This window comes from Danio rerio, chromosome 4 (assembly GCF_052040795.2).
Source record: "Danio rerio strain M-AB ecotype USA chromosome 4, GRCz13ab, whole genome shotgun sequence".
Classification (NCBI taxonomy): Eukaryota; Metazoa; Chordata; class Actinopteri; order Cypriniformes; family Danionidae; genus Danio; species Danio rerio.
The window spans coordinates 33,232,887-33,480,979 of record NC_141024.2 but is presented as its reverse complement, the minus strand read 5'-3'; the positions used below and the strand labels follow the sequence as shown (position 1 = coordinate 33,480,979).

Genomic DNA, 248,093 nt, shown 5'->3' with positions numbered 1-248,093 from the left:
AACTGGAGGATCCAAACTACACACTGGACAAACTCAAGTATGTGGAGCAGCACTGGCCTTGTGCTTTTACACTGAATGGCTTTAAAAAGACACTAGAAAGCTCTTTTGTGGTCAGCCTCAGTTTTCTGTGAGGGTTATGGGGTGAGGACAGACAGAAGATACAGCTTGTAGAGTATTCCAGTCATGTCTATGAAGAGCAAATCATTAAGTGTTAAATGAATCTCCTGTGTAAATGTTGGAGTGTATTGGCTCAGTTACAGTGACATTAAGCGGGACACACTGTACAGTTTCAGCATTTGAGCTGAGCAGAGAAACTTCTTCCTCCATTTCTGCTGAAGAATCCTACAATATCAGGTCAGGAATAGGGTTGGGGATTGAAGATGGATTCAGATTCTGGAATCAGACACTTGGATTAATGTTCAGACTCTTGTTCTAAAATCAACATCTGGATTCCTCTTCTCTGTGCACACATGTGTATTTTTCACTTGCTAATCTGTCAGGAACTTGGGCGCCGGCGAGCAGCTTTAATAATCTGAACATAGTTTAGAGATGGACTGCAACATGTGCTCAAAGGCTGCATGTGCTGAAGAACGATGGCAAAGCTAAGTGTGATCACTGTAATAAATGAATGTTGCAGCAGGGTGTCTCCATCAACATGAGCAGTATCTGCGCTCGCTTCACCAACAGCAGAGGAAAAGAACGCACTGTGTTACATTCATTGTGCATCCCGGCTCAACCAACAAGTGTTGTGTGTTTTAGCTCAAGAGTTTGGAGCGTGTAGCTGAGCAGCTCAGTGCTAGCTTTAGCTTATTAGCTGAAGGGGAAACTAAACAGCTCATTCTCTCCATCTGTGTGTGTTTACAGTCTGGATCATGGAGGAGAGAAGAGGATTACAGCAGGACTGCACAAATGTAGGACTACACACACACACACGCACGCGCAAGCACACGCACACACACACGCACACTCACACAAACACTCTCACACACAGGCATGCACGCACGCACACACACTCTCTCTCTCTCACACACACAGGCACGCATGTATGCATGCACACACACACACGCATGCACGCACACATGCACACAAACACCCACACACACACCCACACACACGCAAGCATGCACACTCACACACACACGCAAGCATGCACACACACACACACGCGCGCACTCACACAGACATACTCTCACACACACACACAAACATACTCTCTCACACACACACACACGCGCACACACACACACGCACACACATACACATGCACTCACACAAAACACACACACACACGCTCTCTCTCTCCGTCACACACACACACACGCTCTCTCCGTCACACACACACACACACACACACACACACACACACACACACAGAGCTGTGGTTATAAATGTGTGTGTTTTTGTGTTCAGATGTCTGTTTCCTCACTCTGGATCCAAACACAGCACACACTCAACTCATTCTGTCTGAGGAGAACAGAGAGGTGTCCCGAATGGGAGAGAATCAGCCGTATCCTGATCATCCAGACAGATTTGATGTCTGGTCTCAGGTGTTGTGCAGAGAGAGTGTGTGTGGACGCTGTTACTGGGAGATTGACTGGAGTGGAGATGGTGGTGTGTTTATATCAGTGTCATATAAGAGCATCAGGAGGAAGGGAGTAGGTGTTAAGTGTGCGTTTGGATATAATGCTCAGTCCTGGAGTTTGATCTGTGATTCCTCTAGTTTCATATTCAGTCACAATAACACACACACTGATCTCCCAGTGAAGCCGCTCAGCAGTAGAATAGGAGTGCTTGTGGATCACAGTGCAGGAACTCTGATCTTCTACAACATCTATAGAGACACAATGAGCCTCATCCACTCATTTCAGACCACATTCACTGAGCCGCTCTGCCCTGGGTTTAGGCCTAGTTCTGGAACATCAGTGAAACTGAGCTGAAGACTGACGAGAGATTTACCCAGAATCCTCTGCAGGAGCAGTCAGCAGCAGTGTGCTTGTGTGTGTGCACGTGTGTGTGTGTTTGCGCGTGAGAGAGAGAGAGAGTGTGTGTGTGTGTGTGTCAGTCTTCATCAGTGTCATCATTGATGTTGATGAAGTGTCCTCCAGGATGCTGCTGTGTTCAGATCAGCTCATTCTTGTCTACAGATTGATCTTCTTCATTGTTTCTCTGTTGTTTGAGCACAAATAATAAAAGTCAATGTCAAATCCACTGCTGATATTAGAATGTGATGATGAACATGGAAATGTCTGAATCCTGTCTGAATCTTTGTCAAATCTTGAGTCAACTGTAGAGAAATCCAGCAGCTCAATGAATAAAGGAGAAATGAAGTGTGACTTTGTTTCTGCTCTTCTGATCTTCTTCTTCTTCATGATTTGACTTGAACTTAACAATAAAAACACATTTATTCCAGTATTTATTGATCTGTTCATGTTAGTTGATGACAGTAAAGTTGTTCTCCGTTAGTTCTTGTTGACTCTCAGTGCAGTAACTGATGTTCACCAGCACAACTGTGGATTAATAATGCTTCAGAAAATGTCTGATCACTCTCATTCATTACGAGTCAGTAACTAGGATTTATAAATGCTCATATATTTTAATTTTAATCACATATATTAATTTATCCATTTTCCTTCTGCTTATTCCCCTTATTTATCAGGGGTAGCCAAAGTGGAATGAACTGCCAACTATTCCAGCACATGTTTTACATAGCGGATGCCTTTCCAGGTGCAACCTAGTACTGGGAAACACTCACGCATAGACCTTCAGGTAAATTTAAGTGAAGCTGAAGTCAAAACTATAATAAGAGTTTAAGGCAGGAACACTGGGATATAAATGACTCAGGAAGACATCTGTATACAATCCAACGGTGAATCTGTGAAGGAAGAGAAATAGGGAATAATCAGAGGGAGGAAATGGTCATAACCGATCTATGGATCCAAACTACACACTGGACAACATTGAATGGCTACACACACACAAAGCTATTTTTCTGAAATGCAGTTTTCTGTCAGGGTTATGGGGTTAAGATATGCAGAATATACAGCTTGTGGAGTATTACAGGCATTTTGTCTATGGAGAGTGTGTGAACCTGCAGAGAGCTAGCCAGTAGCTATCGCTGCAGCTCTCACATGGTCATGCACTGATGCTAAGCTAAGCATTTAGCCCTGAATAAGTCTGTAGTTTTTATTCATAATGGGTTTACAGAGGTCTTTAAATTTAATCTTCAATAAACCACATAAGGGAAATGATTAATAACAGTATAAAACTATCTACATACACTCTTAACAATTACATCAGAAATCACACTTCAATAATTGAATTATTTTGAGCTCAGTCTATTTAATACATATTTCATTTTAATAACATTTCTATAATAAAAACATTTTAAAAACAGCAAATGTACATGAATTAAATTTTATTAATCAGTTTTTCATTAAAATTAGATTAAAGTTTTGTTGTGCTCTTTGTGTAGTAAACTGTTAAGTAATCATTACATTTATACATGTTTATATATGTTTAATTAAATTTAATGGGAATCTGTGTGTTTACAGTCTGGATCATGGAGGAGAGAAGAGGATTAAAGCAGGACCAGACAAATGTATGTACACACAGACACACACAGTTATAGTGAGTGTTGTTGTGTTATAAATGCACTAAACTCATTCTGTCTGAGGAGAACAGAGAAGTAAAGTGTGTGTGGGTTTGATTGACTGGAGTGGAGATCATCTGTGTATATCAGTGTCATATAAGAGCATCAAGAGGTCATGAGACTTGGTTTGGATATAATGCTCAGTCTTGGAGTTTGTTTTGGTCGTCTTCCAGTTTCTTATTCATTCAGAATGATACGGAGACTCGTCTCCCTGTACAGCCACTAAGCAGGAGAATAGGAGTGTTTGTGGATCACAGTGCAGGAACTCTGATCTTCTACAACATCAGTGAAGACACAGTGAGCCTCATCCACTCAGTCCAGACCACATTCACTGAGCCGCTCTGCCCTGGGTTTACTGTTTATCGCGAATCATCAGTCAAACTGCTGAAGACTGAGAGACAGAAGAGAGATTTACCCATAACCCTCCGCAGGATCAGTCAGTAACAGTGAGATTTTCTGTGGACTCTTCTGTGTATGTGTGTGAGAGAGAGTGTATGTGTTCATATATAAAAGATATTTTTAAAAAAATCTGAATACTGTGTGAATCTTTGAAATACATAATCAACACCTTACAATTCTCAAATCAACTTCAGAGCATTAGTAAATGTATGACAATTATCACACAGTCAACCCCCCACCAGTCTCCTTGGTGGACAGGAGTTTGGCTAAAGGAATAAAATGGGTTGCCTTGTAGAACCCACCATCGTCAAAACAAAGTTAGTACCTCTCGATTGAGGTAAGCCAGAGACAAAACCAGGAGTCTGTGACCAGGGGCGAGAGGATATGGGAAAGGATTGTAACAGACAACTGGGCAGCTGATTAGAAGTTTTATTCTGGGCACATACTGCACAAGCCAACACAAACTGCTTGATGTCCTGGGTCATAGATGGCCACCAAAATCACTATTGAATAGTAGCCAGCGACATACAGACTCCAAGGTGACAGGCTACTTTGAACTCATGACCCTACTGAAGGACTTCTGGTCTTAACCTAACTGGCAAAAAGAAGCAACTACAGGAACCGCTCCAGAGCTTTCCATGAGTTGGGGATTTGCCGCTCGGCTACGGCCCTTACATTAATGTGATCAGCCCTGATGCCCTTCGTTGAGACTATATGCCCCAGGATCAAAACAGATTTGTTGTGGAACATATACTTATCTCCCTTGACATAAAGCTGGTTCTGCAGCAGCCACCACAGCACCTGCCAGACATGCTGAACGTTTACCTGTTTGGAAGGGGCAGAGATGAGGATATCATCAAGGTACACAAAGACAAATCTATTTACCATGTCCCTCAGCACATTGTTGACCAGTGGCTGAAAGACAGCTGGGGCATTAGTAAACCTGAAAGGTAAAACCTGGTATTCAATGTTTCGTGTGGGTATGTTGAATGCTGTCGTCCACTCATCCCCCTCATTTTTCCAGATTAAGGCATTGCAGAGGTTAAGTTTTGTGAAGATCTTGGGTCCCTGCAATAACACAAAGGCAGAAGATATCAAAAACACAGGGTACCTGTTCTTAACAATGAGGTAATTGAGACCTCTGTACAAGGACACAGAGAGCCACTTTATATCAAAGAAGAACCCAGTCCCAGCTGTAGAGGAAAAGGGGCGAATGAAGTCAGCTTCTATAGACTCTTGAATGTACTTGTCCATGTCCTCTCTATCAGGAATAGAAAGGAAATACCACCAACCTCTGGGCATAGAAGAGCCTTGGACTTTGGCACAATCATATGGTTGGTGGGGAGGCAAGAACATGGCCTGGGACTTGCTGAAGACCTGGCACAGATCATGGTACTCCGACAGGACTACAGAGAGATCTAAAGCTTCTAAAGATCTAAAGGACACGAGACAGCACCCTGACACATAGCAAAACAAGACTGACTCCAAGATAACACAGCCTGTTATCTATATGTTATATATTATCTATATAACAGATACCTGACCAGTGACCTCACGGTGATTGCCAGAGATAATTAAATTTGCAGATGGAGTGGAATGGTGATGGAGGTGATGGTAAGACCAATTAGGAAGCAGACACTGATAGGGGAAGAAAGAGAGATTGCAGGAATGCCACAGGACACGGCAGTGGTACTGTTCATAAAGTTGCCCCTGCTTCAGAGTAAATCAGGCCACAAACAAGAATGGGTGACATCTCTGAGCTGGAGTGAGGCTATCAGCGAGGTACAATGTGTGGGGGTATCAGAACAAGGAAAGGTGCCCACCAGGATCCCCTGGACTACTGGTGAGTTGGGCTTTTAAAGGAGATCCCACATTACAGACACAAGCCCCTAGCCAGAAAACAGCCTAGATGCTGTTTCTCCTGGGTAGTTAGTTGCAGTTGTCCATGCAGCATCAGTTCCTGGTCAGAATTTGGTGGTGGAGTGTGGAGAAAACTTGAGACACCCTCATCAGACTTCCAGGAAGGGCAAGTTGCTTGCTGAAGTTGACTGCGATGAAGGCGACCCTCAACCCAAAATCAACCAGGGCATCAAAAAAGTTATGGGCAGGCCCTGCCTTTAAAGGGGGTGATCGTGAACGCCACTCTGGATTCCTCAGTGATGTAAGGATGTGGCTGGAGAGCAAAAACAAGGAAACACTGGCAGAGGAAGGAATAACAGGAGCTGGGATCCTCAACATAGGCTAGTGGGCTGTTTGTATGAGGCTCAGGTTCAGGGTGGAGAGGAATGGCTGCCTGCCTGACGTCTCTAACATTAGGCTGACGCTGCTGGACTTGAACGTTGAGTTCAGTTACAGGTTGTTTAGAGAGATCAGCAGGAGGAGAAACTAAACCAAACTAGGACATTTGGAGTCTAGATAAATGACAAGACACAAGAAAACAATACAACTCTTAAGAGTTCTTTTTTGGTTTTGATTTTTGAGTATATGTTGGGTTGTAAATGAGCAGATGTTATTAATGCATATGTAACACTTTCCTGAGAAAGGCTTTGAATATGGACCAGTGAAATCAGAAGCCTAGATTCGTCTGCATAGAACCAGGGTGTCACAACAATAATGAACCACTCACACAACGAATAAGGTTTTTAACTGATTGTATTGTCTTGTATTCAAGTGTTAAATCTCAATTTATCAACAAATAAATCATAAGAAACAAAAAATAAAATTTGTCACAGGGTACAAAAATATTCAATATCAAATAATAAAATAATGTTTCACAAATGTTTCTCTTTTGATTTCAGGTTTCAAATCCAGAATTTACTCAACAGGTAAGTATATTTTAGGTAAGTATAACCACCTTTACTCAATACTATTGATGTAATATAACTAAAATAATCCTATGTTTTCACAGGTTTCACTTTCAACTTTTTTCAATTTCTCAGAAAAAATAAAAATAAACTTCACTCTTTATCAGTAAAACAAATTTCCCTTGTAAGTAAAGAATTCAATCTTGATGAAATAAAATATTAAAGAAGTTATTTTCTGAATTAATTTCTCAATTTTGTGTATGTATTCTACTTCTCTAATCTGTGCCTTTAAAAAAAAACGAATAAACAAACCCAAACCTATTACCACTTGGTATATCAACAATAAATGAAATAACGAACCAATAAAACAGTTCACTTGTAATCACTTCACAGTTCCCTCTTTTCTTTCAATAAATTCAGTTTCTTAAAAGTCTTTTCTTTTCCTGCAAAAAAACAGTCAGTATGTGTATATTCACCTTTTTAGTGAATATAAAATATCTCAAGGAGCAACAACGAAATGTCTGTCACTCAGTTTCTCCTCTGTGAGTGAATCCTTTTCCCAAAAGAAATCATTGAACGACTGTGTGTGCTTGTAGTTCAGTTTCCTACCGTCCTGATCGGCAACAAGTATCAGTTTCACACAATGACAATTTGAAGTTCGGTTCGTATGGCAGGAGTTAGAACGAATCCAGAATCCAATAAGCTCCAATCCCAATCCAGCATCAAATCAACAGATCACACAGGAGCACAACGATGGCACCAATCCAGGTAAAGGAGGAAAAATAAAACAAACAAACAACAACAAAAAAAACCTGACCTTGAAAACAAGGTCACAAAATCATCATTAATATAAATTTCATAACACACGTGGTATCTATTACAGCATCAAAATAGGAATTACATTTCACATATAAAACCATATTCACATTTTCTTATAATATCATTAAGAATTAAATGAACTTATAATACATATTCACTTACATTTGACTTAGAATGAGCACTATTTCTAATACATTTACATTTATTAACTAATAAATGAAACAAAAGTTAACTCACCAAAACCAGATGAACTTTTAATCTTTTTAATGCGAAGAAATTCTTCACTCAATCCTTTTGCTTATTCTCTTTTTCAGCATTTAACTTTAATCGCGTTTCCTTTCAGACGATCTCCTAATGGAGCTAGTTACACATTAGCCAGGCTGCTTGTAATCAGCTCCGTCACGATCATTAACTAATTAAACTATATTTAACTCACATAAACGGTTTCTTCTAGCATCACTTCCTTCTATATTGTCTTTAGACACATATAATTCAACATTAAATCAAAAAATCTCTTACTTTCCAGTTCAATACAACTTAATGTAGAGAGAGAATCTAAATCTGCGTCTGCTCTCGTCTGCTCCGCCGATGCGAGTGCACGCGAAATCTACCCGCGTCAGTGATCGGAACCGGAAAGACGTCACATGATATTCTAAACTCTTTTAGATCGCTTTTACAGGTAAAAAAATATTTTAATGTATTCTAATTGGCTATAAAGGTAATTTGCAAAACAGAGAGAGAAAAACTATAAGTTCAGCATATTTAATTAATTAATTTAATCCTGTTTCTGTTGGTAACCTGGGTTACACCCTCCCCCTTTGATCTTATGCACGTCCTCGGGCATGCATTTGGCTGTGTTGTCAGCACTGACATGGGATCACCTGGTACCAAGACACACTCATCACAGAATACTTCTGACTGTTCTTCGGACTGAGCAAAAGCATTACTTAATCCTTGCAATAAGGACTGAACTACTGAAATTAGGGGATTACCTATTTGAGGATAGTGAAACATTTTTGGGGGTCTGATTTGTCTTGAGGAGCGTCTAAGGCCCTCATCCTGTGGTTTCTCCTCATTCTCAAGGATCAGTTCAGTTCTGGCCTCATTTTCCTCATCCTGAACATCTCTCAGTTCTTCAACAGAATTCAACAATTCATCCTCTTCAGACACTACTACAGTGTCAGCTACTTGATGTTCTCCAGGTCCATCATTTGTACAATCAAATCTCGCTTCATTCTGCACAGGTAAGTTCTCATTTACTTCACACATCTGCTCATTTTCATCAATAATCTCAAGCTTTTTTTCTTTCAGGTAATCAACGTTTATCTGGCTGGTCTCTAATACTTCAATCTCCTCTGCAACTGGAGGGTTTTCAGACTTTAGAAAAGAGCTTTCAGGTAGAATGTAACGTGTAACAACTTCCAATGATTCTCTGGGCATGAAGTGATATGAAGACTCATTCTCAGAACTTTCCTCATCGTCTAGATTTTCTGTCTCATCAACATGCCTTGTGGCAGACTGTGACCTCGTTCGACATTTTTTATGCACTTTAGGTGAGTTAGACGCGTCTGCTTCAGCAGGTAAGAATCCGCAAGGTAAGAGCAAATCACGGTGAAGAGTACGAACAGGACTATTCTTCCCTTCAGGACAGACAGTATACACAGGGACATCTTGTGCTTTCTTTATCACTATGTAAACATTGGATTCCCATTTGTCTGCCAGTTTCTGTTTACCTCTTAACCGGACATTTCTGACTAAGACTCTATCACCTACTTCCAAGTTGGAGGCAATCACATTTTTGTCAAATCTCTTTTTATTTCGTTCTGCTACTCTATTGCTGTTTTCCAAAGCCAATTTGTAACTTTCTTCAAGTTTTTGCTTTAAAGAGGTTACATATTTGGAATGAGATTGATATGACTCATCATTCAAAATCCCAAAAGCAATGTCTAGAGGCAAACGAGGCTGCCTTCCAAACATCAGCTCATAAGGTGAGTAACCTGTAACATCATTTTTGGTGCAGTTATATGCGTGCACTAATGGTTTCACGTACTCCCTCCAATGAGCTTTTTGTTTGTTCTCTAGGGTACCCAGCATCTGCAGTAGAGTTCTATTAAAACGCTCGACTGGGTTTCCCCTCGGGTGATATGGCGTTGTTCTTACTTTTCGAATGCAGGCAATCTTGCACAATTCCTGTATGATACACGACTCAAAATCTGGTCCCTGGTCGCTATGTAGCTTTTCAGGGAAACCATAATGCACTAAAAAGTGTTCCCAAAGGCACTTAGCAACTGTCTGGGCCTTCTGATTTCGAGTGGGTATGGCGATGGCATATTTCGTAAAGTGGTCTGTTATTACTAAAATGTCCTTTGTATTGCTATTGTCAGGTTCTACAGATAGAAAATCCATACAGACCAACTCTAAAGGTCTGGTGGTTCGAATGTTTACCAATGGAGCTGCTTTCTGAACTGGAGATTTTCTTCTGACACAGCGTTCACATGTCCTAATTTTTGTCTCCACAGAGTTGGCCATCCGTGGCCAATAAAATCGTGAGCGTAGGAGGTCGAGAGTCCTCTCAACTCCTAAGTGGCCCATATCATCATGCAAACAGGTAAGAACCATTTCTCTGAGATTGCTAGGCAATGCCAACTGTCTCTGCACTTTCCCATGATCCATACGGTTTCTATATAGCAACCCATTTCTCATTTCAAGCTTTTTCCATTCTTTGAGCCACAATACCATATCTGATGGTCTTCCTTTCAGACTGGGTGTTCCATTGTCAGACTCAAGACACTCAATAATCTCTCTTATCTCAGGGTCTTCTCTTTGTTTGCGCATCAAGTCATTCTCAGACAATGCAGAAATTGCAGGCAACCCATGTTCTGACTCATTCATAAATGCTTGGGGTAAAGCTTCGGTAGACACACCTAAAGATTCAACCAAGGCTACAGAAGATGGCTGGTAAGCTTGATGTCTTTCGCAAATGGCTTTGATCACCTCTGGAAGCATAACCTGCTGTACATGTCTGGCATCACTAAGATGGTTTAATGCAAACTGCTTTATGCGTTCCTGTTCTTTCTGAGTCTCTAAATCGTCAACAAGCTGAACATTTGGCTTTCGAGACAATCCGTCAGCGTCCTGATTTTGGGCACCTGCCCCATACTGGATTTTGAAGTTGAAAGTAGACAGACTAGACAACCACCTGTAACTAGTAGCGTCAAGCTTCGCTGAACTTAGGACATAAGTTAAGGGGTTGCTGTCTGTTACTACGGTGAATTCGCTTCCATATAGGTAGTCACTAAACTTAGTGGTGACTGCCCACTTCAAAGCTAGAAACTCCAGTTTGTGAGCTGGATACTTGGCTTCACTGCGAGTCAAACCACGACTGGCGTATGCGATGACCCTTAGGTGCCCCTCCTGCTCCTGATACAATGCAGCACCGAGCCCGATGGTACTAGCATCAGTGTGCAACAGGTAAGGTAACTTAGGATTAGCATAGCCTAAAACGGGCGCAGTTGTCAATCTTTCAATGATCGTCTCAAATGCATTTTGACATTCACTGGTCCATCTTTCCCCTATAGGCTCTTTTGGGTTGAGGTAGACTCGATTGGCCTGTTTACACACAGCTTTTCTCCTCACTGGAGGATATCCAGCCGTGAGATCATTCAGTGGTCTAACAATTTTCGAGAAGTCCTGTACAAATCTTCGGTAATAACCGGCAAATCCTAAAAAGGATTTCAACTCTCGTAAATTTTGTGGTTTTGGCCAGGTTTTTACAGCGTCAATTTTACTTGGATCAGTACTCACACCACTTTGGGACACAACATGACCAAGATACCGCACTGAAGTTTGAAAGAACTTGCACTTGTCAGGGGAAAGTTTTAAACCATACTCTTTTAACCGATTGAGAACTTGCATTAGACGACGTTCATGCTCCTCGAGAGAATCTGAGAATATGATTAAGTCATCAATGAAAACTAGAACTTCACTCCGGTTTAAACTTCCCATACACCGCTCCATTAGGCGCTGAAAAGTACTAGGCGCATTTGTTATCCCCTGGGGCATCCTGTTAAATTCCCAGAACCCCAGGGGACACACAAAGGCGGTCTTTTCCTTATCTCGCTCATCCATTTCTATCTGGTAGTATCCTGATTTCAGGTCGAGAACAGTGAACCATTTGGACCCTGAAAGCACAGAAAATGCTTCCTCAAGATTTGGAAGAGCATAGGCGTCCTTAATGGTCTGTGTGTTCAACTTCCTGAAATCGATACAAAGCCGAACAGAGTTATCTTTTTTTCTCACAACAACTATTGGAGAAGCGAATGGAGATTCAGACTCTCTTATTATACCGGCATCCAACAAGTCTTGCAAGTGCTTTCTAACTGCGCTGATATCATGGGGATGTATTGGTCTAGGTCTATGTTTGAAAGGTGTTTCATCACTGAGTCTGATACGATGTTTCACCTTGTCTGTATGGCCATAGTCCATATCATGCAGGGCAAATACTTCTGGCATGGCATTTAGCAAATCAGATATCCTTTTTTTTCCATTCTGTTGGCAAAGGTGAGTCACTACAATCAAAATCAATCTGTTTTTTATTTGATTCATCAACAGGAATGGTCTTCTGAGGAATCTCCATCACATGTTGAACAGAATACATTTCAGCTAGCACAGTCTTAGGTGAAATTGAAATGTCAGTTTGAGTTTCATTCCCTACTAGCACAGGAACACAAAATGAACGTTTGCTGGGCAGATGGTGCAATCCACTGGCTATAACAAGTCCACCTGGTAAGTTTGACACTTGAGATGGTCCAATGACTGCTAGGTTTTCAGAGAAAGAACTGTTCAGCCGAACTAGTCCATTAACTACTGTTGTTCCACCAGCAGGCACCGTTTTAGCTTGGTCAACCTCTAGAGTCACACTTCCCAGAGTTTCTGCAGACCTCTGCTTATGCCTTGAATTTAGAATGTTAAGCACAGCACGATACCCATTAAAAGCTGGCTTGGGCTTGACATTTCTTTCTAGAACATGAACATCATATAAGGCATCAAGAGAGTTTGTGCCTATTAATATTTGTCGCACTCCAACCAAATCAGGAATTACCAAAGCCAAAGTGTTGATTTCTGTTTCCACACCTAAGAATTCTTCTGGGAATGTTAAAAGTTAGCTCCACATACCCCAGATAAGGAACAGATCCTCCATTGGCTCCTTCCACTTGTAACAGAGCATTCAATGGCTTCACAGGTAAGTGTGCTAGGTACGTCTTGTGGAATGATGACGGAATCGTGGTCACTTGCGATCCCGTATCAAGTAGGCAATTCACCTGTATGCCCTGAACGTACAACTGGGCAGTGCACTTTGTCCCAATCAATCCTCTTGGCAATGTTCCTGATGTTACGTTCTTAGAGCGATCACACTGTTTAGGGCTTTTAAACTCAGTCCCAATCTCTGCATGCCCTACTCCAGAGATTGCCTGAAGTTTAACTGCTGTGGCTTCACTTGGTTCTGCAAATCCCATTGAGATTGTTTCTCTCTCAGTAGTCGTCGCTTTCTATCTACTTGAGATGGATTTGGGTCATTCTCACAATTTATTACAACATGGCCATCTTCACCACAGCGAAAACAGTATCCAGCACAAGGATGATCTAGACTGGTTCTGTTCGTTTGGGGCTGTGTAAACCTCGATACACTCTGTTGAGTTGTCTCAAACCTTTTCCTAGAACTTGGTAGTGATTGTGCTTGACTGCTTTGTGCTTCCATATTTAACATTTGACCCTTTAAGTCTGCTACTTGTTTTCTTAATTCAGCGAGTTCTTTAGCACTTGAATCAATGTGGAAGGTTCTTTTAGGTACGGCTGACTCCATAGCCTGGACCTGAGCTCTCAACTCATTTAACTCAGCTTTCAGTGATGAGAATTCTAAAGTGTCCTGACATTTAGCCTGTCCTTTTTTGGATGATGAAGTCTTCAGCAGAGCAGGTTGTGTGTTTAACTCTGTTTCCACTTTACAATGTGCACCTCCTCCTACTTCAGTAGCATGAGCAGACAGTTGATGTACAATAGCTTTTGACTTAAAGAAGCTTGGACTGGACTTGTTTGTTCCTAAATGGCTTCGCATGCGCTCATCTTTGGAAGCTTGTTTATCCTCCTCAGCTCTAATAGCAACCACTAGTTCAGCAAATGAAGGAGGGTTGGTCTTTCTTTGCTCAAGATGCAAATTAACCAGCAACTGGTTGTCCCAACATCCTCTAATGAACTGCTTTAACAAGCTGCGGTCACGTTCAGCTTCTGAAATGCCTCCTCTTCGCACCGTTGCATTCAGCATCACTTGCAACCTATGCAGATAACTTGATGGTCGCTCTCCTTGGTTCTGTAAGAGAGTCATGAATTTTGCGAGCAATTCATCGCCATCTTCAACTGACCCATAAACTGACTCCAGTAAATCTAAATAAACTGTTGGAAGTGCTTGGGGATTAACATGCTTCACAACATCTGAGGCAGGTGGCAAAAGACTATCCAAAATTTTTCTGGTGCGTGACAAATCAGAAATTGATGGGTCATCAAGCAAGAATCCAACACTTGCCCTCCAAGTATCAAAATCAGGTTCATTTGGCGGTCTAGGAGTTTTCCCAGAAAATGACCTCAAGCGCACTGGTATCTGCTGAGTAGATACAGGATCAGACGTTCTTACAAGATGTTCTACCACTACTCGCTGTATGTTAGGGGGGTTTATTACGTCTATGGGCAATGCAGTATAAGTAAGTGCTGCATTTGCCTCATATGTCATTGTCAAATTTGGATTTTTAGGTTGTTGTGGTTCACTAGACAAAGAAACCTTATCTGACAACGGGGGTACAGTGGTCTCTTTGCCTACATTTTGTGATTGAGATTTTGGGTGACGATCCTGAGGATTAATCAAATTTGAACAATCATTTTCAATGTCTGATGTGGAAGAGAATTCAGCAAGGGAGCTAGCAGCATTAAGTTTCTTTAGCTCCTCCTGAATAACTTCTTGAAAGGGTTTCCCACTAAGTCTAGCCTGGTTATGAAACTCAGAGGCTGGGTTATCAATAAGCAGGGTTCGTTTGATGCTACCATAACGTGTCAACCATGCTTCAAGATCTTTATCGGATTCGGATAACGTTAGACCGCTCACTAAAGCGGCATCAGAAACGCTTACATTCTCATGTTTCACAATATCCATGGTTATTGTCAGTAGAACTATTCGCTGTTCTATCACACAGAGAAGTCACTATTGTTGTATGACACTCTAAATTCTCCTGGCTGGCTCGCCAAGTTTTTGTAACACTTTCCTGAGAAAGGCTTTGAATATGGACCAGTGAAATCAGAAGCCTAGATTCGTCTGCAGAGAACCAGGGTGTCACAACAATAATGAACCACTCACACAACGAATAAGGTTTTTAACTGATTGTATTGTCTTGTATTCAAGTGTTAAATCTCAATTTATCAACAAATAAATCATAAGAAACAAAAATAAAATTTGTCACAAGGTACAAAAATATTCAATATCAAATAATAAAATAATGTTTCACAAATGTTTCTCTTTTGATTTCAGGTTTCAAATCCAGAATTTACTCAACAGGTAAGTATATTTTAGGTAAGTATAACCACCTTTACTCAATACTATTGATGTAATATAACTAAAATAATCCTATGTTTTCACAGGTTTCACTTTCAACTTTTTTCAATTTCTCAGAAAAAAAAAATAAACTTCACTCTTTATCAGTAAAACAAATTTCCCTTGTAAGTAAAGAATTCAATCTTGATGAAATAAAATATTAAAGAAGTTATTTTCTGAATTAATTTCTCAATTTTGTGTATGTATTCTACTTCTCTAATCTGTGCCTTTAAAAAAAAACGAATAAACAAACCCAAACCTATTACCACTTGGTATATCAACAATAAATGAAATAACGAACCAATAAAACAGTTCACTTGTAATCACTTCACAGTTCCCTCTTTTCTTTCAATAAATTCAGTTTCTTAAAAGTCTTTTCTTTTCCTGCAAAAAAACAGTCAGTATGTGTATATTCACCTTTTTAGTGAATATAAAATATCTCAAGGAGCAACAACGAAATGTCTGTCACTCAGTTTCTCCTCTGTGAGTGAATCCTTTTCCCAAAAGAAATCATTGAACGACTGTGTGTGCTTGTAGTTCAGTTTCCTACCGTCCTGATCGGCAACAAGTATCAGTTTCACACAATGACAATTTGAAGTTCGGTTCGTATGGCTCGCCAGTCCCAACCCCTTTAGCGAACACAGGAGTTAGAACGAATCCAGAATCCAATAAGCTCCAATCCCAATCCAGCATCAAATCAACAGATCACACAGGAGCACAACGATGGCACCAATCCAGGTAAAGGAGGAAAAATAAAACAAACAAACAACAAAAAAAAAAACCTGACCTTGAAAACAAGGTCACAAAATCATCATTAATATAAATTTCATAACACACGTGGTATCTATTACAGCATCAAAATAGGAATTACATTTCACATATAAAACCATATTCACATTTTCTTATAATATCATTAAGAATTAAATGAACTTATAATACATATTCACTTACATTTGACTTAGAATGAGCACTATTTCTAATACATTTACATTTATTAACTAATAAATGAAACAAAAGTTAACTCACCAAAACCAGATGAACTTTTAATCTTTTTAATGCGAAGAAATTCTTCACTCAATCCTTTTGCTTATTCTCTTTTTCAGCATTAAACTTTAATCGCGTTTCCTTTCAGACGATCTCCTAATGGAGCTAGTTACACATTAGCCAGGCTGCTTGTAATCAGCTCCGTCACGATCATTAACTAATTAAACTATATTTAACTCACATAAACGGTTTCTTCTAGCATCACTTCCTTCTATATTGTCTTTAGACACATATAATTCAACATTAAATCAAAAAATCTCTTATTTTCCAGTTCAATACAACTTAATGTAGAGAGAGAATCTAAATCTGCGTCTGCTCTCGTCTGCTCCGCCGATGCGAGTGCGCGCGAAATCTACCCGCGTCAGTGACTCTTTTAGATCGCTTTTACAGGTTAAAAAATATTTTAATGTATTCTAATTGGCTATAAAGGTAATTTGCAAAACAGAAAGAGAAAAACTATAAGTTCAGCATATTTAATTAATTAATTTAATCCTGTTTCTGTTGGTAACCTGGGTTACACATACCTGCCAACATTTCTGTTTTTCCTGGGAGTCTCTCGTATTTGAGAACCGTCTCCCGGAAAACTCCTGGAATTTCAGGAGTTTTGATGTGAAATTTTTATTTGTTTAGAATTGGTTTAAAATCTGTCATTTAAATACATTTCGACATGCATTTTCAAATAACTTCTATAATGTAGAGATCAAAACAGTTTTCAATTTTAGACGTAATCCCAAACTCTTATAAAAAGTCCCTAATATTTTCAGCACGTAAACTGACAAAGTATATTTCAACACACATTTCAACAATGATTAAACTCCTGTGACTTCCTCTGACAACAACATATTTAGTCATTTTTAACTGTTTTTTTTAGTGTAGTGATAATAAATGCTTTATCTTAACTATGGTTTTTTACTCTTCTGCTGATAGTTTGTCAAAGCCCTGGTTGTGGCATACATCTCATTAAATTATGACACTATTGGAAACTTGATTTCAGTAATTCAATTAAAAGGTGAAACTGGTATATTGGATTGATTTATCACAGAGACTGATTTATTTCAAGTGTTTATTTCTTTCCATTCTGATGATGCTTACAGCTAATGAAACCCCACAATTCAGAATCTCAAAACATTTTACTATATGATGGCCAATTACTTTTTTTTAAAGGGATTTTCACACAGAAATGTTAGACTGCTAAACATTATGAATATGCTTGGTCTGGGCTGTTTTTGCCTGAATTACTCCATCAGTGTTTACAATACTCCACAGATCCTTTATGAGTTTTCTGGCCAATCCAGTACAGGGATATCATGGTTCTTAAGGCAGGTATTAGCACATTTGGTGGTGAGGGCAAATGTCAAGACCTACTGGACTGTCAAATCAGCATCTCCATGAATCTGTCAGCAGAGGGAGCCATGAAGTCAATAGTATCTGACTGCAGACTAGCATATGCACCTGACACACCCAGTCTCAGACATAATGCACTCAATGGAGCTGGTGACGTCAATGTGAGGGGTATGGATGCTCCCCAAACCACCACTGACTGTGAAAACTGAACACTGGACCATACAAAACTTTCATTCTGTTCCCGTACTTTCTACTCCCAGACCTTGATTTCAAAAGAAATGCCAAATTATACTTTCATTTTATGAGGACTTTGGCCTATTGGTCCTTTTTGTCTTTAGCCCATATAAGACACCTCTAACACGGTCTCATGTTTTCCTCTATTGTAAGTAACACCTGGCGAATCTAGTGTTGAGCTCAGAGTGCATACTATTAATAATTCACTATATGGACACTGAAGGTTTATTCTCACTACATTATGTTGTACTAGCTGGAGCTTCCTAAAATGGGAAAAAAAAATATTATATAATATCATAGTATCTATACCAATAACACCCCTCAGATTCTTTATGCTGTATTCTCAACATGCCATTTGACCATGACAATATTTAAACCTTTCCTCATAGTTGTCCTGAAGCCACAGATAAACATTCATTCTTGTCTGAAGGCAAATTTGGAAATCTTTATTGAATTCTCATAGTAGGAGAAAAAAATAATGTAGAATTCAATGGTAAAAGGTGTCGAGCTTTCTTCTAAGTAAGGTCTTTTGTGTTTAGCAGAAGAAAGACAAACCGGTTTGGAACTCAAGAAGGGTGAGTATATTATGACTTTTTTCACTTTGGGCTGAGCTATCTCTTTCAGTATTGTTCAGAGACCTCTCGGATTTCATTTCAAATAAAAATTGTTATCTTCTTGAAAACTTGTGCTCAGAGAAACTGCTCAAATATTGTCTGTTCTAGTGGCGTGTTCTCCCAAGGACACGCCTACAGTCGGGAGAATCCCATGAATATTAATGTCAACACCACTCGGTGGAACCAATAACATTTCAGGATATACCTGTAGGAGCGCACAGGTGTGTTTTAGTGAACTGAAGAGTCAAAGAGCTCAAATTCTGTTCCTGCTGCACAAGAGCGTATGTACTTCAGCATGTAAGTTTAATACTTATACCATTACGCTTGTTAGTGTTTGGTAAAGACCATCCTGTAAACAGGAAAAAAAATCCAAAATGCTGATGTTCTTTAAACAAACTGGATTTAACCCATAACTGTGTAATGATATCTCAGTATATTGTCATCTCCAGGTGATGGTCAGCGGCTGATTGTTTCCCTTAAAGCTCTGCTAATGTCTGCATTGGTGTTTTAGCTGCAGTATAGCAGAGGAGCGAGTAAAGGACTCTCTCTCAGAGAAACACAGGTATTGACTCTGTTTTTACACCATTATTTCTACACTTTCTCTGAAGAACAAAGACTAACAACAATGCACTTATTTGTGTTGCTATTGCCTGATCAAATGATGGACGAAGCTTCAGGAAATGTTTTAAGAGTGTTTCGATGTGCATGTGATGCTTTTAATGCGCACACCTCTTCATATGACATAATCACGCCACCGCTAACCCGACCCCTCACAGTGACGTCACTACCTCCACTGAGTGCAGTCTCAGCTTGCTCATGCAAGGCTGTATCCAGATACTATTGAATGTGTTGAGATCAATGTAGGTTATAAACAGCTTGGTCTGGTGTCATATTTACCAGAGCTGAATATACTTAATGTGTCAAGTTATAAGTCCTGTACAACATCAGAATTAACCGTAGAACAGTTTCAGCAGACCTGATCAGACAGACCTTCAGTCAACTATTAGTTTGTGCTGAATTAAACTGAACAAACTCATATTTGGCTGATAAACTCTTAAAGGAGACTGAAGTTTGCCCATAGTTAATTTCTCTGGTGTGTTTGTGTGTTCAGTGTGAGATCAGGATCATGTGTGTCCAGCCCTCTGAAGAGTGACTGGTCTAAAGAGGATCCACCAGAGTTCAGTGAGGAAACACCATCACCTGCCCAAAGGTATTTTGTGTTTTATATGCACTTCAAAGTATGTTGAAATTGTTTTATGCTATTGGACAGCTAATGATTAAACTGATGGAATGTGAATTGTCAGGACTCCTGTTAGGTTGTAAGTACATTTAAGACTTGTTTCAGTTGTTGTGTATGGTTTGAGGACTTGTTTTCAGCTGTTTGTGTAAAGTTGTAGGACATTTAAACTTGCTTTCAGTTGTGTATAATACTAGAAGTGTTTAGCCACTGTTTCCTTGGTTACTATAAGAGCTTGTGTAGCGAACGCAGACGCGGTTTCGCGTCGTTCGCCTCAGTTTCGGCCTTTGTTTTGACTTGGGAGGCGTGTCCAAACGCCAGGTAACCACTATATAGTGAGCACGCTAGCATTAGTCGGCAGGAGAAGCACTTTAGCATCTAGACCAGCAGCCTGTAAGTACATTTAAGACTTGTTTCAGTTGTTGTGTATGGTTTGAGGACTTGTTTTCAGCTGTTTGTGTAAAGTTGTAGGACATTTAAACTTGCTTTCAGTTGTGTATAATACTAGAAGTGTTTAGCCACTGTTTCCTTGGTTACTATAAGAGCTTGTGTAGCGAACGCAGACGCGGTTTTGCGTCGTCCACCTCAGTTTCGGCCCTTGTTTTGACTCTCGAGGCGTGTCCAGCTGAATTCAATCAGCTAGTGCTTTGGGGTTATATAAACAACTAGTTAACCGCGGCAGCGGTCGCGGCAGCCTCGTGTGAAGACCGCCTCGTGTGAAGACCGACGAGTGTAAAGACCATCGACTCTACCTGCGCGACTCCACCGAGCAAAGACACCGACAAAGCACTTGAGTACTTTACTTTCTTTTTTTTTAACTTTATCTTTTGTTGTCAGTGCACTTTTATTATGTGTTTTCTAATTCCTGTTGTTACTAACACTCGCAAAACACGGGAGGTACGCTGCAGGCGTAATCCTCACAACCTTCGTTCTATACATGTATCTACTATTTCACAACACTCTCTCTGTGGGCCTCTGGAATTGTCAATCAGCTGTTAACAAGGCAGATTTTATTACCTCCATAGCTACATATTCTGACTATAATCTCATGGCTCTAACTGAGACCTGGTTGAGGCCGGAGGACACTGCTACACATGCTACTCTTTCTGCTAATTTCTCTTTTTCCCACACTCCTCGTCAGACAGGGAGAGGGGGTGGGACTGGACTACTAATTTCCAAAGAATGGAAATTTACTCTGAGACCGTCCCTGCCAACAATCAGCTCCTTTGAATTCCATGCAGTCACCATTATCCACCCCTTCTACATAAATGTGGTTGTCATCTACCGCCCACCAGGTAAATTAGGTCACTTCTTAGATGAACTGGATGTTCTTCTCTCATCTTTTTCTAATTTTGACACTCCCTTGTTGGTGGTAGGTGACTTCAACATTTACGTTGACAAACCGCAAGCTGCAGACTTTCAGACTCTGCTTGCCTCTTTTGACCTAAAAAGAGCACCTACTTCTGCTACCCACGAATCAGGTAATCAGCTAGACCTTATTTACACACGACACTGCTTCACTGATCAAACAATAGTAACTCCACTACAAATATCAGATCATTTCCTTCTGTCTCTCAACATCCACATTACTCCTGAGCCGCCACACACTCCAACACTGGTTACCTTTCGCAGAAACCTACGATCTCTCTCACCCAATAGACTATCCACTATTGTTTCAGACTCTCTTCCTCCATCTCGTAAACTCACTGCACTTGATTCGAACATTGCCACTAATACACTCTGCTCCACACTAGCATCATGTCTAGACCGATTATGTCCTCTTGCATCCAGGCCAGCCCCTGCCAGTCCTCCTGCACCCTGGCTCTCGGATGCTCTCCGTGAGCATCGCTCAAAACTTCGGGCTGCAGAGAGAATTTGGCGGAAAACTAAAAATCCTGCACAGCTCTTACCATACCAAACTCTTCTGTCCTCTTTCTCAGCTGAGGTTACTTCTGCAAAGCAGACATATTACCGTCTGAAAATCAACAATGCCACTAATCCTCGCCTACTTTTTAAAACATTTTCCTCCCTCCTCTATCCTCCTCCTCCACCCGCATCCTCCACACTTACTACTGATGACTTTGCTACATTCTTTTGCACCAAAACTGCAAAAATCAGTGCTCAATTTGCTGCACCTACAACAAACACGCAAGATACAACACCAACACCACACACACTAACCTCTTTTTCTCAGCTCTCTGAGTCTGAGGTGTCCAAACTCGTGCTATCTAGCCATGCAACCACCTGTCCACTCGATCCCATTCCCTCTCATCTCTTGCAAGCCATCTCTCCTGCAGTCATACCAACACTGACTCACATAATTAACACATCTCTTGACTCTGGTTTATTCCCCACTTCATTTAAGCAGGCTAGGGTAACCCCACTGCTAAAGAAACCCAACCTGGACCATACGCTACTTGAAAACTACAGACCAGTATCCCTGCTTCCATTCATGGCCAAGATTCTGGAGAAAGTAGTGTTCAATCAAGTTCTGGACTTTCTTACTCAAAACAATCTCATGGACAACAAGCAATCCGGCTTTAAGAAAGGCCACTCAACTGAGACTGCCCTGCTCTCTGTCGTGGAGGATCTCAGACTAGCTAAAGCAGACTCTAAATCATCAGTCCTCATTTTGCTGGACTTGTCAGCTGCTTTTGACACTGTCAACCACCAGATCCTGCTATCTACGCTCGAGTCACTGGGCGTTGCGGGCACTGTTATACAATGGTTCACATCTTACCTCTCTGACAGGTCATTCAGGGTGTCTTGGAGGGGAGAGGTGTCCAACCTCAAGCATCTAAACACTGGGGTACCTCAAGGCTCTGTTCTTGGGCCACTTCTCTTTTCCATCTACACATCATCTCTAGGACCAGTCATCCAGAGACATGGATTCTCCTACCACTGCTATGCTGATGATACCCAGCTATACCTCTCTTTTCATCCTTATGATCCCTCGGTTCCAGCTCGTATCTCAGCCTGCCTGTTGGATATTTCACACTGGGTGAAAGATCATCATCTTCAGCTGAACCTCGCAAAAACGAAAATGCTTGTAGTTTCTGCCAACTCGACTCTACACCATAACTTTTCAATCCAGATGGATGGGGCAACCATTACTGCATCCAAAATGGTGAAAAGCCTTGGAGTAACTATTGATGACCAACTAAACTTCTCTGACCACATTTCTAGAACTGCTCGATCGTGCAGATTCGCACTCTATAACATCAGAACGATCCGACCCCTCTTATCTGAACATGCAGCTCAACTCCTTGTTCAAGCTCTTGTTCTCTCCAAACTGGATTACTGCAACTCTCTACTAGCTGGGCTTCCAGCTAACTCTATCAAGCCTCTTCAACTGCTCCAGAATGCAGCAGCACGAGTTGTCTTCAATGAACCTAAACGAGCACATGTCACTCCGCTGCTAGTCCGTTTGCACTGGCTGCCAGTTGCTGCTCGCATCAAATTCAAAGCTCTGATGTTTGCCTACAAAGTGACCTCTGGCCTTGCTCCTTCTTATCTGCTCTCACTTCTGCAGATCTATGTGCCCTCCAGAAACTTGCGTTCTGTGAATGAACGTCGCCTCGTGGTTCCATCCCAAAGAGGGAAGAAATCACTTTCGCTCACGCTCACGCTCAATCTGCCCAGTTGGTGGAATGAACTCCCTAACTGCATCAGAACAGCAGAGTCACTCGCTTCTTTCAAGAAACGACTAAAAACTCAACTATTTAGTCTCCACTTCACTTCCTAATCTGCAATTGCCTCTTTGAATATCACACTAACTGTACAAAAAAAAATAAAAAATACTAATACTACTAATACTTCCCTTCTTAGACTTTACAGACCAGAAACTTGCCTATAGCACTTATTCATTGTTGCTCTTAGTTGTGTAAATTGCTTCCTTGTCCTTATTTGTAAGTCGCTTTGGATAAAAGTGTCTGCTAAATGACTAAATGTAAATGTAAATGGTTTTGTTTTGGCATTGTTTTGCCTCAACTACTGTGCTTTCTGACCCAGTATCGCCCCTTTGTATTCAGTTGATTCAGGGGTGTCTTGTGACATGCTCCTTTGTTCTGTTTCCTGCCTTGGTTCCCTCATTATCATGCACACCTATGTTGATTATTATTAGTGTGTATATATTTAGGTTTCTGTGTTTTCTCAGTCTAATTCCCTAACATTAACCCTCCACATTCATATAGCCAAGATCTACTTCCCGCAGGCCCAGAGTGATGGCTTCAGTCCCTGACTGCCTGCCAATCATGGCTTTAGTCACAAAACATGGCCCATGGCCATTGCCATCCTGGTTCCTTGCTCCACTGGTCCCAATCTGACTCCTTGCTCTGTAGGATCCTCTCATGATCCTTGCTCTGGCAATACAAGTCTAGATTCTAACTCTGTCTGCATTTCACAAGCTACCCAACCTTTTGGCCCCAGTCCAGCTCTTAGCCTTGTTGATGAGCCCTGTACCCAGCCACACACATCCCAGGCTTGCTTCCAGCCCAGTTTCCCCCCAGTCTGATGTATAATAATGTAATGTCAGAATTGTATAGTCTTTGCTTATGGTTTTCCTTTGTCGATTGCACTTGCCGAGGATTCCCTTTTGTGTGTGGTGACACAATGAAAATGTATAGTGAGAAGGATTATTTTACCTAAACTTCCTGCTTTGCTACTGTACGGACGTCTTTGCCTACTGCTCCGCTCTTTGTACTCTTGCTTTTATACCTTATACCCTAATTTTAACTTGAGCCTATCAGCACAGTGCTCAAAAACACGGCTTGAAGATCAGCATTTATTCTACAAACATTCTGGAATATAGCTTTACTAACAAGAGGGGAATTACCGTCTAAACAATCCTCCTGCTACCAGCTACCAGCTGCTTACATTCCGGAGACGGGAAAACACGGCTGTGAAAATGCCTCTGGATCGGATTTATTCAGATTCTCACTGCTGTACAAACTGCCACAAACTTCTACAAAGGATTGCAGTTCTTGAAACGAAGTTGCTTGCGATCCGACCAGAACTTCAGCTTCATTGTGGATCCTCTCAGCACACAGCTGGTGAGTCCCATAAATCTGTTCCTGCTACTGTTTTGAGCACAAAAAAACTGAATAAAACTGTTGAAAATGAGCATTGGCATAAACAAAGTGTGAGACCAAAGGGTACTCGCGGGGTCAGATCATACGCTGCAGCATTAGCGTCTTCTACCCCAAATACAGCTCGGACTCAAATACAGCTTCAGAACAGATATGAAGTTTTGAGTAATATGGGTGAAGAATCCCCAAATGCAATCAGACAGAGATTGCATGTTTTAGCAACTAATTCTGCATGGAACAGAGGATCAAGGCCGACTAGACAGCGGCATTCTGCTCTGATCACACCTGAGATAAGAACACTAGTAGTAGGAGATTCAATAATCAAGAATTTCAGGAGCAGATCTACAATGACATACTGCTTTCCTCATGCAACAGTTTTTGATGTAAATAAAGAACTTGAGGAAATTCTGAAAAAGCACAGTACTGCAAAACAGATTATCATCCATGTGGGGAAGAATGATATTCGGAAGGAACAGTCAGAACTGCTCAAGAAAGATTTCTGTGAGCTCTTGGAAACAGTTGAAAGATTGAAGGTTCAGCCGTTCATAAGTGGACCACTCCCTGCAAGAGGGACAAATATGTTTTCACAGCTTCTTGGTCTAAATGTATGGACTGAATTTCATTGACAACTTCAATCTCTTCTGGAACCAAAGACAACTGTTTACATCAGACAGCCTTCATCCAAACAAACTTGGTGCAAAGGTGCTAAAGGACAATATATTTTTCTCCCTCCATCATCCATCAGCTGTGTACGCCACTGAACTGAATTGCACTCACACACCTAGCAAATGTCCGGATGACCACAGGACCTCAAATCAGCTCCTGAGTGGACTTGTGGCTGACGAATCACCCAAGGACAGTGATAATGCTACGCTGCCAAAACACCCAATGTTGATAGAAACACTATCAGTTGCCCTCTGCTCAACACAGGCAGACTGTGACGCATCAGAACAGCATCAAGTCTCGTCACTCAAAAATGATCCTCAGGAAAACATATTTCTGCAGACAGAATCTCCAGATGCACAGCCTCTGTCACCGGACACGTTCTCATTGTCACAATGTTCACCATTCTTTGAATTTTCAAAAAAGATGGAGGAACTGGTGTATGCTGGAACTAAACTTTCACACTCCATTGCCGCAAGCCCCCAGTTATCAACCAAAAAGCAGCCTGCTCCACAATCACCTATGAGCCCACCTGGAAGAGCCCTCCGATTTTTGCCACACCGGCAGGGCCCAAACAACAATGCCCCATATTCAGCTGGTGAACACAAGAGCTCTCACTGATGTGTGTCGGGGGCCTGCTTAGATAACAGTGTCTTTATCAAATGTTTTCAGAACAAGCAGGAACCTAGTGTGTCTGTAGCTTTCTCTAAGCAGATATGTGTTGTGTTAAGTGACAGAAAAGCAAAGACTTCTTTTGGCCGTAAAGCAAATAATTCAAATCTAGTGTCTATTTGAATTATTTATATACCAACCATAAGCCTAAACCCCACCTCATGATAAACTTTTGTGTACCGTAAAGGTCTACGCCGAACACAACCATTAACATTACCTATTTGGAAAGCCTTGCATTGGAGCCCGGATAACTCAGTCGGTAGAGCATCAGACCTTTAATCAGGGTCCAGGGTTCAAGTCCCTGATTGGGCGTATAGGACTTTTTGTGGAGCCACAGCTTTTGCCGTTGAGCTATCGCTTGCTGAAATTTTCATCTAGATGCACAACATGTGTACTGGGCATGAGGACATGGCTGTACAGGCAGTGTTGTAGTCGTGGCCGAGTGGTTATGGCGATAGACTTGAAATCCATTGGGGTCTCCCTGCGCAGATTCGAATCCTGCCGACTACGTCCAGGCAGTGCGCAGGACTTAGTTTGCGACCTTCCATGATTGTTTGCAATTCCATTGTTTCTTGGGAAAAGGGATGTGCTAGAAGGGAAAAGCAAAACAGCAGCAGTTGCCAGCTAGCTGCCCTGTGGGTTTTCCATTTTTAAAGACATATGACAGAGAATGAATGTGCAGTGGCTTTCCCGTAGCTCGCCGTGATCGTATAGTGGTTAGTACTCTGCGTTGTGGCCGCAGCAACCCCGGTTCGAATCCGGGTCATGGCAGGTTTTTCAAGGTGACATTGGCGTTGCACTCTGTGTCGCCATCCTTAATCTCCAGCCTCCTTTTAGTGCAGGCTGTGCTACTGGAACGTCCTGAATGTTTCCTAAAGTGTGGAAGACTAGGGATTCGATATGAGCAACGCGACCTTTGATGCCAGCGTGCTGTGTGGATAAGCATTGATCTAGTCACACTTCTAAGGCATAGAAGGAATCTTTTCAATTGTTAAGTCTCCATTCATTGCCACAACAACAGAGAGAACTTCTGCAGTTGCTTTTGATCCATTTAATGTCTCCTACATGACATGGAGTCCTATCTATTGTGTTGTACTGATGTCTACACCTACAACAACCATAAACCCAACCTCACAGTAATCTGTTGTGTTTTAGCAAAATCTACACCAACCATAAGCCTAAACCCCACCTCACGGTAAACTTTTGTGTACCGTGAAGGTCTACGCCGAACACAACCATTAACAGTACCTATTTGGAAAGCCTTGCATTGGAGCCCGAATAACTCAGTCGGTAGAGCATCAGACCTTTAATCAGGGTCCAGGGTTCAAGTCCCTGATTGGGCGTATTGGACTTTTCGTGGAGCCACAGCTTTTGCCGTTGAGCTATCGCTTGCTGAAATTTTCATCTAGATGCACAACATGTGTACTGGGCATGAGGACATGGCTGTACAGGCAGTCTTGTAGTCGTGGCCGAGTGGTTAAGGCGATGGACTTGAAATCCATTGGGGTCTCCCTGCGCAGGTTCGAATCCTGCCGACTACGTCCAGGCAGTGAGCAGACCTTAGTTTGCGACCTTCCATGATTGTTTGCAATTCCATTGTTTCTTGGGAAAAGGGATGTGCTAGAAGGGAAAAGCAAAACGGCAGCAGATGCCAGCTAGCTGCCCTGTGGGCTTTCCATTTTTAAAGACATATGACAGAGAATGAATGAGCAGCGGCTTTCCCGTAGCTCGCCGTGATCGTATAGTGGTTAGTACTCTGCGTTGTGGCCGCAGCAACCCCGGTTCGAATCCGGGTCACGGCAGGTTTTTCAAGGTGACATTGGCGTTGCACTCTGTGTCGCCATCCTTAATCTCCAGCCTCCTTTTGGTGTAGGCTGTGCTACTGGAACGTCCTGAATGTTTCCTAAAGTGTGGAAGACTAGGGATTCGATATGAGCAACGCGACCTTTGATGCCAGCGTGCTGTGTGGATAAGCATTGATCAAGTCACGCTTCTAAGGCATGGAAGGAATCTTTTCAATTGCTAAGTCTCCATTCATTGCCACAACAACAGAGAGACCTTCTGCAGTTGCTTTTGATCCATTTAATGTCTCCTACATGACATGGAGTCCTATCTATTGTGTTGTACTGATGTCTACACCTACAACAACCATAAACCCAACCTCACAGTAATCTGTTGTGTTTTAGCAAAATCTACACCAACCATAAGCCTAAACCCCACCTCACGGTAAACTTTTGTGTACCGTAAAGGTCTACGCCGAACACAACCATTAACATTACCTATTTGGAAAGCCTTGCATTGGAGCCCGAATAACTCAGTCGGTAGAGCATCAGACCTTTAATCAGGGTCCAGGGTTCAAGTCCCTGATTGGGCGTATTGGACTTTTTGTGGAGCCACAGCTTTTGCCGTTGAGCTATCGCTTGCTGAAATTTTCATCTAGATGCACAACATGTGTACTGGGCATGAGGACATGGCTGTATAGGCAGTCTTGTAGTCGTGGCCGAGTGGTTAAGGCGATGGACTTGAAATCCATTGGGGTCTCCCTGCGCAGGTTCGAATCCTGCCGACTACGTCCAGGCAGTGCGCAGACCTTAGTTTGCGACCTTCCATGACTGTTTGCAATTCCATTGTTTCTTGGGAAAAGGGATGTGCTAGAAGGGAAAAGCAAAACGGCAGCAGACGCCAGCTAGCTGCCCTGGGGGCCTTCCATTTTTAAAGACATATGACAGAGAATGAATGTGCAGCGGCTATCCCGTAGCTCGCCGTGATCGTATAGTGGTTAGTACTCTGCGTTGTGGCCGCAGCAACCCCGGTTTGAATCCGGGTCACGGCAGGTTTTTCAAGGTGACATTGGCGTTGCACTCTGTGTCGCCATCCTTAATCTCCAGCCTCCTTTTGGTGTAGGCTGTGCTACTGGAACGTCCTGAATGTTTCCTAAAGTGTGGAAGACTAGGGATTCGATATGAGCAACGCGACCTTTGATGCCAGCGTGCTGTGTGGATAAGCATTGATCAAGTCACGCTTCTAAGGCATGGAAGGAATCTTTTCAATTGCTAAGTCTCCATTCATTGCCACAACAACAGAGAGACCTTCTGCAGTTGCTTTTGATCCATTTAATGTCTCCTACATGACATGGAGTCCTATCTATTGTGTTGTACTGATGTCTACACCTACAACAACCATAAACCCAACCTCACAGTAATCTGTTGTGTTTTAGCAAAATCTACACCAACCCTAAGCCTAAACCCCACCTCACGGTAAACTTTTGTGTACCGTAAAGGTCTACGCCGAACACAACCATTAACATTACCTATTTGGAAAGCCTTGCATTGGAGCCCGAATAACTCAGTCGGTAGAGCATCAGACCTTTAATCAGGGTCCAGGGTTCAAGTCCCTGATTGGGCGTATAGGACTTTTCGTGGAGCCACAGCTTTTGCCGTTGAGCTATCGCTTGCTGAAATTTTCATCTAGATGCACAACATGTGTACTGGGCATGAGGACATGGCTGTACAGGCAGTCTTGTAGTCGTGGCCGAGTGGTTAAGGCGATGGCCTTGAAATCCATTGGGGTCTCCCTGCGCAGGTTCGAATCCTGCCGACTACGTCCAGGCAGTGCGCAGACCTTAGTTTGCGACCTTCCATGATTGTTTGCAATTCCATTGTTTCTTGGGAAAAGGGATGTGCTAGAAGGGAAAAGCAAAACGGCAGCAGACGCCAGCTAGCTGCCCTGGGGGCCTTCCATTTTTAAAGACATATGACAGAGAATGAATGTGCAGCGGCTGTCCCGTAGCTTGCCGTGATCGTATAGTGGTTAGTACTCTGCGTTGTGGCCGCAGCAACCCCGGTTCGAATCCGGGTCATGGCAGGTTTTTCAAGGTGACATTGGCGTTGCACTCTGTGTCGCCATCCTTAATCTCCAGCCTCCTTTTGGTGTAGGCTGTGCTACTGGAACGTCCTGAATGTTTCCTAAAGTGTGGAAGACTAGGGATTCGATATGAGCAACGCGACCTTTGATGCCAGCGTGCTGTGTGGATAAGCATTGATCAAGTCACGCTTCTAAGGCATGGAAGGAATCTTTTCAATTGCTAAGTCTCTATTCATTGCCACAACAACAGAGAGACCTTCTGCAGTTGCTTTTGATCCATTTACTGTCTCCTACATGACATGGAGTCCTATCTATTGTGTTGTACTGATGTCTACACCTACAACAACCATAAACCCAACCTCACAGTAATCTGTTGTGTTTTAGCAAAATCTACACCAACCATGAGCCTAAACCCCACCTCACGGTAAACTTTTGTGTACCGTAAAGGTCTACGCCGAACACAACCATTAACATTACCTATTTGGAAAGCCTTGCATTGGAGCCCGAATAACTCAGTCGGTAGAGCATCAGACCTTTAATCAGGGTCCAGGTTTCAAGTCCCTGATTGGGCGTATAGGACTTTTCATGGAGCCACAGCTTTTGCCGTTGAGCTATCGCTTGCTGAAATTTTCATCTAGATGCACAACATGTGTACTGGGCATGAGGACATGGCTGTACAGGCAGTCTTGTAGTCGTGGCCGAGTGGTTAAGGCGATGGACTTGAAATCCATTGGGGTCTCCCTGCGCAGGTTCGAATCCTGCCGACTACGTCCAGGCAGTGCGCAGACCTTAGTTTGCGACCTTCCATGATTGTTTGCAATTCCATTGTTTCTTGGGAAAAGGGATGTGCTAGAATGGAAAAGCAAAACGGCAGCAGACGCCAGCTAGCTGCCCTGGGGGCCTTACATTTTTAAAGACATATGACAGAGAATGAATGTGCAGCGGCTGTCCCGTAGCTTGCCGTGATCGTATAGTGGTTAGTACTCTGCGTTGTGGCCGCAGCAACCCCGGTTCGAATCCGGGTCATGGCAGGTTTTTCAAGGTGACATTGGCGTTGCACTCTGTGTCGCCATCCTTAATCTCCAGCCTCCTTTTGGTGTAGGCTGTGCTACTGGAACGTCCTGAATGTTTCCTAAAGTGTGGAAGACTAGGGATTCGATATGAGCAACGCGACCTTTGATGCCAGCGTGCTGTGTGGATAAGCATTGATCAAGTCACGCTTCTAAGGCATGGAAGGAATCTTTTCAATTGCTAAGTCTCTATTCATTGCCACAACAACAGAGAGACCTTCTGCAGTTGCTTTTGATCCATTTACTGTCTCCTACATGACATGGAGTCCTATCTATTGTGTTGTACTGATGTCTACACCTACAACAACCATAAACCCAACCTCACAGTAATCTGTTGTGTTTTAGCAAAATCTACACCAACCATGAGCCTAAACCCCACCTCACGGTAAACTTTTGTGTACCGTAAAGGTCTACGCCGAACACAACCATTAACATTACCTATTTGGAAAGCCTTGCATTGGAGCCCGAATAACTCAGTCGGTAGAGCATCAGACCTTTAATCAGGGTCCAGGTTTCAAGTCCCTGATTGGGCGTATAGGACTTTTCATGGAGCCACAGCTTTTGCCGTTGAGCTATCGCTTGCTGAAATTTTCATCTAGATGCACAACATGTGTACTGGGCATGAGGACATGGCTGTACAGGCAGTCTTGTAGTCGTGGCCGAGTGGTTAAGGCGATGGACTTGAAATCCATTGGGGTCTCCCTGCGCAGGTTCGAATCCTGCCGACTACGTCCAGGCAGTGCGCAGACCTTAGTTTGCGACCTTCCATGATTGTTTGCAATTCCATTGTTTCTTGGGAAAAGGGATGTGCTAGAATGGAAAAGCAAAACGGCAGCAGACGCCAGCTAGCTGCCCTGGGGGCCTTACATTTTTAAAGACATATGACAGAGAATGAATGTGCAGCGGCTGTCCCGTAGCTTGCCGTGATCGTATAGTGGTTAGTACTCTGCGTTGTGGCCGCAGCAACCCCGGTTCGAATCCGGGTCATGGCAGGTTTTTCAAGGTGACATTGGCGTTGCACTCTGTGTCGCCATCCTTAATCTCCAGCCTCCTTTTGGTGTAGGCTGTGCTACTGGAACGTCCTGAATGTTTCCTAAAGTGTGGAAGACTAGGGATTCGATATGAGCAACGCGACCTTTGATGCCAGCGTGCTGTGTGGATAAGCATTGATCAAGTCACGCTTCTAAGGCATGGAAGGAATCTTTTCAATTGCTAAGTCTCTATTCATTGCCACAACAACAGAGAGACCTTCTGCAGTTGCTTTTGATCCATTTACTGTCTCCTACATGACATGGAGTCCTATCTATTGTGTTGTACTGATGTCTACACCTACAACAACCATAAACCCAACCTCACAGTAATCTGTTGTGTTTTAGCAAAATCTACACCAACCATGAGCCTAAACCCCACCTCACGGTAAACTTTTGTGTACCGTAAAGGTCTACGCCGAACACAACCATTAACATTACCTATTTGGAAAGCCTTGCATTGGAGCCCGAATAACTCAGTCGGTAGAGCATCAGACCTTTAATCAGGGTCCAGGTTTCAAGTCCCTGATTGGGCGTATAGGACTTTTCATGGAGCCACAGCTTTTGCCGTTGAGCTATCGCTTGCTGAAATTTTCATCTAGATGCACAACATGTGTACTGGGCATGAGGACATGGCTGTACAGGCAGTCTTGTAGTCGTGGCCGAGTGGTTAAGGCGATGGACTTGAAATCCATTGGGGTCTCCCTGCGCAGGTTCGAATCCTGCCGACTACGTCCAGGCAGTGCGCAGACCTTAGTTTGCGACCTTCCATGATTGTTTGCAATTCCATTGTTTCTTGGGAAAAGGGATGTGCTAGAATGGAAAAGCAAAACGGCAGCAGACGCCAGCTAGCTGCCCTGGGGGCCTTACATTTTTAAAGACATATGACAGAGAATGAATGTGCAGCGGCTATCCCGTAGCTCGCCGTGATCGTATAGTGGTTAGTACTCTGCGTTGTGGCCGCAGCAACCCCGGTTCGAATCCGGGTCACGGCAGGTTTTTCAAGGTGACATTGGCGTTGCACTCTGTGTCGCCATCCTTAATCTCCAGCCTCCTTTTGGTGTAGGCTGTGCTACTGGAACGTCCTGAATGTTTCCTAAAGTGTGGAAGACTAGGGATTCGATATGAGCAACGCGACCTTTGATGCCAGCGTGCTGTGTGGATAAGCATTGATCAAGTCACGCTTCTAAGGCATGGAAGGAATCTTTTCAATTGCTAAGTCTCCATTCATTGCCACAACAACAGAGAGACCTTCTGCAGTTGCTTTTGATCCATTTAATGTCTCCTACATGACATGGAGTCCTATCTATTGTGTTGTACTGATGTCTACACCTACAACAACCATAAACCCAACCTCACAGTAATCTGTTGTGTTTTAGCAAAATCTACACCAACCATAAGCCTAAACCCCACCTCACGGTAAACTTTTGTGTACCGTAAAGGTCTACGCCGAACACAACCATTAACAGTACCTATTTGGAAAGCCTTGCATTGGAGCCCGAATAACTCAGTCGGTAGAGCATCAGACCTTTAATCAGGGTCCAGGGTTCAAGTCCCTGATTGGGCGTATAGGACTTTTCGTGGAGCCACAGCTTTTGCCGTTGAGCTATCGCTTGCTGAAATTTTCATCTAGATGCACAACATGTGTACTGGGCATGAGGACATGGCTGTACAGGCAGTCTTGTAGTCGTGGCCGAGTGGTTAAGGCGATGGACTTGAAATCCATTGGGGTCTCACTGCGCAGGTTCGAATCCTGCCGACAACGTCCAGGCAGTGAGCAGACCTTAGTTTGCGATCTTCCATGATTGTTTGCAATTCCATTGTTTCTTTGGAAAAGGGATGTGCTAGAAGGGAAACGCAAAATGGCAGCAGATGCCAGCTAGCTGCCCTGTGGGCTTTCCATTTTTAAAGACATATGACAGAGAATGAATGTGCAGCGGCTATCCCGTAGCTCGCCGTGATCGTATAGTGGTTAGTACTCTGCGTTGTGGCCGCAGCAACCCCGGTTCGAATCCGGGTCACGGCAGGTTTTTCAAGGTGACATTGGCGTTGCACTCTGTGTCGCCATCCTTAATCTCCAGCCTCCTTTTAGTGCAGGCTGTGCTACTGGAACGTCCTGAATGTTTCCTAAAGTGTGGAAGACTAGGGATTTGATATGAGCAACGGGACCTTTGATGCCAGCGTGCTGTGTGGATAAGCACTGATCAAGTCACGCTTCTAAGGCATGGAAGGAATCTTTTCAATTGTTAAGTCTCCATTCATTGCCACAACAACAGAGAGACCTTCTGCAGTTGCTTTTGATCCATTTAATGTCTCCTACATGACATGGAGTCCTATCTATTGTGTTGTACTGATGTCTACACCTACAACAACCATAAACCCAACCTCACAGTAATCTGTTGTGTTTTAGCAAAATCTACACCAACCATAAGCCTAAACCCCACCTCACGGTAAACTTTTGTGTACCGTAAAAGTCTGCGCCGAACACAACCATTAACATTACCTACTTGTAAAACCTTGCATTGCAGCCCGGATAACTCAGTCGGTAGAGCATCAGACTTTTAATCAGAGGGTCCAGGGTTCAAGTCCCTGATTGGGCGTATAGGACTTTTCGTGGAGCCACAGCTTTTGCCGTTGAGCTATCGCTTGCTGAAAGTTTCATCTGGATGCACAACATGTGTACTGGGCATGAGGACATGGCTGTACAAGCAGCCTTGTAGTCGTGGCCAAGTGGTTAAGGCGATGGACTTGAAATCCATTGGGGTCTCCCTGCGCAGGTTCGAATCCTGCTGACTACGTCCAGCTAGTGTGCAGGACTTACTTTGCGATCTTCCATTATTGTTTGCAATTCCATTGTTTCTTGGGAAAAGGGATGTGCTGGAAGGGAAAGGCAAAACAGCAGCAGACGCCAGCTAGCTGCCCTGGGGGCCTTCCATTTTTAAAGACATATGACAGAGAATGAATGTGCAGCGGCTTTCCTGTAGCTCGCCGTAATCGTATAGTGGTTAGTACTCTGTGTTGTGGCCGCAGCAACCCCGGTCCGAATCCGAGTCACGGCAGGTTTTTCAAGGTGACAATGGCGTTGCACTCTGTGTCGCCATCCTTAATCTCCAGCCTCCTTTTAGTGCAGGCTGTGCTACTGGAACGTCCTGAATGTTTCCTAAAGTGTGGAAGACTAGGGATTCGATATGAGCAATGGGACCTTTGATGCCAGCATGCTGTGTAGATAAGCACTGATCAAGTCATGCTTCTAAGGCATGGAAGGAATCTTTTCAATTGTTAAGTCTCCATTCATTGCCACAACAACAGAGAGACCTTCTGCAGTTGCTTTTGATCCATTTAATGTCTCCTACATGACATGGAGTCCTATCTATTGTGTTGTACTGATGTCTACACCTACAACAACCATAAACCCAACCTCACAGTAATCTGTTGTGTTTTAGCAACATCTACACCAACCATAAGCCTAAACCCCACCTCACGGTAAACTTTTGTGTACCGTAAAGGTCTGCGCCGAACACAACCATTAACATTACCTACTTGTAAAGTCTTGCCTTGGAGCCCGGATAACTCAGTCGGTAGAGCATTAGACTTTTAATCTGAGGGTCCAGGGTTCAAGTCCCTGATTGGGCGTATAGGACTTTTCGTGGAGCCACAGCTTTTGCCGTTGAGCTATCGCTTGCTGAAAGTTTCATCTGGATGCACAGGCAGGCAGTGCGCAGGACTTAGTTTGCGACCTTCCATGATTGTTTGCAATTCTATTGTTTCTTGGGAAAAGGTGATGTGCTGGAAGGGAAAAGCAAAACGGTAGCATTTGCCTGCTAGCTGCCCTGGGGGCTTTCCATTTTTAAAGACATATGACGGAGAATGAACGTCCAGCGGCTTTCCCGTAGCTCGCCGTGATAGTATAGTGGTTAGTACTCTGCGTTGTGGCCATTTAATGGAAGTTGCCCAGCCAGCAACGATATGTCGGGCCCAGATGGACTAACTACGGGTTCCATGGGAACTGTGTGGGCATGGGCTTTGGCTGGGTGAAATCAGAAGGTCCCATGTACGTTTTCTAGAATGAGTCCCACATAGGAAGCTCATATGAGCTTATAACATGGGCGCCATAAGGGACAGGCATGGGCCAATTGGGCATGGGTTTGATCTGGGAACACATATATGGGTCCTACATGGAATATTTATGGGCCAAGTCGGCATGGGTTTGATCTGGGAACACAAATATGGGTCCTACATGGCATATTTATGGGCCAACTGAGCATGGGTTTGAACTGGGGACCCACATATGGGTCCTGATTGACATATTTATGGGCCAAGTGGGCATGGGTTTGAACTGGGAATGCATATATACGTCCTGCATGGCATATTTATGGGCCAAGTGGGCATGGGTTTGAACTGGGAATGGATATATGGGTCCTGCATGGCATATTTATGAGCCAAGTGGGCATAGGTTTGATCTGGGAACACATTTATGGGTGCTGCGTGGCCTAATTATGGGCCAACTGAGCATGGGTTTGAACTGGGAATGCATATATGGGCCCTGCATGGAATATTTATGGGCCAAGTGGGCATGGGTTTGAACTGGGAACACAAATATGGGTCCTACATGGCATATTTATGGGCCAACTGGGCATGGGTTTGAACTGGGAACGCACATATGGGTCCTGCATGACATATGTATGGGCCAACTGGGCATGGGTTTGAACTGGGAATGCATATATGGGTCCTGCATGGCATATTTATGGGCCAACTGGGCATGGGTTTGAACTGGGAATGCATATATGGGTCCTGCATGGCATATTTATGGGCCAAGTGGGCATGGGTTTGAACTGAGAACACAAATATGGGTCGTACATGGCATATTTATGAGCAAAGTGGCATTGGGTTTGAACTGGAAAAGCACTGGGGGAAGGGCTGCTCTTGGGCCCGTAAGGCCCTTGGCTCCACACCCTGCCTGTCCCAGGCGGCTGGCTGCATGGTGTTGTCAGCGGTTGCCATTTTCGGCCCGATGGGGCCTGCCCATGCAGCTGTGAGGGGCTCTTGCGGGGGGCTTTTTTCTTCCACCACCTGGGTGGAAGCATGTCCATCTCTGTGGTGTGGTGGTAGGGAACATGTGCCGTGGGGTTGCTGCTGCTGGCCAGGGTACTGGGTTTCCTGGCCTTCCTGGGATACGTACAGAAGTATAGAGTTATGACAGTCCCGTGTTTCATTTAAATTTTTTATAGCTGTTATGCATTGATTAATCATCATTCATTATTAGTGTTCTAATAAAGTTCAGGTTAGTTATAATGTGTTGATGGCCATCATTTCAATCTGTATGTCCTGGCGAGTGACGCTAGGGGACGATTAGTGAGCAATACGTGAGCCGCAGGAGGTTTCACGCATTCATGAAGAAGTCACACTGCCAGCACTGAAACATTGTTCACAGTATCTTCTCAATGTCTGTGTTTGTTCATATTACAGATTGTGCAGCGTGACAACAATAAAAACAATATTATGGTGCCACCAGAAATCTCCGCCTGTTCTGTGTGCAACATACTGTTACGCTTGCACTATCACACATAACTGAACACGCTTCACCCCTCATTTTCAGCATGGTGACACTATCACTGCGTCCCCTGGTAAACATGTAAAGGCAAGGCACGTTTATTTGTATAGCACAATTCATGATACAAAACAATTCAAAGTGCTTTACATAAAACATTACAAGCATTAAAGTGCAGAAAAAGCATTAAAAAGTAAAATAATAAAGAGCATAATTTCTGTGAGTGTAAACCGTGTACATTGATGGCTACTGTTATTTAGCTTTTCTTTTGCGTGTGTGTGTGTGTGCTATTGTCATGATCACCAGCAATCTAGTAGCTGAAGATCACATAGGACTACAAATCTGCTGGTAAATGGACTACAAGAACCAGTCATGCTTTACACACACATCTGGTTCCAGATCCTGAGTGATTTCATACACACAGCTGATGCTGCTCAAGTACTGATTACACACACATATATACAGCTCACTTTGAGACACTCATTTCTGAGTCTTGTTATCTGTTTAATGACATTATAACGTGGTTTCCTTTGTCTTGTTTTTCTGTGTTTTTGATCCTCGCCTTGTTTATTTGTTATTGTGTTTTCTGCAAGCCTTGTGACCATTTGCCTGTCTTTTGACTACAATTCTGGATTGCCCTTATACATCTGTTAGCCATTGTATTGACCACTGCTTGCCTGACCATTTTAATAAACCTGCATGTGGATCCGCATCTCTGTTGTCAGTGTCACATTCCTGGTTTCAGATATAAATCTGTGGACTCGTGCATGAGTGTACAAACTTTTTGTGCCATGTTTGTTGTTTACTGTATTATGAGTGTGTTTTGTGTTGTTTTTTTTGGAGTTTTTTTTAAATATATTTTTTAGTTTACGTGTAAGTTGTGACATTGCTTTATAAAAATAAGTTTTGTTGTTCAATTTAATATATTTCTTGGAGTCCAACACATCAAGTGTCTTGTGTTTATCTTCCTTTTAATTTTTTTCTTAGATTGTTTCCCTAAACCATTTGGCATGGTTGAGCTTAAATAGGCCTTTCATAAATTGCCCAGTTAGGAAAACATAGGTTGTTTACAGAGCCCACTTCAAGCCCATTTGGGCATCCACGGTTGAATCCTGGTGCAAGCCCACTTTAAACCCCTTTAGGCAGGTGGGGCCCAAATGGGTCTTTCATGAATTGCCCGGTTAAGACAGTCATAAGATTCTCAAAGATCCCACTTAAAACCCATCTAGGCATCCACGGCTGGCCACCATGTAGATCCCGGGTGGAAACCCACTTAAAACCCCTTTGGGCAGGTGGGGCCCAAATGGGTTTGGCATGAATAGCCCAGTTAGTACCATTACAGTTCCCACTTTTAGTACGTCTGGGCTTCCCCCGGCTGGCCCCAATGTGGTTCCCGGGTGCAAGCCCATAATGGGGCCCACATTTGATGCCCATGAAGCCCTCATTTGGGCCCCACATGTCATTGCTGGCTGGGACAGAGACAGAGATCAAGGCTGTCGTCATAGAGGCCAAGAAGGAGTTGTCCGAATTCTGTCACAGAGGACGTTTCTGGGAGTTTGGAAAAAATTGTGACATATTGGACTCTACTAATCCTCTTGCCAAGTTTGTAACTCTGTTATGCTTCTCTGATTTGATAAATCTGGCTTCAAATTAAACATCTGCACATATTTAGATATAAATATAAATTATTGCTTGTTGTTTTGACCTTATTTATGATCCTTGTTTTAGGATGATTGCGGAGATGCAGTCAAGGGGGTTGGTGATTAATAACTTACCTTCAGTCCTCCCAGAATCAGCTCGATCGACTACATCTTCTGTGCCTCAAAGCTCTGGAGGTGCAGAAAGTCCATTGTTGCCTCCAAATGAGCCCTTATCTGACAAGAGCTCTGGAGAGTACTACCAGAGGTACAGTTTCAAATCGGCATTCCCAGAAATTAAATGTACACTGTGGAAATGATTTCTCTTTAATATACAAAGTCATTTTGCTCACCTGCTTTTCTATTTCAGCACTGGTGGACCGATGTTTACCTCTTCCGTGAGGGTGGAAGTGGTCAAAAAAGGCTTATACAATAAGCACTCCATTGACCACTCCCTTCTAACAGGATTTAATAAATACCTTTACACTGATCTAGGATATAAAAACAGCAAACAAGTAGTAAGTTCATTAACCACTTATGCCTAGTTCAGACTGCGTGATTTTAGCCCCGATTTTGGCTCGCCGACAGGTTTTGAGAAATCGCCGACAAATGCCTGAAATCACAGGCAAATCGCTGCTCTTGCACGTGAGTGACAATCACACAGTATGAACTTTCAAAGACGCGATCTGAGAGAATCGCCGATGAGTCGCCGATGCCTGTGAGATATTTGGCATGCTAAATATCTGGAGCTGTCGGCAAGTTTTGACTGAAAATAACATCAGTGATCGCCTACAGTCAATGAGAGAGCAGCATTCACTTGTGCGTGCGTGTGTGTATACCTGCTGCAGGCCACCGGGAGGCTGGGAGAGAAGTTAAAAGCGCTCTTTTTCGGTTTATTTGGACCCACGAAATGGAGGAAAAACTAGTGGAGGTTTGACAGGTCTCAGGAGCAACTGTGTCTGTTTGACGTTTAATACAGAAAGAATTTAGTTTATTATCAACGTTGAGGAGAAATGGCTAATTCCCTTTAAAACCCAGGTGAGCAAAAATGTACATGTTCTTCCCCATTAAAGGCTTCTTTCTCATTATGTAGTTAATAACAAAAGATATACTAAGTGTTTTTGGCTGTGAGACGTAGTTTGGACGAAGTTGTCGGCGATTCTTCCTATAGTAAAGTCATGCAATGTGAAAGTCCCTGTCACCGATCCATCTTGCAGTGTAAACAAAGCAGCAACGAAGCGCAAGCCCAGATAGTCATGCAGTGTGAAAACATCTGTGACATGACTACTTTGAAAATCATGCAGTCTGAACTCGGCATTAAACTCTGCGTGCCCAGTACCAGGGACAAAATGACGTCATCAGGAGAATAACTATAGATTTAAGAGGTCTGCCCTCATCAATAACACCATATGACCTACTGGGTGAAAGCTTAGAATGTCTATTTTCAACTGATACACATCACTTTGATATTTGTTGTACTGTACCAAAATTATTTACACTTAATTTACACTATCTCAAGCCCCCCTATTTTGTACATTGTTCAGTATGCATATTTTTCACATCGCTAATATAAGACACAGATTGGCAAGTAATACATCAAATTAAAGCTCTTATTCCCAATAATAATAATCCATTGCTATTTTTATTGATTTACAATCACATATCCAACAGTCTTCGAATGAATCATCAAGTATAAACTCGTTTTTTGTAAACATACAAGAGAAATTATTGCTTATTTGCTCTGTGAGCTGCCGGAGATAGCACAGATAGGTAAACAAGTTACATCATCTTTTACCTTAGGTTGTCCTCTGCAAAATGAGTCTATTTTCAGCATTTCTGAGGAAGTGTGCATCAGTAAACCCCTGCTGTGTCTTGTAAGTGCCAAACGCAACAAATTAGGGTCAAGATATTCCAAAATTTGGGAAAATATGATAGCTTCAACCTATCCAGATGTGCTACATATAATTGAAGATGAGATTCTCGGCTTTACACTGATGTATCGCAAGCCTTGATCAGCCAATCAGTGACTGAGATATTGCATGACCAACGAGAAGAGAGGTGTCCAAAACAAGAGTGCGTAAAAGTCACAGGTCAGACGCACAATACCTCAGCATGCAGACTTGTTACAAATGGCTTCTAAAAAAGGAAACGAACCTCAAAAAAAGTTTTTTTTTGTTGGGGCAGAGGAAGTTTTGGAGGAATTAGATCGAGAGGATTCAGACTCTGAAAGCGACTCAAGTTTTGATTCGATAAGGGAAGCTGCTTTTGTTGATGGAAAGGATTATGATCTGGACAAGTAAATGTTTACCCAATCCAAATGTTTTTATATACATATTAATATATTATATACAATATATTTATTTGTATCATAATGTATTGTTCATGATCGCGCTTGCTAGATGCTTTTTTCCCTCTATCGCACACTGCGCCTCGTGCGCTGGCTATTGTTGTTGTTTGTGTTCGTCACAACTGAAATAGCGAGAAACGAGTGTCCAGATGTTTACTAGCTTATATTATATAAGCTAACACATGCATACACCTATGTTTGTTTGTGTTGCAGTCGTTGTTCATCAAATAAAGATGATAATGATGAATGGATTCCTTGAACGAGGGACAGGCAAACAAGCCCCTCAACTTCAACATGCACACCTCGGCCCAGCACAACTCCCACCACTTCCCCCACTGCAACCCCCACTACATCTGGGCAGAGAAGGCGCAGGGGCAGAGGTAGAGCTAGAGGCAGAGCTGGATCATCAGCACGGGGGAGTGGATCTCAGCAGGCTGCTGCTGCTGCTTCTGGTGAGGAAAGTTGGCATAATATATCAGAGGCAGATGAGGAACCAGCAGTAATAGCCTTTGCCCCAAAATGTACACCAGGGCCTCAGCTGGTCACTACGTCAAGCTACTCGCCACTTGAGCTTTCTCCACATCTGTCGTGGACACAAAAATAAGAAACACAAATGAACATGCTGCACAAAGGTCTAATGCTGGCAAAAAGTTCCTGTGGATACCGCTCACCGTCAAATACTTCATTTATATTGGAATTCTACTATACATGGGACTGAAAAAAAAATCAAAGACATTAGTAGACTACTGGGCAAGGTTGGACATTTACAGATTTCCCTTTCCACAATTTGCTCTCACGGGCTCGTTATCTGTCCATATCTTGGAACCTTAATCTGTCTAACCTAAAGGACGATGAAGCTAATCAACAAAAAAGGGAACCCCAGACTACGACAGACTCTGCAAAATAAAACCGCTGTGTACGGACATTGTTTCAGCATGCCAAACCAACTTTCATCCCCTCAAGCAGATGGCTGTTGATGAACGTATGGTTGCCTCTAAGGCCAGGATTAGTTTGAAGCAATATATGAAGGACAAGCTGACAAAGTGGGGATACAAACTATTTGTCCGTGCTGATTCAATTTGTGGATATACCTGGAACTTTTTTGCATATGAAGGAAAATCCACCTCTGTATCTGGAAAAGGCTTGAGCTATGAGTCGGTCAAACAACTTTTAGATTTCTCAATTCTAGGACAGGGATATCAGGTATTTACGGACAATTTTCATACCAGCCCAGCCCTCCTAAGTAATTTACTTTTGAAAAACACCCAGGCATGTGGAACCATACGCCAAAACAGACAAGGCTTTCCGAAAACTAAAATCAATGACCTAGGCAAAAAGGCTAAAAAAGGAGACATTTGGTGGATTAGGGATGGAAAGATACTGTTTGTGAAATGGATGGACACCAGGGAGGTCACCATGTGTTCAACAATTCACAAATCGTACAGTGAACCGACGGGTGAAGAATGATGAAGGTAACTGGAGAAGGGAACAGATTCCTGTTCCTACAGTGGTGCTGGAGTACAACAAATACATGGGTGGTGCTGACTACTCTGATGCAATGATTGGTTATTACAATATTCTCCATAAAACCAGAAAATGGTACAAGACCTTCTTCTTACATTTTATTGACATTGCTGTCGTAAACATTATTCACAGGGAGCTTTCAAATCTCCAAAACAAAACCCCTCTGACACAAAAAAAGTTCAGAGAAAATCTAATCATGGAAATGATCAAAGACACCATAGAGCAGTGGTTCCCAACCTGGGGTCCACAAGAGTTAACAAGGGGGGCGCAGGAGAGGATAAGTGTTGAGGTAGGAATAAAAATGCTCGATTTCGATTTCAAACAATTATAATAAAATTACCCCTTTCCAGTTGTACACGTGTTGCTCTTAAAAGCGCGGAAGAGCGCGTGCTTATGTGTGTGTGCAGCACGCACACTCAGTCAGAAGCATACGGCCGGTCAGCTTTCGCAAACTAAGACGAGCAGAGGAGCGCAGACATCTAAAGTCATCTTAACGCGAGCGCTTTAATGGTCAAATAGGTGTCAACGCGGTGTTTAGTGATTATTTATATTAACCCTCATTTGTGTAATAAACAAACGAGTTGAGGATCAAAAGACACGTGAAAGAGAAACCAAAGAGACAACGAGAAATATTCTTGCTGCCGCCTGTTTTTATGATTATTAATCAAACAACGAGAAAAATCCCTCACTAGTCTTGACTGAAGGACTGCTTTAGCAAAAGTGTTTTTCTTACAGTGAAGATGCTTAAAGCAAAGTTTGTTTAATATTTTTATTCTGTTGTATTTATTTCTCTTTCCTTTGCAGGGTGGAAAAAAACTGTATATATACACTTGAAGTCAGAATTATTAACCCTCCTGAATATTAGCAACCCTTTTCCTCCCAATTTCTGTTTCATGGAAAGAAGTTTTTTTTTAAACTTATTACTGAACATAATAGTTTTAATATCTCGTTTATAATTACTGATTTCTTTTATCTTTGCTATGATGACAGTACATAATATTTAACAAGATATTTTTCAAAATACAAGCATTCAGATTAAAGTGCAGTTCAAAGGCTTAATTAGGGTAATAAGGCAAGTCATGGTATAACAGTAGTTTCTTCAGCAGACAATCAAAAATATTTATTGCTTAAGGGGGCTAATAATATTGACCTTAAATTGGTTTCAAAATATTTAAACCTGCTTTTATTCTAGCTAAAATAAAAAAATAAGCCTAGAAGAAAAAATATTATAGGAAATACTGTTAAAATTCCTTGTTCTGTTAAACATAATTTGGGAAATATTTATAAAAAAATATTTCCCAGGAGCGCTTATAATTTTGACTTTAACGTGAATATGATTTTTCCCAAAATTAAGCAGCCCTACTATTATATATGTATTTTTAAGTACTAAATATATATATATATGTATATATATATATATATATATATATATATATATATATATACATACATACATACATACATATATATATATATATATATATATATATATATATATATATATATATATATATATATATATATATATATATATATAAAGAAAAAGGTTCGGAACCACTGCCATAGAGCCGTCCTCGGCAGCTGCACCACCCCAAACGTGCCTGCCTGGCTACCTTGGAACAGATGCCACAACTAACAGAAAACTCTGTGTGATATGTACACTGGAGGACAAGAAAGTCAAAACTCCAGTTTACTGTAAGAAGTGCAATGTTGCACTTTGTTTTGTGTTGACCAGGAACTGCTTCAAGCGCTGGCACATAGAGGGACACTCCAGCTAATTTATTTATTTATTTAAAAAAGTTTTTTTTTGCTCTCTTGTCCTGTAAACAAGGTTTCTTTTTTTGCCACAGAGTTTTTCCCCCTCCAAACAAGATTTTTTTGCCACTAAGGTTTTTAATTTTTTTTTTTTGAAGGAATATGTTTGCACAGTTATTTATTTATTTGTTATTATTCGAGCGCTGGCACACAAAGGGACATTCCAGCAAATTTTTTATTGTGTTTTTGTTCTGTAAAAACTTTTTTTTTTTTTTGCCATGGAGAAGTTTTTTCCCCTTCGAACAAGGTTTTGTTTTTGCCACAAAGGTGTTTTATTGTTTTTGAAGGATTATGTTTGCACAGTTTATTATTATTATTTACAAATTGACACTTTATTTTTACTAGTCATTTTTTGTTAGAATTTCAGGTAAATGTTTGTACATTGTATTACTTTTTAAAACTTTTTTATACCTTATTTTTTTAGAAATATTGATTGTTGCACTTTACATTTGCACAATATTTATATTATATTTATGGTGTGAAGATTGTTTGATAATTGAAAAATAAAAGGAAAAAAGTACTACTGTGTCATTTGCTTTTTTTGATATAGTGTTATGATTTTGATGTGTTTATCAAGAAGTAAAATTATGATATCTGTGATAATAAGCCTTTTAAAATCTTGCTTTTTTTCCTTTGACAGGTAAGAAACTTGGTGATTTGAATTACAGAAAAGTTGTGATTTCCCACCCTTCGGTTGAACAAACATAATTATTGCATACTACATGATAAAAACCAAATTCTTTTTTTTTAGTGTCTCCTGACAAATGCTGGTAACAATCAAAACAATCTGTAGTTTGATGGAGCATACAGGGCCTGAGTTATACACTTTCTAAATCAGGCTTTAGAACAAAAAACCAAAAGTGGTTTGTGCTAAGGTGGTTCAGCATAGGACAGACAACATGTATAATAATAATATTCATCACTTACAGCAGTTCTTTTTGTAATTTCAAAGGGTTTTTTGTAAAATGACATTGAGATATTGCATTTATTGTACTGTATGAGGGCATGGGGAGACTTCAAAAATAGGTAGGCAGAAATAAAGAAAAAAGTAATTTTTCCTCCTTGCAGTTGGAATAGAATAACTCCTACATACAATATTATAAAGAAAAAAAATTCCTGTGTTTGCTGACACCTGCTGGAAAGAAATAAGACTATTTTTAGGGTGCTGGATCACGCCTGAGTTACACATTTCCAAACTTCATTTTATAAAAAAAAAAAACGCCTTTTTTGTATGTTTATTATAACACAGACAATATATAAAACAATTGTTTTCAATTTTAACTGTATTTTATGAAATTTCAAAGGGTTTCCTTTAAAATTATACCAAACTTTTGTATTTACACCTCAGCAAGTGGGTATGGGAAGCTTTATAAATCGGAAGGCCAAATTCAGGCGGAATTACCCCAAATAGCCCCAGAGCTTAACTGGTTAAACAAGTGAAAGTATAAATGTAAAAACTTGTGTGTGGGTATTGTTTTATGCAGTACAGTTTATCTTAATGTGAAATGAGTCCTTTCAGGTGGAAACAGTGTCCAGGTTCTTGCATTACATGGACCCCACTGAGCCAAACTTGATGTTTGTTCGGCAGGTGGAGAAAGTGCGAGAGTACTTTAACATCTTGTCAGATACAAAGCTCTCAAAATGGACAGTGTTCAACTACTCGAAGAGTCTCAAGAGCTCAGTAATGTGGAACCACCACAAGCTTGCCATGTACATGTTAACTAATCATGTCAGCTGTGATGTGTTCTGACTGTAACAAACCCATTTTTGCTCTCTTTTCAAGGTTCATGAAATACATTATTACCTCCACGGACATTCACCACAACAATCCATCTCTGTTCCAGGACTGTGAGAGTTTTATGGATGCGCTGTATGGGATACAGAGTGGCATGTCCAAAAAAGTGAGCATGAAGGTCACAGCAAAAAAAATCTGAGTTTGGTTGTGGCAAAGAAATTTTGCCAAAGGTCTGCCTTGCTGTTTTGGTGGCTGCATTTAAAGATTTCCAGGCCGTGATATGCAAAATGCAGGGTCCAGGAGCCATCACAGGGGACTGTTTGACTAAAAATGAACGGCTGCTTGTCCTATACTACCTGGAAGCTGTTATCATGCTGAAGCTAGTCCAGCGGCCTGGAATTGTGACACACATGACTGTAAGTGTTTGTTTTTTCACTAAATTGTCTTCTTTGTTCTTATATGCTTCATCAATGTGCAAAACTGTCTGTTTGCAGGTTGAGGATTGGGAGGGGAGAAGCTGGATAGAGAATGGTGTCTGTGTTGCAGTGAAGGAACACAAAGTACCTTTGTCACACGAACAGGAACTTGTAAGTTTATATTGTCTTTTATATCATAACAGCAATAATTATGTTGTATCAAAGTCAGATTTATTTTTGACCTTTCTTTAACTAGTGGTTCGACTTGTACTTCAATGAGGTGCGGCCAGTAATGCTGCAAGAAAACCGCACCAGCGACGATGTGGCAGTTGATTCATTTTTTGTGTCAAGTAGTGGGAGATTGATTTATAATCCCTCCAATGACTTTAAAAGACTACATGACAAGTAAGCAACCTTACACCTGTCTTTAACTCTACATGTTCATCGTCCACTTTTTGCCTTCTTACGATGCCTTGTGTTTCAGATACAGTCTCCCCAGTGTGACGTGTAGCGATGCCCAGAGAGCATTTGAGGCAGCAGCACAAAACCTGTCAGAAGTGGAGAGAAATGTGGCAGCTGAAGGAAACTACATGAGGAGAGCATCTTCAGATCTATTTCTGGCTCTAAGTGTGCTAGATCAGCTCGCTGGGAAAACACCGTAAGCATCTAACAACTGAGATGATCCTTATTTGTAAATTTGCAACCCACAGCCTTGCCTTTCATTCCTTCAATATTTATTTTTTGTGATCTTATAGAAAAAGGTCCAGTAGAGCTTCCAGCTGTGAGACAAGGGTGGACAAACAGACGGCCTACAAAACTCTTGAGCAGTTCTGTCCAGTGACTCTGGAGGGGCCTCCTCCAAAAAGGGCACGCAGGACTGAGCTGTGTGGCTCAGAACATGAGAGGCACTGCTATGACTGCTGGCGTAGCGAGCAGCTCAAGCTGCGTGAACAGCATGCTCTCGGTGAGTATACAGATGATTAATGACACAAACAGGGGAATTGAGTGAGAATAGCTGAATACTGATGTGTTTTGTGTTTCTAGAACACTTTGCTGGACAGCAGCCACCAGAGTCCAAAATAAGCTGCTGGATGGACAAACAAGGGTGGACGTCAAATGTCCCACAGGCTGCAGTGGTTCTGAAGCAGTGGAAACCTGTTGCCAGGTTGGACTTGGTCATCGACAGCAGCTTTGTGAAAAAAATCATTTTGTCTCAACGCTGGAAAGGACTGACTGTCAGGCCCGTCCCTGACAAGAGCGATGGTGTTTTCACCAAAAGACCCTTTCAGATCGGGGAGGTTGTCTGTGAATACCATAGTGAGCTGGTTAGCCATGAGGATATGATGGCAATAGCTTCGACAAGCGGCATCAGAGCTGGCCATTTGTTTTTTTATGAGAACAAACAACATGAAGCCATGTGCATTGACGCACATGAAGAAAGTTGCCAGTGCCATCCGTCACTCCAGCAAAAGAGCCATTATCCGGCCCAGTCTGTATGTCCTTAATGATAGAGAAATCATTCTCTTCATTGCTACAAAAGACATTTTGAGTAATGAGGAGTTATTCTACGATTATGGCTCAAAGAGGAGATCTTTTGCTGGGAAAGGGCTGGAATTGGACTGGATGTAAAACAACATCTTTCCATCCCCCATACTCACTCACTTCTAACATGTCCATCTCCAAGTTTCCACCGGTGGCCATATTCTCTCCTCTCTCTCTGGACAACCATCACTGCTCTTCTCACCCTGGAGAACTCTTTCTGCACTGCCAAGCAACAACATTGCTCTCCAAATAGAGACTTGGTTGTAACAGGCTGAATTAGTGGGCCTTACAAACCATTCACCTTTACTTTCAGAGAATTGTATTTTCTCTTACTGACTTGTCTTTTGCTCTTTTTTTGCTCATAAGTTTTCTTTACGCAACAGTGAGAGTGTGAGTAGGCTACTCCATATTCTCTCCTCTCTGTCTGGATTCTGTACAACACATGTGGAATTACAGCCTGGTAAGTATGCTCAAACTGCGCTTAACCCTCCCTTACACCCATCTTTAAGTTTCAACCAAATTATTGTGCACTTTCTGGTTGTCGTCTTCTTTTTGTTTCAGATTACCAAGGGTTTTAAGGTCAGCAGACATGCACCTCACTGCTGAGAATTAACCTGGCATCTTAATTCTTCATTACCTATGTTGTCTCTATGTTGTTTGATTAATGTTCAGATTTTGTTCATTTGTTTGCACTTGTATGTACTGGAAGTTGTTTATTTTCTTTAGTGTTGTTATTACTTGATATTACTATTATATATACAGTCTTCTACTGTGCCGTTATTTCACATTCTTATTAAAAAGTTGCAGAAATGACCCAGAGTCACAAAGTTCTGTTTCAGTGGATTGATATTATGCTTTTTAAACTAATTTTTATTAAATAAAAGTAATAAAATAACTAAGACACAGTGTTTGGCATATATTTAACAAATCATTCCAATCATTTCATTTGAAAATGTGTAATACTTTAAAAGAAAAGAGAAATACACTTCATTATTTAAAACATATGAAGCTTTGGCAGATAAGTGCAACACTTTTTCCCCTTCACCTGAAAATGACATGATAGCTAAAAAAAATAAGGAAAAAAAAGGAAAATGACCGGGAAAAGTCATTTTCCTTTTTCCATGTGATCAGCCGAGACAAAAAAGAAGGAATCCACAAATATCCACAATATCCTGGAAAAAACACTGAAATAATGGTCTCTGTATGAGAGCTGCTCTTTGAAGAGAATAAGGCAGCTAGCCTAATTAAAAAAAGATAGTTACAGTCAAATACAATAATAATTTGTTTTAGCAAAGAGAAAAAAGTCAATCTATTTTGGACGGAATTCAATGTAAAATGTAAGACATTATTTATAAAGACAGACGGGCCTATAGAATTATTTTTGGAGTGTTTGAACATGAATGGCAGCTGTTGTTTTTGATCTAACAGCAGCAAAACTACATGCTGAACGCTGTGAGCTTGCGTCAGGATGATGATGATACATGAGCCAACTTTTATTTTTTTCCTTTTTCAAAACAAACAGAGCAATAAAAAATGGGTTACGTGTCAAAGATCAACAGGCTCCAAACATGTAAACAATAAAAGCACCACAATGAAATTAAAACAAGACTTTTCTTCTTAACCATTTACCCCAGTATGCAGAAATGTTATAGGCTTGTTATCTCAAGTTAAATGTCAGTACTTCTATGTCATACACCTCTTTAACAATATCATACCATTCGCCTACAGATGGAGGATCTTCCTTGAGCTATTTCTTTGTAATGGCCTTTTTGCTAGTTGTTAGTAGTGCGTTAAGAAGATACACATCATTTTTGGTATTTCTGCAGAGTAAATTCTCAGGTACATAGTTTTAAAATTACATTAATCCCATAATTAGATTTATCTCTATTTAAATCTTGTGTATAATATTACAGTTCCAAAATATTTTGAAATGATCTGCCAATACATTTTCACATTTTCTCCATCATTCACCATTTTTTGATCTCTAGTTTAAAAGTATTTTATTTTAGATGTCATAAAGAACCTGATTACATTTTCCAAATAAATACCCTCTATGAATTAATTGTGATCATCTGTGTTTCCCAAATAGTTAACCATTCCTCATTTGCTATTATTATATTGGCTTCTCCTTCCCATTTCTGTCTGATACACATCGTTGAGTGTTTCTATGTTAATGTCAGACAGGAATAAATTCTTGATACTAGTTTTTTTATTAATCTTTTTTTTTTGTAAGCATCTATAAATACCTGCACTACTGTTGTTTTTATGTCTTCTGAATCTCTTATGCTTTTATTGAAGTAGTGTCTAACTTGAAGGTAATGGAAAAAGTCTTGTTTATCCAAGTTATATATATATATATATTTGAAAGTTGTTGAAAACCTTCCAATTCAGAAAAAGTAGGCTTGGAAATATATTCATCCTTATTATCTATTCGATTGTATAGATCTAAGGGTTGAAGGAGCCATCTGTTCAAAAACTTTTTTATGGTTTCTGTAATGGGGAAGTATTTTATTTTATAGATATCTGATAGGTATGCAGGGATTTGAACTCCAACATATCTGATATGTTGTTATATCAGATGTAAGTTATGTACATGTTACTCATGTAAGGTATGATCACAGCATTCAAAAAGCATTGACATCAATTGTTCTTTGAATATTTTATACCATTCTGCAGAAAAGCCTTCTACGCCTGGTACTTTAGATGTTTTAAGTTTTGATATAGCGTTGCTTATTTCTTCTATAGTTTTTTTTTTTTTTTGAGCTATGGGTTTTATTTTGTATCGATCCAATTGATGGTAAATCTAATGTGTGTAAAAATGCTTGCATGTTTGCAAGTTCAATATTGTCTTTTGAGGTATATATTTCCTTATAGTATTTTTGAAAAGCCTGTTGCATTTTCTCCAATTTATGACATATCGTTTTAGTTTTGTAATCTTTTTAAATATCCTCCTCTCTGCCTGTTGTTTCTTTATTCTTCATGCCAGGAGCTTTTTGGACAAATTTCATAAAATTTTAAAATGTAAATTTTATTTGTACTTGCTCATCAAACATTTTATTGAGTTCTGCTTTAACTTCTTTAACCCTAACTCTATTATTAAAATATCTGGATCTTTCTTATTACCATATTTAGTCACTTATTCTTTAAGTTGTATATTTAGATTATTTATGTTATTCAGTTTTTTTTCCCTTGATCCCCACATTATAAGTTTACCTCGTGTAACAGCTTTAGCTGCGTTCCATATGATACTAGGTGACACCTCTGCATTATCATTATGTTTTAAATATTCTAATAGTTCTTTTTTAAAATATTCTACACATGTTAAATCATTCAAATAATTAGGGTTAAATCGCCAAAATGTCTTACTGGGTTTATTGTCCAGGTAAACTGTTAAATATACTACTGCATGGTCTGAGATGTCCCTTGTTCCTATTTTACAGTCTTTTATTTATATTGATCTGACCCAAAGATAAAAAATAAATAAATAATCAATTCTAGAATGAGAAATGTGGGTGGAAGAAAAGAAAGTATATTCTTTTTTAAGAGGGAATATGTCTCTCCATACATCTATCGAGCCTAATTATTTCATCAAATATCTTATTTGTCTAGTTTCTTGACTAATTTGCTTATTAGACGATGAGTCCAATTTTTGTACATTCCATTCTCCCCAACAGATCAAAATACCTGATGCCTTCTTGGCTATAACACTTAATATTTTTTTGAGAAATGCTTTGTCTTTTTCAGGTGGTCTATATATACTAACTAATGTAACTTTGTATTGGTCAATAGTTTCTTTAATTAGGTTATATCGCCCTTCTTTATCAGTAATCTTAGAAATTAATTGGAAGTTGATTTTATCTGAGATTAATGTCATTACTCCTCATTTACGACCATTATATATGAGGAAAAGAAAACCTTCCCATTTTATCTCATTTCTTATGTTCTGTACCAGAAAGATGTCTCTTGCCAGAATATTATCTGTTGGTTTTCTCTTTTAATTTTAGCCACAAGTTTGCTTCTTTTAATTGGATTTAGTAACCCATTAATATTCAAAGTAATTACTCTATATTTCTGTTTTTGCATATACTATAATCAGATGTTATTGGGAAGATCACAGTGACCGGAACATGAAAAACACAAACATGAATATCTTGAACAAAATAAAAAACATTATGAAAAAGATATCCAAACCTTAAAGTCTTAATAATTATTATAATTAAATAAATTCTTAATGTGAGAGAAAAGCCTTCCTTCTCTAAAAAGCCCTTCCTTGCTGTGCCTATTGCACTCCATGTTATTTAAATATGGTTTAGGTTATCATATATAATGTAAAAAGGAGGATTAATACCAGTGTGTATGGGAGCACTCTTTCTATGCTGCTACATGTGTTGACACCATACTGGAAACCATCCCATGTGTTTCTTAAGCTGCCCCAAATGAGTGAAACTCTGTAGACACTAGGGTTGGGTATCGTTTTTTTTTTTTTGATACCGGTGCTAAATTGATACTTTTAAAACGATACCGGTGCCAAAACGGTGCCTGAATTGACACTTTTTAGCCACAAAATGATGGTGGACGACTCTTCAAAAATATTTTATTTGACAAAATATTTTTTTTAAATCATTTCAATAGAACAATATAATTACAGTTTAAAGTAAATATCAATTCATATTGTATTACATTAATACATTTCCTTTGATCATTTGTTGGTTAGCATGAATTTAAGATTTGCATTATGAAATTACATTAGCTTACTATTAACCTGTGGGGGGCAGGCAGGGGCCATGTACTTTTAGGAGCACATTTTAACAAATATGTATATATATATATATATATATATATATATCACAAAATATTTAAAACATTATTCAAAGTCATTTGTTTTCATGCATCACTCTGCAGTCTTCATAAACTAGATAATTAAATAACTTAAACTCAAAATAATCTTCCTTGTTCATTTATTTGACAAGTAACATTGTATTGGTGTAGGAGAACACATTTCTAACATTCAAGTACATCAAGGCACATTGTTGCACCTCTCAACTTTAACAGGCCTACTGTTGAAGTCAATTTATTTTGTCCTAACATTCATTTAAAATAATGTTTCTGAAAACTTTTACAGTGTTTCCTAAAACATAATTATTCTGGAGTCATAATAAGTTGTATTTCTTATTGTTTACTTCATGAATAAAAGCCGTTTTAAATAAAAAAATAAAAATAAAAATAAGGTCAGTATCATTAGCTTCCTTAAGAAATATTTACTGTATATTTTTGATTTACACAACGAATCAGTTACAAAATAATTTGACTAATTATTTTAACTTTCGTAGTTAACTGATAAAGTTTAAATTACACTTTAATCTGAATAAAACACTATAAAATACTTAAAGGGACTTTGTTGAATACAACTGTCTTGCAAAATAACTAGTAAAATGTTCTGCACTGATTGTCAGCATAAAAAAGTAGCGTTAGATATTAGAAACGAGTAAGTTAAACTATTATGTTTAAAAATGTGTTGTAAATAAATCATGTGTTCAAGACGGAAATCAAAAATAAATGAAGTCAAAACTAAACAAGTTAAATATGACTTACATAAGCGTGACTGAAAACTACATTTGATCAATGTGTTACATCTGTTCTACATGTGTCATTAAGTTTGACATGTTTCCCCCTTACACGCACTTTTGTAAAGACAGTTGCTGTGTAAGAATTCTTGCTTGTAAAATATGCTTTAGAATGCTTAGTTTAAGCAAATTGGATGAATGTGATCACGTGTTGATCTGAAGAGTGTCGCTCTCGCTCACCGAAAACCACTGTCTCCAGGCTGAATGCGCTGTTCTCTGCGCGTTGCGTGCATCTGTTCCCTAGCGACAATAACAATTGCCTGATATTGCCTGTCCGTATTCCTCAAAGGTGTTTAGAATTAAATGTTTAGTGATGCTTTGACAACGCCTATATTTGCCTTTTTTCATGCACCACTCACGTCCATGCCGCAGCACCGAAACTAAGCACTAGGGCTGCTCGATTTTGGGAAAAATAATAATCACGATTATTTTGGTCATAATTGTAATCACGATTATTCCAAATGATTATAGTACTCCTGAGAATTTTTTTAAATAAATATTTCCTAAATTATGTTTAACAGAGCAAGGAATAACAGTATTTCCTCTAATATTTTTCTTCTGGAGAAAGGCTTATTTGTTTTGTTTTGGCAGGAATAAAAGCAAATTTAAATATTTTTCTTTTAATATCTTTTAAGGTCATTATTATTAGCCCCTTTAGGCAATATATATTTTTGATTGTCTGCAGAAGAAAGTACTGTTAAATAATGACTTGCCTAATTACCTTAATTAAGCTTTTGAATCACACTTTGAATTTGAATGTTTGTATTTAAAAAAATATCTACTAAAATATTATGAGCTGTCATCATAGCAAAGATAAATAAATTTGTTATTAGAAATTAATTATTAAAACTATTATGTTTAGAAAACTTCTTTCCATTAAACAGAAATTGGGGGGAAAAGGGTTGCTAAAATTCAGGAGGGCTAATAATTCTGACTTCAACTGCATATATTGTTTTCCTCCCTGCAAAGGAAAGAAAAACAAATACAATAAAATAAAAAATATGAAACAAACTGTGCTTTAAGCATCTTCACCGTAAGAAAAACACTTTAGCTAAAAAAGTCTTCAGTCAAGAGCAAAGAGGGATTTTCTCGTTGTTTTATTGATCATGATAAAACAGGCGCCAGCTGTGCTCTGTCACTTTAATGGTTTCACTTTCGCGTGTCTTTTGATCCTCCTCATCTTGTTTGTTTATTACAAAATGAAGGTTAATATGAATAATCACTAAACACCGCGTTTTGACACTTATTTGAACATTAAAGCGCTCACGTTAATGACTTTAGATGTGTGCACTCTCTGCTCGTCACAATGTGCGAATGAGACCAAGTGCAGACCTCATGCTTCTGACTGTCTGCGCGCTGCAGGCCGCACACACAAAAGCATGCTGTCTTTCGCGCTTTTAAGAGCAACAAGTGTAGACAACTGGACAGGGGGCGGTAAATAATGGAATAATCGTTTATCTCGATTAATGGTTTTTCATAATCGTTAGAAGCCATAATCGAAATCGGATTTTCGATTAATTGCACAGCCCTATTAAGCACCGAAATTCATACACTGATTTAATACCGGTTACCAAGGTACGGTTTCGGTACCCAATCCTAGTACACACTGATCATGTCTACAGTTTATCTCCAGTGTGAATCCTTTGATGTCTTTTCAGGGTTCCTGAGTGAGTAAACCTCTTACTGCACTGTGAACACTTGTACGGTTTTTCTCCAGTGTGAATCCTCTGGTGCCGTTTCAATTCTACAGCTGTAATAAAAGTCTTCTCACACTCCAAGCACATATGCTCTCTCACACCAGTGTGAATCTTCATGTGGTTTTTAAGGGATGATAATTGGCTAAAACTCTTCCCACACTGATTGCATGTGCATGGTTTCTCTTCAGTGTGGATCCTCAGGTGTAGATTAAGGGATGATGAGTGGCTGAAACTCTTTCCACACTGAGTGCAAGTGAATGGTTTTTCTCCGGTGTGGATCCTCAGGTGTTTTTTAACGTATGATGAATCGCAGAAACTCTTCCCACACTTAGTGCAAGTGAATGGTTTTTCTCCGGTGTGGATCCTCATGTGTCTATAAAGCGACGATGATTTGCTAAAACTCTTCCCACACTGAGGGCATGTTAATGGTTTCTCTCCGGTGTGAATCCTCATGTGTAGATTAAGGTATGATGAGTGGCTGAAACTCTTCCCACACTGAGTGCATGCGAATGGTTTTTCTCCAGTGTGGATCCTCATGTGAGTCTTTAGTTTGCTTTTGTTTGCCAAACTCTTTCCACACTGAGTGCAGGTAAAACAACTCTTGTCTCTCACTTTTACAATACCATCAGTCTTTAAATGAGTTTTGTCCTCAATTTTGACATGATGTTCCTCCTCTTTACTCTCCTCGTAGTCTTTAATTAGGTCTGAAATGAAAATAAGTTTACTTTTTAGTAAATCATTAAAACTTAGTGAAAAGGCACTAAAAACATTGGCTACACAAATCTTAATTTTGATGCACATTAAATGTAAAGATCATATTTAGATTGATCCTGTCATATTAATCTCCTGGTGTCCATTACACACGTACACATTTAAGTGGATTCTTTTTTGATTGATCCCAGATCATTTTTGGTCAAATTGATGAGACATAAATTTGAAAGCTGTAAATGGCCAGTTTTTATTTGTATATATTCGTAATCACAACAAAACAATTTGTTTTTGTAAAACTTGTAAAGCAGATAGGGAATGCTTTTTCATTCTGTGCCTGACTGGTAAACCTGTTAGAAAAAAACAGCTGAACATCTGAGAATATTTGCCTCAGACATATATGACACATGTATAATATCTGCATAAAGCTTTAAATCTGCACCTTTAAATGACAAATGTTCTAGAGGTAAGTAATCTGTATGTAACAAATGCAATGCAGAAATCTAACACTTAACTGTTTCAGACTCAACTGTTTTTATGAATAAAAGGAAGACAAAATACTGAACTACACAGCCTTGTGTGAAAAAAAAAATTCCCATTAGAAAAACTTTAATTTATCACACCGGCTTCAAGTTCTCTAGCCACACCCAGACCTGATTACTACCACACATGTTCGCAATCAAGAAATCACCTAAATAGGACCTGTCTGACAAAGTGAAGTTGACCAAAAAAAGCCTCAAAGCTAGACATCATGCCAAAATCTAAAGACCTTTAAACACAAATGAGAAAGAAAATACTTGTGTTACGAGTTAAAAAAAAAAGAGTGAGCTCAAATGCAAGTCTTTATTGAGAAGCGAGTCTTGGAAAAAGTCAAAGTAAACACCCGGTCGGGTGAGCGCTGAGGAAGTGCCGTAGGAAAAAACAACCAGACACTTACTCAATAGCGGTCTTACAAACATACAGGGTGAGTAACAAAATAATATACACACAAATGATCGATAACATACTGACAAACATGAAGGGGAATGATGTGGTATAACCAGGAAAAAAGGGAAACGAGAGCTCCTGTGACTGCGAATAAAACCAGATGACAAGAATTAATCTGTAAGACAGATCAAGAGAAGAGAGTAAAAGTTTAAGGTATCAAAGGAGGATGTCGCATCAAAGATTCAAGTGTTACCACTCAGTGGGTTATGTCACAAGACTCGCGTCAATTTATTGTGGCTTTGAGGCTCAATGGGATTCCAATTACTGGCCAAAGTTATATAAAATTACACTTTATTACAATATATATTTAGAATATAAATATATATAATGTATACTATATAATATTAAATTAAATTACATAAAACAATTAAAAGGACAAATTCTGGACCTTTTGGCCATGGGGGGTGGTTCGTTCGAACAACTCGAAACCCCCTGGCTACGGGCATGGCACAGTGATCTGTGTCGTTACAAGGGCTTTTCCCACAGCTGGTGGAGGAGAGTTCGGCTGGAGTTCACTGTAGTGCATACATTTTCATTGTTTTCACTGTAAAATCCTCACCGCGTGCGCAGGTTTAGGAGACATTTATGCAGAATGCATCTTTGCACCTAAAAACGCCAAACGCAGCACCAGGAACAGATTAAAACAGTTGTTATGTGATCTTAAAGTAAAAAAGCCTGCAATGCTTGCCCCGCCTTTGTGCTCTTCTTATTGGCTCACTGCTCTACAACTGAATGCAAATGATTGGTTAATATCAGCTGTCAATCACTCAGTCAATGCCTTCTGCCTTCAGATGATAGGAGCTACAACTGCGAAAATGTGAAGCGCTAAAGATGAGAAAATGAAAATAACAGACAGATTTACCTAAAGTTATTAATAATGGCGCATCTTATTAGTGATCATGTCCTGAATGTTAATCCACCATTTAAACTTTTCCAAGAGTGGATAAAAGACTTCCAGTGGCTTCAAGTTTGCAGGTAACAGTGTTTGGCACTGAATCTACACATTTAAGCGCAAGAGGTGCTGTATAATCCTTCATTTAATCCTCACGATGCTGTCAGCCCTGCAAGCAGCAGCTATATGTAACATTTAACACAGCTCATGAAAAGACTGTTATTGCTATGAAGATGACATGCAAATAATAAGTTTTATATCAATATAAATGTGGGACAGGGCGATGGATCGTGATGCCGGCTCAGCATCGTGAAGTTTGTCGGCCATCGGCGATGGACAATGGCATCTTAAAAAATAATACAATTGATCAGCTACACTCAACATCATCTTCTGAAGAGCTTCATAAGAAAATACTTATTCTGCAAGCGGAATGACTCCTTGAGGATCTCCACATAAGATCACGCCAGATTCATTATGAACATGGTGAATGAGCTGGCAGGTTATTGTGTTACCAACTGAAACAATCCTCAGCAGCTGGTGTTATAGCAGCAGTTAGTATAGATGATGGCAGTATTATTACTGAACAACAGGGTATTAGTGATCAATTTAAAAACTTCTATAAAACTCTTTAAAGCTCTGAGGTAAACTAAATTGAACATATTGAGAGCTTTTTTAATTATTTAGAATTACCATCCCTCTGTGATTCAGATCAGTTGACAAAAGAAGGAATTTTAACACCTTCTGAATTTGAAAATACAATAAAAAAAATTTAAAAAATCAGAAAAGCACCAGGCCCTGATGGCTTCCCGGCTGAGTTTTATAAGAAGTTTTCTGCAAAGTTAACACCCCTGTTGTGCAAGGTATTCACTAAAGCTCTTGTTTCGGAATCACTCCCCCCTTCATGACATCGGCTGTTATTACAGTACTTCTTCAAAAGGTTAAGGATCCACTTAAATGCGAATCTTATCGTCCGATCAGCTTACTCTGCTGTATAAAATCATGGCTAAAGTGCTGGCAATCAGAGTGGAGTCAGTCATGAGAAAGATAATTCGGGTACGGGTCACCTTTATCAGGCTTGCATTTCCACTACTAAGGGTACCCTTTTAGTGGGCGTGGTGTATGACAAAGTTTCAGTCGACGTCATTTTCGCTCGAGAAAATGTCTACAGTAAAGCTGCACAGGTCGTTCACATATCATATGAAAAGCACTTCTCACAAAACAGATGCTTTACACACAAATACTTGTGTATAAATGTTTATTACTAACTTTTCTATGAACATTGGTTGATTATAACTGCAGATCAATGACGGTGCGAAATAGCCTACTGTAACGTCTGTAATTATATAAAGTAAATAAATAAATGAAGATATAAGAACACATACAGCCCCTTACAGTCTCCGATATGTTACCAACTACAGAAGAACTACACAAAGCAGACATTTCATCCTTAATTAAGTTCAAAACAACACAAAGTATAGCTTACAGTCAGTGAAAACCTCTCATCTGTGTCTGTAATCTTCAGCAGCACATGAAGCCTCTTTTAGAGAGTCTATCCATCATTCCCAGCTCATTTTAGTCCAAAAGGTGATAATAAAGATTAAGACAAGGCAGTTTGTTCACGTTTGCTGAAGAAATAACGTGCTCCTTGGCTTCGCCTTTTTTCCGCACTCCACTCCCGCATTTGTCCTTTTCTTTCTAAATGTGTCACAGAATGTGTCCCGCGTTTGTCAGCTTCTCACAGGATCGGGTTTCCAAAGCTTGACAATAATCAAGCGCATGTTATTATTATTATCAGCTCAATAAGTTTGTTATTTCAGATAGAGACGCGCGGCGAGCACAAGGAAGAAAGCGAAACCACTCGGGCTTCAGACTAGCTCGTAAAAAACTATGCGGCACAGGGTAAATCTGCTCTTCTCCATGGCTTTGTGGCTGTTTATCAAGATGACGACAGGGTTTGTTTGAGCCCGGATCGACCATGGCTGCATATGTATATAATTCCGCTGTAATCTCTCGCTGTGTATTTCAAACATGGCGGGTCCTTTGTTTAGATTCTGGCTTTTTGTGTCTACGAATGACGTATCTCTGTCAACCAATAGCGTTCAGCTGCACGTCTACACAGCAAATTTTAGATAGTAGATTTAACTACCCTAGAGTTAAAATTAACACTCCCTCAGAGTTTATATGGGAACCACTATAAGTGTTAAAAATAACACTTTTGAAAGTGTTAACATTGTCAACACCAAGAGAGTGTTAATTAGCAAACTCTTATAGTGTAAAATATCTGTTAAATTTCCGAAAAAATACCAGCAGCTGTGGTTGCCAGAATCTTTCCGTGAAAAATGTGGAAGTTTTATATAACTGTATAAATTTACAAAAATTAACCATATTTCATGAACTAACACATTGTTTATTTTACAAAATCATAACTTAGTGCACAAAAATGTAAAGATTTTAGATGCAATAATGTTTTCATGTGTGATTGCAATTAGCAAACAGATTTTGACTGCATTAGTAACTACACAGTTACCTTTAAACAAAAGAAGATACAGCATAACATCAAATTTACTCAGTTCATCTTGGACTTGAACAGATACGCTATTATCCTCCACAATGGTGACACAAAAATCGTTTTGCTGTTTTTCTTTCTTTTTTTTTTCATTTTTAGATTTTACGGAAAAAAACCAGCAGCTGTGGTTGCCAGTAATCTGCTGTTTTTCACATTCATAAATTCAGTTTACAGAATATTTCTGTTAAAGCACATTCAACAGTCTGTATTTTTTATCGATCTCACACTGCAAATTTTAGATTTGGTAGATTTAACTATCTTAGAGTTAAAATTAACACTCCCTCAGTGTTTATATGGGAACCACTATAAGTGTTAAAATAACATTTTTGAAAGTGTTAAAATTTTTAACACCCAGAGTGTTAATTAGCAAACTCTTATTGTGTAAAATATCTGTTAAATGTATGTCAAAATACTGGCAGCAGTGGTTGCCAGTAATCTGCTGTTTTCAACATTTTACATTCGTAAATTCAGTTTCCAGAATATTTCTGTTAAAAACAAATCCCATTGTCTGTATTTTTCATTCAAACACACTTAAGCCTTAAATTCCACAGCAAAATCCTAACTAGTGTCCTCACTACAGAGGGCTGAACACTCAGACAGTGATGAAGTTAATGAGACAATTAAGTGTCTAATTAAAGGAGGATTGAGAATTATTGATGAACAACTGTTAACAGCAGAATCACTGAAGGACAGAAAAACACAAGCCAAAACCAAAGATGAAATCAACTGAGAAAAAAAAACTCTAAATAAAATAATAATCAATAAAAATAAAACAAATTACACAATAAAAAATGTTATTTTTCAACATCTTTAAAAAAAACTCATCAAATTAAACAACTTATCATGGAGCTTCACCTATTACTGACCTTTGACTTTATTTCTGTCATGTGAACAAAAGCTCTTAATAAAATTTCCGTTGTTCATTTGAAGTCACCATGATGGAGGACAGAGTCTGCTTTAGTCAGGCTCTTCAACTTCTAGCTATAAATGCCTTTTATTTTGGCTGTTATAGATAGTGTTAATTACACTATTTATACATATAGCATGGAAAGCTGAAGGAAAATTAAAGTGTTAGTTGGAAGAGATTATTAATGATATCATAGCCTTCCTTTCCTGCTTGTTTTTTAATTCAGTATCATATTAGTTATGTGTGAAAAATAAATAATATACATAAATGAAACCACTGAAGCTCCAATAATATAAAGTAAAATAAAAAACTAAATTTGCATAGAGAATGTTTGATCTATGGCAGAACTTAAAAACACACAGACATCAATAATTAGTCTTTGAATCTCAATAATGGTGACAAACAAAGAAAAAAAAATTAAGTAAAAAAAAAACACTACTGAAATATCACCTCCCAAAAACAACACAAAATAAAGGAAAAGAAAGAGATTGTAAGAACATAAAGCTGCATAATTTATTCATGCTGCAATGCATGCTGGGAGCTTTGTACTATGCTGGCACCCAGCATGCATTGCGGCATGAACCATGCAGCTTTTTTTTTTAGCAACCAAGGTTGAGGTTCATATCCTGATTCTTGATCCCTGTGTGTCATAAAGAACAAGCTGGAGCTTGAATGTTTAGTGTTTAGTGCATGACACTCTAATTATTAATTGAATGCTAATTGTTTGTTGAATCTTCTATGAAGAGCAGCAGACTGCCAGCAGTATTGTCCCATGCAGTTTTAATACAACTATATTTGCACATCTTTATGAATCAACTTTTTAAACACCTGAAATTATACCTATAACAATTAAGCATAAACAGTATAGTTTCTCTTGATCTTTCTTGCTATAGCTGACGAGTTTAGAAACACAGCAATAACAGTCAAAGAAACATTAGGCTATAAGAGTAAAGTTTCAAGAGCTCAAATAAGCAGCCTCTGATCTCTATGATGGTGAGGTCAAATGAAATATTTTTAATAAAAAAATATAAAACTCTGTTCATTGTCAAATATTCTTACAGAAATGAAGTCAAACTGTAATCAGTGAAGCTGCTTATACTTTTATTTAATGGAGTTGTTTAATCCTCTGTTTTAATTCAGTTGGTTTGGTGTGAGGTTGTGTCTGTAGTTTTATTTCTTCCTTCAATTTCTTATTCCTTCAGTGATTGTGCTTGTTAACAGCAGGTGTTCAACAGCAGGTGTCTGAATTCACTTATTTGTGGTCATTCACTCTGTCTAGTGGACTAAACTAATTGACCAATTTAAGGGCCAGGTGAATGAGGGTGTATGGTGAGATTTCAGACACTCTGATTAGTTTCTCAAATACAAGGGTTTTCTACAAAGGTAGATACTTTACTCTGTGTGACAAGGAGGCAAATCAGCTTCTAACGCCGAGAGGGTTATTTTACCTTTATCTAACTCTAGAATTTTAACACTTTACTCTGAATTACCACAACACTTGAAATTTAACACCAATGAATTTGCTGTGTAGGTCTGCCTTTTAGGGCCTACTCACACTATGCCATCCGTACCGTGCCCAGGCCCGTTTCCCGGATCGTTTGAGAAGTGTGAGTGCGCTGAATCGGGCTCAAGCACGGTTCACTTGGCCGGCCCTGGCCCGGTTGGAAGAGGTGGGCCTGAGCGCGGATCACTTGGCCTTTGGCACGGTACGCTTGTGTGTGAGGGCAAAACGTGCCAAACCCCAAAACTGAAAGGGAGATGTGACTTTTAAGGGGCTGTTTCATATGGATTTATTAATCATTCTTACTGTTCAGTGAACGCAAACTGCCGTAGTTTATTAAAGACGAGAACTCCTCACTGCACGACAGCTGCGCGCCTTCAGCAGACCTCCTCATTCCTGCAGCACGAGAGCTTTATGATTGTTTATGAGCGCCAAAAGTGGCGGATCTGTTCGGCGAAATATCTGACTGCGTGTCACCGCATCCCTAAGGACTGTTTGGCGAAATATCTGACTGCGTGTCACCGCATCCCTAAGGACTGTTTGGCGAAATATTTGACTGCATGTCACTGCATATCAAACGACTGAAAAGATATAACTAGAGAAATCTCCACTGTGCTGCTGAGAGAGCGCTTCTCACTGAACAGCGCAGCAGCAATGACGTAAGTGTGCCGAGGCCTGTTTGTGGTGTGAGTGCGGGCCGTCGGGGCAGAGGGGGGGACAAGCGTGCTTTGGCCCGGTTCGAGGCAACTGTACCTAGTGTGAGTACGGCCTTAGTGTTTGGGACCCTTTCGAAAGGGTTCCAAAAAAGTGGTACGGTACGGTTTGGTTCGGTTCGCCTTTTGACAGTGGAAACGGCCATAAAAGCGTACCAAACCGAACCACTCAGTGGAAACGGTCCATAAGAGCTTGATTAACATGGTAAACAATATAGAGACTTCTAAATGAATGAATGTGCGAATATAAAACCAACTTTACCTCTATATGACTGAGTTGGTGTTTGAGAATGAAAACCAACCTGTTTGTTCCTGCAGATCTTCCTGTTTGACTGTGAATGTTTCTTCAATCTTCACATCTTCACTCTCCTCTTTAATAAACGCCATCTTTATAACAGTGTGGAGATCAGTCACTTCAGCAGGATTTTTTTCTCTGTGTTTGGACACTTTATCCTGTTTAAACTGAACAAAACAATAAAAATGTCCTGTTTAAAATGAATAAAACAATGAACAGAAATAAAATATCTTCTATTCAACACTTTCTTCAACAGTTACAAAAAAAGAAATCAGGTATGTCCAAGCATAGAGGTAAAGTTGGTTTTATATTCGCACATTCAGACTTTTCTCTTAATAATATAATTTCATAAAAGTATTTGCAAACTCTAAATAGCAAAATCATATTAGCAGCCAATGACTATCAAAGTACAGCATTGTTCACAGTCCAATAAACAATGTTGTTTAGAAGTCATACTTGCATGCTAATTCAAATCGAATATTCAAAGTAACATGGTGAACAATATAGAGACTTATAAATGAACGAATGTGTAAATATAAAACCAACTTTACCTCTATAGTCAGAGCTATAGGGGGGCGCCAGAGTTCACAAGGGGGGCGCGGGAGAGGATAAGTGTTGAGGTAGAAAAAGGCATAAAAATGCTCCACTATTAAATAGGGCTGTACAATTAATCGACATTTCGATTTCAAACGATTATAAAAAAGCATTAATCAAGATAAACGATTATTGCATCATATACCGCCCACTTTCCAGTTGTACACGTGTTGCTCTTAAAAGCGCGAAAGACCGTGTGCTTTTGTGTGTGTGCAGCACGCACACGCAGCCAGAAGCATGCGGCCGTTCAGCATTCGCTCTCATTCGCACACTGAGACGAGCAGAGGAGCGCAGACATCTAAAGTCATCTTAACGTTAGCACTTTAATGGTCAAATAGGTGTCAAAATGCGGTGTTTAGTGATTATTTACCTTTATTAACCCTCATTTGTGTAATAAACAAACGAGTTGAGAATCAAAAGACGTGAACGAGAAACCATTAAAGAGAGAGCGAGAAATATTCCTGCTGCCGCCTGTTTTTATTATCATTAATCAAACATAACAAGAAATTCTTTCTCTGCTCTTGACTGAAGACTTTTGTAGCTAAAGTGTTTTTCTTAAAGTGAAGATGCTTAAAGCAAAGTTTGTTTCATATTTTTATTCTATCGTATTTATTTCTTTTTTCTTTGCAGGGTGGAAAATAACTGTATGTATACACTTGAAGTCAGAATTATTAGCCCTCATGAATATTAGCTAAATATTAACCTTTCCTGCCCAATTTCTGTTTCATGGAAAGAAGTTTTTTTTTAACTTATTTCTGAACATAATAGTTTTGATAACTCGTTTCTAATAACTGATTTCTTTTATCTTTGCTATGATGACAGCACATAATATTTTACTAGATATTTTTCAAAATACAAGCATTCCGATTAAAGTGCAGTTCAAAGGCTTAATTAGAGTAATAAGGCAAGTCATTGTATAACAGTATATTCTTCTGCTGACAATCAAATATATTTATATTGCTTAAGGGGGCTAATAATTTTGATCTTAAAATTTCAAAATCTCAAAATATTTAAACCTGCTTTTATTCTAGCTAAAATAAAACAAATAAGCCAAGAAGAAAAAAATACTATAGGAAATACTGTTAAAATTCCTTGTTCTGTTAAACATAATTTAGGAAAAATTTATTTTAAAAACATTCTCAGGAGCGCTAACAATTTTGACTTTAACTGATAATCGTTTTGAATAATCATGATTACAATTATGACCAAAATAATCGTGATTATGATTTTTCCCAAAATCGAGCAGCCCTACTATTATATATGTATTTTTAAGTACCAAAATAAATAAATAAATCAAAACACATGCTTAAAATTACAACATAATAGTAAAAATAATTAAAATAAATAACTTTAAAAAAATTTTTACATTTTATTCACTTGCGCAATGTGCTTGTCCAACTTCTTGTAAAGGCAAAGCAAAACAAAAATGGCAGAGAAAAGTAAATGCAGTGATTCTTCAGAGGCGAAGAAAAAGATTAGACAGTATGACAAAGCCTACCTAAATTTTGGTTTTATTGAAGGACAAGACAAGTTAAAACTGATTAATTTATATTTTCTATACATATTATATATTAATATTACACAAACACACACATACAATATATAATGTTTGTATATGTTCATAGGGGGGTCCCCAAAGAAAAAGGTTGGGAACCACTGCTATAAAGAATTAGCTGATTAAAACTAGTACTCCGTTTCTCATACATAGTTATGTATATTTAGAATGGAATGACATCATGCTATTAAATCAATTAAACCTTCATTATAACACCTATTACACACTGTTCCTGTTTATTTAGTTTATTCAAACAATAGCCCTCATTACTGTGAGTAAAATACTACATAGTATACAGTGTTCAAATAATGTTGTCACCAGCAGCATTATGCATTAACAGCATAATTTAGCATCAGATGAAAAAAGCCTAAAACTTTAATCAATCGCTTAATATAAGTGTAAACGCTTTAAAACAAACCTTTCTCCAGCTGAGTCCAGCGCAAGAGCGGCGCAGACTTATGACGTCACATCACGCCAAAATAAAAGTCTTCTTTTGTTTTGCTTTTTTTTTTGCTACTTGCTGTTGCAGTCATGACTTCTTGATACATTTCTCGCTCGTTTTCCACTTTCTCTCCCTCTCTCTCTCTCTCACACACACACACATTCAGTATTTGGAGTTGATCAAAACCTTTACTCTAAACATTTTTAAGACAATTTTAAAAAACTTGTTTAATTCTCTAAGACTAAGTGTGTAAAGCAGAAAATCTAACAAATAAAATGGGTGTTGTGAGCAGACACTTTAGACACATTCTAGAGACACAAACTTATATTAAATGCTGAAAATGGGTAAAATAGGTGCCCTTTAAGTATAAAAGTACCCATTACTACTTCATGTTTTAATTTCAGTAGCTTGGTCATTATCACTAAAAAGTGCCTTTGATGTCCCATGATTGAACCGTATTATATGGAAATAATGTGCAATAAAGAAACTCTGATGTTTTGATATAATTGTTAAACCTTTACGCACATGCAGGTAGAATTATTAGTGTTTTGAAATATGTTTTTGTACATTTTTGCGTCATTCTTTCATTGAATGGATGTGATTTTGCCATGTCCACACACTGCTTAGACAACTTCAGTGAGTTTAAATGTTGGTAAATTAGATTAAATTAAAAAGATTTTGAAATTTTCTCATTGTCTTTAATAGGTTGTTTAACAAAATCATTTTAACAACTTTTATTTTCATAATATTATATTAATCATTTTGCACGAGTCCTTGAAATTGCTGTTCACCCTGTCATGATGTGGTAAATGCCCCTTTAAGACCCCTCTGATGTACTCATTGGCATATCTCGTGCCCAGTTTGCTTTTCTTCAGAGGAGGTGAAAATGCTGTGCACACAGTAACTATCTACACTTATGTTTGCTTTTTTTCCTCATATTGTGTTTGAAACTGAATGTTGTCAAGATTAAAGAGCATATTGTAGGTTAGACACCCCAGTGAGACAATGTGTGTTTAAGAGTAAAGTAGGAACTAGATTTTCTTTAAAATATATGTTAAAGTTAATTATTAAGCCGTTTGAAGTCATTTTTAGTCACGGAAACTTATTTCTGCATCTGAAAAATCGCCAGACCGGAAGTGACATGGGATGAGGGAGTTCGCGCAAATAATACTATGAAGACAACTGATCGCGGTGCGCATTTGGATGCCGAGATAAGATTCTGAGAGACTCACACTAACGACAGACCACAGCCATACAATTATAAGCCTGTGGACAGACCAGCAGACAGAACAGCAGTCAGAGAAGTGCAATTTAACTCTATTGTGAGGCAGAACAGAGCAGGTTTATGGTGAGGCCAGTGTTGGCTTACAGAAGTTTGCATGAAAACGAAATCTTTTCTGGCAACAGCAAAGCTAAAATTAATCATCTATAAATATTAATACTTACCAGTAACAGAAACTAATGAGCATTTAACAGAGTTATGCCACATTGACCATATATATTAATAGTAGATAAGTAAACACAAATAACACAGATCATCTGGAATAATGCAGAAACATGTAAACAAGGTACTGAAAAATGTTTTATTACACAAAAGGTTTTCGGAGCTTTTGTATTACAATAAAAACAACATCAAATATTAAAACAATTAAAATAAGTTTTTAAATATGTGTCTTTTTGTCCTTTTTTTCATTGGGTATACTGTAAGATGATCAGTATTGGAACCCATTTAGCCAAAAATCCATAAAAAATACAAGTACGGTTGTTACTGTATAAAATATTTACAAATATTTGATCAACAGATCTGATCTGCAATTATGGTTAAATAAACTTCAACCCTAATTCAAGTTCAAATTCTAATTCAACTCAAGTTCAAGTTTTATTTATATAGCACAAAATCATAGAAAGTGTTAATACCAGCATTTTTACTCTTTATATATGTATAAGTATCTGTGCAAGTGTGTGTACATATACTGAAAGGAAAATATATCATCTGACCCATTTAAAAGTAAACCTAAAATAATTTTTAGGCCAACGTTTATGTGGGTGCCACACCATCATGTCTTTAATGTGTGTTAAATTGTGAATGCTGTGTAAAAAGATGCTGACAGCTTCATCCTTGTAAACCCGCTGGAAGGATCTAGAAAATAGAGCAAATGTAGTGCAAAGTTCTGCATTCTCGTCGAGCCTGTGAAGACCTCCAGGGCCGGCGTGTCCATGGCGGCGTCCGCGACACTACTCTCACCACCTGCGTCCTCAGTTGTGTCTGCGCATAGGGCGGCAGAATAGAGAGGCTGGCATCCGCCACACTACCCTCACCACCCGCGTCCTCAGTTATGTCCGCGACACCTCCTCAGTTATATCCGCGCATAGGGCGGCGTCCGAGACACCTCACTCACCACCCACGTCCTCAGTTATACATTTTAAAATTCACTGTATGATTTATAATATAACATAATACAGAAAACCCAGCCACATTTGCAGACCCCTGGATAGTGAACTGCAAACCATCTCACAAAACTTATACAGTAGACTGTACCGTGTACAGCTCTCATTTTCATCGAGCTGCATCTCCGACTGATCCAGGAGTGTTTTTCGCCGTTCGCGTCAGCTATAAGTCTTATCGGATTCATCCCATTTCACGAACCAAAATAGCGACAGGAAACTTGTGGACTTGATCTGTTGACAGGCTGGAGTTTGTGTAGTTCCCATAAACACAATAATATAGCATGATGATGATAAATTACGGCAAAACTAACAACCATTTCTGGTATTAGCTCCTTTGCTCCACTGTATACAGCGCGCGTCTGTCAGATAAGTCCCGCTTCTGATGTCACCGGGGTGGTTAGAAAAAAAAGCGGAAGTGGGAAAACAGACACATTTTTTTTTAAATTTGTGCCCTTGCACTTCATAAAACATTTTAATATGGTATTTTATGGTATTATAGAGTACTTTCACAAATGATTTTACCTTTTTTTGAAACAGTTTTTTAACCTACAATATGCTCTTTAATATACTTACGCGGTACTTTCCGTGTTGGGTCTGGTTGTTACCCCCTTATTACCCAAGCATTACAGTTTGTTCTCTTATTCCTACACGTACGTTCATTTTACTAATACCATACGTACACTAAAGTACACCGTTATTTCACTGTACTTACGCGATACTTTGCGGGTTGTAAAAGTAAGCATTACCAAAAAAACATATAAAGAGTTTAGTTACAAAACGAGATATATCCATTTTAAAAAATGTTGGTTATTTGACATTATTATTTAAGACACCAAACTTGTTCCTGGAGGGCCGGTGTCCTGCAGATTTTAGCTCCAACCTTAATCAAACACACCGAACAAGCTAATCAAGGTCTTGCTAGGTATACTTGAAACATCCAGGCAGGTGTGTTGAGGCAAGTTGGAGCTAAACCCTGCAGGGACACCGGCCCTCCAGGACCGAGATTGGTGACCCCTGATTTAAGACATCAACAGTAAAGTTCATTCACACTTTTTGTACATGAAACTATTACCTGAGCTTAGTGAACATAATATTTTCAAATCCATGATATTTTTTATTTAGTTTAGTTTAGTTTAGTTTTATGTAAATAGTTCATAAACAAGTCAAAAACCATGCCAAAATGCAACATATTTATCAAAACATTGTCAAACATTATATATACATCATAAATATATGGAATAATCTATACAAAGATTGAATAAAAATAATAAGATTCTGAGTTAGTTCTGGCTAGAATGTGCATTTTTTTTGCAAAACACTATATATCCACCTTATGCTATATTCTAAGAAAAGCTAAAGAATCATTGTTTTTTTGATAAGTAAGATTAAGTTATGTAAGTGAAGTTACATAATCGACTTGTAACTTGTTACAGAAAGAGTGGAGGGCGGCTCCATTTGTGTGACCGTAGCTTGAACTGCGGTCACACTAGAGTTTGAGCTTGTGAAATTCTGTCGTGCGGCGCTGCAAAAAGGGGCGGGATTAAACTCGATGATTAGACATTTAAAAAGCGAGCGATTGCTTAATGTTTTAAATTTCTGTCTACAGAGATCATGTTTTGATCCTCGATCAGTCTCACGCAGTAAAGTGATGCGATTTCGCAGGTCAGAGTTCACAAAGCTGATGCATTCGCATGAGTATAAATGGAAATCTATGGGAGGAAAAGCCCAGAGTGACCGCAGTTTAAGGCTTCATATTACATCAAGAATACATTGAATAAATGCACATTAGGTGTACTCATGTGCTTATAATCCACTGATAACACTGAGAAGTAACTTCCCTGATGAGCACGGTATAGGATGATTTGCAAGTTACCACAGCACATCATGGATCCTAATTTCCTAGCTGAGCTTAGGGCCTACCTTCTTTTGGGTGAATACCCCCCAAAAATGCTGATAAACACCAGCGATATTGCATAATTAGGAGAGCATCAAACTTCACTATGGCAGGTAAGGAAATTGGCATAACTTAAAGATAAATATAAGAACTGTCTGCAGTGTGTGCTGCATGTAAAATGATTGGACTATATTTAGCTGAGATACAACTATTACAATATAAAAGAGATTTCATATATGACGTGTAATTACAAATAAAACATCTCAATGGAAAACAATCTTTTCCTAATCTTTTTCTCCTAAAGAAAAGAATCTATAATTTTGATCTGTACAATGTATATTTTGCCCAACCTCTACAATATTTAGGTTTTGTGGCCCAGGGTCACATATATTTTATAAGAGCTGGGCTTAGATATATGTTTTTAAATATATATTTTCTGCACATGACGTTTTATATTACATCAGAAAAAGGGCTCTGATAAAGAGACAAAATGTAAAGTTGTGTGTAGCATAGAGAGGCTGACCAACCTTTCAAAGAATTTCATGCAAGCAACATTGGTGCACATTGTGGGCAACTTAAGACAAGAGATGCGATTTCTTAAAGATTTTACTAGCCTGGCATGTCAGAAGACATTGAGAAATGGGTAAGCTAATGCACTTTATGAATACTTCAGTTCAATGAATTTATGAAATCAAAAATTTATTATTATTTTAAACTTAATTCATATTATCATTGTTTGAGGTTTCACAGTGCACTGTTTGCCAAAAAAGCTAGAGAGATCTAAAACATGAACCAGATTATATTCCAATCAAGGTACTAAATCCATGTTTCTAACATTGGCTGTTTCTCAATATGCGTTCCTCAGCGGTCTTGCGTCCTCGTGTTCTCATGCAACGTCATCATCAGCTGCCTAAGTTCAGTTCCAATACTCAAGACCGCAAGTACAGAGGACGCGTGAAACTTCCCGGAGGTGATCTTGATATCGAGGATGCACTGATGCAGACTTGAGCACCGAACTCGCTCTGGAAGTCCCAGAAATCATTGCGACTGGAGGTGGGAAGCACTGCATTTTATTTAGATTTATTATTAAAGTTCAGAGATATCACTTATTTACCTCAGGAGTTTCCCTAAATGAAATGGTGAAAGTAAACATTACCATGGACATCTTAATAAAGGAATAAACACATTAAGGGTTGTTTGTTTGCTGAAATTCGTATTAAAATATGTTTTATTTATATTCTGCAGAGTATATTTATAATGTTTTTTTATGCAAAGTATATATTTTGAAGAGGGGAAAAACAATAAATCGTATGAGTGTTCTCTGCGTTCTTGGAATTGAGAAACACCATTGTTTAATTGCCAGGGTTTTTGTGCTTTCTTTGTCTCCCTCTTGTCGCTGTTTATTTGTGCGCAGTTACACCTGTTACCAATTCCCTTGTTTCTCTGTCCCCATTGCTCTCACCTGCTCTCCCTGATTATTTGGCTATTCTATCTCCCCTTCTCCCACGTTCTGTGCTTGATAATAGTTTGGTGTCAGTAAGCTTTCTAAGCTACTTGTCCTACCTGTATCCAAGTTTGTTGAATCTTGTGAACTTCGTCTCGTCGTGCTCTGTCTCTACCTGTTTGTTCCACTGTGCTTTGGCTCACCTCTACTCTGCCCACAGTCTGTGCTTGAGTAAAGCCAATCCATCCAATCTCCTGCCTGAGGTCTGTTCTATTATATTCAACTGTTTTGATGAGGAACCTTTGTGTTCGACCTGCCACCATCTACCAGGAGAAGGCCCTGTATTTTGACTGCCTGTGTTAAATCTGTTACAAATGAGTGACTCTTTCTCATGAACCCTAGAACAGGAGTTTTGTCTTCCTTTGGTTGAAATAAACTTTGTTGAATTTCTCCCTTGCTCCTTCAGAACACTGGCATTAAACTTTTGACAACAGTACAAATGTAAGATTTGTATTAAAGCGATATTTCACCCAAAATTGAACATTCTGCCATCTTTTATACACCCTTCACTTGCTTCAAACACATTTGCATTCCTTTATTCTGTTAAAGGAAGATATTTGGAAAAAACAAATAGCTGAAAACAAATGGTGAGGTAATTATCATTTTGGGTGAACTACCTTTGTAACATTTTGCATACATCTAACAAAATGTCTTATTACAGTCCAAATGTTAAAAATCAATGCTAACCTTCTGTTTTTGTTTGGTTTGACAGACCAAGGTTCTTTTTGAGCTTGTTGGAGTAGATTTGTTAGGGAAGCGGGTGAAAACGGACCAGCAAAATCAGTATATTTTAGTCATCATAGACTATAGCACAAAATGGGCTCAAGCATATCCGCTCAAAACCAAATGTGCAGCAGAAGTAGCACAATCCTCTCAAATTTATATATCAGCTTGAAGTCCCCAAACGGATCTTAACAGATCAAGGAATGGAGTGTCAACACTAAGCATTTGGATCCTTTGAAGGATCCAAATGTTGAAGTAAAAGTCAAAATTATTAGCCTTTTTTTTTTTTCCTCAAGGAATTTTTCTAAATATTTCATTCGTGTAGACTACAGAACAAACCACTCAGGGATGTAACATTGTGAGGGAGACAACACAGCTAAGTATAATCAAAAGGAAAATTTAACTCAGTTGAAATAATATAATCAAAATATCAGTATGTTCAGTGTGAAATGCAAGTGAACGAATGTGGTAAATGTTGTCAGAGATGGTGTATAGATGCGAAACAGCCTAATGCCCAAATTGGTGCGCAGCTCTGGCCAAGTGAATGGACAGCGGCCCCGACCAACTCTCTGCTGGGGTTTAAATAATGGTGCTGACCTGCATCAGGTGCGCTGAAAGCACGCCCCCAATCTAGAAATCAAATCAAACACACAGAAACACAAAACAACGCAGTCCTAACACTTGCCTAGTTAACTTAATTAACCTAGCTATGTCTTGGAATTGTATTTTAATATGAATACTAGTATCTTGTTAATTTTGTAAAATATGTGCTGTCATCATGGCAAAGATAAAATTATAAGTTTAATAATGACAATATTTCTGTATATTGGGGGGGGGGGGGGTAATAATTCAAGAGCTGATAATTCAGGAGGGCTAATAATTCTGATTCCATTTATTTTATTTTAAATGTACAGACACTTTGTGCAGTCAACAAAGATTACTAAACTAATAAACTGTTTATATACAACTTTAGGTCAACACTGAAGTCTGCCAGATACTTGGAATTAAGAGGAGTCTCTGTGCTCCATACCACCCTCAGACTAACGAGCTGGTGGAGAGGCTCAATGGTACAATTTAATGGCAACTAGTCAGTGGTACCAAGCTAGACACTATTTATTTATTTATTTTTTTCTATTTTTGTGGTAACAACAAGTAATGATACAAATTATATAAAACACCAGGAGAACAGCAAAGAGAAAAAGAGCAACAGACAAAGAAAATATGAAGAAAAAAAAAAAACATCTTCAGAGACAGGGGGAACAACTGAGGCAAAAGAGCAAAGGAGCAGCGTGCCAGAAGAGCAACGTGAAATTGAACTTTCAGAGACGGAGAGACAAGCAAGCAGTCTAGAAATACCAAGACAGAGACCAACAGAAAGTAAGAATTAGTTTTATCTACAAAAGTAAAAAGCTACTTATAGGATTTTTTTCAGAATTTATTGCTTGTCTATTAAAATATATTGTGTATTTAAACATTAGATGTAACTTCAGTTGTGTTTTTTATGTTTTTTCTCCAGGTAGGTGATCAGGTAGAGGCAGCAGAAGGAGTAGCATTAGGGCCATGGCTCTTATCAGACAAAGCAGAGACCACACCTGCCAGTCCACAAACTGGAGAGCTGGGGACTAATCAGAAAAGAAGAGGCAGGAGACGGGTTGCCAATCCTTCAAAATGGAAAGATTCTACCCGCAAGAAACTTAATCAGGAGGGCAAGGAACATGTCAACTTTACAAATAAAATGGCTTCAGCCAAACATGTGAGAACTTTGAAGAACTGTACTGTCGTGTAAATTCAAATGTGCAAAAAAGTTACCCCAGCTGTAGAGACATCACCAATAGTCCTGTGGGAGACACTTAAAGTAGTCATCAGAGGTGAAATTATATCTTACTCTATATCTGTTAATAAATCAAAACATGCTAAACTACAACAACTAATAGAATCAATAGAAAAATTAGATCAACAACTTTCTATATCACCCACTGAAGAACTACTTAAAAAGAGAGTGGAACTCAAAGCAGAATTTGATCAGTTGTTAATCGAAAAAACCCAACAAAACTTGCTTTGGACTAAAGGGAATTTTTATGAACACGGGGAAAAAGCAAGCCGTTTATTATCTCACCAGATAAAAATTCAGTCAGCTTCCAGGTTAATCCCACAAATTCGTAATGCCTCACAACATCTGACAGTTGATCCTAAAGAAATTAATGATACCTTTAAAAAATATTATACCGACTTATACACTTCAGATTTTTTTGGAGATACATCAGGTATGTCATCTTTTTTTAATAACCTGAATATCCAGACAATTAACCCAAATCAAAAAGAAATGCTAGAACAACCAATTGATCTACAAGAAATCTTAGATTCTATTAATGGTATGCAAAACGGCAAAAGCCCTGGCCCTGACGGCTATTCAGTGGAATTTTATAAAGCTTTTGCCCCTAAATTAGCTCCACTTCTTCTAAAAATGTTTGAAAATTCTTTAATTAATTCAGAGTTACCAAGGTCTCTTACAGAAGCATTTATTACACTTATTCTGAAGCCAGGAAAAGACCCACTTGACTGCAGCTCCTACAGGCCAATATCACTGCTAAATGTCGATGTTAAAATTCTTGCGAAATTATTGGCCTCCAGAATTGACACCATCATACCAGAAATTGTATCACCAGATCAAACAGGCTTCATAAGGGGTCGTCACTCATTTACTAATTTAAGAAGACTTCTTGGTATTCTGTATTCTCCTGCGTCCAGGGAGGCCCCAGAGGTGGTGGTGTCCCTGGACGCAGAGAAGGCGTTTGATAGAGTGGAGTGGCACTATTTATTTACAGTTTTAAAAAAATTCGGTTTTGGATCAAAATTTATAGCCTGGGTCCAATTGCTATATTCTAATCCCAAAGTATCTGTTATTACAAATAAAATACGTTCCCAATTTTTTCCAATATTTAGAGGAACAAGGCAGGGCTGTCCTTTAAGCCCTCTTCTTTTTGCATTAGCAATCGAACCACTTTCTATTATGCTTAGATCCTCGCAGTCTATCCAGGGAATTGATCGAATGGGGTCGGAACACAGGGTCTCTTTATATGCAGACGACCTGTTGTTATACATTTCACATCCAGTTGAAAACGTCCCAAAGATAGTAAAAAATTTATCTGATTTTGGTAGTTTTTTCAGGATATAAACTAAATCTTTCTAAAAGTGAATGCTTTCCAATCAATTCCCTTGCTTTACAAATTAATGTAACATCCCTTCCATTTAGGGTTTCTCAATCTGGATTTAAATATTTGGGAGTCCATATTACCCGCAGTTTTTCAGGTTTATATGCAAAAAATTTCTTACCACTATTAAGTAAAATTAAATTGGATCTTCAGAGATGGGACGCACTACAATTATCCTTAGCAGGCAGAGTGAACTGTATAAAAATGAATATCCTACCTCGATTCTTATACTTATTTCAATGCCTTCCAGTTTTTCTCCCAAAAGCTTTTTTCCATAAAATAAATACACCTATCTTATCATTCTTATGGAATGGGAAGAATCCCAGAACCAGTAAGGAGCTTCTTGAAAGACATAGATCCCAGGGAGGTTTAGCACTTCCTAATTTTATTAGTTACTACTGAGTTACTAACCTCCAAAAAATTGTTAGTTGGTATAATACCCCAGAGGTTGATTGGTGTAAAGCTGAAGCAAATACTTGTATTTCTACATCACTTTCTTCATTAATAACAATGAAGTTACCATTTTCTCCGTCTAATTATTCCTCAAGCCCCGTTGTATGCTCTACACTCAAGATATGGTCCCAGTTTAGACAGAAGCATAAACTGACCGATTTTTCTATGCTAAACCCTTTATGTAATAACCACTTGTTTCCTCCCGGTAAGCTAGATTTCACATATGTTCAATGGCAGAAGGCAGGCCTGGCTAGATGTTGTGACTTCTATATAGACAACACCTTCGCTAATTTTAGTGACCTCTCCAAAAAATTTCAATTGGCACATTCCAATCTATTTCGTTATTTCCAGGTCCGACACTTTGTCCAAGCTCAGAGCTCAACTTTTCCTGATTTACCACCAGCCTCAATGCTGGATAAAATTCTACAATCTCCTACTGCTCTTAAAGGTCAAATTGCAGCATTATACATGATTATCATGTCTCCAAATGATGCTTTAATTGACCGAATTAGAGGAAAGTGGGCAAACGACATTGGAACTGAAATCCCTGATAATATATGGGAAGAGGCTCTGAGTAGAGTAACTTCCTGCGCACGCCTCAATCTCATACAATTTAAAATTATTCATCGAGCCTACTACACAAAATGTAGACTCTCAAAAATATATCCTTCTATTGATGAGGTGTGTGATCGTTGTAGAAGTGAAAAGGCAGACTTTTTTCATATGTTCTGGGCTTGTCAAAAGTTGAGTGACTATTGGACACAAATATTTAAAACATTAAATGACGCCTTTAATTTAGAGATAAAACCTAGTGTTGAGTTAGCTATCTTCGGGGTACCAGAACACAATATATTGTTGACAAACAAGGAAAAAAATGTATTCGCCTTCGCTACTTTGTTAGCAAGGAGAAGAATACTACTTGAGTGGAAATCAGCAGCTTCACCTAAAGCTTCAATGTGGATGTGTGATCTGATTTTATATTTGAAATTAGAGAAAATTAAGTATTTAATGAAGGGATCAGTCCAAAAATTTTATGAGACATGGCAACCTATGATTACATGTTTTGGGAAAAGGAAGACTCTCTCCTTTAACTGATTTATATAAATAAATCTGTGCAAACAGGTTTAACTGTGATCACCAATATGGTTTAGTTTGAAATGTATGTAAAGGACCACTATAAATGTAACAGAATATTGATTTGTATTAACATGTACTGTAGGTAATTATTTATTTGAAAAATTTTTTTTTAAGTTTATTTATTTATTTTTATTAATTTACTATTATTATTATTATTATTATATATATAATTTTTTTATTTTTATTTATTTAATTATTTACTATTATTAACAATATTTTCAATTTTGCTATACTTTTATTTATTCCTGTTATAATTGTATTTTAATTTTATTTGTTTGCTAATTTATTTCGGCGGCAGTGTTCGAAAATGGGGGGAAAGTTACAACTTTAAATGTACAAAATGTTTTGTTAAAGCTTGAGAAAATCATCACAAATAAATGTTTAAAAAAAAAAAAAAGTTACCCCAGCTGAAACAGAGTTCAATGAATTGAGTCAAAACAGAAAATATGACTTTATAGCCATGACTACAGACTGCAACAAAACAAAAAGGCATACTTGTGATGAACCACAAAGAAAGCGTACCAACTCATTTAGGTACTATCTAAACTTAAGGGGTAAAAAAAGTGAGAGTCTGTAAGCTGTTTTATCTGGGCACTCTTGTCATTAGACAGAAACCAGTGTACACATGAAAAAAAATCTGAAAATGCCATAACCCGATCAAAGGGGGAAGCATCCAAAAAAAAAAAAAAAAAAAAAATGCATGGATGCAAATCAGAAAGAGGAAGTAAAGGCACACATCAGTTCATTTCCTGTTGTTGAGTCACATTACTGTCGTGCCAACACAGAAAGGCAATACCTTGAGCCAACACTCAATGTTTCAAGGATGTATGATCTCTACAGACTTAAATGCAGTAAGAATAGAAATACTCCTGTGAAAGAATCGTATTATTGATTAATATTTAACACAGAGTTTAACCTAAGCTTTCATGCCCCTAAAAAAGATCGATGTGATCAGTGTGAAGCATATGAGACCGCTGTAAAGCAAAACACCAAAGTGATGATTACAGACGAACAAAGCATATGGCTGGCAAGACAGCAATGCGTCAGGAGCGTACATGCACAGCCATATTGAAAAGGCAATGGCAATGTCTTAATTTTATTCACCGTTGTCTTTCTTGTGTGTTTTAATGAAGGTGAAAAGAAACAATCCATATGAAATAATACAGATGAAGAGTACTGATTTCTATGACTTTAAGGCATGTTCCAAACTGTTTCAGTATAAACTGATTCCATTCTCTGAGATGTCTCAGCTTGTGTTTGATCAGTGTCCATACGCTCTTCATTACACAAAGTCACATGCACAGTCTAAAGTTACAGTTGACCTAAGAGGTGCCAGGAGACAAATGAGAAGCCTGCCACCTACTTTCTTCTTACCCAAACCAAGGGTACTCCCCAAACAGAGCACCATTTCAGAGGCCAAGATGGTAGACATTAAGTCCATGTTCAAATTCATGCCACTAGCAGATAGACAGTATCATACTGCTGTGTTGAATAAATAAAAAGAATGCATTTTCAAAAAAGAAGATGAACCAGTTGAAGCACCTATTTACTAATCTTTGTGATGATAAACAAGTTTAAATGCATAATTCATGATCTTAAAAAATGAAAATATGTCTGATTTTGACAAATGTAATGATTTAAAAGGCTGTTTTGACATTGCGATGATTTTTTTTTTAAATTTACATTGTTGAAAAAAAAAACTTGTTAAAAAATGTTGAAACATACATTTAATTTATTAAACCTTGTTAAACAACTCATTTGCTCATTGTCTGTTTTCTTTAAAGTTTTTAAATTTGATATTAAGCCTTGAAGGACAAACAATTAATTTAATTCATGGGGTCTTAATTACAACAATACATATTACAATATTAATTATATAAAGTTAACGTCTGCACTGGACAATATTTTAGCATGTTTGATTGTATGTTTAATTTGAACAAGAATAAAATATTCATCCTAAAACTTAAATAAACATTATAGAAAGCAAAAATGTAACTTTCTCATACATCAACATACTGTTACAACACCATTTAAAAAAAAAATATATATATATAAGCAGACTGATTGTATTAATTATCTGCCAGATAGAACCTTATAATTCCAAGCGGAAAATGACTTTTTAGAATGAGAAGGTTCTATCTGCATTTGCCCTGTTTATTTTACCCAATTTGCAAAATGAAGAGAATTTTGATAATTTACATTTAGAGTACATTTAGGGTATCTGTCATGTTCATGTATGAAAGAGAATTGTAACACCCATATTGTTTGCTCTATAGAATGCAAAAACTTTGAAGCTCAATATCTCAAAATCCTTTAGAACGCAGATAGAACCTTATAATTCTAAGGTGAGGAATTACTCTCATATAAAAAAAAAACTGTTGAAGAGATGTTATTTTGTTTCTATTCATAGTTTAATTTATTTTAAACAGAACATTTTTATTGCTTTGTTATTTTTTACAGGATAAAATGTCCAAACGCAGAGAAAAACTATAAATAATAAGCCATGCCTCATGACTAAGAGTAAGTGGCAAAAAAAGTAAAAAAAAAAGACTTTTATTTTGGCGTGACTTGTGACGTCATAAGCCTGCGCCGCTCTCGCGCTGTGATTCAATTGCAGAAAGGTTTGTTTTAAAGCGTTTACCTATATATAAAGCGATTGATTAAAGTTTCAGTGTTTTCATTCAGTGGTAAATTATTTACCTTTTGACAATATTATTTTAACCCTTATTCGACGTAGTACTATTTACTAAAACTCACAGTAATGAGGTCTATCTTTTGAATAAAGATAGGATAAGCTTTTTGTTCCCGAGAGGAAATTTGTCTTGTGCAAAAAAGTGCTATAAGCAGACAATAAGATAAATAAAACAAGCACAACAATTAAGAACATACTTGAATAAAGTAAAAGTGTGGTATAAGTGTTTTAATGAAGGTTTAATTTATTAAATAGCATATTGTCATTCCATTCTATACATCACTATATATATATATATATATATATATATATATATATATATATATATATATATATATATATATATGAAATGGAGTACTAGTTTTAATCAGCTGATTTGTGGCTATTGTTTCTTGATCGGACAAATCTGATTTCTGTTTGTTAATGACTCTCATATAAAGAAACTGTTGAAGCAAGTATTGAAGAGAAGTTATTTTGTTTCTGTTCATTGTTTTATTCATTTTAAACAGAAAATTTTTTATTGTTTTGTTCATGTTAAACAGGATAAAGTGTCCAAACACAGAGAAAAACTCCTGCTGAAGTGACTGATCTCCACACTGTTATAAAGATGGCGTTTATTAAAGAGGAGAGTGAAGATGTGAAGATTGAAGAAACATTCACAGTCAAACAGGAAGATCTGCAGGAACAAACAGGTTGGTTTTCATTCTCAAAGACCAACTCAGTCATTTGATCCTCATTCAGATATACTTTAATAATAAGAATACTAAATTAAATCCATCTTGCAGCCCTGAGTGTGCTGCCTAGTTCTCCGAAATGCTCATAAGCACTCCTTGAAAGACAGGAATGAGTTTCTTTCTTGTTGCTTGTTCTCATCTCTTTGTCATTATTTTATGTATTATTAGTCTCCCATTTTCTCTACTTTCTTAAGGTTGTTGCTTTTCTTGTTCTCCTACTGTTTGTAAGGTGTCCTTGAGCACTAAAGAAATCCTTAGGCACTAATGTCATTTTAAAATTATTATTGAACAAATCCTTATATTTGCGTGTCACACAACACATACAAATTTATCAGGACTTACTGAAAATGGAAAGGATTGGAAGGACATTTGCTGTGCTCTATCATTAATAGGGAAAAGGAGACTCTTTGCTAGATTGACTTTGTATCCAAAAACATATCCAAATTTTGAAAATATTGAAAAAGGAATACATTTATCTGGAATTGACAGAAAAAGAAGATTATCCGCATATAGCAGGAACTTAGGTTCATGTCCCTCTCTGAAAATTCCTTTTAAGCCATCTGAGTTCCTTAATACAGTTGCAAGAGGTTTGATGGCAGTGTCAAAGAACAGAGGGTAGCCCTGTCTCGTTCTTCTAGAGAGTGGAAAGCCTTTAGAAATTATATTATTTGTTTGAATAATTGCTTGGGGCCTGGAATATAAAGCTTTAACCAAGGAACAGAATCCAGGATCAAAACCATTTTTTTAAGCGCTGTAAATAAATAGATCTACTCTATTCTATCAAATGCCTTATGGGCATCTAAGGAAATTAGGACCTCTGGATTGGTATTATTTTTTGGTGAATAAATAATATTTAAATAAGCGATGAAGGTTGTAAGATGTAAGAACTGTCTCACAACAATAAAACCAGTTTGATCTGGGTGAATTCTCTTTCCCATGACTGACTCCACTCTGATTCCCAGCACTTTAGCCAGGATCTTATAATCACTGAAGAGTAAGCTGATCTGACGATAAGATTCACAGTTAAGTGGATTCTTATTCTTTTTAAGAAGTACTGTTATAACAGCCGATCTCATGGAGGGGTGAGTGATTCCGAAACAAGAGCTTCAGCAAATACCTTGCACAACAGGGGTGTTAGCTTGGCAGTAAACTTATTATAAAACACATATGGGAAGCCATCGGGGCCTGGTGCTTTTCTGGTTTTTAATTTTTTGATAGCATTTTTAATTTTAGAAGGTCTTGTAGGTGATCAACCTACGTTTTAATATTGATCAGGGGTTTATTAGCTCATTTCAATGAATCGGATCCTAAAGATTGAATCAGATTAAAAGATTTACACTTTATCTACCATTTGTCCCGCAAATAGAAGACATCGTATCTTGCCAATCTTGTTAATATTATTTACGTGGCCAATGACAATAACATAACACAGTATTGGGTTAACTTTTAGCAAGGTAACAAGATCTACAGCTCGAGGCAATGACTTAGAGGCACATAAACAAGAACACAGTTCTTACAAAATGAGTACAAAGATTTATTGAGCTACACTACGATACATGAAACTAACTACGTAATAAGCAAACAACAAACAAACGCACACTCACATTCACACATACACACAGAGGCAGTTCAGAGGATGCAAAATAAGTTGACAATGTCCCAAATTAATTCTAATACTTCTTACAATATCTTAGAATAACACCTGAGAAACCACAAAAGCAGAGATATGGCTTATCTTTAACTGCTTAAGATCAATCTGCACAAGATCAGCAAGAGACTACATTAATTTGTGTTACTTGCGCCCTTTTTGCTGAAGTCGAATCTCCCTCGCCGGCTGGCCTTGGGGAAACACGGTGCTCCTGATTGGGTGGTGACTCGCTTCGATGATGTCTTTTGGAATCACACGCTTGTGAATGGCTGTTGTCCTGGGTTACCTAGGTGACGGACTGCTGAGAGTCGGTTTTGCGGAAATTCGTGCAGTTTCCTGAGTCCCGAAACTTAAGAGGTTTGCGTGGAAGTTCTCGGTGACCCAATCGCGTGGCAGCGCGGTGTCCGGGCAGGCGAGAGGGGGCAGAGAGCAAAAGCATGCGCAAGCTAGCTGATGCAAAAAGCGAAGTTTCTTTGTCGCAGGGCGTTTTTACTGACCTGGTCTGGTTCATCCCCATGGCACTGTCTGCCAATGAGCAGTTGCCATGAAGAGTGGGGCCACACCCCATACCGACGTAGGAAAGGTCAATAATTAACAGACTGCATGTAGATTTCACGTATAGAACTCTTGCAAGATTGTTATGGTAATGATAGAGTAATGGTAGTAGTGATGATGATAATAATAAAACTGTATATGTAAAAACTGAAAATAAATAAAACAAAAAGGGATTAAAGTTACTTATTAAGTGGAATTCGTCTGTTTACTGTCCCACACATAACACTGCAAAACCATTAGGAGCTTTTAATCCGTCTGTTCAATAACATACTTCTCAATATTTAATTTTTTTCTTTTTTCTGAGTTAGTAAAATGTTTGTTTGGCCAAGAAACAACAGCTGTAATAGTCAGTTCCTAATTATGTGCGGCATCATATAGAGCCGACTGAATAAAGAAGATGCCATCAATTGTATTTGAGCTTATTACCCTGGGGTTTTACCGTACTTTTCCACAAATTTCGCGGCTTTGGCTGGGTCAACGAACACCTCAGGCGCCACATCTCCATTCTGATGTATTTGCAACCTGGCCGGGTATCTCAGTCTGAACTTGACTCCTTTTTTACGTAGCGCTTGCATTACATCCTAAAAGGCATTCCGTTGAGACATGACCTCTGCTGTATAATCAGGAAAGATGAAAACCCTTTTGCCCTTATATTCCAGAGGTTGTAGTCTCCCGCGACGCAAAATCAATTCCTTCTCTTGGAAGTGGTGTATACGCGGCAGAATTGTGCGCGGTCTCTCACCCATGGCCGGTTTGGGCAGGAGAGACCGGTGCGCACGGTCCACTTTAACTGGGTTAGGAAAGTGTTCTTCCCCGAGGAGCTGTGGAATCAGCCGGGAGACAAAATCAGTGGGTTTACCTTCTTCCTCGTCCTCCTACGGAAATGTGTCGTCATGACCTGGCCTCCAGATCCATAACTTTGTCCCGCAGTTGCATATTTTGTTTGGATAGTTCAGAGACTTTAGTCTCTAAATCATGCAATCGCGTATCAAAGTCGCTCGCCGCAGTCTCTTGATTTGTCACACGGACCTGTAGTTCAGCCTGTGAAGCCACAAGTTTCTGGAAGTTGAGTTCAAAAGCAACGAAGCGATCGTTCACACCTCGCAAGATTGACTCAGACATCTCCTTACTTATTTCTTTACATAAAGCATAAGCGGTGTCTGGTAGTATTTCAGACTTTTCAGGTGAATTGTTAGCATTAGCTCCGGCGACGTCGTCGGCGACTTTTCCTTTGTGTGAGGCACTCGGTTTTTTCATTTTCTAGCTTTAGCAGGAGTTTGGGATGTAAAAAAAAGCGTGAACACAATTAAAAGTATTAAAGTCGAACAAAAACACGGTAATTTAATAACTTAATTGAGGCCATCTATCCACGAGACATGCGCACTAGTGCCCCCGCTCCTGTCCTTCTTTAACTCCTGTAATGTGGAGATTTGAGCAGCGAGACGTCTCCTCAAGACCTTCGATTCAGTCCCTCAGCAGAGCCAGCTCCTTTTACACAATACTAAACTCTTTTTCCAGGGTAGTAAGAGAGTCAGAGTATCCACCCAACACAGACTCCAGACCAGTCACTCGCTCTTACGCTGCTTCCACTCTGGCGTTAATGTGCTCCACATGATTGCGTAACTGTCCGAATCTGGTCAATTTAATTCCAAAGTTCATTTGACTGTGCAACGGCCTTTTCTTCAATTTAAGCAATCAAATTGGCCTTTAATCAATAGCTTGACGGCCCGCACTGTTATCACTTGCCGGGGCCGTCTATTTCTTAGATGCAGCTTGCTCATCGGGGTTACCATTAGCATAGAGGCTAGTAGCGGATTTTGCCTCTACAGATGCTTCTGCCTATATTCATCCTGATTCAAGTTGAATGACGCTCAGAACAGCTAGAATCAGACACTAAAACGCTTATTTTCCAGTATATGTAGGTTTAAGGTAATAGTATTTAGGATAAGAGCAATATTAAAAAACATTGTTTCACGTGAGGACCTCAACAGTTTGCGTCTTCACATGGTGCTGCTTTAACCGGAAGTCCAAAGCAAACAGTTTAACAATAATCACAATGAAGCAAAAAACCCTCAGCACATATAACTCAAATGAAAGTGAAAGGAAAAAATGCAAATGATTTCAGGCCAGCAGATTCGTCACATTTGAAAACGGGGAAAATAATAATGATAATAATAGGATGAGAAAAAACAAAACAAGATAAATAAAATGAAAATTTGGGCAAAAAAAAAAAAAAAAAACTTTCGCTTCTTACCCATGGAGTGAAGGGGTCAATGGAAATGAGAGGGGAATGGCGAATGTGGAGGTGTGGATGTGAAGGTTGAGGGCGTCTCAGTTGAGTCGCTGAGTCGACTACTGACCTCATGCCAGTGAGATAAATCGGTAAGATGATTTTATTCCGAACACACTGCACTGAAGTCTTTGGTGATGCACTCGTTCAGACATCACGAGCACTTCAGTGACAAGACACAGTGTTTCTCACAGCCAATCGTTAAGTTTACACTGCTCGTCTCGACCCAGTTTCTCTACTTGTTTCCCAGCACTGCAACATTTCAGTTAACTTCTCTTTCTTCTGCACACCACACAATGCTGCCCTCTTCAACTCTTCTCTTTCTTTATACTCTCACCCATTTTCTTTTTTGACGTCCTATGGGTGGAGACCAATTAAACAATGTTGACTTTAAGAGTTCATTGAGTTATTTTTTCTTTCTTTTTTTTATTTCAAAACATTTTCCTAGAATATGTCAAAAATAATATCAGTCTGTTTGCTAAAACACAGAGAAAGTTTTGAATCCAGAATGGATGAAAATGACCCAACAGCACACAAGGGGAAAGGTGCACATTTCAGCCTTTATGCAGATGCTGTACAGGTGTGTCTCATGTCTGTGTGGCAAATATTCAGCTGTTTGTTCAGCTCTTACCCCAGAACTTTTTTTTCTGATGCATTAACCAGTCAGGCACAGAATGAACAAGTATTCCCTGTCTGCTTTAAACATTTTAGAAAAACATTTTGTTGTAATTGTGAATATATATGAATAAAAAAAGGCCATTTACAGCTTTTACATCTGTGTCTTATCAATATGACCAAAATGACTTTTTATGATCAATTATGTAAAAAAACTCTGTATACTGGACTGACACAATTTCAATTTGCTATAACTTCTATGGTAAGCGGCTTTGACACAATTTACATTGTAAAAGCACTAGATAAGTAAAGATGAATTGTATCTGCTTAAATGTGTACACGTTAATGGACCAAACAAAATATGATCTGATTTATTTTACATTTAATGTGCATCAAAATTACAGTGTGTGTAGCCAATGTTTCCAGTGTCTTTTCACTTTTCAGCTTTTGATGAGAGTTTTTATGACTTATTGAAAACTAATGTTTTATTTCTTTCAGACCTAATTGAAGAGTATGAGGGGAGTAAAGAGGAGGAACATCATGTCAAAATTGAGGGAAAAACTCATTTACAGACTGATGGTATTTTAAAAAGAAGAGACAAGAATCGTTTCACCTGCACTCAGTGTGGGAAGAGGTTTGGCAGAAAAGGCATTCTTAAGATTCACATGATGATCCACACTGGAGAGAAACCATTCACATGCACTTGGTGTGGGAAGGGTTTCAGCCAATCATCAAACCATAATCGACATATGATGAGCCACACTGGAAAGAAACCATTCACATGCACTCAGTGTGGGAAGAGTTTCAGCCAATCATCACACCTTAATGTACACATGAGGATCCACACCGGAGAGAAACCATTCACATGCACTCTGTGTGGGAAGAGTTTCAGACAAACATCATCCCTTAATCTACACATGAGGATTCACACTGGACAGAAACCATTCACATGCACTCTGTGTAGGAAGAGTTTCAGCATATCATCATCCCTTAATCTACATGTGAGGGTCCACACTGGAGAGAAACCATTCACATGCACTCAGTGTGGAAAGAGTTTCAGACAAACATCATCCCTTAATCAACACATGAGGATCCACACTGGAGAGAAACCATTCACATGCACTCTGTGTGGGAAGAGTTTCAGCAGCCCATCAGACCTTTCTAAACACATGAGGACCCACACTGGAGAGAAACCCTTCACATGCAATCAGTGTAGGAAGAGTTTCAGCAACTCATCAGACCTTTATAGACACATAAAGACCCACAGTGGAGAGAAACCATTCACATGCACTCAGTGTGGAAAGAGTTTCAGACAAACATCATCCCTTAATCTTCACATGAGGATTCACACTGGAGAGAAACCATTTACATGCACTCAGTGTGGGAAGAGTTTCAGCCGCTCTTCACACTTTAACTACCACATGAAGACCCACACTGGAGAGAAACCATTCACATGCACTCAGTGTGGGAAGAGTTTCAGCCAATCATCAAACCTTAATAAACACATGAAGACCCACACTGGAGAGAAACCATTCACATGCACTCAGTGTGGGAAGAGTTTCAGCCAATCATCAAACCTTAATAAACACATGGTGAGCCACACCATTCAGAGTAATCATTCACTTGCACTTTAGCCACGGTAACACTGGACTTCTCTCCCCATAGACATCCATTCATACACACGCGAATGCGTCAAACCGGAAATGCAAGTTTGTGCGTCAAGTTTCGCAGTTCACTGCGTTGCAAAGTTTAAGCTTGGGGAACTCTGACCTGCGAAATCACTTTAAATGACTTTGTGAGACCAATAGAAAGAGAGAGAGATCATTAACATGCACTCAGTGTGAGAAGAGTTTCAACCGATTAGCAAAGCTTAATGAACACATGAAGATCGTCCAGGTTACGTACGTAACCAATGTTCCCCGAATAGGGAACGGAGACGTGTGTCTGTATAAACAGACTTTGGGAGTGCTTTAGATGACCAATCTCTTCTGAAGATAGAATAATGGGCCAATGAAATGCCAATTGAATTGGCGGAGTTTAGCTCCACAGCTGAAACTGATGAGCCAATTAGGGCTATATCAGTCAGCTGTGTGAGTTAGCTTGTCAGAATTTTGCCTGCTGAAGAGCCGATCACTCAGCTCTCAGCTGGAGACTCAGGTGTTGTGGCAGTGGAGACACACGTCTCCGTTACCTATTCGGGGAACGTGGGTTACGTACGTAACCTGGACGTTCTCCTTCATATGGGAACTTTGACGTGTGTCTGTATAAACAGACTTTGGGAGACTGTATGGAAAGCGCCACAGCAACCAAGCCCGTCACGCTTCTGATGTGCAGTTTGCCAAGCCAAAGCGTGAGCACACTGACATCACCAAGAGCGCAACCTTCCAACATCCCCTAGGCCCAACATATTACCATTACATGGGAATAAATGTTAAATCGGGGGTCGTAAGTGTGCTTTTACCTAGCTAATATAGACTAGGGGTTTTTGGGAAATACGACAGTACGTTGGCAAAGCGTCAGTTCCCGCAAGGGCAGGATGCGGCGGAGACCACCTGCTACCCAGAAGGGGAGACCTGATGGTAAAGAGGCTAGCCAGTTGTATTGGCACGCTCGTCCTTCGAACCCGAACCGGAGAAAAGGGCGGTGGTGTGGAAGAAAGGAGATGTGAAAAAATACGTCCTTTAGGTCTATAGCTGCAAACCAATCCTTTGGACGGACGCTCTGAATCAAGCGTTTCTGTGTGAGCATTCTTAAAGGCATTTTGTATAAATGACAGTTCAGTCTGCGCAGATTTAGGATTGGCCTTAACCCCCTGCTCTTTTTGAGCACGATGAAATATGGGCTGTTAAACCCGGACCTCATCTCGGCTGGAGGGACCTGTTCGATTGCATCCTTCGCCAGGAGGACAGCAATCTCCTTTCGCAAGACAGGGCGCTCTCGGGTATCACCCTCGTAAAAAGGACACCCATGAACTTGGGAGGGCGAATAGCGAACTGAATCGCATAGCCGAGTCTGACCGTCCGTATGAGCCACTGCAACGCGCTGAGCAGTGCTAACCAAGCCAGCAGAGCGCCGCTAATGGCACCATCGGAGTGCCAGCGGAGGGGCAGCTCGGTATGGGAGTGCTTATCCCGGGAAGCAGAGCGTCCCGAGGAAGAGCTGAAAATAAGAGAGTTTCTCTTACCTTCCTCCCTGGATCCCGCGGTGAGGCCGAAGTGAGAGAAAGGAGTCCGTTCTGCTGCACTCTGAGGGCCTGAGGCGAGGGGTCCCACGCTGCGAGCTGGAAGGCGAAGCGTCCCAGACTGGCAGTGCTCGGGTTTGCGCATCCGGAGAGAGAGGAAACTTCTCTTTTGGAAATTTGGTTGCCGCTGGCCCGAAGGCCGACAGCGATGAGTTTAGAGTCACTGAGGACTGATGTAATAATCCTGGGCCCCCCACCGAGGAAAGAGCAGGTCCCCTCTTCTCCGAATGGCCCGTCCTGGGAACGCTTTGCGGTCCATTTACCGGACTTAACGGCGCCCTGGGGCGGTGCCAACACAGTCCCGCGGGAGGCTTGGCATTGCCGCTTGGCCGGTGGAGCGGACAGCGAAAGCAGAGCGGATGTTGAAGCCGCGGGTGGACGCCTTCGGCAAGGAGCTGCCGCAGCGGAAGGGGCAGCGGGAGGAGCAGTTTTCTGAGCCCGCTGATCGATGGCTTCACCCATCGCCTTGGACTGCTCTTTCACCGTGGAGAATTCCTGGGTGAACTCCCCAACGGTGTCGCCGAACAGGCCAGCCTGGGATATGGGAGCGTTAAGAAAGCGAGCTTTGTCAACATCACTCATATAGCGTTGATAGGTGGCTATAGCGTGCAGTACGAACGTGTGCTCTCTTAGGAAATTCTGCTCTTTCAGATCACCCGCGAAACGCCAAGGGGACAGGAAACCCAGCTCGTCCACCGCTTACACGTCTTCTCCCACACTGGTGAAAGTAAGGCTTTCTTCAATGTTGGAAGTCAGCTCAGCAGAAGAGTTCTTCAGTCTCAGATCGGATCTGAAGCAACAATTCTGACGAGCTAACTCACACAGCCGACTGACATAACCTTAATTGTCTCAGTTTCAGCTGTGGAGCTAAGCTCCGCCAATTCAATTGGCATTTCATTGGCCCAATTTCATATCTTCAGAAATGATTGGTCGTCTAAAGCACTCCCAGAGTCTGTTTATACAGACACACTTCGAAGTTCCCATATGAAGGGGAACCACACTGGTGTTAAAGAGTATATGTTCTTTGTGTGTAAGAAGACTTTTATTACAGCTCCAAAAATGAAACTGCACCAGTCGATTCACACTGAAGAGACCGTACAAGTGTTCACACTGTGACAAGAGGTTTAATCGGTTAACTCTTCTGAAAACAGAAGCAGATTTACACTGGAAAGAAACTGTACAGATCTGATCAGTGTCTACAGAGTTTTGCTCATTAGGCGCAGCTTAAGACACACATGGACAAAAAGCTGCACACATGACATGAATGCAGCAAAACATTTTCTCAAGTGCACAGGATGTTTCATGTCTGAATAATGTTTGAAAAGGCTGAGTGATGCTATACTTTTTTCAACACTCCTACACTGCAGTAGGTGGGGTTGTTAATGTGTTGTGCTCCTCGCGTTTACCGTAAACAATGATGGCGGCTGAGAGAAGAACAGTTTCATAAACATCTGGCAAAAAGCACCTCTGCGGCTTAAAATCTCTTTGCAAGTGATTGTACAGGTGCGGATACATCTGTACTCTACTCTCCAGTGTATTCATGCAGCTAGAGTTAATTTGGATGATGTTCTCTGTCTGACTCCCTGAACGAGAAACAAATCACTGGGAAGACACTGCACATCAAAGGTGGAGCTCCAGGACTGTTAGTTTGCAGTATACCAGGGCCTCAAGTTTAGAAAGCCCATTCAATTGTCCTGTGTTGCATCTTTTATCAGTAAAGTTTCTTTACTTTTAGGATCAAGATTCTTTCTAGTTTACTACATTTAATTTTTGAGTAGAATACAAACTTGATGAATATTTTATGATTTAGGCAGAGCAACATGTTTTAAGTTTTACAATATTAATACACTCTGATGATTTCATGACTCCAAATAGAAGTATGTGGTAAATCCCGATTGGATGCCTGCAGTACTCATTAATGGGTATATAAAAGTTGTTATGCTAGCTACCCCAGGACACTGTGGCTACTCAGGAGTTCTCATGTCAAGACCTGCCATCTCATTGTCTCTTTAACCTTATGGTTTTGTTTTGCATTACTTGTATTATTATACTTATATAATGTAGTTAAAGTGTTGTTGTGATTATATCCTAAGTTGTTTATCTTCATTAGTATCCCTAGACATTTGTTGGTTGCTTTGATTGATTGTTCTATGAGTTACATTTTATAATAAATAATTTGCATTCAGGCTATTTTGTTGGCTCATCTCTCTTTTTTAAGGTGTGACTCAAACAAGCGGGTCATAACACTTTGTAAAATGTATCCGGTTTTATCCAAGATCTTGTCCTTTCAGTCATGACCATAGGTGAGAGTAGGAACCTAGATTGAGCGGTAAATTGAGAACATTGCCTTTCGTCTCAGCTCCTTCAACACAACAGAAAATCAAATTAACTGCATTACTGCTGCTGCACTGATCCATCTTTAAATCTCAAATTCCATTCCTCATGAAAAAAAAAAAAAAAACGCAGATACTTGAACTCCATTTGGGTTAAGGACTCTCCTCCAAACTGGAGATGGACACCTTTTTCCAGTCAAGCACCATGGTTTCTGACTTAGAGGTGCTGTTTCTTTCGCTGCCATGTCACACTCAGCAGAAACCATCCCACTGCATGCTGAAAGTCCATGTCCTATGAAGCCAAAAGGACAACGTTATCTGCAAATGTCAGAAACAGTCCTAGCCTGCACCTAGAATTCTGTAAGTAAATTATTATATTTTTTGAGATCAGCCTCAAAAATAGCACATTTACAAAATTAACTGAATAAATAGATGGATGGATAGACAATGAAGTGGTGGAAAGGGAAATAGGATGACTTGTTCAACCATAAACCAAGATGTCGCTCTCTCAGGAGGCAGGGACCAGTGTGCGAGATGTCTCAGACGGAAGGCGTAATAATGAAATAAATGCTCAGGAAGCCTCAACTATTTTTAATCAACTGGCTGTTGCAATGTACTCCTATGCAACCTAGAGTGCTTATTGTTTCAGAGAAATTAATTGACTAAATTATCAAACTGTTTTAAATATTGCAAAGAAATATTTACAGGGATGTAGTGAATTAGAAAAGTAACTTGAGGAAGGTAATTCATTTTGAATATGATAGTTCATCAAGTGTAATACCCTGTTGGCATCATTTATGTTGACTGATTTTTCTGTTACAAAATAGTTTTAATTTATATAACCACTCATTCATGATGGCTGAATTCATCAGGATAAACAATATGTGATTAAACACACTGCAAAAGATTTATGTTCGAGTAAAAGAGATTTATTTCTGTTTCAAGGTTTTACAAAAATGAATAAAGAACGCAAAACTTTTCGAGAGACTGCAAAAACTTAAAAATATATATTTTCCTCCCACCCATTTTTTTCTTTCACTATTTTTTTTCACTCAGCCAATTTTTTTCTCCTCCACTACATCCCTTCAGGGGTTCCGTACTATAGAACTTCTTAGTTATCTAAAGAGCTTCAAGTCAATTTAATTAATGGCCAACCTTTACTGTTTTTAAAAAAACTGAGAATCTAACTTTTCTATTTAAAAAAAAGGATCACTTTTATTCCATTTTTCTGAATAATCTCTCTATTTCTAATTATATTATCAAATATTTTCAATGAATTAAAGTCAGTTTGAATGAACAATTCAGTAACTAAGTAATTTTTTTCTGTAAATCATTTAATTTATCTTCTGAAATAAAGCGTTTAGTAAATCTCTTGCATTGATTTCCAAATCTCCACCTGTGTTTTGTGAACAGCAGTGTGTAGTAAATGAGTCTTTGATAAAAATGAAAGTTCAAAATAATAGCTTTATTTTGCATTACTTAAAACATTATAAATACATGTACAATGGTATAAAATCGTGCAATGTTATAAAAGCTATTACTTTAACCTTTATCTTTAATAATTGTAAGGATCATTGTTTGTGATTTTGTAATAATAACATCTGATCATAGAAACAGCAGCTCACCATGCTGAAAATACAGCTTTGGATCACAGGAATAAAAGACATTTGAAACGACAAATAATAAAGCAGTTTGTACTGGAGTCACTAAGACTGGCTGCCTAGTTATCCAGTCAGCAACACTAAGGCGTAAAGTACAGTGTGTTTTACCACATAATAATGTTATCCTGATGAATTCAGCCATCATGAATGAGCAATTATAAAAAGCAAAACTATTCTTTAACAGAAAGGTTGTTACATTTATCATATCAGTCAACCGAAATGGTGCTAACAGGGTATTACACTTGATGGAAATATCTTAACTGTTAAAACAACATTTTAACAGTATTTATTTTAAAATGAAAGTGAAACTGAAAGCAACACTTTTCCGCTACCGACATCAACCACCACATATATTTTAATTTCCCTTGATTCAGCCATGCCTCAGATATTCTCCAATGCATTTATGATCTTCTAAGACTGCGACAGTTATTTAAAATGATAATATTATTTCACATTTTAACAGTTTTTATTTATCTCTTAAGTTATCTTTAATTAATTAAGGATTCAGGATGTAGCTGATTGTTTAGGATAAATTCATTTTAAAGACTTTTCAATGTCATTTGCCAACAATATCTCCTATCAATAGCAATTCCTAACTTTTTGATTTAGTGGCTTGTACATAAATGTATAGGATCTCGTTCATACATTTTAGCACGATTCATTTGCTCATCCCTCAATGACGATTGAGTTTAGGGGTTAGGTTTGGTGCCTTCTTTTAAAAATCCTACATTTTCATAGATCTCAACTTGATATGAATTAGCCACTAAACTGTCAAAACATAAAATTTTTGTGTCTTGTGGGCTCAGGCTGCACCTGCAGAGTAGGACTAAACAGGAGCTTTAATCAGATTTAAAGTACAAATGTTTAATAAAAACAGGTGGCTTTGTTTAACATTTGGTTTAATTTATTGGACATGTGGGTCAAATATAGGAGTAGCATATTTTTGCACTTAAATTAAATCTTTTAATTATTATTATTTTTGCATTTGCTTTAGAATTACGGTTACATTGCCTAATGCTTTTAAATACATTTATTCACTTTCATTTCAGAGTTTAACATAATTTGAATTTATTTTGTTCTTGTGTTGATTTACAGTTACCAATGCATTGCTTATAGATTTCAGTTAGATTCATTTAATTTAATTCACGAGAACAATCCTCAAATGTACTTGCTTTTTAAATTTTAAAGTAAATTTGAATTATTAAACTTGTAAACTTTATTATAATTTAAGAATTAAGTAAATGCTGCTAAAAATAAGAATTAAATAATATAATTAAAATACTTATTCGATTTTATTTATACAACTACTTTAATTTAATCTATGCTTTAATCTTGTAGTAACAAATATATACAGTTGCACACAAGTCAGAATTATTAGCTCCTCTTTGAATTTTTTATTCGTCTTTAAATATTTTCCAAATGATGTTTAACAGAGCAAGGAAATTTTCACAGTATGTCTGATAATATTTTTTTTTTTTTTTTTCCGGAGAAAGTCTTATTTGTTTTATTTCGGCTAGAATAAAAGCAGTTTTAAATTTTAAAAGAAATTTTAGAGTCAAAACATTTTAAGGTCAAAATTATTAGCCCCTTTAAGCAATTTTTTTCCCAATAGTCTACAGAACAAACCATCATTATACAATAACTTGCCAAATTACCCTAACCTGCCTAGTTACCCTAATTAACTTAAGTTAAGCCTTTAACCCTTAAAGACCTAGAGCACAGGTGTCAAACTCAGTTCCAAAAGGGCCGCAGCTCTGCACAGTTTAGTTCCAACCCTAATTAAACACACCTGATCAAACTAATTGAGTCCTTCAGGCTTGTTTGAAACCTACAGGTAAACGTGTTGGAGCAGGTTTGGAACTAGGGCTTCGGCCCTCCAGGGATTGAGTTTGACACCCCTGACCTAGAGGTACTTTGTGGGCACCTGGTGGGGAAAATGTGTCAGTCCAGTGAGAAAGGGTTTACAAATCTGCAAGGCCTGTCTTCTGCTCTGCTGGCATAGTGATGAGGAAAATCAAGTGAAACCTAGTTTCTTTAACCAGGTCAAAGCAAGCAAGAAAAACTGTAGGTGTCCTCCAGGACCCTGCTGTGTTCAGATCAGCTTGTTCTTGTCTACAGATTGATAGTTTTTCATTGTTTCTCTGTTGTTTGAGCACAAATAATAAAAGTCAATGTCAAATCCACTGCTTATATTAGAATGTGATGATGAACATGGAAATGTCTGAATCCTGTCTGAATCCTGTCAAATATTGAATCGACTGTAGAAAAATCCAGCAGTTTATTAAATAAAGGAGGAATGAATTGTGATGTTTGTTTCTGCTCTTCTGATCTTCTTATTTGTGTGTGACAAAGAACACTGAGTTTTAATGTAAAGTCAAAAAAGATACTAAAAAAAATAAAATTTCAACTAAAGTTAATGTCTTATTTTCTCTTGATTTTTCATCTTTATTAACACTTGATGTGATTCTCCCTTGTATATTCGCTAATTTTGTATCTAACAGTAATATTCTGTACTAGTTTTAGCATCCTGATCATCTTAAGTTACTTGTTATATTATTTCCAGTACTGACTGATCTAACGTATGTGTTATTGTAAAGTGTCTTATTGAATATATGAACTAACACAGAGATCTCTAAGTCCCGTATTCATATAGAGATTTAAATTGTTATTTAAATTCCTATTTTTTAGGTCCAACACTTATTTGTTTTCTTCAGAGAGCTCTCGGATTTAATCTCAAATACCTATTTTACTTTCTCTAAATCTTTTCAACACACTTGCTCAAGGGGTTTGTGTGTTGTCTTGAGGACACGCCCATAGTCAGGAGAATTTCATGAGTATTCATGTCAGCGTCACTCTGTGGAGCCAATATTTCAGGATATACCTGTAGATCACACAGGTGTGTTTTAGTGAAGTGAAAGAGTCATAGAGCTCAGATTGTGTTACTGCTGCACAAGAGCGTCTGTATTCTGCATGTGAGTTTAATACTTCTACATTGCGCTTATTCGTAGAGATTATGAAGGGTTTTGTGCGTGCGTGTGTGTGTGTGTGTGATTTAATTGTCTGATCCTGAAGCTTAAAGCCTCAAACACGGTGTCTAAACACTGTGACTTAAACACACTGCCAAACAAAACTTCACTATTTAATCTCTTGATAGTGTTTGTATTCTTCTATATCAGACAATATCTATATCAGAAGACGAGACTTGATAATTTCAGATCATTCAGCACAAAAATAAACTTAAAACAGAGAGAGTCATGAAATCTAAAGTAAAGTTAAACCAGACCTTCCAGTTAAACAGGAAGAAAAACCTTATCAGAATCATGCAGAGGTTCCTTAAACAAACTGCATTTGGCCATTAACTTCCAGCTGAGTTTAGTACTAACTAAAATAAGTAAATAAACCTAAGATTATCTTGACAAACTTTATACAATATGCATGTATTATATCAAATGTGAACAGAAATATCCAGGGTTTGTCAGATCAGGTTAACACTGAGGACTCCAATAGAGTATATTTATCTGCTGTTGAATGACTGAAACTCAGTTTGTGAAGTGAGCATTGATTGCTATAAAGTGTGCTGTTCTTCATCTCAGTATATTGTCATCTCCAGGTGATGGTCAGCGGCTGATTGTTTCCTCAAAGCTCTGCTAATGTCTGCATTGGTGTTTTAGCTGCAGTATGGCAGAGGAGCGAGTAAAGGATCCTCTCTCAGAGAAACACAGGTATTGACTCTGTTTTTACACCATTATTTCAACACTTTCTCTGAAGAACAAAGACCAACAACAATGCACTTATTTGTGTTGCTATTGCCTGATCAAATGATGGACAAAGCTTCAGTTTTCACCTTCAGGAAATGTGTTTAGATCATTCTAGATTACAGACAGCTTGATCTGGTGTCATATTTACCAGAGCTGAATATGTGTCATGTGTGGGGTTTAAGGTCCTATACAACAACAGAATTAAAGCTGACCGCAGAACAGACCTTATCAGACAGACTTTCAGTCAACTATTCAGTTTGTGCTGAATTAAACTGAACAAACTCATATTTGTCTGATAAACTCTTGTAAAGGAGACTGAAGTTTCTCCTGCAGTTTATTCCTTTGGTGTGTTTGTGTCTTCAGTGTGAGATCAGGACCATGTGTGTCCAGCTCTGTGTCTCTGAATAGTGACTGGTCTAAAGATCATCCACCATACCTTACAGAGAAAACACCATCACCTGCCCAAAGGTATTTTGTGTTTTAAAGGATGTGTCATGCATGGCCTGTTTCAAACATTTTATGTAAACCAAACGTCCAGTAAAGAGAGTCATTCCTAAATGAATCAGTTGTTTGAATGAATCAAATGACTTTGGTGACTCATTAAAACATTAACAGACACCTACTGGCAGTTTTAGGCCCCGTTTACACTAGTGCGTTTTAGTTTTAAAACGGCGTTTTGGAATGAAAACGATCCGCGTCCACACTTGCGTTTTACCCAGCGTTTCTGAACTGCTCTACGTCCACACCAAAACGCTGAAAACGCACATCACGTGACCACACATACACTCTCGGGCTAGCGCTGCAGCATTTCTACCCAGATGAGAGCTCTGCAGTTGTTATAGGCTCCGTTTTGTTATAAATATCCACACAGTGAAGATGACGCACATGCTGCATGACGCCTCAACATTTCTGCTGTGTGTTAAGTTGCTAATATTAAAATAAAAATAGGCAGTTCCTTAAATCATGTTTACATTTTATTGTTGAGAAAGTGAAACATCGTAGCCTGGGTGATGTAAATGAAGTTATAAAGTATACTGTTCCCTTTGAAGATTTACCTGTGTCATCGGTATAGTCTGTTTTCCATTTCAAACTGAGAAGAAGAGACTATAGCCTTGATCAAACTTGCAAAGTCTGAACTTACAAGGAGAGGATGCGAGACTGAACTGTGTGTGTGGGCTAATATTGAGGAAATATTGCTTAATATTGAGGAAAAGCCCCAATCAGATAGGCGAACATCTGCAGCCCCGCCTCTGTTTTCAGATGTATTCGTCTTTCCCCATTCACACTGAGACGGAGCAGCAGTGTTTTAGAATGAAAACGGCCCCTCCAGCGTTTCCAAAACGCTCCGTTTTCGGCGCTCGAGAACTCTGGCGTAGTGTGGACGGATGGCGTAACCGTAGCAAAACTTGTGCATTTTAAAATGAAAACGTATTAGTGTAAACGGGGCCTTAGTGTCTTATTCACTGGATATTTCATTCAATAATAATATCATATTTCCATGTCAATTTAGGTTTTTCACCTTGAAATTTAAAAATAATTTAATCATATTAAACCCTTTATGAATTTCTATCAATTGTTGAACATAAAATATGATTTGAAAATATTTATTATCAAACTGGTACAAATATTTATTGATAATTTTGATTATGTACTGCGGTAAACCTGCCAGTGGTGTCAGCATCATGAAAAGGGTTCACTTACCAATGAGAGATGCAGCTTGTTGGGAGAGAACTATATAATAGACAGTTTTTAGGAAGACAGTCAGCAGGATAACAGCAAGACTCTTGCTGTATACTCCTCTCCCACGCAGACCCTTGACCGAAACCCCCTAAGCACAAATCCCGCACTTTCTACAATTGCAAATAGTTCCCTGCCAAACCACAGCGCGTGATCCCCAGGAAACAAGAGAGCAGAAGAACCCTCGAAATTGTGACCTGCAAAGGGCACTATGCGTCCAGTACAGAGACCTGCAGCTCTCTCATAGAAGGACAAGAAAATGTCTGCAAGAGGACAGGGTCTGCTAATTATCCCGGACCACTCCACAAGACCCAATGAAACACAAAGTCTAGGTCCCCTGGATTACAAGGAGACTTCCAGCAACACAAGACTAGGGCCACAGGCTGTAAGTAAAAACTCTTGAAGTGGTAGTCCCGAGTCCATCCAAGTCTCATGCCTCACCCAGCCTGTTACTCTGTAATCAACAATAGTGTCTTGTACTGGGTTGCTCGAGGGTTGGTGGTACCAAGTTCCCGGACTCAGGGGGTGGTGTCAGCCATACACACGTAGTCGAAAAAAGGGTAAGGAGCACCCTTCTACAACTCCAAGAGTAGTACTACTGGCCAGGACTGGAAGCGAAGTTATGACACTACTGCCATCAGGTTCCAGGTTGAAGATATACATCCCCTTGACCTTCCCCTAAACCACCAGTGCTGCTTTTCAACCACACTGGTAGGAACATAGTGAGGTATCCATCTCCCTTCTCTCCAACTCTTTGATTAGAATTGGAGCTAAACTTTGCAGAACAATGGCCGTGCAGGACTGAAGTTGCCCATTCTTGTTTTAGATGGTTTACACAGTCATGACTCTTGTTTGTGATTTTCCAATCTAATTTGATGTGACACAGCAGTGGTGGATCACGCAAGTGACAAATCTTACCACCACTCCCAACTGTCTCATTATTTGCATTGATCCTGCATTATTTTTAGTGTTTGTAAGATATATCTGTATTTGTTTGCCTTAAAATGTTTTGTTTCAGTAGTTTTATTTGTTAACAGTGTTGAATATGAGTTACCAGATGCAGGAGACAAAACTAACAGGACCCACAAGAGTTTTACAGGCAATCTCCTGTTGATCTTCCAGGTGGGACAAACTTAATTTGATTCACATTTTAATTAATATTAAAACAGACAAAATGGCTATTGAAAAAAAGATCCTGCTTCTGCAACATTTCATTTGTAAGAGTTATTTTTTATTTACTTATTTTCAAGAATGAAAATATATTTGTTAAGGAATAATTGAATTTGGTCTGTTGAATTATTAGAAAATAAGACCAGAGTGTCAATTATCCCACATATCTGACCAAGCAAGTTTGTGTTTAATCTCTCTAACTTCTTGCCATAGATTTAAATATGTCTTCTTGACAGAGTAAACCAATCAGTAACCCAAAACAGATCATCAAAAAATATGGAATCATTCTGTTTTAACAAAGGAATGGATGCAATAGCATATCATCTTTGTTTGTACATTACGCAGTGTGTCCTGACTTGAAAGTCTCTCAATGATCTGTTGTAGTTACTCCTCCATCAGTTGATCAGAAATTTAGCAAGGTACTGAACTGTGATTGCCAAAGATAGGGAAAGGAAAAGAACCAGACCTGGGACCTAGTAAGCGTGGGTCCTATTTTTACTTGTGACCATTAGCTCCCAAATAAGCAGGAACAGACACCAGAATGGTAAGAGAAAACTGAAAGGGGATGCAACTTATATGGGGCTGAAAATGTCACACGCCCAAGTTGCCTTCCAGTGCCAGTTTATGTCCCTTTGTCTTCAGGCAGGGTTTTACATGCAGTTTTCCATCCATACTCAAACACCTGAACAAGCTCATTAAGGTCTTATTAGGTATAATTGAAACTTGCAGGCAGGTGTGTTGAAGCAAGGTAGAGCAAACTCTGCAGGGACACTGGTGCTCCAGGAACGAGATTGGTGACCCGTGATCTACAGTCTATTGGCTGCATATGAACAGATGCAGCTATCTGTAAAACAAAGAGGAATGTGGCCATTTGGCCCATATAATTCAGAAATTGCCGTGGTAAATCATTTTTAATGGGTTTTATCATTTAGCAGTGGGAGAGGGCTGCTTAAAAGTTTGTGTAACGATGATTTCTTTCTCCTAACAAACTTAACTATAGCACAAAACTAGTCACAGATTAAAAACAGGTTAGACAAACATACTCTAGATTTGGACTATTCTTGGACATCCATTACAGTTTCACTCACTGTGCAAATTTAGCCATATGTTAGTTAGCCAATAATCTATGTTAAAATGCATATTAGACTTCTTTTCAACACAACAAAGTCTTGTTGGGATACTCTGGTTCCTACAGCTAGTATTCTGTTGTGTTTTGATGTGAATTTCATTGTATCTGAATTACATTTTTGGTTAAATATTGTTGTTCTCTTTTCTTCAATCATAGAATCTTGAGAGTAAAATTATCAGCTTTTTAAAGAATGAACTGGCAAAGTTTAAGAAAATCTTAAACAAAGAATACAGTCAAGATTTTTTAAAGAACTTTAATGAGAACAGAAGCAGTATCACAGAAGCAGCTCTTGATCTCACACTCTTCTTCCTGAGAGAGATGAAGCAAGATCAAGCTGCTGAGACTCTCGAGGGTAAGAGACTCATGGACATCTGTCACTTACAAATATAGCTGGAAAAGTCAAGACTAAATCTCTCTGTTTATTTGCTCCCGTGTTTAGATGAGCTGTTCTTCATCAATCAGCTTAAATGTAGCCTGAAGAAGAAATATCAAAGTGTGTTGGAGGGAAATGCTCAGCAAGGAGACTCCACACTTCTGAATAACATCTACACAGATCTCTATATCACTCAGGGTGTAAGTAAACAGGTCAACACTGAACATGAGATCAGACAGATTGAAGCTGCTTCCAGACGTCATCAGTCACTAGAGATGAAGATTGAATGCAAACATTTGTTTGAAGCACCTGAACAAGACAAGCAGATTAGAACTGTCCTGACAAAAGGAGTTGCTGGCATAGGGAAATCAGTCTCTGTGCAAAAGTTTGTTCTGGATTGGGCCGAAGGAAAAGAAAATCAAGACATAAACTTCATATTTCCTCTTCCATTCAGAGAGATGAACTTAAAGGAGAAAGAAAAACAAAGTTTAAAAGACCTCATAACTCAGTTTTTCATAGAGACTAAAGGACTGAACCTTACAAGAAGCACACGATTCAAAGTCCTGTTCATCCTTGATGGATTGGATGAATGTCGTCTTCCTCTGAACTTTGCTGGTAATGAGACGTGTCGTGATGTATCTTCAGCAGTCTCTTTGGATGTTCTCCTGACGAACCTCATCAAGGGAAATCTGCTTCCTTCTGCTCTCATCTGGATCACCAGCAGACCAGCAGCTGCCAGTAAGATTCCTGCTGACTGTATCGACCGGCTGACAGAGATACAAGGATTCAATGATGCCCAAAAGGAGGAGTACTTCAGAAAGAGACTCACAGACCCGAATCAGGCCAGAGAAATCATTGATCACATTAAACAGTCAAATAGTCTCTTTATTATGTGCCACATCCCAATCTTCTGCTGGATTTCAGCCACTGTTTTCCAGAATGTTTTGAAGGAGAACAGAAATACTGAACTGAAACACAGGGCTAATGTTGAAACACTGCAGGAATCTCCCAAGTGTCTGACACAGATGTACACACACTTTCTCCGTTTTCAGATCCAGCAGAGCAGGCGAAAGTATGATAGAGAAAACACACCAGATGTCTCCTGGGATCAAAACCTCATCCTTTCACTGGGGAAACTGGCCTTCCAACAGCTGGAAAGAAACAATGTGATCTTCTATGAGAGCGATCTAAAAGACTGTGGCATTGACGTCTATAAGGCCTCGGTGTACTCAGGCATGTGTACTCAGATCTTTAAGAAGGAGACAGGAATCATTCTTGGTACCATGTACTGCTTTCTTCACTTGAGCATTCAGGAGTTCATTGCTGCACTTTATGAGCATCTAATTCTAGACATCAACAAGAAACCTTTTCCTATTTTTAAGTTGAAAAGCAAAAATAAATGTCTGATTGATTTGCTAAAGGCTGCAGTTGACAAGGCTCTGGAAAGTGAGAATGGACATCTGGACCTTTACCTTCGCTTCCTTCTCGGTCTGTCACTCCAGTCCAATCGACAACTCTTACGAGGCCTGTTGACACAGCAGGATGACAGAGACAAGAGCAAAAAGAAAATAATTGCATACATCAAGCAGAAACTTGAAGGAAATCTGTCTCCAGAGAGATCCATCAATCTGTTCTACTGCCTGAATGAACTGAATGACCAAACTCTGCTGAAAGAGATTCAGTCTCACCTCAGTAGAGGAAGTCTGTCATCTGCTGATCTTTCACCTGCCCAGTGGTCTGCTCTGGTCTTTGTGTTGTTGACCTCAGAGAAGGAGCTGGAGGAGTTTGAGCTTCAGAAATTCCAGAGATCAGACGAGTGTCTCATTAGACTATCAGCAGTCATCAAAACCTCCAAAAGAGCTCAGTAAGTCTAAGTCATTCTTTCTTTCATCTAAGCTATAACCAATCAGTTCTTCAATGCAGTTTTTGAATCAGGGACAGCATAGATCACATTTAGCTGGGTTTTCAATGAGTAAAAGTATGTAAAGCTAAGATGAAAAGTTGTACTTACATAACTAAAACATACATGTTTTTTTTTGTCCTCCACACAGGCTACAGTGCTGTAATCTTACTTTTCGTTCTTGTGAGAGTTTGTCTTCAGCTCTACAATCCTCAACCTGTGTTCTGAAAGAGCTGGACCTGAGTGACAATGACCTGCAGGATTCAGGAGTGAAGCTTCTCTCTGATGGACTGAAGAGTCCAAACTGTAAACTGGAGATCCTGCGGTAAAAACTCAACAACAACTAAAGGATAGTTACATATTGTGTTACCGAATGTAGACGCCTGTTAAATCGATCGGCAGATGAAGAAACAAAACATTTACAGGGATATGACTTGATTTAAATGTTTTGGCAATTGTATACAACAACAACAAAAATACAAATTATATAAAAACAAACAGGGTTTAGGTCCTTGAAAAGCATTTTGACCTGCTTTGACCAGCTTATGACCTGTAAGTGACTAGCAGGAGTAAGTGATGCTTCTGTAACTTGCAGGGCCCTATGAACCTTGCAGTCAACAAAATATTTAGAGTAATTAAGTATTTTGAGTGTGTCAGCTGATTTCAGGGATTGATCAATAAGGAGAGGTAATCAGAATATGTGTTTTCAGGATATATTACTGGTGTTCACTTGAGCAGAAATATCAGTCAGCGTTTTCACAACCCAAAGAGATGTGTGATTGTCCAACTGTGCGACCATTGCTGTGTTTGTAGATTGTCTGGCTGTATGGTGACAGTGGAAGGCTGTGGTTTTCTGTCTTCTGCTCTGACTTCAAACCCCTCACACCTGAGAGAGCTGGATCTGAGCTACAACTATCCAGGAGATTCTGGAGTCAAGCTGCTCACTGAAAAACTGGAGGATTCAAACTACACACTGGATAAACTCAAGTACGTTAACCATTACTTCCCTTGTCATTATACACTTAGCACATCTTCAGTAAACTTAGAAGACGTGGTGTTGTGCTCCTGCATGTGTGCCTAATTTTAATAATAACTGCATCACCATGGTCACTTCACCACCTTCACCCCCGGAACCCTTTCCTGAACTGGTCAGTGCTCTCAAAATGTTCCATGTCTCAGCTTCAACTGCCTTTGTTATTCTGATGGCACTTCATATTCCTAAAGGATTCTCCACCATTCTACACCAGGATGCCTTTGTTCAAAGAACCATCCACATTTATCAATGCCTAGATGTCTGCCATGTACCAAAAGTTTTTTTTTTTTTGGGGGGGGTTTTATCATTAAGGAATGTTGTGCGATGTGTATGTTTACTGTGCAGTATCATGTCAGAATGAGGGATAGTGAAAGTGTCATGGATGAAGTCTGATCAGATACATGTTTCAAAGTTTTAAAAAATTTCTAAATGTAAGCTGACCTTTAGCCATCCCTGCCTTTCTCATCACAATCTTCATAAACTAGCCTATGTGTGTGTCATGATACAGTGATCAAGGCCTTGCAGTTTGCTGCATCAGTCACTAAATAAAGTACAACTCCCAGAATCTTAGCACTTACACACCAGTTTCTGATCCTCCCTGGAAGCTCAGGATTGTTATAAAGAAATCTCATTCACATACACTCTTTGCTGAGACTTGTTAGCTGTAAGCAGGGGTGCCGCTGGCTGTCATGGGCCCTCTGACAACCTTTCACGGATGAAACTGAAGAACGGGTTGGGGGGCTGGTGGTCAAGGTTGGTGTCACAGAAGGAAATGAAGAGCGGGCGGTGGGGTGGGGGGTGGGGGGGGGGGGTCAGATAGAAGTGAAGAAAGTGGGGGGAATGTAGGGTGTTTAGGCCCCTAACAATATCTCTGGGGGCCCCAAAACTGCATGGGCCTTTATAATCATCCTAAATCCCCCTTAGCAGTGCCCCTGGCTGTCAGTGAACAATTCTAAGAATGTTACCTGCCTTGTTTAGCCTGTTTTGACCTTTGTTATGTTGTTTAAGTTGTTTTGCTTCCTGTCCTGGCCATTTGCCTGTGACTTTGACTACGCTTTGGAGTAGAAAGTGCAAATACTTGAGCAAAAATGTAAAAGTAAAAGCTTGTCAGAAAAGTAAATAATGAAATACAAAACTGATACCAGAAAAATCAGCTTAAATACAGTAACAAAGTATTTGTACTTTGTTGGTTCCTTTATCTGTTGATAAGAATAATTCTGACTGCAGTTGCTGAAAATAAAGTGTGTTTAGTGTTTGTTTACTGACAGAATGTCAATCTGTGTGTATACAGTCTGGATCATGGAGGAGAAATGAGGATTACAGCTGGACCACACAAATGTATGCACGCACACGTACACACACACACACACACACACAGCTTTATTGAGTGTAATAAATGTGTCTCTTCTTGTGTTCAGATGCCCGTTTCCTCACACTGGATCTAAACACGGCAAACACTGAACTTAGTCTGTCTGAGGAGAACAGAGAGGTCAAGTGTGTGTGGGAGAATCAGTCGTATCCCGATCATCCAGACAGATTTGATCGTGTACTGCAGGTGTTGTGCGAAGAGAGTGTGTGTGAACGCTGTTACTGGGAGATTGACTGGACTGGAGATCATGGTGTGTGTATATCAGTGTCATATAAGAGCATCAGCAGGAAGGGAGGCAATGAGTGTTTGTTTGGACGTAACGCTCAGTCCTGGAGTTTGATCTGCTTTTCCACCAGCTTCTCATTCATACACAATAACATAAAGACTAATCTCTCAGTAAAGCCGCTCAGCAGTAGAATAGGAGTGTTTGTGGATCACAGTGCAGGAACTCTCATTTTCTACAACATCTATAGAAACACAATGAGCCTCATCCACTCAGTCCAGACCACATTCACTGAGCCGCTCTATCCTGGGTTTTGGGTTTATTCTGGATCATCTGTGAAACTGTGCTGAAGTCTACAAGACGGAAAAGAGATCAGACCACAGGTTTCGTCAGTAGCAGTGAGATGCTTTGGAGTCTCTTCTTCTCACACTATCCTCAAAAACTTCTGTCTCTGAGAGAACATTTGTATCAAAAATCCTCATGTGTGTCTGTGTAAGAGAGACAGATCATTTGAAATTACTTTTGTATTATATTGTTAATGTGATCAGTCTTGATTATAAATGCAGTCTAAATTTAATGATCACTGGAAACTGGAGATTCAGAAGATTACACTCTGAATTACCAAAATTAGTAGCAAATTATCCAAACAAATTAGTAGCAAATTATCCAAACAAATTAGTAGCAAATTATCCAAACAAACGCACACACACACACACACACATTCACACATACACACAGAGGAAGTTCAGAGGATGCAAAATGAGTTGACAACGTCCCAAATTAATTCTAATACTTCTTACAAGATCTTGGAATAACACCTGAGAAACCACAAAAGCAGAGATATGGCTTATGGAAGTGTGTCATTGCAGAGGACACATTCTGCAAACCACACACACACACACACACACACACTCTTAAGTTCAAACATTTGCAGAAATTGTCACCAGTGTTCTTATAACATACCTTCAAGCAAAACACTCCACATGATGTACTGTCCCTCTGTACTGGATGGTGTAGTGTTTCACATGTCCACTTTTCCACTGAACAACATTTGCCCTTCATGAATTTTCTATTTTAAATGGTGAAACTTTGAATTGAACAAAACCAATACTACAGCAGTACAATTGTGTGAGTATCAGTAGAAATTACATGCACAGAAATAAACAAGGGTCCAAAAAGATATGCTAAAATCAAACGTCAGGTAATGCCCCAAGTCAAACAACTGCAGTTCTACATTGGAGAAAATACTTTATAAATGATCAACATACGCGTCTCTTCAGTCACTGTGATTATTGGAAATTTTTTCCCCCCGTGGAATTATGTCAGCAGTGGTTATCGCAAAATTATAATTTTACAGAATAGGGCATGTCATCTATGTATACAGGTAATTTTATAGTAAACTTTTATTAGCACCATACATTTAGGGATGCTTTTTTTTTTTTTTTTTAAGATATGTACAACAAAAGAATGAGTGCCTATTTTAGAAGTGCGATCATGTAAAAGTTTATACAAAGACTTTCATTTGTTCAAATTGTAAAAAAATTTAAAAAAGCTACTGTACCTTGTGGATTGAAGGCACCTTGTAATTTTCCAAGGACTTGCCTTCAGCGGATCCAGGAGGAGTGTTTTTTTCTTTATGAGGAAAAATTACAACACGCAACAAACTGTTGAATTACAATAAAGACATGCCAGTATATTACTCTTTTGATGTTTTAAGTCTCACCATGAGAATCCAGTGATGACTTTCATTTATAATTCCCAAAATAATATCAAAGTTTCTTGGATCAATCTGCTACATAAACGGTTCATAATTTCCTGCACTTATATTTGTTGCCTTTATAACTAAAAGTATTTTTGTACCTTTAGCTTTGTCTTTTCATGTCTCCATATAGCAGACATCTCGAAGGAGTTTATGCAAAGGGCCTGCTGTTGGTGGTTTTGATTAAATCTTCTCACTAGAACGAAAAGGAATGCATTCACAATCTGGAAAAAGAATGTGTTGCCACATAACACCACAAGTAAACGTTTGCATCAAAGTTAGAAAGCATGTTAAACTATTGCATGTACGGTACCTCAATCTCTAGCTCCTGGTTTGGGGCAATTCTTGCATTATCCCAAAAAAAAAATTGTATGGCCTAATCTTTGAAAGCAGCACATGAGGACACTTTCCATTCCAGGCATCTTTAATGTCTGTACATAAAAAAAGTCAAATTAAACTGATTCATATGCATTTTTTACTAAAATAAATATAAAATTTTTAAATACATGTTACATACTTTTTTTTCTGAGAAACTTACAACTTTCAATTTGATCAAAGGATGTGGATGCACTGTTGGACATAGTGACAGAAAAGGCACTGGAAGCCGTGGAGGTGGTGGAGAGGGCAAAGAAGGCACTAGGGGCAGTGGAGGGATTGGTGGAAGAGGCAGAGAAGACACTGGGGGCGGTGGAGGCACTGGTAGAGGAGGCAGAGAAGACACTGAGGGTAGTGAAGGCACTGGTGGAGGAGGCAGAGAAGACACTGGGGGCGGTGGAGGCACTGGAAGAGGAGTCAGAGAAGACACTGAGGGTGGTGGAGGCACTGGTGGAGGAGTCAAAGAAAGCACTGGGGGCGGTGGAGGAGACAGAGAAGACACTGGAGGCGGTGAAGGCACTGGTGGAGGAAGCAGAAAATACATTGGGGCTGTGGAGGCACAAGTAGAGGAGGCACAGGTGGAGGGGCAAAGGAGGCGCTTGTGGAAGGGGCTGTGGAGGCACTGGTGGAGGAGGCAGAGAAGACACTGGGGGCGGTGAGAGTTGGGGCTTCCTTTTCAGTTGTATCTGATGAGAAATTCTTAGTCGCTCCTCTATATACAATTTAAGATGATCTGTGCTGACCTTGGGAAAAACTTTGCCAAAGCCATCCACAAGGTCAGCAGATTTTCCTTTAACTCTGACCACTGTAAAAGGACTAAGGAAGTCATAATCAAGCTTGCCTCCTTTACGCTGCTGGGACCGAATATTATGCCTCCACACTAGATCCCCAGTGCTGAACAACGTGCCATGGGTTTGACTCATTTTTTGTTTTTTGTTTTTTTGCTACTGCCTCCTCATTTTGCCTACGTTAAATCTGTATAATTTTTTCTTGTTGTTTTATCCCTGGAAATAGCTCCTCTTTTGCAATCAGTTCCTCCACTGCATAGTCAACCTAAAAAAAAAGGTAAAAGTCAATACACTTAAATAGTTCATCAAATCTTGACTAAGGAAGTGGTAGAAATTGCTAAGACATACAACATGGTTATATCAAACCTGGTAGTCCTCAGGGATTTCTGAAGAGTAGCGTGCCTCTCTGCCAAACATTAGGTAAAAAGGAGAGTGTTTGGTTGTGATTTGTTTTTGTTTTTTTGTCCGGATTCCAAACATCACGACATCCAAATACTGATCCCATGTGTTTGGCTCGCCTTTGATAAATTTTTCCAGGGCCCTAGGTTTTCAGAAATAATGTATTTACGGTTAACACACACAGGTTCCCTAATAATATTTAGCTGTAAAAGAAAAAAAAATTATATATATATCATAATTTCACATATTACCTTTGTATGGTACCATTCATTCTTTCCACCAGTCCATTAGTTTAGGGATAAGGTGCACACAAGCTCCTTTTAATCCCCAAAATTTGGCAGATATCATGGTTTATCTGCAAGTTCAGTTATAATTGAGTACAGAGTACTATTCATTAGGGGTAAAGAATGTAAAGTGCAATTATATCTACACATTCAAGAATATATTAAACATGTTTAAATGCTGTGCATAAAATAATTTTTTTTTGGTTAGTTAATTAATATGTACGTTCCAACATGATGTTGTTGTTAAAATAAAACATTACACTGGAATTTCATTTACAGTAACAAATAAAACATACTGCATTGACAAATTCTCTTCGTTGGTCCGTTAGAATTCGTTTTGGGGCCTGAAACTGATCATTTGACAATGCAATTTGTAACTGTCACAGAGGCGAGAAGACCCAAATGCAAGTAAAAAGGTTTATTAAATGAACACAAGAGCAGGTAGCTGAAAGGTGGATGGCAGGTGAGTAGCAAGAAGACAGTATCTTAATAAGTGCATGAGCTGGTCACTGAATACGGACAGCCTTCAACTAAGAAGATCAAAAGTCCAACGAAGACAACGGAGATGATTAAAAAGATCAACGGCATGAAAAACTCTTCTGCGCACTCACCACCAGCGAAAACATAGACGTGAGCCTGACAGGACACAGACAACAGTGAGAAAAACAAATTGACAAAGTGAAACAGGAACGCCAAACATATATAGGCGCAATAATGCACTGCACCTGTGATGCGCTGATTAATCAGCTGAGCGGTGCTAAGCACGGCAGGAGCCGGTGATAGCAATCACGTGACCGCCCAGCTGATGACATGTAAACACAACTGACAGACAAGCGACTCCAACACAGAAACAGAGACAAGCGCATACACACAATCACATGTACAAGCACTACGCATACACATAGACAATCACACATACGCAGACACATCATAAAAGAGCAGAAAGATCCACAATCGTGACAATACCCTCTCCCCTAGAAACGCCTCATGGCGTTCCCAGACGAGCCTACCTGGTGCTTGTAATCATCGATAAGGGAACGATCCAGTATGTCCCCAGCCAGAACCCAACTTCTCTCCTCAGGACCGTAACCTTCCCAGTCCACCAAGTACTGGAATCCTCGTCCCCTCTGTCTAGAGTCCAGAATGCGCTTAACCGTATAAGCAGTTTCCTCATCTACGAGACGCGGCGGGAGGGAAACTGGGGTATGTGGATTAATTGCCGTATGAAAATCTGCCTTTACTTTAGATACATGAAAAAGGGATGAATTCTCCTGTACGCTGGAGGTAATTAGAGGCAGATTGCCACAGGACTAATGATTTTAGTGACAATAAGTGTGGTTTATTCATAAACTAATTTTGAGAGGATCACGTGCTTATAATCAACACGGCTGGCTCCTTATTATTATTATTATTATTATATACAGCATTATAAATAACCTGAGTTTGTCACTCCAGTTATCTTCGTCTTGAAGAAGCTCAGTCCGCCTCGCTACAAGCAACAGCCTGACTAAGCAAGCAAGCAAGCTAACAAGCAAACAAACAACAAACGAACAAATCAACATCTTCAACACTCCTACAATACTATACAAACCAACAGAACAACCAGCTATCAACATGGAAAACAACGGCAACAATAACACCAACAACAACCAAGAAAACATCCATCAAAAACACCCCGCTCTATTTGAGACGCCCGCGGCGCTCCACTCTCACTCAGCCTCGGGAGGCAACATACTAGAAGTCGAAGCCTCTACCAGAAGCCGGAGGATGACTCGCTCCACTTCAGCCTGCACATAACAAACCGGATCCGTTTCTCCCGCAGCACAAAGACAACAAATAAGCTCACCTACCTCATCATATGCATCGGCCTCCTCCTTCATTCACCCGACGAAAAGAATCACAGTCAACAAACTCTGGAAACATCTTGCAGACCTCGGCATCCACGCTCCTTGTTCACTCAATAAACCGGAACTTCTGAAACTCTACTCCAACGCCACATCGGACTCTCACCCTTCCCATACATCACCTACAAGAGGAAACAATAGACAATCCAGCGATCGCCCCTATCCGTATCCAGCGCAAGGAAAGAGAAAGGAAAAAATCAAAACATGCACCTCGCCGTGCTCCCGCCAGACCATGCCCCCAGGAACCACAAGCACAACACATGACGTCACACCTCACCAACCAGACGAACTACAATCCCCAATCTGTTCCTCCTCAACCCTACTCTACCTCTCTTTCCTGGCCTCCAGCCCCCATCTCCAGTTCTTCTAATAACCCTAATTTCCCCTATACTTCAGCTACTCACTTCCTCCCTTCTAACACTGTTCCTCCAGCTCTTTCTCAACCTCAATCTTTTCCCCCCTCTCTCCAACCCCCCGCTTCATGCTCCATCACCTTTCAACCTGCTACTCATCCTTCCTGCTTCCCCTCTTCATCACTCCCCCCCGTACTTACAAACACAAACCCCACTCAGCAAATACCTACCCCCACACCAGTTTCTGCCTCACGCCCCCCTTTCACACTTTCTTCAGCCACGCCCCTTCCTCCACCTAACAACACCCTGGCAATGGAACCACCCCAAGTCTCCAATGCAGCACGAAACCAGATCCTGGCAATGGAACCACCCCAAGTCTCCAATGCAGCACGAAACCAGATCCTCTCAGGTCCCAAAATCCTCAAATCCTCCAGCTACACCCCTCGCCCCCCCCCCCCCCAACCATCACATTCCCCCTCTTCTCTTCTCTTCTTTCCATCCCCCTCCCAACCGTGACACCTGCCAAAACTTTAACATTGGCAGGTGTCACAAAAACCCAAGAAAATACTTACATATTTGCTCCTATTGTGGTGGCGCCCACGCCAAAATCGTCTGCTCTGTTTGGAAATCCCTCAATAAAAGATCAAAAAATTACCTGTCGACTCCAATTAATGTTCCTCACCTGGCTTATGAATTCTCACCCTGATACTAACTTTTCTGCTTTTCTCATTTCAGGTCTAACTCACGGATTCCACCCTGGCGTTTCAGCACTTCCTTCCTATAATCTCTTCTGTCCCTACCTACAATCAGCAAACACAGAACCAGAAACTGTCGATTTGCTGATTAAAAAAGAAATTGAAAACAAATTTATGATCGGGCCATTCTCTGCTCCTCCATTTAGCGTTTCACGTATCAGCCCAATTGGCATCGCTACACGGAAATTCTCAGATAAAAAAAAAGTCTAATCATTGATCTATCTGCCCAACATAACTCCGTCTTCCCTAGCATCAATAGCACCATTGAGCCAGATGAATTCTCACTCCACTATCACAACATAGATCAAGCTATCTCCCTCATCAAAATAGCCGGACGCAACGCATGGCTCGCTAAAGTCGACATCACATCCGCTTTCAAAATTATGCCTATTCACCCCGATTTCTGGCACCTATTTGGTATCCGATGGCGATCAAAATTTTACTTCTCAGTCCGACTTACCTGCGGGTGCAGAAGTAGCCCCAAAATTTTCGATACGCTCTCAGAAGCACTATGTTGGATTCTATCCAATAACTACGGCGTTCCGTATCTGATTCATCTCCTAGATGACTTCCTAATCATTTTCCCGCCGTCTTCACCGCCAGCTAAACACTTAGCGATCACCCAAAAGGTTTTCGCTGATCTCGGTATTCCTCTCGCTGAAGAGAAAACTTCCGGACCCAGCACTTCCATCGAATTTCTGGGTGTAAAATTAGACTCTAACAAATTCGAAGCATCCCTCCCCCAAGAGAAAAATCAATCGCATCATATCTCTTTCTCTAATCTTCTTAGAGAAACAAATATGTACCAAGCGCAAACTCCTATCTATCCTCGGGCACCTAAATTTCACCATGCGAATTATCCCCCTAGGCCGCCCGTTCATTTCTCACCTCCTCCAGCTCGCAGCTTCAGTTAACAGTTTAGAAGAATCCATTCTTCTTAACAAACCTAGTCGCGAAGAACTCAGCTTATGGATCTCATTCCTTAAGCAATGGAACGGCTGTTCCTTTTTCTATAGCGACCTAATCACATCCCCAGTCGACATCAGCCTATTTACAGATGCTGCCCCCTCAGTTGGTTTTGGAGGTTTTATTAAGGGCATTGGTTCGCCTCCCCATGGTCACCCCAACTGCTCAATATCCCTCAAAATCAATACTCATCAGCTCTCTTTGAACTATATCCCATAGTCGTCGCAGCCATCCTATGGGGTCATCAATGGTCTGCCTCTTGCATCCTCGTCCACTGCGATAATGAAGCCACCGTACAGTGCGTAAATAAAGGGCGTTCCCATTCCCCGCCTCTCATGCCTCTACTAAGACGCCTAGTATGGACATCAGCTAACAAACAATTTATCATGGTTGCTAAACATGTACCAGGGTGCAAAAATCAAATTGCTGACTCTCTCTCTCGTTTCTCTTTTCAGAAATTTCAAGAATTGGCGCCAGAAGCGGACCCCCATCCGACACCTGTCCCTCATTATTCAGAAATGATCTTGCCATAGATCGCCCTCTACATAACCTCTGACACATTTCTGTATCTCTCATCCTACAAGGAATAGCTCCCAGAACCCTCCAGTCATATCTCACAGCCTGGAATTCATTCAAACACTTCCATTCAGTATACAAAGCACCCTTCCCCGACTTTTCCCTTCTCTCAATTACCTCCTTCATATCCCACCTTCACATTTCAAAAAATATACAATCCAGCTCCATCAGAAGTTACCTAAGTGGGATCCAGTTTTTCCATAAATTAATTCACGGATCTCCCTCCAATGCCATACTCAATTCTCAAACTTCTCTCCTCATCAAAGGCATACAGAAAACCCACCCTCACCCCCTGATCCTAGGCTACCCATCACACTCAGCATTCTCACCAAATGCATCCACACACTACGGAAAGGGTACCAATCCATCAATACAGCTTGCACCCTCGATGCCATGTTTACCCTAGCATTTTTTGGCTTCCTTAGATGCTCAGAAATCACAACCAAATCCAAATTCAACCCCTCCATTTACCCTACCATCTCTGATTTGACTGCTTGACAAAGAAACTATTTCCTTCTTCGTCAAACAGAGCAAAACAGATCAAATTCGCAAGGGTCACCATATATACATATTTGACATACCATCCCCCACCCACCACTTCCAAACCCTCCTAGCATTCCTACAGTTTAGGAAACTCCAAGACCCCAACCCCCTGTCTCCACTTTTCACAGACGACTACAACCGCCCAGTAACCCGATTCTGGTTCCAAAAACACCTCAAAGAAATACTACGCCTATCAGGCTTCTCCCCCGACTCATTCTCAAGCCATTCTTTCAGAATGCCACTACAGCAGCCCACAACGGGCTCTCCCAAAGTCAGATCCAAGCCCTTGGTCGCTGGTCCTCAGATGCTTTCAATTCCTACATTCGATTCAGCCAACCACATCTCAAAGAAGCCCAGTCGTCTCTCACCAGACGACTTTCACCATCCTGAAATTACAGCAACTATCTGTCCCCCACAACCCCCCCACCTGCTTTCTACAGCCCTCATCCCAGCACAATATCCCCATAGCCCCAAGCTACCAGTAGGGAACCTTCTAAGTCTTTCACTTCCTTCTTGCGTCGAGTTTCTCCGCACCTCCCTTCTCTCCTTTCTAGCGTTGAGTTCCTCCGCACCTCCTTCTCTTCTTTCAAGCGTTGAATGCTTCCGCTCTTCTCTCCATCCCCTCCCTCTTTGAACCCCCCCCCAACATCCTTACTCCCTACCCCCTTTCCAGTGTCGAGTTTCTCCGCTACTTTTCTTTTTCAGCGTCGAGTTGTTCTGCTTCTATCCCTCCTTTCTAGCCTCAAGTCCTTCTGCTACTCTTACCTCTTCAGCTTAACTAACACATCTAAAGCCCGACTCCCCCAGAGTCAATCAATTACCCCCCCAATTATGTCCCTCAACAATTGACATTTTTCTTCTTTTCTAGCGTTGAGTTCCTCCGCATCTCATATCTTATTTTCTATACCGTTGAGTTTCTCCGCATCTCCTTCCCTTCCTTCCAGCGTCAAATGCCTCCGCTCTTTTCTCCATCCCCTCCCTCTCTCCCCCCAACATCTTTTACTCCCTACCCCTTTCCAGCGTCGAGTTTCTCCGCTTCTTTTCTTTTTCAGTGTCGAGTTGCTCCGCTACTATCACTTCCTTCTAGCATTGAGTATTCCGCTACTCTTTCCTATTCAGCCTAAGCTTCGACTCCCCCGGAGTCCTGCTCAGCCCACCTCCTATAGGAGTCTCCACCTCCCCCTCCCTATTTAGACTCCTGTAGGAGTATAATCCTTCTGCTCTAAATCCCACGGAGTCACCCCAAGAGCTACAACTCCCACGGAGTCCCCCACCCTCCCCTCTCTCTCCCACCCCGGCCAAATATGCATCTTTCCTGCCTTCTTGCGTTGAGTTCCTCCCCATCTCCTGTCCTATATTCCCTGGCGTTGAGTTCCTTTGCATCTCCTTTTCTTCCTTCCAGCGTAGAATGCTTCCGCTCTTTTCTCTCTCCCCTCTTATAACCCCTCTCCTCTCCCCACCCTTAACTCCCAATCCCCCTTCCAGCGTTGAGTTCCTCCGCTACTTTTCTTTCTTCAGCGTCGAGTTTCTCCGCTACTTTACTATATTCAGCGTCGAGTTCCTCCGCTACTCTTTCTATATTTCAAAGCATCACTCACCAATTTGACTCTCAAGGAGTTCCCACGCTCGGAGTCCCCGCTAAGCCCACCACCTACAGGAGTCTCCACCTCTCCCTCCCTTCCCAGACTCCTGTAGTAGTCCAATTCTACAGCTCTAACTCCCCCGGAGTTGACCACAGAGCTCTGATCCCCATAGATTTTCTTTTCTTTACCTTCTCAGCGTCGAGTTCCTCCGCATCTCATGCTCTCTCCTTCCCAGCGTTGAGTTCCTCCGCATCCTCTTTACTTCCTTCCAGCGTCGAATGCTTCTGCTCTTCTCTCCACCCCCTCTACAACCCCTCTCCCCTTCCCACTCCATAGCCCTCTTCCCAGCGTCAAGTTCCTCCGCTACTTTTTTTCTTTTAGCATTGAATTACTCCGCTTCTTAATATGTCTAGCATCAAACCTTTCTGCTACTCTCCTTCCTTCCATTAGGCACCCTCCCCAACCCTGCCTCCCCAAAACCGACTCCCACGGAGTCCCCAACCCTCCTAGAATCAGTTACAACTTCTCCCACAGTAACCTATCTCACTTCAACTGACATTAAGCAGCCTGATATGGCACTGACTTCTTGCTTTTGGGGGGCACTTCAATACGCGGCTGCTGTCCCGAGCGAAAAACATTTGCCTTTTGGGGAGTTTTCGAGACCTACCTGACCTCGAACTCCCCTCTCGCCCTTCTAACGGGAGGGAGTCCCCGGGCTCGAGGATTTTACGAGCTCAGGGCTCTCTCCCGGGACAGCATGCCAAATACGCTTTATAGATTATCAGCTAAGTGTGAACTCTTGAAAGGGGCCAATAAATTTAGGAGCTAGCTTATTAAAAACAGTGCGGAGAGGAATGTTCCTAAAAGAAAGCCACACTTTTTGACTGACAACGTAAACGGGAGGCTTAGACCGGTGTTGATCGTCTTTAGCCTTGGTGCGCGCCCCCACCTGGAGGAGAATTTGTCTGGCCCTGTTTCAAGTGCGTCGGCACCTCTGGACAAAGGCGTGAACGGAGGGCCCCTGTCAGAAACCATGACCGTCGGGAGGCCATAAATGCTAAAGAAGTGATTAATGACAGCAACCGCTGTCTCTCTGGCTGACGAGAATTTGAGCAGAGGGACAAAATGAGCAGCCTTCGAGAACTGGTCCACCACGGTTAAAACCACCATGTTACCGTTAGAGGATGGAAGACCAGTAACAAAATCTAGCGAGATGTGGGACCCGGGTCTCGAAGGCACTGACAGCGGTTAAAAGAGTCCAGCAGGTGGGCGATTGGAAGACTTAAAAACAGCACAGACAGAGCAAGCCAAAACAAAATTGCGCACATCACGAGCCATAGCTGGCCACCAGAATCGTTGTTTAACAACAAATAATGTGCGACTCACCCCTGAATGACAGGCTACTTTGGATGAATGACCCCATCGGATATCGTCGGACAGCAGATCCTCTGGCACGAAAAACCGACTCGGTGGGCATCTGATCGGGGGCGTTACCCCATCCGAGGCTGCGCAAACCCTCGACTCGATCTCCCAAGAAATGTTAGCAACAAAAACCCTCTGAGGGAGCACAGGATCGAGTGATGACGTACAATCTGAAGGATCAAAAAGATGGGATAAAGCATCAGGTTTGATGTTCTTAGAACCTGGTCTGTACGAGATTGTGAAATTAAATCGTCTGAAAAATGCCCACCGCGAACCTTCGCGATGCCTCTCTCCCTGAAGCCGCTCGATCAAAAACAGTCCCGGGTTCCTCCTAAAAAGCCTTGAAAGTGTTACAGCAAGGAAGCTTTTGATCCCACACAGTGGTCCCCCACTGTGCCGCCTTACCAGACAGCAGGTTAATTACAAACGCCACTTTACTCTCCTCGCTGAGAAAAGACGAGAGCTGTAGAGTAATATACAGGGAGAATTTGGCTATAAAAGACCGGCACAAGTGGGGTTCGCCAGAATAACTTTGTGGTGGAGGAAGTCACGGTTCAGTGGAACACAGATTTATATTAAAAACAGGACTTACTGGGTTAGTGGGCGGAGCTGGCAGAGTGGCATCGGCGCTGAATCCCAAATTTAATCTTTGGAATTGTGTAGTAAGTTCTGAGACCTGAATTACTAAAGCCCGAATGGCCTGGCTGCCCAAGTAGCAAAGAATTCTGGCCCAGATTTGGCATAAAGCTGGCACAGCAGGCATTCATCCGGCACTGGCATACAGCATGGGAGCCAAACATGGCCCGGGTTTGGCAGAGGGGGCCCCGTCTTTAAGGCGGCACACAAGATTTGGGCCAGATGAAAAACGTAGTATTTGGCCCAGATTTAAAAATTTGATAAGTGGGCCATGTGAGTTTGGCCAGTCTTGACCCACATTTAAAATACACTAAAATCATTTTTGAGTAAAGAAAAAAAATTCTACCAATCAGGTCACTTTGAGAAAAAGCGTGCCCATAGTGTGCCTAAAGCGCATCACTCCATGGGTTTATCAATTTTATTGCAATCGTGACACACCAACCTATCTGGCCCAGTTCAGGCCCAGTTATGAGTTATTAACTTGGCTGAGACTTGGCCCAGATATGGTCCGTGTTTGGCCCTTGTCTGGAAGCCAGATTTGGTCCAGTCATGTACCGTAATTCACTGCGGCATGTGGGCCAAGCAAAACCTGATTGTGTGGGCCAGAGCGGGGCCAGAGAAATTTTGCTATGTGGGTGGTGACCACCATCTGCTTATCTTGTTGATCCATACATGCAGAGCTGCGAGAGAGGAATTCTTGGATCTCGGATGCACTTGCTGGGTCCATTCTTTTTGGTCAGTTTGTTCTGTCACGGGAAGACAAGGAGACCCAATTGCAAGTAACAGTTTATTTTAGATAAACAAGAGCTGGTAGAACGAAGGCTGGTGGTAACAGGTGAGTGACACAATGGATCAGGTTGACACAATAAACAAAGCTGGAGCAGGTAACAGATGCAAGCAGCCGTCAACAGAGAAGATCAAAGTCCAATGAAGTCATCAACAGAGAGCATCAAAACTAAATAGGCAAAACTCATCAGCTCACTCACCACCAGCGTATCAATGTCGAGACCCTGACAGGACACGGAACATTGTGAGAACAACAAACTGACAAAGTGAAACAGGAACGCTGAACATTTATAGACGCAGTAAATGCGCTACACCTGTGATGCGCTGATTATCAGCTGAGCAGTGCTAAGCGACGGCATAAGCCGGAGACAGCGATCACGTGACTGCCCAGCTGATGAAATGTAAACAACAACTGACACGTGAATAAACATGACTCCCACACAGCCACAGAGACAAACGCAGCCACTCTAAGACATACACGCCCCACGTGCACACATAAACAATCACACATACGCAGACACATCTTAGAAGAGCAGACAGATCCACAACCGTGACATACATGTATTTAAAAACCACTGCCTTGAATCTTTCATCTCGGGAGGCTTTTTCAGTTCATTATATTTGCTTTTGTATAATGATATTATTATTAGCAATATTATTTATTATATCCATAGTTATATTTGTTTTTTAAAAAAACAAGCTTAGATTTGTCCACCTGTCAAGTTTTAGACCATATGGGGCACAGCAGGGGGCTGTTCCAGAAAACAGGTTATGTGACATACCCGGGTAAGTTTGAGAGTAAGTAGGTGGATAACCTCAGCTTTGGTTCCAAAATCGGAGGTAACTTCTGGGTATGTTAAGTTGCTATGTTCCAGAGTTTGTCTGTTTCAGAGTTCACTGAGCATTGCGTTCTCTTTTGATGAGAATATTTATGGATGTGGACGCACAGATACAAGTTTTTTCGTTGTGAGAGGGTTATAAGTGCATAGTTTTTTTAAACCAAATTTATAATGTTAATATATTTAACAAACCTTTTTGAAATCAAATGTGACGAACCGCGGGTCTGCGCTTACCATAAAAAACATTCAGTGCAGCTCTTTGTATTTGCGTCAGGGCATTTTAGGCAACTGTACAATGTGGCAGCATGACCACCTGTACAGTATGCCTGGCGGCTGGCACTGAACTGTTTTTTTTACACTTTTGTACAGTTACTTGGTCATAAATCACTGCGTATCATTACACAGTTGATTCAGAGCACGCAATAGTGTAGTGGACAGTGCGTTGTTAATGATCAACGGAGCTCACAGCGGAGCGAGTTCGAATCTAGTAGGAAAATATATCTATAATTTAAGATGTAGGACATCGTTCATATGTATACATTCATGCACATACACCTACATTTTTCAATATAATATTTTTTTCAGGGTTTCCAAATGCTTGTGTGCATTAATTGCAGCCAATTTTAAAGCTCCATCAGTCTCTAAAAGACACTGATAATATGAAATCTGTCTGTAGTATAAATGTGTAGGTAAAACTTAATTTTCTGTCCTCAATCTTTTGGTGTTTCAACTATTAAACTCATTACTGCTTCCACCTACCAGCTCATAAGTGATGACCCCACCTCATAACTATATGTTGAGGCTAAATGGCTGATTTTCAGGATGTAATGATTCAAGTGTATAATACAAATATAGTAAAAAAAAAAAAAAAAAAAACAAAGGAAATATTGCTGGGGGACAAAAGATACCCTTTTCTGCCTTATACGGTGACACCCTACCTGCAGCCTGACCCAGAGGAAATCTCAATGACCCAAGCTGACAAAAGAGATGGAAGAGTGCTGAGAAATGTAATTTGTCAAAAAACTATGTTTAATCAAATATTTTGGTCTGTTAATTTCTTAATTTCCTGAAATAAAATGAATGATTTTTTTACACTGCTTTGTACACGCACCTTTCAACGTGTAACATATTTTTTCATATACATTTCTCACCTTAAGGTGATGCTCATGTGACTTTATTTATATTTGAAGATGGACCTTATACAGCTACTTTAGAATTTAAATATATATATATAAGATTTTGTGATCCAAGAGTAATTTTCAAATATGGAAAAGTGCAGACAAATTCTTACACTGCTTCTTAGTTGAAGCATAAGGAACTTCGTCTGCATGCAAAATAAAAAGCATAAAAAGAACCTAAAGCTACCTGAAAACAATCACTTACAACAGTGACAGATTGTGTGGTTTAAGTCAAAAACTCAACCACTGATGAGTCTTTATTAAAGGACAAAGCAGCTCCTCTAACTGGTGGCCCACAGCAGATAGACAGGCCTCTTTCTATTCACCTTATTCTCAGCTGTCGAGCGGGCGCTGCCATTTGAATCTTTTTGTCTCGCGACTTCCGGTCACATTCACTTCCATTCATTTTTTGACGTTAACAACTGCTTGTTACGCTGCTTGATGTTGCAATTTAATATTTTCTTATTATATTATGCTACTTGGTCTGTGTAGTCATGCAAACCTTTGTTAAGCAAGTAGTTTGGCCATTTTCTGCCGTTTATTATTCCTAGTCATTTCTCCCATAGGCGACTGAATCGGAAGTTCTAAGACAATCGCGAAAACAGGCGCACTTCCGCATTTTGGATTAAGGTCAATTAGCTGAATGACAGAAAGAATATTCAAGAGTGTTAAATACAGAGCTCCAGTAATTAAATATTACCTTTTAGGAGAATGTTTCTGTGTTTAATGACTTTGGACAGAGTTCTAGCTACAGAAAGATTACAATTTCTATAAGCCTTATTAGTCAATACACATGGCCTTAAGAAATGAATGGCAAAAAAAATAAATGCATGAATGGTTACACAACATACTCAAAAGGATGTTAAAGAGAAGTTTAATTGTTCATTACAATGAATAAAATGGAGGGTGGCATGTGTAATTTAATCAACTAATAAACTTTCTTATTATTTTTTTTCTTTTCTTATCTATTTCTTATTCTATATTTCTTTCCTTCGTTGAAGCAGATGTGTAATCTCTGTGTTTAAAACCTCCAGCTTTGCCTCTGTAAAGTGCGTTGCCCTTTTTTTCTCACCGTGACTTTATATGGTGACTCGTAAATTCGGCGATCTACTGAAAATGCCTTTAGGTGTCGGCCGTGCTCGGGCATTAACCCGCGGTTAACTAACTCTTACCACCTGTTTTGGAACCAACATACTTGCGGTAAGCAGGTTTTGGGTAAATCAACCGAGAGTTCAGGGTTTAGCAGATGGTTAGCCCAGCTTTCTGGAATACCCCCCAGGTGTATTTGGAAATAACTCAAGTTTTTGAACACACTTCGTTATTATTGTTCGTTTATTCGTTTGCTGGAAATTAGAACTGAATTTAAAAAAAGTTTTGAAACAAATCTTTGCGCTTAACAAACAAAATGAATTATTTAATGGCTAATTTATGTCTGTGCGTAAAGGTTTCCCTACGAGAGCAAAAGGGAAAGTGAACTTACTTTACGTCATGTAAATGGCAAATGCGCTTATGGCGCGACACAGCTGGCTCTTAAAGGGAATGGGAGATGAGATCTAATTGGTTTATTCTCAAACCACACCTATGACTCATTAAGAAAATAAACTCAACCCTTTTAAACCATGCGCCACGGCGCAAAGCAGATTTTTCTGTCCTTGTATTAGCAAAAATACATTCTGACACGCCCTGAAAGCGTTTGCGCCCTGCATTTTGCGCTCTGCTCATGGACCGTCAAAATAGAGCCCTTCGTGTTCAGTTACAAAGAAGTTCCACAAGGGGGAGCTGTTGTAGTAAAAAGTGAGAGATGTAGAATAAAGAGAGGAAAAGTCAAGACTGAGAAAGCTGTGTGTGTGTGTATTTTCTGATTCATGCTAAGGATTTAAAAACAATAATAAAAAAACAAGTGGGTCTCATCCAGCAAAATGTATATATTTCTGCCTCTGCTGAACATATTGTCATTGCACATTATTTCTAAAACATCTACAGGTTTTTCTCTACCCAACAGATAGCAGAATTCTGTCTCTAACGCCTGAATTTATTTTAAAAAAACTATTTACATTTTAGATAATTTTTAAAAGTAGTATAAAATTTATATTATGAACTATTTTTTTTATAATTACACTTGATATCACCCTGACCCCAAACATCTCAGAAACCTGCAGACAGAAAACTGCAAAACTAAAAATGTTCCTTTAAGTGGGCAGGCCTTAATGCGGCATACCGAGCAATTGTGATACGTCAATCAAGGCACAAGCGATCAAGAAATCATTTAAGTTATGCAAGTATGACAGATGGCAGATTCAGAAGAAGAATAAATAAAATTAGAGACCAAATGAACACCCAGTTTAATCGACTTCTTAATGAAGACCCCCCAGAAGAGGAACAGACAAGTCTACTGGTATAGGTAAGCCCTGCGTAAGGTTGGATACATATTCTGGTAACACTAATAATATATATTTATATATATATATATATATATATATATATATATATATATATATATATATATATATATATATATAAATAAATCAGTATGTGTAGGGTATTTTATTAAAATCCTTTGAATTAATTTAAAAATTGAATAAGTTACAACGTTAAAGGTCATAGCCACGGAAAAAAAACCTATCCGTTTATGTCAAATTTGAACCTTCTCAAGGACATATTTTGCTTTAAGTATCTATTTTAATTTTAAATTTTTTTTTACAAACATAAAAAATTAGATAAAACCCAAAATGAATAACAGCTTTAAATTTTGTTCTCTGTGTGGGAATTATAGCCTATACGCCCTTCTGCGCTGATTTCTTATTACAAACTATGCCTCAAATTGTGCAGCAACCATAATTATGCTTCAGAATCCAACTATCGTTTGTCAATCACCTTAATGAACTCTGATGTTATGTTTGAATTAAATCCTATGAAATTTTGCTTCTTTAATTGTTATGTGAATGCATTTATTATCTAATTAAGATTGCCACTTATGCAGCACTATAACGCAATAGAAGTAACTTATTAAATTAATATCAGCATCTATTATTCATTTTAAATCACTCAATTTAGCTTTAAAAGATAGCTTTCTTTTTAGAGTCAAGGGGAAAAAAAATAAAAAATCTTAACCTCATCTAAAGCAAACTGGCATTTGATTTAAGTCAATATTGTAACAGACCAGACAGAAAACCTGGGGTCCATGCACGAAGACTTGCGTGGAAATCTTACTAAAACATTGTGTACGCACAAAGCTGTAAATGTGCGTACGCAAAAAAAAATTCAGATGTATGAAACACTGCGTACGCCGAATCTCACGCATATTCTTTTGTACATCCGAATGAACGTGTAACTGAGCGCAACATGCACGAGCACAAAACCCCTCCCTGGCTCCTCCCCTGTATGAATATGCTAATGACTCTACTTTGGCAAAACCAAGCGGCAACCTCCCGCTCTCTCTCAGGAAGCCAATACGGAAGTAACTAAAACTGCAATTCATCCGAAATTCCGCTAGTCCTGGCCGCTCCTGGCTCCAAAACAGAGCAAATTTCAATTGAGCCCACTGTTAGAATGGCCAACTTTACAGCAGAAAAAAGGTGTTTACAGCCTGGTACAAAAAAAGATTTTGGTTAATACAGCTAATATTACCCTTCATGACAACTGTGAGGGGGGTGAATTTTTTTATAACTCATCCGTTTCCTTTATATTAAGTTATATTAAGTTTGCATAATTAAGGGAGTGGCCACTTGAGTGACAGCTAGGTCTCGTTGGTCACCGTCACATCACCTCAGCTGAATCCTGCAGATTAGCCACTGAACTCGGCATATTTATCGTATTTCTGTGTTATTTTATGTGGCTTTACACAGTCAACTGCCTTTTGGACTTGTTTCCTACAATTATTAGATGGCACGGCATGCTGAGTGCACTTAATTGTGCTCACAAACCATTCACGTGGCCTCCGTTTCCCATGTGAGTAAAGTTACATACTTATATACCATCTTTATACATGTATTTGTTTTATTTAAGATAATTTATCGTTTATATTTAGAGCTGTAACGTTAATGCACTTCAGAATCTGTCAGATTGATTAGCTGTATACTCTAGAACAGTCATCTGAAGCGTTGTCATACAGTGTTATGCTGGATTTCATCAATAGTCTTACATTAACTAACACGTTCTATATCTGAAGTGTTTGGAAGTAATTCGTGTTTTCCTCCTGTTGAAAAACGTCATAAGAACAATGTTTAGTGGCTCAATGTATTACAGCAGTGTTTTTAAAAGTCTAAACACTTTATTGATATAGTATACAACCAAGCACAAGTGGTCAAAATACAAACGAGTCACAGGTGATAAAGTATTAAGCGTTCTCCCAAAGTAAAGTGTGTCTGAACCAGGTCCAAGCTAAATGCCAGCAGGTGTCTGTAGCTCCGCTCACTCTCCGCCTCTTTGCCCTTGTTTGGTATCCCGCCGTGGGTGTGATGACGTGCGAACAAAATGGTGACGGTTGGCTGCGCCTACTTGTGGCTTCTTTTGCGCTCTTTAGAAACCTATGGGTGACGTCACGCATACTACGTCCATATATTTTACAGTCTATGGGCAAAACCCAACGAAAAAGCAAAGGCAAAAGCAAGCAAGAAGAGAAACTTTGAACAGAATGTGAATTGGAGCTGCTGCTTTTGGATGTAGACCGGAGAAAAGCGGTGTTATTTGCAAGTTTGTTCTCCGGAATTAACAACAAAAGAAAAAAATTGAGTGGGAGAGTTTAGCTGATGCGGTTAACACAGTTGGGTCTGAACATCGCACTGAGTAAACTAGAAAAGAAATAGTGTGGTTTATATGTGTAAAATGTTGCAATACACTTAACAGTCTCAGTGGTGCAGCTCGTTTGACGTATGTCAACATGTTTTGACACATTCGAGCATGAACTCGGTTCGAATCCAGTGTCTGATGAACTCTTCTTTTTTCCCCCCGCTAATTATCAGATTTTGCCTACTATTTATCACGAGAAAGACAAGTAGGAATCATTAATAAGTTTGTGCATCATATTTTATTTGCACATTTATTGAATGGAAATGTTTCTGATTCACGCATGCAAATTCATCTTCAGATAGTGTCTTTATAGCAATGTGCGTGCAGTAGATAGCTCAGATTACATTGGGAAAACAGGCGACCGCTGCAAATTGTGCTTTAATGTTTAGCTGGTCAAATGTATGGTATGGAAACCTTATATACCTGCTAGATCAGGGGTCTCAAACTCGCGGCCCATGGGCCATTTGCGGCCCTCAGTGCAATATTTTGTGGCCCACGCCGACCGCTGTACACTGACAGAATCAGCGGAGCGGTGAGAGAGAGCGCTCCCCGCTCAGCTGATTCTATTCGTACACAGCGGTCACTGGCATTCCCAGCCCCTTTGTTTACAAGCCGCACCCCGCCCCTTTGTTAGACGCTGTGACAGGCGGGAAGTGTTAGGAGGGAACTCGTGCCGGCCAGAACCAAGGTAAGCTGTTCCCGCCCCTGCCTGCCACTTAGCTACCTATCTGCAGCCTGCCACCTACCTAGCTACAGCCTGCATCTTATATATATTATAGGTAGATACAGACTGGTACAGACTGATGTGACTGGAGTGGGGTGGGGGTGTTTTATTTATACATATATACGCCTTTTTTTTAGGTGAGGGAATGGAAGTTTTGAGTGAGTTCCCCCACTTTTTTCCCTAGGACTTGACCCCTGGCACAGCGGTCAGAAAAAGATTGAATTGAAGAGAGGCCAGCAGTCGGCAGGAGAGTTTGTGTGTGGGCCACACCTGGAATCAATTTGAATTAGAACAGACAGAGAAGAATTACATTTTATTACAGAATTAGATTTGGTCATACCCCCATCATGACTTCAAAGCCTGCAGTGAAGAGAAAGATTGATGACGAGCACAGATAATTTCAGGAAAAGTGGGAGACGCAGTATTTCTTTGTTGAGGGGCATCCCCACATATCTTGTTTGCACAGAGAAAGTTGCAGTGCACAAGGAATACAACTTGAAACGCCATTATTCAACTAAACATGCTGAGGAATGTGCAAAATATCAGGGGGATGAGAGAGCCAAGCGAGTTGCCAGTCTTAAAGCATGTCTACTGAGGCAACAAGATTTCTTCAAGAAATCAACCAAAGAGAATGTTGCATCAGTCGCAGCTAGTTACATGGTTAGTGAGATGATTGCTAAGGCAGGGAAACCAGTCACAGAAGGAGAGTTTGTTAAAAAATGCATGTTACAGGCTGCAAGTATTATCTGTCCGGAAAAGAAAGGTCAGTTTAGCAACCTCAGTCTTTCTGCCAACACTGTGGCAGAGCACATTTCTGACATGTCAAGTGACATTTATCATCAACTGTGTGAGAAAGCCAAATGTTTTGATGCATACTCAGTCGCTCTTGACGAGAGCACAGACATAACAGACACTGCTCAGCTCACAATTTATGTCCGTGGTGTTGATTGCAATTTTGAATTGACGGAGGAGCTGCTCACAATAATTCCAATGCATGGCCAGACCACCGCTAATGAGATATTTCGTCATCTGTGTGATACCCTTGAGTATGCAGGTTTGCCATGGAAGAGGTTTGTTGGAATAACAACCGACGGAGCGCCATCGATGATAGGGAGGAAAAATGGACTGGTGGCACTTGTTAAAAAAAAACTTCAAGAGGAGGGTGTAGAGGAGGCCATTGCTCTTCACTGCATTATCCATCAGCAGGCCCTTTGCAGCAAATGCCTGCCGTGTGACAATGTGATGTCTGTTGTTGTGAAATGCGTCAACCAAATCAGATCCAGGGGATTAAAGCACAGGAGTTTCCGTGCTTTTTTAGAAGAAATGGAGTCAGAATATGGAGATGTGCTCTATTTCACCGAGGTACGTTGGCTCAGCAGGGAAAATGTCCTAAAAACACCCCTCCCTGCCTCCTCCCCCGTATGTATATGCTAATGACTATGCTAATGGCAAAACCCAACGAAAAAGCAATGGCAAAAGCAAGCAAAAAGAGAAACTTTGAACAGAATGTGAATGTGAATTGGAGGTACTGCTTTCGGAGGTAGACCGGAGAAAAGCGGTGTTATTTGCAAGTTTGTTCTCCGGAATTAACAACAAAAGAAAAAAATAGAGTGGGAGAGTTTAGCTGATGCGGTTAACACAGTTGGGTCTGAACATCGCACTAAGTGAATTAAAAGAGAAATAATGTGGTTTATATCTGTAAAATGTTGCAGCACCCTTAACAGTCTCAGTGGCGCAGCTCATACGACACATGTGATCATGTATTGACACGTTCGAGCATGAACTCGGCTCAAATTCAGTGTCTGATGAACTCTTACTTCTTTTTTCCCCCCGCTACAAATCAGATTTTGCCAACTATTTATCACGAGAAAGACAAGTAGGAATCATCAATAAGTTTGTACATCATATTTTATTTGCACATTTAATGAATGGAAATGTTTCTGATTCACGCATGCAAATTTATCTTCAGATAGTGTCTTTATAGCAATGTGTGTGCAGTAGATTGCTCAGATTACATTGGGAAAACAGGCAATCGCTGCAAATTGTGCTTTAATGTTTAGCTGGTCAACTGTATGGTATGGAAACCTTATATACCTGCTAGATGAACCCGTCTCATACAGCTGCCATTGCAAGGCTCAGACACTTTGTAGAGAGGAATTTAACACAACTGCCTCTAGGAGTCGCCAATGGAAATAAAATGGACGCGCACAAAAAATGTGCGTACGCCAGCCAGAAAGCCGCCGTGAAGCTGCACACATTCCCACGTTCAGTTTATTGTTAGTAAATCCAAACGTGAGCGATTCTGAGCGTGAAACCTGGCGTACGCAAAGTTTTTGTGCGTACGCAGCGTTGATACATGAGGCCCCAGTTGCAGACGAGCACTTGAAGACTGGTAGAGCAAAGTGTAAGTAAGAGTAAACATAGTGATAGCACGCAGGACAGGACTTACTGACGTGTAGAACTCCACAAACTACAAGGTGAACCACAGAAGCAATAAAATAATTTGACACAGAAAAAGAGAACACAGAGGATTAAGTAGGGACGCTAATTGGCAACAAGTGGCGACAGGTGCTAATGCAATGATAGTTAATGGGGAGAACCTGCAGCTGCGAGACCAAAGGGCAATACAAAGTGAAAGAATTAACGAGATCAGACCTGACTCATTACAAATATTTGACATATTGATGTTATAATTGCTGTTAAACATTACAAAGAGGTTGGGCATGCTGCATGTTGCTTTTTCTAGCTCTGTAAAGTTTTTGTCACTACTGTCAGTCATTTGCAGAGTGCAGTGAGAAAAAAAATGTGAAAACTTATTGAATTTTCAATTGAGTTTCTGCACTAACCTGCTGCTACTTCTGGCACTAGCATTTTAAATGGCTGTTCATCTTTTTTACGCTTGAAAAACTAAATGAAATCTTAAGGAAATTTAACTGATTATATTTACATGATTACATCATGATCATTTACATTACAACATTGATGTTGTAAAAGGAACAGGTTGAAATTGAGAATAGACAATTAAAAAACTTTACTGGATGTTTATCTGTGGGTGAAAAGCAATAGCTGTGCAAATAGACCATTGTAACTCTCCCAAACACTGTAAGATAAAATGCATTTCCGGAATCTGACGTATTTCTTCCACTCTATTGATGTAAAACATCTGCAAAGGTTTGAGGTGCTATTGATAAAGTGCTATTAATGTTCCCAACTGACAGAGAGAATAACTGACTTAAATTCAATATTAGTTTGCAGCTTATCAATAATACAGCAGCATATGCAAGTGGTATAGAATGTGATGACTTATTTCCTCAAAGTTAATAATTGCAGGTTTACAAAACAGTGAACACAAACAATTTAATTAAAGTACAATAAAAATAAAAAATTACTTCTATTGAAGAATATAATGACAGAATAAGTAAACCATGTGAAATATTTATTTGGATGCTCTAGCATAGGAAGATAATTGATGGACTGTTCATTTATTCACTGTCCTTTTACAGGTGTGTCTTTTTTTTATGGGTTTTTCACCTTTTATCAGGATAGGATAGTGGAGGACAGACAGGAAAGTATTAGGACCAGAGAGAGGGAAGTGTCGGCATAGGACCTTAAGCTGGGAATCGAATTCGGGTCACCGTGAGTACCATGGTGCTATATATCGGTGCACTTAACCACTAGGCTATTAGCACCGACATAATTACTTTTTTTAGGTTTGAAATGTTTCGTAATTCAAGAGGTGGTGGATTGATGCGACAAAGAAGGGCCACCAAGGTGAGACCACAAAGACAACTTACATTTAAAGTCTCTTTGATAAAAAACCCAGCAATTCAGCATTATAGATCCCCTAGGGGTGAGTTCATATATACAAATACTATTAATAGATTTTTTTGTTGGCGACAAAGGGGAGTGGCCGATTGGCCCACACAACCATGGCGACGGAGGGCAGTAGCCGATTGGCCCGCACCACCACAACCATGGCCACAGAGGGCAGTGGCCTATTGGCTCACACAACCATGGCGACGGAGGGCAGCGACCGATTGGCCCACACACCCATGGCTACAGAGGGCAGTGGCTGATTAGCCCACACATCCATGGCAACAGAGGGCGGCAGTCGATTGGCCCGCACAACCATGGCGATGGAGGGCAGTAGCCGATTGGCCCACACCACCACAACCATGGCCACAGAGGGCAGTGGCCTATTGGCTCACACAACCATGGCGACGGAGGGCAGCGACCGATTGGCCCACACACCCATGGCTACAGAGGGCAGTGGCTGATTAGCCCACACATCCATGGCGACAGAGGGCGGCAGTCGATTGGCCCGCACAACGATGGCGATGGAGGACAGTAGCCGATTGGCCCACACCACCACAACCATGGCCACAGAGGGCAGTGGCCTATTGGCTCACACAACCATGTCGACGGAGGGCAGCGACCGATTGGCCCTCACACCCATGGCTACAGAGGGCAGTGGCTGATTAGCCCACACATCCATGGCGACAGAGGGCGGCAGTCGATTGGCCCGCAAAACCATGGCGATGGAGGGCAGTAGCCGATTGGCCCACACCACCACAACCATGGCCACAGAGGGCAGTGGCCTATTGGCTCACACAACCATGGCGACGGAGGGCAGCGACCGATTGGCCCACTCACCCATGGCTACAGAGGGCAGTGGCTGATTAGCCCACACATCCATGGCAACAGAGGGCGGCAGTCGATTGGCCCGCACAACCATGGCGACGGAGGGCAGCAGCCGACCAGTCCACACCACCACAACCATGGCCACAGCAATCCAAGTGTAAGTTCACTTCAGCCATCATGATCTAAAGACCAAGTTCACAATCATAAGTTTACTTTTTTTTCCATGTATTTTATGTCTTGCTAAAATTCAGAAGATGTTTATATGTCAGTAATAAATATTTTAAAAATGTAATCCCTAATTTGTCACACTTAGGGAGGACTTCTAAATGGACTCGTCAGAATCTGACATTAAAGGAGGGGCCATGGTCCTTCCAGTCAGGAGTAATATTGCAGATGTATGCATTTCATTCATTCACAGTACTAGTTGTCTTTTCAGTTTATTAGCAAGTATATGTTTTTGAATCACCCAAATGATTATTGTCATGCATATCATGCATTACAAAAGTCTTGTCGCCTATCCAAAAGGAACAACAAATAATAAATTTAATTCTAGTAGATCATTTGGTATCAAACGTGGCTTATCTGAAAGGTAAAGGCCTCTAGAATATGTTTATTTTACCACGATAAAATATGACCATACCATGATTTTGAATGATTTCTTTAGCACAGTAAGGTCTGATTCTGCTTAAACAATAGTCTTGTCACTGAACAGAAATAATGTACAGTATAGAATATAAAGTCATGGTGCAGTGAAAAAATTATTAATATTGTGTATGCCTCCATGAGCTTGGAGGACTGCATCCATACATCTCTGCAATGACTCAAATAACTTATTAATAAACTCATATGGATTGGCAAAGACGTTCTTGCAGGACTCCCAGAGTTCATCATTGATCATCAATGCTTCCTCCTTTATCTTACCCCAGACATGCTCAATAATGTTCATGTCTGGTGACTGGGCTGGGCAATCCTGGAGCAGCTTGACCTTCTTTGCTTTCAGGAACTTTGATGTGGAGGCTGAAGTATGAGAAGGAGAAAAGAAGAATTTGCCCTCTGTGATTTGTAACGTAATGGGCTGCACAGATACCTCAGGCTGTTGACGTTAATCATCCACTCTGCAGATCTCTCACAGGCCCCCATACTGAATGTGACTCCAAACCATGATTATTTCTTCACCAAACTTGACTGATTTCTATAAGAATCTTTGCTCTATGCGGGTTCCAGTAGGTCTTCAGCAGTATTTGTGATAATTGGGATGCAGTTCAACAGATGATTCATCTGAAAAATCTGCCTTCTGCCACTTTTACAAATGATCAACTAGAATTCAAGTTATTATGTGTTGCTTTTACAACTGGGATTGACAAGACTTTTGTCAGGTAGTGTATCATTCGTTCATTCATTCATTTTCTTGTTGGCTTAGTCCCTTTATTAATCCGGGGTAGCCACAGCAGAATGAACCGCCAACTTATCCAGCAAGTTTTTACGCAGCGGATGCCCTTCCGGCCGCAACCTATCTCTGGGAAACATCCACACACACACTCATACACTACAGACAATTTAGCCTACCCAATTCACCTGTACCGTATGTCTTTGGACTGTGGGGGAAAACGGAGCACCCAGAGGAAACCCACGCGAAGGCAGGGAGAACATGCAAACTCCACACAGAAACGCCATCTGAGCCGAGGTTCGCACCAGCGACCTTCTTGCTGTGAGGCGACAGCACTACCTACTGCGCCACTGCCTCACCTATAGTGTATCATATCATATGGTAATATTTTTTTTTCTTTCTATGTTCAGCTTTACAGAGAACTACCAGACATTTTAAAGAAGTTCCGTAAAGACAATTTGGACATACATACCAACATAACAGTGATAGCATGGCACAAACCCATTTTGAGTGCATGCATGGCCTTGTCAAGAGGCTATTTTGAGTGGCACAAACTTCCTAATATAAAGTTTGCAGGTGAAATGGCGGAGGATTATGGAGGTCCAAGAAGAGAGTTTTTCAGGTACATTAGAAGTGAAATGTGTGTAATATCTACAGTCCCCTTAAAAGTTTGTAAATGCCATATATAAGCTAGTCCTCCATGTTGTTACTTATAAATGCATTAAATAACATTAAAATGTTCATTACATGGCAGCAAAATGTTTTTTTGATGACAATGTAAACATGTCAGTAGGGGTTTCCAATTAGAATTTTTGCACCTTATATTAAGTATAAGGTATAAAATATTTAAATATTAATATGTATATATTATCAGCCTTTAACTAATGCAAAAAGAGACAACTGTTTCTATTTTAAATCTTAGACTGTGGAAACAAGGTAAATACATGAACATTTTTAAAAGTGTGCATGTCACGCTACAGAAACCTTGCAATAAACTGCTAGTACAATTTCTTATATTATTTCTTATATATTATATTATTTCAAACTACAAAAATGTCAATAAGTCACATTGCTAAACTATACAGTTGAATCTTCAACATCAGAAGTGGACAGAGCAGAGATTAACATACCACAACTGTAAATAAACGGAAAATACAAAATATGGAAAGTGATTATTAACAGATATGTTTTACAGTGCAGTCCAAAATATGGTGACATGATAAATAAATAATTAACCCTTAAAGACCTAGAGGTATTTTGTGGGCACCTAATGGGCCTATATTATTATTTTTTTAAAAAGCAGTTTTATTTTTATTTTAGCAGTCAGCCTCAAGTGTCATATATCATTTTAAACAGGAGAACCTGAAGTTTCAATCTGTATCATTTAAAGGTCCAGTCTAAAATATTTTTTGGTCCAAAAACATTAACAAAAACAAAAATATTCCAGAATTTTCCAGAAACGATTTTTAAAAAAAGTGGCATTTTCTAGTTATTTCAAACAAAACCTTATGAAGTTTGTTTTTCTTTCTTTAGAAATACATGCCATGATGTTTTATACTTCCAAAATAAATTTTGTCTACATCCACAATTCCCTGAGCAAGTTATAGCAATTTATTTCAATGTTATTCCAAGGCGTTTTTTTATGGGGGAAAAAAATGCATTTATTTACTGACAACGTATTTGCTCAAAAGTTCTGGGAATGAACTAAACAGAAAAAAATGTTAAAAAATAATAGAACAGTGGAGCAAATTTCACTTTTTCCAAATAATATATTTTCAGTTACTATAAACAACACCACTTACAATGAACAAATAAAAAAATAAGAAAATAATAAATAATGTGTCAAAGTCCAAATAAACATGGTGCAAATCCTCAGTAAAAAATAGATATAAATATTTACTATACTATAAATAGTTATATAACTAAACTAGATTCAATATGGAACATCTTTAGGTTTTATGTGCCAGCATGGATATGGTTGTCTGTGGATATGGATTTGGATTTGGTTGTCTGCAATGCAGACAAACAGCTGCACCTTCATTTGCGTCTTTTGAAAACAGCAAGAGCAGCAGTTCGTCTTTGCTGTGTCACTGTTTTGTCATCTTTCTGTGCTGCTGTGCATGCAAAAGTAGTTAGTATGAGAATTATTTCATGCAAAACTTTTTTTTTGCGTTTTATTTAGCCGCGCATAAATGTATGCCTATCTCTCATTCCGTGTTGTTCAAAAAGCTTGTTGGTCCAGAAACAAAAGCGAAACCTATGCTTATTGGTTGTGATATAGCGAGTTTGAACCAATCTGGGCATGGAGGAGGGTCAATGCATCAATGTATGATGTCTGGTTTGTCCTGAGACACAGTGACGAGCGTTTCTTTGTCAAATCAGCGTTGACAAATTTTGATGACGTAACCGCACTGATTCCGGAGCCTCTGAAAGTCCGCGAATGTAATGTGATACAACACTGGAAAGCTGAGATTCTCTTCTTTATGCCAATCTTTGAATTGTATGAATCGGATCAGCGGATCAAAAGTTATTAAACATTTAAGAGCAATACTTATTTTTAGCCGCGGGCGGCTGTCTCGGTCTTTAAGGGTTAATAAAATGTCTTAGCAGCATGTAAGTTTTTAAGTGTTTATATTGATAAGTTTCATAATAACATACAACTGTTTGCTTTTTTGCTTTTCCTTAGGCCAGACTTACACTAACTACAGTTGCCTCGAATCAGGCAAAAGCACGCTTGTCCCCCTACCGTCTCCCCCGACGGCCCGCACTTACACCACAAACGGGCCTCGGCAAGCTTACGTCATCGCTGCTGCGCTGTTCAGTAAGAAACGCTCTCACTCAGCAGCACAGTGGAGATTTCTCTAGTTATATCGTTTCAGTCATTTGTTATGCAGTGACATGCAGTCAAATATTTCGCCAAACAGTCCATAGGGATGCGTTGACACGCAGTCAGATATTTCGCCGAACAGATCTGCAACTTTTGGCGCTCATAAACAATCATAAAGCTCTCGTGCTGCAGGAATAAGGAGGTCTGCTGAAGGTGCGCAGCTGTCGTGCAGTGAGGAGTTTGCATCTTTAATAATCTACGTCAGTTTGCGTTCACTGAACAGTAAGAATGATTAATAAATCCATATGAAACAGCCCCTTAAAAGTCACGTCTCGCTTTCAATTTTTGGGCCAAGGCCCAAGTGAACCGCACTCAGGCCCACCTCTTTCAACCGAGCCAGGGCCGGCCAAGTGAACCGTGCTTGAGCCGAATTCAGAGCACTCACATTTCTCAAACGATCCGGGAAACGGGCCTGGGCACGGCATAGTGTGAGCAGGCCCTTAGACTCCTCATGATTGAGCTCCAAAGTACCATTAGAGTTTTTGAGGGCAAACCTGGCGAGCTGCTTTTTAGCTACAATCACAAGGCTCTAAAAGAAAATAAATATTACACAGCAGGAAGACTGCTGGCCTGGTCCATAATTCACAATGGATCAGGAATTAGATGCATAAACAAGGAGCTTTTCCTGAAAATGTGTGATTAGAAACCTAATCTTGCAACGTTTGATCTTGGAAATATCTTAGAAAGTGACAATGCAAAAAAATCTGACAAAGGTAACTAAATTAGACATAATGCCATCTAATCTATATGTGCCCATTTATGAATGTTTTCTGTTACTGTAGTAGTTAATATTTTCTTCATATGTTTATGAATGTAGGTTGTCAGAATCAGCACTGCAGAGGAGCTGAGAGAGCTTAAGAACTTTTTAGGAGACTGGATTTGTGACTGTGGGGTACCTAACACCTTTACAGCCTCACTGAGTGATCTGACCACGATTTATGGACAGTTATAGTAACACACTACATCTACCACAGGTAAACAATTATACATTTACTTTGACTTTTAGCTTCATGTCCAATTAGTGTACTGTGTTCTCTGTTGTTTGATAGTAGTGTCCATATTCAAAGAGTTCATGTTGTTGTGCTAAGTCATGCCATCAATTCATGGAATTAATATTTGATAAATACTTATTTTATCGAAGCAAGTATTTCATAGTATGTACTATCATTAAAAGCTTCTTGAACAATAAGCATTTTGTCATTTTTACAACTGTTTCTACATACAACAGTAAATTCGTCTTGAATTGAAGTATTGTTTGCTCCTTAACTTCATTTCATCATTTAATATTCAGTCATTATCAAATTGACTTGACAAACACTTTAGTAAAAAAACTGAACTTTACAATGATTCTGCAGATTCTGTTCCTTCAATGGTATTTGACCGAAAATGCAGAAATGAGTTTTAATCTCAAGAACCACCAATAAGAATAATTCCTTATGCTTCTACCTGTGCACTGACTCTCTACCTGACAAGAGGGGTGGCAGAAGAAAATTAATTTAAAGAACTGATGTTCACTGCAATACAGGGATTGTTAGATTTTGGGAAAGTTTAAGCATTTCGGTACCAATTTATGATGACTACACACTTATGTGTGTGTTTAAACTTTTCATATTTACTTTGATAATATGTGTTTTTGTGAGTAAGAAATGGTTAAAATTTGAATAGGTCAATTAACATTTGTGTCAACCAACCAAGGTATTATTCTGAGCCAAGTTGTGAATGAATTCTACTTACTGAATTCTACTATTTGTCTAATTTTATGAAAATTGTTAATGAAAATAGTACAATTCTCCCAGAGCTTAGTATCTAAAGTTATTTTTATAATTATGTTAGAAAATCATTCATTTCTTTGAAATATAATGTAAAGCAGAGATTTTAAAATTATGAATTTGCATGTAGTTTGTTAGATATATAATTGTTTTATTTAAGCATATTAATAACAGTTAGTACAAAGTACTATTTGTATAAATTGACATTTTAAACAATTATATTGTTCCACATGTGTAGGTTGTACAATGGATCCACCTTCAAAAGCTTCATTTATGGAAGTTGCGGGGTTTGTGTAAAATGTATCTCCTCTTATTGAACCAGGGAAAAATGACTCCAAATACTTTATGGCTGTGATATAGGAGGCTACGCAGAACAGCCGTCTTGTTGTTTTTGATAGTTGCTGGCACATTAAATTTGTTTGTGCAGAGAAGGACAAGTAAGTGGATTAATTAATAACACTTCTTCTGTTGAAGGTTTGTTTTAATATATATATATATATATATATATATATATATATATATATATATATATATATATATATATATATATATATATTTTTTTTTTTTTTTTTTATTGTTGTGTGATGGATAAACCAATTTTATTTGTATACAGTAGGTCTACTAACAACTCTAACCAACTACCAGTAATTACCTGTGGTCAGTTGTGTAACTTATTGTATTAGTTCTAATTGGTTATATAAAGGTTTACTAGATATTTTCAAGGTTCTAATATTCAGTTTAAAGTGACTTTTTTGTCTTCGTAGATGTCCAGTGCAGTTAAGTGGAGTCAAATCTAAGCAAGAAAAAGACAAGCGGAGGTTGTTTTCAATCATCGTTCCCAATTAACAATTGTGAAGGAACTTTCCTTTGCATTTAATTCAAACAAAATCAAAAAGCTTAAAATTGAAGAAGGGGTGTTCTGCAGTTTACTTAATTTGCAAAAAGGTGTCCGGTATGAAACTGATGACTTGGCATCCAAAATCTTAAGTAATGACCGACTTCATGTTCAGATGTGCCAAGCAATGATTGTGAGTGCATCATTTGTAAATGAGAAATCTGTTTTTGAGCAGTGTGCTCTGTCAGATGCATCACAGGCAGGTTGTGCCATGTTAATGGGTGATGAGTCAAGATCCTCAGTTCCAGCTTGTCTTTCTGAGAGTGAATTCAATATTGGTGCTAAGGATATTGATGAAATCGACATTTTTGATGAGGTCATTTTGTCTACTGCAGATGTGTAATTCTTTCTTTCAAGGTGTTTTTTTTTTCTTTCTCCTAATTCTGTTTTCTTTACATTTAAAACTTGCATGGAATGACTTTTCAATGACCTGTATTGATTTGCAACTTCTAATAAATGCAATAGTCTGGAACACTTATGACTTTGTTTTTGTATCATGTGATCTTAATTTGTTCTAAAGGTTTTTTTTTCACAATTGTGGAATTCATGCAATGTTATGCAACTACAATATTTTTAACAAACCATGTAAATTGTTATGTGACTGCTTGATTATTGGTTTATCATTTTATGTGGTGAATTGTCAAAAGACCTTTGTTAATATGTTAAGGGATTGGAGGGATAATGTCACAGCCAGTTACCACCATGGTGCACATTTACGTGATCACTTAATATTCGTCCAATGTAGATGGGATGATTGATGGTATGAGAAAGCAGAAAAAAAATATTAATGTAGAAATAAAAAAATGAGTAATGGTCTTGGGATTTATGTTTTTAATTTGTGTTACTTTTTATACACAAACAAGTAAAATAAATAAACAAAACATCTAAGATGTTAATTTGTACCACTATTTTAGAATCCATGCTGACTTTTCCATATTTGAACAAGTTGTTAGGTATTCTGCAAATATCCATCAATACAAACATATATGATGCAGTATATTGTATTACAATAGTCATAATTTCATGTTGTCATCGTCTCTGTCATGTTGGGTTTTGTATGAAAAAAGCCTGTTTTACCAAATGTTGTATTTTGTGAGCATAGTAGAATTTGTAATACTCTTAAATATTACAATTTAAAATGTTTTTTTTTTTCTTTTTAATATATTATAAAATGTGTTATGAGCTAAGGTGAAGTTTTAACATAAATCTAATTTTGCAAAAATACTAAAGAATCGAGAATTAAGGGGGAATCAAGGAACCCTTTAGTTTCTAGCTCCATTTTCAAGAACCACATATCCATAGGTTTCTATAAAATTGAAATGATTATACAAAATCAATTATTATTAAGATACATATTGTCTGGGATTTGTGTATATTCAAGCAATAGTATATAAATTTGTATATAAATTGTGTTTAACTAAAACACAATATGTATAATGCAGGGTGATATAAAAAGAATACCTTTGAAAATCGAGAGCTCTGCAAACAAGATTTGAGTTCTGAAAATGTGAAAAACTTTAAGTACTCTTTGCATTGATAAATTGCTCAAAGTTCCATTGTGTTTTTTTTTTTTTAATACTTATAAAAAAATGCAGCTTTTCAAACTTGTGGTATTCTTTTTGATCCACCATGTATTGGCTCAAGTTGGATGGATGGATGCCACATTTGTTTGAGTCTTTCCAAGAGGTAAGAGTGTGGTTCTTTCTTGTGTGCATACGTTCATTGTTTTAAATACACTACATTGACATATACAATTAGCTTTCATTATAGTTTATCTAATTGTCTATAATGTGATCATGTTTAATTATGCTTAATGTTTTGGAAAATTGGATTGATAATATATTAGTGTATGTTTTGGTTAACATTGGAATAGTTGAGTAAATAGTTTGTAATTATTTTTCTGTTTGTATGATAAATCTCAGATGCATATTTATAGACATGACAATTAAGATGCTGACACTTGTGTTCTGTGCATCTACAAGAACAAGGAGTAAACATTTAATTGATAAATTGGTTCTTAATTTGTTTGGAATGATTTACATCATCTGAGGTAGAGGTCTTAAACTTGATTCCTGGAGGGTCACATCTCTCCTCCTATCAAACAACGTGTTAAAAGGTGCGTTCGACATGAAGCACAGCTGCAGCTTGTGTCCTGTGATCAACGTGATTAGCCGAGCGCAGGCGGGGCGGATTTGAAAAAGTAGCCGTAAAGTCAGACACGAAGTTTGCTGCTTCAACATGGCAGTTTACGTAGCTTTTGCACGCTTTATTGCAGACGAACTGGAAGCTCTAAAATGTACCGTTATTGTAGTACGAAATAGAAAAAAAAATTAACTACAAAAGTGGATTTTATAAACAGTTTGTGCTTAGTACTTCAACATTTTATTGTAAATTTATCATTTCTGTTTATACAAATAAAAAATGACTGACCAAGTCCAAGTTTAAAAAATGTGAATCCTATTTATTAAAATAATTAATATTAAATTCATGTTTACCATTAATTAAAAGTCAATTACTCTCTGAAAACAAGACTATTTAATAACCCAAATAAACCAACCCAATTAAATTGTTTTTAGCTATCAAGCCCTACTTTAAGTTTATTATTACCTTGTTGTTTCTGCTAGTCTTAGCCTGACTAGCTATAGATCATTTCAATGTGGTTATGTCATTAGCCCATGAACATTTCCTGCTTGATATCAAACTATTTCTTAACTGTAACAAGAGCCAATTTAATCATAACTTAATGTTAAAACAGATTTCATTACATTATTTATCAACATGTGGCTCTATTTTTTATTCTCAGAAGCTATAGCAAATCAAAATGTAAAACAGGAAGTATGTTGAAACCAGTGTTTTTTTTTTTTTTACATCCCTCAAAATGGTCTATAGTTTCCAAAACCTCTGTAAAACCAGCCAGCTGACCAGCTAAACTATACCATATATATTTATTTCCCTCGGGGACATACAGTAATATGATAATATGAATGCTTACGTTATAGATCAGTTCCCAAAATACAAAATTTTGTGGAGGAAGTTGTTCCTCTGTACAGTCCATTAAAATTTTGCAGTCATTTTCAAACAACAAGTTGAGGTGTGTACTAGATTATATAAAATGATTTTGCCTTCAAGTGCTGTCATGGTGTCTTGATAACATTTTGTGACAGCCAGCATCACATCAGTGTGGGTCATACTGGAAGTTGGCATGATGCCAGAGCATTTCGTTCAACAGAGGTTGGTTAGTTCTTGAAGAAGATCCTTATTCTCTTGTTCCAGAGGGAATGCATATGATTGGAGATTCAGCATATCCTCTGTTGCCTCAACTTATGAGACCTTACCGAGACAATGGACACTTGGCTGCAAGGCAAAGACGCTTCAACAGAAAGCTGAATGCTGCACCTGTAGTCATTGAACAATCATTTGGCATTCTGAAGTCCAAGTTCAGGAGGCTCAGATTCCTGCAAATGCAAAGCATTTCGAACAGCAGTTCTGCAGTCTCAGCATGCTGCATTTTGCACAATGTTTGTTTACAAGAAATGACCGAAATGTTAATGATTGAGTAAATGAGTAAATGATTATTTTGATGATGAACCACATCTCCCAACCTTGAAGCATGTCATTGTAGAGACCTGATCTACAGCAACATCTAAGTATTTCTTTACAAAGACTTCTAATTTCGACAAACAGTAACTAGCACTTTTTTGCTGCCATTTATGAGATTTCATTTTGAACAATTTAATTAAATTGAATTGTAAATTTTTGTTAAAAATATATAAATTATGCTTTCTCTGTTTCTTACTTGTTGAAAACAAAAGGAAACTACACTAAAGTTGATAAATCTGAATGATGAAAGTGGTAAAAACATTCAGAGCCCATTGAAATGGATAGTCAATTGATTGGAATTAGTAACTATTGCCACAATACAGAGACTATACGAAACACCAGTTTCAGTGCAGAAATTAGTGTGGCATAACTTAAATTTACAACACACATACACACTTAGGCCCGGTTTCACAGACAGGGCTTAATATAAGCCAGGAGTAGGCCTTAATCAGTACTAGTTAATCTAGGGCATTTAAGTATCTTTCATGAACGTAGCTTAAAATAGGCTTAGTTAGTCAGAGACTACAGAGTCCTGGACTAACTTAAGTAAGCCTAAATGAGAACACCTGAGATAGGCCTGATAAGGTTGAGTATAAGCACATGCTGTTGGTCTGATGGTGTTCATTAAAACCTGAAATGGACTACAAACCAGTATTGTTGGTTGCAAAATTGACATAAAGCAATGGCAGAGGCAAAGAGGATCCGTTCAAAAAAACTTTAGTGAGTATGAAAAAACACTACTAAAACAAATTTTGACAAACTATCCAGTTGTTGAAAGTAAAACCCACACTACTGCTAGTGAACAAAAGAAAAGGAGTGCTTAGAATGCAATTTGCAAGGAATTCAATGCAAATGAAAATGTAACCACAAGAACAATACAACAAGTTCAGGTGAAATTTTTTTTTATTATCATTGCACATTTCTCATATTTATTTTTTTTGTCATAAGTTATAATGAATGATATTTGCCTGTAGACTCTGTGGAAGAACCTAAAACTGACTTTAAAAAGACAGAATGCAGAGATCCAGAAGACAGCGATTTATTACTGGTGGTGGACCACCAAATAAAGATAAAACTGATGAAGTGGATGACTTATTGAAAAACTATTTTTCTTTACATATTCATGAGTGAAAGGGTTTTATTTTTCATTTTCAACCAGTATTAATTAAGTGACTTTGCTGTACACTGTTTTAATTTTGTACAGAACATTGTCAAGGAAAAATAAGCCATAGTAAATGCATTCCATATTGACTTTCATCTTATCTAGCTAAAGTGCTGTAATGTGAATGCAGCTCTATGTGAAATTCCGCGTTGACCATTGGCTGCCTCAGCCACTGCCACATCTGCCTCATCGTAATCTTCCATTGGAAGATCAGGACAGCAGCATTGCTTCAGGTAGTTGTGCAGCACCGCTGTAGCAATGATGACCTTGCAGCATCTTCTTGGGCTGAAACGAAGTGTGTTGCATAAACATTGGAATCGATTTTTCCTAATTCCAAACATGCGTTCAACCATGTCGAACCTTTCCAACGTGCTACAAGGTTTGCAAACTCTAAATTTGATGTGCATACACCCTGAACATGGATTGAAAACCAGTTCTTACGGTTCATGTACTCCTCAGCATCAGGAGTTGATGGACACTTGATGGGAACATGACATCCATCTATACAACCAATGACACCTGGGAAGTGCCGATATTCATAAAATTGCACTTTGTATTTGGCTTGGTAAGCCGCATCAGAAAACTTTATGTAAAGACTCCTCAGTTCACAAATGGCTCTGCAGACTTTGTGAACAATTCTACACACAGTTGCTTCACTTACACCACATAAATGTCCCAGGGTCCCAGATGCCAAAAACCTCAATGTGAGCAAAACTTGGAGAGAACTGGGTAAAGGCCTTCCTCTCAGAGACAGACAGGAAAGTATATGTTCTAGTAAAGATATTATCTCCAATACATGTTGTTTGTACATGCGAAAGCGGTCTTGAAAAGCTGTGTCATCAAAGTAATTTAATGGATCACTCCTATCCAAAAGTACTCTTGCAGGCCTCTGCTGTGCACGTTGGTTTTCATTCAGATATTCCAAATATTCCATGCTCCCTCACAAACAGTGCTAAGCAGGAGTTAAACCTACCACCTTGAATGATTAATTTAAGCTGCCATTTAGTCATAGACTAGCATTAATCCTCCTTCTTGCAACCAGCTTTGTTTAATCCAGAATAGGCTTAATCTGTGACTATTTTAATCCATATCTGTGCAAGTCACTTTGAGTTAAGACAGCTCAAGTGGGCAGTTTAGTCTGGGACTATGCTTAAACCTTGTCTGTGAAACCGGGCCTTAGTGTTTTGACACCCATATTTCTGCTTATTAGGCAGGTTATCACTTATGATTTTAGCTTTGCATGCAACATTCAGTTGTTTTAATTCAAGCTTTGAGAAAAATATAACAAAGTGTTGTTCATACTTAAAACTAATATTTAAAAACAGCCACACAGAAACCACCAAGTGAATTTAAGTCACTTCAATAAAATAGACCCCCACCCCACTACTCTTTAAAAACAAAAACGCTGAATGGAGTTTCAAGACATTTATTGTGGCTTTTGCAGCAACCGAATAATCTGCTCTTGTTGCCTTCCAATTTTCTTTAGCTCATCTGCAATTGTTCCCAAGTTGACCAACATCTTTTTTTCAAAAGAACGTCTGCGCCTCTCTTTTAGTCGCCTTCATCTCTCCAGGTCGGGCTTTATGAGGGACTCCAGTACAGCAGTCCTTCTTTCTGCATGCTCTTCATAACGGTCAAAAAAAAAAAATGTGAGGCTTGTGATGATCTCTGCCTGCTGGACAGCAGATTGTTCCAGGAGGTATAGTTCCAATCCCAGAGGACCCAAAGCATGTCAAATGTAAAAAAATATATATATTTTTTAATCTAAACAAAAAAATAAAAATCATGTTTCTTGCTTAAACTTACTTTGTAGTACTCCTAGGTCTGCTTTCCATCCCCAGTTGCAAGGCAGCAGTCCTTAATCCTTTTGTATGTCGTTAACATGTTTGTTAGTTTTATTAGAATTTTACCACTGGATAACTTATACCCTTTTTGTGTAAATGCAGCTTGTAGTCTTTTATAGAAAGCAGATTTGTTGCGGAAATACAGCTGTTGATAGGCTTTTGTTTGGTCCAGTAGCAGAAGTGTCACTTTGTGTGTTATTTCTGTAAAAAAAAAAAAAAAAAAAAAAAAAAATAATAGCTCGTTTTAAACAGAGAGAAAGCAACATAAAAAGAGAAACTTAGTAAACATTATAATCGTTTTTAAATGAATTTATTTTTACCAGAAAACCCAATAATAACGATAACAAATGCTTACCCCACAACAAATGAATGAAATAATAAATCCCCAGAAAGAAACAAAAAAGAAAGACAAGAAAACAACCACAAAATCAAATGCTGGCTGGTCCACTAAAGCTGTGTCTTCCTTTCGCCTACTCGTTGGCATATTTATCCCCTCTCCAATTAATCCCGACATGGGAAACAGGTGCGTCCACCAATGGAGAGCTGGAACTCTGAACATGCACACTCGTATCAAAAGCCAAGAAAAACAAAGGAGGGTTAATAAAAAAAAAGAAAAACACAAAGAAAAGACACAGACCGTAACTATATATATATATATATATATATATATATATATATATATATATATATGTATGTATGTATGTACAGTAGGTGAGAGTTCAAAGTGGCTATTAACGCCGCGGCTGGTACCGCCGCCGTTTGAAATAGGTGCCGCTCTGTTTTTAGTGTATGACCGCAGTTTGTGAATGAGCCGCCAGGGGGCGCAAAGGGACGGGATGCGAACGGACAGAAATAGATCATACAGCTACTGTGCTTGTAAATGATATTAAACAATAAGTCAAAGCATTATAATTCCTTCATTAATCATTTAAAATTTGTTAACACGCTTTATTGTAAACTTTTTAAGTGCAAAGAGGATTCGTTTTGGAAAATAGAATTGAAGAAGTAAAAGACAACTAAAATGAAAGCACAAACATTTAGTACAAATAAGTAGTCTTAAATAAATAAATAAATAAATAAATAAATAAATAAATAAATAAATAAATAAATAAATAAATAAATAAAGCAGCCTAAATATAGAAAGATGTTCAGTGTTTGCTATTTTGATAGGACTAAGACAAGACATTTTCATTTATGTTTTATTTCTGTTTTTATTTCCATTTTCGTTGTTGATTATATTTTACTATCTTATTTATGTCTCAACAATTGTACATAAACGAATAATAAACGAATAATGAAAATAAATGAATAATGAAAATAGGCCTAAATAAATTATTTATTTAAAGACATTGCCGTACAGTACGTGAAACACTGAGAAAAATAAATTGACCAACCTTAAGCAGATCACTAAAAGTATAATAAAATTATTTTTGCCGCAGGACATAAATTAAGTCTTGCAGGTTTATTTTTAATAATTTAGTTTCAGTTCTGTTCATTTTTTTTTCAAAACGTCAATGTTCTCCTTTAAAGTAGCTATAACTGTTGTTTTGTTTTTTTGTTTTTTTTTTTACTTATGGCTCAGTATGTTTTGTATTTTAACTTCATATTCAGTCACCTTGCAAATGTGTGTGAAATATAATGCCGCATAACCGCGGAAAAAGAAGAAAAAACTGTCGAAGGTTAGAGCTAATTCATCAAAATAAGCTATATTAAAATACAACATTTATGTTAATACAGGCAGAGTGTGAACAAACTCAAGGCTAAGATATGCGCTTGCCTTTTAATGCATTTGCGGCCTTTAGGCTACAGGCAACTATGTATAATAATGTTTTTTTTTTCTTGTTTTTTTTTTTTGTATGGTAAAGGACAATACACATTATGTTATTGATGTAAACTTAGGCTAAAACTTACACTGTAAACGATTTCTGTTGTTTTCACGGTATTATACTGCATTTCTCAACAGTTGTTTACTGTATAAGCTGTGCACAGTGTGTTACTGTATATATTGCTGTTTTCACAGCATGATAATGTATTCTCAACATTTCCATACTGTGAACATGATTAACAGTATGCTACTGCAGATTTTACAACGAATTTTGGGAAAAAATCAGTTACTGTGCATCTAAATACAGTACTGCAAATGACCATGAAAAACTCTACACACACTTTATATTATTATTATTATTATTATGTTTATTTTCTTTTTTGACAAAGTATTTTGTGAAGAAAAATAAACTAACCAGTTTCTTCAGACTGTTCAGTGCATAAAACTGGCCCCTGTTTTTCCATTTTTGGGTGTACTGCACCTTCATTTTATAAGGTTAACATGAAAATATTAAATTATTTTTAATCAATATAACTTCTTGCTTAACCAAAATGTAAACTGGAACAAAAGTAATTGATTCATGAAACCAAAGTCAGCTTAAATGTCATAATGACCAGCCTGCTTTAGACGGATTCATGAGGTTAGGGCACCCGTCATCACCATGGAGGTCACATCTCCGCATTTTCAAAACAATATTTTCAAATACGCACCATCCCTATAAATAAACCACAGACTTGAGTTTAAAACAACTACATTCCCGCATGAAAAACGGTTAAAACTAAATTTCATAACGCATTCATTATAGAGCCATCTAAGACCGGGGCAAGTCTCACATGTCTAGCCGATTATAACCTCGTTTCGCCGGATACATGAGTGATGATGGACACCCTGGAGGTCAGAATCTCCGCTATTGGCAAAGCACGCTTAAAATTTACACATGATATCTATAAATAAACCACAGATTTGAGTTTGTAAGAACTATATTCTCGCATGAAACACTGTTAAAATTTTATTTCGTGACATATTAAACGCAATATTTATAATATTAGCTGGGCTTTCTCATCCGCCATTACCATTTGCTTGTTGATGTGAAGAATTCTGGGAGAATCCCAAAACACTTCAAACAAACTTTATTGTTATTGTCAAGGTCAGATATATGTAATAATTTCGCTGGTAAAGTGAATAAAAACAATGTTACTATATTGTAATCAATATCACGTTTGCACTTGGTTTGCACTGGTTCGGTTCAGCACTCGAGCGACTCTGAATCGTATTGAACCGTTTGCTCGGGAATTATTTGATCACACGTATTCACAAGCACATTCAGCAATATGCAATTAGTGTATAATTAGTGTATAAATGCGTGTGGCCAAGCAGTATAACGAAATAGTAATGAATTATATACAAAAAGGAATCTGTTTTAGGCGGATTCGATTCTTTACTGTTCACTAAGGAGCCGATTCATAGAACCGAACAGACACGACTCGACATGCAGGCAACGGCTTTCCTAATTAGAAATTCACCTGTCGTCTTTCATCCAGCGACTTCATCCTCGGTAAGTGTTTTAAAGTCAAATTCTGTCCGTTAAAGGGTTGTTTTATAAGTATTTCTGTGTATTGTGTGTGTAATTTAAAAGAATTAACCAAGTGACATTAGTTGTAGGTTCTTATGTTATGTCACGCTGTCCGTTAACAAATGGTATTTTAAACAAGAAATAACAGACGCCAGGCGGTCATTAGTGTTTGCGAGGTATTAGATACAGTGAGTTTATCTTGAGTGAGTTTTTGACCATACGTTAAGTTACCTGAAAAACATAACTTTAACTTATTGTAACTGCATTAATGAATTCTCTATTTCAGCACAACACTGAGATGAAGGCGAAGTCACCATGTAAAGTTAAACGTTTACCGTTAAGGTAAGCTCTGGTCTTCACATAGTCATTTTGACTAAGCTATCATTATGGTAAAATTTTTCAACTGTAAGTTAGTTATTTAAACTAAACTCATAATGAAATGAGTCTTAACTGTTTTATTAAACGGAGCTGAAAATTAAATGCAGTTGAATTATTTTAAGCTAACGTTAATATTAACAAAATACATATTAATTGTCTGTTTCTCAATAATGTTAATGAGCTTGATGTATAGTGTGTCATTAATTGTACATCTAATTTTTGGTGTTCAGGTGTACCTGAGGTGAGTGTACGTTCTGAGTACACAGATGTAAGCCAAAGTCATTATCACTATATATATATATATATATATATATATATATATATATATATATATATATATCCATCCTATTCTAAGATAAATTGATGGGGTCAGGGAATGATTTGTGTACAAATGTATTTTAACCCCATACAGATTGGTATGGTTGTACCATAGATTTAGAATAATTAATGTTAAGTCTTATTTTACTCTTATTATATTTATCTGTTTTTCAGCTACAGTAACTGATGTTGAAAAACTGATGCTACCAATCACTCCTCACTTGATTATTCAAGGTAATGTTGATGTCTTCCTCATTTTGATAAGATTTTTAAATGTCAAGTTGTTCACAGATTTGTTGTGAGGAGTTTCATGTACAACCTCTTTTTCTTCTTCCAGGAGTTCCTTAGATTAAAAAAAATCTGGTGTTAAAACAGCCACGGCTATGCTATTTGCCTACCAAGTGCTGAGTAAATATTAGACAAACAATTTTTTCAATAACTGTTTTCTTTGTGTTTATTAGCAATTTTACTGGGCGCATGTGTTTTTTTTTTTTTCAAACAGCCTGGAAACTGTAAGTTTACTTCAATATGTTATTTTATGCTATTCATTTTTGTCTTAACATGGATTGAGTGTTGAAGCTATCGTTTTATAGTGGGAAAATGTAAAAGAGAATCACTGAATACAATGGCATAATGATTCTGCTTGTTCACAGAAGGTACTTGATTTAGTTTTCCTCAAGCGACACATCAGTTTTTATGACTATTGCTTGACACTTGAATTGAAGGGACAGTTCACCCAAAAATGAAAATAATAGCATCTTTGGCATCCTCCACTTGTTTCAAAATAGTTATATATTTATTTTGTTCCGTTGAACACAAACTCATATTTTTTAAAGAACCTTGGTTCAAATATGGATGTCAATAGTTACTGGTTACTAACATTCTTCAAAATATCTGCTTTAGTGTTTAACAGAAATTCAAACTAGTTTAAAACACGTGGAGTAAATAGTGGCAAAATAGTAAACTATTCCTTTAAATATTTTATTCTGAGACTTTTATTTATATGTGTCTTGTCTTTTGTCATATTGTCCTTCTAGCCCAGATTGTGATGGACCTGGAATGCGACACCAGTTACTCTTAAGACAAGAACCGAATAAAGCACAGATCTGGAGGGATTTGCAGCCAAACTAACTGGAGGGAAGGAACCTTTAGGTAAAAACACCTGCTTTATTTAGATCTGAAGTATTTTATTTGACATAGAGATTTATTGTTTTAATTCTAATTTAAAGCAAACAAGGTTAAGCACCCCTGGTCTAAAAGCTCAAAAATGCTGTTTCCGTGATAAGGTTAAATGTAGTTGAGAAATAGATTCATTAGGATCAATGCTTAAAGTAAACATTTTCTTCTCTCTGTAGACCAAACATGTTTACTATCCCTCACATTTTAATAAATTGTTTCTGTTTTTGTTTCTTACAGTGTGGGTGAACATACTACCTGGATGTCCAACAAAGGCTGCACCAGAGCTCATATGATAGCACACATTCTGTCCTGTCTACATCTCTGATGACCTGGAAGTGCTTCGACATCAGTGAGTAATACATCTTTATATTGTCATGCATACAGGATTTCTGTAAGCCAACCTTAATGTTAGTTTGTAATCAGCAGTGACTGTTTTAAAAAATTAAGTATTTAAATTATTCTAAACGTTTTACTGATGCTGTGCACAGTAACGTTATGATGATTTAGTTTGAGGAAATGTCACTGGAGAGGTGTTCGTATAAAAAAAAAAAAAAAAAAAATTGTATGAAATGACTCGATAAAATGTTTATTTGCCTCGCTGACATGCCATCACTGCTGCATATTGAAATACAGTAATACGAATTGACAGCAGAATATTACCACAAACATTTCATGAAGTAGGCTAGACTGCTCTTTAGTTCTCTATTCAACTTTAACACATTTCCTCGTGTCGCTGAGCCTCTCTGCAGATTTTGCCAAAAATGGATGCTTAGTGATTACTTTGTTTTATGCAAACCAAATATCAGTAACTCATCACATTTAGCATTTAAAAAAAAAAAAAATCACCCACAGCTTTCATGTTCTCTAACGCAATATTGTCTGTAAGTTAGAAGTGGATTTATACGTGTTAAAAGCCTAAAAGTATTTAATTAACATTAGTCACGTTAAATTAGATTATTTTATTTATTTAATTTTAAATATGTAGCCTTTTAAAGTCAGAATGAACTGTGTTCACCCCTCTTAAATCCGTGGAAGCACTAGTAGTGTGGAATCAGATATTCAAGCTATACAGAGTCAGACATTAAGTTAAGATGAGACTTTATTTTTTACACACCTGTGTGGACACCTGACTAGCGATCTTCAAGAACAATGCCCGCTGATCTTTTCCCCATTAACGTTAGTGTAATTGTGAATTGACAACAAACTGTATTTCACCAACAAAAACAATTTAAAAACTATATATATATAAAAACAGCAGTGCAGTGTTTCGTTTCTGAATGAATTAAATGGTTTGAGGGATGATCAGTTTTTACTTCAGTGATTGATTTTGCTTGTCATTTTTGCAGGATCATCATCATGCTGCTGCCCTTTTTCACTGTCCCTTTCCACATCATTTGGCCTTCATCATTTCCTGTCTTGTAGCAGTATTTTCATCTGTTTTTAAAATTGTAATAATTTTTGATGCATTAATTGTTGACTGGCTTTAATGATCAATTGTTTATTAGTGTTCTGTTGCTCTTTTATATTGAATTATTGCTACTGTTTTAGCATGGTTTACACAATAAACCTTTATTGTGAAGTTAAAGTTTCAGTTTCTTTATTTTTCTTGTACGTCTTGAACAGTTAAAATAACACTTGTGCAATTTTTGAACATTTTTTACCCATTATAAAGTAGCACTATTAAATAAAATAAAATAACATTTAATAACTGTAAAATACTATACAGTAATAATGAAAGTAACGTTAAAATACGGTAGTTCTGCATGGTAAAAATGTACAATAAAATACTGTTTTCAGTTTCGCAGTATGTGCACCACTACTGTAATTAGTGTTACAGTAAAAATCAACAACAGTAAAATGATGTATTACATTTTACAGTAAATGTAATACTAATGTAATTAGTATTACAGTAATGTTACTGTTTTATGAAATACAGCAGCTACTGGATAATTGTTGCCAGTAACTTACTGTTAATTTAACAAGAAATCGTTTACAGTGTACCATTGATAAACGTGACCTACCTCAAGCAGATCACTTAAAGTATAAAAAAATAAAGTAGGCTATATATATATATTCTTAATAAACTTCACAGCCACAAATATAAAAACAACTTGTATTAAAACTGGGCGAGGATTAGAAAGAATACGATGCTTGTTATATATAATTTAAATTTTGATTCCAATTTCTGCAAGCACATTTTTTCACTCGCTACTCTGCCAGAAACTTCGCCGCCGGAGAGCACCTCAATAATGTAAACATTTGTTTAAAGATGGAGCGCAAGATGTGCCGAGTGGCAACATGTGAAGAACGATGGCAAAGCTAAGTGTGATTATTGTAATAAACTAAGTTATAAAGCAGAGTCCCGACCAACAGGACTAAGCATATGCGGTTGGCTCATTCTTCACGAATATAGAATTAAAATAATGGCGCGTTAGGTTCACTAAGCAGCGCATTCTCTCCGCCTCATCGTTTAACCAGCGGGACACGCTGCTGAAGCAGGAGAGACACTCCGTCATTCATAATCTTAGCTGATGTATCGGAGTCGAAAGAATATATCAAAGAGGAATTTTCTTTTAACAGTCCCGATATGTTTAATCTTTTTATTTTATTTTTTTTTTCGTGTCATTTCTCTTCAGCAAATTAGATATTTTTTAAAGCTGCTTGATTCTTTTAAAACCGAAAGCAGGGCCCATAGTGTTTTTCCATAAGATACTCCTTTATGAATGTTTTAATTTTTTTATTAAAGTTTTTAATGTGCTTTTTGATAGTTTTATTTTATTTCAAGCAGCATCTAAATGCGAATTTATCCTCAAAACTTGGCATGAGAGCGATGCAAGTCATGTGTGGCATAATTGCCTTTTTTCCCTGCGCGTGCGAGATCAATTTCTGATCTTTTTGCAACTAAAATGAAAGCATAAACATTCAGTACAAATAAGTAGTCTTAAAAAAATAAATAAATAAATAAATAAATAAATAAATAAAGCAGTCTTTTAACCTAAATATAGAGAGATGTTCAGTGTTTGCTATTTTGACAGGACTAAGACAAGACATTTTCATTTATGTTTTTATTTCTGTTTTTACTTAAATTTTCGTTGTTGATTATAGTTTACTATCTCATTTTATGTCTCAACAATTATAGATAATAATAAACGAATAATGAAAATTAATGAATAATGAAAATAGGCCTAGATATATTATTTATTTAAAGACATTGCCGACATTGAGCTTAAGTTGAATGCAGCTTCATCAAAAGCAGAAAAAAATAAAATAATTTGACCTATTTTAAGCAGATTATAATAAAAATATTTTTGCCGCAGGACATAAATTAAGTCTAGCAGGTTTGATTTTTTAATACTTTAGTTTCAGTTCAGTTTTTTTTTTCAAAACGTCAATGTTCTCCTTTAAAGTAGCTATAACTGTTGTTTTGTTTTGTTTTTTTACTTAATGGCTCAGTATGTTTTGTATTTGAATTTGACGCGTCAGAAAAAAAAAACCGCTGAATCTCTGCAAATATTTGGTTAACTTATAAAACAAATGTATGGTTTAGTGATGTTAGTAATGCATAGAAAAATGCAAAGCAGAATTATTAAAGTTATTATTTCATTGATCTGAACATAACCATTTATAATATAATTACTAACCCGTCGTCTAAAATATTAAAATAATAAAATAGTCTATTATTTTATTCATGGCTAGAGCTTGATTAAATTGATTAACAAGCCATGTGCTTTTGTTTGTTTGTTCTCGGTACTGGGTATATGCAAAACATTTTCTAAAATGTCAAGCAGTATTTGTCTATAGAGCAGCATTTTGCTAATTATAATAGTCCTTTATATTTATATACATGCACTGTAAACGATTTCTGTTGTTTTCACGGTATTATACTGCATTTCTCAACAGTTGTTTACTGTATAAGCTGTGCACAGTGTGTTACTGTATATATTGCTGTTTTCACAGCATGATAATGTATTCTCAACATTTCCATACTGTGAACATGATTAACAGTATGCTACTGCAGATTTTACAATGAATTTGGGGAAAAAATCAGTTACTGTGCATCTAAATACAGTACTGCAAATGGCCATGAAAAACTACATACACTTTATATTATTATTATTATGTTTATTTTATTTTTTGACAAAGTATTTTGTGAAGAAAAAAAATTAACCAGTTTCTTCAGACTGTTCAGTGCATAAAACTGTCCCCTGGTTTTCCATTTTTGGGTGTACTGCACCTTCATTTTATAAGGTTAACATGAAAATATTAAATCATTTTTAATCAACATAACTTTGTGCTTAACCAAAACGTAAACTGGAACAAAAGTAATTGATTCATGAAACCAAAGTCAGCTTAAATGTCAGAATGACCAGCCTGCTTTAGACGGATTCATGAGGATTGGGCACCCGTCACCATGGAGGTCACATCTCCGCATTTTCAAAACAATATTTTAAAATACGCACCATCTCTATAAATAAACCACAGACTTGAGTTTAAAACAACTACATTCCCGCATGAAAAACGGTTAAAACTAAATTTCATAACACATTCATTATAGAGCCATCTAAGACCGGGGCAAGTCTCACATGTCTAGCCGATTATAACCTCGTTTCGCCGGATACATTAGTGATGATGGACACCCTGGAGGTCAGAATCTCCGCTATCGGCAAAGCACGCTTAAAATTTACACATGATATCTATAAATAAACCACAGATTTGAGTTTGTAAGAACTACATTCTCGCATGAAACACTGTTAAAATTTCATTTCGTGACATATTAAACGCAATATTTATAATATTAGCTGGGCTTTCTCATCCGCCATTACCATTTGCTTGTTGATGTGAAATGAATTCTGGGAGAAAAAAAATATTAATTCTCAAAACACTTCAAACGAACTTTATTCTTATTGTCAAGGTCAAATATATGTAATAATTTCGCTGGTAAAGTGAATAAAAAACAATGTTACTGTATTGTAATCAATATCACGTTTGCACTGGTTCGGTTCAGCACTCGAGCGACTCTGAATCGTATTGAACCGTTTGCTCGGGAATTATTTGATCACACGTGTTCACGAGCACATTCAGCAATATGCATTTAGTGTATAATTAGTGTATAAATGCGTGTGGCCAAGCAGTATAACGAAATAGTAATGAATCATATATAAAAAGGAATCGGTTTTAGGCGGATTCAAATCTTTACTGTTCACTAAGGAGCCGATTCATAGCACCGAACGGACACGACTCGACCTGCAGGCAACGGCTCTCCTAATTTGAAATTCACCTGTCGTCTTTCATCCAGCGAATTCAACCTCGGTAAGTGTTTTAAAGTCAAATTCTGTCCGTTGAAGGATTGTTTTGTATATATTTCTGTGTATTGAGTGTGTAATTTAAAAGAATTAACCAAGTGACATTAGTTGTAACGTTAGGTTCTTATGTTATGTCACGCTGTCCGTTAACAAATGGTATTTTAAACAAGAAATAACAGACGCCAGGCGGTCATTGTAGTGTTTGCGAGGTATTAGATACAGTGAGTTTATCTTGAGTGAGTTTTTGACCATACGCTAAGTTACCTGAAAAAAAAACATAACTTTAACTTATTGTAACTGCATTAATGAATTCTCTATTTCAGCACAACACTGAGATGAAGGCGAAGTCACCATGAAAAGTTAAACGTTTAAAGGTAAGCTCTGGTCTTCACATAGTCATTATGACTAAGCTATCATTATGGTAAAATTTTTCAACTGTAAGTTAGTTATTTAAACTAAACTCATAATGAAATGAGTCTTAACTGTTTTATTAAATGGAGCTGAAAATTAAATGCAGTTGAATTATTTTAAGCTAAAGTTAATATTAACAAAATACATATTAATTGTCTGTTTCTCAATAATGTTAATGAGCTTGATGTATAGTGTGTCATTAATTGTACATTTAATTTTTGGTGTTCAGGTGTACCTGAGGTGAGTGTACGTTCTGAGTACACAGATATAAGCCAAAGTCATTATCACTATATATCACTATATTTGTTGGGGTCAGGGAATGATTTGTGTACAAATGTATTTTAACCCCATACAGATTGGTATGGTTGTACCATAGATTTAGATTAATTAATGTTAAGTCTTATTTTACTCTTATTATATTTATCTGTTTTTCAGCTACAGTAATTGATGTTGGAAAAACTGATGCTACCAATCTCTCCTCACTTGATTATTCAAGGTAATGTTGATGTCTTCCTCATTTTTATTAGATTTTTAAATGTCAAGTTGATATTTTATGTTATTTTATGCTATTCATTTTTGTCTTAACATGGATTGCAAGTTGAATCGCAATATCAATAGTTACTGGTTACTAACATTCTTAAAAATATCTGCTTTAGTGTTCAACAGAAATTCAAACTAGTTTATAACACGTGGAGTAAATAGTGGCAAAATAGTAAACTATTCCTTTAAATATTTTATTCTGAGACTTTTATTTATATGTGTCTTGTCTTTTGTCATATTGTCCTTCTAGCCCAGATTGTGATGGACCTGGAATGCGACACCAGTTACTCTTAAGACAAGAACCGAATAAAGCACAGATGTGGAGGGATTTGCAGCCAAACTAACTGGAGGGAAGGAACCTTTAGGTAAAATCACCTGCTTTATTTGGATCAGAAGTATTTTATTTGACATAGAGATTTATTGTTTTAATTCTAATTTAAAGCAAACAAGGTTGAGCACCCCTGGTCTAAAAGCTCAAAAATGCTGTTTCCGTGATAAGGTTAAATGTAGTTTAGAAATAGATTCATTAGGATCAATGCTTAAAGTAAAAATTTTCTTCTCTCTGTAGACCAAACATGTTTACTATCCCTCACATTTTAATAAATTGTTTCTGTTTTTGTTTCTTACAGTGTGGGTGAACATACTACCTGGATGTCCAACAAAGGCTGCACAAGAGCTCATTTGATAGCACATATTCTGTCCTGTCTACATCTCTGATGACCTGGAAGTGCTTCGACATCAGTGAGTAATACATCTTTATTTTATCATGCATACAGGATTTCTGTAAGCCTATTTTTAATGTTAGTTTGTAATCAGCAGTGACTGTTTTAAAAAAAATAAGTATTTAAATTATTCTAAACGTTTTACTGATACTGTGCACAGTAACGTTATGATGATTTAGTTTGAGGAAATGTCACTGGAGAGGTGTTCGTATAAAAAAAAATTAAATAAATAAATAAATTGTATGAAATGACTCGATAAAATGTTTATTTGTCTCGCTGACATGCCATCACTGCTGCATATTGAAATACAGTAATATGAACTGACAGCAGATTATTACCACAAACATTTCATGAAGTAGGATAGACTGCTCTTTAGTTCTCTACTCAACTTTAACACATTTCCTCATGTCGCTGAGCCTCTCTGCAGATTTTGCCAAAAATGAATGCTTAGTGATTACTTTGTTTTATGCAAACCATATATCAGTAACTTATCATTAGCATTATTTTTTTTTAAAATGACCCACAGCTTTCATGTTCTCTAAAGCAATCTTGTCTGTAAGTTAGAAGTGGATTTATACGTGTTAAAAGCCTAAAAGTATTTAATTAACATTAGTCACGTTAAATTAGATTATTTTATTTATTTAATTTTAAATATGTTAAATATGTAGCCTTTTAAAGTCAGAATGAACTGTGTTCACCCCTCTTAAATCCGTGGAAGCACTAGTAGTGTGATCATGGAATCAGATATTCGAGCTATACAGAGTCGGACATTAAGTTAAGATGAGACTTTATTTTTTACACACCTGACTAGCGATCTTCAAGAACAATGCCCGCTGATCTTTTCCCCATTAACGTTAGTGTAATTGTGAATTGACAACAAACTGTATTTCACCAACAAAAACAATTAAAAACTGTTTTATATAACTGATATATATATATATATATATATATATATATATATATATATATATATATATATATATATATTTAAACAGCAGTGCAGTGTTTCGTTTCTGAATGAATTAAATGGTTTGAGGGATGATTAGTTTTTACTTCAGTGATTGATTTTGCTTGTCATTTTTGCAGGATCATCATCATGTTGCTGCCCTTTTTCACTGTCCCTTTCCACATCATTTGGCCTTCATCATTTCCTGTCTTGTAGCAGTATTCTCACCTTTTTTAAAATTGTAATAATTTTTGATGCATTAATTGTTGACTGGTTTTAATGATCAATTGTTTATTAGTGTTCTGTTGCTCTGTTATATTGAATTATTGCTACTGTTTTAGCATGGTTTACACAATAAACCTTTATTGTGAAGTTAAAAGTTTCAGTTTCTTTATTTTTCTTGTACGCCTTGAACAGTTAAAATAACACTTGTGCAATTTTTGAACATTTTTACCCATTATAAAGTAGCACTATTAAATAAAATAAAATAACATTTAATAACTGTAAAATACTATACAGTAATAATGAAAGTAACATTAAAATACCGTAGTTCTTCATGGTAAAAATGTACAATAAAATACTGTTTTCAGTTTTGCAGTATGTGCACCACTACTGTAATTAGTGTTACAGTAAAAATCAACAACAGCAAAATGATGTATTACATTTTACAGTAAATGTAATACTAATGTAATTAGTATTACAGTAATGTTACTGTTTTATGAAATACAGCAGCTACTGGATAATTGTTGCCAGTAACTTACTGTTAATTTAACAAGAAATCGTTTACAGTGTGTGTTTTTGCATATTCGTTATTTCACTTGATGCATTCGTTATTTAATGTTTGAATACTGAAATAAAAAGCCATCGTTTAAAAGGTTATTTCACCATCAAAATGTAGCCTGTTATATGTAGCCTATCATTAACGTTTTATATAAAACTGCTGTGCAGTGTAAATGGGACCTTAATACAGTTTAAAGCGAAGTTGTCTGTAAGGATGATGGGCATGGCATGTCTATTGTTGTGGCTCGCGTTGTGAATATTAGAAAATAACTGTCGGGTGAAGGCTTTATGGTCGTGCGGAATTGTCTGCTGCTGTCATGGCTCAGCAGGCAACACCCTATTCAGCTAGGCTATGTTCGGTGTTTGTATGTACAAATTCGTTTTGGCGAATGCTAGAGCGTAATAGAGATATTTTAAATAACAAGTATAGTTCAGTCCAGAAGTTGCTGTGCATAGAAACATTCATTTTCATAAGGCCCCATTTGCGGTTTGGTTTTAAAACGCATAGGTTTTGCTACGGTTACGCCATCCGTCCTCGGGAGTTTTGGATTTTGTGTAACCATGTTTGTGGAAAACACTTGAGGGTGGAGACATACCCCTTCCCCCGTCTCATAACCAAAAGCTTGTCTTTCAGGTGTTAATGGGCATCGAGACCGAAGTCATGTCGCATTTCCACTGTCGGCCTATAGCTCGCAGCGCGTAACGCAAACCCAGCCCCCAGAACGTCCCCCGAGTGTTGGCATCGTGCATCCGTTAATAACTCGGTAGAAAATGTATTTTATAACATCCTCATTTAGACACAGTCAAACATTCAGCCCAAATGCACTGGAGAGACCTGAAACGTGTTCCCAAAAATGCTCTGTTTGCACGATTTGATTATTATCATCATATCCAAATACTTTATAAATAATATTCTTAACCTTCTCTGGTGTTTATTGTTTTTAGAAAATATCTAAAATCTTTTAAAAGAAAATATCTTGTAAAATAAAAGTTTGATTTGGCTTTAACGGTTTTATTTATGTATAGGCCTACCTAAACTGTTATAGCTTGCTTTTGCTTGTTTTATATTGGTTTATTTATTTAATGCGATTTTATTATATCCAATAATGTAATTCTTTAAATTATATTTCAATGTGGCTTAGGCTTATCAAGATATGACACTTGTTTTGAGTCTACAAAAGGTAATTTGTAAAGTGTTATGTCTTTCTGTTGTATTCATATGGTGTATTATCTGCAAAATAAATAACAAAAAGAAAGAAGCCGCTAGCAGCATGCACAGAGCTGTGAAGAGAGCGCTCTTTTGCTCGGTCTCTCACACACAACCTTTATGTCTGCTGTGTCTTTAATATGGTGTGTAGATTATTATGCGTTATTGAAACATCAAGGGGGACGCAGCAAAATCACTTATAAATTAAAATTGTATTATTCTATGCAACAGCCTTACATTTAAAACGGAAACATAAGGGCGATTTTAAGCAAAAAGACCTCAGCCTATAAGTCTAGATGTTTTCTTTTCCTTTTTATTTATTTGTTTATTTGTTTGGCGCATGTGTGCGATAGGAAAACTATAGTGTAATTACGGCAAGCCATCTTTCCCAGACTCGGGGCAAATTCCTTTCACTCCGTCCCGAAGCCCCAGCTGGCCCTCCTGCCATCCACTGCGTAAAACATATGCTGGATAAGTTGACGGTTCATTCCGCTGTGGCGATCACAGACTAATAAAGGGACTAAACCGAAAAGAAAATGAATGAAGAATGAATGAATAAATTAATAATAATAAAATAAAAATAAGGTAATAATAAACACAAATGCCGCGTAAGCGGCCTTTTTTTTAGAGATGGTACATTTGAATTGCCTCTTCCCACTTCCCCCACCTCGAAATTGAAAGTTGCAAAGAGAACTCAATAGCAAAGATCATAGCCCATTAACACATCAACACATAGTCCATTTACACATCAACACAGTGCAAGTTTAGCGGAAGAATGTCAAATCAGAATCACGCAGATGAAGCACACCAGCTACTACTATGAAACTATTAAAATTGTTTTGTCATAAATTTGCTTATTTGCAGCAGCTTTTTTTCGCGCAACAGAAAAGCGGCGTTGGGAAGCCGTCAATGAATAAAAACAGGGTCAATAGTGAAAATCGGCTTTTCATTGTATCCCTATTACCTATATCAATGCATTGAAGGCCTTTTATGGTGTCATCTCGATAGAATAGCCTAAGTTATAAATAATTTAAAGAACAAAGTTATAAAAACTCACATTACATAAATAAACAATTAAAAATATGTTTAGGTTGTCTATTTAATTGCCCTCGTGATGATGGTGTGCTTTATCATTATGTGCGTTTTACTTATAACTAACCTGATTTAAATGATGGATCTGCGACAGAGAAACTAGGGGTTTTGGGGGACATGCATCACTATATCCTTTTTTTCCCCAAACTGTGCATAGTTCAGCTGCAAGTTACTGTACGTCTTTTTTTGGAAAAGCACCCCATGTCCGCTAGTGCCGCGCGCCTCTTTCTCTGGGCAAAAATGAGTTGATTTTTAAAATAATAAATATATAGATTAATTAAATTTTCAGCAAAAGAGACATTTATTTCATATTTCACTATGCATTTCATCTGATCTTTATAGCTTAATTAAACACATATTGTCAAAACCCACACATAGGCCTATTGTATGAAAATGAAAAGGGCATTTTTTGTTATTACACTACTATTTGTTATTTGTTGCCTAGGCTATTTTCACATTTGAGGTGCTTTATTGGCATGACAAGTAACTGTACATTCGTTTTGCCAAAGCAGTGCGCGTCTCACAAACAAGACAGTGCAAAAAGGGCAGTAGTGCAAACAAATATGAAAATAACATATAGGCTAATAAAAAAATGATTAATAAAAATAAAAATAGAATAAAAAATAAAAATATAATAATAAAAATAAAAATAGATTTTTGATAACATTAAACAGGATAAAGGTAATAATAGTAGCCTATTATCAAAAGTAAGTCCACATAAAGAGTTCCAGTATTTGTGTGTGGGAGACAGGAGCGGGTATTGTTGGGTGAACACACAGCAGCACACACACTCCCCCAGTAAGATGGGTTCTGTTCGACAGGGACTCAAAGTTGTTTTGTATGTGTTGGATTATCGGGTAGAATTTCTCCCGGATCTCGGAGTATTTAGTGCACTCGGGATATGCAGCTCCGTCTCAATCAGCTGCTGAGGGCACAGCCGCTTCTCCACCGGCAGCCATGTTTTTTTTTGTGCGGGCCCGTCTTTACGGCTAGCTGATGTCCGCTGCCCGCTTCTAACATGTTAGAAAATACTGCAAATCAAGCTGTCGGTATCTCCCCGCGGTTGAAATTGTACGTTATTCCGAAAAAAAGAAGAAGAAATATCAGCGCACAGTAGTTGCTTTCTAGATTATTTAGGCCTATATTCAGCTGTTTTAATCTTGCAATTCTGATAATTAGAGATAATGTCTGTTCAACTTGTCTGTCATTTAATTCTCATTTGCTACTTATTTTATTAATTTGTTGATGTTAATATACTACATAGTCTTGTATATGCATATCTAAAATCCTTTGGCATTCAAATTTGCTTTGAACTTGAAAGAGAGAAAGAATCGGATTTTACCTGTCAGAGCACATTGCATATGCTTTTTTTGAAATAACATTTATTTAACAAATATTTTAGCACATCGAAAGTAATTAAATTACCTGTCTTTTGATTAAAACCTTTATGCAAAAAGATCAGAAAAAAAGGCAATATGCGACACATGACATGCATCGCTCTCATGCCACGTTTTGAGGATAAATTCGCTTTTAGGTGCTGCTTTGAATAAAATAAAACTATTAAAAAGCACATTAAAGAATACTCATAAAATAAAACCTTGATAGAGGAGTATCTTATGAAAAAACACCAATTGACGGGCTCTGCTTTCGGTTTTAAAAGAATCAAGCAGCTTTAAAAATATAATTTGCTGAAGAGAAATGACAGGGAAAAAAAAGATTGAACATATCGGGACTGTCAAAAGAACATTCCTCTTTGATATATTCTTTCGACTCCGACACATCAGCTAAGATTATGAACGACGGAGTGTCCTCCACTGCTTCAGTGGCGTCCCGCTGGTTATAAACGAGGAGGCGGAGAGAATGCGCTGCTTAGTTTCGGCTCGATATATTTAAATAAAAACTAACAACGAGCTGCTTATAACGCTCAAAAAGTTAAACTCAAATGCACAACCCTTGTTGGTTGCACCTGCAGGATGCACAATGAACCTAACGCGCCATAATTTTAATTCTATATTCGTGAAGAATGAGCCAACCGCATATGCTTAGTCAGTCCTGTTGGTCGGGACTCTGCTTTATAACTTATTAGTTTATTACAATAATCACACTTAGCTTTGCCATTGTTCTTCACATATAGCCACTCAACACATCTTGCGGTCCATCTTTAATGTTTAGATTATTGAAGGTGCTATTGACGTTTTGAGAAAAAAATTAATAGTACTGAAACTAAATTATTAAAAATAAACTTGCGGGACAAGGCAAGCACATATCTTAGCCGTTTGTTCACACTCTGCCTGTATTAACATAAATGCTGTATTTTAATATAGCTTATTTTGATTAATTAGCTTTAACTGACAGTTTTTTCTTCTTTTTCCGCGGTTATGCGGCATTATATTTCACACGCATATGCAAGGTGACTGAATATGAAAATAAAATACAAAACATACTGAGCCATTAAGTAAAAAAACAAAACAAAACAACAGTTATACTTTAAAGCAGAACATTGACGTTTTGAAACAAAAAAACGGAACTGAAACTAAATTATTAAAAATAAACCTGCCAGACTTAATTTATGTAATATTTTCATTATTCATTTATTTTCATTATTCGTTTATTATTATGTACTATAATTGAAACATAAAATGAGATCGTAAATATAATCAACAACGAAAATGTAAATAAAAACGTAAATTAAAAATATAAATGAACATGTCTAGTCTTAGTTCTATCAAAATAGCAAACACTACATCTCTCTATATTTAGACTAAAAGACTGCTTTATTTATTTATTTATTTATTTATTTAAGACTAATTATTTGTACTGAATGTTTGTGCTTTCATTTTAGTTGTCTTTCATTTCTTCAATTCTATTTTCCAAAACGAATCCTCTTTGCACTTAATAAGTTTACAATAAACCAGGTAAAAAAAAAATTAAATGTAAGTTGAGGTGATCGCAAGTTCACAACTGTGAGGTGATGTGCTCTATCGGCAGGATAATCTATATTATTTTGCTGTTTTTCATATGCGCACGTTTAAGATTTGAGATTATAACATTGCCATGATAGTCAAAGAAATCAAAACATTATTTTCACCCCAACGCAATTTAATCGGGCACTGAAGGCTAATAACTTAATTCTTATATTAGCTTTTTGACTTCTCACCATGTATCTTTTCTACAGCATAGTATAGTGTAAGAGCATGTCTATTACCAGAAAAACTAAATTAAAATTATATTTTAATTGAACACATCACATCACATACAGTAAGCTACGCCTACAGAACAGTCTGTTTAGCATTGTGAAAAGGCAAAGCTGAATATCTGTGGTTAAAGTGCCACCCAGCGGTCAAATGCTGCTGGCGCATCAAGCACCGCCGTCGCCGCGGCATGAATGGCGGTACAAGGAACACATTGACGTAGTAACATCTGTATGTATGTATGTATGTATGTATGTATGTATGTATGTATGTATGTATGTAGGTAAAAGTGTAAGATTTACCAAGCTCAAGTTGGGAGATGTACTTTTCCCCAGAGTGTGATCAGGATCTGTCCAGATGTATCTTGGATGGAACAGTCTTGGATTTCATAGTGTCCATTCCAGCTCTTTATAGTGCTTGGTTCGTTTACTTTACAAACCATTGCACAAAGTTTGGAGACCTGAAAGGTTCACACTGTAATTAGTTTATGTAAACATTTTTATTTAAAGAAATAAAAGTACTCAAAGTATTTATATATATATATATATATATATATATATATATATATATATATATACATACACACACATATATATATATATATATATATATATATATATATACATACACACACATATATATATATATATATATATATATATATATATATATATATATATATATATATATATATATATATATATATATATATATACAGCAGTCAAAGCTGTTTTTTGTAGATTAACAAAATTATTATACAAATACTTGAAATTGAGTTTATTTCAAATAAAATCAACTTACCCATTGTCCTGGACAAAGCAACTTTGTTTTATCAATTAATTTGCAGTTTGTCTTTAGGTGGCTTGTGAGGATATTGAAGTTCTGCAACCTCTAGGACCACTGCATGGTTGCACTAGATATAAAATCCACAACCATTTAGACCAATAACCAAAAAAGGAAATTGTCCCTGAAGTCATTTTTAGCTTCAAATAAATGTTGTATAATCTAAAACTTGGTAACACCCAATAACTGCACACTATGAATCATTTGTTAAGTATTAGCACATGAACACGAGGAAACATGCAAACTTTAGACAAATGCCAACTAGCACAGCAGGGGACTCAGTACCTTCATGTTATGAGGTGACGGTGTCACCGCCTTCTTATTGCAGCTTGAATAAAAAGCAGTTGAATATTTAAAAACATTTTAAAGGTCAATATTATTAGCCCCCTTAAGTAATATTTGTTTGGAGAGTCTACAAATCAACCCACTGTTATACAATAACTTGCCTAATTCCCCAACTTTACCCTAAATAACCTAGTTAAACCTTAACATGTCACTAAGCTGAATACTTGCATCTTAAAAAAATATGTCACATATTATGTACAGTCATCATGGTAAAGATGAAAGGACGTTATTAAAACTTATGTTTATGAAGGTGGTGTAAAAAAATAAATTAAATTGGGGATTAATAAAGCTAAAATGTTGAACTTCTACTGTATGGTTTCATTTGAACATACACAAATAAAACGATCAAAAGATAAAGTAAATCCTTGCACAATATTATGTAAAAATTAAATTACTGTACAGTTCAAACACCACAAAAATGTTTTATCATGTTATATTAGTAAGTTATATTGTTGTTTTATATATGCATTTATTACAAAAAGTCTAACATAAAACTCAAATTAACAGACTTGAGTAAAATAAAGTAAAAAAAAAAAAAATAGCCATACTTTTGCAAAGTTTTTTTTTGCAAAGTTTGAGTTTCACTTCAGTCTGATTTGTTGCCACTGAAGACTAAACATGGTGCTTCTCTGGTGCAAATAAAACAGCTTCAGGATACTCATTACTTCCAGTTTGTAGAATTGCATTGATATACTTAGTATTGTTTTTTTAAAGTTTCTACACAAGCAGCTTTCTGGTTTAGAAGTCATGTTTTTCAGAGATGATTTAATTTAGGACCATCAGTTGGAAAGCGTTTGCAAGGAGTATTCCCAGCTAACAGGGAACATTCCCAGAACATTTACTAACGTTCTTCAAAAGTTGTGGAAATTTTAGCACAAAATGTTATCAATAGAATATTTTTAGAATGTTCTCATAACGTTGGTAACGTTCTTGTACGGTTGTTAAAAAACGTTCTTAGTAAAAAGTTCTTGGAACGTCTTCAGAACGTTATTTCTACTTGATGAACGTTGTCACAATGTTGATAAAAAACGTTACTTGTACTTCATGAATTTTCATACAATGTTGATGGAAAACATTCTTAGAACAAAATTCTTGGAACGTCTTCAGAACGTTATATGCACAGTGCCTTCTGCTAATGCCATTTATTATAGCGGTGCTTTGCTGATGCTTTTGATTTGTGGTCAAAATAAATCCCAGGAGAAACATGTCCCCCCAACAAAAAATATATATAAAAACCACGCTCTCTATTGTGAAAAATATATTCAATTCAATTCAATTCAGCTTTATTTGTATAGCGCTTTTACAATGTAGATTGTGTCAAAGCAGCTTCACATAAATGGTCATAGTAACTGGAACAGTGTGGTTCAGGTTTTAGTGTTTAAGTTCAGTTCAGTTCAGTTTAGCTCTGTTCAGTGTGATTTAATCATTACTGAGAGTTCAAACACTGAAGAGCAAATTCATCGATGCATAGCTCTACCAATCCTGAACCATGCGAGGCAGTGGCGACAGCGGAGAGGGAAAAAAAACTTCACCTGATGGGAGTGAAGAAAAAAAACCTTGAGAGAACCAGACTCAGTTGGGCACGACCATTTTAATTTCTCCGCTGGCCAAAAGTCTTGTGCAGAACTTCATTCGCCGTGGTTTATGCTGGAAGATGGCCTCAATGAAGACTCGTCTGTCCCTGGAGCGTCGCTGGAATCAGACTCATGTTCTCCACTCCCCACGACCATCAGCGCAGCAGCAGCTCAGGATATGGCCTGGTCCCGGATATGGAATCCTTGGGATCATCACGTCGCTGGTCTTGGATCCAATCAGTGACTCCGCCTAATCTGAGGACCTCGGGATGAGTATCCCCAGGTGAAAATAGAGAATAAAGAGAATAATTAGCGTAGCTGCTGTTCATAGTGTATATAAGCAAGATGTAGAAGCCAGTGTGGAACCTGTATGTATGCACACCTAAAATAATTGTCTAAAATGCATTTAGAAACAGTTTCCTCTCAATTTCCTAACAATGGTTTGGCCCACTGCTTTCCCAGCTCACAATCTCATCTATTCACACACACATACACGGTCAGGTATGCGGCTTCGGCTGAGTTAATGTTGAACTTCAGTAAGTTTGGATTTTTGATTTACCTTAAATAAAGCGATTCTCTTCAGTGTAGTTAATGCAGACTCATTCATAAATTAGTTGCCACAAAAATGCTGATTACCAATGTAATTGTCCATGAATCTGCTGTATTATAAGTTAAAATTACTCATGTAGTTTACGTATGCTTGTTTACATTAGCTTGTTGCGAAGTGCACTGCAACTAACATGCCTAAGCCGTTTCCCATGCATTGTTTTATTTGTGACGACTTGGCATAATGTTAACTTAAGGTAAACCAATTAAATATTAGAACTATTTAATTGATATATTTTTATAAATCAAATAGCTTTTCACAGTAGCGAAGCTATTTTAATAGAAGTAGCGCAGTAATCCACACAAGCTTCATTTACCCATCGCGGATCAATAGTGTTTTAAATGTGTAACACCTGGTTTTATTGCATTTTTTTTTTTTTTTTTTTGCTGTTATGTGATATAATTTATTCCTATTTGGTACAGCATATTATTTACAGTAAATAATTAAATTCAACATTTCTGCCTTATATGTTTCATTGGCAGTTTTAGTGATCACTATCACTTAGATGTGATTAACTTGGATTTAAGTTGCTGTGATTCAAAAATGAAAATTGCAAAAATAGCTTAATGGTTTTTTTTTTGTTTTGTTTTTTTTGCAAACGCCACATAAACCCCCCTGCACAACTAACTAACATTTTGATTTTGTAACAACAGTAAACACGTTTTTGTTATAAGGTCTGATTATGTGGTGGCTCTATTTTAAAATAAAATTCAAAATAAAATTCAAATAATAAAATATTTTGTGATTCTAACAGTAAACAGAGCTGCTGTAAGGTCACTCCTGCTCGGTATAAATGCTTAAAAATTATTTAGTTGAAAATCTCCATTAGAAACTTAAAAGTAGTCAAAGATTAATCAAATATAACTAGTTACTTTACTTTTATAAAGTAATCGAAAAGTAGTGTAACTTATCACATTTTAAATAGGGTAATCTGTAATCTATTACATTTCTAAAGTAACTTTCCCAACACTGTTTATAGAGTCTTGATCTGATACAAACATGGCATTAGATTTTGACTCTGTGAAATCAGAGTGTACTGCCATCTTTGAGCAGTACACAGAGGCTTTCCAAGACTGGGATGTAATGATAGTGCCTCTTCTCACCTCTATCACTGTAACCAAGAGTAACTTCAACAGGCTGAACATAACTAAAGTGTGTTTTGTAATACTGCAGCTGTTTATGGTGTTTAGTTAAAGGGCCATTCACATGAAAAGCCTTTTGTACAGGACTTTGCTCATATGCATCATTTCCAAGACTTTTAAAGATCTCTGCCGAAACACCATATCTTTCAATATTTTTAGACAGCACATTCATTGTATAAACATGCTGAACATCCTGAATAGTCTTTATTTCATTTGCCATCTCAGAAATTGTGGAGGCTGGGACAAATTTTTTTGGCCTCCAAACTTAAAAAATAGAGCAAAATTGTCTGTGCAGTCACCTGGCTCTGCATCTTTATGTTGGCTAACGTTAGCATCAACTGTATCACCTACATCAATGACTTCAGGTAGAAAATGAGAAACATGTGCTCCCTCACCTGGAGAAGACTGTTCTGCAACCCTAACATAGATGAATAGGTGAGATCTGGCTGCTTTTCCACCTATCATATCTAGAGATACGAGATGGAAAAGATGTCTTTATACTGAATTGCTTGGAGCATCCATCAAAAGGACAAGTATCGGCCAGCCCTTCTTCTATGTGACCACTCAAGTGAGAAACCAGCCCTTTCACATCTCCATACTCAGTGTTGCAAAAACTCAAATAACACTTTAGTTGTAAAGAAACATTCCGGTTCCAAGTTTGTATGGCCCACCTGCCTGGGTGTGTTCGTGACATATGAACCGCAAAGGAATTGAATGAGGAAAATTTTCTTACACAATCTTTGTGGCCACACGAAAAAAGTAGGGCTTTCAAAAGAAATGCTATTCCAGGTAATTTGATGACTAAATGGCAGACAGGGCAAAGAGGCCACCACAGAGCAGATGTAATCTTTTTTTCTTTCTTTTTTGACCATGTCGAAAATCGCCAATTTTGATTTCTCCGAGGGGAATTAGCTCAAATATGTTAAGGTTGCAGAACATAAATAAGTGTGTGCATTATATTTTTTTTGCACATTTATTGAATGGAAATGTTTCTGATTCACATATACAAATTCTTCTTCAGATAGTGCCTTTATAGCAGTGTATGTGCAGTAGATCACTCCGATTCTACCAGAAAGACTCTAGGAGGCAGATAAACGTTTGAACATTTATTGTGAGTTGTTTGCATGAATGAGAGTTCGTTACGGTCCTTTCATAAAGTTCTTTGGCGTAAGCCCCGTCCATGGTGCAGAACTCTGGATGAGCTGGCAGATCCTGCCTGAAGATGAAGGCAGGGCGAAGCCAACCCCCTGAGTGGAGACGAAGCCAACCTGGTGGTGGTGATGGGGAGGATAGAGGGAAACTTCCGCAATGTCACCTGAATACAGCGAAACAGATTGTTTAGATAAGCTTATATACATGGCTTGCTTGGTTGTTATAGGCTGACGAGATAATTATTTTGAATGACGTGACATCTCAGTCTTCCTGGTAGAACCTTCGCTAAAGCTTTCATTTCTACCAGAAAGACTCTAGGAGGCAGATAAACGTTTGAACATTTATTGTGAATTGTTTGCATGAATGAGAGTTTGTTACGGTCCTTTCATAAAGTTCTTTGGCGTAAGCCCTGTCTATGGTGCAGAACTCTGGATGAGCTGGCAGATCCTGCCTGAAGATGAAGGCAGGGCGAAGCCAACCCCAAAAGGCAAAACTTTAGGGTTCAGTTTTGTAGCAATCCTAAAACAGAATGACAAGATGAGATAGCTTACATGGTATATTCATGCAAATCGCGCAAAGCAAAATGGAGATTAAATAGTGCCCTGATGGGCAGAGAGGTATATAAGAGATCCAACATGAAGATAAGACGAAGCACGCGATTAGGCTAGTAGATGCTAGAAGCCCTATTGAAGATAAGAGAGAGCGCATACCCCGACGGGTAGAGGAGAGAGCGTGCCCTGACGAGCATAAGAGAGTGTGTCCCGACGAGGAGAGGAGAGAGAGAGATTGCCCTGATGGGCGGAAAAGAAAAAGCGTTCCCCGACAAGCAGACGAGAGAGTGCCCCGACAAGCAGACGAGAGAGTGCCCCGACAGGCAGAGGAGAGAGTGCGTGCCCCGACATGCCAAGGAGGGAGAGAGAGAGCCCCAGCAGGCAGAAAACAGCATGCCCCGACGAGCAGAGGGGGGAGAGAGAGAGAGCCCCAACGGGCAGAGGTGAGAGAGTGCCCCGACGAGCAGAGGAGAGAGAGAGTGCCCCGACGAGCAGAGGAGAGAGAGAGAGTGCCCTGACGAGCAGAGGAGAGAGAGAGCCCCTACGAGCAGAAGAGAGAGAGAGAGAGAGAGCCCTTAAGGCAGAGGGGAGAGAGAGAGAGAGAGTGCCCCTAAGGCAGAGGAGAGAGAGAGAGAGAGAGAGAGATTGACCTGGCCGGCAGAGGAGAGAAAGATTGCCCCGACGGGTAGAGGAAGGAGAGCGTGCCCCGATGGGCAGAAGACATTGAGAGCGTGCCCCGACGGGCCGAAGACATTGAGAGTGTGCCCCCACGGGTCGAAGACATTCAGACCGTACTCACACTAGGTACAGTTGCCTTGAACCGGGCCAAAGCACGCTTGGCTTCTCTCCCGTCTCCCCGACGGCCCGCACTCACACCACAAACGGGCCTCGGCACACTTACGTCATTGCTGCTGCGCTGTTCAGTGAGAAGTGCTCTCACTCAGCCGCACAGAGGAGATTTCTCTAGTTATATCGTGTCGGTCGTTTGATATGCGGTGACGGGCAGTTAAATATTTTACCAAACAGTCCTTAGGGATGCGGTGACACGCAGTCAGATATTTCGCCGAATAGATCCGCCACTTTTGGTGCTCAGAAACAATCATAAAGCCCTCGTGCTGCTGCTGCAGGAATGAGGTGGTCTGCTGAAGGTGCGGAGCTGTCGTGCAGTGAGGGGTTTGTGTCTTTAGTAAGCTACTGCAGTTTGCGTTCACTGAACAGTAAGATTGAATAATAAATCCATATGAAACAGTCCCTTAAAAGTCACGTCTCGCTGTCAGTTTCGGGCTTTGGCGCATTTTGCACTCACTCACAAGCGTACCGCACCAAAGCCCAAGTGAATCGCACTCAGGCCCACCTCTTCCAACTGGACCAGAGTCGGCCAAGTGAACCGTGCTTGAGCCCGATTCAGCGCGCACACACTTCTCAATCAATCCCGGAAACGGGCCTGGGCACGGTACGGATGGCATAGTGTGAGTAGGCCCTCAGAGTGTGCCCTGACGGGCCGAAGACATTGACAGCATGCCCCGACGGGCCGAAGACATTGAGAGCGTGCCCAGACGGGCCAAAGAGATTGCGAGAAGGAGCCCCATTGGGCTTGCGGTGCGAGAAGGAGCCCCATTGGGCTTGCGGTGAGAGATGGAGCCCCATTGGGCTTGCGGTGAGAGATGGAGCCCCATTGGGCTTGCGGTGCGAGACGGAGCCCTGTTGGGCTTGCTGTACGAGATGGAGCCCTGTTAGGTTTGATTAGGGTTACGTTCTATGAAACCCATGAAATTGACAATGTGTTGTGATTTACGACAATTAATGTCTAGCTGTTTAGAAAATTGGAGTTAACATTGAATCCCCTGAATTATGATTGGGTCCTGTCTCAAGATAACAGTAGGCGATGACTACCCCCAAAAATAAAATACCCAACAGTTAAGATTTTCCTTGTTGGGATTTTTATATAGTCGATAAGTTGTAGCGCAGGCCTGTCCTGCTGATGTTTTTATATGGTCGATTTCATTGCTTTCGTTCTTCTAGAAATGTGATAGCAATATCAGTTAGCTTGCTCTGCAGTCACATTCTACACGCTGTTTTACATGAGAGAGCAGAGACAGCAGTACGTTGAGCTAAAGAGAACTTGGGGATTCAGGTTATGAAAGTTTCAGTATGGTATAATTTAGAGCTGCACGATCAATCGAAAGAAATCGAGAGAGAGCGTGCCCCGACGGGCTGAAGACATTCAGAGTGTGCCTCAACGGGCCGAAGACATTCAGAGTGTGCCTCGACGGGCCGAAGACATTCAGAGTGTGCCTCGACGGGCCGAAGACACTCAGAGTGTGCTTTGACGGACCGAAAACACTCAGAGTGTGCCCCAATGGGCCGAAGACATTCAGAGTGTGCCCGATGGGCCGAAGACATTGAGAGCGTACCCCGACGGGCCGAAGACATTGAGAGCGTGCCCCGACGGCCCGGCCAAAGAGATTGCGAGTGGGTGCACGCCCTAGTTAATGATTGCCGTGCATGCGTGCGTCTACTTTAGTGAACAGAACCTGCATATGTTGTGAAAAACAGGTAATAAAGTTGTAAATAATATTCAGTTTGTGGCACAGAGTGATCGTTTGAGAGCTGCGAGCGAAGTACGAACAGCACTCAGCAGTGAAAATGAAACCGAAAGCCTGCACATTATTTAAATAATCATATTGTATTTTAGAGTTATGATTGCGACAAGTTTTTTCATTCATAGCAACCCCGTTTTGCATGAAAATAAATTCATTCATTATGAGACCAAGATTTCTGTATCTGAAGAGCAGCGAACCTCATGAAAGCATATAGTTAGTATGGCACCTGTAGCCTACCTTCATTCTTGTTAAATAAGGATTAAAGAGCTTAGGTGCATGCATACACAGATCAAGATCAATTACGGTGATACAGCGCTAAATCACATTATATACGATGATACATAAATGAATCGAATTATGCTTATGTAAGGAAATGTTAAATTGTGATGATACCAAAATTGCAATATTGAACAGTTATGTCCATAAAAAAGTGCTACTATAAAGGGTCACATTAAGTGCAGATGAAAGGCAACGATAAGCCATGGTTAAAGAGGCCGTAATAGACCTAGCTATATGGAAGAACCCGATAAACCCTAGAACTGGTAATCCGAGATGTCATGTAGCGCGAGGAGCCATAAAACCCAACTGGACCGCCACCACCAGTAGCTGCAAAGACAACAGATGATGATTATTACTTGAAATGAAAGAAAACGTTTGAAACTTAAAATATATGTATTGGACTCACATGTTATGCTGACTATGTACCTGTAACATCTTGGTTTATGGAAACAGCATATTTGCTCAAGGAGTGAACTTGCACTGGTCTTACGGTTCGTTTACAATTATGCCATCGATTTGGTTCAACCCGATACTATAGTACGTCAGGGTGCATTGATGATGCTTCCCATACACGATTATATTTTAATTCATAGCACAACAAAAAGTATAAATAGATTTATATTTGTATGTGTTATTCGTAATACGAGTTGTCATTTAATACAAACAGTCGGAACTGTACTCTAAAAAACTCGAGCATGTACATGACAACATTATCATTCATAGCAAATAAACGAAAGTGAATGTCCTGCTCGCTTTATCGAGTGAATTTTTATTTATTTTTTTAATATTAGATAAAGAGTTCGTAAAAGACGTTTTGGCCCCAACAATCTTCCATAATGGCTCAACGCGTAAACTGTGCTCGACGGAAAGGGCTGCGATTGGTCTAATGGCTGGCGCTGTTCGCCAATGAGTGACACTGTTAAAGTTAAGCGGTGATTACAGCTGATCAATGATAAACACGAAGAAAAACTCGCCATGTTATGGATTCACAAGTAAAGCTCTTTAACGGCCGTGAGGAGAGGAAACTCACGTTAACATGTCAAAGGGCAACAGTCTGAGAAATGGAGTTTACTTCTCAATCGCAGTGAAATGGAGGCTGTAAGTTACCTGTAACTCCGTGTCAGCAAAGGACTGCCCAGCAGAAACTCGCATGGTAAATGATGCTCAATTTCTGTTTTAAGTTGCAGTGTTTTACAAAAGCTGTGAACGGTGAAGTTCCATGATCATTCTGGTCTCCAGCTATGAGGTATATTTTTGCGAGTAGGATCTAATGTTAGAAGTGCTAAAAGCTAGTAACGTTAACCTTAACCCGATGCAAGGATATTTAAATGTACGATCGGCGGATAATGAAAGTGAAATGGCGAAATCAATCAATAGCGAAAATGAAGTGATTAGCCGAAGCTGTTAACCTTCAACTTTGAGCTGTTACGTGAACACGAACAGAGAAATGAACAAACTTGTGAGACGTAAACAACGTTGGCAGTCCAAACTTCCGCACCGTGACCGAAACTTCCGCAACGTCACCTGAATACAGCGAAACAGATTGTTTAGATGAGCTTATATACATGGCTTGCTTGGTTGTTATAGGCTGACAAGATAATTATTTTGAATGACGTGACATTTCAGTCTTCTTGGTAGAACCTTCGCTAAAGCTTGCATTTACATTGGAAAAAACAGTGACCGTTGCAAATTGCGATTTAATGTTTAGTTGGTCAACTGCATGGTAAGGAAACCATTTATACCTGCTAGACATGCGGATGAACCCGTCTCATACAGCTGCCATTGCATGGCTCAAAGATACTTTGTAGAGTGCAATTTAACACAACTGCCTCTAGGAGTCGCCAATGAAAAAAAAACACACACAAGAAATGTGCGTACGCCAGGCATGAAGTTGGCATGGACCTTTGCATATTCCCACATTAATTTCATCGTTAGTAAATCCAAACGTGAGCATGAAACATGGTGTATGCAAAGTTTTAGTGTGAACGCAGTGTTGATACATGAGGCCCCTGACCCTTGTTCCAAAAAGAGAACGACAACACTACTTTGCCGAAACCCAACCAGTGACCTTTAGATCTTTAGTCTAATGCTGTCCTAACTGAGCTATTTCAGCTGCCTTATCAGAGTTTTCCTGCAGCATGGATGTCTGTGAGACTGAGCAGAGCCCTTAAATGCATCTCAGGCCTAAGAGAGTAAAGGCTTGGTCAGTAGGGGGATCAAACCCGCAACCTTGTCGTTATTAGTACCATGCTCTAACCTGCTGAGATAACCAGCCACATACTGCCAAGCTTACTAAAAAGCTCAGAGTAACTGTCATTCTCCGGCCGTCAAGAGATTACAATGCTATTCCAGCTTTTTTTGTGCGGTGCTGGTAAAAGAACAAGGTCCCACCAAGATTTGAACTCAGATCACTGCATTCAGAGTCCAGAGTGCTAACCATTACACCATGAAACCTCAAGACTTATGAATGCTGCTGCCCGGGTTAAAGAGAAAAAAATTTAAGAAATAAAACGGCCTTGCCAGAAAGTGGCAGAATGTCAATACAAGGCAGTGCCAATGTGCATTGATTTCTGAGTAACTCATCATTCGGCATGCAGGGCTCCTCACACGTTTACTGGAGCAGGACCATGTAGGGCCTTCAAAAGAAAAGTGGACTATTCCAGGCAATTTGACGACTAAACGGCAGGCAGGGCAAAGAGGCCACCACAGAGCAGATGTGATCTTTTTTTTTTTCTATTTTGACCACGTCGAAAATCGCCAATCTTGATTGCTCCGAGGGGAATTAGCTCAAATGGTAGAGCGCTCACTAAGCATGTAAGAGGTAGCGGGATCGATGCCTGCATTCTCTACTTCTGTTTTCATGCCTTTTTACATTGACTTTTATTGCAAAGCTGGTGGCACCTTGAGAGTTTAAAGCTAAACTCCTTATGTCAGCTTTGCCAGTTCCCGTGTAGTAAATATCATTGCAACCCTGACCCTTGTGCCCAGAACAGAACGACAGCACTGTTTTGCCGAAACACGAGATTGAACCAGGGACCTTTAGATCTTCAGTTTAAGGCTGTCCCAACTGAGCTATTTCGGCTGCCCTGTCACAATTATCCTGCAGCATCGATCTCTGTGAGACTAAGCAGAATCCTTAAATGCATCTGAGCCCTTAAAGAGTAAAAGTATGGCCAGTACGGGGATCGAACTTGCAACCTTGTCGATAACAGCACCACACTCTAACCAGCTAAGCTAACCGGCCACATACAGCCAAGCTTACTAAAAAGCTCAGAGTAACCGTCAGGAGATTACAATGCTATTCCAGCATTTTTTGTGTGGTGAAAACAAGGTCCCACCGAGATTTGAACTCAGATCACTGGATTCAGAGTCCAGAGTGCTAACCATTACACCATGGAACCTCAAGACTGCTGAGAGGTGCTGCCCGGGCTGAAGAGATTTTTTTATTTATTTTTTTTAATGGCCTTGCCAGAAAGTAGCAGAATATCAATACAAGGCAGTGCCAATGTGAATTGATTTTTAAGTAACTCGTCATTCGGCATGCAGGGCTCCTCACACGTTTACTGGAGCAGGACCAGGTAGGGCCTTCAAAAGAAAAGTGGACTATTCCAGGCAATTTGATGACTAAACGGCGGGCAGGGCAAAGAGGCCACCACAGAGCAGATGTGATCTTTTTTTTTTTCTATTTTGACCACGTCGAAAATCGCCAATCTTGATTGCTCCGAGGGGAATTAGCTCAAATGGTAGAGCGCTCACTAAGCATGTAAGAGGTAGCGGGATCGATGCCTGCATTCTCTACTTCTGTTTTCATGCCTTTTTACATTGACTTTTATTGCAAAGCTGGTGGCACCTTGAGAGTTTAAAGCTAAACTCCTTATGTCAGCTTTGCCAGTTCCCGTGTAGTAAATATCATTGCAACCCTGACCCTTGTGCCCAGAACAGAACGACAGCACTGTTTTGCCGAAACACGAGATTGAACCAGGGACCTTTAGATCTTCAGTTTAAGGCTGTCCCAACTGAGCTATTTCGGCTGCCCTGTCACAATTATCCTGCAGCATCGATCTCTGTGAGACTAAGCAGAATCCTTAAATGCATCTGAGCCCTTAAAGAGTAAAAGTATGGCCAGTACGGGGATCGAACTTGCAACCTTGTCGATAACAGCACCACACTCTAACCAGCTAAGCTAACCGGCACAATACAGCCAAGCTTACTAAAAAGCTCAGAGTAACCGTCAGGAGATTACAATGCTATTCCAGCATTTTTTGTGTGGTGAAAACAAGGTCCCACCGAGATTTGAACTCAGATCACTGGATTCAGAGTCCAGAGTGCTAACCATTACACCATGGAACCTCAAGACTGCTGAGAGGTGCTGCCCGGGCTGAAGAGATTTTTTTATTTATTTTTTTTAATGGCCTTGCCAGAAAGTAGCAGAATATCAATACAAGGCAGTGCCAATGTGAATTGATTTTTAAGTAACTCGTCATTCGGCATGCAGGGCTCCTCACACGTTTACTGGAGCAGGACCAGGTAGGGCCTTCAAAAGAAAAGCGCACTATTCCAGGCAATTTGACGACTAAACGGCGGGCAGGGCATAGAGGCCACCACAGAGCAGATGTGATCTTTTATCTATTTTGACCACGTCAAAAATCGCCAATTTTGATTTTCCGAGGGGAATTAGCTCAAATGGTAGAGCGCTGATGTAATGATATAATTTCAACCGAAAAAATCAATGTTTCTTTTGATATCGAATCCACGTTAATCACAGTTTTGCTCATCGGGGTGAAGAAGATATTCTGTTTTCTGCCCTCCAATCCATCTCATCATGGTTCAACATTTACCATTTTCGCATGTCCTGTTTCTCATTATCTGTATTAAATATGATTATTTGATTATTTAAACGCGTATTTAACTTTGAAATGATTTTAACTAATGAATAAGTTAAACACACAATTTTATGTAACAAAGTTCAGTGCATTTGCCTGTCTCTGTAACTTTTTCCAGAGTCACCAAACTAGGTCAGAGGTCACAGAGACCTTGAGTGGAACTGGGGGCTGAGGACTGGAAGCAACTGTATTTATTGCTATTTCTATGAGTTAATTACGGTGACTGGGAAGTGCAAAACAACATTACTAAGTGTGAAACACTTACAAAGCTCAAGACAAATTTACATTTTGGAAAACATTTTCTTCCGGTGTGTGGTACATTTCCTTTCCGTAAGGAATCTGTAATTGTAAATTTGTTTCGGGACTTGTAAAAGTGTTAACTTTTTACTAAAATGTAAATTTGTTTCGTCCTTGGTAAAAAAAAAAAATTCCTCTGTAATTGTTTCTGATGATAGGTAAAAATGTTTTTTTCAATATGTAAATTTGTCTCGAGCTTTGCAAAAGTGTTTCACACTTTGTAAAGTTGTTTTGCACTTCCCGGCCACCGTAGTTAATACTATCTAAATTGTCCAAAGTGATTCAACTTTTTATTCCAGATAGATTTTTCGTAGTAATAATATAACTGCCTGAATGCAGATTATGTTGGTTTTTAACCAGTTTTGATAAAGACCGCTGAGAGTACACTCAGCCTTGGATAAGAAACAGATTATACTTTAAGTGTTTGTGTTCTATTTGATTGTGGATCCATTTCACAGGTCTGGTGTCAGCTCTAATCAATCTAGTGGATGTGTGACGTTTCTGCTAAAGATATTGTTCAGAATTATATGCACGAACCCCACATGGAAATTTCCCTAGTCTATCTGTGTTTTAACCAATCAGGTTAGAACACCTATATGACAAAGTTAATGACGTTATGTGAGAGTATAATTGTTATTGATTGGTGATTGTAAGCAGAGCGGCCTAGGAACTCATTGGACTGTTGAAGCTGGCTTATGGTGATGAAACTGCAAACTAACTTCAGTAATTTTTATTTATTTATGTATTTGCATCTCTGACTCCGGCTCTTCTTCATCTGACATACTGGTCATTCTTTGGGTTAAACTGTATAAAATCCCTACAGGGGTAATGTTGAAATGATGTCAGGCACTCCATACAAATTTAACCCGAAATCGACGCAATTGGTTACTTACCCATTGTTGAACCGATGTTGATTTTCAGTCGACTGAAACAGCGTTATAGAATCCAGACATTTTCAACATATAATCGACCTAATTGGTTTGTCTACCTAATGTTGAAACGATGTTGATTTTAAGTCAATTGGAACGACATAGAATCCACACAGTCAACATATAATCTATCCAAACGATTTAACGTTGAAATGAATGCTTAAACAACCTTTTCAGCATTAAACCAATTCATATTACATAATTACAGTTTTTTAAAGGACACATACTATAATTTAATCTTTATATATGACAAAACACACCACAACCTGTCATCATTTTTTTATTATTTATATAAATATACAGCTGTAAATAATTGTTAAGAGCATAAATTCATTCAAACCTTCTATACATGCAGTACACTTAAACACAGAGAGAACATTTAAATTATAGGCTGCAATAGTCAAAACCATTTACTCAAAAAATAAAACTGTAGAATATTAAATACATGTGTCTATTTGTGTTCTAATTTAACATGTATTTTTCATTAGAGTAAAAAATGCATTTTATTTCAGATGCGATAATAACATAATTTACTAATTTAATTTGGATCTAGGAGCTACAGTACAGGTTTAAATCACAATGCGTAAGCTGTTTAATGAACAGCATTTATTTAATTGATTGAGAAAAATACAATCACAAAAAACTAAAACACAGATGCAACCATAGAAAAAAAATCCTTGCTGGATTAGCAGGGTCAATAAATAAATAAAAAACAAATGAGCTTTTAGGTGGTGTGAAACTATCGGGAAGCTATTCCTCTACAGTACCACCATTTACTAGAATTTCATCCTGGATTTTCCAGAAATATAAAGTATTAGTGACCCAGAAACTTGTCTGAGAACAAGCTTAAAATATTGCTATCACCGTTAAGAATTGCAAGCTTGTTTTTAAATCACAACATTTTTTTTTTCAATATCACTGTTTTATGGCTAAATGCAATAAATAAAATACAGCACTGCGACCAAAGAATGTAAATACTGAGTAATTTATGGAATGCACATGATCCTATTATAACGATCACTGCGAACAATAAGCTAAGCGTTCGTTTTATATACACACTACAAATATAAAAACATTAAAATAATTTAAAGCAATTAAAATCTATATTATGGGCCTACCACACTGCAAATTTTAGATAGTAGATTTAACTACCTTGGAGTTAAAATTAACACTCCCTCAGAGTTTATATGGGAACCACTATAAGTGTTAAAAATAACACTTTTGAAAGTGTTAACATTATCAACACCAAGAGAGTGTTGATTAGAAAACCCTTATTGTGTAAAATATCTGTTAAATATACGAACAAATGTCAGCACCTGTGATTGCCAGAATCTTTCTGTGAAAAATATGGAAGTTTTATAGAACTGTATAAATGTCCGAAAAATAACCATATTTCATGAACTGATACAATAGCCGCGTTTCCACTATCGCGCCTAAAGCGAGCGAGCCAGGGCGAGCCAAGGCCAGTGGGGTTTCCACTGTCACTTCCGGGGCCAAAGCGGGGCTTTCTTGGGGCCAGTGGCCGGCCTTTTTCGGCCCGCCGAATACCTTGGGCCAAGGAGGGCCAGCTGGGGCTTCGGGGCGGAGTGAAAGGAGAGGCGGGCAGTTTTCTGATCACACATGAGTACATGCGCCAAACAAATAAAGAAATAAGGGAAAGAAAACATCTAGCCTTATAGTCTGGAGTCTTTTTGCGTATGATCACCCTTATGTTTCCCTTTTAAATGTAAGGCTGCTGCATAAAATAATATAGTTTTAATTTATAGTGATGTTTTTTGCTGCGTCTTCCTTTATGTTTCAATAACGCATAATAATCTTTACACCATATTAAAGACACAGCAGACAGTAAAGGTTTTCGAGAGTTTTTGTCAAGTTTAAAATGTTTGTTTGTGCGCGTTTGGATTCCTGTATGTGTGTGTGAGACCGGGCAAAAGCGCTCCTTCACAGCTCTGTTATGCCGCGAGCGGCTTTTTTCTTTATTTATTTTGGAGATAAAACACAATATAAATACAGCAGAAAGACATAAAACTTAACAAAATACGTGCCCACTTTCGTAGACTTTAAACAATATAGTGTCATATCTTGATAAAGTAGCCTAAGCTATATTGAAATATAATTTAAAGAATTACAAATATCGGATATATAAAATCACATTAAATAAATTAACCAATATAAAATAAACAAAAGCTATAGCTATAACAATGTAGGTAGCCTATATACAATACATAAATCAAACCGTTTTAAAGCCACATATAGCCTAACTTTCATTTTACAAAGACCTGTCTGAAAAAAAAGATTTTCGATATTTTCTAAACAGTAAACAACGGAGAAGGTTTGAAATATTTATATAACGTAAATATATATCTAAGTAAATATTTATAAAGTATTTGCATATGATGATATTAATCAAATCGCGCAAAGAGCATTATTTGGGTGAGTGAAAGCAGAATCTAGCCTATACCTTTTTTTCTGTCACTCAGTCCTGCGCAGCGCTTGCTGCTTTAAACGCATCAGGGGAAAGTCCAAACACAAAATGTGTTCTATATCCTCAAACAACTGTTTTTGTTTTTATATGACGTGGTTAAATTTATAATTGAAACTTTAAATGAAGAGCTTTAGTGACTAGCTGCCGAGCGCAACAAATATGGTTATATTTTATTAGGCTACTCGCTCTTGTGCTGAAAACTTAACACGACTTCTATCAAAACGAGGATGTTTTAAAATACATGCCATATCGAGTTATAAAGGAGAATTTCTGTGGCTTTATATTATGGATGTGTGCGCTCTCTGTGTTGGGTCCCTGCGTTAGTGGCGAGAGCACTCCATGCACAATGCAGTCGGTCGGCGAGTTAACAAATGTAATGAATGGAAATACACAGGTCTGTGCGTATAGACATTTCATGTACTGCTGTACAGTAACGTGTCGTTTGTTTGTTTCGGTTGTCTTCATTTTAATGGTTTCATTTCGTGATAATTCTATGGTCTGCTTTATCTGCCTGTCCTCATTCCCGCTGAAGTGGGCGGTTGTGTGACGTTTAATTCGGGGACGTTCTGTGGGCGGTGTTTGCGTGACACGCTGTTAGCTACTAGCCCGACAGTGGAAACGCGACATGATTTCAGCCTCATTTCTCAACCTTCCGGGCTATTGGCCCGGCCCGATTAAAGCCCTGGCTCGCACTGGCCCGGTAGTGGAAATGCGGCTAATGTTCAGTTTACAAAATCATAGCTTAGTGCAGAAAAATGTAAAGTCTTTAGATGCAATAATGTGTTCATGTGTGATTGCTATTAGCAAACAGACTTTGACTGCATTAGTAACTACAGTTACCTTTAAACAAAAGAAGATGCAGTATAACATCAAATACTTTCAGTTTATCTTGGACTTGAACACAGACGATACTATCCTCCACAATGGTGACACAAAAAACTTTTTGCTGTTTTTTTTTTCTTTCATTTTTTTGATTTTTCGGAAAAATACCAGCAGCTGTGGTTGCCAGTATTCTGCTGTTTTTAACATTCATAAATTCAGTTTACAGAATATTTCTGTTAAAAACACATTCCACAGTCTGTATTTTTTATCGAACTCACACTGCAAATTTTAGATTTGGTAGATTTAACTACCTTAGAGTTACAATTAACACTCCCTCAGTGTTTATATGGGAACCACTATAAAAGTGTTAAAATAACACTTTTGAAAGTGTTAAAATTTTTAACACTCAGAGTGTTAATTAGCAAACTCTTAATTTGTAAAATATCTGTAAAATGTATGTCAAAATACTGGCAGCAATGGTTGCCAGTAATCTGCTGTTTTCAACATTTTACATTGGTAAATTTACAGAATATTTCTGTTAAAAAATAATTTCCACAGTCTGTATTTTTCATTGAACACATTTAACCCCTTAAATCCCAGAGCAAAATCCTCACTAGTGTCCTCACTACAGAGGGTTGAACACTCAGACAGTGATGAAGTTAATGAGATAATGAAGTGTCTAATTAAAGGAGGATTGATAATTATTGATGAACAACTGTTAACAAGCAGAATCACTGAAGGAAAGAAAAACACAAATTACAGCCAAAACCAAAGATGAAATCAACTGAGAATAAAACTCTAAATAAAATAATAATGATTAAAAATTAAACAAATTACACACACAAAAAAATGCTATTTTTCAACATATTTAAAACAACTCATCATGCACAGTAAAATCTTCAGAGTAAAATTTACTCAGTTCAGAGAACATTTGGTCCCTCTCTAAATTGAGCAAAAATTTACTCAGCAGCAGAGTTAAAGTTAATGAGACAATGATGGGGTTAATTAAGTGATGATTGAGCACTGATGATAAACACCTGCTGTTAATAAGCAAAAACAGAGAAGAGAAACACAAAACTACATCTACCTTCAACTAAGCACAAACAGTATACTTCTCACGACATTTTTTGCTATAACTGATGCGTTTTAGAAACACACCTATAACAGTCACAAAACCATTAAGATAGAGGAGTAAAGGTTCAACAGCTCAACTAAGCAGCCTCTGATCTCCATGTTCATGCTATCTGGGATGATGGTGAGGTCAAATGAAATATTTTTAATAAAAAAATATTCTTACAGAAATGAAGTCAAAGTGTAATCAGTGAAGCTGCTAATGCTATTATTTAAATTGAGTTGTTTAATCCTCTGTTTTAGTTCAGTTGGTTTAGTGTGACGCTGTGTCTTTAATGACTCGTTATCAAGACGACTAATTTGAAGCACTATGAGTCGACTCTTTTATAGATGAATCAACAGTTTTAAACACTGTACACTTACAGATTTATGCCTTAGCTGGATATTTCACTTCACTTATAGCTGTGTTACACACTACATGGAAGGGCATTTTCAAAAACCCGTAATATGGGCTCTTTAACAAAATAAATACAATATTTAAATAAAATGCGCAATAAATTAGAAACCAACAACAAGTGAAATAGAATAAACTGTAGAACTATTATGGTTTTTATGGTTAAATACACACACATGTAAGAGTCCATTTATTAGTCCCATGACGGAACTCACAGCATGGGTGAAGGTTAAATGCAAGTAAACCTTTTAGCATATGTGAAAAGAAATATTTTTGTTCATTATAATTAATTTTAATTTGTTTTTAGTTCTGAGTTTTAATCTGACTCCAATTTATAATAATTTTAGATTTAGATTCATCTAATTCAAGCTGATAACCTTATTGTCACAAGTAAATAATGTTCAGGTGAATCCAAGTGCGAGTAAGCAAAATAATTATTTATTAACACAGTCAAAACAAAAGCAAGGAATGAGTGCAGTGCTAGAAATAGGAGAAACAGGGCAGGAATCAGGCAGTAAACAGGGTCTAGTAAAAACTCCTCAGGTCATGAGCACAGACAAGATAGCACCATAACCACACGTAACGAACTGACAATGACACACTAAACACGTAGCACATATATAGGCACGATAATGAGTATCAGCTGGCGAACAATCAATCCAGCTGAGTGCCGTCAAGAAACGTGACCAAAACAAATACACGTGGGCCACAAAAACAAAACAAACCCACATGATCAAACAGAAACTCCGGAAGAGTGCACAAACCTGCAACCATGACATTACCACTCTCTCAAGAGCACCTCCTGGTGCTCCCAGAAGCGCTTACCTGGCGATTGTAATCAAGGCTTTAGCCTTGGTGCGCGCACCTCTGAACAAAGGCATGGGCGGAGGGGACCGCGACTTCGCATTCCAGACTGGGAAAAGCTGGTGGCTGGTAACCTAAGCTACACTGAAAAGGAGAAAGGTAATGAATTGTGTGCGTACTCCACCCAAGGGAGCTGCTGACTCCAAGAGGAAGGATTCTGGGAAACCAAACAACGTAACATGCGCTCGAGATCTTGGTTGGCCCTTGGTTTGTCCGTTACTCTGAGGAATAAAACCAGAAGAAAGACTTACAGTCGCTCCCAATAAATGACAAAATTCTCTCCAAAATTTAGAGACAAAGTGGGGCCCCCTGTCAGAAACCACGTCCGTCGGGAGGCCATGAATGCGAAAGACGTGATTAATGACAGCATCCGCTGTCTCTCTGGCTGAGGGTAATTTGGGCAGAGGAATGAGTAGCCTTCGAAAATCGGTCCACAACAGTCAAAACAGCCGTATTGCCACCAGATGGCGGGAGACCGGTGACGAAATCTAGCAAAATGTGCGACCAAGGTCTCGAAGGCACTGACAGCGGCTGAAGGAGTCCATTAGGAGGGCGATTAGAAGTCTTAGAAACAGCACAAACAGAACAGGGCAAAACAAACTTGTGTATGTGCCTTGCCATAGCTGGCCACCAGAATCGCTGTTTAACTAAAAATAATGTACGACTCACCCCTGGATCACAAGCCACTTTGGAAGAATGTCCCCATCGAATGACGTCAGACCGAATCCCCTCCGGCACAAACAATGGACTGGGTGGGCATTCAACTGGGGGCGTTACCCCAACCAGGGCTGTGCGAACCCTGCTCTCGATCTCCCATGTCACTGCAGAAATACAAATCCTCTGGGGAACGATGGGCTCAAGAGACGTATTGCGCTCGGAAGAATCAAAAAGACGGGATAACGCGTCGGGTTTGATGTTTTTGAAACCCGGCCGATAAGAGATGGTAAAGTTGAAACGTCCGAAAAATAATGCCCACCGAGCCTGCCTGGAGCTGAGTCATCTGGCGGACCTGATGTATTCCAGGTTCTTATGATCGGTCCAAACGATAAAAGGAACCCTCGACCCTCCAACCAATGACGCCACTCCTCCAAAGTGAGTTTGACAGCCAACAACTCCCTATTACCAATGTCGTAGTTTCGTTCTGCGGGAGATAATTGGTGAGAGAAAAACACGCACGGATGAATTCTGTCATCCGAGGCTGCGCGCTGGGACAGGATAGCGCCCACCTCCACCTCTGACGCGTCAACCTCCACCACAAACTGCCGGGAGGGATCAGGTGTCAATAGAATGGGAGCTGAAACAAAGCGGCTCTTCAGTTTGGAGAATGCAGCCTGTGCTGCACTCGACCACCTGAAGGGAGATTTGGAGGAGGTTAAGGACGTCAGAGGAGCGGCGAGCTGGCTGAAATTGTGAATAAAACGCTGGTAAAAATTGGCGAAGCCCAGAAATCTCTGCAGGGCCTTACGAGACTCCGGAATTGGCCAATTTACCACAGCCTGAACCTTCTCTGGATCCATGCGCACCCCCTCGACTGACACAATGTGTCCTAAAAAGGGAACAGACTGTGCATGGAACACGCATTTCTCCGCCTTGACAAAAAACCCATTCTCTAGCAGCCGCTGAAGCACTCGCCTGACTAGCTGCACATGTTCCTGGAGAGAACGAGAAAAAATCAGAATGTCATCCAGGTAGACATAAATAAACTGATCTACTGATCTATCATGTCTCGCAACACGTCATTTACGAGTGCTTGGAAAACCGCAGGAGCATTAGAAAGCCCAAAAGGAAGAACACAATATTCAAAATGCCCCCTAGGGTTCAGGAACGTGGTTTTCCACCCATGGCCCTGCTTTATGCGAACCAAATGATATGCGTTGCGGAGATCTAATTTCGTGAAAAATGAAGCCCCCTGCAGACGCTCGAACGCTGAAGACATCAGCAGCAAAGGATATGTATTCTTCAACGTGATGCTGTTCAGCCCTCGATAGTCTATACAGGGTCTAAGAGACCCATCCTTCTTTTTCACGAAAAAGAACCCCGCCCCCGCCGGTGAAGAAGAGGGCCGAATGATCTTGGCCACTAGAGAATCAGAAATATATTTCTCCATGGCCTCCCTCTCAGGAATAGAAAGAGAGTATAACTTGCCTTTAGGCGGAGAGGTACCTGGCAATAAGTCTATTGCACAGTCATAGGGTCGATGAGGAGGCAGAGAAGCAGCTGGAGACTTACTGAACACTCTCTTCAGGTCGAGGTACTCACTGGGCACGTTTGACAGGTCCATGCGCTCCTCCTGAAACACAGAACAAGAAACAGCAGAACGAGCAGACGAAAGACAAGACTCATAACAGGTCTCACTCCACGAAAATATCGTATTAAGACCCCAGTTAATATGAGGTTTATGGAAAATCAACCAAGGGTGACCTAAAACCACCGGTGTGTTAGAACAGTCTGTTAAAAAAAATGAAGTGTGTTCAAAATGATTTCCAGACGTGATAAGTTTTATGGGTTTGGTGGAGTGAGTGATAGTGGGAAGGGAAAGTCCGCTGAGGGCGCATACTGCAATGGGTTGTGATAGTGCTATAACCGGAAGTTTAAAACTAAAAGCGAAACTAGAGTCAATGAAGTTTCCCTTTGCCCCGGAATCGACGAGTGCCTGTGTGTTTTGAGTTCTGAAACCCCATGATAAGGTGACGGGCAGTAATGTAGCAGACGTAGAGGATTTGTCCAAATTAATTTCACCCATCAGTAACCTCTTACCTACTGATGGGTGTTGTCTTTTACGGGACAGGAAGCCACCCGATGTTCCGCCCCACCGCAGTAAAGGCAGAGTCCCTCCGTTCTCTGCCGGCGCTTCTCCTGTACGGACAAGCGGGATCTGCCCAACTGCATCGGTTCCGGGTCAATGCTCCCAACTTCCTGCGCCATCGCCGAGACCGGCGAGTCAGGAACAGGATCCGGAAACCTGTTTTGCCGCATGCGACTCTCACGGCGAAGCAGTCTGGAGTCCACCCGGATGGCCAAATCCACCAACTCGTCGAGAGTTTTGGGCAGATCTAGGGAGTAGATCTTGTCCTGGAGACGATCAGAAAGGCCATGAAGGAACATGTCCCATTGAGCCTCCGCGTTCCAGCCGGATTCAGCAGCCAAAGTGCGGAACTGAATAGAATAGTCTGCCACGCTCGGATTCCCCAGGCGGAGCTCAGCGAGGACTCGGGCGGCCTCTCTCCCAGAAGCAGCCCGATCAAAGACCTTCTTGAGTTCCTTAGAGAACAGGTCGAACGAGGAACAACATGGTAATTTCTTTTCTCATGCTGTGGTTCCCCATTGAGCCGCCCTTCCCAAAAGGAGGGTGATAACAAACGCCACCTTGGACTGTTCTGAAGAGAACAAGGACGGCTGCAGGGAGAAGTACAGAGAGCATTTGGACAAGAAGGACTGACATAAGTGAGGCTCCCCAGCATAGCAGGTCGGTGGAGGAAGGCAAGGCTCAACTAAGCGACCAATGCTAACATTAGCAGTCACCGGCGCAGGAAACCAGCTGTTGGACCTTTGTAGTCAGTAGTGATACCTGACCAACCAAGGCCTGAATAGCCTGTGTTGTCGGTACCAAAGCCTCATTCTGGCGATCGATCCTGGCGTTGATGGTTGTCAGGAACTCTGAGATCTGTGACGCACTCGCTGGATCCATGGTAAGTTCAGTTTGTTTTGTCACAAGTAAATAATGTTCAGGTGAATCCAAGTGCGAGTAAGCAAAATAATTATTTATTAACACAGTCAAAACAAAAGCAAGGAATGAGTGTGGTGCTAGAACTAGGAGAAAAAGGGCAGGAATCAGGCAGGAAACAGGGTCCAGTAAAAACTCCTCAGATCCTGAGCACAGACAAGATAGCACCATAAGCACACGTAACGAACTGACAATGACACACTAAACACGTAGCACATATATAGGCACGATAATGAGTATCAGCTGGCGAACAATCAATCCAGCTGAGTGCCGTCATGACACGTGACCAAAACAAATACACGTGGGCCACAAAAACAAAACAAACCCACATGATCAAACAGACACTCCGGAAGAGTGCACAAACCTGCAACCGTGAACGGTTATAGATTGTGATTAGGTCTAATTTAGATTGATTAACCTAATAAATCCTTATATTCAATTAATGTTTCTTCGTTTACTCAAAGTCGCTTAGAGTCAGTATGCTGGCCAGTTTCATCTGGTCACGGACATATCTTCGCCAGTTCCGATACTTAGCAGATAAGCTAATTTTCTTTAAGTAATAATAGGCAGCCCCATGCTTGCTCATACTTAAAGAAAGTTTAATTTAGCTTAGTAAGAGAATATAACTGAAATTTAATTTCCTTTAAGTAATAATAGGCAGCCCCATGCTTGCACATACTTAAAGAAAGTTTGATTTAGCCCCTAAATTATATCATACCCCTAGATTATATCATCAATGATTGTTAGAAATAAACAGGTCTCTAATACTGTGCCCATGCTCCTTCCATTGCGCCTGAATGGATGACTAATCCTGGTTGTAGGCTGCGGAAACGTCAGCCTAAACAATCTACATGATTTAAATGATTTCAGGAGAAATTAGAGTTAAACAAGAATTTTACATTTATTTGTCAGGAAAAGATTTTCCATTGCAGTTCACATAATTAAACAAAATAAGCCAATCAAGATTGTACAACATCAATTACTCAAAGATACATTTAAGAGTTAAAGAGGAATAACTGACCATGTAGAAATACATTGCAGCATATAAGTCCTGATGCAAAGCTCAGAGACTCACAACCTGCAATGGGGTATCCTTGCCTAAATACTCAAATCATCAGAAATTTAAGACAATAAAAGTTTCACCAAGACTCTTGCCTGGTCATGAGTTGATGCGAAGACCATTTTCCCTGTAGTGGAGCATCTGGCAAAGACCTTATCAAAGTCAAAACCCAAATTAACTGAAATAAGGGAGATTGTACAATATTACAGTGAAATTAAGATCACTTTACCAATCACACAGAGACATTTAAAATGACACCAAACATGAATATAAAGCCACAAGATACACCATATTAAAAACTTAACCATTCGATGTGAAATGTGAGTGAGCTGCTCTGGTGGAGAAGGTAAAGTCCAGGGCAAAGAGGGGGGCTCAGGATGCATGATCGAGTAAACATGAACAACTGGTGGTTTTCTAGCAGATCTTCTTCTCAGATTTGAAAGTTTATTGTTTTAGTGCCTGACCATTCTCATGGTCTTGTCTCAGGTAGAGTTCCATAACCGTTTGCAGATTTTAATATTATGGAGAGATATAGCCATTCTTACATTATTATTTATATTTCTGATCTTAAACTGTAGTTCCACTGTACACTGCAACGAGAACCTCAGTCAATAATATTTATGTAAAACAAAATTTTTGTTGCATGATATGATCATATTTTAGACTGTTAATAAAATCATCAAACAATGTGTACCTAAAAATCATTTTGTAAGAATTAAAAAAGGTCTGTCCTATTGTAACTAAGTTATTGTTACTTGTTTTCTGCTGGATATGTGGTATATATATATATGAGCAATTCCATGAAAATGTCAACCTTATCATGAAAAAATAAACTTTTGACCAAAATAACAAAACCTATTTAAATTTGCTCATTAAGGTCTATATTTTATTGTAATGATGTGCTCTTGTTAAATTTTTAATAAAATTGGTTTGTTTATCCATGAAATATGAGGATTGTGCCAATGGTAAATTTCATTATAATCCAACCACATTTCGTGCTTTAGAATAAGGGATTAAAGACTCACCTTTTCCATGCTTTATGTTAACAGTAATCATTCTGCAGAAGGATTGGAGTCTGTAGTATAAATAATTACCCTTACTTTTTCATAACATTACTGCCCTTTTGATTTATGAGCTACATATTTAAGACATCACGCAGCTTCGGTCACGTGTCACGTCCGTAACGATTTAATGAAAAAGTTTATACTGTGGAATAAATATTATCACAAATAAAATGAAACTTTGTATACAAAGCCAAAATATGTCCATACTAATTATGATCGCCAATTCATCTCAGGTCTTTGCTCTAAACAACCACAATTTTGCGTTACGGACGTGACCATTTTTTAACTCCTTATTAATATAAGCCAATGACTAGCACATATTTGTTCATTAAGATGCTGCATTACAATTACTGACTTACATTACATAACATCCATATGTTATATCAAGAACTGAACATTTCATTTAACTATAAACCACTTTAGTAACATTTCAGAAATAAATGTTTAATAAGAAAACAACATTTTACATATTGCCATAATTGGCCATAATGACTTAACCTATTTCCTCCGTCTTACTTGCGGTTCATGTGCGCACGCGCTGCCTATAGTGAAAGATAATGACAATGAACCAAGGCTTTGAACCTATACATTTTGTAAAGTATAGGCTAAGCATATAACAATTTTGTTATTTACATGTGATACTGCATTAATTTGCATACATGTTTTATAAGCTGTAAAATGAAAGCATCAGTTTGGTGCGAAGTTATAAAATATTTGTCTTTGTTGGATTTGTAGATTAGGCTATTTAAAATGTATATAAGAACTATTAATAGCTGTTTTTTTTCCAAATGGAAAAAGGGTGGTTTGTTGATTGTAGTCTGCACTAAATCATGAATATGCCTAGTTGAGTTTATGACGCGGCTCAGGCAGCACAGACGACCAGGATCAGCGCTGGTTCTTCAACTCCTGTGTCAAACTGTGGCCAGAATATCCTTCTTTCATTTTCCTTTTTTGGCAAAAAACATATGTAAGCACGTGTGTTTGCACTTGTTACTGTCATGCGAGTTAACAAATATGTGTTGCTCATAAAAGCCGATAACAACGAACGCGCTTCTTCATTCCAGAGACGTGAGGCGCTCCGCAATGCATTTTATGTTGACAAGAAGAAAAGGAGCACGGTGCTCTTTTGAATGTCACTATAGATAACAACTGAATCAGCTGGTCTATTGTGCGCGAGTGTTGCTGTCAATGTTTTCATAATTTAAATTTTTAAATAACATTATGAAATTCAAGATTTGTAAAGTCATACAACTTTGGATGACTTAAAACAACGACCACAAGTCTCTCCGTCATTAAAAAGTTCGCCGTAGTCATCTTGACACTGCTGTCACCTCCAAGGAAACCCCGCCTCTGCTTTCGTTTGATTGAAGAATGAAAGACGCCACTGAGGTAACATGCTTTTCTTCTGGAGCGCTCAAAGCGCGCAATGACAAAACGCGAGGCGCGCAAGGCGCATAATCAATAACCTCCATGCATTTGGTCTTTTCCCACTGCTCAAAATGCGCACGCCGCGGGTCAGGCCACAGCGGAGTTTTCGTTTCATGCAGAGCATAAATATGTTTTTTTATTTCATTAATTAAATAACTATTTATAAAGATAAATTATCAAAGCGACACAATTCATTTTCCAAGCCCTTTATCCAAAATCTAAGCACTTTCAAAGCTTAAAAATTGGCTATAGCCTACATTAAAATTGAAACATTTTCAAAGATTTCCAGCACCCGGCAAATGCGCTTGAGTGCTTATTAAAATTATTTTAATAAGAATAAGAATAAAATCTTGATATTGATCTAAGCTTTAACTACATTATATGAGTATTAAATTTGTTAGAAAATCGATAGGACCTGCAGCTGTAAATATTTAATTCAATATTTTACACAATCGGTTATGAACTATAGCCTAAAAATATAAACATTATAGTCATCCATCGTACATGCCTACAACCAATGACTATTTTTCTGCTTGTTTAACATAGCCTACACAAAACCTTTCTTAAGTTATAAAGTTTTCTCTCTCACCCTGGTGCATATGAACTTTTTGCAACCTGTCCTGAAGTGACTGCCGACGAGAAAAAGAAAGCAAGCGCGAGTGGAGAAATTAAATTATTTATTCCATCAACTAACACGTTAACTAGAATAAACTAAAATAAACTTTGTCAAATATAATATTGCCATATCTGTGACAAAACTAGATTTTAAATATTCTCTATGTAGACAAGGTCTTGCGCAACAGTCGGGCAATTTAATTCAAGTTTGTCTGGAAACACTAACTTTAGGAGCCTGCTAAACATAGGCCCATTATAGCTGATTATGTTTATTATAAATTCTATATTATTCAGAGTATAAAAGCACCATGTTAGCATGCAACATTGTTACCGAATTGAGTTTTGAACATTCGAACGTGCGTTAACCTTTAACAACACACATGCCATAATACGAATTAAATATAACAAGGTGATATCTATTTAAGTTTGATTAATTGTGCAACCTTACCATTCAGATGTCTCAGAGGTTAAAGTTTATTGGTTTACACACCCAACAGATATCCACAAATAGGTCTTTGGTCAAGTTTTGAAAGCATTTATCTGATTTTCATAATGTGTCAACTGTCAATTTCAGAGCAGTCACGTCCGTAACGAAGACAAGTCACGTCCGTAACGATAGTTTTTCCTCATTAATGCAAAAATGAAAAACTAAATAAAATTAATTATATATGTCCCATGCAGAGCCAAACCTTATCCTTTTGACTGTTATATATTTTTTTGGCTTCTGCATTTTCATTCACAGAATTTTCACAAAGTATGTCAACTCACAAAACTCATGTCTTTTTTTTGTCACGTCCGTAACGCATTCATTTTGCCGTCATTTTAAATATAAAACGCCTGCATAGACTGATATTTTTTTGATGCCTGAACTCCATGGTTAAGGGGTAAGAAAAATATAAACATATATTTCAATATACTGTTAACATATACCTTCTCTGAGAATATACGTTTCATTTTTTTACTGCAAATGTCACGTCCATAACGCTGGAATCAGCCATATATCTATTTGCTTGCTTGCTATCAGAAAACACTAAGCTAGGGTATATGATAAATTAGGCAAATTCTACTATTACAAGTGATTTGTAATTTGTTCATTTATTTCCCATTTTTTGTTTAATAATGTTTTTCTATGCAGAATTTATGTATTGGTCTAATATTTGTATACAGAAAGATTGCATTTGCATTTACTCATTTAGCAGCTTTTATCCTGTGACCAACAACTAATGACAAAAGAAGAAACAGACTCAGCCTATCAAAGGTTCAGAGCTTGTGTTTTTGAAAGCTAACAAACCTTAAACCAATTTGATTTATTAAATAACTCATCTCTTATGCTTTTTTTCACGTTATGTGACAAAAGAATGAATGACTCGGATGAACTAAAAGATACAGTAATTCGCTCATGCACACATTGTGTAGTGCGAGACAAGATCAGTTAATTTTTCGAGTCCTCTATCGAGTCGTTCGTTCACCACGTGAAAGACTAAAGCCTAGCCAATTATATGCATTTAGAGCCAGAAAAAAAATTGATCTGTTCACCTCTCAAGTCCTCGGGTTTGAGTCATAGGTTCATCACGGGCCAATCATATGCGTTTAGAGCCAAAAAAAAGAATAGATACATTCAACTCTCGAGTCCTCGGGTTTGAGTTATTCTGTCACGTGATGAACGAACGACTCAAGAACCAGAAGACTCGAAAGGTGAACTAATTATCATGGCTTCTATCGGCTCAGCCTGGTTATGGTTAAGATGTGACTGTCATTGTTACGTGAACGCACCACTGACATTTGAAGACATGAAGAGGTTAGCTGAGCAAAGACACAACAATGCCTATAGACAAAAGAGCAGGTAAACATTGAATTATTAGTTTCTTCTTCTTATAATCTATTTATGACTTATTTTTCGTGTGATGAACCTCCCGGACTAGTTGTAGATCTGTTTGGAAGCAATTCGTAACATTTTAATAATTTTTTTGGCAAATTGAACCGAATGAATCGAAAAAAGATTTGTTCATCTCGATGAACGAGGCTCAAAGATCCGAGTCAGTAAAATGATTCGAACTTTCCATCACTATTGAGTATGCGAAATTCTGTTGTACGCCGTTGCAAAAAGGGGCGGGATTAAACAAGATGATTAGACATGAATGGTTTCTCACCGGTGGCTCATGATGTGTCGATTAAGGGATGATGATTGGATGAAACTCTTCCCACACTGAGGGCATGTGAATGGTTTCTCTCCAGTGTGGATCCTCAGGTGTTGATGAAGGTTTGATGAAAAGTTAAAACTCTTCCCACACTGAGTGCATGTAAATGATTTCTCTCCAGTGTGGATCCTCATGTGGATATTAAGGTATGATGAGCAGTTAAAACTCTTCCCACACTGAGTGCATGTGAATGGTTTCTCTCCAGTGTGGTTCCTCATGTGTTGATTAAAGTGTGATGATTGGCTGAAACTCTTCCCACACTGAGTGCATGTGAATGGTCTCTCTCCAGTATGGATCATCATGTGTTGATAAAGGTTTGATGAGAAGTTGAAACTCTTCCCACACTGAACACATGTGAATGGTTTCTCTCCAGTGTGGTTCCTCATGTGTTTATCAAGGTTTGATGAGCAGTTAAAACTCTTTCCACACTCAACACATGTGAAAGGTTTCTCTCCAGTGTGAATCCTCATATGTTGATAAAGGTTTGATGAGCGGTTAAAACTTTTCCCACATTGAGTGCATGTGATAGGTTTCTTTCTAATGTGGCTCATCATGTGTTCATTAAGGTGTGATGATTGGCTGAAACTCCTCCCACACTGAGTGCATGTGAATGTTTTCTCTCCAGTGTGGCTCGTCATGTGTTCATTAAGTTGTGATGATTGCCTGAAACTCTTTCCACACTGAGTGCATGTGAATGATCTCTCTCCAGCATGGATTTTTTTGTGACTGTTAAGGTGTGATGATTGGTTGAAACTCTTCCCACACTGAGTGCATGTGAATGGTTTTTCTCCAGTGTGGATTTTCATGTGATTGTTAAGGTGTGATGGTTGGTTGAAACTCTTCCCACACTGAGTGCATGTGAATGGTTTCTCTCCAGTGTGGATTTTTATGTGTTTATTAAGGGATGATGATTGGTTGAAACTCTTCCCACACTGAGTACATGTGAAAGGTTTCTCTCCAGTGTGGATCCTCATGTGAATCTTAAGATTGCCTTTTCTTCCAAAACTCTTTCCACACTGAGTGCAGGTGAAACGATTCTTGTCTCTCCTTTTCAAAATACCATCAGTCTGTAAATGAGTTTTTTCCTCAATTTTGACAAGATGTTCCTCCTCTTTTCTCCCCTCATTCTCTTCAATAAAGTATGAAATAAATAAACAAAACATTAGTTTTCATTAAGTCTTAAAAACTCTCATCAAAAGCTGAAAAGTGAAAAGACACTGGAAACATTGGCTACACACACTGTAATTTTGATGCACAGTAAATGTAAAATAAATCAGATCATATTTTGTTTGGTCCATTAACGTGTAGACATTTAAGCAGATTCGATTAAACTCATCTTTATTTATCTAGTGCTTTTACAAAGTAAATTGTTTCAAAGCCGCTTAACACAAACTCTGCTGACATGGTTTTGGTAGATTATCAGTCAGGTTCTTTACGTCTGCATAGCGCATCCTACAGCAAAATCTAATTTTGCGGCGAAACCTAAACGCATCAGAGGATGGCAAAGAAGGGAGATTTACTCTTAAATTGATGAGGATCTAGTGCCAGTGGATGTTCAGCATCAGGAACAGCATTATTGTTCAGTTTCGGAAGGCACAACAGTTGATTAATACAACAGATCAGTCTGACAATCTCCGTGAAGAGGTGGAATGACTAAAAGGAGACTGCTTCGATGCTGCTTTTAGTGCTGTTGTAAGGTTCTATAGGTACAGTTAAAAAATGATTACTACAATATACATCATTTAGAATGTAATAGGCAAATAACAGTCTGAAACAAATATATGTCAAGAGTAAGTATTTATATGCAAAACCTAATCAGAGTACCCGCGGGGGTTATAAAAGCATTAAAAACTCTTAAATTTGATAATCTTAACTTAAGGCTTTAATAGCCTTGAATTATTATACAGTCTTGGATTTCATTACAGAGGTCCTAATTTATTCATTTATTTACCTTTTTAAGATTAAGTTCATACATTAATTGCTTTAAAATATCTATTTCGTAATACTTTAACATGAGGAATAAAAGACTACTCATTGTCAAAACTCATTCCTAGGAACTTTACCTTTTTCACAACTTGTATAGTTTCTCTATCTAAAAAAGCTCTGGATCTAAATGCATAGATCTTAAAAAACAAAAATGCATGCATCCAGTTTTTGATTTAATAAAAAATAAAACCATTTAAAACTGACCAGTCATATATTTTATTTATACATATTTAAATTTGTCTCTTGATTGTATACATATTTTCCCTATATAACAAATACAAAAATCATCTACATATAAACTACGAAATATATTATTCCCATTAACATTTACAATATTATTAATTTTAATACTTAATAGTGTTACTGATAGTATACTTTCTTGGGGCACTCCTGATTCTTATATGCTATTCAGATAATATAGTTTTAATATGCACACGAAAAACTCAATAAAATTGGGCAAATTTCCTTGAACACGTGTAAATCTTTTAAAATACCACACCTCCTGGTAGTGTCAAAGGCCTTTTCCGGATAAAAAAAAACTGCTCGTATGTGTTGTTTTTTAATAAAACGATTTCGTACAAAAGATTCTAATCGTATAAGATATTCAAGAGTACTTTTCCCTCTTCTAAACCCACACTGATATTTATTAATCTTCTGTTGTTTTTCTAAAATCCACTCCATCGATCATTCGTTCCATTGTTTTGCAAAGGCAACTGGTAAGTGCTGTTGGACGATAATTATTTAAATTATCTTTTTGTATAATTAAATTATCTATTGGTATAATAATAGCTACTTTCTAAAAGGCTGGTATTTCTCCTGATTTGCAGATATTGTTAACCCGACAAGAAATGCCAGAAATGCCATCTAAAAAGATGACCTGGGGCCTGTTTCAGAAAGCAGGTTAAGTGAAACTCAGAGTAGTTTAACCCTGAAATGAGAGAAACTCTGGGTTTTCCGTTTCAAAATGGCAGGTTTGTTAAACTCGAGAAAGCAGATAGAAAAAGCCATAGTCACTTGTAATATCTGCGCTCCATTGATAATGCCTTTTTATAATCACGGTGTGCGCGCTTAACTCTGAGTTGGTCTACTCAAAGTTGATTGACCCAACTCAGATCAGCTGTTCTGAAACCGAAAACTCAGAGTTTTTAATCTCTCGGTAAATCAACTCAGAGTTCAAGTTTAAACTCCGAGTTGTTTGAACCTCCTTACTGAAACAGGCCCCTGCTGTTTGTCCAGTCAGGGACATTGACAAACATAAATATACAAATAACAATGTTAACCCGGGGTTTGCGAATGTGAAACGTCTGTTAATGAACACCAGGTATAGCATGAGCAGTGTGGATCGAGATTACAGATAATACAGGATTCTGTTTATCCAGTGTTAGAATGACCCTGGGTTAATAATTTCAAGAGTTAAAAGCTCTAAGAATACTCAGCATCAGCTCTCAGAATAAACAGACCACAATGACAAACAGTGACATACACAAATTGTCAATCATATCATAGCAGTGACCTGATGTCATATGCTATTGTTTTAGAACTTGCAATTATTGAAGAAATGACCAGGAATAATAAACAATAGAAAACAGTAAAACTCAAGGGCGGACTGGCCATAGGGAGATATAAGGACATTTCCCTTTGGCCCGACGGTCATCTGGCCTGCCACTGTAATTCTGACCCGCTCAGCCCCCACTTATTATATACATTGTGCTTTTCTCCCCAAAATTAATTTAGTAATAAAAAAATAATCCTTAACAAAGTATAAAAATACAAGTATTAAGCACATTATAAATGTGGTTGTAAGTCAGGAATACAGGATATGTAGTTGCAGTTTTAAACTGTTTACTAACGCTTATTAATGTAGAGTAAATGCTAAACAGATAATGAATTCACTATTAGCTAATGCATAATAAATGGTTCATAGTGTGTATTTATTGTAAAGTGTTACCAAATTATCTGTTGTCTTAGACCTGACTCATAGGCTAGAATTAATGTTATGAAGTCTTCCCTGACCTCCCTGACTCTTTATCCCTCCTTTCTGCTTTATAGCCATGCTTAGTTAATGTAACACCATCATCATGTTACATAAACTTTAGATAAACTTTGCAAAACTCGCTGCATGCCAACACTTCTGCACAAAAGGCTGTTAATTCGGTTTCATGGCGCATGAGCAGCGCGTATTTTATTGGTGTGCATGCAAACAACCAGGATTCACACAGGAGTGTGTGTGAGGTGCGCAGAAATGGTTTTCTGTATGCATGCATCAGTTTGATAAAACATTTTACCTGTTCGGTAAAAACATGCTGAATCAAAACTTTTCAAAAATCTGAATCAATATTGGTTACCTTTGCACGCTGGAGAAAGGATGACACAATGGCTGAAGGATTTCTCTTAGACAGGTAATGTTCTGTTTTAAAACTGTTTTAGCTTTACGCAAAGCTGACGTAACGTTAGATGTTGTTCTTACAAATGGGTTATATCTTTACAGAAGTGTTGTTTAGCCACTAAAATCTTCAAGTGAAAGATTGATAAGACTATTTTCAGTTTCATAAGGGACCTTTTACAGCATCGATAATGTAGATTTTAATTAGTTTAACAACGAAACACAAGTAAATACCTCTATTCCGCCTAGGCTTTCCCTATATTATTTACCATGCAACTAATATTCACTCTGAAATAGCATGTCAGTTTGGCTTGCATGCTGCCGGACAACCACAAGTCTTGCATTAGAGAGGGTTCTTTTGCTGTGCTCGAGTTTAAGGAGGTGTGGCTCTAGACGGCAGGTGAGGGACTGTGATTCAGAGATTTATGCTAAGCTGTTAGCATTGTGGAAGATCAACTACCGCACCTTTAATACACTTGCATAGTAATCGTATCTCAATGCTTTTACTAGGGGATGTGTTTTTTTTTGCACCGTTTTCCCATGCCGCCCCCAGCTAAATGCCGCCGGGGCGATCGCCAATATTGCGCATGCCTAAATCCACCACGGGCAATGCTGACGTTATTGTTCCACTATAATTTGTTTGTTTTGTCTCATGTTGTCCCACAGCAACATTAATATAGATTAGAATACTGTACAGTGTTTTATAATAATTCTTTATTTTAGTGTTCATTTCATTCAGCATGTTTAATATTGGGGGCATCCACGTTTTTTGACATACTTTAAACCAGGGTTTCTGCAGGTTTCACCAAGTTAAACTTAAGACTTATATGACCATTATAATAGTCTACAGAACAAACCATTGTTTTACAATAACTTGCCTAATTATCCTAACCTGCCTAGTTAACCTAATTAAGCCTTTGAATGTCACTTAAAGCTGTATAGAAGTGTCTTGTAAAATATCTAGTCAAATGTTATTTACTGTCATGACAAAGATAAAATAAATCAGAATCGAGTTATTAAAACTATCATGTTTTAGAAATGTTTTGAAAAAAATCTGTTAAACAGAAATTCTAATAATTCTAACTTCAACTGTAACTGGAAAGGAATACATGAACCTATTAGTTTACAATATATTGATGCCCTGTTTCTCTAGGGTTTATTGGTAAAATAGGTCAGCAATGTTGGACCAATATTGCCTTTTTAGCTTATAAGTACAGGACAGAAACGAGCCAGACTGTAATGTTTGAATTGTTAAGTGGACATAATAAAATATAAAAAAAACATGAGTATTTTTTGTGAGTGTACTTTTTGTTTTTATTTTACTCAAACAACTTTTTTTCTATTGCAAATATTGATGTAGCCTTTACTTTTTTTGATTTTTTTTTATTGTTCAAATTATTATTCATTATACAGGTAATGTTACAACTTCTCTTTCCGGAAAATAGCCGGAACGAATTTACCTGTATTTTCAAAAAGGGCCCGTTCAGACATACACACCTTTCCGGAAAATTGCCGGTAATTTTCCGGAAAGGTGTGTATGTGTGAAAGGGGCTTTAGGGCTGCAAGATGGATTTAATTTAGTATTCTTATTATTAAAATATATCTGAATGAGGATCAAATGACTGAGCTGGTGTTTGAGAATGAAAATCAACCTGTTTGTTCCTGCAGATCTTCCTGTTTGACTGTGAATGTTTCTTCAATCTTCACATCTTCACTCTCCTCTTTAATAAACGCCATCTTTATAACAGTGTGGAGATCAGTCGCTTCAGCAGGAGTTTTTCCTCTGTGTTTTGACAATTTATCCTGTTTAAAATGAACAAAACAATAAAAATGTCCAGTTTAAAATTAATAAAACAATGAGCAGAATAAAAATAACTTCTCTTCAACACTTGCTTCAACAGTTTCTTTATATGAGAGTCATTAACAAAAAAAATCAGGTAAGTCTGAGCAAGACACAATAGCCACAAATGAGCTGATTAAAACTAGTACACTATCTCTTATATATAGTGATGTATACTTAGAATGGAATGACATTATGCTATTTCATAAATTAAACTTGTATTAAAACACTTATTACTTACGTTTCTGTTACTTTATTCAAACAATAGCTCTCATTACTGAGTAAAATAGTACAATGTTGTATAAAGGGTTAAAATAATAGTGTCAACAGGTACATAAATTAACATTAGATGAAAAACCTAAAACTAATCAATCGGTTTATATTCATGTAAAAGCTTTACAACAAACCTTTCTCCAGTATAATCACATCGCATGAGTGGCGCAGCCTCATGACGTCACACGCCACGCCAGAATAAAAGTTTGTTTAGTTTTTTGACTCTTACTGTTGCAGTCATCACTTACTAATACGTTTCTCCCTCGTTTTCCACTTTATAAAAAGGCTGAAAAAGAAGAAAAATTATTCTGTCCACCAATGTTTCCCTCTGTTGTCAGGAGACTGATTGAGAAACAGGCAGCCAATCAGCTTTATCTGAGCCACATACAGACAGCCAATCAGCTTTCGCTGATCTGCGTGCAGGCAAATATCCCGCCCATGGCGCTCAGTCTGAGGCAGAGAGTACAGAGGTTTGTTTGCTGTTTATCACCTTTAATTCCACTTATGTTACGGGTGTTGTGCATCTATTCAAAGTAAATATATTATATCTGACCTTTGTAGTGTTCGCAGATGTGCTGCAATTATCTTGCGGGTTGAACTGCTTTTACTTATGTGCCTAATGCTAATATACTCTCTTGTTTTTAGCTCGATGCTACGCTTTAAACACTTCTGTAATGCGTTAACAGTTAATCGCGGGTCATCTACAGGGTAAAGTTGGTTTTATATTTGGATATTCAGACATTCTCCTTAATAATATAATTTCAGAAAAATATTTATTGCAAATTCTTAATAGGGAAATCATATTAGCAGCCAATGACTATCAAAGTACAACATCGTTTACAGTCTATTAGTTCAAAGTCAAATGAACAGTATTAATGTTATTTTCAAGTCATACTTGCATGCTAATTCCGATCGAATATTCAAAGTAACATGGTAAACAATATAGAGACTTCTAAATAAACGAATGTGCGTATATAAAACCAACTTTACCCATTTAAATCATATTAGCAGCCAATGATTATCAAAGTACAACATTCTTTACAGTCTATTAGATAGTTCTTATGTTGTTTTAAGGTCAAGTCTTTATATTGTTTATCGTGTTACGTGAATATTCAAATTAGCATGCGAGTATGACTTCAAAACAACATTAACACTAATTCACTGTGAATAGTGTTGTACTTTGATAGTCATTGGCTGCTTTTATTTCCCTATTTAGAATTTGCAAAAACTACTTTTATGAAATTATATTATTAAGGTGAATGTCTGAATAACCCAATAGAAAACCAACTTTACCTCTATGAGATGTAGAATCAGCCACTGAAGACTTGCACACATTAAAAACCTATGTGTAACTTAATCGAATGTATATATTTTAAATGATGTTAGAGAATGTTTTTATTCAGGAAATATTTTTAAGGCAAATGTTTAAAAATGTGTTTTCTGGAGGACTTTTTTTATCATTGATCAGACTGAAAGAGCTTATAAGATATTGAGTGTTGTTGTTATTTGTGTGTTTAAAAAAACAATTGATGTTTCAGAAAGAGTTATGATTGTCAATTATATTAAGAATATTTAATACAAGTTATGCCATGAATATAGATATAGCGCTGCTAATATGGCATTAAAATATAAATATATGCAAAGAACGTAATTAGAATATATGTCTCCTCCTCCAGTGAAGCTCCTACTCCTCCGGTTCATCTATAAACACTGGAGTTTTCATATCATGCTCCAGTGAAGAGTTCATTGAAGGACAGCAAGAACATGAGTGATCCAGAACCCTGCAAAATTAAAAATGAAGACTCTGAACAACAAATAGGTTGGTGTTTATTTCTGATTAGGGGTTGCGCGAGGGGTTTGTTGGGCTTTTGTGGCTTCAGCCCCGAATGTATTTTCCAAAGCCATCAATCTTTTGGGTTTAAGTTTTGTCAGGGTAGTTTTTCAACACATTATGCAGAAATATTAAAACCGATTCATTATTGCTTTCCCACAGGATCATTAAAGCAATATCAGCTGGGCTTTCTCTACCTCTTTTCTTTATTTAAGAGTTTTTGTTTATTTTTTTTTTCATCAGAGGCAGCCCCACAGTAGTAAGCACTTTCTGTCTCTCCTTTCTGAAAGCGAGTTTGCGAACACAGACACACACACACACACACACTGTGGTCCTGCATAGCCACGTCTCCTGTCAGTCACTAAATGCATTCGTCTTAATGCTGCACCACAATAGGGTATATGCCGAAGCATGCTAGTAGGACTTTTAATTTGACAGTAACCTGGGTTAAGCGCTTCCAGGGAACTGAATGCCAATGCAAAAACCGGTGCGTTTAAGGTCTGTTTTCTTTAAAAATCAGCGATCTCCACTAGCTGAGTGATATCCGATTTAAAGTGGGCCTCAGATTGTACAAAAAGCACTGCATCAAATTACATTTTCCACCTCCATGTCTTTATAATATGACGATTTATTTTACCCCAGTATATTCAATGGAGCTTCTGCACTAGCCTGCCGGTTCTGACGAGTAAACGGCTTTTTCTCCCTTTTTACGCTTGAGGAACTAAATAAATGTCAAAGTTTATTTAACTGAATGTATTTTAATAACATTACAACATCGATGCTGGAAAATGTACCGTATAAAATGGAAAAAAGTTCACAATAACAGGTCACCGGAAGTTTATCAGCATGGGAACAGCAGTAGCTCAGCATATACCTGATTGTACTTCATGTTTGTTACCGGCTTTAATTTCGAATTAAAGTAAGCTTGTTGGAAATTCTGAGGAGAACGTTAGGTTGCTATTGTAACTACCCACGCAAGAGAGTCAGGCAGTCTTGTCTTGTTTCATTTAGGGCTGGACAATACTTCGATATTAATATATATATCACAATATAATTTTTTCAGTAATGGTGGTATTGTTAAACTCATTTCCTATATTTTGATATAAATTTGCATATATTTTAATATTTATAAGATTTGCGAGGTTTCAGTGGGGTCTTAAAAAGTCTAAAATATAAAAATCGAAATTTAAGGCCTTAAAAATGTGACATGATTTTGGCTGGCGGAGCTCACGAAATGTTTTGAGACTTGAGTAAACAGTTCATGCGGCGTTGCAAATATTGATGTAGCCTTTACTCTTTGATTTTTTTTTTAATTGTTATAATTATCATTCTTTTTTCTATGTTTTTTACAATGTGGATGTCATACTAATTAGAGCAGCCTGTGCGTGTAGCATCTCGTCAGATCATACGGAACTGTCAGTCAAAATCTGAGGTAAATCTTAAATGAAGCTAGGGCTGGATGATATGGCAAAAATTTATATCATGATATATTTCTTGATTTTGATAGATACCTTATAATTCCGATATTGATATAGACAAAATTAAAAACACAGGAACAAACTGTCAAGAATGCACACAATGGATGTTTTGTACCCCAAAAAAAACATGACTGAATGTTTTGAATGAGGAACTGTAATGTAGCCATGGCAGAAAGAATTTTGGTCTGGCGCTCCACCTTAGAAGAATGGATGTAGCGGAAACCATGTATACACACACACATACACACTTAAAGGAATAATTAACATTTTAAGCAAGATAATTGTGATTATCATTTTTTTCTGTTATTGTGCAGCCCTACACGCACATTATTCGATATTTATTCTACAGAGGGAGGACACTGAGGTCATCATATAATCTAGGACCTTAAACATTCAACTTTATCAATAATCATAAAGACAGGAGAATTTACACAGGTTCCTCCATCCTGGAGACATCCATCAGAAAATCCTCTCCATCAGCTTACTGTTTACTGTGTTCTGAGAGCTGAGGTGTTTTTTTTTTTTTAGGGTAAGTGTGCAAAGGTCTGTCTTACACTCTTTAAGACTCCCACACACACACACACTATACTCCATATAAAAGGCAGAAAATCTGCTTTTTTTTGCACTGTTACTGATAGGGGTGTAACGATTTATCGTTGTACGATTTATTGCGATGCAAAAATGTCACAATATGCATCGTGGCGTTATGACGATTTCATTACGATATGACATCCGTTTTCTCTTATTAGTTGAGCTGTTTGCACGTGAGCTACGTTCCACCTGCTGTCGCACGTGAGTTCAGATTGCAGCAGCAGTAATGTTATTTGACCAAGATGAGTGTAGTTGAAATAGGATGGCCCATCCTCTCAAAATCAGACGTCTGGCAACATTTCGGTTGTACAGTCATTGCTTTAGACTCGTCCGCTTTTTGACACGCATACTGGGTCAAAGATAGCCAAGTTTTAAAGTCTTCATAGTGATTTACATACTTTGCACAACGACATGGATACCTCCTAATGGTGTTTAAAGAGTCACATACTGTGTTTATAAGGTACAATTCACCCTAAAATATCATTCTGTCTTTATATAATGATGTATTGGCAGCCGCAAAATCACACATGACGTGAGCTGACCGTGAGCTGTTACTACAGAGCGCGCGCGTCTGCTTCAGTGAACAGAACCTGCAGGTTGTGACTAACAGGTAATAAAGTAGTAAACAACATTCAGGTTGTGGAACAGAGTGATCATTCAGGAGCCGCGTGGGAAAAATGAACAGCAGTGGAAATGAAACTGAAAGTGTGCACATTATTTAAATAATCATATTGTATTTTAGAGTTATGATTACGACGAGCATGAACTCTTTTAAATGCAGAGGTAAACAAAAATGCACGTCAACATAATACACTTGATAGCGTCGACATCAACGACGCAGAAGAAATAGTAAACCTGCCTAAACTGCTGAAAAGAGCCACGATTGTCCTGTTTTATACAACTGCTGATTACCTGGAAATGTATATTTTTTTATTTTTTTGCACACACAAAAAACGCAAGTGACCAAGCAAAGCCTTAAGCTCTTACTGTTAAACTCAATTGAATTAAATCATTTCAATAATATTATATAAGAGGTTTTTAAATTGTTTTATTTTCCAGAGACCTGTTTAATTTATTTTCTTAAAGAAGGTTCAGTTTAACAAGTTGAAACAAAAGAAATACATAAAAAATAGTTTACTTGGTAATTAATTTCTTTAAAATAAAATTTGCGTTTCAGTTTAATTTTCAATTTTTATTCCAAATACCGTGATACATATCGAATCGTGAACATTATATCGTGATACAAATTGTATCGTAAGCTGAGTGTATCGTTACACCCCTAGTAACTGATGATCAATAGTAAAAATCACCTTTTTTCCAACAGAGAAAAGTAACGGTGGTGTGGGAATGGAGTCAGTCCCCCCCATAAATAAAAAAACATTACAAAAATGTGCACTGCAACAGTTCAGTCAACTTCTTTTTCTTCTGTACACCAAATAATGCTGCCCACTAAAAACTCTCCTCCTCTTTCTTTTTTTCAAATCTGTGTCTTATCAATATGACCAAAATGAGTTTTATGAGAAACTCTGAAAACTGAACTGAAACTTTCAATTTACTATAACTTCTATGTTAAGCGGCTTTGACACAATTTACATTGTAAAAAGCACTAGATACATAAAGATCATTAAATTGAATCTGCTTAAATGTGTGCACGTTAAAGGAACAAACTAAATAAGATCTGATTCATTTTACATTTAATGTGCATCAAAATTACAGTGTGTGTAGCCAAAATTTCCAGTGTCTTCTCACTTTTCAGCTTTTGATGAGAGTTTTTAAGACTTATTGAAAACTAATGTTTTATTTATTTATTTCAGACCTAATTGAAGAGTATGAGGGGAGTAAAGAGGAGGAACATCATGTCAAAATTGAGGAAAAAACTCATTCACAGACTGATGGTATTTTGAAAAGGAGAGACGAGAATCGTTTCACCTGTTTTCAGTGTGGAAAAAGTTTCAGCCGATCATCATCCCTTAATAAACACATGAGGATCCACACTGGAGAGAAACCATTTACTTGCACTCAGTGTAGGAAGACTTTTAACTGCTCATCACACCTAAATCAACACATGAGGATCCACACTAAAGAGAAACCATTCACCTGCACTCAGTGTGGAAAGAGTTTTGGAAGAAAAGGCTATCTTAAGATTCACATGATGATCCACACTGGAGAGAAACCATTCACATGCACTCAGTGTGGGAAGAGTTTTAACTGCTCATCAAACTTTAATCTACACATGAGGATCCACACTGGAGAGAAACCATTTACATGCACTCAGTGTGGGAAGGGTTTCAGCCAATCATCATCACTTAATCACCACATGAGGATCCACACCGGAGAGAAACCATTCACATGCACTCAGTGTGGGAAGAGTTTCAGCCGATCATCATCCCTTAATATACACACGAGGATCCACACTGGAGAGAAACCATTCACATGCACTCAATGTGGGAAGAGTTTCAGCCAATCATCACAACTTAATCTACACATGAGAAACCACACAGGAGAGAAATCTATAAATAAATAAAAAGGTGTTTTTCCTCCTTGCAGTTGGAATAGAATAACACTTGCATAAATTATTATAAAGAAAAAAAAAAATTTCCCTGTGTTTGCTGACACCTGCTGGAAAGAAACAAAGTTGTTTCCAGGGTGCTGGACCACTCAAGGCTTGAGTTACACATTTCCAAACTTCAGTTTATAAAAATGTTTATTATAACACAGACAATATATACAACAATTGTTTTCAATTTCAACTGTATTTTATGACATTTCAAAGGGTTTCCTTTCAAATGATACTAAACTTTTGTATTTACACCTCTGCATGTGGGTATGGGAAGCTGTTTAAATCGGAAGGCCAAATTCAGGCAGAATTACCCCAAATAGCCCCAGAGCTTAACTGGTTAATAACTCCATTTATTTATAGCTCCATTATTCCCATCACTGATTAACATGTTTGCATTATGTTTGTATCCAACTCCTCACTATGGCTTTGTGGCAGAATTGTGGAGACTGAGGTTCAAGCCTCAGGTCTTACAGAATTATTTATTTATTTGTTCAAGTTGACTATTTGTAGTTGCAGACATGTTTTTTGCAAGAGCAGTTTGGATCAAGGCTGACAAACATTTTGAAGGTGTGATCCCAAGAAACTGGATGGAGGAAGCAGAGAAAATTGTGAGATGGCCAAAAGCACAGGTGAAGTCAGCATATAAAAAAATATAAAAATCCAATGGAGGACTGGCTGACTTTCTGGCTTGTTAAAATAACATCAGGACACTCTTAGTATATTTGTTTAAAGAATCTGTATGGTTTTTGAGGATCAATATTATGTAAGTCTATGTTCATAGGTCTATCTCTCTTGTGGTTCTTTTCAGTTTGTCAGTAAGTAATACTTAGGCCCAATCCCAATTTTACCCCTTAGCCCTCTACCCCTTGTTTTGTGTTTCACATGAAGGGTTAGGGCTGTCCCAATTATCTTCATCTTGAAGGCACAGGGCTAAGGTGAAGAGCTAGATAGCCAAGGGGTACAAAAAAAAAAGCCCAAATACACCAACTGCAATGGCAACATGGCTACTCATGCGAGTCAGGGGATGCACACATTTAATTAATAAATTTTTTTGCAGTGTTACATTTTTTTACAACAAACAAGCATATAAAATTTTTACAAAAAATATAATAATAATAATTACACAAAAATAGAATTGTGGTTGGGCCTAAATCTGTGTAGCACAAAATCAGTGGTTTGAAAAACAGAAAATTTACAGAGTATAAAATGCATCACTAACAATAAAATAAATAAACACGCAAGTGTATATTCACAGCATGTCTTAATTAAATATATACATTTTACTTATTTATTCAATTTATTAGCTGTGCTTTCGTTAAAGGCCCTGGTATACATCAAACAAAATAAAAGAAAATTCAGAGCACCCCAAGAAGTGATCCCATACTGTAGATTGTCATAACAGGGCCAGATCTTTGCATAGCAGTGTCGTAGAGAGAGGGGAAAGATCCTTAATGCTCTCAAACAAACAATTGTACACAAGTTTTTCATTGATTACTCTGTAACCATGCCTTAGCAAAAAAATAAATAAAATTGAGCTCCTTGTCATCAAACTCCATTGATTTCTTTTCAGACTTCAAAAGACAAATCTTTTTATTAGAGTGTAATAGAAACATGAAAGTTTCCTCCGCTTATTTGCCCGGCCTCTAGACTAAGAAAGATTTAGGTTTAAGAGAATGTGGAGCAGGGGCGGACTGGCCATCTGGCAGTTCTGGCAAATGCCAGAAGGGCCGGAGCAGTTTTAAAATGTGGGCCGGTCAGGTTTTTTTCTATAGTTTTTGCATGCTGGCAGCTTTTATCTCTTGCAAGATGTAAATATAATGCTGCTGTTGATGACAATAATAATAATACTACTAATAATGATGATTTATAATTATAATAATGATACATGTTAAGCACTTGGACCAAATGGATCGGCGACAGCCGGCCGGTCTCGAGATGGGCCGACCCAATCAGAGGCTGTGGATTACGCTGATGTAATCAAAATCTGGCAAAATAGTCAAACCGTAAATGCAACACAAGCTAACGTTAATGTCAAATATGGACCGTAAAAAAAGGAAAGGCGGTGCTGAAAAGGTCAGAGAGAGCAAGAAAAGGGCTTTACAATCAGATAATGCCAAATGTATAAAATTAACCAAAATATTCACGAGAGGAGGTGTGAATGCATCGGAGGACAGTAGCGCGGTAGAGGAGGTAAGAAGAGAACAGAAAATAAAGCAGGTCACATCGGATGTGCCGCGACACAGCGAGCACATGACAGTTGAAAGTATGGTGGAGCATGATCAGAGATGACTAAAGCAGAATATACAGAAGTATAACTTATAAAGAAGTATAGAATTATAGTATAAAAGGTAAGAGAGCTTTATTTAAGAAAAATAATCAATGTGTGAATGAAATCGAACACTGGAAAAAAAGAAAAATCTTTTCATGATGGATTGAGAAAGTGCCATGGGTCAACGCATCCAACCTGATTCATGAAAGATGGTTATGCCTTGACTATAGCAATTTCCTCTGAAGTTTGAGGATTCGACTAAATCTAAAAATAATGGGAGTTTGAAATACAAGAAAAAAAGAAGTAAAAAAGCAGGGTTATACTGTTTGGGGCAAAAAATTTTACCAACACCACTGCCATGTGAAAAAGACTAGTTCACAATTTTGAAACAAAAATTGACCTCCAATGCAAATTTTTAGGTTAAGCTTTACACCTGCAAATCCATAAATTATTTTAATATATTAATTTTGACACAAAAAACACATTGTTTTGAAGAGAATGAGAAAGACTGTGAAATGCATGATGCATCATCATCCCAAACTGAGCATGACATTGTCACCACTATACCAGATGAGAAGAGGAAAAGATTAATAAAAAAGAAAACATATAATGATTAAATTTAGTGTAAGTGCATAAATATTCTTCAAAATATTTGTATATTTTTTTTTACATAAATTGTATATTATTAAAAATGTAAGCTAACACATGTAACACTTGCAGGGCCTTTTATCAGAAGATGATGCCGCAAAAGTTACTAAAAAGACAAATGAGGGGAAATACATTTCTTGAACCTTGTATACATTAGGTTTCATGTTTTATGTGTGTGAAATTAATGTTTATCACGGATAAAGTGTGAACAGTGATGTATAAATACCTTTTTTGACTGTTTATGTAAATAAAAATACAGGTTTGCAGGCTTTTCCAAAACCTCCTGAGCTACCAAAAACTTGCCTAACTTCTGCCACCACGAGTCAAACCTCTATAACCACACTCATGTTTTAACGTCATGCTTTAATTACTCCTGTAAAGCAGTCCTACAACATTCTGACACTGGAATACCCTGTCAGAAAAGTCTAGTGGCTAAGAATGAGCTTTTTTACAGTGTCTGCTATAATGTCAGTGTTGTTTTTGTGTGTTCACATAGATGAATATGGCCACTGTGAAAATACACAGTGCAGTTATGATCTTATTGCCACATTAGATCGCTATGATAACATAATATCTGCCTTCAGTGATTTTCTGAAGATAAATACCAAAAACTAACACAACTGGAATAACTACAGCAGTCGCCATTGTCTGATCTCATATGAAGCAAGAGATTGTGATGACATATTTTCAGCATCTGTCATTTTATGACTTTAGTTTTTACATGTTATGATTTTGTTTCTCCACTAGATATCCTCACTTCTTCCCATGTGTTGTTTCAGTTCAGTAATTACGTGATTGTTTTCACATGTGTCCTTGTATGTCATGTGTATTTAAGTTCACTAGTTTCCCTTGTTTCTTTGCTCGGTTATTGTTGATGCTAGCCCTTCGTTACAATGAGTGTTGTCCTGCTTTCTTAAGATCTGTTCATTTCAGAGTTCTATGCTACTTAGCCTTTTTCCTTGTTTTTTGGATACATTTCTCCTGCTTTAGTTTTTTCCAGAGATATTTTGCCTGTTGGCCTTTTTGTTCCTCCGTTAACTCAGTCCTATTTTATCTCTGCATTTTTTGTTGTTCCAAATCTGGATTTTTGTGTTCTGTAAACACATCTCTTATCCAAGTACTGTCTCGCTTCTGGGTTCATTATCCACCTGTGGATGAGTGGTATAACACAGACTCTAACACTGCAGCCCTTCCCCTTAACCCTCAGTTGTAAGGGCCAAGGGTAAGGGGTAGGGGTATGTGTGCCTCTATGTGGATGCAACTGGAAGTGTTGTGTCAAAAATACCAGATAAGCAAAAGAGTGTGTTTTACTACACAATGGTACTTCCAGGAAAACACCACCACTTCCCCACACCTTTTTCTTTGCATTTGTCAAAATTAATAAAAATAATAATTCCCCAAGTTGAGACCGATTATAGCTGGGCTTTGATGCAAAGTGTGCTACTTGCATTCAACAAAGAGCACATCTGGGGTCCGTTCTTCGTACGTGGATTACTCAGTTAGCTGGATTTGGATATTGACGATTTTACACGATCCAGGATCGTTTCGTTCTTCAAAGCTGATCCGAGAGTTGTTGTCATAGCAACAGTTCTGCTAGGTCAAACCTGATTGGGAGCAGGTTCAATTCATATAAATAGGATTAGATCGGCTCAGTTCAAGCAAAGATAATAAAGTATGTTCCGAATTCTGATATTTTCTTACAGTAGTAGTTATATACACTTAAGAAAATGGTAAATATTTTTTAACTATATATATATATATATATATATATATATATATATATATATATATATATATATACATATATATATATATATATATAAAGTTATAGTTATTAATAAAATAAATAAAGTTATACATATTAATAAAACTTATGCAATCTGCACCCTCAAAATGAAAGTACAAAGACCGGCACCTGGTTGTGCAAATAGAAAACTTATTGAAATGTACTTTTTAGATCGCTTTAGTACTAATACAGCAATAATACATTTATGCAGTGATAAACATGTTTTGATAGTTAATATGCTAGTGATTTGATGCTTCACAAAAGTTGCAGACGCCTTTACCAATATCAAAATGCTTTTGTAAACAACCAGTTATTATCTAACCCGATTAAAAAAGGCTACTGTAATAAAAAAAATGTATTCTAAATGTAGAACTAAATACATTGATTTGCATTGAAATACATGATGAATTCACCTGACACATGAAAGTGTAAAGCCTGCGTAGCTCACAACAAATGTGGAAGGTTATTACGTGTCATATTTAACAAACCGTTTGCTGCTAATTTGATGTAAATTTGCTCACATTGATAATTGAATATTAATCAGATGGTGTCATTACGCTGCTGTGCCGTCAGCCAATCGCCAATAGCTCTGTCCTTTACAACACACGCAGCGATCTCAGATCAGTTTATCCAGACATTCTAATCTGATTCGCCAACTTGTTTGAAGAACCAAATTAGCCAGAGATCAGTTATCAAGATTAAAAGATCCAGGATCTGCCAAATCAACTTAGATCATTCAAGTGAGGTACGAAGAACAGACCCCAGCTCTTACCTCTACAGAGCATGTAAGTTCTGCATGGGGCTCAAATCATATGAAGAAATTAAATCATATACAGCGCTGCACATTTGCTCTGCACACATTCTAAAAGCTGTCAGACAAGCCATCTGTAAGCACACTGACGATAAGAGGCTGAGAGACCTTGCCACATATGGTTTTGCAAGACTACAAACTGCAACCAACATGACTGAATCAAGAACTGTATTCCGAGCATTATGTGCCCTGCTTTCAATCCCAATCAACAGTACCATTGTCAAACACAGTCTGTCTGATTTGGAGAGTGTAATTTCAAGATCCAAAGAGGACACAGTTCAAAAACATACACAAGCTCCAGACTGGGAATTGTATAAAAGTGAGGACAGAGCATTTGCATCAGCCATCATTGGTAGATCACCATTTTATGATTTTTGCCAAAAGATCATCCACGAACTGAATGACAAAGTAAGAGATAATAAGACTGGTTTGACAACTAAAGACAACACATACTATTGTCTTGCCATCCTCAGTGGCCTATTTGACACTTACCTTACCATTTTCCCTCTGTGTAGTGGCTTGCTCTTAGGAAACCTAAGTGGGTATGAATGTCATGAAGGACTCATGGCAAAAACAGACCGTATCGTAAAAACAAGAGATACCAACTGTCACATAGTGAAGTGGTTTGCCATTGTGAAACATTCAATATTGCAAAAAACAAAACCTGAAACCAGGAAGGTTTATTACAAAAATGTATCAGTCCATGCAAGGAAGGTAGTCAGAGCATAATTTCATTTAACAAAACCTTCTGCAAAAGCTACTGCTGCAAACAGAACTAATTAACCTTAATCAATCAGTCTCTAGAAACATCAATGAAACATGAACAACATTCCAGATTGACTAAATCAAAATATTTTGCTGTTCCAAAAAAAAAAACTGTTCCATAGTAAAGAAAATGGCCAGCAATCAAACCAAAAGCCAGGAAAACTGTTATAATCCTCCCTGCATAAACAGGATGAGGTAATTGTTTAATACAGCAAAATAATAATAATTATGATCATTATATTATCAGCCCAATTTTACTGGCCTGGAATGGGGGTGGATATTGATAAATGGGTAAGATTTAAATTGTTTCTTTCAAACTTGTTGTAAGATCTCAATGGATTGTTTCTCATTTGCTTATTTCTGATTTTCAGGTTTTGCAGTGTGCTCAATGCCAGTTTATTAGGCAAACCATAAAACAGGAGCCAAAATATATTCCAATATGTGTATGTAAGCTTGTTCACATTTTCAAATGCATGGTGTCACAGCATTCACATTTATTTGTGCTGTTTTTCCTTCCTAAGGTGGATAGGCCACTAGAATTGTTTGGTATGGACCTGGTGGGCAAAGTGACCAAAACCGATAAGGGCAACGAATACATTTGTGTCCTTATTGATTATTACACCAAATGGTCAGAGGCGTATCCCATACCTAACAAATCAGCTGCAGTTGTGTCTCGCTGTATTATTAATTTTTTTTATATATAGGTTTGGGGCTCCAAAGAGAATCCCAACCGACCAAGGCAGAGAGTGTCACGTTAGGAGTGATCAAAACAATAACAAAAACGGGAACAAAAGATAGCGGATTCAAGTGCAGATTTTAATATATTAAAGTGCAAAAAACAGTGAACAAAAATCCAAAAAAATCTCAAAGTGCAAAGTAACTAATAAACAACAAAACAAGAAACTAAGACAGAAAAACATGAACTAGACTATAACAAGATACAAGGCGAGATCAGGAACAACAACTAGGAAAAACAGACTTACTGGGTACAAGAAAGACAAACGAAGCGATGACAAACAGTGGTTGAATGACTGAATATATAGTCCTGGAAATCACGAAGAATGGAGACAGCTGTGGTTGTAAATCAGTGTAGATGACAGACCGGGTGTGTGCGCGAAAGAATGCATGGAAATGTAGTCTTTATGGGCGCTGTAGTTTGACTCAGTGTCCATTGAACTACAGCGCCCTCAGGTGGTCACTGACAGATGTGACAGAGTTTGTGAACCAGGTTTGCAACTTATCAAATTACATTCAGAAAATAAGTATAAATGTTTTGCGCAAATAAGAATTATACAAACCTTACATATGTTTTGCAAATAGATCAACAAAGATCTCTGTGACTTCCTCTGTGTGGAACGAAGCCTCTGTGCCCCATACCATCCACAAACTTATGGCCTTGTGTAAAAACTAAATTGGACCATCCAGAAGTAAGTTGGCATTGGGGGAATGCAATATTGATGTAATATTTTATATCCTTGCAATTGTTTACTAATACCTTCCTGCTCCTTTTTATTACACCAGATTAGAGTAATAAAAGGAGTAGGAAGTTATTAGTAAACAAAAACTTTTTTCTGCTACGCAGAGACCATTATTAATCAGATATATAGTGTACATAGTTTCACGTTAGGAAATGCAGTCTTGGATAAACAAACAGTCGGCAAGTACCAAAGAACAGATGAAAGACATTGATCAAATGTAGTTTTCAGTCACGCTCATGTAAGTCATATTCAACTCGTTTAGTTTTGCTTCATTCATTTTTGATTTCCGTCTTCAACACAGGATCTATTTACAACACTTTTTTAACATAATAGTTTAACTAACTTATTTCTAATATCTACTGTTTTATCTTTCCCATGCTGATAGTCAGTCCAGAACATTTTACTAGTTATTTTGCAGGACAGTTGTATTCAAACAAAGTCCCTTTAAGTATTTTATAGTCTTTTAAGATTAAAGTGTAATTTAGACTTAATCAGTTAACTACGAAAGTTAAAATAATTAGTCAAATTATTCTGTAACTGGTTTGAGTATAACAAAAATAAACAGTCAATATTTCTTAAGGAGGCTAATAATACTCAACTTATTTTTATTTAAATTAAAAACGGCTTTTATTCACGAAATAAACAATAAGAAATATGACTTATTATGACTCCAGTATAATTATTTTTTTTAGGAAACACTATAAAAGTTTTCAGAAACATTACTTTAAATGAATGGGAGGGTAAAATAAATCGACTTCAACTGTAGGCCTGTTAAAGTTTAGAGGTGCAACAATGTGCCTTGATGTACTTGAATGTTAGAAATGTGTTCTCCTACACCAGTACCACGTTACTTGTCAAATAAATGAACATGGAAGATTATTTTGAGTTTAAGTTATTTAATTAACTTGTTCATGAAGACTGCAGAGTGATGCATGAAAACAAATGACTTTTAAGTATTTTGTGATATATATGTTAAAATGTTCTCCTAAAAGTGCGTGGCCCCTACCCGCCCCCCACAGGTTAATAGTAAGCTAATGTAATTTCATAATGCAAATCTTAAATTCATGCTAACCAACAAATAATCAAAGGAAATGTATTAATGTAATACAATATGAATTGATGTTTACTTTAAACTGTAATTATATTGTTGCAATTAAAATGATTTTTTAAAATATTTTTTTAAATAAAATATTTTTGTAGAGGTATCCACCATCATTTTGTGGCTAAAAAGTATCGATTCAGGCACCGTTTTGGCACCGGTATCGTTTTAAAAGTATCGATTTAGCACCGGTATCGAAAAAAACCCAAACAATACCCAACTCTAGTACCTAGATGCAGTGATGTTTGGTCTAAGAACCAAGCCACAGCTGACAACTAGGTACTCCCCATTTTTTCTGATGTTCGGCTTTGAGGCACGATACCCTTCCGAGGTGCCTGAGACATTTGAGGTATATGTTCAGTCTTTAATTCGGTTATAATGACAAAGTGAATACACTTCTAAGTGCTATATTTCCTAAAAGGTCAAGAGCACAGTGGAAAATGTATTATTTTGTAATAATAATACATTGTCCACTGAAATTTATTATATCTCTAAAAGAGAAAATTGACAACTTGGTAAAGGAAAATGTAAAAAAAAAAAAACAGATGCGCAGACAGAAAGTGCAAAATCAAGCACCGTTCTCTGTCGGTAAAAAGGTCCTGCAAAAAAACATAAGGTCCCCGCAGAGAAAAGGAGGCAGTCTTGAGCTGAGCTGGCTAGGACCTTTTGAAATCCTCCAACTCCAAGATAAAAGTGCTGATCTGAGGAATGAGAGAGGTCACATTTACCCCAAAATAAGCACAGACCACCTTAAGTTATTTAAAGTAGATGGACCCTTAAGTTATTTAAAGTAGATGGACCTCATGTACCCCACAGGATCTTTGCTGCACCACAAAATGAAAGACCTGACCAGCACCCTTCAACTACACCTCTAGACCTCACCATCACAAAACTGCAACCCAACCATCACCTCCATCATCACCAAATGCACCACAACTTTCTCCCCGTGTCTCCCCCACGTCTTCCTCTTCACTGTCTCCACTCAACTTAACTGTCAGTTTCTCTTCTCCTCCATCCCACACCACTACAGTGAAAGTGCGTACACAGGCTGACACCAAGGATGCAGTACATGGCTGTAAGTGCTGATATACTATAGAATCAAATGATGTAACAAAACTATATTTTTCAGGTGTGAAACTTAATTTTTCATAGTGCTGCTTTTTATTTGTTTATAGACCTCAAAAATCCGTGGGAAGGCAATGAAAGCCATGTACTGCTGTCCAAAGTGGGACCACATAAATTATTTTATTCCGACATTTCAAGGCTCAGACCTGGCATGGAGTTGGAGAGTGAGGTAAAGATTTAATTTTTTTTTTTGTCACGTCAATCTTTTATGTAAGGTTATATTAATGTTTTATATTTTCTTTGTTTGACAAGGTAATATATGCTTATCTTACCTTGTAAGTGATGCAGCACAATGAGAAATCAAAACGTAAAGCCTTTTTTTAACACCTTCACAATGGCTGAGCTGTGGAAAGGAAAACCTCATCGATTCAAGGTCCTTTTATTAAAGGGGTGGTCCACTATGATATCATATTTTAAACTTTAGTTGATGTCTAATGTAGCTGTGTGAACATAAACAACATCTCTAAATGTAAAAAAGTTCTAAGTCCAATCCAAAGGGAGACCTTGGTTTCTACAGAGTTAGCTTAGCAAAGCCTACAATGAACGAATTTTGGGGACTACAAAAAATACTTCCGGCCTGTGTGAGATCACAAAGGTTTGTTTACTGCGCACACAAACTGCTCAGCTTAGAGCCGTGGCCAGAGGCGCTGTAACATTATAGCAGAGATGAAGCTAAAAATGCATCCAAACACTGCTGTTTCCACAGAGCTTCGTCTGTTTCTGTTGTTGGGCTTCCAAAGGACACGACACAAAGACAGAAGTGCTTACAGTTCAATATTAATTATGTTCCAGAGAATTATAAAATACATAGCAGAAGTGATTTGCCAAAACAGCTCCAGAATCTCTCCCAGTTCAGTGCTGGATTCGGCTAAAATCTCCTAAAAGCAGAAGCTATGAACTACAACCTGTAAGTGTTTTTTAAAATTGATCATGACATGTACAGTGTCTAGCGTTATTGCTATGCTGATTTAGCTACATATTCATATTTATTAGTCAAACTGCTGTAAACACACACACATTCTTCACCAGCACGTTCGTGTCTCTTATGTGTGTGCGCGACTTTGCATTGACTTTAGGCAGCTTTTCTATGCGTTTCACATCTCAGATATTGAAGTCGCAAAAGAAATGTGGATGATTCATAATACTTACACCTGCATATTCCGGATACACGTGAAAGACGTTGTGTAACGCGTAGAGTTAAAAAAAAAAATACAGGTTAGCTTACCTGACTCTTGGTAGCAGCAGATAAATAAATCAAGACTCACACAGGTCTCATCCCTCATATTGTACTTTATTCTTCTGTCACAATATATTACGAAAAATAACTTAATCCAAGCATCAGAGAAAAAGAAAGACACTTGTCAGATTTTAGGTTGGCTGACTGTTTACACAGCAGAAAAAGCGAGTGCTGAACGGGCGTGATGTGGAGCTGATCCGCAAATCGCAGCATATTATGAAGATGACAAAGTCACTTAAGGGCGGGCCTTTCAGAGGAACTAGGAAATTTGACAGTCGTTTTCATGTTAGCTGAGTAGCTGTGTATAATCAAAGTGAGATATATGAAAAATTAACGTGGTTTCCTTCAAGTGAAAAATGAGCACACATTGCTTTGCATCTTATAAACACAACCAAGCCTTAAAATTACATTGTGGACCACCCCTTTAATAATTATTTTAGTTATTTTGTTTTGGCCATGTGTAAAATTAATAACAAAATGGGTCTTGCATGCTTTTAGCAAGTTGTGTAATTAATCTAAGATTGTGTTCATTTATATTTAGGTGGACCCAGCAAAATATGATGTGTTGTTGGGTATTGTGAATGAATGTCACCACTGGTTTTTGGTGGTAAGTGCTTGTGATTTGAAAACGGACTTTTCTTAATACTTTGCCTATTCTCAAGTATTTTTTTTTTATTTTATTGTTTTAAATCTAGGCTATATACCCACCCCAAAAGAAAGCTCTTCTTCTTGACTCTCTTGGAGAGACTGAAGTGAAGAAAAAGAAGTGTTTGGAAACAGCAAGGTATTTTAATTTGGGATAATCTGATATTGGAAGTTGACTGACTGAAAAAAAAACCTGTATGAAGAGCAATAATGAAGAAACTTCCAGTTTCACATTGGGTGTATGAAACACTGCCTCACCCACATAAAAAAGATGGTACATTGTATGGTGTGTTTGCTTTGAAGGTATGTGTCATTGGCCATATGAAATATTAATAAAAAATGAATTGTTTATTTATTATTTTTGTTTTTGTCCAGTTTGCAGAATACATCCTTGAGGAAAAGGAAATTGACTTCTGCAGTGCACCACAAGAAGTTTCACGAGATCACACTTGCATTCGTTTAAGTATAAATCATATTTGGCGTGCTGTCCGGGGGGAGGGCTCTGAGCTCGAGGAGACACCCCAACTCGAGTTATTCCCCTTATCAGGAAACAAAGAGAAGTTGGGATTCGAGCGAAATATCTAGCCCAGCCCCAGAACGCTCCCCCTGGGAATTCAATGCAAGAGGTGAGGTGACGGGGTGGTGGAGGGATGCTAAAGTCGTGAGATGCTGCAGGTAAGACAGCTTTGGTATATATAGGGGTTTGTTCAAGAACGGATTTGATAATGGGATGATTGTCAATGACGTATTCGATACGGAAACTTCTGCGCATGCTCCTCCCGAAATTTATTTACAAAACATCATGAAAAGACTCTGATTAGAGATCGCATCAACACTTCTTGACCAATCTGTTATGTTTTTATTTGTTTTCAGTTTGAAGGTTTTGAATGTGTTTTTGCATTTTCAGTACTGATTTTAAAAAGTTCACAAGAAAATTAAACAGTCCATTTTATCTCATAGATGTTCTAAGTGACCTGTGTCACTTTTGTGGGGAGGCACGGACATTTGATGAACCTGAAAATGTTCTCTGAGTAACAATATTTGTCTTTTTAATTGTAAATGCGTTGTAAGCAAATGTTCATTTTTTTATCATAGAGTATAATTGAATAAACATGAACATTTTGCTTACAACGTTGCTTCCTTTTTTATTATGAGGCAGATGTATAATTAATTACCCCCCCCCCCCTCTATTTTTAGATTTCCTATGACAAATGTGGGCGATGGTTTCACGTGGCCTGTGTTGATAATCCAGCAACAGAAGGAGATACAAATGCTTTTCCTGTTAATAGAAAGATAAATTGTAAAAAAGTTTACTTGTTTATCTTTTTTGAAATTGCTGTTATACCTGCTGTAAATTTTGTCTCTAAAATGTGAACATGTCTATGGCAAACATACTGTCTAAAATAAAATTCCACTTAAAGAATAAAAAAAAACCTTTTAGATTACATTGAGAAACTTCCTTTTCATTTTCAGGTTCGCAAAAATGCGTACTTTAAGAACCACTCTGCTTCCTGTACGTCCAGTTGTGCTTCACGGGTACGTTGTTTGCGATAATATGTATGGTACCTCGGCAACAACACAAAGCATGTAGTTTAATTGCGTAAAGGGGAACTGACATTCTGAGGGGAACAGAATTGACTGCTACACCAAACAAAAATGAAAATGGAAACAAAATGAATGAATGAATATTACAGCTTGTGTCATTTGTCAAAGATATCCTCCATTGTAGATGACTGAATGCTACTTCAGAGCTCTTCTGAATCTGAAGAGTGCTAATTTGTACCAATTAAGTCATTACATCACATGGGCTTATATTGTCTGGGACAAAAGAGCACATCGTACGACAAGGACTGCAAGAAGTACGATGAAATGTATTCATTTAAAAAATTGTGTTTGTTGTAACGTACATTTACTGCTTTCGTTTTTGATCAACAGGTAAATTTTGATGTGTATGATGGAATAATAACTTTCCTGAACATAAGAAACACTGGATGTTTGTAAGTTACTCATTATGAGACATATGCATTTTTCTAGTTAATTCATTGTGACAGTACATTGTATTTTTTGTGTTGTTGTTTACTAAAATGTAGTTTCTTCATGAGGAAAGACAGTCTGTATACTCAACCCACGAAAACATGTAAATGAAATCAAGGAAGACAGAATGATATGTTCAAAATTTGGGTATGAAAATATATATTTTTTTAAAAATATTTTTTTCTCAAGTGTTACGTAGCGGATGCACCCCGATACGCACATAAATTTAAGGATGACCACTATAAAAAGTGGTCACCCAGAGTCCTCGTTCCTGCTCCCCAAGCACACACACACACACAGGCCAAGTTGTCAAAAAGGGGTATCAGATTTATTAAACAAAAAGGTCAAAATCAGAATCAGGGAACAAAAAGGCCAAAACGACTATCAAAACAAGGTACGCTACCTAATATTAAACCTCTTACCTATACCAAAAATAAAGTTCCATAATTCTAACCTCCATAACTAGCCACAAAACAGGAGAAAACTGGACAAAAGAAAAAGGGCCTTCCCTTTGATCATTTAGCATTAAGGTAAATATTAGCCACAGCTAACACATGATACCGTCCTAGTACCGTATTTAACAGAGTCTCTCACCAGATGACTTTGAAACAGGGTTGGAGAAAGGCATTACACAATCAGCCACCGCTAATGCAGGTTACCGTCCTATTACCGTATTTAACAGAGTATCTCACCAGATTACTTTGAAAAAAAGGTTTCAGACAGATCACTGCCGCACAGAGAACTCAGAGCGAACTGCTCAGACACACAATTGCGAGGAGAAACAGGAAGAGAACTCGAGGAGCGTCAACGGCATGCCTTTATAGCTGGCGCCGCCCCTCTCACAGCTGCACTTGATCTCCGCTCATGTGGAGAGAGAGAGAAAGAGATAGATAATGGAGGAAACACACACAGGAACAATACACACTAGCATTGTCAAAAATACTGTTACTCAATATGTAACAAAAGGTAAAGACAAAATTAGAAATATTAATTTGAGACCATGTCTTATCAATAAAGGTCACCATAACCGTCACACTGCATTTATCAATACAGACAATACTTCCAAATGAGAAATGACAGGTTTGGGGGAAAAGATGCAACAATTCTTTTCAAGAGGACAGTTTAACTGGTGTGTTTGTGATGCTGGTAAATGAAGAGGGGATCTTTATTACATAAGCAGTGCCATTGATTTAATCAAAATATGATAGAGTATACTATTGAAATGTTTGTACTTCTCAAAACATGTGGTAGAAGACTTTTCTCAAATTCTTGCGAGAGTTGAGGAAAAAAAAAAAAACAGCCAAGGTTCTATCTGACATTTTTGACAAAATTGAGTTATTGACATATTCTTATAAAAATGACAACTTGGCTTACATTTTAGGATGTTTTTCATAAGTGGTTTACATTAAGGCTTTATTTTTAAAAAAATAATGAAAAAAATATTACACACATACTGCTTACTATGGAATGCTAAAACTTTGAAGCTCAATATCTCAAAATCCCTCAGAACGCAGATAGAACCTTATAATTCCAAAGTGATGAAATGTTAGCAAAAGACATTTTGTTGGCATCAGGTGTGACCTGTTATTTTTCATCAGAATGTTAGGAAGAGAAAAGATATCATAAACACGATCATAACATGTAATCCTGCAAATGGAATGAGCACCTAGATTATCAGATGACAACAACTGTTCTACTGAACAACAACTGAATTAAAGTCAGTTTAAATGAACAATTCAGTAACTAAGTTGTTTTTACTGTAATTTATTTAATTTACTTTCTGTAATAAAGCTGTTTGGTAAATCTTACATTGAATTGTAAATCTCCATCCGAGTTTTGTGAAACTTTGATAAAAATGAAAGTTCAAAATAATAATTTTCTAAATAATTTGCAACACTTAAAACATTATAAATACATGTACAATGTTATAAAAATCTTGCAATTTTGTACAAATTATTACTTTCTTTCATTTCTTTTATTACTATCTCCATGCTGAAAATGCAGCTTTGAATCACAAGAATAAAGGACATTTAAAACGACAATTATATATATTAAAAAAAAAAAAAAAAAAACAGTTTGTACTGGCCCAGACCCGGCGCTCCCTCAGAAAGAATTTATGCCCCCCCCACCCCCCCCCCAGAATTTGATTTTTCACTCAAAACTGAAAATTCTTTCTCTCATTAATTACTAACACTCCCGTCGTTCCAACCTACAATATTTTAAAATATATGACATAGCAATTAAATTATGAAAATGGTGAGATTAAAGCTCCTATATAGTCCAGAGATCCAGTCCCCGCGTCAGGTCAGGTGCGCCCGTAAATAGCCTTTAACACGGCGATGGAGGCTTACTCAACTCACAAAGGAGAAAAGTGGGTGACATGAGACGAGCAGCTTAATTCATTACATGTTTTGGTTAACTAATTCTTTAAAGACAACTCTCTTGAGCTCTAAAAGGAAGAAACGTAGAAGAAATTTGCTGTTAAAGAGACGCAACTGCCAGTCATTTTCACATTAGTTGTTCGGGAAGATGTAGCCTAATAAAAATAAATAGTTCACCGCACAGTCACACAGTAGGCTACACTATAAATAATATTTAAATTTATTTATTATCATTATTATTGTTATTAATATGATTACAATTAAGCTAAAATTGACAAAACGCAAACCCCTTTGAATGTTTGCTTTAATTTTGACATTGCTAAAAAGCACTTTTACAGTTGTGAAGAGAAACATCCCATTATGCAGCAGCAGTCAAGCTATAACACTTAATAAATGCCTTTTGCATTTAAAGATGATCGGCCTGCGAGGTCAAGTTTGCTGTATTATAAATGGAATAGGTATATAGTGCTTTGTGTATACGTGCTTAAGTGGATTTACCGCGGATCAACCGAGAAACCTCTCACACACTGCAGGTAGGCAGAATGATAATCTTTTAAAAATATGTAATTTAGGCTATACTGCTATTTGCTCATGCAAAATTAAACAACATAAAATAAATAGTAGATATATTTTAAGAGCTAAAATACAGTCAGCATATCGAGTTTGTTTTGACTTGTAGCTCATGGCCCTAAAATGAAAATAACCAGAAAACAAGTTATTAAAATAGGCTTAATAAATAAATAACACGACGGGTAGGCCTAGTAACCTAATGGTTTATGATAGTTTACAAATGACAACCGGACAATATCACGAAAAACACACACTTATGATAGCCTAATATAAATCTTTATTTTTTTAATTTAAAATGATGAAAAAAGTTATATAGCCTGAGTTGCGTTTTATCGTGCCAAAATGTAATTTTCACGTTAATAACGTGAATTTTGGTATCTTTTTTTAGGTATTTTTCTGGCTACACTAATGCCTTTAAATATAACTAAGTAATTGTTTTAAATGACATTAGATTGTAACATTTAGCTTTTTCCTAACACTGATGTTGGTTGGGTAATAAGCTACATGAAGCATGATGACTCGGTTAAGCTGATTTCACTATATTTATTTACCGGTTATACGAATAGTCTGATCGTGGGTCAGCTTGCATGTCCGGGCATAATTTAACGTCTTTTCTTAAAACTTTAAACATTCATAGGCCTGTTATTTGAAATAAAATGGAAATAAATAAAAAGAATAACATATGATTTAAAGCACTCGTTTGGCACTGAAGCAATGATCCGTCTAAATAAGCGGTATTGTTGCATTACTATCATTAATAAAATCAGTAATGGTGAAACTGCATATTATTATTACTATTAAAACGTATATTACTGCCTTAGGTCAGTAACTTAAACAGTAATGCAAAGCAATAAATAATAAAGGTGAATAAATAGCCTAAATGAAAGGAACAAAAGAGAGCAAAATCAGTCACCAGGTCTAGTGCCCCCCTGTGGATTTAAAATGCCCCCTCAATTCTGACATCCTGGCGCCGGGCCTGTACTGGCCCCACTAACACTGGCTGCCTGACTGTTCAGTCAGCAACATAAAAGCATAAAGAACCACAGATGCAGTTTGAAGATCTGTCTTTTTTTGTCTTGATTCTTTTTTGTAAAATAGTGAAAATGAAATAAATCTCTTTGACTCTCTCATATAAATCTTGTGCAGTGTGTTTTATCACATAATAATGTTCTCCTGATGAAATCAGCCATCATGAATGAGCAGTTATACAAAACAAAACTATTCTTTAACAGAAAAAATTGTTACATTTATCAAATCAGTTAACAAAAATTGTGCATACAGGGTATTACCCTTGATGGAAATATCTAAACTACTAGCACAACCTTTTACGCTGTTTATTTCCAAATGAAAGTGAAACTGAAAGCAACACTTTCCGCTACCAACATCAACCAGCAGACGGCGCTCGAACACCACAGAAACTCAAATCCATTTATTATGAGCCACACATATTGCCATTTCCCTTGATTCAGTCATACCTCAAATATTCTCCAATGCATTTATGTATTCTAAGACTACGACATAGTTATTTAAAATGGTAAATTAACTTAAAATATATTCTGTGGCGTTATTCTAAAAAATGCTAAATTCAGTAAATGACTAAATGCCTCTTAACTTATTAGCATAACCATGTAAACCTAACCCTAACACATACACACATTCTCTATTCTAATCTATTGGTTTATATACACACACACACACACACACAATAGTAGAAATTAAAATGTGTGTGTGTTAGGGTTTGGTTTACATAGTTATACACACATTAATGTTTCAATACAATAAAATAGACAAGGGACAATAACCATTTTCAATGTATACCGCAGTTTGGAAAAGTCAAGGTTTTAAACTGCCAAAGGTTTCTGCCATATCGTTCCTACAGTATATGTATTTTTTTCTTTGTTTTTAATAAGTTATTTATTAATTTTTTTTTTTTTAGGACAACAGTATCTCCAGCACAAAAGATATACAAAAATGCCATTTTAAAATGTAAAGAAGTTTTTGAAGCTAATAAAGAAATCAGAAGTCAATAATTCATTTTTTTTCTTTACTATTACCATCTTTACTATTCCAAAAAAACTTTAAATTGTTTCTCAAAATAAAATATATCATGCTCAAAAGGGAAAAGGTTTTGTTTTTTCCCAGACATTTAAAGAGAATATATTTTAGAGCAGTAATCACAATTTTGAGAAACTGATTTTTTTTTATCCAAGGTTATCATACCAGAATCTTATACCGGCCTATGTGTACAATGGAAAACAGGAGTAATTGTATTAGCCTCAACCAACAGGTCAACAAAACAAAAGTTTTTATTTTATTTTTTTTATAAAATTCTGGCAGTAATTTGGGAATGCTTGCATTTGACTATTACCAGCAATGCACCAATTATGATTTAGAACAGTAACTTTCTAACGAGACCATTCATATATCCACAGCAAAACATGAGCAAATTAGAAACGTCACTCTAGCCATTAACGAGGTGGTCCACAATGTAATTTTAAGGCTTGGTTGTATTTATAAGATGCAAAGCAATGTGTGCTCATGTTTCACTTGAAGGAATTTGCGTTATTTTTTATTTTTTCATATATCTCACTTTGATTATACGCAGCTACTCAGCTAACATGAAAACAACTGTCAAATTTCCTAGTTCCTCTGAAAAGCCCGCCCTTAAGTGACTCTGATTGGTCATCGTTATAATGTGCTGCGATTAACGAATCGGGTCCACGTCACGCCCATGAAAGCATGCGCCTTTCTGCTGTGTCAACCTCCTGCCTGCTCTCTAAAATAACATCTGACAATTGTCTGTAACAAATGTAAATGTAAACAGCTCCTTTAATAGCGTGTGCGTCTATGTGTGTGTGTGTGTGTGTGTGTGTAAATGTGTGAACTTTCTGTAACAAGCGCATGTGCGCAGGACTTTCTTTTTCTCTGATGCTTGGATTAAGTTATTTTCTGTAATATAGTTTTATTATATACAGATAAAATACAGATTTATTTTTCTGCTGCTAGCACTTTATTTTTTTAACTCAACGCATAACATGATGGCTTTTACGTGTATCCGGAATATGCAGGTGTAATATGAATCATCCACATATCTTTTGCGACTTCATTATCTGAGATGTGAAACGCATGGAAAAGCTGCAGCCAGTCGCGCACGCGCACACACATAAGAGTCACGAACGTGCTGGTGGAGTGTGTGTGAATGTGTGTGTGTGTTCACAGCAGTTTGACTGATAAATATGAATTTGTAGCTAAATCGTTTGCCCACAAAGCAGCATTACCCATTGTTTACATCGTTGCTACAGCATACCGTTAACGCTAGACACTATACATGTCATGATCAATTTTAACTAATAAAAACACTTACTGGTTGTACCTGACAGCTTCTGCTTTGAGATTTTAGCCAAATCCAGCACTGAACTGGGAGAGATTCTGGAGCTATTTTGTCAAATCATGCTTGCTGTGTATTTTAAAATTCTCTGGAACATAGTTAATATTGAACTGTAAGCACTTCTGTCTTTGTGTCGTGTCCTTTGGAAGCCCAAATACAGAAACAGACGAAGCTCTGTGGAAATAGCAGCGTTTAGACACGTTTTAAGCTTAATCTCTGCTATAACGTTACAGGGCCTCTGGCCAAGGGCCTTACCTGCTCAGTTTGGATGCGCAGTAACGAACTTCTGTGATCTCACAAGGCCTGGAAGTATTTTTTGTAGTCCCCAAAATTTGATCATTGTAGGCTTTGCTAAGCTAACTCTGTAAAAACAAAGGTCTCCCTTTGCATTGAACTTAGAACTTTTTGCATTCAGAGATGTTGTTTATGTTCACACACCTACATTAAACATCAGCTAAAGTTTAAAATATGATATCATAGTGGACCACCCCTTTAAACCTAAAAGTAAAGAAACTTTACTAATAAAAGATGCAACACAGGACAATTGAATGGGCTTTTTAAACTTGAAGACTTGGTTTACTGCAAACCAACCGTCCTGGAGCTCCACCTTCTTTGATGTGCGGTGTCTTCCCAGTGATTTGTTTCTTATTCAGGGAGTCAGACAGAGAACATCATCCAAAACAACACTAGTTACATGAATACACTGGAGAGTGGAGTACAGTTGTATCCGCACCTGTACAATCACTTGCAAAGAGATTTTAAGCCGCAGAGGTGCTGTTTGCCAGATGTTTATGAAACTGTTCTTCACTCAACCGCCATCATTGTGTTTAGGGTAAACGCAATGAGTGCAACACATTTACAACCCCACCTACTGCAGTGTAGGAGTGTTGGAAAACAGTAAATCATCACTCAGCCTTTTCAAACATTTTGAACCAAATGAGTGAAATTCTGTAAACACTGATCAGATCTGTACAGTTTCTTTCCAGTGAATCCTCTTCTGTTTTCAGATGTGTTAACTGATTAAACCTCGTCAGAGTGTGAACACTTGCACAGTCTCTCCAGTATGAAACGTCTTGTGCAGTTTGTAATAAACGTCTTCTCACACTCAAAGCACATATAGTCTTTCACACCAGTGTGGATCTTCATGCCTTTATTAAGATTTGCTGATCGGTTTAAACTCTTCCCACACTGAGTGCATGTGAATGGTTTCTCTCCAGTGAGAGTCTTCATGCGTTTATTAGGGTCTGAGGAGTTACTGAAACTCTTCCCACACCGAAGCTGTGGTCACACTAGAGTTTATGCATGCGATATTCTGTTGAACGGTGCGGCGAAAAGGGGCGGATTAAACAAGATGATTAGACATTAAAAAAAAGTGAGTGATTGGTCCATATTTTACATTTCTATCCAGAGAGTTCATGTTTTGATCTTTGATTGGTCTCACTCAGTCAACTTATGCAATTACGCAGGTCAGAGTTCACCAAGCTTGAACTTTGCAATGCAGTGAACTGTGAAACTTGACACACGAACTTCCATTTCCGATCCGATGCATGTGTGTGCTTATAAATGGAAGTCTATGGGGAGAAAAGTCCAGTGTGACCGTGGCTTAAGTGCAAGTAAATGGTCTCTCCCCAGTGTGTCTCATCATGTGTAAATTAAGGGACCATGGTCGGCTGAAACTCTTCCCACAATGAGTGCATGTGAATGGTTTCTCTCCAGTGTGGACCCTCATGTGTTGATTAAGGGATGATGAGCGGCTGAAACTCTTCCCACACTGAGTGCATGTGAATGGTTTCTCTCCAGTGTGGATCCTGATGTGTTGATTAAGGGATGATGAGCAGCTGAAACTCTTCCCACACAGAGTGCATGCGAATGGTTTCTCTCCAGTGTGGATTCTTATGTGTAGATAAAGGTGTGATGAGTAGCTGAAACTCTTTTCACACTGAGTGCATGTGTATGGTTTCTCTCCAGTGTGGATCATCATGTGTTTATTAAGGGTTGATGATTGGCTGAAACTCTTCCCACACTGAGTGCATGTAAATGGTTTCTCTCCGGTGTGGATCCTCATGTGTAGATTAAGGGATGATGAGCGGATGAATCTCTTCCCACACTGAGTGCACGTGAATGGTTTCTCTCCAGTGTGGATCATCATGTGTTTATTAAGGGATGATGATTGCCTGAAACTCTTCCCACACTGAGTGCATGTAAATGGTTTCTCTCCAGTGTGGATCATCATGTGTTTATTAAGGGCGAATGAGCGGATGAATCTCTTCCCACACTGAGTGCATGTGTATGGTTTCTCTCCAGTGTGAATCCTCATGTGTAGTTTAAGGTGTGATGAGCAGTTAAAACTCTTCCCACACTGAGTGCATGTAAATGGTTTCTCTCCAGTGTGGATCCTCATGTGAATTTTAAGATAGCTTTGTTTTTCAAAACTCTTTCCACACTGAGTGCAGGTGAAACGATTCTTGTCTCTCCTTTTCAAAATACCATCAGTCTGTAAATGAGTTTTTTCCTCAATTTTGACATGATGTTGTTCCTCTTTATCCACCTTAATCTCTTCAATTAGGTCTGAAATAAATAAATAAAACATTATTTTTCATTAAGTCTTAAAAACTCTCATCAAAAGCTGAAAAGTGTCCGCGCCGCGCCGCGCCGCGCCGCCCAGGCACGACTCATGACTATTCATATTTCTGCCATGCCACAGAGCGCCATCTAAATAGTTTCATTTGAACTTTCCTGTCGTGTCCGGGTCAAACCTGACCGATTTACAACTTAAATAACTCATAAATATTGTGTTTTACATCTGATTGCCTCATGGCCCTATGAAATCCCCCACACTATGCACTTGAACATATAAAAGTGATGAGCACCTCTTTCATTGAATTTTGAGTGTTTTAATCAACCTTGTAACACCTGTGGTGTTCCCGGTCAAAAGTGACCGCCATAGGAAATAAATAGGTATGAGCAATTCCATGAAAATGTCAACCTTATCATGAAAAAATAAACTTTTGACCAAAATAACAAAACCTATTTCAATTTGCTTATTAAGGTCTATATTTTATTGTTATGATGTGCTCTTGTTGAATTTTTAAGGAAATTGTTTTGTTTATCCATGAAATATGAGGATTGTGCCAATGGTAATTTTCATTATCATCCAACCACTTTTCGTGCTTTCAAAAAAGGGGTTAAAGACTCACCTTTTCCATGCTTTATGTTAACAGTAATCATTCTGCAGAAGGATTGGAGTCTGTAGTATAAATAATTACCCTTACTTTTTCATAACATTATTGCCCTTTTGATTTATGAGCTACATATTTAAGACATCACGCAGCTTCGGTCACGTGTCACGTCCGTAACGATTTAATGAAAAAGTTTATATTGTGGAATAAATATTATAACAAATAAAATGAAACTTTGTATACAAAGCCAAAATATGTCCATACTAATTATGATCGCCAACTCATTTCAGGTCTTTGCTCTAAACAACCACAATTTTGCGTTACGGACGTGACCATTTTTGAATTCCTTATTAAAATAAGCCAATGACTAGCGCATATTTGTTCATTATGATGCTGCATTACAATTACTGACTTACATTACATAACATCCATATGTTATATCAAGAACTGAACATTTCATTTAACTATAAACCACTTTAGTAACATTTCAGAAATAAATGTTTAATAAGAAAACAACATTTTACATATTGCCATAATTGGCCATAATGACAACCTATTTCCTCCGTCTTACTTGCGGTTCATGTGCGCACGCGCTGCCTATAGTGAAAGATAATGACAATGAACCATAAGGCTTTGAACCTATACATTTTGTAAAGTACAGGCTAAGCATTTAACAATTTTGTTATTTACATGTGATACTGCATTAATTTGCATACATGTTTTATAAGCTGTAAAATGAAAGCATCAGTTTGGTTGCGAAGTTATCATAAAATATTTGTCTTTGTTTGATTTGTAGATTAGGCTATTTAAAATGTATATAAGAACTATTAATAACTGTTATTTTCCAAATGGAAAAAAGGGTGGTTTGTTGATTGTAGTCTGCACTAAATCATGAATATGCCTAGTTGAGTTAATGACGCGGCTCCAGGCAGCACAGACGACTAGGATCAGCGCTGGTTCGTCAACTCCTGTGTCAAACTGTGGCCAGAATATCCTTCTTTCATTTTGCTTTTTTGGCAAAAAACATCTGTAAGCACGTGTGTTTGCACGTGTAACTGTCATGCGAGTTAACAAATATGTGTTGCTCATAGAAGCCGATCACAACTAACGCGCTTCTTCATTCCAGAGACGTGAGGCGCTCCGCAATGCATTTTATGTTGACAAGAAGAAAAGGAGCACGGTGCTCTTTTGAATGTCACTATAGATAACAACTGAATCAGCTGGTCTATTGTGCGCTAGTGTTGCTGTCAATGTTTTCATAATTGAATTTTTTAAATAACATTATGAAATTCAAGATTTGTAAAGTCATACAACTTTGGATGAGTTAAAACAGCGACCACAAGTCTCTCTGTGATTAAAAAGTTTGCCGTAGTCATCTTGACACTGCTGTCACCTCCAAGGAAACCCCGCCTCTGCTTTCGTTTGATTGAAGAATGAAAGACGCCACTGAGGTAACATGCTTTTCTTCTGGAGCGCACAAAGCGCGCAATGACAAAACGCGAGGCGCGCAAGGCGCATAATCAATAACCTCCATGCATTTGGTCTTTTCCCACTGCTCAAAATGCGCACGCCGTGGGTCAGGCCACAGCGGAGTTTTATTTCATGCAGAGCATAAATATGTTTTTTATTTCATTAATTAAATAACTATTTATAAAGATAAATTTATCAAAGCAACACAATTCATTTTCCAAGCCCTTTATCCAAAATCTAAGCACTTTCAAAGCTTAAAAATTGGCTATAGCCTACATTAAAATTGAAACATTTTCAAAGATTTCCAGCACCCGGCAAATGCGCTTGAGTGCTTATTAAATTTATTTTAATAAGAATAAGAATAAAATAAGAATAAAATTTTGATATTAATCTAAGCTTTAACTACATTATATGAGTATTAAATTTGGACACGGTCTTACGCAACAGTCGGGCAATGATTTAATTCAAGTTTGTCTGGAAACACTAACTTTAGGAGCCTGCTAAACATAGGCCCATTATAGCTGATTATGTTTATTATCAATTGTATATTACTCAGAGTAAAAAAGCACGATGTTAGCATGCAACATTGTTACCGAATTGAGTTTTGAACATTCGAACGTGCGTTAACCTTTAACAAAACACATGCCATAATACGAATTAAATATAACAAGGTGATATCTATTTAAGTTTGATTAATTGTGCAACCTTACCATTCAGATGTCTCAGAGGTTAAAGTTTATTGGTTTACACACCCAACAGATATCCACAAATAGGTCTTTGGTCAAGTTTTAAAAGCATTTATCTGATTTTCATAATGTGTCAACTGTCAATTTCAGAGCAGTCACGTCCGTAACGAAGACAAGTCACGTCCGTAACGATAGTTTTTCCTCATTAATGCAAAAATGAAAAACTAAATAAAATTAATTATATATGTCCCATGCAGAGCCAACCCTTATCCTTTTGACCGTTATATATTTTTTTGGCTTCTGCATTTTCATTCACAGAATTTTCACAAAGTATGTCAACTCACAAAACTCATGTCTTTTTTTGTCACGTCCGTAACACATTCATTTTGCCGTCATTTTAAATATAAAACACCTGCATAGACTGATATTTTTTTGATGCCTGAGCTCCATGGTTAAGGGGTAAGAAAAATATAAACATATATTTCAATATACTGTTAACATATACCTTCTCTGAGAATATACGTTTAATTTTTTTACTGCTAATGTCACGTCCATAACGCTGGAATCAGCCGTATCCAGATTATTTTCATCCATCTGACAGAAAACATCCATCCACACACAACCTCAACTCACTCACCCACCCACCCACTCACTCACTCACTCATTTCAGACTGAACAGTGTCTTTTGCAGGTACACATCTCTTTGACGCGCTTATGTGCTGATCCTCCAGCCTGATCTCACAAATAAACATAACTATTTTACGTTTTGTCAGTTTAGTGGCTAATTCATATGAGATCAGTCATACAAAATTGTATGAATTATAAAAGGAGGCATGGCACCCAACCCAACCTCTAAACCCAATTGTCATAGGAGATAAGCAAATTGTACAAAACTATATGAATGAGATCATACAAATTCATATGGATTAACTACTAAAGCAGTAAGTTATGAATTGCTATTAAAGTGTTGGGTCCTCTAACATGAATCAACTTCCTGATAACACAGACTAAACAGGTGTCTGTTATGTGAATCCATCTGTGTGTCTCTTTCTAAATTTCTTATTTTATTTTTTTTGTTTATTTATTTATTTTTCTCTCTGGAAAAAACACAGAGAAGGAATCTTGTTTCCTTTCTTTCTTTCGTTTAGCCAATCTCTCAGTCTAGCAGGAGCACTTTTAGTTTAGCAACAATTATTTTATTATATTAGACCATTATTATCTCGCTCAAAAATGGCTAAAGTATAACTAGAGCTAGTTGTGTGGTCATGCTTACCATATATAGCCTCAGTCACTATTCCCTATATTAGTATACTTGAAGGCCTGAAAATTTGATCTCTCAGAACACAGAAAAGGACAGCATTTTGTTCGTGCTTTGCTGGTTGATAAATCATTCAGATGGATTAAAATTAAAATTTCTTTGGTCAGACCCTGTGATAGTTTTCTTAGTTAGCTGTCTATTAGTAATGAAACAAAGTATTTTGATTCCAGTCATCTATTGTTCATTTTGTAATATATTTTCAGCGCCTATTTTTATTTTCATCAGTTATTTTATGTCTAATTCTGTAAATTTATGTAAACACTACTTTGAGACATTGTTTACAGCTGAAGAATGTTGAATAAAAATCTGGTGGAGAAAAGTTATCTTTGTGCTAATATAAGAGCAGTTAAAACAGACCGGTCAATTTTGACCGGGAACACTAAAGTAAGGGGTAGGATGCGAACACGACAGGAGGGTTAAATAACATGCGAATGTGCACGTCTGGTGTGTGATACTATCAACTGTGATGTGCACGCCATGCCATGGCTCTGAGTGGCGCATCTACTGTGTGACACCCTTAAGAAGCACAAAGGGGTGCATTAAAGGCACTCATAAGTAAGCGTTGTGTCATACTACCTCTAAATGTTTAATTCTAAACAGCTTTTAGGGATACGGATGTCAGGCGTTTGTTATTGTAGCTTATAGAAGGCAAAGCGTGCAGTACGGCGCATGTGGCGAGCGACTCACTTCATCAATACGTATGATTGCGTTCATCTAATTTGCTTAAACTAAGCATTCTACAGTATGGCTTTATTTAACAAGCAAGGATTCTAACACCAACATGCAACAGATGCTTTACAAAAGTTGCGTGTAAGTGAGAAACACATCAAACTTATGAAATGTAAGGGCTCAAGGAATCACCTTAAAGGTGAGGAATGGACTGTCTTTAACAGCTTGTGACATCATCTGGCACAATATTTGAGTACGTTTACATGGACACCAATACTCTGATTTTAATATGATTAAGACAATACTCTGATATGTAAACAGTGATTTTTGATTATCCTAAAGGACCACAGACACAAACTGCGGAGTAAACATTAGGCTGGTGACACAATGATGTTACTGGTCAATGTGCTATAACATGTAACTGGGAATCATGAATGTAACATTTAAAAAGCTGTAAACATCTAAATCATATTATTGTCTTATTTAGATTAGGGCAAATCATTAGATCACTGATGTCCATGTCAAAGTAGTCACAAGCCCCAAACCCAGAAAAAAAGGTGTTCCCTAATTTTGATGACAGCCTTTCCACAGGTTAGCAGTAAGCTAATGTAACGTTAATAGCATAATGCAAATCTTGCATTTATGCTAACAAACAAATGATCAAAATAAATATATGAATGCAATTCAAATATATAAAATATGAATTGATATTTTCTTTAAACCTAATATAAATATATATTTATATTGCTCAATTATAATGAATATATATATATATATATATATATATATATATATATATATATATATATATATATATATATATATATATATATAAATATATATAATTTCTTTTTTTTTTTTTAATCGATTAATTTTGTGGCTAAAAGTTATCGTTCAGGCACTGTTTTGGCATGAGTACTGTTTTAAAAGTATCAATTTAGCACCGGTATCGGAAAAAAAAAACCAAATGATACCCAACCCTAGTTATAAGTGCATAGTTCTTTACATAGCCAACTGTATATTTGAATGAACATTGTAGTTTTTCAAAAGAATCGTTAATGCATTTAACAAACAAACTGCGGGTCTGCGCTTACCATAGAAAACATACAGTGCAGCTCTTTGTTTTCACATCAGGGCATTTTAGGGAACTGTACAATGTGGCAATAGCGTGTAGGACCATCTGTACAGTATGCCTGGCACTGAACTGTTTTGAGTGGTGACCCCACCTCATCACTATGTTGAGGCTAAATGGCTGATCTCAGGGAGCAAATGATTCAAGTGTATAATACAAATTTAGTAAAATAAAAAACAAATTTTGCTTTACACAATGTTCCTTCTAACTAAATTTGTATTATAAAATTGAATCATTACTGGGCACTACATTGTTACTTGCTGGAGGACAGAGGATACCCTTTTCTGCCTTATATTATGACACCCTACCTGCAGCCTTATCCAGAGGAAACCTCAGTGACCTCAGCAGACAAATTCTTACACTGCTTGTTAGTTGAGGCAGAAATAACTTTGTCTGCATGCAAAAAAAGCAAAAAATAACCTAAAACTACCAGACAACAATCACTTACAACAGTGACAGATTGTGTGGTTTAAGTCAAAGAACTCAACCACTGATGAGCCTTTATTAAAGGACAGAGCAGCTCCTCCACCTTGTGGTCCACAGCAGTTAGACAGGCCTCAGCCTCCTTTATATTAGCTGCATGACAGAAAGAATATTCTAGAGTGTGTAATACAGCTCAAGTAATCAAATAATATTTTTTCAGAGAATGTTTCTGTTTAATTATGTCTTTGGATAGAGTTCTTCTAGCTCCAGAATTGGATTACAATTTCTGTAAGCCTTATTAGTCAATACACATTTGTATTGAGGTCTTAAGAAATTAATAGCAGGAAAATTAAATGCATGAATGGTTACATAACATACTAAAAAAGGTTGTTAAAGAGAAGTTAAATTTTTCATTACAATAAAAGGGAGGGTGGCATGTGTAATTTAATGAAGTAACAAATTTTCTTATTATTTATTTTTTAATTTCTTATCTATTTCTCATATTATATTTCTTTCATTGATGCAGATGTGTAATCTGTGATTAAAACCTCCACCTCTGTAAAGTGCGCTGGTCTTTTTTACTCACCGTGACTATCTATGGTATCTTGTGAATTTGGCGATCTGCTGAGAATGCCTTCAGGTATGCGCCGTGCGCATGCATTAACCCACTGTTATCTTCAGGAGTTTGATTTAACTAACTCTTATCAGCCGTTTTAGAACCGACATAACTCACGGTAAGCAGGTTTTGGGTTACTCAACCGAGAGTTCAGGATTTAGCAGATGGGAAGTTAACCCAGCTTTCTGGAATACCCTCTAGTCTCTAATCTGAGCTGCTGTTAAAGGTGCAGTAGGTTATCTGCCAGAATGCTAGTATTAGGGTATTAGCTTAGAACAGGTGTGACCAACCCTGTTCCTGGAGATCGACCTCCCTGCAGATTTCAGTTGCAACCCATATCAAATACACCTGCCTGTAATTATCAAGGGCTGTTCAGGTCAAAATTAATTGGTTCAGGTGTGTTTGATCAGGGTTGGAGCTGAACTTTGCAGGAAGGTCGATCTCCAGGAACAGGGTTGAGCACCACTGGCTTAGAAATTTCATGACTCTCCCCTGCCATTCAGGCAGAGAAGTGAATAACTCATCACATTCTTACGAAGATATTTTATTTATTATTGTTATTATTTCATTGACGTGAATACAATAATGTGTGACATAATAACGAACCAGTCATCTAAAATCTTAGAAATAATAAAATAGCCTATTGTTTTATTCATGGCTAGAGCTTGATTAATTTGATTGACGAGGCAATGAGACTTTTAATTTGCCTGACTGAATGTAAGTTTATTGCACTCAGCGCTGCATTTGACAGCACAAAACTCACTCTGATTTGGGAGACAACTTTACCAACGACTGCATTTGTTGCTGAAAGACTTTTTTTTTTTGCTGCACATCAAGTAAAGCGAATAAAGACACGCTTAACATCATCAATGTCCAAATTCCACAACACCATCACTATATCCATGGAACACGAACATGCTAACTCTTTTGACAACGAGGAAATAACTGCACTTTTTAATTCAAAGCCCAGACGGCTTGTTAATTTGATACCAGCGAGACCACCTGAAGGATAGTTACGACGTGTTGTAGTGTCGGCCGTCAAAAAGTCTACGCTACAAAGTCAACTCTTCATAATATTTTAGGACTTTGCTTGAAAGCTTTACGGAGTGGCACTGTAACTGTCCAAAGTACTGTTATGTGATTTATATTATAGCCTATATATGCACCCATAAACAAGTCAAATAAATGAATGAATTAAATTAATATGCATTCTTAAATGTCGGTATTGCTTTTACTCAAAAATATTACTAGGTTTTGACAAATGTTTTATAAAAATCAAATGAGCAATTTTCATCATTTCAGCTACAGGCCATTATATGATTCAGTTATACACACGCTTGACATTTATGCATGTAACATGTTTCTGTGTTTTTGTTTTTTGTTCTCTGGGATCTTTAATATAGTTACGCAAATATTTTCTAAAACGTCAAGCAATAATTTGCCTACAGCTTGTTCGTTATCTTAATAAAATGAAATACAAAAAATAAAAGAGCAGCATTATGCTAAACATAATAGTCCTTTCTATGCTTTAAATCCTGCTATATATGTGTTGTTTCAAGTTCATTTTTTATTTCACTTGCTGCATTCGTTATTTAATGTTTGAATACTGAAACAAATAACAGACATCACTTAAAGGGTTATATTTTACCATCAAACTGTAGTATATTTCATATCATTATAAACTTTTGATATAAAACCGCTGTGTAATTTAATTGATTGTTAAAAATGAAATAATATAAGTTAATATAAATAATATAATTTAAACCAGGGTTTCTGCACGTTTCGCCAAGTAAAAAGCAAGACTTTTATGACATTTTTAAGACCATTATGAATGAAATTTTAGACTCATAAAGGGCTAAAGACAAAGGAATTTTTCAAATGGACCAGATGGAATTTTTTTTTTACTTGCCCTATCAAAAAATATTATAATTTTATACATTTAATAAAACAATAATAAATGAATAATAAAAACACAATATTTTATAGATTTATTAGCAAAAGATTGTAATTATTGTGTAAAAACAAGCAAGCTTTACTTATATCCATATACTTTTCCAAACATGAACTTTCTTTGAAAAAATAATAAAAAATGATCAAATGTTTTAAAAGATTTAAAAACTATAATAAACTAAATCTCTGCACAACAATCTGTCCAGGTCGATGTCCTCAGCAGTAAATACATGGAACATGTTTAAACAAATGTTATTGTACGTTAAATAATTAAACCATTATGATAAATAGAGTTAAAATGACCTTTTTGAAGTTTTATTGAGATGGATTGGTGGTGATTGTATGGGTTTTGGCCAGATTGGGTAGCAAAACATGAACAAATGAAAATAAAGATTTGTTTAAAACAAGATCTAAGACCTACAACACAACATTTCAGTAAATTTAAGACTTTTTAAGACCTAAAATTTTAGATTTTAGAATTTAAGACATTTTAAGACCCTGCAGAAACCCTGTTTAAACACAATAGCCCTGGAAATTAGTTATTATAATAAAGATGTAATTCTAACTCAGATAATATCTGTGAGAACTAGGAAAAACTACTATAAACAAGTTTAAACCCATAAAGAAGTTGATGAAAAAAGGAAATTGTGATCAACGTGACATATGCAAATGAAAAGTGGTAAGCCAACACTACCATAATAGCAGATATCTTCTATGAGAATACTGTAGGTCAAATATCTTCAGCTCAGTTAAACTTTTTTTTTTAATTTATAGTTTTTATTTATTTTATATAGTGCCAGTGCTCCAGGATGCTTTACAAACAGTAGAAGAACAAGAAAAGCAATAAACTCAAGAAGGTAGATAAAATAAGAGACTAATAATACATAAAAAAATTACAAAAAGAGATAAGAACAAGAAAGAAACTCATTCCTGTCTTTCAATGAGTGTTTATGTGCATTTAGGAGAACTAGGCAGCACACTCAGGGCTGCAAGATGGATTTAATTTAGTATTCTTATTATTAAAATATATCTGAATGAGGATCAAATGACTGAGTTGGTCTTTGAGAATGAAAATCAACCTGTTTGTTCCTGCAGATCTTCCTGTTTGACTGTGAATGTTTCTTCAATCTTCACATCTTCACTCTCCTCTTTAATAAACGCCATCTTTATAACAGTGTGGAGATCAGTCGCTTCAGCAGGAGTTTTTCTCTGTGTTTGGACACTTTATTCTGTTTAAAATGAACAAAACATTAAAATGCCCTGTTTAAATAAATAAAACAATGAACAGAAACAAAATAACTTCTCTTCAACAGTTTCTTTATATGAGAGTAATTAACAAACAGAAATCAGGTAAAAGAGTAAGTCTGAGCAAGAAACAAAATGCCACAAATGACCCAAACAAAACTAGTACTTTATTTCTTATAGTGATGTATACTTAGAATGAAATGACATTATGCTATTTAATAAATTAAACCTTCATTAAAACACTTACAGACTTTTCTGTTGCTTTATTTAAACATTAGCCCTCATTACGGTGAGTAAATGAGTACTACGTTGTATAAAGAGTTAAAATGATATTGTTAATGGCAGGTACATAATTTACTTTTGGGTAAAAACGTGACACTTTAATCAATCGCTTTATATTCATGTAAAAGCTTTAAAACAAACCTCTTTCCAGTGGAATCACAGCGCAGGAGCGGCGCCGCCTTATGACGTCACACGCCACGCCAAAATAAAAGTCTTTTTGTTTAGCTTTTTATTGTTACTTACTGGCGCAGTTATGACTTGTTGATACATTTCTACACAGACACACATATGTTCAGTATTTGGAGTTGATCAAAACCTTTACTCTAAACATTTCTAAGACATTAAAAAAAACGTTTTTAATCCACTAAGACTAAGAGTTTAAAGCAGAAAATTTTGTCAATTTTTGCCGTTTCTTTCATTTAATGGATGTGATTTTGTCATGTCCCACACACTGCTCAGACAACTTCTAAAAAGTAGGTAAATTAGATAAAATTAAAAAGATTTTTAAAATATTCTTATTTTTAACAAGTTATTTGATAAAAAAAGTCATTTAAGAACTTTTATTTTGTTTTAATAATATCATTAATCATTTTGCACATGTCCTTAAAATTGCTGTCCACCATGTCCTGATGTGGTAAATGCCCCTTTAAGAAATCCTCTGATGTACTCATTGGCATTCTCATGCCCAATTTGCTTTTCTTCAGAGGAGGTGAAAACATCTGCTGTGCACACAGTAAATATCAGTAAATACACTTATGTTTCCAATTTTTCCTCATATTGTGTTTGAAAATGAATGTTGTCAAGCTTAACATGTCCACCCTGTCAGAGTGAAATATTCATGAAATTTATTTATTTATTTTTTTTTAATTCAGATATTAAAATGTAGCTTTTAAACTTTAGCAGCAGTTACAACCTGTGTTGAATAAATGATATCTTTTGCCAAAAATGTCCTCCCTGTTATGTCCACCCGGTCACACATCCATCCTTGACAGGGTGAACATATGCATTCTTATTTAATTTTTTTTTTTTTACTATTTTATTGTTTATTAGTTCATGTTTTTTATGTTACAACACATACACACACACAACCTTTTGGCAATATCTGTCTCAGTATTATAAAGGATATCCTTTAAACATCCATATAATGAAGCTCATTGACTGTTTGAAATAAAACTACAGCCCTGAGTATTTGTACATTTATGTGAACATCTGATCTAATTATTTACCTTATTCTGAAAAATAAAACAGTGTTATCAAGGTGTTTAACTTGGGTTGCTTCCAACATTTCCTACAATGAATGTAAAGATTCATTAGACAATTTAGTTTAATTTGAAGGACAATAATTGTTTATTTTACCATTAATTTGCATATTGATAAAAAAAACTAATTGATAACAGAAGAGACTCAGTAGTGGCTCAGTTGTTTGCAGTATTAGTGAAAACAGAAATTTGATTCTTGAAAACTTTTACAACCCTTTTATATAAACCATTTAATAGTTCTTGTTGTACTTGGATCTGCTTGTTTTTTTGTGTGTGTGATTTTGTGGTCTGCAGAGACTGGTTGGTGATTTGTGGATGTGTGATCTCAGACTCATGATCTGTTCTTCTAGAAATAGCTCAACATCTGACATTTGAAGATAGCTCTATAATCCAGACCTTCTTCCATAGAGGTAAAGTTGGTTTTATATCCGCACATTCGTTCATTTAGAAGTCTATATATTGTTTACCATGTTACTTTGAATATTCGATCGGAATTAGCATAAAAGTGTGGCTTGAAAACAACATTAACACAGTTTATTTAACTGTGAACAATGTTGTACTTTGATAGTCATTGAGTGCTAATATGATTTCGCTATTTAGAGTTGGCAAATAATACTATTATGAAATTATATTATTAAGGGGAAAGTCTGAATGTGCGAATATAAAACCAACTTTACCTCTATCCTTCTTCCTGTCTGTCGGTTTGTTCATTTGGTTAAAGTTTGGATGACGAGCTCAGTTGACACCATTCACCGCTGATCTCCACATATTGACTGAGTTTGCTTTAAATAGCCTTTGTTAATTATTTTATTTGTTAATAAACTCTTTCTCTTTACAGACCGCATTGTCTCTCTTATGATGCAATTTTGAGCTGGTCATATCTCTGTAGAACAGCAGATGTTACACTTATGTTCATATTAAAAAAAAAACATTTATTCCACACGAACATGCGATCACACTTGAAAATGTTACTATTTTTAATTTCTGATTTATTTGTTATTTCACTGACTGCTTCTTTCTTTTAAAACTGTTGGGAGACACGTTTTACTGCTACCGACCACCGCAGGGCGCCATGTTAGGCAACCGCCTATGTAAAGAGCAGATTACATAGAGTAAGAGAGTGTTTTTTTGTTTTTGTTTTTAATAAACATAGAATAAAAAATCTCGTAGAGGTAACAACATAGTAGCAAAACAAGTACAAATCATTTAGCATTAAACCTAGGGGGTTTATATTACAGGTAAGGCAATACAAAAAATGGATAAATAAAACTCAAAACAAAAAAACTATTAATGGCTAATGATAATTTTTGGGCACAATAATTTTAAAGTAATTTCAGTGAGAAGTAATAGAGTTTAAGATTGTTTTGGAAATGTTCAAAGCATGGGGAACATTCTTACTTATATGTGATTTAGCAAGTAGAAAAACAATATTCACAATGTCTGATATTGACTTATTAAACCCATCATAATACAAGAGAATACAGTGGATGTTAGACATGTTTAATGCCAGCCATTCTCTAAACATCACTCCACAATTTGCATGAAATGGGGCAAGTACAAAATAGATGTTTTAAAGTTTGCCTCAGTAAATCCACAGAAGGTACATTCTGCCTTATCGAATTCAAATCACTTTTGTAGAAAATTAGAAACAGGATGAATCCTGTGACAAATTTTGAAATGTCTTTCTTTGACTTTAAGTGTAATTGGCCAGTGAATGTATTTAGAGAAGACTTTTTCCATCATACCAGAAAGGTTTACCTGCACATTGTGTTTATCATAATCATGGGACAATTTAGCTTTTAAAGCATCTGTAGCTACCTTATTCTTGAAATTTTTGTCTAGTAATTTGTGATTACTTAATTGATTAATTTGGCAATAACGGAGTAACATCAGAATAAGTCTAAGTACTTTGAATTAGGTGAATCAAGGTTATAGGAATAGCTTTACAGATTTTTAATTACTCTCTTTAAGTACAGTTTACATTAGTGTTCAACAAATCTTGAATGATCCAATAAAATACCTTAACAATCTAAGTCAGTAACAGAGAGAATTTCCTTTACAAACCATTCAGTTTTAAATATTGATTTCCTGTTTATCAGTATTGTTCTATTAGTCCACAGAACCGAGCAATGTGGAGAAAAGTTGCGTGTGAATATAATTTTCCAAAAGAGTAGTTGACTATGGAATTTAGACAATAAAAGTGGAATTTTCTTAATATCAAAGTCACATCAGAGTAAAAAATCCAAACCACCAAGCTTCCCAAAAAACAGCCCTTGGTATGTGAAACCACATAGAGTTAATAGAGGTAAAGTTGGTTTTATATTCACACATTCAGACTTTCCCCTTAATAATATAATTTCATAAAAGTATTCATTTTCAGTAACTTGATATGTATTCAAGAGTTCACACTTGTTTGGCATGTTGTCACGGGAGAGAGCCCTAAGCTCATAAGATCCTCAAGCCCTGGACTCCCTCTCAAACAGGGCAAGAGGGGAGTTTGAGCTCAGGTAGATCTCGATTAACTCCCCCAACTTTTTTCTGTTCTAATGACAGATATAGGGTCGGCTAAAGGGAGATTTAAGGCTTACTAAGAGCTTGACTATGGTGCCAATTTAGAAGGTTCATTTTACTTAGGTCATGTGTTTTTGTACTGTTGGAGGAAACTGAGGAAAACTCACACGAGCACAGGGAGAATGAGTAAACTCCACACAAATGTCAATGGTTCAGTAGGGACGTTAACCTGTGACATTCTTGCTGTGAGGCAACAGTGCTAACCACTGGGCCGCTGTGTTGCCTAATTTAGAGAGGGGGAGTAGGGGTGGAAGAGGGTTTATTCAAAACGAAAATAAATGGGTTAAGAAACCCTTTTCGCTTCAGAGACTTTTCTGATCGAGCTTCATGAGGGTTCCTCCTGCTGTCTACAGCCACTTCGAGCGAACGAGTGTCTCCCGGTCCAGAGCGAGTCCACGCAGCGGCAGACGGTCGAGCTGGGTTTCTCCCTTGCCTGGCGTCCCTTTGGGTCCGGTCCTCCAAGAGCGGTGCGTATTGCTGCAAAGCATCCTAAAAGAGCAACACAGTCGTGCAGCACTTCCTTTTCAGGATGGCGCTCCGACTGTGCGTTTCTGGTTGCGGGGGTTTCCTGGCTCCGGATGATGGCCACTATCACTGCATTACATGTTTGGGGGTCCAGCATGTTAATGTGGTGCTCGGGGGCGGTTCATGTCGTCACTGCGATGCCATGACCGTTGCGCAGTTGAGATCGCGGTTAGCTTTCGTAAGAGAGCGAGCCACCCCAGTCGCCCCCTGCTCTGCAGCCGGCGCTCGGGCAGATCTGAGGGCTCCAGCGAGAGATAATCCGCCGCCCAAGGGCTCACGGACCTCTCGCTCCTCCAAGCGCTCCATTCAAGCTTCGGGTACTGGGAGTGATCCGTCTAATCAGATGGTAGCTCTCACGCTCGCTGACACCGGAGTTTAGATGTCCTCCGCGGCATCGGAGGGTGGGCTTTCATTGTCCGACAATGATCCGGACCCGCTCGCAAGCGAGCGCCGTCAAAACGGATCCTGAAGCGGACATGTGGGCTGTGCTTTCTCGGGCTGCTTCGGCCGTCAGGTTGGAAATGGTTTATCCCCCAGCCCCGCGGCCGGACCGACTAGATGGGTGTTACGTAGAGGATCAAAATGCGAAGCCTTCGAAGCCTCTCGTCCCCTTCTTCCCGGAAGTGCACAGTAGGCTCACGCAGTCCTGGAGGGCACCTTTCTCTGCCCGCGCTGCGTCCGCCTCCGCCCTCACCACCCTGGATGGTGGAGCTGCCAGGGGGTATGAGTCGATCCCGCAGGTGGAGCGCGCCATTGCGGTCAATCTTTGTCCGCGTGACGCCCCCGCTTTGCGCGGTCCGCCCCGACTCCCGTCCAAAGCCTGTAGGTTATCTGCCTCCCTCGGAGCTAGAGCTTACAAGGCTGCGGGCCAGGCAGCTTCCGCCTTGCACGCGATGGCCACCTACCAGCGCTACCAAGCGCAGGCGCTGGCTGAGCTGCACGAGGGTGGGTCTAACCCAGGCTTGTTACACGAGCTGCGCACGGCGACCGACTATGCTCTCCGGACCACTAAGTCCGCCGCGTGCGCACTGGGGAAGACGATGTCCACACTTGTGGTCCAGGAACGCCACCTCTGGCAAACCCTGGCAGATATGCGCGATGTTGACAAAGTTCGCTTTCTTGACGCGACCATATCCCAGGCTGGCCTGTTCGGCGACACCGTCGGTGAATTCACCCAGGAGTTCAAGGCGGTAAAGGAGCAGTCGGATGCGATGGGCAATGTCATCTATCGGCGGGGCCGTAAGTCCGCTC

At 38.2% G+C, this 248,093-nt stretch overlaps 8 protein-coding genes, 19 non-coding genes and 3 pseudogenes across 34 annotated transcripts; 25 read left to right on the top strand and 5 right to left on the bottom strand.

The window, feature by feature from the left end:
- Window positions 1-21,341: 21,341 nt before the first annotated feature.
- On the top strand, window positions 21,342-179,019 carry LOC147844804 (putative RNA-directed DNA polymerase from transposon BS). The gene is made up of 3 exons (XM_088650023.1): window positions 21,342-23,729; window positions 177,232-178,023; window positions 178,973-179,019. The coding sequence occupies exon 1, from the start codon at window positions 22,233-22,235 to the stop codon at window positions 23,523-23,525; it is 1,293 nt and encodes a 430-aa protein (XP_088506149.1). The 5' UTR covers window positions 21,342-22,232; the 3' UTR covers window positions 23,526-23,729; window positions 177,232-178,023; window positions 178,973-179,019.
- Window positions 26,631-26,712, top strand: trnas-uga (transfer RNA serine (anticodon UGA)). Its single transcript has one exon. It is a non-coding gene; the product is annotated as a tRNA-Ser (tRNA).
- On the top strand, window positions 26,902-26,973 carry trnah-gug (transfer RNA histidin (anticodon GUG)). The gene has a single exon. It is a non-coding gene; the product is annotated as a tRNA-His (tRNA).
- Window positions 27,662-27,743, top strand: trnas-uga (transfer RNA serine (anticodon UGA)). The gene has a single exon. It is a non-coding gene; the product is annotated as a tRNA-Ser (tRNA).
- On the top strand, window positions 27,933-28,004 carry trnah-gug (transfer RNA histidin (anticodon GUG)). The gene has a single exon. It is a non-coding gene; the product is annotated as a tRNA-His (tRNA).
- trnas-uga (transfer RNA serine (anticodon UGA)) lies at window positions 28,693-28,774 on the top strand. The gene has a single exon. It is a non-coding gene; the product is annotated as a tRNA-Ser (tRNA).
- trnah-gug (transfer RNA histidin (anticodon GUG)) lies at window positions 28,964-29,035 on the top strand. The gene has a single exon. It is a non-coding gene; the product is annotated as a tRNA-His (tRNA).
- trnas-uga (transfer RNA serine (anticodon UGA)) lies at window positions 29,724-29,805 on the top strand. Its single transcript has one exon. It is a non-coding gene; the product is annotated as a tRNA-Ser (tRNA).
- trnah-gug (transfer RNA histidin (anticodon GUG)) lies at window positions 29,995-30,066 on the top strand. The gene has a single exon. It is a non-coding gene; the product is annotated as a tRNA-His (tRNA).
- trnas-uga (transfer RNA serine (anticodon UGA)) lies at window positions 30,755-30,836 on the top strand. The gene has a single exon. It is a non-coding gene; the product is annotated as a tRNA-Ser (tRNA).
- Window positions 31,026-31,097, top strand: trnah-gug (transfer RNA histidin (anticodon GUG)). Its single transcript has one exon. It is a non-coding gene; the product is annotated as a tRNA-His (tRNA).
- On the top strand, window positions 31,786-31,867 carry trnas-uga (transfer RNA serine (anticodon UGA)). Its single transcript has one exon. It is a non-coding gene; the product is annotated as a tRNA-Ser (tRNA).
- trnah-gug (transfer RNA histidin (anticodon GUG)) lies at window positions 32,057-32,128 on the top strand. Its single transcript has one exon. It is a non-coding gene; the product is annotated as a tRNA-His (tRNA).
- On the top strand, window positions 32,817-32,898 carry trnas-uga (transfer RNA serine (anticodon UGA)). The gene has a single exon. It is a non-coding gene; the product is annotated as a tRNA-Ser (tRNA).
- Window positions 33,088-33,159, top strand: trnah-gug (transfer RNA histidin (anticodon GUG)). Its single transcript has one exon. It is a non-coding gene; the product is annotated as a tRNA-His (tRNA).
- trnas-uga (transfer RNA serine (anticodon UGA)) lies at window positions 33,848-33,929 on the top strand. Its single transcript has one exon. It is a non-coding gene; the product is annotated as a tRNA-Ser (tRNA).
- On the top strand, window positions 34,119-34,190 carry trnah-gug (transfer RNA histidin (anticodon GUG)). Its single transcript has one exon. It is a non-coding gene; the product is annotated as a tRNA-His (tRNA).
- Window positions 34,881-34,962, top strand: trnas-uga (transfer RNA serine (anticodon UGA)). The gene has a single exon. It is a non-coding gene; the product is annotated as a tRNA-Ser (tRNA).
- On the top strand, window positions 46,551-49,555 carry LOC141381662 (uncharacterized; annotated as a pseudogene). The gene is made up of 7 exons (XR_015942496.1): window positions 46,551-46,721; window positions 46,819-47,186; window positions 47,265-47,357; window positions 47,443-47,591; window positions 47,671-47,844; window positions 47,942-48,150; window positions 48,231-49,555. The product of XR_015942496.1 is annotated as an uncharacterized LOC141381662, transcript variant X1 (transcript).
- Window positions 53,670-67,238, bottom strand: LOC137490880 (uncharacterized). Its single transcript, XM_087249387.2, has 3 exons — window positions 67,186-67,238; window positions 64,626-64,785; window positions 53,670-56,753 (listed from the first exon to the last, which is right to left on the bottom strand). The coding sequence occupies exons 2-3, from the start codon at window positions 64,708-64,710 to the stop codon at window positions 55,969-55,971; spliced, it is 870 nt and encodes a 289-aa protein (XP_087105513.2). The 5' UTR covers window positions 64,711-64,785; window positions 67,186-67,238; the 3' UTR covers window positions 53,670-55,968.
- On the top strand, window positions 71,658-81,819 carry LOC147844803 (uncharacterized; annotated as a pseudogene).
- LOC137490865 (uncharacterized) lies at window positions 81,151-92,543 on the top strand. 4 transcript variants are annotated; one of them, XR_015942475.1, is made up of 5 exons: window positions 81,151-81,201; window positions 81,815-81,964; window positions 87,613-88,619; window positions 88,704-88,982; window positions 91,333-92,543. XR_015942475.1 is itself a non-coding variant. In XM_087248961.2 (4 exons), the coding sequence occupies exons 2-4, from the start codon at window positions 81,880-81,882 to the stop codon at window positions 88,694-88,696; spliced, it is 1,086 nt and encodes a 361-aa protein (XP_087105087.2). In that variant the 5' UTR covers window positions 81,151-81,201; window positions 81,815-81,879; the 3' UTR covers window positions 88,697-92,543. The 4 variants fall into 4 exon arrangements, 2 of the variants coding, with proteins under 2 accessions (XP_087105087.2, XP_088506155.1); XR_015942474.1 differs by having other exon boundaries at window positions 87,613-88,982; XM_087248961.2 differs by having other exon boundaries at window positions 87,613-88,578; window positions 88,662-92,543.
- Window positions 97,214-132,596, top strand: si:rp71-7l19.2 (the record flags this gene model as incomplete). 2 transcript variants are annotated; one of them, NM_001442848.1, is given in 14 exon segments in its annotated part: window positions 97,214-97,321; window positions 97,960-98,071; window positions 98,471-98,575; window positions 100,882-100,966; window positions 102,300-102,495; window positions 102,583-104,380; window positions 104,568-104,741; window positions 105,230-105,403; window positions 106,741-106,787; window positions 106,868-107,679; window positions 114,366-114,385; window positions 122,140-122,152; window positions 124,905-124,926; window positions 132,569-132,596. In NM_001442848.1, coding segments are annotated over 9 exon segments (3,147 nt in total). In that variant the 5' UTR covers window positions 97,214-97,321; window positions 97,960-98,027.
- Window positions 126,247-131,063, top strand: LOC147844802 (general transcription factor II-I repeat domain-containing protein 2B-like). Its single transcript, XM_088650034.1, has one exon. It carries the CDS (start codon window positions 128,081-128,083, stop codon window positions 129,131-129,133), a length of 1,053 nt encoding a protein of 350 aa, XP_088506160.1. The 5' UTR covers window positions 126,247-128,080; the 3' UTR covers window positions 129,134-131,063.
- Window positions 169,075-203,165, bottom strand: LOC141375062 (uncharacterized). The gene is made up of 4 exons (XM_088650028.1): window positions 202,956-203,165; window positions 202,361-202,511; window positions 196,292-197,468; window positions 169,075-171,175 (listed from the first exon to the last, which is right to left on the bottom strand). Exons 2-4 carry the CDS (start codon window positions 202,443-202,445, stop codon window positions 171,172-171,174), a joined length of 1,266 nt encoding a protein of 421 aa, XP_088506154.1. The 5' UTR covers window positions 202,446-202,511; window positions 202,956-203,165; the 3' UTR covers window positions 169,075-171,171.
- On the bottom strand, window positions 177,775-177,846 carry trnaq-cug (transfer RNA glutamine (anticodon CUG)). Its single transcript has one exon. It is a non-coding gene; the product is annotated as a tRNA-Gln (tRNA).
- trnaq-cug (transfer RNA glutamine (anticodon CUG)) lies at window positions 178,724-178,795 on the bottom strand. Its single transcript has one exon. It is a non-coding gene; the product is annotated as a tRNA-Gln (tRNA).
- LOC101887070 (uncharacterized) lies at window positions 189,229-210,831 on the top strand. 2 transcript variants are annotated; one of them, XM_088650048.1, is made up of 4 exons: window positions 189,229-189,939; window positions 203,160-203,291; window positions 204,498-204,640; window positions 208,536-210,831. In XM_088650048.1, exons 3-4 carry the CDS (start codon window positions 204,586-204,588, stop codon window positions 209,243-209,245), a joined length of 765 nt encoding a protein of 254 aa, XP_088506174.1. In that variant the 5' UTR covers window positions 189,229-189,939; window positions 203,160-203,291; window positions 204,498-204,585; the 3' UTR covers window positions 209,246-210,831. The 2 variants fall into 2 exon arrangements, with proteins under 2 accessions (XP_088506174.1, XP_087105614.2); XM_087249488.2 differs by lacking the exon at window positions 189,229-189,939 and having other exon boundaries at window positions 203,269-203,354.
- LOC147844801 (uncharacterized) lies at window positions 209,800-215,682 on the top strand (annotated as a pseudogene).
- An 11,579-nt stretch (window positions 215,683-227,261) lies between these two features.
- Window positions 227,262-242,658, bottom strand: LOC137489470 (uncharacterized). Of its 2 annotated transcripts, XR_015483420.2 has the most exons (4): window positions 242,629-242,658; window positions 242,040-242,189; window positions 229,773-232,085; window positions 228,418-229,691 (listed from the first exon to the last, which is right to left on the bottom strand). XR_015483420.2 is itself a non-coding variant. In XM_087249185.2 (3 exons), the coding sequence occupies exons 2-3, from the start codon at window positions 242,122-242,124 to the stop codon at window positions 231,121-231,123; spliced, it is 1,050 nt and encodes a 349-aa protein (XP_087105311.2). In that variant the 5' UTR covers window positions 242,125-242,189; window positions 242,629-242,658; the 3' UTR covers window positions 227,262-231,120. The 2 variants fall into 2 exon arrangements, 1 of the variants encoding a protein (XP_087105311.2); XM_087249185.2 differs by having other exon boundaries at window positions 227,262-232,085.
- Between the last annotated feature and the right edge of the window lie 5,435 nt (window positions 242,659-248,093).

Bases quoted from the DNA above. Each gene is read 5' to 3' on its own strand.
- LOC101887070 (XM_088650048.1), top strand. From the start codon at position 204,586: ATGAGTGATCCAGAACCCTGCAAAATTAAAAATGAAGACTCTGAACAA. The intron at 204,641-208,535 runs GTTGGTGTTTAT...TATTTATTTCAG, and splicing joins AGACTCTGAACAACAAATAG to ACCTAATTGAAGAGTATGAG.
- LOC137490880 (XM_087249387.2), bottom strand. From the start codon at position 64,710: ATGGCGTTTATTAAAGAGGAGAGTGAAGATGTGAAGATTGAAGAAACA. The intron at 56,754-64,625 runs GTTGGTTTTCAT...TTTTCATTTCAG, and splicing joins AGATCTGCAGGAACAAACAG to ACCTAATTAAAGACTACGAG.
- LOC147844804 (XM_088650023.1), top strand. From the start codon at position 22,233: ATGGCCAAGATTCTGGAGAAAGTAGTGTTCAATCAAGTTCTGGACTTT.
- LOC141375062 (XM_088650028.1), bottom strand. From the start codon at position 202,445: ATGGCGTTTATTAAAGAGGAGAGTGAAGATGTGAAGATTGAAGAAACA. The intron at 197,469-202,360 runs GTTGATTTTCAT...ACTTTATTGAAG, and splicing joins AGATCTGCAGGAACAAACAG to AGAATGAGGGGAGAAAAGAG.
- LOC147844802 (XM_088650034.1), top strand. From the start codon at position 128,081: ATGACGAGCACAGATAATTTCAGGAAAAGTGGGAGACGCAGTATTTCT.
- LOC137489470 (XM_087249185.2), bottom strand. From the start codon at position 242,124: ATGGCGTTTATTAAAGAGGAGAGTGAAGATGTGAAGATTGAAGAAACA. The intron at 232,086-242,039 runs GTTGATTTTCAT...TATTTATTTCAG, and splicing joins AGATCTGCAGGAACAAACAG to ACCTAATTGAAGAGATTAAG.
- LOC137490865 (XM_088650029.1), top strand. From the start codon at position 81,880: ATGGCGTTTATTAAAGAGGAGAGTGAAGATGTGAAGATTGAAGAAACA. The intron at 81,965-87,612 runs GTTGGTTTTCAT...TATTTCTTTCAG, and splicing joins AGATCTGCAGGAACAAACAG to ACCTAATTGAAGAGTATGAG.